At 41.6% G+C, this 246,418-nt stretch overlaps 3 protein-coding genes across 5 annotated transcripts; 1 reads left to right on the top strand and 2 right to left on the bottom strand.

The window, feature by feature from the left end:
• Positions 1–19,260: 19,260 nt before the first annotated feature.
• TFB1M (transcription factor B1, mitochondrial) lies at positions 19,261–49,461 on the top strand. 2 transcript variants are annotated; one of them, XM_068406058.1, is made up of 8 exons: positions 19,261–19,289; positions 20,600–20,757; positions 22,304–22,455; positions 26,112–26,220; positions 27,999–28,150; positions 32,863–32,982; positions 44,490–44,617; positions 47,374–49,461. In XM_068406058.1, exons 2-8 carry the CDS (start codon positions 20,625–20,627, stop codon positions 47,633–47,635), a joined length of 1,056 nt encoding a protein of 351 aa, XP_068262159.1. In that variant the 5' UTR covers positions 19,261–19,289; positions 20,600–20,624; the 3' UTR covers positions 47,636–49,461. The 2 variants fall into 2 exon arrangements, with proteins under 2 accessions (XP_068262159.1, XP_068262150.1); XM_068406049.1 differs by having other exon boundaries at positions 19,263–19,314.
• CLDN20 (claudin 20) lies at positions 38,437–39,096 on the bottom strand. Its single transcript, XM_068415268.1, has one exon. It carries the CDS (start codon positions 39,094–39,096, stop codon positions 38,437–38,439), a length of 660 nt encoding a protein of 219 aa, XP_068271369.1.
• On the bottom strand, positions 48,716–237,619 carry TIAM2 (TIAM Rac1 associated GEF 2). 2 transcript variants are annotated; one of them, XM_068406037.1, is made up of 28 exons: positions 237,542–237,619; positions 197,945–198,102; positions 143,337–143,448; positions 141,034–142,233; positions 134,816–135,251; positions 128,815–128,987; positions 127,538–127,762; positions 116,454–116,639; positions 115,084–115,230; positions 111,394–111,456; positions 105,761–105,928; positions 102,977–103,087; positions 102,435–102,513; positions 101,398–101,490; positions 100,058–100,318; positions 83,130–83,233; positions 64,776–64,955; positions 60,506–60,574; positions 59,999–60,124; positions 58,663–58,771; positions 57,905–58,084; positions 56,366–56,484; positions 55,113–55,221; positions 53,331–53,389; positions 52,372–52,477; positions 51,513–51,600; positions 50,789–50,943; positions 48,716–49,927 (listed from the first exon to the last, which is right to left on the bottom strand). In XM_068406037.1, the coding sequence occupies exons 4-28, from the start codon at positions 142,225–142,227 to the stop codon at positions 49,284–49,286; spliced, it is 5,184 nt and encodes a 1,727-aa protein (XP_068262138.1). In that variant the 5' UTR covers positions 142,228–142,233; positions 143,337–143,448; positions 197,945–198,102; positions 237,542–237,619; the 3' UTR covers positions 48,716–49,283. The 2 variants fall into 2 exon arrangements, with proteins under 2 accessions (XP_068262138.1, XP_068262130.1); XM_068406029.1 differs by lacking the exons at positions 100,058–100,318; positions 101,398–101,490; positions 102,435–102,513; ... (10 more) ...; positions 197,945–198,102; positions 237,542–237,619 and adding an exon at positions 95,541–95,577.
• Between the last annotated feature and the right edge of the window lie 8,799 nt (positions 237,620–246,418).

Below are 246,418 nucleotides of genomic sequence, written 5' to 3'. Positions count from 1 at the left end.
ACAGCACAGAGTCACCACATTCTGTGACAGAAAACTTAAATACACAGACTAATTACTTTGGCTCTTACAATAAAGAGAGTGGTATTATAATGACTGAACTTGTGTTACGATAATTTAAGTTTATTCACTAGTAAGTGTAAATTTAAATACATGGGTTTTTATGTTCTGGGTTTCCCTCCTCTCCCCCTCCTCCTAAGTTATGCATGTAGTAGAAATTATTTAAGTAAGTTTGCTCCTTAGTTTACACTGAAAGATTAAACAGGAACTGCCACTCTTAACAGAAAGTCCATCATACATTGTCTGTACCATATCATTACCATTATAAGGACTCTCTTGCTTCTTTCCTGCTTTTATATATAATTAAATGGTTAAGAGGAAATACTGTTAAATGCAAAAATGTGACAAACTCTTCATAGGTTTGAGTATTGATTAGCAGGAGATTTTACAAGAACTGCCTTAAAGGCAGGTCAGCCACTCTGGAAAAGTAATAAACTAAATGACATGGTAGGTTTATAATCTCAACTGGTCAACAATTTCACTGATTTTTTTTTTTTTGAGGGGAAAATCACCTGAATTTCTTCAGCAACAGGGAAAAGGAAAAGAAAAATGTGACAGTGCTTCCACCCAGCTTGCCCTATGAATACTAAAAGCTTAAATGAAACATGCATAGTCAGTCAAGTAATGAGGAATGCAAACCCCTGATGGTCAAGGCAGCATAGCGGGCGATGGACTGGAAGGTGCAGTACTGTGTGCAGCAGGGGAAAATTGTCCCTAGGCCTTCAGCTCTTCTCTTGACACTTTTCAGGCAGTCAAACACCAGTTGTGAAGTCACCACTTACAAGGTGAAGGGCCCTCTACCAAGGACTGGCTAGCCAAAACATTCCTAGTGCTGGGAAGTGGCCGAGCTAAGACTTTCTCACCTCAGTCAGGTTATCTATTCTGCAGCAGCAACTCCAACTCCTCGTGTGTGGTCACTCAATTGTCTGAGAAATTCTGTGTTTCTGTGGAATAAAATCAGATGTCCATTTCACGAAAGCTGCAGCAACAAAAAGAATCATTTTCCAGGAATGTCTACTTACACATTACTGAACATGTTCGAATGAGAGTGGACTGATGACTTGCATTTTAAAACTAACACGTTAAGTCTGTTTAACAGGATTCTTCTTGATCTTCAACAAATCATAACTTACAGTGAAAAAAATCTCAATTACACAATGGTCTTAATGTATGGGAACAACTGTGTTCGTTGACAGGGAAACACACTTTTTCTCCTTTCAAAAGCAAGAAAGGACAAAAAGGCTTAAACTCTTTAAAAGACACATTAATATCCTTTCAGAATACACAGAAACAAACAAAAGTTGTATAGTGTAATGAACCACTGAAACCAGCATATTTCAAAGGCTATCTGCGTCAAATATTTGGAACTATTATTTCTAAACAATAATGACTTCTAACATGGTAAGACATTTGTGTTCGTTGAGGATAAAAGCCCTGAGCCTGCCAATACTTACATGTGCTTTACTAACTTCAAACAATTTTCCTTTGAAGCTCAGGCACAGAAGACTGATGTCAGGCTCAAGGTTGGGTCCTGAAGGCTGATCTGTATTATTCAGCTATTAAACTACTGGACTGTCTTGATTCTTGTCTAGAGACCGTTTCTCTGGTACAGTAATTCTGAATATGAAAGACAATATACAGTCACGCTCGCCTTAAGGTACACAGATAAGATTGCACTTACGCACTTCAATAAAAGGCCTGGTTTTCAGTGGTCTTACATCTTCTATTAAGCAAAAAATGTGGGTTTGGGGAGAGCTTTTCTCTTTCTATTTTGGCCAAATGATGAATACACAGATCTGAACATTTTATTCCGTGGATACACAAAAATAAGCAGGAGAGAGGGCAGATACAAGGCTGTCCTCTGACACAGAAGTCCTGGTCTCCAGCCTACTGCTGACCACTCCCTAGCATCGCTGCCTTGAACGTTGTATCTCCTGTCCCATGGAAAGGCCTGTGCCCTTGCTTGAGACAGGGGTTCTCTGCACAAAAGCAACATCTTTCCTCCTGCTGCTGACCAAGGCTGCAAAAACTCTCACAGAAACTCATTACTGTCAAAAAACTGAACTAAGCGGGACTTTGTGAGCAAAGATAAGGCAGCATGCACAAGCCCAAATTAACACACAGTACTTGTGGCATGGATGCACACAGGAAATTTGCAGAAACCTATCTGCTTCAGAACTCACAGAAGCTGATGTCCACAATTCCCTCTTACTGTAACAAGCACAATGTATTTATTCTCATGTTTCCAGGAATTGACCAAGGTTAAAAAAATGAGAGTCAAACTTTCAATTCAAAAGGTCACAGGCACCTAATCAACCTGCAACATATCACACTCATTAATTATACATTACTATACAATTACATTACCTCAGGATAAAAACGTTCAGATTGAAGAATGTCCACCATTTGCTCATTAATATTAGTAAAATATCCATGCAATTTTCTGAGTTTGTGTGCTGCTAAGTAAATTCAGAGGGCTACGCAGAATGCATACCTATGCAGAGGTAGTCATTTAAGATCACTCTTTTTTAGTTTCCTTACCATGCCGACAATAGGAAGATAGTTAAGTGGCATGGTTGGACAACTTTTAATGTAATATCAAAAGCTTGAGGATGAAACAAACAAACGTATGCTGTGACACTGGTCAACACAGAAGTTACTTCAAATATAAATCATGTGGAGAACAGCGAGATTTGACTGAACTGGACCTTGTGTAATATGCACATGCGCAAGTACAATTTCTCTGACAGGAATGTACATCAACTACTTTATTATTTAATGGAAGCTGTGGTCATCATTACAAAGATGTATCTATAGTAAGAGATATCAAGCATAATCACAAATGCTGGCCACCCTATGCCTATTACAGCAAGTACGTCACCCTTCTATAACATTGTGCATTCATAAAGGAGCCTGAAAACGCTTTAAAAATGGTCTGATGCTGGGAGGTGCTCAGCTGAAAGAGCTTTTAATAAAACCAAAAGAAACTGTATCTGCTCGGCATTCTGCAGAACCAGACCTTTGGAGTCCAGACAATGAAATTAACTGGAGTTTTGCCAAAATGAGAATAGTAGAATTTGTCTCAGTTAGTCAATGTCAGTGCAGAATGATATATTGTAAATATCAAACACTGAACTTTAAAGGAAAAAAATTAATTCACTTCAAATTGTCTCACTTGTTTATAATGAAATAGCCAGTGCTTTACTACATGCTGATTGTCTTGTTGCTATACACGTAGATAGCCATCAATAATGAAGTCTGTAAGTGGGGAGACACCTTTTTGGAGATGGATGCAATTATATCCATATATATATATAATATATATTATTAATGTTACTACATCGGGCTCCAGTTCAGCAGAGCATTTGTGCTTATGCTGAGTTGAAAGCATGTAAGATGAGGTTTTTGTTTCAAGGGGGGTAGACACTTGCTCAAGGTCAGTCCATATCTTGAGAGCTTTGCTCAAGCGAGACACCAAATGCCTCCACAGGGAAGTTTTTCCTAAATTAGAAGAGACTTTTCTCACAGGGTAGTGAAGAAACTGGGAATCTCCTTGGCTTTGCTCTCCAAATAAATCTTGTCTTATACAGGTGTGTGAAACTGGTTGTCCCCTTTTCTGGGGAGCCAAGTAAGACCAATCTCAATTCTTAGATTTGCATTTGCCATAATAACTGGTTGTAATGTAGTTCCGTAAAGAAGTAAGACTTATGCAATTATGATGCGTGTCTGTCTGCTGGTTCCCTTTTCTGCCCCTCTACCCCTCAGCAAATATTGCTTAATTTGCGAATCAATTTCAACCAAGTTATAAGGTAGATAATCTTATTCTAAGCCCTTAAGTAGCCTGTACCACCAAAAAAGGTCTGAATACTTCAAAAGCTTTAACAAGTGGGCAATGTCACAGAGCAGTCACCCAAACAAAAACTGTTTGAACACATGCAACCTAGAAGCTACATATCTCAGGGCATGGGAGGCATGCCAAACTCAGAGCATACTGATGGACCTTGGAAATTAGGGTAGAGAAAAGAGCCACAAATGTATTCAAGGACTTCAGAAAATACCTTGCAATTAAAGGGCTCCATCAGCTTAGCGTATCAAAAATTAGATTAAGAGATGACTCTGTAATAGTGTACAAGTACCTTCATGTGGAGAAAATCTAGGCACTAGCAGGCTCTTTAATCTAGCATATTAAAGCATAACAAGAACCATTTCAAATAGGAAATAAGGCACCCACTTTTAACAGAGGAGGTGATTAGCTACTGGAAATGGTGAAACCTGTGTCTCTTGCTGTCATCCAGTCAAGCCTGGGTGCTACTCGGGAAGATCCATGCTAGCCAGACAGAAGTGAGGCTCAGTTAAGTGGAAGTTATTGGTGCAGCTCAGTAACTGGGTTCTAATTATTGGCTGCTGCTACTTAAGCATCAAGGGCAAAAGGTGTAGTGGTCCCTTTGGGGTTCAAAATGTTTTGAACGTATGTTTTCTCATAATATCCTTGTCAGGCGGAAAATTTATTACTTCCAGTTTTAGATGGGAAACTGAGACATAAAAATGCTAAGTGGTTTGCCTCAAGCTCTCAAAGGAATGGCAGAACAAGGATTAAACTACAGCCTTTCAGGACCAAGACTATTGCTTGAACTGCTAGAGCAATCTTCCTCTCCCATAAACTGTATTACGTATATTTGACATGCCCCTTAAAAATATCTGTGAGCTTTCTGAATGAACATAAAACTGAATTGAATTATTTTCTTTTTAGTGGCAATGGTTAATATTGTTATTAGGCAGCATGGTTTGAAAGGCAAGTATTTTGATTCCGAGGACCAGCATGATACATGCTTGCTCACTCTCAGAATTATATGTATGATATAAAGTATTTATATGAAAAGTAGGTCCTCACAATGAATGATTTCTGTGATAAAATAGGAGGTTTAAAACAAAACAAAGCAAAAGTATGTAGCAGAAAAGAAACAAGATTTGGGGTTTTCTACCAAGCGATATTATCTGAGTACGGATTTTGATGCTGGACTGAAGCCTGACCCTACTCTGAGCAAAGAGCACAGGAAAGTGCTTGTTGCTTCCCACAGTAACAGGATCCAGCTAAATACCACATAGTGCAGCAATGTGCTGTCAGGAAAGCCAAGATTTCATTTTCACGTAGGATAGATCAGAAAATTTTCAAGTGTATTAAAGCTCCTCTTTAAATATTTCATGTAAAGAATATACAATAACAAATAATAAAACTAGGCAAATAAATAACATTCTCCTTCAGTTTCCAGGGACGCACTTATCCCCTTTATGACCATTTGAGGCTACACTGCATTTGTTTGCTTTCTGATTTCTGCCACGTTGTTTGTACTTAGGAGAATTTTCTAAGATTGCAAAGGTGGACCCGATTATTTCTTATGTCTACCCTCCATTAACAGCTTAAAATAAATTCGAAGAGAACCAGATACGAAGTCTTCATCCCAACTCTCTCTCCTCTGTTATTGGCTCCATAGTAATCCAGCCTAATGGTATTTGGTTATTGCCCTGCTTAAAGGTACATCAAAGCTGTGTCTGCAATAATACTATTTACAAGAGTAAATTCATTCCTTCTCATTCCATTCACTAATATTTCCTATTAAATTAATGCTAGGGGAGGAAGGATTTAGTACATTTCACCTCCTGCAGAAGTAATCAGAAAATATTTATGAATGTTTGCAGTTGTGATGGGAGGAACAGACTAGAAGGCATTTTATTATGCTGATTTTATCATGCTGATTTTATCATATTTCTTTTGACTGGTGTTAACTAGTGTACAAAAATCCAAAGTTCATCAGAAAAAAAAAATCTATGAATTTTCAAAATTCCCTGTCAATAAAATAAATTTGAGGGGGGAAAAAGTAATTCACACCTTACCGTGTAAGTTCAACTCCACTACCTGCCAACATCACAAAGCACTGGGACATACTGTTAAGCAGAGGAATGAAAATTACTCTAAAAGACAATATCAATCTAGAAATTCAGTCATTGAGAGCTTGCTTCATGAACTGAAGCTAATTAATGCTCTCATGTAGTGTTGAACCCAAACCATCAGAATGATAGCAACTCCACAGCTGAATTACTTTTTTAGTATGCTGCCACTTAAAATTCCACCCAGTCCCTTTAAAAGGATGGATCACACAATTAAACTGTGCTATAGGAAGGGAAAAGATGAACAATTAAAGTGAAAATCTCCTAAAAAACCAAAGATGACCTAAGATATTTAAATACAGAATGACTTCATATTGCAAAAAAGCTTTTTGCAAAAAGCATCCTTTAACTATCTGCACAGAGTTACTCCTTGCACAGCTCTGTTTGGAAGCTCTAGAAAGGGTACCTTTGTCAGCTCAGTCTTACATAGCTGCTTCAGTAAGGGAGTTGAATATCTTAGTATCACAGCATGAAGACAACGCTGACAGTGTGAACTATGCAATTTTTTTAACCAGAACAATTTGTCTGTGCAGATGTCTGGAAGAACGTGAAAATAAAAACCAAGGGTAGACTGAGCAGATCCCTTTATCTGAGGAGTGGGAAACAGCACAAATCATTCTTACAAAGGGTATGAATCTGGAATATTTGTAAGTTACTTTCACATTTTGCAAAACGACTTTAATTTGGGACATTGTCCATGACAGCGCTTTCAAGACCTTCCAGTTTATTTGCATTCCTAGCTGCTCTTGTTTGGCTACTTTGCTTTTAGAAATAGACAAGAATGAGATTTCGATGTGTGTTTAGGCTGGGAAAGGATGATCAGATGTATATGGCTATAAAAGCACATCTGCTAATGTCTCTAAACGATGCTACAGCTGCTGAAAATCATAACATTTACTTGTCTAGGTTATCAACTAAATTAAAATTATATTTACAACTGGATTTTTCATCAAATACATGGGAATATCAAAGGTAACATTTCAAAAGGAATTGAGTTAGGAGACTAAATCACATTGACTTTCAATACAATGAAGGCATCTATGTGACATAAGTATGTGACAAATATAGATTAGTATTTTCAATACTAACCCATGTCAAAGGTATGAGGCCTTTCACTGAGTTGGGAAACAGCACATTGTAGTTGGGAAGAAGCCAAGGGAAAGGGAGGGGCAGAGGATGCATAACAGGGGGCACAGCATTTGTAGAGACCATTGTTCAGTGAAGCATGGTTTTGCCCTCAAGCAGGAATACCTAGAAGGCTTCCTCATGCTTGCCTTGAAGGAGGATTAATGTCTTCTTCTGCCTGGTGTTTGGATTTGTTGTGATTTATGCAAACTAAGCCAGCTTGTGAGATTCAAACCAACATGGCTTTGGCAATCCTTTGTCATATTCAGAAGATATGAAGATGAGTTCATAGTGGAAAAAACATGGACAAGGAGGCCATGGTCAGCGGCACAATGGGTGGTAGAGCAGCAGGAGCTGCAGGAAGCTGTAAAGCACATGGAGGCTCAGCAACTACTCTTTCTAGCTATTGGACTGGGCTCAGATATGTCACACAAGGTAGTGGCACACAAGGAGAGGGAATGCTAATATGGCAGCAGCTCCTTTAAAGATGTTTCAGAGTGATCTGTGAGGCCCATAAATGCCCCTGCTGTGTATGGGCTGTCTTCGTGTGATTGGCATGATGTGTGGCACAGGGCACAGAGCTGCCATCCCTGACTGTAGCAATGTGAGTGAAGATATTCACTGATGATGATTTAGGCAGGAAATGTTCTTTTCAGATTCATATCCAGGACAACATCACTGCAGCTCAGGAGTTTGTGCAGCTCACCCAGAAGCATGTTCCCCTGTTGAATCTTTGATTTTGCAATAGCTTTCTCTCTGGCACCATACAAAGAAAAGTTTTGCTTCCGGCAATGTCTCTAGCACTGAGGAAATGATACAACATGCAGAAAACTGATAGGAATTTTGACTTGGGCTTTAGACAACCAAAAGAGCCAAAAGACTAAGGTCTTGAGCTCCTAAGTTTGTCAACTCCTCCTGAACTTCTAGGCTGCCTCCCCTTCTAAGCTGGGTCTAGTTTTCTCAGTACACATACACTGGGAATCATGGTAGATAACTGAAGTGATTTAGGAGAGGTGAGGACCTTAGCAGAAAGGAGAGGTCCTTAATTTACTTCACTGTGAACAAGTCCCAAAACTAATGTCTATGGTTCCCTCATGTTGAGTACCTGTAGTGGTATCTCAAAGGTTGCTGGAGAGCTTCTAGAACTACAATGGGAAGTACACAGGTAGCAAGACAACTCAGAACTCCCAAAGCTGAGTAACAGGCCCAAGGCATGATTATGGGATGCAGCTGTGGACCCTCCCATGTGGCCAAAGAGACACTGATACTGAAGTCAGGTAAGGTGATGATGGCAAATGGCTGTGACTCTACTGCACATAGGTTTAGGGTTGAAACTGGGACCTAGGAGACTATTTCTGTTATGGATCATAAACCAAGTTCTGTACACTTGTGTAACTGCCTAGAAGAAACTGTTCTTTGCTCTTATCACTTCAAACCAATGAAAATCATGTCCAGACTGGTAGATCACTGGAGGATAATGGTGTACCCCAGAAGAACAGTCTATGCAGGTTGACTTGAAAACCAGCTGTGTTTCTGAGGCAGGCAAAATTCCAAGAGAGGTGAGCGGGTTATTCATTTCACTCTACAGATGACTGGCAAGTGAGATGCTGGTTTATCCCATACAGGATTCCCAGTACCATAGCCAGACATCCTGATGAGGATGGCACAGAATGAACAGACCAGGGCTTCCCAACACCAAATCTTGATTCCCTGTAAGACAAGATCATTCAATAGCAACAGTATCCCAGGCTGCATTAGGAAAAGCAGGTCGAGGGAGGTGATCCTTCCCCTCTACACAGTGCTGGCAAGACACATCTGCAGTGCTGGGTCCAGTGCTGGGCTACCCAGTATAAGAAAGATATGGACTTACTGGAGTGAGTCCAGAAAAGGGCCACAAAAACAATTACAGGACTGAGGCATCTTTCATGAGAGGACAGGCTGAGAGAGCCTGAAGAAGAGAAGGTTCAGGGGGATCTCATCAGTGTGTATAAGTACCTGATGGGAGAAAATGAAGAAAAGAGATCCAGACTCTTCTCAGTGGTTCCTAGTGACAGGACAAGAGGAAATGGGCACAAACTGAAACACAGGACTGGATTATCTCAAGGGCTCCCTTCCAACCTAAAGAATTCTGTGATTCTTCAAAGTCATTGCGGTATTTCTGTTTGAAATCTAACAAGTCTCAGGGTCATCTACAGAATTTTCTCCCTTTCCATTATTATACATAAGGTAGCACCAGGGAATATTGAACCTGCAGAAAACAAACAGGGACCAGAAGTAAAAATGTGATCTGATATATCCTCAATCTGAAAGAGATGTTGCATGGAGTTGGATCCTTTGTCAAGAACCTATGTGCCACACAGTGTTCTCAATAGTAACATAATTCAGTGTTGAGCATTACTTACCAAAAAGCTGATCAGATTTTGCTTTCTGATAAAAAATAACATCAAATTGTCAGTAATTGTCACCTCTTATTTGAGATACCAAGGTGAACAGGGAAGCTGAAAATGTCATTTGGTTAATAGGGAAATGTGGCTATGATAGTCTACTGCAATTTCAGAAAACAGGGGAGATGTGTTAAGTTCAAGGTTGCGCTGTCCAAACTAACCTTAACAATTCAAATATGTGTCTTGGCAGAGGAACTAAATGACTCCTCAGAGAAAACCTATCATAGATCTCAAAGAGGAAGCTACATGACTGGTTAAGAAGTTGTCAGATGCGTTTACAACTAGGTCAGCTGAGCAAATTTCTAACTATATGAAATCACTGCCTAAGTGTAAGAAAACCCTTTGCGAGGCGGTTATCAAAGACAAACAAGAAATAGTTGCAGAAAATAGTTTATTTAAGCATCTGTGAAAAGTCACAATTGTTTTAGCTTGTAGTATCTGCATTTTGTATTCATTTCCAGAAGGGTACTAAAAAATGAAGCAGCTGAATTTGACCCAATCTGATGCTTTGAACTGATGAAATGCAAGAGACTTGGGGAACAGCCATTGAAAAAAAAAACAATCTTGAGTTAATGAATGGATATTGGCGAGCTCCGTTTTTCCTGAAAACCAAGAGTTACATTAACTGCCTTTCTAGTCCCTATATCAGCTGTACCTGTTCCACATCCTGCTGCTAGGCTAGATGGAATGGTTTGATAACTTGCGGACGAGGTACTTTGATACTATGGATATTCAGACATATATCTTGATACACCACCTTGCAAACTGAGTCTTTGCACAGAGAGCTCCTCAAGTCTCTAAGGACTTTTTCTCCAACAGTGTCACATAATTGACTGCAGGCTTTAGTAATATCTAATACGGTATTTAGACCCTGTGCAGCCTAGTTACTGTGAGTTTAATCAAAGGAAGTCTTCATTTCTCTCACATCAAATACAAGTCATTTATCTTCACCCCAAAGTCCCCCAATGCCCTATTTCCACTCTTCTTATGATCTCTTGTTCACTAGTGTGACTCTACAAGTCAGCGAGCTACTTACCCAGGTGAAGCCATACATCAGATTCCTGCTGATTTTAATTCCTGGTTTAAGGCCTTTTATTTAACACAAAAACAAAGTTTCTGAGGTACTTAGAGCAACAAACCTTCAGAGTCTTGGTTAGATCTCCTTCTCTAATGCTCAGCCGTCCTTCTAGATCATAGCCAGATCCAAGCTTTCGTATCCTTCTCATTTACAGCTTCAGTCCTAGTAGACTCCTCTTATCCTTCAAATACTTTCCTAAATTCTTCCTGCTGTCAAGTATATGGAGTCTTTCACAAACTTTCTGATCTTCATCTTCTCACTTCACTCTCAGCATGTGCTAAGAGTAGGGGGCAAGAGCTAAAGCTTCCGGTGTGTACCTGTGCGCCCAGAACGAGGCCTGAGATGGCATGGTCCGGACAAAAACTACCTTAAAATGTTCTTCCTGTACATTCCTAGCAATACTTTTTTTGATCACTGTCAACAATATCACCAGTGTGCTCCCATCTACTCATATAATCAGATAAACATTATCACCTTGGAGCCTAACTAAGCCTCATTCTCAACCTTTTTCTTGCAGATCTTTCTGTACAACATCTGTAAAATACTTTTTCACTTGTGTAGTTAAAATTCTCATCCAATTCTTAACTCTTCATACCTTGCATACTGAAACCACCTTCTCTCTGGCCTTCATAAATGCTTCCTTGTCCCACTTGTCACATCCATCCTTCATCACATATCTATCTACCTCTCGCTTTGGCCAGATGCTTCCTTTCTTTACATCTTCCACTGCTTCACCTTTTATATTGCAACATATGACACAAACCCTCACGTTCACTTGCCCCTATACAAAGATTTCTGAGTCTGCTTCTTCAAAATTTACTCATTGTTGAGAGGCCAGCTGGTTCATGAGAGCAGCCCATGTTTCAAAGAAGCACCTTGATGTTTTTTTCCCTTCTGCTCTCCCTGTAAACATCTGAAAAGTTCCCTTATTGTACCCTTCAGATCCTTCTTTTGTGATGCTATAGGAAGAATGCTGCCTTGCTAAGACCACAGCTTGTCGTGCTGACCGGTACTAACCCAGTGCCTCCTTATTCCCTTAATGTGTCAGTATCCACTTTTCCCTATTTTTTTTGGACTCACATGGCAAGGTTTTCCTGACAGAGGTCGTATCTTCTGCTGTGTTAGTACAATTTCTAACATGCTGGAGTTCTGTTGGGGGCCTCTGGGTGTAACTACAATAAAAAAAAATCCACTCTAAGCTTTGAATACAACATTGAACAGTGTCTATTTAATACACAGGGCTAAACAGACACATTCTTTAGCAGTCTGAGAGGAGCTGTGGCTCCAAATTGACTTTAAACAAGAGTTTTACAAGTGAAGAGACAGAGAGAAACCAGTCTGTCCCCCATCTACCTCCATTTTCAGATCACAGTATGAAAGAATATATCTGGAAGTGAGCAGATCACTGTTGTATTTTCAAAGATGTTAGAATATTTTTGTTTAAAACCAAATCTGACTAACAAGACATATAAGAATGAAAAAGTATTCCCACCTGTTAGAAATCAGCACAGTCACCATGACTTTAACAGAACTGTAGCAATTTATGCCAGGTAAAGCCTCAGCACAATATATTTAGAAAAAACTCACACTGATGATTAGGGGAGCAATTTCTTGCTGATGATTTTTAATTTCAGTTTTAGCACTTCCCTTAGTCTGGACAGAGAAATCATTCCAGTTAGCTTTACTCTCCCATACTCATCACTACAGCAGTGGTGGCTGTTTGTCACCTCAGAAATGCATGGTCAGAATGCTGTGGTAGCTACAGCACCCAAGTCATATAAATGGGTCACGGTTCAAACAGAGGCACTATGTTTTATTGTACCAGCTGCATTAGATGCAAAAAGCTGACAAAATCTAACAGTTAATGAAATGCTTTCTTTTTAAAATATATTTTTGAATCAGTCCTCTTACCCTTTTCTTAGTAAAATACAAATTCTGACCCAGCCTACTTAGGAGCTCCCACAAAGTATAGCAACTATGATTAACAACCTACCCTTTCATGTGCTATATTCAGTAAACCTGAACCTCCAGGTTTTGCGGCTCGGATTTTGCTTGCTAAATCTTCCTTTCTGTTTTACTGTAAGCATCTATCATTGACCTTCTGCTTTTTATTTCTGCTAGGTGAAATATACAGCATTCATATTCTGGCAGCCTGACTCGACCTAAGGACATACAGTGGAGTCAGTAAACTTTTTGTTCCTTGCTAGACTCTGCAGTTGACTCGCCGTGGAACAAGAGTGGCACCCAGTGGCCAGAGAGCTTGGTCCAATACTCATGACCTGAAGTTTCTGCCTTCTGCATTTTATAAATGCTGGAAACAGCATTTTGAAGACAGAAATCTGTCCATGCTCAAGCTCACAGACCCCTCTCCCACCTCTGTGCTTGAAAGACAGAAGCTAGAGAACTTAAGCAAAAAGGTTTCCTCTCTGTACTCTTTTTGAATATCACTTTTATCTCAGAAAATAAATAACCCACCACAGGTATTAGGCACTTATAAAGGGTACCGCTTATTTCTGAGGGATTAGGCAGAGACTGACTTGCCTGACAGAAGCACAGAAAGAGGAGTCCAAGGACCTCATCTAACTCTAACACATTGTTCAGTAAGTCCAGATGAGGTAAACATACATTTGTAAACTGCCACGCAGAAAATGTGGCAGCAGGAAAGGAAAATCCAGGGACAGAACTGCTTTGCAATCTCCCCTCGTGGGGAACATACAGGCTCTGTGCTGCTCCCAGTCCGTGGCTGGGTTTTACAAGACCATAAATCAGATTGTTGCAAAGGAGGCATAGCTGGTGACACAGTGTGGCGGTGAACACTGCTACCTGTGTAATAGTACACATTCCACGTGCTTCTCAGAGGATGTCATTTTGCATTCATTTTTCATGATACACAATTAGAGTATAAAAGTCTGCGTTTCATTTGTCATGGTATGCTGTCCTTTTAATGAAATTCTTTGTGGGAGGTGTTGCAAGTCGTGAGAAAGCTTTAACTTAGGGATACTTAATGCTTAAAACTGGAACATTAATTTTGAAAACACTCTGCCAGAAAGCCTAATTAGGACGCAAACGACTATTACCCTCACGGAAACATCCTCCAGGATGGAGACTTGGGTGTTGGGTGAACAAGACCAAGCTCACTAAAACACCACAGTTTCACAATGCTGTAAAATTCCCAATGATAAATGGGTGACAATGGTGCAGTTGCTTGCAGTGCTGAGTCTGGGTTTGTGTTTTTGGTCCTACTTGCAGTGTGAAAATCCCCATTTCTACAAAGGCCAGCAGATAACATAGGTGAGAGTAGTCTTGATTCTCCTAATTCCTGGCATTCCTAAAATTTTACCCTGAACTTTGCATTAGCTGATATTCCTTCTAAATGCCCTAGCACCTAGAATGGTATGGTCAAGTGGAAATCAAAACTGTCGACTAAAAGTAAACGTTCTAGTGTGGACAGCTACAGCTAGAGCTTGACAATGTGACCTGAGTAGATTAAATGCCTCACAAATCAAAATACACATCAAAAGAATCAAGCATTAAAAGAAATTCTAATGTTTTAAAATAAATATAATGATTTTTAGACATCTGCTGTGGCAATACCGAAAGCCATGGATCTTTGTACTTCCTGAGTTATGTTAGGAAAGAACTCGGCAGTCTGGACAGAAATTTCTGCCAGATTTTCTGTTAACGGGAAGTCTTTGTTCCTTCAGTGTTTAGCTTTTGCTACACAACATTATTGAAGTGGTAACAAGGAAAATACTGTTCTTGATCATAATGTGGCCTGATGAATCCACAGTGGTAGACTGACAAAAGTAGGAAGATTTTCCCCACAACTGGATTGTTTTGCTCTAGGGGAAGACATGGATGTAGTAATAGTCTGTTTTATTTCACATTGAACGTAACCGTTGCACTGAGCAGATATTTAGTTCAAAAAAAGTATTCTAAAATGCATTGCCTCCACCATCAAAAAGCAAGAAACCATCCTACAGATCCTCTACAGAGTTAATTCTGAAGATGTTTCATGACAGTTTTGCACTTTTTTTTGCAGCCTGTGGCTTCTAAAATTACTGTGACTATGCAAATGTACATCTCTGCTGTTACCTTACCTAAACTTTTTCCCATTTGCTAATTTATTTTCTTCAGCATTTTATCTGGTCACAGAAGTTTTCCTGAGGGAGGGCAGTCACTGTGTTATTTGTACAGTGCCTGGTGCAATGGGCTCCTAAAATCCATTTAGTATCCTTATGAGGTAGTGCAATAGAAATAATAAACATTTTATTTTAACAAACAATACAAAACAGTGACTTTGAGAACAAGCTGAAGAACAGAGGCCTTGTGGTATGAAAATACTTCCAGCAGGGTGGACAATAAAAGATGTTCCGTATCTAACCTCTTTTGGGTGTTACATTTCCTTACCATTTTTCAATGCAATCTGGCCATTTACAATTTGTCATCTTATTTACCTTAAGTTGATGTAAAACAATTGTCAAATAGATTTTTCTGTCTCAGAATTCAAATGGAGTGTGGCATTTCAAGAACATGGTGCAAACCCAGTTTTCTACAACACGATGCCATAACATAAAACTAGTAACAATAATCCCACGCAACACAATCATTTTAGGTCAGTGATATTGTACTTCCTTTTAGAGGGGGCTATTTTTAAGTTGTAACAACCTAAACATAGAACCAAAAAATAATTAGTATTTATGAATGAGCTCAGCAAGTCTGTAAAATTAAAAACTGAAATTGCCACTGAAACTCCACAATTACTGTGGAAACTTTCCACTGGTGCACATGCTTTTTCGTAATTATGACTGCAACTGGTTTCAACCCTTGCAATGCTGGCAGGTGAACTTGAACTGAACCTGCAGTCAAGAAAAGAAATCCAAGTGATCCCACAGAGGTGTCTCTGCAGAACTGATCTCAGGACCTGAATCTGAGCTGCTTCAGATGCCCAGTTTATCTTTCCCTGGCATCTATCTGATCTGTGGAAAACGTGCTGAATGTTTCATTGGTTTCAAAGTTAGCAGGCTCTGTCTCTAAGGTCAAGACACAACTGAATGATGAAATAAGTCAGATGGTGGATTCTTGCCATTCTCAAAATAAAGTATTTCACCAGCATTCCAAAATTCTGTATTATTTTATCTTTTTGTCAACTGCTCTCACCTTGGAGGAAGGAAAGAAAACAGATTAAAAACTGCTTTAATAGATTCTTGGGCCGAGCTCCAGCATAAAAATGTAGTTGCCCAAAGTCTAACTTGAGGGGTCATGAAAGCTTTATTATTGCATATTATGGTAGTGCTCTCCATATTTCAGCTGCTTTATACATACTTAAGGACTGTCCTGACCGTGGTGCTCATAACCCCGTGTTGTTACACAAATACCAGAAAGTCAGTCCTGTCACCAAAGGCCTTACATTCAAAGCAGATTACGACAGCTCTAAGGCAGTGATCGTACAGAGGCACGCACGGTATCTCCCAATGATCGCACAGCAGATCACTGGAACAGCTGGGAACAAAATCTTTATCTTCCCATTTATGGGTCACTGCCTTGTCCGTGACACCACAATGACTCCTCTAGGTTTTTCTCTGGACAGTGAACTCTGGAAAACAACCCTTTCACATACAGCATGCAGGCCATTACAAGACCACCTTCTTACCAAGGGCAGAGCTTGAGTTGTGACACGATAGCTAGAGTAATGTGGAAGATCTTCCAGTAGCTTATTCTTCTTCTGACATTCACAGAAGTGGAAACATTCCTTCCAGTTTCTTTTTCTCACAATTCTTCTGTGAAATTTGTTAGGACCATAAGAAGGAAGTGCTGTTCCTGTAGGCTCTACGTAACTTGCAGAGGAACGGAAGGGCTGAGACAAGCAAGTGAAAGCTGGGAAGGCTCACTTTTCCTCTTGCAGAATATGTAAGACTTAGTTGGAGACATCTTCTAGAAATGACCAGATGATGTGACGACTTAAGGCTTAACTCATCCACTTTCCCTTCATGACTTTCAGGGGCCACCTTGTCTCTCCTACCCCACCCCTACAGCAACTTTAGAATTCTGGAAAACATTTCAACTATAAACTGGAATTATTATTTTAGCAAGTGATTTTTCATCCAAAAATTTTCCTACAAGCAGACCTATTAGCACAGATTGCTGTATTTCCTTTAAGTATCTATTATACCTTGTTATTATTACAGTAAGAATTACGGCCACACAAAATAACCTGGAAACTTCTGCATGTGCATCTAATCAAGAAAGAGCTCATACCTTAACTATGATAGAACAATATTTGTATACAAAGACTGAGTAGACTTGAGGTTGTGAGGTGAAAAAGCTCAGCCTCAATGACAGGCAAGTATGAAATGCATTATTAAAACAATGCTCTGACATAATATTTTTAATGTACTGTGAAAAAACATTAAACCAGCATCTTTTTTGCTTTAGAGTTAAAATAGCCTGCATGCCTCAGCTGGTCATAAAGCTGGTTCATGCCATGCCATTTTCACACTTGCTCCTCCTAAGTCAATATTCCTTCCAATTTCTTCAGATTTTAAGTAGAAAAATCACCATTATATTGTTTTCTTGTAAAGCCCTTTTGGAATTGGGTGAAGTAACAAGTATCATTTGAAATCCCACATTTTCACCAACAGGTGGAGCTTACATTTTATATTTCATTTATAACTACTTTGAATTCAAATAATATGTATTAAGTCAAATATATTTATACCTCACAAAGTCAAAATTCCAGTGTTTCAGGTAAGATTAGGACCATGGCATTTTATTCCAATATTCCACTGTATGTAAACAATAAACCCTAGGCCAGCTCTTTTTCTTACTGACACTAATTGCAAAGTTCCCTATGTTTTTAATGACTGCATAATTAGATCCATTTTCATTTTTCTTTAAATGTGGCCCCTTCTCATTAGATTATCTTTCCTGTTGACTCCACTAATGTTCACACATGTATTATTTATCTCACATGCATAGGTTTCAACTGTGATAAACTTGATTATCTCAGAACATGACTGAATCCACACCTGTAAAGAGAGATTGATGCAGATACTGCGTATCAACCTTCTTCCACTTAATTCTTCACGGGACAACACTAAAACACATTACTGCATTTGGTGTTGTTATTTAGCTAGAACAGGCTATTGATGCAGAAACTATGTCTAATGCACAAAGCTATTTAGAATTACACTCAGTCTTTACCCTGAGTGAGGAATTACTTTTTGCAAATCCTTTAATGTCTTCATTTTCTTACATCTGCCTAAGAATATCCTTGATTATCTGTGTTTTTTTAGTAACTGTTTAGCTTTCTGGAAACATCTTCTTAGCATTTACTTGCACTGTCATAATAATCATCAAGCACACAATTATAAAGGCAAAATTGAAAAAGAATCTTAAAATCCAGCAATTGTTCAAAAGTGCTGTGGAGAAGGGAACTTCCTTAATCCACTGTGACAAGATATTGCAGAAATACTCTGCCAAAATGGCTTCTGACACTACCAGTGAATTTTAGGATGAGCAAAACTGGACAAAGTTTTAAGAATATAGACATAAATATACGTGCACATATATATGAACATACACTTATATGTTGGTACAGTATATTGTAACTAAAATTCTGTTGCAACATGCAATTGCTCAGTTTATATAATGTAATTACTCATAAGAACACTATCATTAAACCTGTTTCTTCAATGCTAATTTTCCAGTCAGATCAAGATATGTACTCTATGGCTCCACTTGGAAAAACTTAGATACACATAGAAGCACTCATATTTTAAGAGGAAATGAAAAGAACTACAGCTTCTGATCACACTCTAAAATTAATCTCTAGATACACGAAAAAGAGCATAGCCAGACATTTGTGCAGCAGCCAGGCTAGCTGAAAAATGACCTAGCAATTGGCTCAAATTAAAAAAAAAAACACCAAACCTCCATTGTAAATATAGAAGTCCAATTCAATTCCAGACTGATGTGCAAATCTGTGAACGTGCATTCCTGTTTGACCTCACGTAGTTTGAAAACATACCGTCAACACCCACATGCCTGTTCCTAGACCCTGCAGTTTTACCTGTCTGAAAGGGCGTCAAACAAATCAAGTTACCACAGAGATGGATAAACTACACTTTAACATACAATGATGACTGCCGGTTTTTTTTTATTGCTGAGAGTCATCTTTGCCGTGGTGACGCACACACAGAGTCACTGCCACTTCAGGCCCACCACTTCATCCCATCCCGGCCAGTAGAGCCTACTGCTCCAATGGGGCCTTGCTCTGCGGCCTCTCGCCTCGACGCAGCAGGAGCCCTCCCTGGCAGTCACGGGAGCAGCAGGCAAACGAAGGGTTTCTGAAAGGTTTGTCCCGTGTGCGCGGCAAGGCCGCCGGGGCCGCCCCGAGCTGGCAGAACTGCTCGGCCAAGACGCAGAACCCCACGGAGGAACAACGACCTCCAACCCCTGATAGAACACCGCCCCCGCCTGCCCACCGCGCATGCGCGCGCGCACCGGCGGCTGGGCGCCTACCCGCCCTGGGGCGCATGCGTGCCCCTCCCCCGGACACAGAGCCAATCACGGCGCTAAACAGGCGCATGCGCCTTTAGGGGAAGGTCAAGGCAGAGGCGATGCACTTCCTTTTCCGGGTGAGCTCCCTCGCGACACCGTGAGGTACGGGGGCGCTGCGGCAGCGCTGCGCGGAGGTTCCCTTTTCGCAAAAGCAGAGGGAGGAGAAGTGCGTGCGGCCGCACGGCGCCTCCGCCCCGGCCCGGCCCGGCCCGGCCTGGCCCGTGCGGCGGCTCCGCTCTTCCCCTGGACCGTGCGCGCCCCCGCTTCCCCAGCCACGCTGACCGGTTTTGCGCCTGCGCAGCCGGCTACCGTCACTGCTCCTCGGGGGAGGGGAAGGGGGTGTGCGATCGGCCGGTGGGGGGGGCATAGGGCGGGGCGTCCCCGAGCCCCCGCCCCGCGGCGGGCGGGGCCAGAGCGCTGCCGGGCGCGGGGGCCGTTACGGGAGGGAGAGGCCGGGGCAGGGCGGTGGGCTCGGTCCCCTGCCTTGAGGGGTGGCTGGGCTGCCCTGGCCGTCTCAGCGAGAGGAGCGGCTCAAGCTGCGTTGCCGCCTGTGGCGGTGCTCCCCGTGGCAGGGGCCGTGCTCTGCCCCCGGCCCAGTAGCGGCTGTCAATGGTGTCTGTGCTGGTCGCTCGCCTCCGCCTCCTGCCCGCTGCTCTCCCCACCCCACGGCTTTGCCCTCATCAGTCCCTGTCATGAGGCCGCTAAAACGGGCAGTGCCGAAGGCGGCCTCTCCTGAGGCAGGCCGGGGCGTGCTGGGCGGTCCTTCAGGAGGCAGTGGCGTGTGGCAGCCCCCGCTACCGAGCAGTGAGCGCATGGTGCGGAAACTTGCCGGCCCCGAGGTCTGTGATGCTGAGGCCGGGGCTGGCGGGTGCCAGCAGAGAGGCGAAGCACTCTGCCCTGTCATGCTGAAAGTTAAAAGAATGTGGTGTTTTTTTTTTTAATTAGCTAATGCCATTGTTTACACTTGGGATTCCTATCTTTATATCTGCTTAGAAAAGCAGGTGATGAGTAATAAATCTTTTAATTCCTCTTCAGGGACACTTTTAATTAAGTATATTCTGGCTTTATGCGATGCCATGAATTCAAGCAGAATATCCTTAATGATTCTTTTCTGAGGCAATGAAAGACTGACGTTGAACAATTGTGAGAGGGTTTTGCTTTACCCGATGTTTTGGCAAAGCTACAAAATGAGACTTGCCCAAATCCCACAAATACATGCTGAGCATAAGCACTGGATACAACAGTCAAAATAGTGATGTTTAAACTTTAGCACTTGTATAATGATTTGTAAATCGTGTCTTGGTTTGTAAACCTAGTAGCATTTTTAATATTAAGTATATTAGAATTTATTACATATCTTAGAATAATCTTTTCACTGTCTCTGTAGGAGGAAGGACCAAGAGTTTTGTCTTATGGCTGTTCCAGGAAAGGTGGCAGCTTTCCATCTGCCTCCCCTGCCAACTATTGGAGAGATTATTAAACTCTTTCGTCTTAAAGCACAGAAACAACTTTCCCAGAACTTTCTGCTGGATTTGCAATTGACAGGTTAAATATCTTATTCTACTATTTTTAGCTACTATAAAACATTTATCCCAATTTTCTTCAGAATCCAGATTTTAGCTAAGGAGATGATGTTTGCATGATGACATCTGTCAAACTAATGGCAGCTCAATGATAAACCTTTAAAGGCTTCTTTTAAAAGTAGTTTTAGCTTAGACAAATTGATTTTACTCGTAAATACCTAGAAAATGTGTTTCTTTATAAATTATAGAGTAATTTCTAGGTAGAAACTATATTCCTGTATAAAATATGGGTTATTGATTGAAATGCAAAAATTGAAGCCTTAGTAGTACTCTTACCATCCAGGTACTATTATAATTTATAAGTTTGATTCAAAAATGAGTATTTTTTTCAGATTATTATGTAACATAGAAAGTACTATAACTCATTGTGCAGTTTAATTTACTATACGCTGTGGTTAGGAACATCATTTGTCTCAGTTTATAAGAAATGTTGTAGCTTTTTTGAACCAGTTACATTGCTGTGAAGAATTCATTTTTCTCCAGGTTCATGTCAGCAATGGGTGACAAAGCTGGCACTGTTCAGTCTTTAGTGGTGAGTTTCTTTACCGTCCTAGTGGTGGCTGGGTTTTACAGTAAGAAATGCAGTGCCAGCTTCATGTAGCTGATGATTGGTTTACATTTGAAGATTCAGGTTGATAAAGATTTAGGATGTGAACATGAAACTCAGTTCTACTTCCTGAATAACTAGACTCTTACCTTGGAATAAAAATGTCTGCATGCATTTAGTAAAACCTTACAAGTAGACAAGTCTTCAGATATTTCTTATTTTCATTGCATACTTAAGAAGTTATGGAGTAAGCAGCATAATTTCTCTCAGCACCCCTCTCTCCACGCTTCCTAAGGATGTCTTTGTTTCATTAGCTATGTTTTTAATCCTCTTTTCAACTCTTAATCTGTTTTCTTTCCTGGCCGTAGTGCCTTCCAATGTTGTATCCTTCCATTTATGTACAGGTATTTTTCCTCTTTTTTCAACTTCCCTACTTCCTATAACTACCAGTTGCCTATATTCCAACTCTTACTTCACTCCAGCTCGTCCCTCATAAAATTGCTCTATACATACTGTAATCTTAGTAGAGCTTCACTATATCTTTTCTGCTTCTTCAGTTTCCTTGAAACAGAGGTACTGTAGTGAAATACCTTTATAAGGATAACTAGTGAGACCTCAGAATGTTGAACACAAGTGCTTACTTGCAGCAGGAGATTAGTACTGCTAGTTTACAGATGAGAAATAATACTCTTTTTATTTGATTCTGTAATGAGCAACAATGTATATTAAAGACATTAAGCTGAAAATACTCTTTTTTTTAAATAGTTGACCGTATCTTCTGTGAAACAAATCTGAATTCTGTGCAGTCTAGCAGGCGTGTGATCATTTAACTGGGATGTGTCACTGTTTGTGTCTGTTCTGAGATAAGCACACTTGTGCTTTAACAATAAACAATGAGTTTATCTTAGTGAGCTGGATCTTTTGGAGAATAAAGGCTTAGTATGTTCTTTGTGTCTTGCAGACAAGATAGTGAGACAAGCTGGCAAGCTGAAAAATGCCTATGTTTGTGAAGTGGGCCCTGGGCCAGGAGGAATTACCAGATCCATTCTCAGTGCTGGTGTTGAACAACTCCTCTTAATTGAAAAAGATACTCGATTTATTCCAGGATTGCAGGTACCATCTGGAGAATAGTTTATATAAATGTATCCACAACATTGAATAAGAACATTTTAAGAACATAGAAAGGTTCCAAGTTGAGATCTCAGCACTGAAAATAGGTTTGCTTCTTTGGCTTAAATCAGAGCTATCATTTGCTGGAAGATGAAAATTCACAGTATAGCAATTAATTGCTCCTGCTTTCTCATACGTCTTTTCATTAAATACCCATTGTCTCTTCAGGACCTGATGCTGCAACAGAATTAAGGCTGAGGCCTGCCTGTTTTTTTCAGGTTGAGATGTTTCAGGTGCTTTAAAGATCTCTCCATGCAGGTGAAATAGTAGTTTGAAGGCCGAACCTAATGTCCTTTGGTCTTATTTTTCATTTTAATCCTAATAATTCTGCTTTAAAGCTTATAAGATTGTGAACGTGTATCTCCAGTTCAATGTGGATTAACCTCCAAAGGTAGAAGAATAAAGCAAGCATTTATTTTACATTTTCAAAAAAAAAAGTGTCTTAAACTTTTGTTCCTTTCTTTTAAAGTTGGTATAAGTTCACAAGTCATTGTGGCATTTTTCAAGTACCATCACTTGTGTTGTTATTAAGTTTCTGTGTTTATGGAATTTGGCTGCATAAATCTAGCAAGAAAAACAGAGCCCCAAATCCCTTTAGATTTGACTGTTTTCTTGTGCCTCTACAACCTCAAATCATAGCAATTCAAAGAGCTTTCCTTATATTGCTCTGTCTTCTGTAGTAAATCAGCAGTGAAAATAAATAGTACTTCACTTGAGAACTGATACCATCTCTTTGTGGGACAGTAATAATGTAAGATATGAATGAAACTGCGTATATCCTTAAACCTGAATATGCATGTAACTCTGCCTTTGTAGGGTTAGCCATTTACAGTATGCCATCTTTACCTTACAAAGTATGAAAACTTTATATTTGCACTTCTTGAGTGGTGGCAAATGTGCATTTTTGTTTTAGATTTTAAGAACTGTTTTGGGGTTGGAGAGAATTTGAGATTAAATGATACTGTAGTTAACAGAGTTTTTAAAGTATGTAGACAATTTTCCTGGTCTTCCAAAACACAGCCACTATGACAGATTTTTCTGAATAAAAGTATACTTTTCAGGGTCTATAATGAGCTTTTGGTATGTAATTATCTTTACTATTGAAGTGAATTAACGTTAGTCATTATTTTTAATTAGTCACCTCCTCACAGTAGAAATAAATATTTCTGAATTAGGTTATTGAATATAAAGATGCTGTAACTCAGTAACAGTGGATGTGAATGAACAAGAAATATGTTGCATCAATTAGTGTTAAATTTGGTATTGTTTTTTTCCCTCCAAATAAGATGATACATAACAGAATGAATCTTTCTTTTGTGATAATGTGGCTTGTAATACCTATTTTTTTTTCTGGTTTCCCATTACAAGCTCTATCAAAACCAAGGGCTGAGATTTGAATAACAGAAAATGTCAGAGATTAACAATTAGGGACTATTACTTAAAAATGTCTCTTTAGATACTTACAAAATCACTGATGTAAAGCGTACAGTGTTTTTCATTAACTTTTTCAGGCTGTGGTCACTACCACAAAACTGAAGTTGGGATCCGCTTTACTGCAAAACTGAAATATAGTGAAGAACATATGTGTACAGAGTAACAGTTTACACAAGCTGAGAATCTGTCAGTTCTGTCTCGCTGTTAAAGAATCACAACCTCCCTATGACATATGCCCTAATAGTTGTTAGGCTGGAAAGATTTATGAGGCGAGAAAAGGCGCGCTCAGCTAGAGAATGGATTGAATATAGACTTCTTCCAGGAATACCATTTCATTTTTTAAACTATGCCCTTTATGTTTTCTTCGTGCCCTTTATGTTTTCTTTATGCCTTTTTGATTGTATGTGAAGAACAAGAGGATCTGTATGATGGAGATTCACTTGGCTCGTGTGCTTGGTGCACAAGAGCTCCTGGAACTGTGTTAGCTGCACACATTGGCCTTAAAATGAAGAAAGTTTCACTGGGTTTCTGAGCCTTTATTTCAAATTAGAAATATACAACTGTGATTTTCTGCTCACAAATTAAATCCAGTTCTCAGTTATGTTAAGTGTGATACTCAAAAAACCCCAAACTCCTCTTGACATAAAAACTATCATTAAAAAACATTGTAACATGTTAATAATCCATTATTGTGTAGGCATCTGTCTGCTTCCTCTTGTGCTATTTTCTGATTTTATTGATCTTACATTAACTTTCATCCTGCTACAGCATTTATAACAGCTTCAAAGAAAGAACTGACAAATCACAGCAGATGAGTGAATTTGTATGCCATATAATTGCTAGTGTAATGCTGAAAAATCTGTTAAGTGGTTTGGAGTTTAGATTTATTTTTTCTATTTGGAAATAATTGCACTGAAAACATGTAGGATCACTTAGGTTTTAGTTAAGCTTTTTTTTTTTTTTAGTACTCTACACAAAATGTAGCTGTTTTAATGATAAAAAAAAACCTTTTTCTCTAAAAATTTCATGCAAACATTTTGTGAACAGTATGAGAAAGCAGCACTTTCCTTTGGCTCAGAGACCTGTAAGAGCTGTTTGTGCCCCTGAGCATATAAACATGATTCAGCTTGGAGATGGAAGTAACAATGGTGAGCAGTTTATTTCGGCAGTTAAGCCACCAGCACTTAACTGTTTATGGATTTGGATTGCTGTGCAAAATCATAATTGTTCTTTAAACCATTTTTCATTATTCTGACTTAGGAAGAGTACATATCCCCAAATGTCATCTTTGTAAACGTTGACTTTGCTTTTGAATTGTGCTGTTTGTGCATAGTTTCATACTGTAAAAGAAAAGAATAGTACAACACTAAAAAACTTAACTAATTTTGATTGTGTAAACTGACACCAGAAATGAAAGAACTGGTTATCAAACTACAGCTGGTTCTGAGTTTGCATTTCAGCCTTTATTAAATACTAGATAAGCTGCAGAAGTGGGATGGAGAAATTGACAACAAAGTGGATTTTTTAATGTCTAAAAAGATACAAATTTTTGAGATTTTCTCTACTGCTACTGGTACTCACTCATTTTTGGGAACTCCTTGGTTTCTGGCAGTGTGAGTTCAGACTACTACAGGGAGTATTAAGAGAATCTTTTCCCTCTTTTTTATGTAAAATAAAAATGACTGAATATTTCTCCAGCCTTGTATCACGTATGGCTAAAATTGGATACTAGACCCTACAGCTGCTGGGAAGACAGAATAAACAACTTGAGCCTTGTTTCCATAGGTGATAGATCTAAAAACTTTTCAAAACCTGCTGCTTGCGTTATTACTTAAATCAGGTGGGGTCCTGTTAGTGGCCCGGGGTTTGTTAATCATCGTTGTTGAAGAGACTCTTAGCAGTCTTTTCAGGTTTAAATTCCCTATTAGGAATTCTACAGCTGTGAATAGAAAGTGTTTACAGAATCATACATTAAACTTTTTTTGTTAGTCTTTGCTTTTTGAAAGTAAATATTTACTAGTAGTGTGCTCAGTTTTAACTGCTATTGTGCTTTTTTGTATATTGAAGATGAATACATAGCAATGGTTTCATTCCTGCTGTGGCTGAAACTGGAAATCAGTTTGGTTAATACTCGCTGAGAATTCTGCTTACTTGCTTACAAACAGATGTTATCCGAAGCAGCTCCGGGAAAAGTGTGCGTTGTTCATGGAGATATCCTGACATATAAGATGGAGAAGGCTTTTCCAAAGCACTTAAAAAAGAACTGGGAGGACGGTTAGTATTTGGATTTGGTTTATTTCATTTTTAAAGCTTCTGAGTTAGTCTTAAGTGTGGTGATACAGTTGGAGTTCACTCGGTGAAGGTGTTCCTCTCTTCTGGTACATTTTGAAGGTAAGAAGAGAAAAACGAGCTAGTTTTCTTGCGTTCTGGAAGGAAACAGAGAATCTTCTTCCTCTTCTAAGACAAAACAGTGAAATTTGTGTGACATTCCCCTTAGTCAACACTGAGGAGATTTGCAGTTATTACCCTTAGGGTGTCTCGACTGTACTATAATGACTCTTGGAAAGTATGAAAGCAAATCAAATAGTATACTTTCTTCCCAGCTTCATCCTCTTTTTGAAGAAGCCAGAAGCCACCACTGATGTCGTTCCACTGAAGAAATTTCTGTAACTTGCTTTGAAACTTTCAGGAAATTTGTCCTCAAAAATTTATTTTTCTCATCGCTTTGGTTTCAGCTGGATATCTTTGGCAAAAGTAAAATCTAATGGGAGATTTTGTTGGTTTTTTTTTTTTTTCATATTTGAGATTCTCATAGGACTCTATTTCACCTCCCTTTTAAAACATGTAATATTATTAGATAAATCAGAGATGACCTCCCAGGCCCCTTTTCCAAATTTCTTAATTTAAGGTAGAGTCACTGTCTGCAGTGCCTGAAGAACAGTAAACTGCTTTCTGACTTAGGACATAAAAGACCATGCCACATCATATTCACATTGAAAAATTCCATGCCATATTTGCCTCATTGCAAAAGGGAAGCACTTCACAAAACAAAACTGTGAGCAAATGCATAAATGAAGGTGTAGTACAGTTTTTTAAAAATTTACCTTTCTTGAACGTACATGTAAGTCATTGTTGTCTTCGGAGCTAACTAATTAGAGGTAAAATACACTTTTTCGGTATCGTTGCCATATGAAAATCTGGCATCTTAGCCATCTCTGATATATGCGTAATATCACAAATATGCTAGAAATAGCACAGCCTAAAAAGTGCATAATAGGTAAAGTGTGCCAGAAAACCAGCTTGAATTTGATATTATCATCTCTTACTCATGGTATTAAATGCTGTAGTATCTAAGAAACAACACACTTGCTTTTGTTTTGTCCGCTTCTATTGCACTCCTGCTTAGACATAAGGATCCCTGATAATGAAATGCCTGCTTTGTGTTGTACAACGCGTATATGCTGATATACTGATATGATACATAATTGAACAATACATATCACTTCTTATGGCTAAGTCTTGAACTTGCTCTAAGACCTTTTGATTTCAGAGGACGCTATACAGAAGAGCTCTTTCCAGGCTGAGCTAGGTGATTGTTTTGGGGATTATGAAGGCTTAGTAAAACACTTCTGGGAGGAACGTGTTGGACAGAAGGATGAGTGTGGCTCTTTACTCTGTACCTAATAGTCATAGTTTAAAATCATGGAAACACTGTTGTAGTTTTGCTGTTGTTAACATTTTTGCTATTCTGAAGTAGCTCAACTGAAAGCAACTGATCAGCTGAAAATCAGCTGAAAGCGACTGATTTATTCAGATGTAAATGAGAACCAAACCTAACCACTTTTTTTCCAACTAATTACTGAGAATAGTAACACAGTTTTGTCAGTGTAAGACAAGTAAAAATGGAAAGGCATAATTTTGGCGTGGCACAAAATTGTTTTCATATTTTAAGTCTGGGTTGATATGCATGTGTCTTTCTTACGTGTTCTTTCATGGCAAAATCTTATCCAAAACTTTTTGACAGTTGTTTTTCTTCCATCAAATGTTAACAGAGCCACCAGATATACATATCATTGGGAATCTGCCCTTCAGTGTTTCAACTCCTTTAATCATCAAATGGCTTGAAAATATTTCCAAAAAGGATGGACCTTTTATTTATGGCAGGACGCAGATGACGTTGACTTTTCAGAAGGAGGTTGCAGAGGTAAGATGTTAGTGTTTCCCCAAAATTTTACAGATGCTAATTGAACAAAAATTGGTTTACATGCAACCTTTTGATTAAAAGTGCAAAACCAATCTTAGTTGGCTTTAAAAAGAGAGGGAAGAGTTGGTTCAGTTTTTAGTTTGTGTGGCTGTAAATTAAGAATTTTAATGTTGAGTTAATCATCTACTCTGATCCTTTCACAGCACACTTTTTTTTTTTTGTATTTCTTATGGAGGGATGTATTTCCTTGAGATACTTAATCTGTTCTTTTCTGAAGTCTGATTTCTTTGACATGAATAGATTCCAGAGCACTCTTATGTTTTTAAATATCTTTCTTATCTCACAGTCATTCATGCACCATTTCATCAGTCTGTTTTTCCTTACCTTTCAATTATCTTAAAAAATACACTCATAGTTATTTCCTTTGCACTTTTTATTAAAAATAATTTTTGAAAAAGACACCTTCCTTGAAATAAGGAAAAATGGAAGGTTAGCATTATTTCCAGTTGTGATTAAACACTTAAAACACAGGGAGTATTTGTGAAAACCATGGAAAGTGACTGGCTTTTTTGAATGAGACTTGATATCAGGATTATTAATGTATTCCTGCCAGTCTTGTGTGTAAAAAAAGGCATCATTTGAGTTCTGTCACAGCAAGTCCAAGAGCAAATTTAGATTTTACTTTGTCTCAATAGTTACAGTCTCAAAGAAGGCCAAATTGATCTGCTATGTAGTAGTATTAATTCTAGATCAGTTGATATTAGGTTGACTTACTCCACAGTCCTTTCAGACCTAACAGTTTATTTCTGTTGCCATTGCATGAAACATATCATAATGTAGAGGCTGGAAGACTTTTTGCTTTGTATTTATGAAAGCGATGTGGTGTCTAACCAGCATCTCAGTATGGCTTCTACCAGCATCTCACTTGCTTTAAAAAAAAGAAAAAAACAAACAAAAAACCAAAAAGGAATTTGCACATCAGTCTGAAAACTGAATTTCCATCTAAGTACTCCAGTGTTCATAAATATCTGATTTTTTGTGTGCAGCCTAAATGTGTGTATTGTTTTAATTTTAGTCTTTCAAAGTAAAAATTGTGCTGGTTTTTGGGTATGTAGATTAGTAAGGTTTATATATGCAAATGGCATGTCTGCTGTAATTTTTTGGGATCATAGAAAACCATATTGTGCTGTCATTACTCTAGCCCAGTAATCAAGATTCAAGACAAGTACTGGAGTATTTCCAGTAGGTGGCTCTAGAGAACACCAGGGACAAACATTTAGTATGAAATAAACTAGATTTCTTAATTCAGTTGTGAGCTTAGGTGGTTTCAGGCATTAAAAAATCCAGATCTGTTTTCCAGAAGGACTTCTTGTCATTTGAGATGAGGCCTTGTTTCAAAAGATGGCTAATGGACTATGATGTAAAAAGCAAAGTGATGATGGGTAAGATGTGAAGTTTTGTGACAGCAGGGAAAACATTGGCCTAGCACTGGGTGAAAGCATAAATCACTCTGTACTTTATATAACTGTAACCAGCTGCATACGCCATTGGTGACGTGCAGATTATAGTGCTTCTGCACCCAGTATAGCTCAATGAGATGCAAAATACCATGCGTTCTTAAGTTCCTTGTACTTAGAACGCTGAGAAGTTAGAAACACTGGGAAATCTAATATGTTGTTCAAGGTCATGCAATGAATCAGTGTTAACTGTTGTTGAGTTTGCATTCTGGGATCTCTTGATTCTTGTTCTTACATGTATTTAAACACAGATCTTCCACTGAAGACAGAATTGTTCATAGTTTCTGGTTTGCATTTCCATAATTGATTTGACATAATGAAAAACTCATTTGAGAGAGACTATTTTGTTTTATGATTAGGAGAAAGGATGATAATCAACATCTGTCTTTTTTTCTGGGCCTCTGGAGTTGCTTAAGTTAGCCATTGTAATTTGGCATATACAGGCATATTCAGTACCAGGAGACAGAAAACAGTGTAATGCAGATAATAAGTTGCTACTGATACTTTATGTGTCTGTGGATTTATATTCTTGAAAGGAAAATGTCTTATACTCAAAAGTTTGATGTCCTCACTGGGTGTTCCTAAGCTGAGAGCCTAAATATCAAAGAAAGTCTCAGTATATATGCCATGAGCTCACCAGAAGGTTAAAATGCTGTCATGGAATGGAGCCATGTGCTTTATAACCAATTAGGATAACTTCATGTTAACAGTAAGAACATGAAGCAGCATGCTGTATTATTTGTGGTCAAGCTTGTTTTTGCTAGTATAACAGGTGGAAAATACTTTTGCCTTTCTTGCTGGTGATAGTTTCCTGCCTTTCTGTTTCCCTGTAGCACAGCTACGTGGGCATGAGTTATGTCAGTGCAGACCTATTACTACGGACCACTCTGTTCTAATATGATTTGATTACATTGATTAAAATTGTTGATGGGAACCAGCAGTTATGTTATATACTGAATTCTGAGGTCTGTTAAGGAGGATAAGGCCAGATATCCGCAGCAGTGAAAATGACACTTTTAAGTGTCGAGCAGATCATTTTGTCTCTCTGTAGTTTAAATTCGTGAAATTGTAGGTTAATTCCTGTGACAAATTTTGCAGATTCATTGGTAATGGGGTTTTAATACATGTTTATGAGAAACACAATTGTATGGTATAGCTTACTGAACAACAGAACAAATAGTTGTTCCTGAGGTAGTCATTGAGAGTGGTTGATAGTGAGCAGCATTGGGAGAGATGTCAACTACTACCTTGACTGTATTCCAGGTTAGGCTTCAGAATCTTTGTTTTGCTTCATGCCTTGCTAAAATTTTAATAGCAGATGCAAAATGCCTAGTTAGCTGAACTGCTGCATGATTTACTTAGTGCACTTTCAGATGCTATCCATATTTTAAAAGCAGGAAGAAAGAAAATTTTGAGACCTGAGGGGGAAAAACCTACAAAAATAGGTCAGGTCATAGAAGTATATTCTCAGCATTTTTGTGTTCCTTGAGCAGTGCCGTACACAGGTATGTACCTGCTGATGTGGTTGAAGTGCTTTAATGGAACAGCGGAACAGTGGAACTGTTACTGCCCAGAGCTGGATGTTGTTACATTATCTTTTCTGTACCTGAGAAGCAGGAACAAACCGCCCGAGACTTGCTGGATTGTTTTCGTGGGAAGACTGGCTTGTTTGAATTGGCATTGGAAGGACTACAAGCGTTGTCATGAGATCTGTTTCATTTCCACTGCAGAGGTTAAGGAAGTGCATGTCTGATTGCATTGTTAGACTTTCCAGCCTGTTTTTTTCAGAGAATAATAATGATGGCAGATAGATATTTTTTTTTTTTAAATGGGTTTCCTCTGGAACAATAATAAAGGTCATTTTACATGCTGATGTAGGCAAAAAGAATCACTGGGCTTTCTTTCTGAAAAGTTGTTGAAAAGTATTTTATTTGCTCTGTGCTAATACTTAAACTTCCTTTCAGGAGGGTTGTTTAAAAAGAATTGTAACACTTCAGCAATAGGTTTAATTTTATTTTTCAGGGATAGTTTTAATAAGCATGTCAACATTTCATGAGTAGGCTTTTCATCTGAAGCTACATGATGTACAGATGTTACCAGATATGCAAATTGCTTTTCATCTTTTATTTTTTTATTAAGGTAGTGGTAAATAAAACAGGAACCTTCAAAATTCTATTTCTGCATGGTTAGTGTAATGTTTTTTACCATTTCAGACTTGTTTTACTGGGTGGTTTTTATGTTTAAATCAAGCTGTGGGAGGGGAGGTTCAGGTTAGACATTAGGAAAAATTTCTTCACACGAAGTGTTATTAGGCGTTGGAATGGGCTATCCGGGGAGGTGGTGGAGTCACCATCCCTGGAGGTATTTAAGAAGAGACTGGATGTGGCACTTAGTGCCATGGTCTAGTTGACACAGTGGTATTAGATCAAAGGTTGGACTTGATGATTCCAGAGGTCTCTTCCAACCTAGTCGATTCTATGATTATGTGAATCTTGTTTGTAATAGTAAAACACACGGAACGTGTTTCTTGCCAGGTCATGAAAGTGTAGAAAACCTCTGTCCAGGCTACTTTTTTGATAATCTTTGTAAGAAATTTATTGGGAAAATCAGAGAATCACTAAACTGAGCTTTAAGTATTAAATACACTTACTGTTAGGTATTCTAAATGTATGTGAAGTAGATCCAACTTCCTTGCATATATTGTAAGTGTAGACCAATTAATAAAGAAGAAAATTTGTCTTCTATCTGATTTTGATTTAATGGAGCTTTGTTTCATCTTGAAGGAGAAAAAAAAGATATTTGGATAGAACAGTAGAAGGAAAGGATGTGGGAATACTGTCAGCTGGTGTTATGTTTGGTTTGAATCCTGCAGTCAGAAGAGTTTTAGTCTTCTCTTGTGCCCATACAAAATTATCTTGATATTCATTAAGTTCTGCAAAAGTTCAAGGAACTCCTTTTCATGTACATTTGATTGCTGGACTGAGGTTGTAAATTAGCATGGTATCTTAGTAAAATGCCGCTACCTTGGAGAAAAGAATTCTAGATGAACGGGGCATAAACTTTGATGTGAGTTCTTAACAATTAAGTGTTTTTTTAATTTGTCTTTGCCTTTGATTATACTGAAAATCAAGCTTTAATGTAACTGACCACTTGGTGAGTTCAGTTTCACTGATTCATGTTTTGATTCTTCAATAGAGGCTTACAGCTAATCCAGGAAGTAAGCAACGTAGCAGACTGTCCATCATGTCTCAGCATCTCTGCACTGTTGAAAACTGTTTCGTAATTCCGGGTCAAGCCTTTGTTCCAAAGCCAGAGGTAAGTTTTGATGTATTTCTTTGGGTTTTTTGTTAATTTTTCAGTCAAGCAATATGTCTGATTTTGAGTAAGGAACACAGTTGAGTGCTCTAGTTCAACATCTCCATAATACGAAGTGGAGTGATGTGATATTCCTGTAAACAAAGCATGCTTGCTTCAAGAAGATGCTTTTCTTTTTGATTCCTCAGAACTTGACTTTGACTTTTAAGTTCTCTGTGCAAGATCAGCATACTTCTTTGGGTGCTTCTGGAGAGCGAGGTTAGGATTTCATGACAGGGTAGTCTGCTAGGATTGTAGCCTGTTTGGAAAGCCTGCTGTTTTACAGTTTGCATTTATAAATAGTTTGGGAATTGTGCCTAGAAAATTTGATGGGTCTTTTGAACGACCCTGATAAATATAAGTTTTTCATTTGTCATCTTTGTGAAAGATCTCTGATTTTACCATGCCTATAATCTTTATGTTTCACCCTACTCATCCTCAGCGTATTTAACTCCCTCCTATTCACTCTAGCACTTCATCCCACTGCCTTTTTCAAAAAAAGTTAACAATCTTTTCTCTCTCCTATCTGCTCTTGAGTGAGTAGAGGAGAACAGTCTCTTTGCTGTCCTCTTATCTACTGCCACTGTTTTTTTTTTAATAGCCATTATGATGACAGGAATCAAGAATTAATAAATTAAACTGCATTTTGTCAAGAATGTATCTTCTTTTTTTTAAAAAAAATGTGTGCATGACACTAAGTGGGGTCTGTTTCCCCTGAATGCACGTGGAAATCTGTTCTGTTTCACAAATGAACTTGCAACTTCTGAAAGTTCCTCTAAACTGGTTGGTTCAGCTCATCAATGTGTCTCTCCTCCCCCTTATCACAGTCTTATCTCTTGGTCTTTTTACTCTTCAGGCTTCTCTCTTGAGAACCTTTGGAAAGTCATTCTCTCTCTTTTATCACCGTGAATTTTAAGGCCTGTATCTGGGCATACTCTGGTGATGATTTAAAATTCTGGTAGTATTTTTTGAGCAAGTAACTGTTCAAACATGTTAAATTATTAGTTGTGACAGCAGTCTGTTGTGAAGAAAAAGGACTATGCTTAAAACATCTTATTTTTTGCTTTGTGTTTTTGGGTTGTTTGTTTTTTTTTTTCTCCTGTCTCCTAGCTGAAGAAAAAATAATTTCAGGATGTCATCTCTCTGTTAAATATGTGAAATAGTGTTCAGTAAGGCCAAAATTCCAGTTTTGTGGTGGTGGTTTCTCAATGGTGGATACAATTCGAGGGCGTAGTAGATCTAGTGTAGTCAAAAGTCTTGTGCAGACTGTGTCTTGGAACTGGGAAGCTAGAACTGATTTTCCTGTTTTCCTGTACTGAAAAGGCCATAGTTGACTGGGAGAGAGATAACTTACAGAGTTGTGACAAATGTCTTAATATAAGCAAATCTTACAGTCATTTGGTGCTCTGTTGAATAAAAAAGGCAGTACCACTAAGGCAAGCATATTTTTATTGACTATATTTCTTTGAGTTAAAACAAGTATTGTCTATATTGCAAAAGCAGAAAGTACAAATTTTTCAGGCAGACGTGGCACCTGTTTTCACTGTGTTTTGTTTCCTTCAAACTCCTGTTTTAGGTTGATCTTTTGTTTTGTCCCTGTTTCTTTTAGCCATAGATTGAGTTTTGGTTTTAGGTATTATTGTTCCTGATAGAATCTGTGTTTTCTTGGAAAGCTCTTGCAGCATATTGTGAATGAAGTGGCTCAGTGCTTGATTTTTGTTTCGTAGGTATACAAAATTCAGGTACTTCTGTATGAAGTTTTAGGAAGAAAAATTTTCTGCTCCTGTAACCCATGAGTACTTCATTTTGCTCATAGTATGCAATTATTACTTTTTTTCTTATGCCTTTCTGTAAAAATGCCTTTGGTTCTTATTTTACAAATGTTAGTTTTAATTCACATACATAGCAATGATCATGGCTTAGTGTCATGTCAAAACCCTTACTGAAGGTGGAGATGTATGTTTTTGGGAAGCAGTTGTTAACCTCATTTGCTCAATGAATGAATATTATTTCAACAATACCTATGAATGTTGAGACGTAAAATACACTGGTTTGTGGAATGGAATGGTGCTGCACAGCATTGTGTCTGAGCAAAGAAAATCTGGCTTTTTGGTCATAGTTAAGTCTCTGCAATGCTGAATAACTGCTGATACTAGCATTGGGAACAGTACAAAACAAGCTCCTTGATGAATACATAGGAAACTCAAAATGGCTACATAACAGTAGTAATACAAAAAAGACGTAATTCCATTCTATGTATGTTAGAATAAAGACTCTTTACATATTAGATGCATAAAACTTTTCACTCCTCAAATGCTATAACAGAAGATCTTACTTTTTCCAACAAACTAAACCTGTAATTTTAAGGCCCCTTCATACTGTTTTAGTGAATTTTGGGCTAATAATATGGGAAATGAAAGTTGTATATAGATATGCAAAATAAATAGCAGTTGGTTTTATTGAAAGACTTTCTGGACGTCCATAAATCCATGGGCCCTGATGGGATGCACCCACGGGTGCTGAGGGAGCTGGCGGAAGTCATTGCTAGGCCACTCTCCATCATCTTTACTAAGTCGTGGGCAACGGGAGAGGTGCCTGAGGACTGGAGGAAAGCGAACGTCACTCCAGTCTTCAAAAAGGGCAAGAAGGAGGACCCGGGTAACTATAGACCGGTCAGCCTCACCTCCATCCCCGGAAAGGTGATGGAACAACTTGTTCTTGGTGCTGTCTCTAGGCACATCAAGGATAGGAGGATCATTAGGGGCACTCAGCATGGCTTCACCAAGGGGAAGTCATGCTTAACCAACTTGATAGCCTTTTATGAGGATGTTACCCGGTGGATAGATGATGGTAAAGCTGTGGATGTGGTCTATCTCGATTTCAGTAAAGCGTTTGACACGGTCTCCCACAGCATCCTCGCAGCTAAACTGAGGAAGTGTGGTCTGGATGATCGGGTAGTGAGGTGGATTGTGAACTGGCTGAAGGAAAGAAGCCAGAGAGTGGTGGTCAGTGGGACAGAGTCCAGTTGGAGGCCTGTGTCTAGCGGAGTCCCTCAAGGGTCGGTACTGGGACCAGTACTATTCAATATATTCATTAATGACTTGGATGAGGGAATAGAGTGCACTGTCAGCAAGTTCGCTGATGACACCAAACTGGGAGGAGTGGCTGACACACCGGAAGGCTGCGCAGCCATTCAGAGAGACCTGGACAGGCTGGAGAGTTGGGCGGGGAGAAACTTAATGAAATATAACAAGGGCAAGTGTAGAGTCCTGCATCTGGGCAAGAACAACCCCATATATGAGTACAAGTTGGGGGCAGACCTGTTGGAGACCAGCGTAGGGGAAAGGGACCTGGGGGTCCTAGTGGACAGCAGGATGACTATGAGCCAGCAGTGTGCCCTTGTGGCCAAGAAGGCCAATGGCATCCTGGGGTGTATTAGAAGGGGTGTGGTTAGCAGGTCAAGAGAGGTTCTCCTCCCCCTCTACTCTGCCCTGGTGAGGCCGCATCTGGAATATTGTGTCCAGTTCTGGGCCCCTCAGTTCAAGAAGGACAGGGAACTGCTAGAGAGAGTCCAGCGCAGAACCACGAAGATGATTAAGGGAGTGGAACATCTCCCTTATGAGGAGAGGCTGAGGGAGCTGGGTCTCTTTAGCTTAGAGAAGAGGAGACTGAGGGGTGACCTCATTAATGTTTCTAAATATGTAAAGGGCAAGTGTCATGAGGATGGAGCCAGGCTCTTCTCAGTGACATCCCTTGACAGGACAAGGGGCAATGGGTGCAAGCTGGAACACAGGAGGTTCCACATAAATATGAGGAAAAACTTCTTTACGGTGAGGGTGACCGAACACTGGAACAGGCTGCCCAGAGAGGTTGTGGAGTCTCCTTCTCTGGAGACATTCAAAACCCGCCTGGACGCGTTCCTGTGTGATATGGTCTAGGCAATCCTGCTCCGGCAGGGGGATTGGACTAGATGATCTTTCGAGGTCCCTTCCAATCCCTAACATTCTGTGATTTCTGTGATTTCTGTGATTTATCCGGCATTATCATATTCCTAAACTTCAAGGCCTGTATCATATCCCCTTTTCATTCCATCACCCATGCTAGCAAATTAACAGCAATCTGATTCTTGTTTAGGGAAGCATTTCACAGAATCACAGAACCACAGAATTTACATAGAACATACTCTACCAATGACCAATACAACCCAAAATCTGTGTGTTGAAAGACAAAGTTAAAGGATCTAAGATTATTAATCAAAATAAGGGGGTTAAGAAAATAAACGTAAATGAAGAAGCTGTCTCTTTATCACCATTGTATATTGCATTTTACACTAACAGAATACATGCGAGTGGGCCTGAAACAAACCCTACTGGAATAATTAAAAGGATTCATAAAGTTCATTTAGAAGGCCAGAAACATAGAAGACAATAAATAGTAGCTGTATTATTTGAACTGTTAAAAGCTACTTTGAGCAAGTGTAAGCCAGAACGCTTTCAGATTTTTTCTTCAATATAGATATTTAGTTTGTATCTTGTGTGTTACAGTTTGCAGGTGTTTTCATAGTCATGCTTACATTTCTGTTGTTGTGTTGCTGCTCAAATGTAACATTCATTCCGTAGTGATAGATTAGTAGCAATTGGTGAATGCCCAGTAGACATTTCTTTAACAATAATGAATGAAACCCACAGCAGGTGGCAGTTTGGGGCGGGAGGGCCATTTTTGGCAAGATCTGAATGGTACTGCTGATTCTTCAGCCTGATATGCAGAATATACAATGCAGCTAAGGTTTGGGGCTATGGGGTTTTGTTGTGGGTTTTTTGTGTGGTTTGGTTTGGGTTGTGTGTGTGTGTCTGTGGTGGTGTGTGTGGTTTTTTTTTTTTAAAGAAATCTAGTTACCAAGGCAATTGAAAACTGAAAATGAAAGGCAGATGTGTTACTTAAAAACCATTGAATGGGCTGCTTGGACAGAGAGTGGTTGGAGTTTTTTTCCTTGCATCATAATTAAAATAAAGATAAAAAAGTAAGATACACTACAAAACATTGTATGTTATTGATAGTCTGATTTGCGAAGTAGAAAGCAGTTGTTTTTTAAGCATCTTTGCTGTAACAAGCCATCAGTACATTAACTGTACTGTCAGTTATGTTTTAAAGTAGTTCCTTTTTCTTCAATAAATGATACTTGGAAAGCCAAAAAGAATGGTTTGAAAAATCAACAGAAAAAAGTACTCTTGTAGCAGACTTATGCATTGTTTCCTACTTCATTCTTTTTGTGGATGCCGCTATAAATGAAATATCTTGTTTAAACATAATTGCAACCCAGATGTAAGAAAAGTGAAGTGCAATGTTATATATTCTTTGAAAAAATCAAACTACATTTAGCACAAAAAAAGCCTCAATAGATAGAAATAACTGTATTTACACATAGTCCTTCAGGTTGTAACCTGTGTTGCTCTCCTCCTCTGTGGATGGGAAATGGTGCTGCTTTGGAGGGTAAATCCATGCTCCTTGCTGCTTTTTAAAACAGGAAGTGCAGAAGATCACACCTGCGATAAGCAGAAGCCCTGCTGAAATGAATCCTGTATAAACCGCTCCTCCTGGTTCATGTTTACTGCTCTCTGGAATGGTCTGGTCCAGAAAATCTGAAATAATTTCTCTTGTATACCAGGATGTTGGTACTAATCCAAAGATTCCTGCAAGAATGAAGCAGATTCCTCCAGCAAAACAAGCGTGACTTTTGCTGTCAGTGTTCCCTCCCAGCTTTGTGCATTTCATTCCAACTGTAGTGATGCAGATCCCAAAGGCTGATAGGATACAAGACAGTACCATGGTGGTCCGTGCAGCCTGGATGTAGATGGGGAGAGAGAGAACGGAGTATTTCAGGGTACAGCTAAACATCCCAGTGCTGTACCATGTGCAGTCCATCCAAAGTCCTTGCATCTGTGTTATAGCTGTTATGATATTTGAACCAACATCTGCATTTACCTTCCAGTTTGGTAGCAAGGTGGCTGTGATATCTCCAAAGACACCGAACAAAGCCAGAATAAAAGCAAAGAACTGCAGGCTTGCTGATGCCATGATGATTATCTGCTGTCACCTTTTGTCTGCCCGTTTCTCTCTTGTAAACGAGTGTAACTGGTTGGTAGTTTCGTAGCCAAGGCTGTAGCCCTCTGTGTAACAGGGAGGAAGAGGGGGTGGGAGATGTATGAGGGGGAAAGAAAATATATCAGCGAACAAAAAAAAAGCTTGCATTTAAAATCAGAGCTATCTGAATGAACATGACCCTGCAGCAGATGAGAGCAGCTGAGCAGCTGTACACAAGGTACTTCAACATAAATGTTGGCAAACGGACAGTGTTTTAGAATTGCTTGTAAGAAGGAACTGCTGCCCTTCCATACGTGATTGCAAGTCATCAAGCAAAGCTTCTTTCACTGGAGTTGATTTTGGTAATAGTATACAGATTGCAGGCTTACTAGACAAATATACATTGTCAATGGAACATTAGAAACTTGCAGATTAGAAGTCATTGTGGAAAAATGCTGTGGTAGGAAATATATTGTACTCTTCAAGTACCTTCCTTAAGTGTGTTGATGGCTTTAGTCAGCTCCTGTGGACTATTTTATAACAATGAACATTGATAATACTATCTTTTGTTTAAAGTATAGTTAAAGGTAGCCCTTTATTTCATGTTGTCTGTTCTTTTGTTTAATAATTTTTATGAAATTTCATGTTTTTGAAGGAGAATAAGATTGAATTTATTTTTTGCGGTATTTTCACAATTAAGTCACATGTGACTTTTCTAAATCAATATTTTCAGTCAGTGATTCCCAGTCCTTGACTTAAAGCATCAGTATTGAGCAAGTCGTAAGAGCTAATATGATCTGCTTTCGTCTATAAAATACTGTTTTTAACACTGATAGGGAACAACTCAGTTGGGCAAGTGCACTTTTTTTAAGCAGTCACTTATCTGTCTGAAGTAATTTGCAAGTTTGCTATTAAGTGGCAGTTTTAAAAACTGTTTAACCCCCCCCCCCCCCCCCCCCGCTATTCTTGCATAAAGAGTCAAATTTCATTTGACAGATGAGAACATTTAGGCAGTATGGTAACTGTGCACCTGGGAAGACAGAGCTGTTGCTGTTACATCAGCTGCACTGTTGGGATAGGAGATGAGAAACAGTGGTTTGAAACCTCTGTGATGAGGATTAGAAATGTTGTCCTGCCATTTGAGTGGGGCTGTGTAATTGGCAGGTTTTGTCTTTTATCAGAGTGATAGAGAAAGAGCAGTCCTCAGTCTGGATTATGCTTTCTAAGACATTCTATCTAAATATGAACAATAATATTAAAACTGATCTTTAACATTAGAACTTTTTTGAAAAGCCATAATAATAGGACACAAAGTTGAAATAAATGGAACACAAAATATCTGTAGCATTGTACTCTTATTTCAATTCATTATACATAGGACAAGGTTTTGATCAATACATATTCTATCATCAGTCTTTAGTGGTATTCCGTAACAAGTAATCCCCTAATTTATGTATTGTACTTCGTTCAGGTAATTGTTCGAGGATGTCCTAACTCTGTCCGGCATATATGTATTAAAAATGCTTATAGTTAAGGTGAGAATATTAACAGCTACTCATTTTTAAAATCTTATTTCAAAGACCTGCCTATTTCCAAATCCCTTCAGTTTGTTCAGACTGTGAAGAGCTGCTTTGGCAAATAGATATCATTTGCTGTATCAGGCCCATGGGAAGGATGGCTTAACTTCCTTTTACAGAAGGAACTAACATGTCTGGATAACTCAAAACTCATTCAAAAGCATATTCCGGAACAGATAATTAGGATCTTGAGTTAGCCTTTTTCATTGCTTCCTTTTTAAAATTTCAGTATATACAAACATGCAAACCTAAACGCAAACCACTGCAAATGGTAGTCATACATTACATTTAATGGGATGAGCCACATTAAAGGCATGATAAATTCACGTATAAGCACTGCAAGTGTAATAAAAAATACAGTTATGTTTCATTCCTGTTTGTGTAACACTTACTGCTGGATGGGAGGTCTGAGATGTTTTCTTCACTGTAGATGTCCTGGAAAAATGCAGTTTCTCTTGAGTGGAACTATCCCTTCTCTTGTAAAACTGCACTGGCATGTATTAACAAAATTTCTTGGAATGTTGGGTTTTTTTTTCCTCTTCTCTGCAGCAAGTGCATTACTGCTGTTTGTTCCCTCTCTTAGTTCCATCTAGCAGAGAATAAAGGAGTACTTTGTTTAATGAGTTTTGTTTGACAAACATTCAGTAAGGGAAAGCAGAGAGATTATGGAGAAAAACACATGGAGGCCCTTAGTCCTAAATACATAATAATATCCAGGTTCTATGATGAAAATTGTGAACAGTGATTAAAAGGAGTAAAATCTTGAGAATCCAGAAACTCTGTAGACTTACGGATTGGAGGGTGATGGGGGAGGGTAGATTCATTTAAGTTGAACTGAGAGCCAGAGGCCGGAGAACTTTGTTGTTTGTGGGTTGTTGTTGTTGTTTTGGGTTTGTTTTTGTTGTTTTTTTTTTTATCACAGATAATCTTATTAAGAGTTTAAATTTCCTAGGAAAGAACTATGCCATTATTTTAAGCCGTAATTGGAACAGCAGGGCATTTCTATTCAGCTACAGGTTTTGCTTCTCTCTTCTTGACAGCCTTAGCCTTCTGTAGGTCATCCTATAATTTGTTACCTTTGTACGAATCTGTATAAAAGAATGAAGGAATAAAGCTACTAATAAGGCTTATATGGTAACTGGAGTACATGGGAGAAGTGGCCTCGACAAGTTGGTGTGTGAAATCAAGAAGTTAGGAGAAAAGTCTCACTGATTGCAGCTGTGATATACCCATAGGTCTGTACCTGACTTACAGTTTTCTGTGATCCTATTTGTGAGCCTAGTGTCAACGGAGTTATTACAAAGTTCCTGCTTACACAGGAATTAGATGACTGCTGTTATTGTGGTGGCACAGTTATTTTCTTCTGGAAGTGAACCAAAATGAAACCCTTGCATTGGAACAAGATTGCTACGAGATACACGTATCTGGTGTTAGACCTAACATTTGTCTGTAGTAGACAGATAAAATGCTGGTACTGAACACTTGGTTGGTGAAAGTGCTGGCTTAGAACTGTTGTAGTAGGATCTCAAGCAGTCTGTTTTAATGAAGTTGTTATATGTTCTGCTTAGGTTTCAGTTCCCTATGAGTAAATTACAGCTTGAAAAAGGGTATGTGGGTTTGCTTTTAATATAGCCCTGTTGCAAGATACGTGTTGCCCATCATGAGACCTTCATTGTCAACAATTAGTAAAAATTGTCTCAACTTGTGTTGCCCATTATGAGACCTTCATTGTCAACAATTAGTAAAAATTGTCTCATTTAAGCTTATTCTGATTTACAGTGTTGATTTCATCAGCAAGGCAGCGGGCTTCTCTGAATTAAATTGTACTGTCACATGTTCCTCCGACCGTACCAGACCATAAACCTTCTTTGTACAGATACACTAAAACAGCAAGGGGTGAATAATTGCTGTACTATTGACAGTTCAGGATATATCAGTTGAATAATTTTCGTACTCATTATTTTGTAAGAATTGAGTATTATTTTGTAAATATTTCTAACATACTTGGTGGGGGGAAAAAAGTGTTAGTAATAAAATTATCAGCAAATTAACTTGTGTATTTTAAGTGCTCTTGTGTATCTTATTTGCCTTCATAATTCTACTCTCTATTTTATGCATATTAAAAAGCTTAGGGAAAAATAGCATGTATAATTTTAAAGGAGTGGCCAATTACTAGTGAAAAGCTTTCCCCTGTATCTGTTGCTATAGTAACCAGGCAGCTTTCCTGGGGTCCAAAGAAAACAGCGTCTATAATGGAACAAATGCTGAGAAGTGCTGTGTGTTGTTTCAGAAGCAGAAATTATTGCCCACTGGCCTCGAGATTGCAAATTGAGCTGGTTTTCTCTTAAACTGTACACTGCATCTAGATTGTGTTATTTTTTTCTTTTCCTTAGAAATTTTGTTAAAGATGGAGCTCCAACTCCCAAAGAGCCCTCGTATCTCACTTACAGGCAGTTCTGCAAAATTGAGGTGACTAGGAGAGCCCAAATGGTCTCTGGTGGTTTTCTTATCCCCGATGTTGTGGGGGAAATACCTTGTTTTATTTCTTGACAAAAATGTAGATAAACATCATTTTTTGAAGTACTCTATTGCTGTGGGTTTTCTCAAACAATTGGTGCACTGAGAGTGTGCTTAGAACAGCAGCTGTTCTTTGGTCTGACTGTGTCTTTTATTTCCATCAGAAGTCACACGTCTTCAATTTAATGCCACATAGAATCCGTTCTATGAATGCCAATATTGACTTTCAGACCTTTTAAAAAGATGAATGATTGTCCATCGTATTAGCAGATTTTTTTTTTTAATCTTTTTAATAAGAGACTGAATATTTTTAAAAGCCTGGCACTTAAAAATTTTGTAGTCATTCAGTACAAGTACTTGTACAAATCATACAAATTTTCAGTGTGTTCCTCCACAGAAATTTTTCATTTTTATTTTCGTGATATCTAGTTTGGAAGATGAACTGCTTTATTCAGTGTTGTGCAGAACTGGATTTTTAGCCCAGCCTGTATTTTGTAATACAGAAGTCTGTGTTTTATATATATCTATATCTGTACATTGAAGGAATGATGTTACTTCATTCTGTTTTCAGACACAGGGAAAGCGACTGTTCTGTGAACCAGGCTTATTTTAGAACTATAAAAGAATAAAATAAGCTTGAAAAAAATCTTTGTAGAATCATTCAAATATAATTTTGGATGAACTGTGATATGCAGTGCAAATGATAGACTTGTATGGTCACTTGAACTGAATGCAAACTTATTTCTACCTACCATTCCTTTAAATAGACTTGAATTTTAAAAGCTTAATATGTAGAAAAGTAATTCCTTGGCTACCATTTTAGAAAAGCCCTAGAGCAACAGAAAACATATAGGGAATGGGTTTGGTTGCTAATTATAATACCAATCTTCTCCAGCTGCCCTTCAGCCTGTATATCAAATATTGTCTAATTTGTGTATCATGTCAGAATTGTCTTGTGGAAGGATCTGAAGAAAGAAGTGCTAATTACTTCACAGATTACATAGAAGTTGTTCTAGATGGAGGAAGTGCCATGGGGAAAAAAGTACTAATGGCATGTGAACTAATTGGAAATAGGTAGATAACTAAGACAGACTAAAATTCTGTAGGGCCTTGAAAGTTAAACCAAATCTTTATATTGAAATACTATGACATTAGTCACTGCACAGCTGTGTTACCTGTCACAATAATGTCTTCCTATGTTCTGCCTGTTTCCTGATGTCTAGCCAGTTAACTTAGAAAGAGTGTGTCTCAGAGGAATATATCTACTCAAATTTGTCTTTCTTTTCTGTATAGGTGGATGTGGCTGTGGTGCATTTCACTCCGTTGGTGCAACCAAAGATACAGCAGCCGTTCGAGCTAGTAGAAAAAGTGGTTCGAAGTGTTTTTCAGTTTAGAAGAAAATACTGCTTCCGCGGAATTCAGTAAGGATCTTGAATAAAAAATTCTCACATAATGTTTCTGTAAATGCGTCAGCTACTAAATCAGTTGAGAAACACTTGTAGCTATGAATTTGATTTTATTCCTCCCATTTTAAATTTGTCATCATAGTTCATCACATCTTTCCATTTCAGAATGTTTTCTGGAGACAAAAATGTGAGGTGAATCTCTTTCTGCTGTAATTATATAGTAATTATTGTGCATTTTTGTTAGTGCAGTTGAAGTTGTTAAAATTACTAGGATAAATTGGTGATCTTCCCAATACTTTGACTGGCTCAGAAACTAAAAAAAAAAAACAAACCAACACTAAACCAAAAAAACCCACAAAAACTACAGCATTTGTTGGTTGAGTTAAAAAATGAAAGTCTCAAAATTCAGAACCAAAGATGGCAGCGTGAGGAGGGAGAACATAATCTGTGGGAAATTTTACTTTTTGGGGGATAATGTCAAAAGGTCAAATTCTTCTGTGTTTGCTCTTTCAGGGAGTTCTTACTGGCTCTTTAAAAATCCCCATGTCTTACTGAGGGAATTTACTAGGTTCTCTAACTGATGCAAGAAACCTGCAGTCTGTTCACCAAGGATCCTGTTAAAACTCCAGGATAGCCACATGTCTGACTTGGTCTGGGGAAAACTCAGCATTCATCAGTGGAGAATGTGTGACAGAGCTGCTGTTCTGACTAGAGGCATGCTGCTGCAGCTTGGGCTAGTTCAGTTTTACTGGGCATGGTTTTGGCCGTGATGCAGTCTAGAATTAGGGTGGATGCCACCTTACTGAACTACAAGCCTTATATGTCACTATTTTAAAGGTGAACATAGAATTTTATCTCTAGTTTTGGGTTTTCCGCTTGAGACAACGCATGCCATTGATGTTTGGGATGCAGACATTTGACCTAAAATGAGTACCATTTGCCTGCCTTAAGGTTTGAGTGTGCATTTGGAGGTGGTTAGAAAATGAGTTATCTGAACTCTGGATAGGTTTGTATTTGATTCACAGGGTAGGGTTTGTTTTTTGTTTTTTTTTTTTTGTGAAAGAAGAGTTTCAGTTGACAATGTAAGCAGAAGGTACATGCAATCAGCTTATCTACATTATGTAGAATACTTCTGCCAAAGTTTTAAAAAAACCCCAACTATTGTGTAATCTCAAATTGCTAATAACTGCTCTACATTCTTTTGAGGCAAGGAGGGGGAATCTGAACTTTTGGACATCATGTATTCCCTAGCAGCTTATCATACTTTAGCCCTAGTGTGCCACTAAGAAACACAATCCTCTTATTCTTTAGCTGACCTGAAAAAAAATAGCAAATTTTGGTATATAATAAGGCTATTAAGTTTGTATAAGGTATCTATCTATCTATTGCGTATACTGTATAAAAATAAGGTAATAGAATCAGTTTACATTTGTGTGTAAATTCTGGGATCTCAGAGAGACATGGCATATGAGATTAAACTATTAAGTCCATGAAGAAAAATATTGTCGTTTGAGTTGCTGTTCATGGACATTTCTAAGATGGTTCATAGTCTCTATGTAAAAGGTGGTTAAACACTTTTGGCTCCAGGTACATCTTTTAACTACCAAATCAAAGGAGTGAGTAACTTAAGGAGGGATACCAAAATAAAGATTGATTCGTTTTAACCTTGTTGACCTAGGTGGTGAACTAATGGGGACATTTTTGACCAAGGCTTTGAGTAGCACATACTTGAAACCACGTTGTTCCCAGAAGTTCCATCCTTCTCCTGTCATTTTAAACCCTTTCTTAACTTTGTATTCTGTTTGCCCACCAAGACTTACAGAAAGCCTTTTGACTACCTTGTCCAGCCAACATATCATCTGGAGGCTTGGTGGGGGGTGGGGCGGGAGGGTGTTACTGTATTAGATGCACAGCATTTTTAGGTCTTATGTATGTATGACAGAGGCAGATAATTTGAAAATTCAGAGATGCACGTCAACCACATGCAAATTTTCTGCCTTCCTGATCTGTTGTAGACTGAGAACTACTGCTAGTAAGAGCTAGTACTGTCAATAGTTTGCACTTTGTAGTATGCATTTTTACAAGACATTAAAAATCACTTTAACTAATACTATGCATTAAAATTCGGGAACTTGAGAGAGGGAGGTGCTAACACATCTGGCCACAGAGTAAATGAACTGATAGGAATATCCATGAAAACTGACAGAGCTGAAAACAAAAGCTAGGACTCCTGGCACATTCTACAAGTTCTAAATATCAAAAAGTGAATCATAATTAAATACTCCTTTCCTCCTTCTTGGCTTTTTTTCTGGCATTGGAATTACAGTATTAATGACAAGTGATAACAGTATTATTCCCATTGGAATGAAACAGCGTGCAAGAAAGTCACATGGTTTGGATTTGATCTGTTTTGCACAGTTTAATTTGTTGTTGCTCTCTAAATATGAGGCTAATTCTAAGAAGGCTCTGTGACTGTATCCATACCCAAAGCTCTTTTTAATGTTTGCAAACATGAACATACATGCATTTAACGTACAATGTATGTATATGCTTTCCTATGTTGTTATAATTTGCATTTGCAGAAAAAGGGCTCTTATGTGTTTCCATTTGCTTAGATAATGAGCTGTATTAAGAGTGCTAGAGCTAAAATAATGACATACTTAATAGTAAACCTATATTAAATAAATTCCCAAGAGGACCCTGTTACTTTTAAGGGAAACTGAATTGTCTGAGTTGTTTGAATTTGTTTGTCTTTTCTCGACACCTTTTAGGACCTTGTTTCCTGAAAGTGGACGTTTGAAAAGAACAGAACAGCTGATGATGACAGCAAATGTTGATCCAACTCTGCGTCCTTTTCAGCTCTCCATGTCACAGTTTAGAAATCTGTGCAATACATACAGGAAAATGTGTGATGAAGACCCAGGCCTTTTTGTGTACAATTACAGAGAAGACCTGAGGCAAAAGAAGAAGATGAGGAATGTACTTAGAAGTAGTGAGCAGCCCGAACAGACTGAAGAGGAAAATGAGCTGTAACAGCTGTAATCAGCAGCAGACTGATTTTATTTGTTTTAACTCATAGAATAGTTTGTGTTGGAAGGGATGTTTAAAGGTCATCTAGTCCAACTCCCCTGCAATAAGCAGGGACATCTTCAACTAGATCAGGTTGCTCAGAGCCCCATCCAACCTCACCTTGAATGCTTTCAGCGATGGGGCATCTGCCACGTCTCTGGGCAACCTGTTCCAGTGTTTCATCACACATCATATAAAATGTCTTCCTTGTATCTAATTTAAATCTCCCCTCTTTTAGTTTAAAACCATTACGCCTTGTCCTATCGCAACAGGTCCTGCTAAAAAGTTTGTCCACATCTTTCTTATAGGCCCCCGCTTAAGTACTGAAAGGCCACAATAAGGTCTCCCTGGAGCCTTCTCTTCTCCAGGCTGAACAACCCCAACTCCTCTCAGCCTTTCTTCATAGAAGAGGTGGTCTCCTTGATTTAGAGGTGTTGATTAAGTAAAAGGAAACTTATATATTCCTACATCTGTGCAGGTATGGAAGAAATACTTCTGAGCAAGTGGTGGAGAGAGAGTGAGCTTTCCCATTTTATTTATTCATTCCATTCAGCTGTGGAGAAAAGCGAAAGAACAGTCCAGTTACAAGGTGCCTACCCGTTCTTTTTGCTTCAGGGAAATGCCTAGAACACATACCAAGAACAAGGTATGTTGTGAGACATGCAATTAAGTTGGGATACTTCTAAAATAGAGTTTTGTATGAATGAAGGTGCGTTATTGAAATGTAAGAAAAAATACTTTTCATACTTCAACATGTAAGATGGTGTTTGAGTTTTTGTGCTCTTTTTATCCTGGAACATCCTACTGTGCAGAGTAATTTAAAAAAAAAAAGCCAAAACTCTTGTATAAATATACTCAAGTGACTTGCTTAAAGGAGGATAAAGTGCACAGATTGCCTCAAGGTCTGTTAATACTCTTCTCATTTATGCAGAAGCAAAGAATTTGGGATTTAAAGCTCCAACTAGAGAAAAGCAGCATGATAAAAAGTAGAAAACATGGCTAAGTACAATACTTATTTGTCTTTTACTGTACAGGCTGGTAGAGAAAATAAAAAATACAGACAAATAAAAGATTATAGGCCAAGCTTTGTTTTTGTATTTACACATATGTATAAAGTATAAACAGCATTACAAAAATGAAATTTCTGCACTATTGTGCACTAAAACACATTAAAATAACTTAATTCTGCTTTAAATAAAGCAAAAATGAAAACCAAAGAAATAAAATGCCCAAGGTATTGAAAAATTCATTTTGCAATGCTACTTTCCATTGTAATCCCCTCTGCCACTCACTAGCACCTTTTCCACATAAAATACTAATGAGGACATCCTTCCCTTCCCCTCCCCAAGAACACTACATCATCTTAATAACTGCTTGAAAGGGATGAACTAATTTACAGACCTTGGCCAACTTAATCTATTTTTGACCCACAATAAATTAAAATAACTTAAGAATCCTTTACAGCTGTTTTTCTGGAAAAAATGTATTAGTGCACAAAATCAGATAGTAGTTTTCCTGCAGCTTCCATGAAGTTACTAGTTTTAAAGCAAACTAAGTTTGTTGAATTTTATGTGGAATTCAAATGAGTATTTTAAATACAGTGCTTTGAAAGCTAGGATTTCCCATGCCTCTCCACAGCTTCATAAAAACAGTCCTCGTTAACTACAGATGTTAAACTCTGGACGCTAAATTCTCTCTCTAAAATAGAGTTCAGATCCAGGGTTGCAGCATCAGAGTGACTGTCAAGGGACTGGTGACGTTCTTGCATTGCCATTAAAGTTCCTCTGTTACGCTTTGTGCTGTTTACTTTTCTCTTCACTGGGCAGAAATGGCCACGCACCAGCTTTGGGTGCTCTCCTGTCTGGAAGCCATCTCCTTCCTCATTTTCAGCAGCCTGATCCCGTTCAGAGTCAGTACTTGGTTCCTCAGAAATCTTCAGCCGTTGGAACTGTATTTCAATGTCTTGCGTAGGGCTGCCCTTCTTTAGGCTCTGATAGTCATTGTCATCATCATCATCACTGAGAATGTCAGATTCTTTGACAAGAACATTAGAGAAGTCGGATGCACAGCTCTGTACGTGTTTATCCGGAGATGAATTTTTGGGCTCCTGTATGCTCTCGGTGGTGTGGCAGCTGCTGCTCTGAGTACTGCTGCTCAGGCTGCACTCATCAGAGTCCTGGAAGGTGCCTTTCCCCGGGTCACCATTCCACTCGCTACTGGATGAATTCTTCAGTACCTTCAAGGACCGTGTGGAAGCTGTGCAGAAGAAAAAGGCAGGTTTACTTTTTTCAGCAAAACATCAGCTGGTTATACTGTCTCAATAGCCCACTTACAATTAGAGTGTACATAGTCTCTTGATAATCATCCCAGGTCAGAGGTGTCAGCATTCTGATACTGACAGTGTAATTCCCATGTCAGAGTTTTCATTCCACCTACCCCAGGGCTCTATGCTTGCCTTCATGTGAAATACAAACAAAATCCTCCAAAAAATTGTAGTAACAATTTACACACATCTGCAGGAAAGCAAGGTTGATTCAGGCACCTCAAGCACTGGAGGGCCAGGTTGTAGGTGGGAGTTGAACTGTCCCAGTTCCTGTGATGTTAAGGGAATTTTATAGACAACTGAACCAATGGAGAACTTGAAATAGTAGCAGCTGCTCATTTAACTGAAATGTCTGAAGCCTGCACTTAATTAGGGTATCTGCTGGGATGCAGATGTAGTGCACTGGAAGAAGCAAGACCCCTGCCTTTTGCCAGTTGTTTTAGCTTTAAATGTTATTAGGGCTGAGTTACTAAAGGGAACCCAGAGGAAAGAACACTAATACTGCGTGCCAAAGGGAGTCTGTTTCTTCCCGGCAAAATTAATTTGGGCCTTATTAAGTCTTCCCTTATGAGAACTAATGACACATCACAGTGTGGGGGGAGGGCAAGCTTGCTTATCTCCTCTAGCCCTTGTCATGCACTGAGTTATGGAGAAACTCTACCACCCAGCCCGAAAAAGAAATGGGATTTGTGGGTCTGGCACACAACACACTACAGTCATGGGAATAATTGCAAACCTTGTGCCAGCTCTGGAGTCCAGACACCATTTTTCAACTTTGAGAATGTGTTTCTTACCCAGTTTGGCTGTTGCAGGTACACGGTTCTTGAGTGGGACAAGGCGATCTTTACATGTTTTCTCCAGCGGTAGATCACATTTTATGTGACGTCTGAAATTCTCACGCAAAATAGAACGGATCACCTTCACGATGTTAGTCTTGTTCTCACAGTCACTGCAAGTTTAAGAAAACAGATAACGTAATTTTCCTCTCTATCCCAAGACACTATTAGGATAAAAATCTGCCTTCCTCCTTTCTGCTGATGTGCTTTAATGCAGTGTTTTTTTTCAGTAACTCGCTTTAGTAGTAGGTTTTGCAGCTAACATCTTTGTGGTGTTAGCCATTTCCCACACTTTCTGTTTTGAGATCTTGGTTACTTACCCTTAGAAAAACAGCCTGAAAGGTAACTTCGGTACCAAGGGATCACCCCTGAAATGGTCTTTATCAGAAGGTAATTTCTGCTAAGCAACTGAGAGTCTGATAAAATGAGTTACTTTGCCCATATCGTACTGGAATTTATGATCATACGTCTGTGCAGATTTCTGACATTGGATCACTGCGCCAAATTCACTCCCATTTCAAACAGTTACACTTTATGCACTTAAACACTGGCGTAGTGCCTGGATTCAAAGAGTGAGAGCTGCATCAGAAGTGCTGATGCGAAGGTCATGTGGGCAAAAATATTTTATTTTTTTAATTCCATTAATGTGATTTGTCAAATACAATCTCCATGTAAAGCTTACCTGCTGCACAACTGAAAAATTGTTTCTGGCCTGCCTTCTAGTTCTGACTTTGTGTGAATCAGTTCCCAGATACAGCTGTTCTCTGTTCCTGTGCATAGAAGGAAATGTTATTTTTGTATATACTTCACAAAACCTTTGGCATTAGAAAGACCACTGTAGAGCTCCTCTTCTGAAGGCAATGTTAACATAGGCACGGGTGGAGCTACAGAAGGTCTCGCCCAAGGTGGAATGCAAAGGAAAATCCCCTGAACTCTCCTGTTGTAGCAGACCAGCCAGTGCTGCCTTTGATAACTTGACCACCTCTCTTGGAGAGCTGCCTTCCCCCATTCTTAATGCTTCTCGCTGCCTTCCAGCCTTAGGCAGCCTTCTCCCAGGTTCGCAAAGCATTTGCTCTGAACACCTAGTGACACTTTACAAAAGATACAGAACCTGAGAGGATCATAAAGATCAACTCAAAGGGAAAATAAAAACACAGCCTACTACCACAAATTACAGTCACCTTTCCCACATTTGGAAAAACACAAGGGTCAGCACACACACAGCATAAGAGCGTCACCAGGACATCAACCATGGTAAATCACCTTTCTGTTCATGGTATCTTTTCATTGAGGTTTTCCATTCTGTCATTCCTTCACATCATGTTGCATCTTCCTGAACTCAAGGAAGAATCCAACATACCCAATGAAGAACGTCTGTTAATGTATCAAGCCTGTACCCCCTGAGTGTAGAGACAACAGTAGATACTATTTTCTCTACACCTGCCTGTTTCCAGAGGCTCCAGAAAGACACATGGAAGAAGCAGTATTACAGAATCCCAGTAAAACATTCAATCCTGAAGTATTCAGTGCACGGGAATTACCTGCTGTGTTACCCAGTCGAACTTGAAGAGCAGATAAAGGAATCAGCCAACGGAATTTAAATGGATCCAAATCACCATAATTATGTGCAGCACGAACATTAGTAGGCTGCAAAAAGAAAAACAACAAGGATATTTCTAAGAAGCAAAAGTAAAAAAAGTGGGGTTTTATGGTGTTACTCTTAAAAGACCTGCCTCTGAAGAGAAACTAAATTCATTAGACTTTTTCCTTCAGTACCCTAATATGTGCTTGTAAATGTAGTTGAAATGGTGATAGACACAACCTTTGGAATTTGTAGTTGCTTCAACTTTTAAAAGCACTTGTTTTTAATGGATAAAAATAATACTTTGCATATAAGTACTACTAGGGAACAATTTTCCCATGAAGGAACCCGCAGACTGTAGATTAGCAGAATACATTAATTGTGTAGCTGCTGCTGCTGCTACTTTTAGAGCCCCTCCATCTGTTATGGTAAGCATGGTGCAGTACTTCACCACTGGTACTCAGGATACACAACTTGCGACTTGACTTCAGTATTCCAGTTTTGTAAATAGGGACAGGGGAGGTTATGTTTATAATGCCCCTTTTCCTTTCCTTCCAGGGTGATGAAGGGTCTATAAACAGAGGTCTTTAACCTACACACTATGTTAAAGTAGGCCGCCGTAAATGCCGTCTGGAAGAACTAATGATTCGTTTATGGCAATGTTTCATATTCCACCTGATGGAACTAACATGGGGCTCACACAGAGAAGATGCTGCTGCTTACTAAATAACAAAAAATATTTATTGCTACACAGACACTGAGCACTTCTTTTAGCTACGATAGCTAGAATTCCAGCCTAGCGAGGGAAGGTGGCGTTTCACCACAGTCACTCCCCCTTCAACACCACTATGGTCCACCTCACGCTGCAGTAGGATCCTGTGCATAAACACCCACCACCTCCGCTGATACCAGACTTACCATTTTCTTTTTCAGTTTGTAGTTCTCCTTATACACCAGTATTACAGCCCTCTTAAAAACTAAAAAAGAAAGGAAAAAGGAAAACAATTACAGGTGTAATATCCAATGAAAATATTATCTTGGAGAAGCTGATGATTGTAGTCACAGGAATGTGAAGGATGAGATAAGCAAACTGACTGAAAAGCACCTGCCCTGTATTACGATGACACTGAGTTGTTCATCCTACACTTGTTCATGCAATGGCAGTATTTTTTCCTCAGATTTTGTTCTGAACATTTAGGATGAAGCCAGTCTTCTCCTTTATTCTGAAACTACCAGCAGCCTGTATCCTGGTATGTGAAGAAACTTTCACATAAACAAATACAGCAGGTGTAGGTTAGATGTAAAGGTTCAGATTTTCTTTTGGTAATTGGTGGATATTTTCAAGTGGAGTGAAGGGCCCATAGCAAGAGAGGGCTGTGAAAAAGGACACTAAGTCTGTTCTTCCTGCAGTTCAGCATTTGTTTAGTTGGAAACTCAAACATCTCAATTCCAACTTTTCCATCTGCAGCAATTCTCTGGTTTCCACAACATCCAACTGGAGTGGCCCACTAATGTTACCTAATCTTTCAGCCTCCAGGGAGGCAAGGACATGTTCTCTCTCATCTGTAAGGAGGAACTGAAACACAGGGGAATTGAAGCTGCAGCTGAACTAAGGGGTGGCTCTACAGAGCAGTCCTGGATCCCAGATTGAACCCAAGGGCAGTATAGCTCTGTCCCTGCTCATGCATCTGTGTTTCGTTCCAGTGGAAGAAGACAGAGGGGCAATGGTATACAGTTGAGTCTCATCCCCACATGAAGCCAGGATGCAGCCATAGCGAGCACAGCATTTACCCCAAAGCTTGGTGGTTTCCCTCAGTTCCACATATTAGGTGCATTTTCTAAGCTGCCCACATAGGGTTTGAAGTGAGAATAAAACTCAGTTTCCCAAGTGGCAGACGAGTAGTCTGCCATTCATTCATGCGTGTCCTGCTGGGAAGTGTCTGGCATACGTGGATCACTGTGGAGCTCATCCAAGGAGCCTGGGAGGTAGCTCCTGTTTGTTCTTCTGTTAGAAGCATCCCCTCCCCTAATCTGTCATGCTTCCCGGGGAAGGAGTGCACAACAGACCTGGGAAGAGAAACTTGTCTCTCGTCAGCCTGAGTTGTTCTGTAGGTGTTCATCCAATGACATTTTAAAGAAATATTTTTTAAAGAAATGGACAAGTGCCTAAGATGTTTCACTGGAAGATTTAATTACTTAGGTAATTATTAAATGATTAATCGTATATATACTATTAAATAAAACTCTTAGTTGTATGCTCTCATTTCTACATTCATTTCTCAGGTTAAAATAATCTGGATGGGGATTTCGATGCAGTAGATGTAAAGAAGAGGTTAGCCTAAATTCCCAACAGTAGAATAAATCACCATTTTCCTACCAGCCTCCTTTGAAAGCTTAGTTTAGCAGATCATTCTAAAGAGAACACTGTCTCTTGAAAATCACTAATTTCCATAGTTTACACATAGGCAGGAGAGCAGCTGAGGTTGGCTCACAGAGCAAACAGCAACAGCAAACAAACGAATGGAAACTTTTCACTTCTCATATTATGAAATATAACTATATACTTTTTCAGATGTTAAGTCTACCCTAGATATTGCATGGCTACAGGGAAAGGAGATGGTGGCTTTCATCTTGTGAGAAGATTTAATGTGGTAATGTTTAGATTTGAAAGAGCAGAGAGTCATTAAGGAAGATACTTACCAAACACGGTAAGTTCAAGGTCTTTTCTTGCTTTGCCCAGTGATGGAAAAGGATTCAGCCAGGAAACTGTAGAGTGCATCAGAAGTTCTCCCATTGAAAGCTCTGTCACCTGTATTAAATTTTAACAGTAGATAATATAAATAAATAGTATAAATACATACATGAGTGCTGTGATCCACATATGTGAGTAAAATGTCGAGTATGCATCAGTAACTTTAAGGATCTATGTTTTCTGTATTTACTGTATGTACAGAAAGAAAGGCAGAGATTTGCACTATGGCAGGAAAAGTGTGAGTAATCCCCTTTTTAAAATAGGTAACAACTGTAAAAAGTAATAGCCCCTAAGTTATGGAAGCTGGACAGAAGTTCTTACTATTAATAACTTAGAAGAATATTAAGTTGATCTGATGATCTGTCACTTACATATACCCAGTTGTCAACTGGCTGATTTATTAGCTGTAAGTATCTTTGATTTCTACAGAGTAATTAGTATCAATGACACTACCAATGGCAGATTTAATAGAGGTCTTGTACTCTGAGGCTCCTTCCGTCTGTGGCACCCAACGTAACACTGGAATCTCCCAGGCTGTCAAGTTTTGTTTCTCCATAAATGATGGGAAACTAGGTAGCCAACGGGGGCGATTTGGCTTTTATTAGGAGGAAATAAAACAACCGAGCGGGCATTTCTCATGTCTGATCTTCACCTTTACAGATTTGATCTGCTTAGTAATTGTTTGATGGAAACAGCTAGGTTGAGACCTTGCTGCCGCAGTTCTGGGAGATGTGTGCACGCAGGCTGTTGAACTAATGGTTTTTCCTCTGACAAATACCCGTGGATGCCTCAGCACTGGAAGTGTAGAGAATGAGAATAACAGACCTTAATGTGAAATCCCTCAAATTGCTATTTTCATTTATAGGGGTGAAAAAATATCTTAAGAACTTTATAGCATAAAATCTGAATGCCTTGGGGCATGGATAATCTCTGCAACATTTGAGGAGAGGAGGATTTTTCCTACTGCAATTCCTGTCAGTCCAGAAGGCAGCTCTGGCAGCTGTCTGAAAATTTTACCGTAACCTACTGACAAAAAGAAACTTGACAGGCGGATATGAAACGGAAGTCAAAATATTAATGGAGAACGGAGGAGGCCCAGTACAAATAAGTTCCTAAAATTACCTCAGGAAAAGATAAGCCACTCAATGGCAAGCAGGATAATGCTTCAGGAGTGAATAAAACATGTTGTTCCTTCTCTTACCTCCTTCTCTGTTCCACTTTGATCTGCAACCAGTTGGTCAAATACAGTGCCATAATCTTCATATATCTTCTGCATCTCATTGATGTGACTTGCTACTTTTTCCATTGCCTTCAATGCTTCTATAAGGTTTAAAAATGTCACAGACAGCTATGTAATTCAATTGTATTTTCTAAACATAACAGTTTTTATCAAATTCCACTTGAGGCAAGCAAAATGACGCAGTACTCCCAAGGTTTAGGGAACAGAATTCTAGCTTTATATCAGTGCTTTCTCATAGCAACAGTAGAAGGTATGCTTCCTGATCAGAGTAAGTGAAAAATGCTCATCTGGTGTCTTAAGTGCCTGAAAAGGCTGCAATAAGCATTCCAGTGATAAGCCCCCAGATGTATGAATATTCCTATCAACCTGATAGTAAACACGGTTCAGTTTTGCATCCTGTATATATAGGGCCACTAGGATCTCTAAAGTAATCTGCACCCATACTGAGATAAGTCATCTGAGGAGCTTTAATAGCAACAAATGGCATTTGGCTCACCACAGAATAGACAAAGAAATACAGTGCTAGGTTGTACAAGTTCCTCATGGATTGTATCCATGAAATTAAATGCTGGTGGCCAGATTTTGTTTACATTTTGTTTTCTAAGTAAGAATGACAGTAGATTTCATTAGACCTTTGTGTTAATTCAGAAAGGAGTTGGAGAAGGGCACTTAGTTTCTCCAGTCCTGCCAGCTCTTAGCAGTGCAGCCTTTTAGAATTTTGGCATCCATCCTGGCCTGCAAGTAAGTCACCCTCAGCTTAGTTGTAAGGGCAAGGGAACAGTATTAGAAGCTCCCTTTGAAGTCAATAACAGCCTCATAACTTTTTGCTGACAATGTATTTTGCCTGAATGTATTTTGTTAAAATGACAATCATTCCATAAATAAAACTCTAGACTGTCATCCACCAGCTGCTGACAGACCTGAACTGGAATTTGCCAGGGTGAAGTCCCAAGCATCTGAGCCTAGAAAACCAATCAACTCTAATACGTGTTAGACAGACAAGTCCTGCTATGCAGGAAAACTGCAAAGCTTTGACACAGATCTCTTCTATGCAAACAAGAGTCACAGCCAAACCTCAAACAACTAAAATTTCCTTCTGTGGCACTCTAAAACTTTGACACATTTCAAAAATTGAGTAATAACCACAAGATGGAGCTTTGGTCAGTGTTTTCCAAGTGGGTGGCGGGGGGGTGGGCACGGGGAAAGGAACACTATGGCCTGACATGCTCTGGTGCAAGAACTGAGGAGAAAGACCCCAGTCCTATTTGCCATGGCAAATCCTGGGTGTATCTACTTCTCAAAGGGACTTGGACATACCAAGTAGGACCTTTTGCTAAAAGCATGAAAAAGCTACTTATTATTTTTAAGGAGAGGGAAGGAATTCTCTCTAGTTTTGACAAGTTCTGTACTATCTACCAGAATGGCTACCTGCATCTTCAGAAAGGGCTAAAAATAACACTTAACTCATATTCATTCCTGTAGAAGAAAGGAAGAAGTTACCTGTCAAATGATAGTGCTCCTCACTCTCGTTGTCTGTCAGAGACACCAGCTCTTTTAAAAGCAGAGGATATTTCAGCACTCTCTGAACAGGCTTTATGAGATAGGACTCCAGTGTAGAAGAGTGTTGCTTTGTGGGATTTCGAGCATCCAGAAAGGCCTTAAAGGCACTATCTGTTTTGGCTAGATGCAAATAAAAGAGCTGGTCAGTTGAATGTGGAAGTCACAGAGGCTACAGTAATTTGAAAGCACAGAACTGTGACTTGTAACCATTACCAAAAGCCTCACCCTTTTCAATACATGGTTTACAAAGTAGTTTACACTATTAATTTCATAATAATTTCCTGCATTAAATAACATACATAAGGGCTAAGAGAGCAATTATATCAAGGTGAGTTTATTCCTCAATGTAATTTTTCTACTGCACTGCAGTGGATGGCAGAGGAAGTCATTCCTAACTTATTCTACCATTTATGGCTGCTTTTTGGAGTATGAGCTGGATCTGCAGACGGCACAAACTTGTGGAAGATGTTTCTGTAGCTATTCAAGCTACTGCCTGGATGTTACAGAAGGAACCTTATCCCTTCAGTTCTATACCATACTTCAGCAGAACCACAGATCTTAGCTATTCCTATTGAAAGATATCCGATTAGTCCTTGCTTTGTGTTCATGTTCTCTGCAAGTCGACGAGATTTGTTACGGTAGTTCACTGCAGTTTAAATTCATGCAAATGAATTACAATAATGAAGACAATAAATTACCTCTCTCGAGAACTTTCTGAACTTTGATGTGGTTTGCACAGAAGCCACTGTACAGTTTAAAGTGGTCAGCATAATACAGAAAGGAGCCTCCAAGGGAAAACAGCAATTTCTGAAATCAACACAATCAAAATATTAATTCATTACTAGAATCCTAAATAAATGTTCAGGCACATAACACAGAGGCTCAACAGTGTGATTATCTGCTATCTTTCTATACATATCCTATATTTTTTTATATTTTTATATATATATATATAAAATGAATATACTACTAGTAGTAGCTCTGTGATGTTTCTGTATTTCTCTGGTGTAGAGTTCAGCCTATTTTGGCAAAGCCTGCAATTTTCTCTGTTCTCCCTGAGCAGGTAAGACCACTGCAGCCATTCTGTCTTTCTGTATCTTTCAGGCAGCACAGGAACAGAAATCAACAGACATGTAACAGGGTATGGTGTGCTGGGAAAAAACATGAGCAGTAGGAAGCAAGGCATAGAAGTGCCAAAGCCAGAAGGGACAGTGTAAAACAAACACAGAGGATTGCTTTCCTTCTTTCAGGCAGGTGGTAATTACAGGGCACCTCTGATGTTCTGGGATGAAGGGGCGGTTGGGAAGATGTGGGAGGGATTGAATCATGAGGGGGATGGTTTTAGAAAAATGCTTCCCAAAGCAAACATAAGAAAGAGGAGTAATGAGGGAGGAGGAGGGGGAGGAGGAGAGCAGCCCTCTCCCCCCTTTTTAATCAATGTTTGCTCCACAAAAGGCATCAAGTGTCCGGGAGACCTGCCAGCAGTCTTGCCTGGTCCTGTGACAGTGACTCCATCTCTGGGGACCCTATTTCTTCCAGTTAGGGCAGGTACTGAGTGGTGCTACTGTGAGCAAGACAGTACAGCGATGGGACAGTCTACAGGCATTTACACTTTGTAGGCCCTCTTCTTGGACCTCACAACATGAGCAACTAATGTGGCACTTAACAGGAAAAGCTCCCAGTCTGTAGCGGGTGAACTGGGCACAGCAGGAAGGAGCACAAGGCAGGGCAGAACTGAGCACAGCGACAATAACCTTTCTACAAAGGAGTTCTGCATCATAAGCATCGCTAGTTTACAGCATACTCAAAGTCTACTCTGCATCTTCTGTGTTGCATCCCCTGCCATGGGAAAGAGGATGATAAAACCATGAAAAATAGCACTTATCTTTCACTGCTGTATAGGTGTGTCTGTAATCCAAAGTAAAGCTTCAAACATAAAAGCAACCATATGAAATTTAAATATGAGTTCTTAAAACCAAATTTCCACAAACATTTCCAGGCACACTGCAAGGTATTAAATGACCAAATATTTACCCGGAACTGGGATGGTGTTTCCAGTGTATTAAAATCTGAGGAAGAAGATATTCCATCCTCAAGGGTCTCTAAAAACACCTTCTGGAAATCCAGCATTTCTGGCAGACTGCCGAACAAGGACTCCATCTGTGAAAAACATCGGGCTATGAAGTACAGCACTCCACGCACCTAGCTGTGGTCTTACGAAAACAGTCCACTAAGGAGATGTGACACACAAAGAGGTTGAAAAGGCCAATAACGTCTTCGTTAATACTTTTCAAATGGGTTTTATTAAAAAAATAACCTTACAAAAAAGCAACGATTTCTTAGCAGTTAAGTCAGAAGAACAATTACCCTTTAAAAAAAGTAGTGACGCACGCATCAGACAGAAAGGCACTGACTGGTGTAATTCCTATTGTTACGTTCGTTGTTTGCTTTTTCTGTCGTGCTCTCAGCAATGACAAACCCAAGTACCAAGGTCTTAACCCGTAAAAGAATGAAAAGCACATCTTTCAGTTATTCCCTCACCTCGTCCTGGGTCAGGAAGGTTTCATTTTGAAGGGGCTCCAAGTACAGCTCAAAGAGGCAGCTCAAGTCCTGCAAGAAAGAGAATTCATTCCTTTTTATGTAACAGTTTGGAATTGTTCTTTATACGACAACTGTGGGACAGGAGGGGTAATTTTCAGGAATGAACTAGAGATACAATTCCTTTTCTGTAACAAAATCACCTGCGTGTTGTTAGCACTAAAGTGATTCCTAAATTAGATGCAAATTGATTTCAGTGTAATAGTTTTGTTTCAGCCTTAAGGCTTTACAGCTTGATTATAACAAATTATACTTTAGTATAGCATGAGGATAAAATTGTACAGATGACGGCTTTCTGAAGAGTCTATGTATATGAAAAGCATCAAATGTTTTAACCATGCATGTTAGATAAGCCACATAAATAGCCACTCATTTAAATATCAGTAGTAATATTCAGAAGGACACATTTTAAAATCCTATTAGGTATTAAAGTGTTCAGTTTTGTTGTTGGGGAGAATGTGATCAAGGGCTTTTTCAGTCACTTCTTCAAAGAACTGGTGCCACTTCTGAAGACTTACTATCCCACACCAAAGCGTGACGGCAGGGCTGGGGCCCACTGCAGGGCTCTCCGACCCTGAGAAAAGAAACGGCAGAAATTCTTATTGAGAAGGAACAACGACCATCTCCCTGAGAACACCATGACGAGTATGTGCAACCTGCCAGGATTTTGCCTAGTGCAAAATTTCACACATCAGTGACCTCCATGGTCATGCCTTTCTTCAAGTGATTCCATAAGAAACATCAGCTGGGCATACATGGGGGTCCGTTCCTCAAGCTTTACAGCATTTGGCTAAGGAGAGGTGCATTCGCTTAGCATTCCTTAGCATTTCGCTAAGGAGAGGTGGTGGAGTTGCTCTTTATGTGAGTGAGCAGCTAGAATGTATTGAGTTCTGTCCAGGGGCGGATCAGGAGCGAGTTGAGAGTTTGTGGGTGCGAATTAAGGGGCAGGCTGGCAGGGGTGATACTGTTGTGGGTGTCTATTACAGGCCACCGGATCAGGATGAGGAGGGTGATGAGGCCTTCTACAGACAGCTGAGAGCAGTCTCGCAATTACAGGGCCTGGTTGTTGTGGGGGATTTCAACTACCCTGATGTTTGCTGGGAGGCCTACTCAGCCAGCCATCCTCAGTCCAGGAGGTTCCTCCAGTGCATTGATGATAACTTTCTGATGCAAATGGTGGATGAGCCAACTAGGAGAGGAGCGCTGCTGGATCTGATCCTCACTAAAAAGGAGGGTCTAGTTGAAGAGGTGAAGGTTGAGGGCAGCCTTGGTTGTAGAGACCATGAGATGGTAGAGTTCAGGATCTCATGTGGCAGGAACAGAATAGCTAGCAAAATCACAACCCTGGACTTCAGGAGGGCCAACTTTGGCCTTTTCAAGCAATTGCTAGGGGAAATCCCATGGGACAGGGTACTAGAAGGTAAGGGGGCTCAAGATAGTTGGTTAGCATTCAAGGACTGCTTCTTCCGAGCTCAAGATCAGACAATCCCAACAAGCAGGAAGTCAAGGAAGGGTTCCAGGAGACCTGCATGCTTAAACAGGGAACTGCTGGGCAAACTCAAGTGGAAGAAGAGGGTGTACAGATCGTGGAAGGAGGGGCTGGTCACTTGGGAGGAATATAAGTCTGTTGTCAGAGGATGCAGGGAGGCAACTAGGAAAGCTAAGGCCTCCTTGGAATTAAACCTTGCAAGAGAGGTCAAGGACAACAGAAAGGGCTTCTTCAAATACATTGCAGGTAAAGCCAACACTAGAGGCAATGTAGGCCCACTGATGGAATGAGGTGGGGGCCCTGGAGACAGAGAATAAAAAGAAGGCGGAGTTACTGAATGCCTTCTTTGCCTCTGTCTATACTGTTAGAGGCTGTCCTCAGGAGCCCCGGACCCCTGAGGCCTCAGAAGAAGTCAGGATAGAGGAGGAATCTGTCTTGGTTGATGAGGGCTGGGTCAGGGACCAATTAAGCAACCTGGACGTCCATAAATCCATGGGCCCTGATGGGATGCACCCGCGGGTGCTGAGGGAGCTGGCGGAAGTCATTGCTAGGCCACTCTCCACCATCTTTGCTAAGTCGTGGGCAATGGGAGAGGTGCCTGAGGACTGGAGGAAAGCCAATGTCACTCCAGTCTTCAAAAAGGGCAAGAAGGAGGACCCGGGTAACTATAGACCGGTCAGCCTCACCTCCATCCCCGGAAAGGTGATGGAACAACTTGTCCTTGGTGCTGTCTCTAGGCACATCAAGGACAGGGGGATCATTAGGGGCACTCAGCATGGCTTCACCAAGGGGAAGTCATGCTCAACCAACTTGATAGCCTTTTATGAGGATGTTACCCGGTGGATAGATGATGGTAAAGCTGTGGATGTGGTCTATCTCGATTTCAGTAAAGCGTTTGACACGGTCTCCCACAGCATCCTCGCAGCTAAACTGGGGAAGTGTGGTCTGGATGATCGGGTAGTGAGGTGGATTGTGAACTGGCTGAAGGAAAGAAGCCAGAGAGTGGTGGTCAATGGAACAGAATCCAGTTGGAGGTCTGTGTCTAGCGGAGTCCCTCAAGGGTCGGTACTGGGACCAGTTCTATTCAATATATTCATTAATGACTTGGATGAGGGATTAGAGTGCACTGTCAGCAAGTTCGCTGATGACACAAAACTGGGAGGAGTGGCTGACGCGCCGGAAGGCTGCGCAGCCATTCAGAGGGACCTGGACAGGCTGGAGAGTTGGGCGGGGAGAAATTTAATGAAATATAACAAGGGCAAGTGTAGAGTCCTGCATCTGGGCAAGAACAACCCCATGTATGAGTACGAGTTGGGGGCAGACCTGTTGGAGACCAGCGTAGGGGAAAGGGACCTGGGGGTCCTAGTGGACAACAGGATGACCATGAGCCAGCAGTGTGCCCTTGTGGCCAAGAAGGCCAATGGCATCCTGGGGTGTATTAGAAGGGGTGTGGTCAGCAGGTCGAGAGAGGTTCTCCTCCCCCTCTACTCTGCCCTGGTGAGGCCGCATCTGGAATATTGTGTCCAGTTCTGGGCCCCTCAGTTCAAGAAGGACAGGGAACTGCTAGAGAGAGTCCAGCGCAGAACCACGAAGATGATTAAGGGAGTGGAACATCTCCCTTATGAGGAGAGGCTGAGGGAGCTGGGTCTCTTTAGCTTAGAGGAGACTGAGGGGTGACATATGTAAAGGGCAAGTGTCATGAGGATGGAGCCAGGCTCTTCTCAGTGACATCCCTTGACAGGACAAGGGGCAATGGGTGCAAGCTGGAACACAGGAGGTTCCACTTAAATATGAGGAAAAACTTCTTTACGGTGAGGGTGACCGAACACTGGAACAGGCTGCCCAGAGAGGTTGTGGAGTCTCCTTCTCTGGAGACATTCAAAACCTGCCTGGACGCGTTCCTGTGTGATATGGTCTAGGCAATCCTGCCCTGGCAGGGGGATTGGACTAGATGATCTTTCGAGGTCCCTTCCAATCCCTAACATTCTGTGATTCTGTGATTCTGTGATTCTGTATTAGTGTATTGGTGGCTGTACTAACAACAACAGACTGAAAGTGTTTTCTCTTCCATATACATTATTGCAGCAAATACTCATATCTGTAAGTATGTGTTTTGAGATCAAGTAGATGATTCCTCCTTGCCGAAGAAGGAATGAACATAATGCTCTCAAGTTTCTTTTGGCATCCAGTCACATGAATTTGGGGTTTATAAAAAGAAGAGGCATATAGGTAACAAATTATGGAATAATCAGTCAAAGGAGAAATAACATATGTGTGACGCTACAACCAACTGGAGTTGTGCCTTTTAGCTTTGCTGATTCAAAAATAGTTATGCACTATTTTCCACAATTAAACTTTTTTTCTAATTTGTAGGAGAATCTATTCTGTTCTACCAGATTTATTTTCATTTTGAAAACTACAGAAACATCCCCTGGAAAAACACAGTGTTCAAATATTGCAGGTATCTACTCCCCACAAATTACCACTCTCCAATATAAATACCAATCGACTAGAACTAAAGCTACTAGATCAAGTCCTACAGCCTCTGTCATAGGAGCAAGCCCACTGAAAACAACAGGAACAATTAGATAAGTGGACTCTGTAGGTTATGGCCCTTGCAGAAGCCTGGCAATATAGAGGTAAGCATGAAATATGTTAAGACCATCCACAAATCATGGTCGGGCTCAAAAAGAAGGCTGTAGCTAGCCAGATTTTTTTTTTTACCTTGACGTAAGATTTCTCAGTGTCCATAAGTTCTTGGATGACCTTCCTCAATCTATCTGCATCAGAAAGGTGACGAGCCAGTGGCCGTGGAGGTGGATCCTGGTTGTCCTTCTGTCCTTCCATGCTGCTTGCCTGGACTTCCTGGAAGTTTCGGCACAATGCACTGATCTGTTCTGCGCTCTGTTAAATGAGAAGAAAGAGAAAAGCATCAATGTTTTAGTATACAAGCTGAACTACAATTATTTTAAAATTCCTCAAATTTTGCTCTTGTTCCAAAGTTGGGGGCCAGAGCATGCCATTGATTTTTGTCAAATATGTTTTCTGATAGCTTTCAACAGCGTGAATTTATAGTACATCCAGATCACAGCAGTAAAATGAAATGAAAATTTTCTAGTGCTTTTTCCAGTGCAAATTATTTTCAGTCTTCAGATACAAGCTCATGGGATGCAAAAGATGAGAGCACTGAGATATATTGTATACTTTGATTCTTATGACACTAGCATCACACTGTTTTCCATCTCTCTTATTTTGCAAAACTCACTGCATCAAAATAGAAAGAATTAGTAGATAAAGATCTTTTAAGCATCCAGAGTAACTGTTTTATTTGTCATCTGCTACCTCTATTGCGTTGTGTGTTTTTTTCAATGAGACATGGAGCTGAGGCTTCAGATGCCAATGTCCTGGGTTGTCAAAAGATGTTTTGATGCTTTCTCTCCAAGAAGACAACTACATATCAAGTTTTTTAGTTTCCAAAAACGGCGAATGGAAACCTAAATCTTTGCGATTCTTTAGAAGCATGCTAAACATGAAAAAAAACCAGAAAATTTTCAAGCAAGATAGGAACTAGAGATGGAACAACAACAACAATTAATCTTATAAGGCAAAGATGGAAGAGAAAGAGACTTTTCTGACACTCTGAAATGGTGGTGTAGTTCACTCCTGCATGACCACTACTAATAACCAAGAGCAACTTCTGCATGCAATAATCTCTAATGCTTAATTTGAAAATTATTCCACTGTTCTCTTTCTTACATGACGTTTTCCGGAAAGCTAGAATATCGCTACCATTACCCAATTCTACCTTAACAGCTGTTGGTATCCACTTCTTTACACTACATGAAACAATTCTTCAGTGCTTCTGTCTTTCAAACACTAAGATACTGGACAGTTGCATATGCTGTGCCATACATTATCTTCTATTTAGTGAATGCATTCAAATGAGGACTACGCGAATGCTGCCTTGTTTCAGTGGTCTTGTTTCAGTGAAGAAACCAGGACATGAATGCATTTCAGAACTGTCTTAATCTGTACTAGTTTATTTCACATGCTGTTTCAAGTGATCCTTTTTGGATCTCCTGATTCACCACTGATTATCTGTGTAGCTAGGTTCACCAACATATTAGGTCATCAAATGAGCAAATGCAAAAGTTATTCTGAAACTGAACTGAACTACACAAAGCCTTCTGTAAGGTGGAGGCTAAATGCACTAGTAATATTAAATCTCAACCATTCATGCAAAAAAACATAGGTACATCCCTCACATCTATATGATGGAAATAAATGTTAAAATGTCAAATATTTGCCATGTAGTCCATAATATTCTGTAGCTTCCCAGCCCCTAGTTTTGAACAATGACACCACTCTAAAAAAAATTAAGTTACTTTCTCACTAATACGTGCAACCGTCTTCACTATCCTGTATGATGACACCATGCAGAACTATGAAATTTAGATACTTTTTGTATTTACAACATTTATTAGGACCCAACAAAACGCAACGTAAACTGAATGGTGTTTGTTGGAATTACAGCTGCATACTGATGGAATACATTTAAAAATCACAGTCACTCTGTGCCACTAAAATGAATTAAGTGTTTTGGAAATAAATCACAACTTAATTTAGGAAATGGGGGGGGGTATCTTAAAGCAACTTCTAAATAGCTGAATGCCAAAGTACTTGAGTTTTGTTTTCGTTGTTTCTGATGTCAGAAAGTTTTGTATTTGTATCAGAATGACTCAGATTTTATGCTCTCTACAGCTTAAGGTACATGTGGGCAGCTTGTTTTACATCAACCTGATGCCTGATCAAGGACACTAGATCAGGGATATGAGACAGCCTATTGAAAGTGAGTCACAATCACCATCATCAGGCAGAGTTTCACAAGGAGGACTTAGAAGCCCTCTGTTCCTCCTCAACCACCTTTGCATGTAGGGCAGGCAGACATTGAACATGCTATGTTCTCCATCTCCTTCAGTTTTGAGGCCAGAGCTGCATCTGCCACCAAGAACACCAGATAAGAAAGCATATGGAAATAGATAGTACTTCTCAACATAAATACTATTTGAGCGCCTAAGCAACATAATTTTGGTGTCAGAAATTGTTCTGCATAACTGGCCCAAACCCAAGGCACAGGACTACCTCTCAGCCATAGTGCCAACAAGTAGTGATTTCTATAAACTTTAGTATGTTCCTGAACACGTAAGCACTTTGTGTTTGCAAGGCTGGTATTAAAAAATATTGCCCTTCTTCTGCAGTGCTGCTCACAGGTTTTTGTCCTTTCCTGTAGTCTTGCTGCTCTCTGTCCTTCCCTTTATGGGAGGCTTTTACACTGTGCAATATCCAGACCTCATTCTTACGCTTTCTACCCACTGTGGTACTTACATTTGGGTCAAAGTAAGCATGAAATGCTACTTATCACACGACAGAAGTATTTCACATTCACTCCTACACAGTGCACGGATCATAGAAGATGCAGAGAAAAGCTGAGGAGAGCATACAGTGGAAGGAACAAACTTTCTCCAAAATCCATCACTTGAGCTTATGTATACCATTTTCAGCAACATTTATAGGAAATTGCAAGCAGCTTCAGCTTATCTTTGGCACTGAACAGCAGACATATGAGGTTAAAAATCCAAAAATTTAGACTAACAGTGCTAGAGTTGGGAAAGACAACTGGAGCTTACACAGGGTTTATAGAAAAAACAAATCCTTGCATTCCAAGGAGAATGAAATTAAGCAGCACTCTACTCTTTTACTGGCCATTTTCACAGATTTTCCAACAAAGCTGTATAAACCCTTCTACAGACCCAGCAGCACAGGGAAGCAGCCTCCTGCCCCATATGCTCTTGACCTCTAAGAAAACAAAAGGATGTGTAGAAGCAGCCTTGAGAAACTTTTTTTTCATCCCTGCCTGTTTGCAACTCATACTTAGGTCCTACATCGTTTTGCAGGGAGTACTCCCTGTGAGTGATGATTGCTCACAGTAACCTTAGGAGGGACAGTACCAGTCCACATAATAGTCAGCTTGACCCATAACTGTCAAACACCACATTGGTGCTCAGCTTGTCAGATGGAGATGAAGCACGTCCCATTTTCAATAATACTCGTGATTAGAAATATTAGAGATTATTCCTCTAAAGTGAACAAAGGATACTCTTACAAGGAACCTCCTACAGATTTTCTTTGCTCCTTGCAGACAACCATATCATCATCTGAGGCTGTGCTATCCCCACCAGAGTTAAAAACCTCCATAAAATTAATTGCTGAGAGAGCAGAAGACATTAATCAGCAGTGGTTAAGCATTAGCGCAACAATTTCACAGTTATCCTGTGACTTTCTACTCAATGACACTGATTGAGCATAAATGCTGCACAAGGTCAATTAGCGTTATGGTGTCTCTGGTTGTTGCTGTTTATTTTACCCTCATTTATACACCTCAGGTACTCCGTCAGTCGGTCGGGGTTTGACTGAAAAAGTGATGGAAAGGAGTATTTTGACTAGGCTTAGAAAACTTTTCAGCCTAAGAAAGACCCCTTGAGAGGGTTAAAACCGTGCATGAGGCTTCTGATTCCTGTATCCTTGTGCAGGGCACTGACCACATGAAGATCACCAATCCTTTGAATTCCTTATCCGAAGAGGAAGCATGCTCAGCAAACATCCTGCAGAAACAGATTAGTCTTGTACCCTCTAAAAATGAACAGCTAACAGCTCAGCTCTGCCTGATACATGTATTTCCAGGAAGACTGAATGCACCATTCAGCAGAAGAAATACAAGTACATGGGATTTTGAGAAGTGAACAACTGGCCAGAGACCTTTTTATGTCCCTCAGAAGGAAAGCTTTTGGAGCTGTCCATCACTTTCCTTTGTGTTAGAAGATCCTCCTCTCCAGTAAAATGGCAGCCCCTAGAAGCCATCATTTTTTTTTGTGGGCCATCACTCTACAGACTTCTCTGTCATCCTCAGACTGTGAAGTACCTTGTAACCAAGCAATGTAAAAGGCTAGAAAGTCACAGGCCTTAGCTTCCTTACAGACCACTGAAAAAAGCTGCTGCATGTTACACATCAATACAGTACGCGAACTCCTCTAAATTGTTTACTAAGACTGAAAAATGTCAGCAGAATTTTACTGAAAACTGCCTTGTGAGATTTTCACCATAGGCACCTGGGCAAGCTTACTGCTCAGCTTCGCACAACAGAAGCTAAAACAGTAGCCTCACTCATCACTTTTCTTCTGGTTCTTCTCCTTCTTTTCCCAACTTCAAGGCCACTCAAAACATGAAACTCTTCCTGTCTGACACTGCTGAAATTTTGGGGCTCTGTTTTGTTTAGCTGTGTCTCTTGCATGACTGTTAATTAAAGTGTTTAAAACATTGCTAAAGGAAAGGCATTTTCTAAAAAGTTCCCACTCAGATCCTTTGTAGCAATAAGCCAAGCATAGTCAGAGTTATGCTTTAAGGAGGGAGAAGCAAGCTCTCCACACCGCATTATGAAAGGCCCTACCAGACACTACCAGAGCAGACAACAGGGGAGGAGTTAAGGATAAACTTTTGAGTCAGAATTTCCCATTTACATTAGCAAAACCAGCCTGTTCCAGTAACGAAAGTAGGTGTCACCAAATCATTTAGAAATCACAAGTACAGTAAGAAGAGGGGTTGATGTCCTAGTAACTCCTTCCTGACAGCACAGGTCAAGGCCTGAAAGAAGGCTGAACACGTAGCTGTGTAAACCAGCTAAGATGCAACCCACCTGATGTGGTGCCTGAGCTATTAACATGAATTACATGGTGGGAAATCTTCACTCTCACTTGCCTCAGAGAGATGCCACAGAGAGATGCCTATCCTTCTCCTTGGGTATAGAGTAAGAACCACTGGTGATTTATGTACTTAACTAAAATGCTGGTTATAAACCATGTCACGCAGCAGGGATCTGGGCCCCAGAGCCTGCATTGACCGGGTCTCAAGGACCAGAAGCTCCCACTGAGTTCACAGATGCTGTGCTCAGCATCTCTAAAATCAGTCTCCAAAGTCATCTGATGCAACGCATACTGAAGTCAAAGGCAAAACAGAAATCATTTTCATCGTGGAAGGTTAATTCTGAGCACACTAAATGTAAAGATGAGAGCATCAGGAAAAGAAAGAGAGAGGAACCCTAACAGTCTAGATCACAAAACGGAGACTCTTGTCAGGTATTGCATTAAAGCACACAACGCACATTTTCCCAAGCCCTGATCTTGTGAAAGTACTGTCATTCTCTCCTTCCCCTTGTCCTTATCCTGATGTTGTCAATCTTTAATGCAGAAGGCTCATGTATTTTTCTACCACCTGTGTAATACATTTACAGCCTTCTTACACTCCCCCAGCAGTACCTTGATTGTAGCTCTCATATTTATCCTCCCTTTTTCTACAATCCTAAATTATTTGTCAAAAACCAGAGAAATAGTTAAAACATTCATGCTGCAGTTATTTCCAAATTTCCCTGAAGAATCTTGTCCTTTCTCTGGCAGATGCAAGAAATAACTATCTGCTTGAGCCTGGCAGCAAACACTGCAGGCAACCAACACCAACCCACCCTTCACTCCCCCAAACTTCAAAAAGCCCAGACCTTTTCCCATGCAGCATACTGGTATAAACTCACCCATCGACTACACGTTACCAGAATCCATTATTTGATTATTAATGCTGGGACAGTCGCTATTTATCAAGCGTGGACAGTCTGGCATGCTCGTGCAGCCCCGTCACCTTCCTTAGGCTAATGAAGGAGCACCCCCCAGCTTAACCCACGCCGCGGCAGAACTCACCACAGAAAACACCCTGTGCAGGGAGCCGTACGCTGCTGCTGCCTGCTGCTGAGTTTTGCGAGCCAATGCTAAACTCTTAGCTTTGGTTTTACTCCTCCTGAAGGCGGGCATTGTGGCTTGTGAATACAAACTTTGTCAAAGGAAAAGGCCCCTCGGAAGGAAGCCCCAGGCGTTGCGATCCCCCATGAACACACCTTCTCGCTGAGCTCAGCTGCACAAGTTTCCCTTTTGTGCCGATTAACGAAAATCAGAGACGCTGTCAACGTCCCCGTGTAACAGGGCTAAGCACCGTATGAGAGCACCAACAGACCTGCCGTGCCTCCCTTTATTACTACAAACGCACGGAAAACGTGCCAGATGAGAAGGGTTGTTTTTATAAATAGCCTGAAGTAGTGAATGCAGGACAAAGTGCAGCTATGGCAAGGGAAGATGGGTTTTATCTCCCCAGAAATGTACCTGCCTCTGTGCCCGTGAAATTTACTGCACAAACAAAACATCAGGTGCTTTGAGAAAATTAGCCAAATACCTAAAAATATCTAGAGGGTGCTGACTGCCCTGAAGGTCAGCATGAATTATCAATGGTACTGATGCTCTGTCAAGGGTATATGCTGCTAAATGGTGTGGCATACAAATGCTCTTACAATGATAAAATGAAAAACAAACAGGCAGCTCTCTGGATGATTTCTTTATATAATTGTCCTTGTCCTTTGTTTGAACTTTTTAGTTGTAATTACATCAATAAAATGAAATTTAAACTGTGCTCAGTAATAAATTCATTTTTATGAAGTCCCCATGTTGACACATTTACACAAAACTGATCAGGTCTACAGACAGATTATTCTAAAAACAATATCACTTTAAAACATTATAGGACATAACACCACTGAGCTGAAAAGTAACAAGACTGACAAGCAATTCATTAATAAAAGGAGAACTATACCAGTGACATAACAAACACAGTAACTCCCATGTTCCCTGTATCACAGCACTGTTAGAGTGCAATGAAGTTGAGCTCTAAGGCTTCCATCCAACACTACCCTTGCCATCAACTACTGCTCTCTAGCAAACCCTTTTCTTGAACCCAAATGATACACCAAGCCTGGGTATCTATATCCTTGGTTATGAGTGTGCTGCTTCAGAGGTTTCAAGGACATTCACCTTCACACAAGCAAGGGAATAACGCAGCCCTTTCCTTTGATTACTGTAATTAAACTTACATTCATCTCTTTCCAAATCATTAGCGCAACTTGACAGCTCAGCATTTGCCAAACCGTGAAGCTCAGTTGCCGAGCGGATGCCTATAAGAGGAACAACGATGCTGGAGCCCTGAAACAACACGCTGCTGATAAGGCTTGCAGAATGCATCACAGTAGTAGGAACCTCTTGACAGCTGTCGGACTATGCCCTTTCTTTTGGAGGCAGATATCAGATTCAGTGGGTGAGAAGCCTATATAACAGAAAAATGAGGGAATGGTCTCGAAGGAGTGAGAGGGGTTTTGAATGCTTCCTAACATTTCATTTTTCAATGGATGCACAGCCAGGTTTAAAAATCCAATTATATGGACTACTGTGTGGTGTGAACAAGGCTACTTTTCTTATCCACCATTAGTGGTTGCCTCTGCAGTAGTCCACAGACCCTAGGGATCCACAGACCAAGTCTGAAGAGAAAAAAAAAAACAAAATCACTAGCCTGTGGAAATCAAATATTTACAATACTGCATATGGCATTGAAAAAATAACCCAGGTCAGGTCTCCAGATCCACATTTATTAAGAGTATAGCTATACTTTCTGGAAAGGTACTGTTTCTCCATTTTCTATCAGCATGAGTTGCAGTAATTTCAAGCTCTGTTTTTGTAATAGATATGTGTTAAAACACAGCTCATCTGCTGGGACCGGGAAAAAAAAGGCTGCTAAATTTCAGGTCCAAGCAATATCGTCAATCTTGATGAAAAACAATGACAGGCCTTTTTAATTCCATATTAGGAAGTTATTCTTCCCCAGATTTGCTAATTAAGCCTGAGTTATTAGCTAGCCATATGTCAGCTAAAAGATGTTACCAATTAACAGCTTTTTTTTTTAATGCGTATTCATTAGAAAAAAAAACCAACCCTGTTTTTTAGTAATCCTTCCAACTCCTATTGAGGAACTTGGATAAATCAAAAAAGTGAAAAACACAAAGTAAAATAAACCAAATGAATGAAAGCATTTTCTTTAGCCTTTCTTCTTCTCTAGAAGCACACAACAAACACTAAGCCCTTTTCAAGAACATCTCTCCTATGTAAAACTTACATGTAAAATAATCAATCACCTTGAAATATTTTTAAGATGACTGGAAAAATGACATAGCCTTGTTGTTTGTTCCTGTGTGCTTTGAATAACACACATTCCCTTTACAGACATCTGGTTTTCATCTTTCCATCTCAGTGGCACCAGGCTTGATAGTTACAGTAACAGTAACATCCTTTGTAATACAGGCTTCCCTCTATTGTCTCGATATGTCTAGGTGCACTTATCTGCATGGAGTTCATTTCCCATCCTGCATTTGCCCTTAATGCATGAAGGTAAAAGGCTAATTTTGCTCTGTCTGTATATACTTTGAATGAAAGGAAACAGGGGCTTGCCTCTGGGACAACTGTGGGCACTTATGGGCTATTTTGTAGTATCTGTCTGGACCACCAGTGAAGCAGAAGCATAATTTGTATACACAACATGTATTTTTTAGATATAAGTCTATGTGTATATATATGTATGTAAACACACACATACATATATATAAAAAAAATATACAATATGTACATACATACCGTGGACTGACTGGAGCTCTGTGACCTTAGTGGTCTCTAGGCATTATAAACTCCGGCTTATTTCAGCTGGTCTCCAGATTTCTACAGTGATCTAGAGGGACTCCATTTTCTACTTTTTATAAATGTGGGTGGATGATTTTTCTGAATATTGTGCTATCGTGCTTATTATACTAATAACATGTTTATTAAATGCCTTCAAAATGTATTTTCAAAGCATAATTAAACCCAGTGAAGACATTTGCTTTAATTCCAGTGCTAAAAAATTAGTTAACATTCCAAACGTTTAAAATTAATTTTGTTTAATTAATTTCAAGCATCTTAAATACTGCTTGTAACATTCTCATCCAAAATGTTTTGTGCTGAATGCAAAAACTTTTCTCAAGTGCTGAATTAGAAACTATGGCAACCACTGAGACATTATCTTTGCAGTTGCATTCATCTTTCACAATATATTTTGCACTGTGCCTTCTTTACAGGCAGAGAGGGCAACTCTTATCTCTTCTTGTTAGCAGCAGGCATATTGCATTTCAAATGTTAAAAGATGCAATAATCCCCCTGTAAAGACAAATGCAGACCCCCTGAACTCCACATTAACCTCTCCCCTGGTTTTGATGGGGTTTTGTTTAGGCACTACAGAAGGATTCTGCTGTCTCAGAAGGAAATAATCACCATGTGAGTGAAGGTCTACGTCCACCCACAGTATGTTAACAAGTAGAGACAGAGGCACACGGTACTATGGACAACACGTCACAAAACATGAAAATCTGTTGGAACTTCCCTGTGTATCTGACTCAGCTGATCCCTTAATTTTTTAATTTTCCTTCCTATTCCTTCCTTTCAGGTATCTTTTTGTTATCTTTGATTTTGCAGAATCTGCTGCAGGTAGCAGATTTGTTCAGTTTTGGCATTTCAGATCTACCTTTGGCCTTACATGTTTCTGACAGCACAGAACAGGAATCAAAGCCTTGTCGAAGTGTACGAGGGTACCCCCAATGCAGTATTTGTCTGAAATCCTGAATTGCAACTTTGTGTGACTTTGAAGTGACTTTGTGTCCTGTCAGTAACTGCCGGGCACATCATATACCTTGGCACGCACCAAAATTGTGCTTAAATGCTTCTGCATTGAAAGGAAAAAAACATGAATGTTACTGTCAGCAAGGTAACTGAACAGTATCTCGGTCTTAAAAAAAACCCACCACATAATCTACAGCTGGCAGAGAGGTTACGCAGTTCCCTGGGTCTGTCAGAAGTGTGATTAGATATCTCTGCCTTTCATTGCAAAGTGAAAGGCTGCCGTCATATCCTGCACTGCAGGTGACTAGGGTTGCCTTTGGAGGCCCAGGGTGGTGGACTCCCAGGCAGCTTCCTGCCCTTCATCACCGAAGTCACAAGTGTCTGCAGAGACACTGCCAACTGTATCCTGTTGCAATGAACCAGGACTGTTGTCATATACTTCTCTTTTCACCTGCAGGTAAGCCTCATGGATTTTTCCCAGAAGACTACAAAGAGAAGCTGCATTATAAGTCATCTCCCACTGGCTTCTTTCATTTGCAAGCACAATTTCTTCTCCTGATCAAAACCATCTGCATATTTTACACAGACAACTGTCATGGTACTTTTGAGAGGACGCTTCCTTCAGTCAGAGGCAAGACAACAAATACCACCTCCCCCTCAAACCTCAGCAACTCAATGTAATAGCACAAAACAGAGCAACACAAGTTCACACCTTTGCATGCAAGAACTGCAGTCTCCCTTTGGTCTTCTTTCTTGCTGTTCTTGGGCCTCCCTAACAGGAACTATGCACGCAGGTCTCCATCTACAGCTTTACCTAACGTCTACTCACAGGCTCACTCTAGATACAGTGCCTTTCACGCTTTAAGCTTCATGGTTTCATTGGCTCACTATGTCAGCCAAGGCAGGCAACTGTAGTATTTGAATTTTGGGCCATCCAGATGGTGGCTCTGCTGCATTTAAAGAACTGCAGGATCAATGCAACGAAGTGAAATCCAGGACTGGAGTCAGTACCAAGTAGGTACTTTAATTTAAATGCATTTAAAGTTTCTTTACCACTCACTGGTAGGTTTACAGCAAGCCTTCTGTAACCTATAGTCCACCAGTTTTGCTGCCTTCTCTAAGGGATGGAATAAAATACCGAAATCTAAATTAATTAGCAAAACTCTTACAAACTTCTAACAGGCTACAGTTTCACTCATATCACTGATACCCTTCTCAAAAGGTGCATGATGACAGCAGGGGTCCGTCCGTGGCTCCACGCTACTGGAGCCAGCAACCCTGGTTTGGCTCACCACAGGCTGGGCTGTCTGCGAGGGAAGCACAATAATTAGCAGAGCTCCCCACGGGCTTCTGTCGTGCTTTCGATGCAGAACTGTCCCCTCTAGGCACAAATGAATCAAGGAAAACCTGGAGGAAACTGCTGAGGAACATGCTATTTTCCCACGTTATCTCTTAGACTCCCTAAATGCATGTCACATCTAGAAGGAAATGACACTTGGATTGCAGAAGAGTATATATGATTTTGAGAGTACTACATTGTTAATCTCCTTCCTACAAAGAACAGGAAAAAAGGATTTTAATTGCAGACTACTCCCCGAGCTTTTGGATCTCATCAACTGCTAAAGAGAAGTTCTCATGATTAAAAGAAAGATCTTTAATGTCCTATGGATGCTGAGTAAACCTTCAGGCAGGCAGCTCTCCTGCAATTAATGACATGCTGTGCAAGTGGGAACTGCCCAGGCAATGCAAAATAGAGTTAATGAGAAGCTATCACCATGAACATCGTTTAACTGGAATTGCCTCCATGCAAGAAATAGGTTTGGGGCCATATGGGCATGCCAGTAGTTTTTTCTTCCTCTTATTTTACTTTTTCCAGAGGGATCTCTGTTGAGCTTCTGGTCACTTCTGCTTGGCTTTCTTTCAAAGTAGCTCAACAACTGGTGTTTACTTGATCAGTCAAAACATTCGCCTTCCAAGATTTGTCACCTTTACAGTCTTTGCTTAACAAAATTACTCCACACACACTTTTTTTTTTTTTTTTTTTTTTTTTGGATTTCCCAGAGTTTTATTTCAATGTTAATGTTTCTTTGGGAGATTTTGGAGGTAAGAGTCACTAACTGACTAGCAAGAAAGGATGCCACTTATGCCAAAAGGACAAAAATACGGCTCTGAAATCTACCAGACACGTTAACACACATACATACACTGCCACACCATCCTAAATGTAACCAAAATGCGATTTGTACTTTTCAGGTTTTATGTTTTATACACCATATTATTGCAAATCCTCCTTCTAATTCAGTATATTTTGGTAAATCTTTAACTTTCTCACTGAAAAGTCATACTAGGAAACTGTTTAACTTCAGTGGGGAAGAATAAACATTTCTTGACATTTACGCACTAAAAGACAATCATCCACTGCTTATATACACACACAGACTGATGATTCCTATCTCATGTCTAAGAGTGAATGAGTGTCATCACCAGATCGAAATAAATAAATGAACCACCACAGCTGAATATATAGGATTACATTTACTGACAGCGCCCACAGAAGGCTGCTGGGTGTGTTTTGAATAATGATGCCCTGACCTGTCCCACAGCCCATATGCTACAGATCACATGCTTGTGTAATGTTTTCTAGGTAACAAATCAGAGGCATACATCATTCTGAGCATCCACTTGCTTTCTTCTGGAAGATAAAATACCATTCAAATCATCCATAAACATTGAACAATTGTATTAATTTTCTGCTGGGATTGGCCTCTTTGAATAATGATTACTAACTGCTTTCACCTTTACTATTCCATGGCAACTGTCACACTTGCCCCTTTCCCCACCTCAAAATCAAACCACACTTTTTTTCTTTAACAATTTAAGATTCAGACAGACTAGCAACAGGATATACATTCTTTCATTCAAGTTTGAACCTAGACCTGAATGTATATTGTACCTCAGGATTTTTACCCTTAAATTACTCTATCTGCATTAGAAGTTGATGGCTTTAGTGCTACTTATCTAATAAAAGGGTTTCAAAATCAGTTTTAGACAGTTTAAAGACAAGATATTAATTTCTTCAACTTATGAAAACCATCCCTCCAGTACATGGCTAAGCTGTATGGACAAGAGGCCAAAACCACATATGCAGTAAACTACAGTACTCGCTGATCTTCACTACAGAAATAGCCGTGCGAAATCAGCAAACAGGTAACACAAGGATTTCCTTTTTGCAATCATAACACATGTATTTTGCATCTGCTGAAAGCACTGTTTTGGGAAGCTTGTCGTGTTAGTTGGATGATGCACTAGTGGGAAAATGGGTTTCCTTTCTGACCCAGTCTCAGTCTCTGCATTCACACTGCTCAGACACCATCTGACATGCAAACCAGATGCTCAATTGCACACACACTTTAGATGGGTTGGAAGAAAAACTTCAACAGTTATCCAGGTTAGGCACGTTTGCACGTTGGCTCCTTGGGCGCGAGAAGTGGGACTGTATGCAGGGAGGCCAAAACCCAGATTTCTCACTATCATCCCAGACATTCAGAGCTCTTGGAAACACCTACTTCTCCCTGCACTTGCAAAAGCTCCTCTCTGGCAAATGGAGGACTGCCCACAACTGGCATCACAACAAACAGAATACACATGCTTCAGAAGCACTGGGAGGCTGGTTTGACATTACATTGGAAACTCGAGCATCCAAAAGCAAACTTCTGAAGTGCACAAGTGCCTAGTTTTTCTGCTTTCTTTTTTCCCCTATATCTATAAATATGGACATTTCAAGTAGGGCCATTACACTGACCTGCGCTTCATCCCTACAGAAAGCTGAAAGCATTTGATGAAAATGTTCCACCCTACACGAGATGCAGATTTATGTTTGCCAAAGGTGCCACGTGCTCTGCTGACCAGACGTGTCGCCAGTTCTTCATTTCCTCACCAGATGGAGGGAAAGTGAACATGGTTGTCAAAACAGGAGCAGTGGAGAAGTAAGTTGAGCTAATCTAAAGCAGCCCATGCTAGGGAAAGGTGTTCAGGGATTTTTAACCATAATTTCTGTTCACTGAATTAAGAATGGTATTCCCAAGGAAAAAAGTTAGTTTTCTCCCTCTGCAGTGTGTAGTATTTTTATTTTATTTTTTATTAAGAGGTGATGGGGATAGACTTGTGCTCATATACACATACTGTTATATGATCAATAACCCGTTCTGAGAGTAGATTGACTATTTTAAGAATCAACAGTCAAAAAAAAGGCAATTTCTGTAAGTCTCCATACCCAGCTTATTCCCAGAATCAATTTTACTTCACTATTTGAAAGAAATATAGCACCACTTCAAAAGCATTATGAAATCAAACCAGTTGGCCATTCTTTAGAAAGCAAATTATTGTTAACATTCAAAGTTTCTCATCACAGTAGCTTCCATTTCTGCATCTGCAATGTTAATTTTTGAAGATGCCAGCATAAAACCATTCTGCATTCATTGACTATTTTTACCATGATTACAAACCACCACACTAGCTATTTTTACTGGGTTTCTTAAAGAACTCTAAGGTACAGCTGAGAATGTAATGAAGTTATGTGAAATATTTGCAGAGTTTACTCTAAGGTTTTTTCTTATGATCTGTAAAATATTTAAAGTGAAAATACATCTTCCCCCTCTCTCACACGCATTTATATGAAGTTACTTCTTTCCATCTGTTAAAATTTAATATGATTTCAGAAATACTTATCGCTGATGATACTCAAAAGGTTCAGAGCAACTGAAAGTCAGATGACAGCAGTCTTACAAGAGACCTTAGAATAGTAGTTACTTATATGGTACAATTTCACCTTTTAGCTATGTTTGTCTTTCATAAAAGGGTATTTTTAAAATATCGAAAATACAAAGTAAAGATAAGCAAGTTAGTAACAGACTACTGAACTTCGTCTTAAAAGAAACCATGGGCTAGAGAAAACATTTCTAACCAATACAGTTTGCAATTAGAAATCACAAGTAGCTAAAGGAAAAGTTGCATTTTTTATTTATTCAGCTTCACGCTACTTTGATGTACGGAGAGCTTGATTCTTGGCAACTGTCAACATACCAGGATTTAACTGAGCACCAGGAGCACAGAAAATTAGTTCTCAAAATGATTAAACACAACTAAACCTAATTGCACCGACAGGCATACTCAATCCCCAGATTTTCTGAGGTCCTCTATTCTTCTGTCAACAGTACGCCTACATACGCCAGAACCAACAATTGCAAGGATGACATGCCACTGCCACATAAACAGTATTTTAACACAGTTTGAAAACGTGTATAACATCTATCCTTGTTAAATAAAATAGAAAATAAAGTTAAAGGTATAAATGGGGCAGCCCAGAGAATACAGAGCTGAAAAAAACTAATGAGCATCTGGAATGGATGGTTCTTGATGTCCATGTGTTTTTAATAATACTTTATAACTTAAGGACAGCTTCCATTTCAGGAATGAAACAATCCTCAATTACCCTTCTAATTCATTTATTAGCTCTCAGATGAAAGACAAACATACAACTATTCTAAATTCATTCATTTATCGGACTACAAAAAATGAATGAATGACTGACTGAACAAATGCATATTCGAAGGTAGTACACATGCAATAAAAGACTTATTCCTTTGAGATTACAAGGCACTTCTGAAATGCCTTACTGTGCTTTCAGTTAAGATGATGCTTAGCCTTAGCTTGGTATGAGATGAAGAAAATAATAGTGGAAAACAAACAAATGAAAATGCTCCAAATGAAGAAACACAAAATCTAGAAATCAGACATGCAACCATTAAATCTGAAGTTTTAAGACTGTTTTTTATTTACTTACATGTTAAGGGACAAAAATCAACCAAACTTCAAAGGAGTCTGCTCCCTCAGAGCCAAGTAATTACATCTAGAGTTGCTGTCAACTGGGAAGTGAGCATCTCTAGCTGTCTCTCCCCTGAAATAATCCCAAACTGCCTGTTGTTCCAGGCTATGCTCAGAACCTCTCAGCACCACCACCGTCTTCTCCACGGAGCTGTGCTTACACATCCCCTCTCCCCCATACTTCTGCGACATCGCCTAACACTGAGGTGTCCCCGCTACTGCTCTCCCACAGGCGTGGATCAAGTTAGCACATGCAGGAAACAGAAGGCAAAGGGGGGAAAAAAAAAAACCAACCCAAATCCAGATGCTATGCTTTTTGAGGCTGCACAATTTCCTCAAACCAGCTTTTATTAGCAATAACTATTGTTCACCTGGCAAGCAGACCCAAATCACAGCTATAAAAACAGAAATCATTTTAATTCCTTTTACACCCAATCACAAAAGCACATACAATATACTCTACCTAAATTTATGGTGAGGTTTGATTTTTTTTTAAATTCTACATCTATTGGAGAAATCAAAAGGGTCAGACAAAAAGCTCTGACAGTAATAGGCACCCTCCAACAGAAAGACAGCAATCAATTACAAACCATTTGCAGAAATTGTAGAGCTGTCACAGACTCTTTTACAGCTGCAGTTCAAGTCAGACTGCCTCTGATTGCCAAGCCACTCTCCGCCCTTGTACCTACAAAACTAGGACAGCTTCAGATAATTTTTCAAATGACATTAGCAGACCTGCCTGCCAACCCAAGAAGTGAACTGCAGTATGGCACGGGCAGTTACTTCCGCAAATTGTGCACAAGCCATTAATACTGCTAGACGTGACAGATTTGAGGCTGGAGAGAGGGCAGGGAGCAGACCTTTCTGTTTTCCTCTCTTCAATTGCAGCACATAATTTAGAGCATTGGAGCAAATTTAGTGTGTTCAGAGCAACAACTAGTGCACATGCATTGTTCTCCGTGTATTTAAATCCTGCTGAATTCTCCCTAATTTTCTGTCATCTGGTGTATTTGACACAGACAATCAGGAGTGGCTTTGTTTTTCTGCTAAAGCAAAGCTGATGCCCCAGAATCTCCTCCCCTCTAGCAGGACGGGAGCTCAGTTGTGTATGTTCACACAGTGCATGGGGGCAGCATGTACCCCAGGCAGGCAAGGCACCCCAAGGCACCCGGGGAACCTGGCCAAACATCAGCCTGCTCATGCAGCCAGCCACCAGAGCATCCTAAGCCTTGGGGTCACCTCCGCTGTGCTCCTGCAAAGATCCCTGCCCGTAAACCACTACAGAAGCCCTAAAACAGGGCAGCAGAGAAATCCGCATTGCCACTTCCAAGAAACAATGTGTCCTAAGGGGAGAAAAATCCAGTTTATTCTTGACTGGTTGCAAAGACTTTTTGGGAGCGTAAGCAATGCATTACACAGGATATAGATTATCTCTGCGGGAATCCCTTGTGCAGCAGGAGATGGGCTAAAGACCCACAATCACCAGGCTTTTCCTTACTCTCAGGGGAAACTGCATAAAGTCACCTATAAAAGACTGAAGTAGATTACAAAGTAACGCCAAAAGTGAGAGGATCAGCTCTCTGCTAGAGGCACAATCTATCTTCCCTGTTCTGGTCTTTTGAGTTTTTACGTTCTGCCTTACCTCTACCAATTTTTCATACAACCTAATACAAGACAGTAATATATTCCAGAATGATCAAAACTCTAACTTCATTTTTGTTATGCAAGAGTGTAACGCAAGTGTTATCACAAATTTGCTTGGAGATACAACCAACTCATCAACAGAAGTAACAAAAACATTTCTGTTGTCAGAATGGCAATGCCTTGTAAAAACACAGCCACCACCATGAAAACACTACCCCATGCTAGCAGTTGGGGGGTTCAAAACAATATGCACTTGAGTTGGACACAGGTTGCAATTTGACTGACTCAGAGCAAAACAGACAAAAAATTGCTCTTCGAAGACCAATGCATTCAAAGGTGGACACTAATTCTGGGGGTGCCTGCCTCAGCTTCCGAAGTCCTGACTGAGAGAAGGTCTGAGCATCCATTACTCCAGCTGAAGTCAAACAGTAACTGCAGACACATAAAAGTTCTCCAAATTAGAGAGTGAGAATCACTGGCTGTCAACACTGCACCTCTCCAGGTCTGCAGTCCAGTCTAAAACTATTGATGTTAAGTGAGTGTTGCTATGGTCACTGCAATCTTAACAACAACCCCTAGAAGTATCAGCAAAAGAAAACATGAACCAAACGGAATCAGTCAGAAAGCTGCAGTAGCTTTACTATTCTCTGCAGAACTGGGTTCAAGCAACAGAGAAAGATGAATTTGACAAGTCTCTACCTGTTTTCCATTTGCCCCCATCACACTGCTTTTGAAGATGCAGCAGCTGTGCCATAGATGCTGACCTGTCAGGGTGACTTCAAGATAATAAAACACTAAGTACAGATAGTATGCATAATTTTTTTTCCAAATTAGTGCCATACGTTAAATTCTTTCCCACAAAATGCAGAGCATTAACACTACAACACAGTCTTTTTGTTCATAAGGATTGTTATGTCAAGCATGTTCTTACCCTGAAAGGTGGATCAGTCTTCTCCCTGTGTGGCACTTGGTCCAGAGTGCCATCAGTACTGCTCCTTTTCAAGCTGGATGTGACATCAGGCACATTACTAAAATCTGCATTCGAAAGAAAACAAATAAATAAATTAGAGGGTTACAGGACAGGAACAGGAAAAGTATTTGCTTTTATCTGCAAATACTTTCAATATCTAGTAGAATTACTAGAGGAGGAAAGAAGGAATACAAAATTTGCCATCCTCCTCACCACCCAGAAAATAACACAAGAGGTCAAAGCAAAGAGCAACTATGCCTGGAAACTCTGCTTTCAAAACAGCAGCTGGACATCTAAGAGGTCTGAAGAAATGTGCATATTTGATCTACCAAAATAAACCTAATGCTCTTGCTAACAGTGTGCTTTCGAAGGTAGCATTATCTATAATCAGCACACTCTGTGCTGAGACAACGAATGAAGATAATTAAATGCACTCTAGTTCTCCTTGGATGAATATGCTATTGTTTGACAGATTTAGTCCTGAATCCCTTAAAGATTTAAGAAGAAAAGATAATTTTGCCTTGGAACAAACACCACAGTTCATAATACGGACAAAATCCCTTCTTGTTACTAAGCGTTTACCAGTTTTACTAAGTTTGGAGTCCACGTACGTAATGCCTGGCACTGCCCTGCTCTACCCATTGACAGACTGTAGGTTTCGATAACATTTATGTGTAAACTCAAGATTTATCCAACAGTGCTGAACATTCATATAAAAATGATGTTTTTTTCTCTTTACATTTCCTCAATTGGCTGCTTAAAATCTGCAAAGATGTTTACATGGAACTTCTAATTAAAACTCTTACAACTGAAGCAAATTTCGCTGATTTTTGATCTGCAGTATTATCAATCTAAGTAGCTGAAAATCATACAGCAACCACCAAAAAAATAATGAGGATTTTTAGCAAGCTCAGATGATAAAATAGTAATAAAATGAAGGTTTGTTTTTTTTTTTTGATTTGTTGCTTTGTTTTCTAGCCTTTAAGCCTCTAGGGTATAATTCACACCACATTACCACATTTTCAAACTCTTTCTCAACACCTACAAATGCTGGAGATTTATTTTTAAGTGAAAGCTGAGATTCTCATTTAATCATTGACTCCAACAACTGAGGTGGTAATTAAAACAAATTTCACTTATCTTGCAGTAAAATCCTGAGTGTTAGCAATAATGAAATTGTGAAGGACAACAGTATTTCACCGCCTGGGTGCTGCTGTTGCCCTGTCCCTACAGAGCAGAACCAGCTCCTCTCAGCAAGAACTGACAAACATGGAGTGAAGCAGGGGGGGAAATGGGAATTTTGGGACCAAAGGAGCACCTTATAACCCATGAGGAGCCTTCCTTGGAAGACAAAACATGGCAGACAGGCTCCATAGGGAAGCCAGAGAGAAAGATTCAAGTAACTCAGCACAATGTCATCTTGGTACTTTACTTTTCCATCTGTTTCTAAGGTGCCTATACCAAGCTTAGCATCAAAGCTGACACTTTCCACCCAGATGCCAAAGACTTGACTACTCTGTCATTTCCCTGCCCTTGCAGAACCAAGCTCCTATTGCTTTTCTCCCCTCAACCTTTTTTACCTTTTCGTCCTGGAGTCAGGTGTGGCTCCTGATCTCTTAGAGCCGATATAACATGCAATACCCCAAGAGTTACCACCTTTGCAGATAAAACATATTTTACACATCTCCACCAAACTGTCACACATCATCTTTAAGAACTTAACAAGGAGTCTACCATGTCTATTTATTTTATTATGCTTTTACCCCTCTTCCTCCGCCATGCTTGAATAATTTTCTCCTGCCCTCTGGACTTTTAAAGTAATTTTGAGTCCCTCTTCTGTATATAGGTCCACATGAATGCCTATTGACTTCCACCACCATGGAACCTCCCGGGTTCACAAAAGGTAAGCAAACCCCTAAAACATGAATTGACTTTTAAATAACATATTTTCTTGGGAGTGAGGTGATGCCAAGGATATGGTTCACCATTTGTGCTCGTTTTACTTGCCTTCTGAGTTTTAATGCACTTGTCCCCCATACCTCCAAACAACATGTACCTGAGAGAGACTTTGCAGTGGCATAAAGGATCTAGAGTTGGATCCCAGGTAGCTATCTAATGAGAAAAAAACCTATGTCCTTTCCCTGATTTTACAAAGGGACCATTAAACATATTTGTCCTTTACAAAACAGGAAGTAAAACTATCCTACGTAAGCAATGAAGAGAAAGCATAAATGAAGCAAGGGGAAAATAAGGTAAAACAACCAGCAGACAACATGAACAGAAGAAATCAGGATAACAACACCCAAAGTAGGCAAACAGAATATTGTATCACTTTGCCCAGATGATCTACCTTTTCCCTTCACCCTCATCTTTGTTTTTCCTTTATAGTCTATAGGATTGTCAGAGGTAGGTCTCTATAGCCTTGCCCATTTTTATAGCATTTGCTATTGGCAGAATGTGTTGCTGATGGTAGTTAGGGTAAGCAACAATAAATGTTATTTTAAATAGTAAGAACTAAAAACAGTTGCATGGAAAGGATCCAGGGTGAAAAAGGACATCCTACTGCACGTTGTATGCCGAACTAATAGGGGGAGGGAAGGAAGGAAGGACGTATGACTTGTTGATCAGTTTAGCATCCATATCCTGTCTCCTTTTCCTTCTTTTACCGTGAAAGCAGACTTCCTTTGGATCCGCTCCTACAAACCATCAAACTATTCCCTAAGAGCCCAGAAGCATTAACATCAGCTGCATAGCTAAAAAAGCAAATCAAGGAGCAAAGAAAATGAGTATTACCTTAGAGAATGGCTAATTTCAAATGCAAAGCCTAAGGACACAAACCCAGCAGCGTTTAATATTTAAATTCTCTCTACTTCTAGTACTAAATGGAAGGGTTGGGTTAAACAATACTTCATTTAAGTCTTTTAACAACAATTTTTCTCTACCGCAGCACACCTCTCTGTCCTGTTTACACACACACATACTCATGCATGGTGAGTTGAAATGTGTATCACTTCCACCAGGGAAGGATAGGAACCTCTTAGGCAGATAGCTTCTTCTGATCTAGCAAACAGGAGTGTCTCCAGACACTAAAATACAAAGTCAGCTGTTGCAAACAAAAAGAGTAGCAACATCAGATAAATGCTAAAATTCTCAGAAAAGCACAGGGGAAAATGCCAATATGTGAAAAGCTTAACTATGTCATATGAAATGCATACCAAATTTTATGCTTATTTTCTAGCAATGAATGGCCAAGGACTAAGAACCTGCTCAGCACCTTCGGCTACCAACAGCATTACTGAAGAAGAAGGTGTGGTGTGTGTTTCAGGGTTTGGACCAATAAATGCAAATGTTCTGATTAAGTTTCCTCCCTAATGCCATTACTCCTGCAACGCTGTGTCTTGCTGGCAGGCAGATACCTGACTCACAATCATTCCAGAGAAATTACAATGTAACTACTAAAAACTGAAAGAAAGCATACTTCCTAAGTCATGCTCCAAACTACTCATAATTCAATTAAAAGTGGGCACAGAGCACATGAGTGGGACAGTAGGTGAGAAAAACAAACACATACAGCACATCCAAGAGCTCTGTACGCCTACAGGAATGTCTCTTCCTACGTCGCTGTGGTGATACACGTACAAGTGGTCAATATGGAAGTTATTCACATGTTTGTGAGCGGTGAGGTACAAGGGAAACACATCCTCTAGCAGATGTGTGAGACAATAATAATCTGTGCTACAATCCCAGCCAAGAAACCAAAGGAAATCAACTGGAAAACATCAACATCAACCATCCAGCAATTCACTTACCATGAAGAAGCCATCAACAAATGCAAATGTCACTTATCTCTTTTTTTCTGTTTAATTAATGAAGAAGCCTTAATTACTTTCTAGTCAGCGCTGCTCTTACCACTTTAGCCGCTCACTGCAAAGGCAAAATTATCATGAGGAGAAAGTAGGAACTGCGGATCCTGCTTCTTTTATAATTCTTTTTCTCATAATACTTCAGAACTTGTTCTGTTTTAGATTTTTCTCACCAATTTTAAAAAATGCCAAATAATCATCACAAGCATCGAGTGTTATCAAACGTCAAGCACTATGTAGGTGGTGCAACCACCCCCTTTTTCAAACTACAGCCAGAGGGCGTGTTTACACCTGTCACTCTAAATTGAACAAAAAATTCCTTCTAGCTCTACATGAGAAGACAACACAGAAAAATTACATGTACCCAGTCTCTCACTCCAAGACAAACTAAGACCACTGAAGGGGCGTCATTTTCAGCTCTGGGCAGCAGCAGCAGCTCTGTGCATCACTTGATAACTATCCTCAGCAAGTAAAGCAGCACTTTGACAGGCACAGGCAGACCTGACCTCAGTAAAAATATAGTGACTACACCAATATGGAAAATCTGTTTTCCATTTTGCAACATTTCTGAGATTTGAAAATCAGTTTGCTTTGTATCAGAATGAAACCGTGTCCTTTTAAATTATGCTATTTCATTTTTGCCAAAACGTTGAGAGACATCACAGAGCAAAAAGAAATACCTTGACACCAGGCTATTCATCCATGATGTAGGAGAGAGATGAAGTCTCCTGGCTCTGTTCAGGTGAGGAAACTGAACCTGGATCTGTCTCAGCTAAGTAAGATGCTGGTAGCTCTGAGTCTTTCCTGGTATCCCCAACTCCATCTGATCTACTTACCATATCACTAAACATTCACTACAGCAAACAGATTCAGACTCTAAAGCTCATGGTAAAGCTAGTGCCATAGGACATGACTGATCTGGGCTGAAATCTGTCTGTCCTCAACAGGGAAGAGTGAGGCAGGACAGCAATTAATGACTAGAAAATGACCATGTCTGAGGCGGGTGCAAACCGAGTTGCACTCATGCAACTCAGCAGAGGATTAAACTTTCTTTAGCTCTCAACATTTAAAACCTGTCATATAAAACTGAAACTCAAGAGCAAGGATTTTAATAAATGATTCAACTGATGATGGGGAAAAGAGGATGATGTGATATAGCTGGTGAATAACAAGCAATAGCTATGTTTAAAGAAGGGACAAGAATGTTAGGGGAATCTAATGTAGGAAACTACAGATCTGTGACCTACATAGCAACCTACGGCTTTCTCAATCATAGAATCATTTTGGCTGGAAAGGACCTTTAAGATCATCAAGTCCAACTGTCAACCTAGCACTGCCAAGTCCACCACTAAAACATGTCCCTAAGCACCACATCTACACGTCTTTTAAATACCTCCAGGGATGGTAACTCCACCACTTCCCTGGGAAGCCTGTTCCAGTGTTTGATAACACTTTCAGTGAGAAATTTTCCCTGATATCCAATCCAAACCTCCTCTGGCACAACTTGAGGCTGTTTCCTCTCGTCCTATCACTTGTTACTTGGGAGAAGAGATCAACACCTACCTCACTACAATCTCCTTTCAGGTAGTTGTAGAGAGCAATAAGGTCACAGAGGAATCAATTCAAGGAAAGAAAAATTAACAATATGTAGATAAATGGAAAATTATATACATACAGTATGGGTAAACAGATTGTGTCAAACTAACGTGACATCTGCCTTTGATAAAGACAAAAAACACAGGATAAATCCAATCTTCTGGAAACTTAGTTTAAAAAAAAAAGCAAAAAAAAAGAAAAAAGAAACCTTTATAATATCCAAGGGAAATTATAAGCTAAAAAGAAAAGGATAGGAATTAAAACAAGGCAGAACTGGCTAGCAGGTAAGATAACAATAGACTGGTCTGAATGAATTTCTAGGCCTGGGGGAGGCTAATGGTAGATTTTGTCCAAGTTGGTTTTGGGGACCAATTTTACTTGATATTTTCATTATTTGTCTCAGCAAAGAAAGTACAATAGGAAGTACTCTGATTAAGTACTCTAATCATTCAAAGTTAATACACAGCATTAATTAAGAGCATGACTGGACTACCATAAAGTAGATGCAGGATGACCTTGAAGATGGAGCCACAGTCCCAGAATGAAATCGCATAGAACAAAGTTTCAGGGACCAGTAGAACAATTCCTTCTATAAGCTGTGGCTCATCAGTTGGAAACATGAAAGGAAGAAAAGTGTGGAAGCACGGAGAAGAGGTTAACAACATGCAGTTGTGAGCTAGATCTACTTAAGCAATGGTCAAGGCTGGCAGATACTGATCAGTTATAACATTGGCCAGGAATATGTCTATGCTGGCAATTAGAAGACTGCCTTTCAACTACCATATGAACGAATTTCTGGAACAGGTTTACGTGGGAGCAAAGGATGCAAACAGTCTATCCTATTTGAAAATGGAATATGATAAATGCATCAATAGGGTTGTTGAAAGCCTCGACTAGCAGATGACTGGACTCACTGAGTCTGGAAATCCTTCCCATCCTACGTTCCTCTGTTACCAACACAGCACAAATAATACATAGATGCCTAAATACAGCTGCACAGGCAAATAGATGGCCAGAAGCCTCTGTCTGTTTGGTACAGCACAAGAAGTACTTTATGTTTCCCTACTGCTCATGTGTAAAGATCTTAGCAAAGAATATTTATGACTAAGAGAACGCTTATATCACAAGTGCACATTGGTGGAGAAGCCCCTGATGGTTTTCCTACACCGCAGTCACTTGTCAATTCCAGCTCAGATGTTCATGATTAATTCTAGTGGTTACTCTGCTGCAAACCGACCTCTCTCTTGTTTGTAGTTCTCTGGCACTTGAGAGGGAAATGATGCTCTCATTTCCTGTCCTCTCTGCTGCAGTTTTTAATCTGCAGTAGTTAGATGCTTCAGATATGGCAGCACACAGACAGGGCTTCAAGCAATTACGATGGCCCTGGTCTAGTCTGTAAAAGACAGATACCCACATCTCTGATCAGAGCAATTGGCAGCATTTTTGAACACTGGTATTGTCCAGTGATTTCACATAGATGTTGCAAAACAGCAATAAACTATGCATCGACTTATTTCTGAGAATACTAATATGAATTTTAGGTTGAAAAAAATTAGGATCCATAATTATAAGGAATTACAGGAGGTTCAGTCTATCCTCTAGGAAAAAATAAATTCAATATTTTCACTAATGCCCAAGTGCTCTAGAAACCACCAATAAAAGACAACACAGCCAGCCTTCAGCATGTAGGATATCCTCCCTCTCCCCATTACAGAGTTTCCATAACACGGCTGCATGGTTTAGATGGAAATGAGATATTACATGTGGCTAGTAAGGTTAAGCCAGGTGTATGGAAAGCTGCATTTTTCCTTGTTGTGTGAATTCTCCAGACCGATCAGTTAATTTTGATAAGCTTGCAGTTCCCATATTCTTCCAGCCGATGCTACTATCAAGAGAAAAGTAAGTTTCCGAGAGAAGATAACAAATATTTCCAAAATCCCTAGTGCAAATAACATTAAAGCCTGAGCCAACTCTCAGAAAGGTACAAAGCCCTGGTGGTCTTAATTCCTTTAGACTTACTGAAAAACAAGGAGTGGTAGGTGAAGCATTCCAGCATTGCCTGGAGAAGAGAAATATCAGTGTGGTGAATTCTAAAAATGCTCCCTTGGAGACTAGTGTTCATAACTTCAGTTAAACAGTTCAGCCTGGCAGGTAGCACGCATGTGCTTATTTCTTTTGGTCCGATACAACTAAATATATTTCAGGTTTTCAACAGTGTATTTAATCTTTTGTAATGAAGTTAAAAAATAGGTATATAAGCATTTCCTTCTGTATCCTTTTTCTTTCTGAAAGACTTCTGGAAATATCTCTCAAAAAGTAACTATTGATCTGAAGGAATTTATAGAATGGCTTTCAAGAGACATTCCCACAATCTTTGTTAAAGAAGGCATCCAAGTTTTACCAGAGAGATAGGAAGGGTTCTGGGTTCACTAGTTCAGTTATGAATAACTTGTATGTCTGGCTTATGGGAGGATCAGACCTTTCAGTTCTTTGGCTCATGTTATCTCCTGCAACCAGCAAGGAAGGTGCACCCAGCTGCTGGCATCCAGGACAGAGCCCACGAAATCTGCAGCCCTTTACATTTCTGTCTAGGCTGTAAAGAGCACATTAACTGTGGTCAGGAAGGAGAAAAGCAACAAAGTTCTGGGAGGAGAAGAGAAACTCCCACAGAAGATTCATTAACTGTCCCACAACAGACATTTGCACTGGAGAAATTGCTAGTAAAAGTGAGGAGGGCCTAGAAGATGAGGTGTGTGGATAAAGCTAGGTAGCTTTAGTAGAGCTGTGATACAAGAGGACACTGGAGTTGTTCCAAGGTTTTCATCATGAAGGCCCAGGTTGGAAACATCAGGAGGTGTTTGGAGGTTCTTTAAGGACTTTACACAAAAGCTATTTTTTTCCTCTAAACCTTCTTTGGCCAGAGAAGGATGATTATAAATTTAGTGATAAGTCAGCTGAAAACAATTCAGAGCCCATAACACAAAAATGGTCCAACTCAAGTAACATGTGGAGAGCTAATTTCCACCTAGGAAAAGTGCACTGAAAGGTCCTACTTTACCTTAAGCTGTTGATCTATTTCCTCTGCATGTCACAGCAGCCAATAAATAAACAAATAAATAAATACTTTTTTTGCACTCTTGTGTCCTACTAGTACAAGCCTTGACATAAGAAAAATGACTGCTACAGACTGAGCTTATTCATGAGGAGTTCTTACAGCTACATTTGATTTCTAGACCAAAAGCTGTCTCCAGGTAGCTCCTGCACTAAGGAAACAGATCTCAGAGAAGGCAGGTAGACAAGAAACCCAGTTGCAGCCCCAGATGAGAAATATCCGTTGAAACACATCATAACCTCCATCACTTCAAGCTGAAAGCCAAAGCAATTTGATTAGGCTTTCATCTTCACTGGGGTTCTCTGTGAAGCTCGGCTAATGACTGAGGTACCATGGACGCCACATACAGATTCTTATTAATCTTCAATTAAGTTTTCCAGAATTATGGGAGTGTTCATGTTAGCTCAAACTCAGTAATTTTAACTGGAATTTATATAAGTTTTTAACTACTGCACAGTGCAAGTTCAGTTGTTTCCCCACAGCTGGTACTCACAGGCAAGTATTACTACTTCAGCGTTCACACTACAACGTTGGAGGAAATTCAAAACAATTTGTGTGCAGTAACTGTGGTTATTAACTGTACAGTGGCTTACAGCTTTTATGCTGCTTTAACTAACAGTTCAAAAGGTAGTTAAATACTAAATTTACTACCATTTAAAAAACCTCTTCCCCTTTTTGTCTAGGAAATTTTCAAGTTATTCTGAAAGCCTTTGACCTAATTTTAGATACCAACTAGCTCAAATTCTCATTGCTAAATTAACCTGACTCGAGTCTACTAAGACAAGTAAACTATGGGGAAACTTCAGTTTCTAGAAAACAAAAACTAAACATGTTAGAGAAACACAAATAAAATGCACTGGATTTTAATAATTCAGAAAATGTTTAATCTCTGCAAGATACTTAGGCTTTTATTACTTGTTGTCCTAGGCAGTTTGCAACTTATTTTGAGACTGTCTGGAAGGTATGGTCTCAGCTTAGCTTCAAGGCTGTAACAACTGACTCTTTGGCATAGCTAGAAACTTCATTCAGGAATTCATTCAAGATGTTAAATCTGGAAAGAAAATTAGCGTACAGCTGTCATAACATCAGTCTTCCTAGATAGGATTCTTAAAAGCAGAATTAACAGATGCCTGCCACTGACAAGACTAATTGTTACCAAACAAGACATGCTGTTACAGGCCAGACAAGACAGTTCCCTTCATGGCCCCTCTCATCCAGATGCTTTGGCTTCAGAGAGCAAACTATGAAATACCAGAAGGTGCTCTACATGCTTCCTGAAGGACAATGCAACCAGGCTGCTGCTTTTTGCAGATCTGCCCAGACAAAGAGAAACTTGTACTTCTGGCCAGGGTCTGAAACGATCAAGCTGGACAAGTCTCCTTTGTTCTCATCCTTCAGTGAGGAAAGTGAGGCTGCTTCTTTAAACACTCCACATTTTCATGTTCAGAAAAAGTCAGTATGTTCAGGCAAATATTCTTGTATCGTACAGCTTGTTTAAGACATGTTCTGCCACATGCTGAACAGTGGCTTAGCTCCAGTCAGCCACCTACTCCTGCAAGTGTGACTTTCTGTAGGCTGCTTTATGCTCTGTTTTATTTTCTTTTTCCTAAATATCTGCAGAAACATCCATTTTGAAGTCAGAGCAGAGTCCTTTAGATCCCTTGGGAGTTCCTTTGTTGGTTAACTGTTCATCATGAAGCAAAGTAATTTGACTCATTTGCTAATTCAGTAATCAATAGAATATACAAACTAGCAACATCACAGGAAATAGCTGCTTGCACTTATTTAGCAACGCCTGATTAGCCCCTGCACGTCAATGGTACGTTTTTATACGGTTATTTAACTTTCTAAGCTTTCTCTGTCCAAGTATCTGCCAGTCAGACAACTGTTCAGGCTTTTCAGTTTTAAGCTTAACACTTCATGCTGGCTTCTCAAATTGTTACCTAAATACATTTGTTTCTGAAGTGTGTAACAAATGCCTTCTTATATGAAGGCCAGTGTTATCTGTAGCTAATGCATCACCCTTCTATTCCAGTTCAACAACTGGAGATGTGTAGCTGCAGTATGGAGGAGGGAGACACAGCAGAGCCCATGTTGGGTGGCTACCGCCCTCTACAAGTATCAGCAAAGGCTGCAACCCACTGCTGCCCTTAGGTCTTCCAGGCTGGGGCTGCCGGACACGCAGGGGTGCTGTCAGTGGCTCCTCTCCTGGTCTCTGCTGCTACTGCAGGATTGCTCATGTGGGACGGCTTTGGTCATTCTCAGAAGTCATTTGCATCAAGAAGAGCTGGAAAGCAAACAGAGCTGGCCCTGCCCAGGTACTAAGTGTGTCACCTTAGTGGTACATTTTCTCCTCCATCTCAGATTTATAGGCACAAAAGTAATGAAAACAGAAAGAAAAAATTGGGAAAAAAGAGAAGTTACTTAATAGTTTAGCAAGAATTTGTGGCTAGCTTAGTGTCGTGGTTTAAGCCCAGCTTGCAACTAACCACCACCCAGCCGCTCGCTCACTCACTCCCCCCCACAGCAGGATGGCAGAAGTGAATTGGAAGGGTAAAAGTGAGAAAACTTGTGGGATGAGATAAGAAGAGTTTAATAATTGAAATAAAATATTATTATTATAACATTAATAATAATAATAATAATAATAATAATTGTAATGAAAAGGAAAACAACAAAGAGAGAAAAATAAAACCCAAGAAAGACAAGTGATGCAAATGAAAACAATTGCTCACCACCAACCGACCGATGCCCAGCCAGTCTCCAAACAGCAGACCTTCCTGCCAACCTCCCCCCCAGCTTTACATGCTGAGCATGACGTCATATGGTGTGGAACATCCCTTTGGTCAGTTGGGGTCAGCTGTCCCAGCTGTGTCCCCTCCCAACTTGTGCACCCCCAGTCTACTCGCTGCCAGAGTGGTGTGAGGAGCAGAAAAGGCCTTGATTCTGTGACAGTACTTCTCAGCAGTAACGAAAACATCTCTGCATTATCAACACACAGCACAAATCCAAAACGCAGCCCCATACTAGCTACTACGAAGAAAACCAGCTAAAACCAGCACACTTAGACAGTTAGTTTTTAAAATTTCTCAACCTACCTTACCTGTGTGAAATACAGAACATCTGCTGTTTGAGATGTTTTAAATTATGCTTAAGGCACTCGTCTATATGTGGATGTCTCTAAGTTTATCATCATTAATAAATCTCCTTGCTGTCCATATTGTCACTCCACAGAATTCAGTAGCTTAGGCCATGTCATGATTTATGCCTACATATGAGCCAGAAGGTGCAGCTCCACAGGGTTTAATGGAGTTTACACCAGGAAAAAAAAATTTGGCCCACTGACTTCACAGGGATTAAATCATAGCAGCGTTTAACAAAGCAGAACAGAACACTCTTTCAGTAGAAAAGCACAACAAAGAGCATTTAAGGCTGTCCCATTTTATAGCATAAACAATCTTTTAATTTGCAGCATACGCATCTAGCAGGAAGCCAACAGGACAGTTTGTCAAGTGCCAGCAAGAGCTCATTAAACCACCACTCTTGGGAAACACTCCGTATTGCAAAACACGCAGTAAGCAACGAGAGCTCCTATGGATCCAGCTTCTGAAGAGGCAAACAATTTCTTTGAATTAACTTCTACAGTGCTACAGACCCAGGTACTGTCACAGGACAGATCTAGTCTTTTCCCAGCGATTCACAAGAGCACAGGACAGACGCTTGCGTTAACAGCACAAAAACAGCTGGAGCGGGAGCCAACATACCACGGTTGTCCAAGACCACTGTAAACACACACCTCACCTCTGAGCTTACTTTGATGAACGGCCACTGCATGTTCTATCACACCTATATGGCTTCCTGCTGAAGTAAATTGGGTAATGAGTTAAAAAAAAGAAAACCCGGCAGAGTCATCCATCTTCAGGCAGATAAGTGGTCATGCTGCATAGACAACTACATGTCTACATTAAAAAGAGGCACTGCTTTTCTACTGTGTTGCCTCACACCATGCAAAACTACCGGATATCTGGTATTAGATCCACCAGGCAAGAGGGAGCGATATTTGCAGACCTGTACAACTAACACAGATTAGGGACCACATCTAACAGGACTGTGGGTGTCTTCAGGACTTAGGAAGCTAAGATGCAATATTCACCTCTTCTGAGCGCAAAAGAGTTTCCTGTGAAAGAATAAAAATAAATTTATTTGATTCCTCACACATGCAGTGCAATGAAGGTTATGCCCTACAGCACAATGAAGAGAATTTAAATGTTGAAACAGCAGCTAGGCAAACAAATAGGACCTGATTTGGGAAGAACTAAAAGAAGAAATTATTTTAGAAATATTTTTCAGTTACGTTTTAGTTTTACTTTTGTTTACTAAATGCTTTGAATGTTACATTAAAAGACACTTACGAAATGCTTCAAGAACTATGGGCAAACAGCAACAAGCAGAGCGGTCTGAGACAGCGCTCCAGGCACAGCCCCCAGCTGCTGGAGGCTACAGACCACCTTAGCTTCACGTCCTCCTGACTTTGTCTCTTAAGAGGCACACACAGGTCTTTCTGATATTCACGCTGGGTTGGGGCTGGAAAAGGATGGAGGGAGCGCTACCTGGAGAGGTGCGTGCAGCAACATGCAAACAGCCAGCTGGCTGCAGAGCCAACCTCTGTCTCCTTTTTCCTCCCTCAACTCGGTGGTATCTCATGAAGCTGAATGAAGCAAAGTTTTCTGGAGAAGCTGTGAGTTGCAATTACACTTTACAGAGGCATCTAAACCATCTAGCCTCTCCCTTGTCAGCAGCACCCAAGCCTTCTTGACTGCTCCTGGGACCACACTTCCAGAAAGATGGGCCGGATAGGAACCCAGACCCCACACAGAACGTAAGTGCCCTACCCTAAAGATGAGGGGTACAACGGGGAGTGAAGGAACAGCATGTCCATCTTTTTTTTTTATTATTATTATTTTCTTTTTTTTTAATGTTTTCTTTCCCATTTACCTCTCTAACCCTTCCAGATGAAAGTGTTTTTTCATGGGAACTTGTTAAAGCATATCCAAACTGCCATTCTCCACTTTTTTCCTTTTTTTTTTTTAAACAGAGAGATCTATTTACAAATTAGGGTTGATTTCAACAGTGTCAGCTATCCAGAAATGACAGCTTATTTGTCAAAAACCCACTTGCTGGGGAAAAAAAGAATTGCCCAACTGACAGCAACTCAGATACTGCAATGGGTTTTCACACCTACTAATGCTTCTACCTCCTACCTCAGCACTCTATAGATATACCATTAACCCACACGGAGTTGCCCTAAAAATACAGTTTTCAATTCTCGTGCCTTCTCTTCTATTTATTCCTCAAATATCAATGCCACCTTAAAATGCGTCATTTTTTTTCCTTCAAAGTTGTAAGAATTCCTGTCCAATTCCCTCATTTTTAAATTCTGTACAAATATCTGTTTAATTTCCTTAGCACTGGAGCTTGGAGCAAATTTAGTTGCTCTGTTACTTGGTTTTCCACATTTATGAATGCATTTTTTAAAAGTATTTCATCTCATTTCTTTTCCAGGATAAGCTTATTACTAGCCAAGCAGCTAAGCAGTAAGCACATAGCATTGCCATGTGGGAGATCAAATGATATGACCACAGCAGGTCCAAAATACAGCTACAAGGGTATAGCTGTCTGGGAGAAAACGAATCACTCTCACAGAATATCCCCTGGGAATGATTTTTAGGAGTGGCAGAGTTAGTGGCTTTGGAGAAAGTCAATCACTTCCCTTCTGCAGAGTAAAGGCTGCCAAAGTTTGCCACGAGGTATAACTGGGTATCCTCAATGTAGCAGAACACGTAGGAAAAGGTATTCATCAGAGTTATGCTAAGCAGTTACAAAACTGTAAACAAATGTGGACAAACTATTACCAGACAAGTTATATGAAGCCAGTGATTTAAAATAAATTCTGTTTTGCTTTGCCTGGTGGTCGTCACCAAGGCACCAAGCAGGGTATTACTGCGTGACTCAGTGCTGACAATTTCCATTTTCCAAGCATTTTGTTAATTTTAGCTCATTAATCCTCTTAGTACTCTGGAAAGATAAATACTTAATTTTTAAAAACAGGGAGGTGACAGCAGAAACACTAAGGTTTTTAACTCCAGGTATGTACCTTGAGCCAAACTGTGCTTGATTTTTGAAAGAGGTCCCTCTCCACTGGCATGAACTGACTTTCAACGGTGCTGTCTTGGAAAAACAGGCTCAACATGGACAAGCAAATGTCAGAAACTATTTTTGAAAACTGTGGTCTTAAGAGTGACTCATTCAACTCTACCAAAGGAGACAGAACAGCATTAAACATTGGATGTGAATTTAAGAGTCTCCGGCCTCCAAATGCCTGCTCGGATCATGAAATCCCCCCTCTTCTTATCTAAAGCCTTATTCAATTCCTGAGTGAGTAACAGGACATAGAACAGTTAAACCCTTTATGATTACCTATTAATTCAAAGTAATGCCATTTTCTTCTCTTTCCATTTGAATCCGATCAGATGATCAGACACTAAGCACTGAATTCAATAAACATCAAAGTCCTCCTCACGAAGCTTAATTTAGAACTATTTGTTCCCTTTCAGAATAAAATAAATCTTCCTTAGCTGCTTTTAAGCAGAAAAGCAAATATACTATGTCCCTTTATCCACTAGTGCTTAGAGTATAATACATACTCCAGTAATTTCCTATTATAATGGAATACTTGCACAGGTTGCAAACTTACCCTGGAGGACTGAGGAATCTAGTGAATGGACACATACATTTATTATACTGAATACTCCAGGTAATGCTGGCCTATGATATCAAGCCAACAAGCTGAATGATAGCCCTGGTATAATTATGTAATTAATTAGCTCTATCATAATTTTTGTTTTATGACACTAACTTTTATGTGCCACTAGTCAATTTAATGGCATTTTAAATTGAACTAAGGCCCCTGAGAGAGATGCTACTTACTGTATCACAAATCTTGTATTCAGATTTCTTTTAATTTCAAAAGATGACCCAATAAAATTGCTTTATAATTAAATCCATTCTAACAAATTCTCCTATGTGATTCTTTTTCTTCTCCCATTCTTAATTATGAAAAAAATTCCAATCGGAAAACACTTGCCACCGTAATTATATACAAAAATCATTGATCCCTTTTTGTACCTCTTGCTGCTCTCCTTGCACAGCAGTGCGCCCTGGCTAGCTTTCCTGCAGAATTTTACTAGCATCCCCCAGAGGTACAGAGAGGAAACTGCACCTTTTACACTCAAGAAACTAGAATTAAATTTGCTTCTATCTTGTTTGAAACATAGTCAAGGCGTGAGAAGGAAGGGGAGCAAATCCCCACATACTTTCTATTTCAGACAGGCGTTTACAAGTATACTGGTATCACAAGATGTATTTCTCACGTGAAGTAAGATCAGCTAAAGGAAGGGAAGGGTGACCACGGCTCTCCTCCACCCAGCATTGCAGTGCCCCTCTTAGTGCCACCTCCTATTTCCAGCCTAAAAGGCATCCCAGCAATGAGCAGTTGCACATTCCTTGGGGCTGGGGGGGGGGCATGGTGTCATCCAGGACCAGTCCTTATCACGTAGGTACCACGCACCACCTTCCCTGCCTGGTGCTCCTCATATGGAAACCCATCAGCGTCTCACCCCGACACATCACTGTTAGGATATGTCCTCCACTCAGTGTTTAATACAGTGGTATTACATTCAGAAATATGAGCAGGTAGTAGCAAAACAACCCCTATGAAAGCTGTTTTCATAGGCTTTATTCTACACGGCGAGCGGCTGTATCCAATGGGAACACAATAGTATCACTGGGTAGGAGCAGAGCTAAATGACTCCTTCCTGAGGTGATGATGATTATTGCATTTAAGGTACCCTTAATGTATGCAGTACTTTACTATATGTAAAGCATGGTAAACACAGAACAATACTTCTGCCTCTGACAGCAATCACATCATTTTAACCACCAATGCCTGGGAAATGGAAGTACTGGAGGTACTCAACATGACAAAGAACAGTTAAGAGAGCACTTGATGATACTGGATGGTGCAACCAAACAGATTGAAAGAATATCATTTCCCTGCAGAAATTACCATATTCCGTTCCATTTCTACTTTCTAGAAAATAATGAAATAACAGACAGATATGGAGCATAAATGGAATTTAAACAGTTTGTACCTGGGTTTCTCACTGAGGCAAGCACAGGATTTTGAACATAATTGAGTTTTAAAAAACAGTGATGTTAGAAGTCAGGTGACAGTAACGAAATTATTGTCAGCCTCTTACCATTTGCTGTGTTCTTTTTGAAGTTATCTAGAAACTCTTCCAGAAGCTGTGACTGGTTTGGAGGGGGCAACAAACTCTTTGGGTCTCTGGAAATGTCACCATCTGACCACGAGGCACATAAGGGTTGCTGGGTCCCATAATGGTTCATCCTCAAAGTGAGCATTACGCTTCTCTCCGAAAACAGTAACTCCATCTGCCTGAGGTCAAGATCGGACACAGCCTCTCCATTTATGCTCAGGATTTCATTGCCTACTCCGAGGCCTGGGAGCATGTGAAAGGAAGGAAAACAAAAAAAGAAGGGCATATAAAACGTTAAGGGTCACAAACCAAACCTTACGCTGTTTCACCTTTTATTTTTGTGATTGTAATTCAAATAGCCTAATCCTACCACAAGTCCACTCGAATCGATGGGAGATTTATATGTGCTGTAATTATACAGTTCGACCTCATGCTTACTTTGATAGGTGTTACACATAGTACTGCAATTGAGTTGTTTCTTTCTAAAGATGCTACAGGATTTGGTGGGTGGGAGGGGAGCACAACTTTCAAGAAGATTAGAATAGGGGCACCTCTCAAGGCTTGGATGCCCTGAATTCATTCGAAAAGGCGATCAGTGTACAGCACCATAATACGTTTCATTATCCAAGTCTGGGAAGAACAAGGCACTAGTCACGCAGATCAAATCATTCAAGCCAAACTGGAACAACAGCAGATGGAGTCTTTATCAGCTTTTGTATAAACCTAAACAGTGGCAACCGCTGCCGTTCAAGGTTAGCAACAACCAAGTGGTCTTTACCCTCAGGAAGCGAATGAAACCCTCTATCTCTCTTTTTCTGGGTTTGTCTCTCTGCTTTTCAGAGAGCAGAACTGACATTATCCTGCTGTGCCAATGAAGAGAAACACGGTTCCTAAGCAGCGCAGTAGGGAAGGCACTCACGGAAACGTATGCAGAACACTATTTTGGGGAAGGAGACTACTTTTCATTTCCAGCAAAAGCGGAAGTGATGGGTCTTGGAGACTGACCAAGCCCATGAGGTTCCCCAGTGTGAGATGAACTCTTTTCCAGCCTATTCCTCCGTGCAAAAGCACTTGGTCAGATGGCTGAACACAGACCTTGTCTCCAAGGGTGAACAAGAACTCTTCCCACTATACTGAAATGATAATTCAGTTACTCTGTGTACATTGTCTTTCCTAATATCACATACTTCCTGTGGTCTTCAGGAAAGAAAACTATGAATAGTAAAAGAACCATTTCAGACAGCAACACTAAAGCTCCTTCGTGTTTTGGGACTTTAAAAAGTTAACAAAGTACAGTATTAAACATAAATACAATACAATACCTTCCTTGTATGCCAGTCCATCAGGGAGAACATCGCTTATAAATATACGGGTGAGATGCTGATTTTCACCAACTTGTGCTGTGACAGCAAAACCTGAAGTAAAAGAAGTTTAAATCAAATAAGCATTCTTGGAAACATTTCCCTTTTATTTGGTGTATTTAGTAGACTCTACACAACCAGAGGGAGGATACTTCTTGTGAGAGTATACCCACGGAGCATAGAGAACTTATCACATTGTTTCTCAGTCATTGTAAAATCTCTTAAAGTTAATAAGACTTTTCAACTTCCAGGAAATGTCATGCTGTGCTGTAAAAAAAAACAAATTACATTTCAAAAAAATTTTTTCTACCTCAGCCCTATATGACAATTCAATAACACAGCTCATCGTTATGGTAAGAGTTCTGCAGTGTGTCCATCAGACATAGAGGTCTCTTAAACAGATCCAAAAACTGGAAACCCAAACTATAAAGTAGCAAATCCATGTAGACCCGTGAGTGAGACAGTCCAGAAAGAAATAATTTATACCAACAGACCTGCAGCTAAAGAACAGCACAGAGCTGCCTTACAAAGGCATCTTTACAAGGTATATAGGTATTCCTAGGGATAACGCCTCCTACGGATAAAAAGCCTGTCAGAATTTGTACCAGAGGACACTCTGTTTATACTGTGCCAACAGACAATCCCACTACCAAAAAAGAAAAGGACAGACCTTGACCATGGCCTGACTGAGACCGATTGTATTAACCCTGGCAAAGGACATTTAACTTCTGACAATTCCATGCTTGAATTACTTGGCCAGCGGAGCAGAATTAGAAAGTGGGCTCTTCCCAAATGGAAACATAAGAAATGTTCTTGTCAGTGTAAAACAAGCAGTTTGGGTCTTTGTTATAATGCCTTGAGTTCTTTGCAGACTCAGATTTTGAGCTGTCAAGGATGGCTCTACCTGCTCTCAGAGACAGAAAACTCCCGAAGAGAGAAACTAAGCAATGAGAAGAACAAAAAGAAAAACTCCTGAGAGCTGTTTTGGTTAAACTTACCAAAATCACTTATGTTTTCAGTCTTTGTAAGATGAACATGATAAACATTTAAGGGACAAATTTCTATTTCATCATACACCTGTTGGAAAAAAACAGTAACAGAAGTCATCAAATTATGAAATTGCAAGCATCAAAACCTAAAGGTCCAGCATGGGAAATAAGCACAATATTCTTTGCATCAATAAAGAGCCAAAACTTGCTGTGTTTACACAGAGAACTGTGTTACTGTGCAAGCATTGCTGGTATCAGCAGGACTAAACGCAGACCAAGCTAAAGACAGAAAACTCAGCCTGCAGTAGAGACTGACACTTTGCTTTTGTACCAGAAGCCCCACTTAAATCTCCAAACAGTTCTTGAAGAGAGTGTTTCTAGTGCCTAGCCACTCAAATGTCTGCACAGGCACGGACTATGTGAATAAGGATGGCAGAATGCAATCCAGGAATAGCTTCAAAACCTTATTTTGTATCTAAATCACACATATTCATAGGTGATAATTCAACTGTAGCTTCAGACATCACAGAGCTTTATCTAAAAGGAGTCACACTTTCCTGGTCTACTATGTATTCGTATGGTTCGGGAGCACAGTACTCAGTATTTTCAGCAACTAGTCTTCTGAGTTGAAGGCCATAGTGTCTTGGCTCCAGCTGTTTCATCTAAGGAATAAAGAGAATGGGGTTTGGAATTTGCTTTTTATTTCCAGAATCCCAGAAAACAAAGAAGTGACACACACACAGAAAGCTCTTAAGAAATCATGCAAAAGCAATCCTCAACAAGTCATTTTCTAACTGTTTTTGTGGTATAAACGAAACTAGCTGCATTGCTTAGAAGATAAGGTTCAAGTGCAATTTCCATTTTCCCTTACGATCCTCCCAAATCCTTTCATAAACACTATGTCTTGGCTATTAGATTAACTGAGCATTGCTATATGTTTGCAAAGATATCACAACTGTTTTCTGTTCTTTTGAACTTACACTCACAACCATCTTTTTCTGTGACTACTTTTAATGACTCAGTTCTGCTCAGCAACTTTTTCTTCTGATGTAGAAAATGTATATGCATGTATGAGCTGTTAGGAGAGGGGATGTGAAACAGGTTCCCTCAGGGTTTGCCTTTATTGGATTTTATTTTTATTGCTGGGTTTCATCTACAATCAGAGAGTTTCACCTATTTTTTTTCACCACGTGAGGTCAAAGCAAAAATCCTGTCTCAACAGGAAGTCAAAGGGAAGCAGGAATATTCCCAAAGGATATTAGCCTGAAAGTGTCGAGCCCCTGATGGGAGTCTCTCTGAACATCAGGATGCTGGTGAGACCACTGCACAAAACATTTCATTTTTGCATATTAATAGAGCAACATTTCTAAAAGAAGAGGAAGCAACATTTCTAAAACAGGAGGAATGACTGCATCCCTTAGGGTTACTTAACCTCTTTAATGCATCTCTGCAGCTTACGAAATCTAAATCTACTATGTAACAACTAGTAATTACAGTAACATTTTATTATGTGCAACAGTTTATCAGTTGCATGTGTTCTGTATCCTGAAAATTGTATTCAAATACACATTTTTTTCTATATGTGCTATCCAAAAGCCTCAGATGGAAAACAGAAATGAGAAAAGTATAAACCCCATAAAGCATGAATAAAGGGGAAAAAAACAACAACCCCTTTGAAACTTTATCCTCATACACGTAACATTCAAACATGTTCTGTTAAGAAGAAAGATTCCTTACACTCACCAGAGCAGAATGAAAATGTAAGAAGGAAAAGAACCAGGATAGATGAGCAGAAAGTATTCAGCATTAGAGAATGCTTATGAAAAGCTTTAACACACAGAATAGAAAGAAAAAATAAAACAGAAAAAAAGTTTAAGAAAAAAATCAAATAATTTAAAAATAAATTTTTATGCGATACAGACATTTAAAAATTAAAAGTCAGCTTTACAATCACAAATATTTTGGAATGATGGAGTAAGAGAGGTAAGGAATTTCCTTTTCAGCTTAATTTTATGTTTATAAATTTTATTTCCACTTTCAGGGGTCTTGCATGTCACCATAATGACTTCCAAATGTTTCAGCTCTGCCTTGCCATCTGGCGGTCAAACAATGTTTCAGACAATCCCTTTAGCCCAGTAAAGTGAATTTTTAAAAAGTAAAGCCAGGTAATAAACTGTTTCTCCAGGATTCAGTTTACACCGGCAAAAGTAACAAGAGTATAATTTCTTCTCAGTGATGCCATGGAGACGCATTGTGACTTGACCAAGGCTGTGTGCTTATTTTGATTTAAAAAAAATAGTTAACCCTAGATTTTTAAAAACTTGTATAATTTCATAATTTTTTTGTTTACAACATTACCAGGTGGAAAAAGCCATTAAATTGGGTCCTTTCCTCCATTAGAAGCCTCAAAATTCATTAACTTCAAGCCAGTTGAATGAGCTCACCTGAAAGTTCATGCTAACCTATGCCAAAACCTACAGCTGGATTTTGTACAGAGCAGGACTCCTTTTTTCTGGTTTTCCACCTTTACTCGTGAAGTAAATAAACTATATTTACCACTTGTCAGAAAACAGAACTTGGGAGTAAAAAGTAAGTTTTTCCAAAAAGCTTGTTTGCATGCTTTAAGTGACTTGAATCCTGAAGTTAAGAGCTAAATTCAAGCACTGACACATGTGGAGACAAAGGTGCTAGGTATGTTGCGATGTTCTAGAGGTGGTGGTCTTTTGTCTGTAGTTAAAATTGGTATTTCTACTTTACCTTCAACCTGTGACTCAGTTTTCTGTCCCAAGATCTATAGCAATCGCTCTCAAATGGCTGGCGCTGAGTTTCAGAAGGGGATGAAGTCTTTGAAATTCACAAGTAGCTCTGGTATTTAATTAAAAGTTTAAAAGGGTCCTTTAAGAAGCAAACATATATGATAGCCTTTGTCACAGCCGTATTAAATGTCTTAATCTCCTGGCATTAACTCAACCAGTCCTTGTTATTCTTCTGTGATTAATTTGAGCAGAACAACTGGGTTCGCTGCAATGACAACATGGAGTGGACACATGCTGAGATTACTCAGGGGCTAACTACCTGGCAAACCATTACTGCTCTTTAAGTGTTCACTGTGCGTTGTCTTGAGCAACGCTTCTTGAAAACCTTTCCACAACTCTGCTGCCTTGGCTACAATACATAAATAACACAACTAAAGGAAATAAAGCAATGACCCTTAATACAGTGACAGGGAGATGCTGGTATTATGCTCTCACTATTTAGGCATCCCCTGATATATTACCTTCCTTCTCAAGTCCACAGCTATTAACAAGGTGTGATCGTACATGAAAAATGAGTACCTTGCATGCCAAAGACAAAACATCTTCCACCCTGTGCTCTGGCTTGAGGGTCAGTGCCACTCCTTGGCCGCCACAGAAGTGAACGTATGTCTGTGTTTCCCAAGCGCTCTCCTTCTGGATGCTCTCTGGCACTGAGCAGTAGACGTTCAAAAAGTCATCGACTTGCTGCTGGAAACAAGGGAGAAACGTACAACATATATGGATGTTGTAAAAAACTCCAAAAGTACAATTACACTGGCAGTTTGCAGTGGGTATGTATTTAGACATGGTAATGTTAATTTCCCCATGGCAAGACAGGGACAAAGTTCCGTTACCTGCTCTCATTCACTATCAAAGACTTGATTTTCTTGAGAACAGGTTGCACTTCCTCTGCATTACCATTACGGGCTTTTATGCTTTTATCTCATATTAATTGTGGATTTAACTCGAAGTGAAAATACGTAGCTATCTGATATTATATCACAGTGGGAATAAATTCTTAAGAAGATCTGACTACTACAATTTTACCTAATTAACAAATGCAAAAAACCCTTGGAATTACTGTAATTTTGATAGAAAATTATAATGTATTAAACTTCCAGCAGAGAGCACTGTGGAGCAAGGCTTGCCACAACATAATAAAGGACTAAAGCAGGAATAAAGTGTTCCTATTCTATTTACAGTTTAAGAACATATTGATTCATAGTTAGCACGGGGTATTTGCCTGTTTACCATTTTGGTTCCCATTCACCCTCGTTCCAAAGGCACTCTGCTTGATCAAATAACAACATCCACCCTGAATAAATCCCCTGTTGCTTTCTCACTCTTCGTTTTCACATTTTCTACTGCGCTGCACTTCAGGTTACATGTTTCAAAGGAAGCCACACAAGGAGAAGAAAAAACACTGAGTGCTGTTCAGAATTTGGAGTTTCACTTATATATTTGGGTCTGCCTATTCAGTACGTCACTTAAATGCACCCTTCAAGGCATTTAAGTCCACACAGACAGGCTCCCTGGATTCCCCTTACAGCCAATGGAAAGGGACAATAACCCCGTAAGGTGGCAGAACTGCCACACAGGACATATCTTAATAGATCCTGAGCTGTTCTCAGGAATGTCTACCTCCCCAATGCTTTGTCTTTGTTTTTTTTTGGTTCAGGGCTTTTGTTGCCTCCATAAAGCCCCTTGGATTATGCAATTCTTCCTCCTGGCTCTGTGGGGGAACAAGCCCAGCGGTGGACTGCAATTAAAAGCTGCAGGAAAATCACTCCACAAGGACTGCTTCCCTTGCTGCAGGCAGCAAAGTTATTGACAACAGTGTACCAGGAGCAACAGAGAGACCAATATTATTTTGGTTTTCCAAATAACAACCATGGCAGTGAAAATGATGTAGTAAGCAATCCTATTCAGGTAATTACTAAACAATGCAGAAACTCAGGTTGCAGCTGACCCAGAGTATGGCACAGTAATAATTTGACAACAGAGTAATGCTGGTTTTGGCAGAATAATATTAATGAACGAATGGCATTAACGAATCTTACACCTCTTGCTCAACTGTCCCTTCTAACTAGTTGAAAATGAAATTTCCATTAACACAGGTCCTTGGAAATCCTACTAAAATCCAGCAACTACTACACCTAACAGGAATCCTGTTATGCTACTGCAATTTATGGAGCGATGAAATCTACACCAGGTGAAGTTTCACCTCGGTGGCTGTGGTTCCAGACTGCTCATAACACTGGTTGTCAAAGAAGTTAATTCCCATAGAAGCATGGTCCTCTCAGAAAGCACTAGATCAAGCGCCTGGGAATAAATGCTGACCTCCTTCCATGGTGTAAATAACAGAAAGGAGAAAGGGCAAGGCAGGCTGCAAGAGCTGAGCAGGAATGAGTCAGACTCAATTCTCTGGCAGCTTCCTTCAGGGAAAACCGAAGCCATGTTGCCTCAGCTAGGGAGATGCTCCCAGCAGCTCAGAGGTTTGCAACTAGCACAATGGTTTATTGCACTGCAACGGCAGCTCCTCAAATCTGTGCAACTGAAATAAATCTCACTATTGCCAGAGATGAAAAAAAAAAATGCAACCCAAAACATAGAGGATGAAGGTGGCGAGAAACAGGTTTAAGGCCACCTTTTTCCAGAAGCTTTTAAGGCAGGACAGAAAGCTCTGCAGCCAACGTGAGATACTTCCCTTTCCTTGCCACGAACACTGGTGCTCATGCATATGCCTTGAGATAAACTCGCCTCTGTTATTAAACATGATTATGTTCCTTAACTGCAGTCAAGGTACTGTTGCTTCATCCACATTTTCCATCTCAGAAAATCTGACATGAAGACAGATTTTTTTTCCTGTTATACCTGCAGTGACTAATTCTACAATAGTTCATTCATTCATTGCCACATAGAGTTATAACAACCCATTCAATTTTCCAGAAATAGGCGCCAGGATTTGCAGACTGTCACACGTTGTGCCACAGGGCTGCTGCAGGACCAATAGGTTACTTCATAATTTCCCCCCCACTATTTGCCTCTGTTTTTATCATCCTTTTCAAGGAAAATACAGCCTTCCTGGCAGACTTCACTATTCGTCATTCGCTGCGCTCCTCAGGTAGCATTTTAGAAAAGTTTTGATGCTGTTTTTGTTTTTCATTTGAAATCAGCCAATGAGACCGGGCCGGTGCCAAAGTAACGGTTTTCAGTGAGGATGAATCACTTCTGAGTTGTCGTATGACTCATCAGAATGTCAGGATCTTAAAAATGCCCACGCTATATTTAATTCCCATTAAAAAAAAGGGTTTAGAAATAAGGTTGAGATAATAATAATAATGTTTTTCTAGAAATAAGGTTGAGCTCCAGAGCTCTGCTTCAGCACCTACACTAGGGTGTTTTTTTCAGTCTTGAAACACAACCCTGCTAAACTTTGTAAAAGCCTGGCCCAAAATCTGCAGGGACATTGCCCCCGTGTCAGTCCCCTCTCCCCAGGGGAGCGGGGCTGCAAGCTCCTGCCCGAATTTGGAGCAGGCTCCTTTTATCCAGCAGCTACAGAGAACACATAAACCCTGTTGCGAGAGCTGGGTCAAGAAGTCAGACCTCATCCCTTCCCCGACACGGCACCAAAGGGAGAGGACTTTACCCTGCCTGCTCCCTGGCACCTTCAAAACCTTCCTCTGTCTCCTCAAAAGGGTTCAGGAAGAACGAATGCTCTTGTTAGGCCAGAGGACAGGAGACCCACGGCAGACCCCTCGCACAAGGCAGCATCATCAACCTCCCAACGCTGAGGGGGTAGGTGCTAAACTGAGGGACTGTCATCACAGCCCTTCAGGAGAAACCTTCAGGGGGTGGACCCAAGAGATTTTGCCTCTTCTCAGGTTTGAGAGGGACAAAAACTTCCCATGTTTTAACAGGACCTGAGAGGAATGAATTGTGTTTGCTGTCTCTGAGGTGGGAAATGGATGCTATCTCACACCAACCCAGTGGTACATTCTGGAGGAATCTGTAAGTGTTCTCTACAGGAGATAATTTCACCCAGAAATCCCTCATAATTATAGTTTATTTTGAAAAGAGATAAGTGATTTGGTTTAAATACCTTCCCACCCCAGGAAATAACAAGCAAGTGGTCAAGTAACTAAGGGAATTCAGGTGTTTCAATATACTTCTTCAAAAAACAGACAAAATGTGAAGATACTTTCAGGAAGCAAAACAGCATCATAGGATTAGCTGCTGTCAGTGGGAGATGCATCTCTCAGTGGTATAACTTCTGCATAACTATATATTTCTTTCGTACCTAGCCATTAAATGAATGCACTTGATGAGAAAATAAACCATGTAGCACATAGGGACACAAAAAAAACAACATAAAAACCTATCAGAAATGATGAACTTTGTCCAAACCTTCCTCACAAGATTCATTACAGCTCTTCATTATAGTTAAACATTTTCAAGAGCAATATTTCATTTTCAATGCAGATTTTTATTTTTTGTCTAATACCTGCTACACAAACTCAGCTGAAAGAGAACAGAACTGTAGCATGTTTTTTTAAAGTCGTCTTTCAAATTTTAAACTGCATTGGGGAAATATCTGGTTCAGGGAACAAAGGAGGGTAGATAGGAAGACAAATGCCCTTTTGAGTGTGGCACATGTTGCCATTAAAGAAATCCAGCTATACCATACAGAAAACAAAGTCCAGAAACCCTGTGCCTAAGACTTAATTTTAATTTTTCATTTGGAGCCTGCACAAGCCTACTGAGGGAGAAGGGCTCTGTCTGTGTAAGTTCCAGAGTACACAGACAACACTCAGTGGTCCTACACATATGCAGTTACGGATTTTGGAGCATCCTGCTTTGCTTCCAGACTGGGGGACAGTGACGTTAGCCCCAGGGAGGCTGCGGGAGCTGAGAGGGACCATGACTCATGCCAGGCAGGGGCAAGCAGCAGCTCTCCTCCTCCTGGACACCAGAGAAAATCAGCCGCAGCTATTTACTGAGTAACACTGTGAGGGGATGCTGCTTCCTCTTCTTTTACTTGGGCAACCTCCAGCTATATATTAACTCACACTTCTCTGCTGGTATGCTCTATGGAGTTTAGTTAGACTTTATTTGCCTTTATACTCAAAATACACAGGTTCTGTTTAAATAGGAGAAGGGGAAAAATACACCTTGGGTTTTACCATACTGTGAAGGATGCTTTCAAACAAGCTTGGTTCTGAATCTCTCTCAGTGTATACACTGTAACGATTAGTGTTGTGAAGAAATTTCCAGGGATTTTTAAAAAATTATTTAAAAAAAAAAAAAAAAAGACTTCCATGCACTTCCAGAAACTTTCATTAAAGTGGTTTCATTAGCAGAATTATAATCCTGCCATCTAACACTAACTGCATTTTACGAATCTCTGAACCAGCCTCATCATTGGGGGTGCTGATCGACAGCCGGCTAAACATGAGCCAGCAGTGTGCCCAGGTGGCCAAGAAGGCCAATGGCATCCTGGCCTCTATTAGGAATAGTGTAGCCAGCCGGTCTAGGGAAGTGATCGTCCCTCTCTACTCGGCACTGGTGAGGCCGCATCTTGAGTACTGTGTCCAGTTCTGGGCCCCGCACTTCAAGAAAGATGTTGAGGTTGTTGAAGCGAGTCCAGAGGAGGGTGACCAAGCTGGTGAAGGGTCTGGAGGGTAGGACCTACGAGGAACGGCTGAGGGAGCTGGGGTTGTTTAGCCTGGAGAAGAGGAGGCTCAGAGGTGACCTTCTTGCAGTCTACAACTACCTGAAGGGAGGTTGTAGTGGAGTGGGAGTCGGCCTCTTCTCGCAGGCAGCTAGCGATGGGACAAGAGGACATAGCCTCAAGCTTCACCAGGGGAGGTTCAGGTTGGACATTAGGAAGAATTTCTTTTCAGAAAGGGTTATTAGACATTGGAATTGGCTGCCCAGGGAGGTGGTGGAGTCACCATCTCTGGATGTGTTTAAAAAAAGACTGGACATGGCACTTAGTGCCATGGTCTAGTTGACATGGTGGTGTCAGGGCAATGGTTGGACTCGATGATCCCAGAGGTCTCTTCCAACCTGACTGATTCTGTGATTCCATGATTCTGTGATCATACACTTAGTGAAAAATATTCAGGAATTTAGTAACAGGATGGTGCAGAATGAGGACAGGCATATCTTACCTCAGCAGAGTTGGCTGAATTCTGGACACCAGCAGATCCATGTCCTCCAGCTGAATCAAAAATCTATTAAAAATATTAGAGATAAATAAATAGGCTAAACAAATAAACCCCTTTATTTCTTACCTGTGTTAGGTAAATTCTTTGAAAAACAAATCAAAAATAAACATGAAAACTAAACGTATATATCAACCTGCTAAACCCCAAGGATCTTTTTGTACTTTTTATTGCTTATTCTGACTAGAAGTACAAGTCTCCCTCCATAAAGAAAATTTAAGCAACTTTTCTCTTTCACGCTACATGCACATTCACATTCAAGTATGTATAAAAGCATTCATGTCTTTGTTTTCTTCCTATCTACTGTTTAGCAATAAGATTAAAGTCATTTATCTTCAAATCATGCACTATGCTCAAAGTTATTGTTTCACCCTTCAGGATATGTTAGGTACATCTACAAATCTCACAATGATTTAAAGGAACTATTTGAAATCATTGTTGCTGTTTTCTAAAACTTCCTACCCTACAGTTTTTCATCTCTTCTAACTGAGCAGTCAGCTTGACACACTACCAATGGAAACTTTTAGCTTAGCTTTAAAGGTGTACTTGACCCAAAACCCGCACTACTAAGTAATGAAAATAGCTGACTACTGGGGCTGCTTTGGAAGTGATGAAAGCAGAAAGTGAGACGTTTCCCATCTGTTTTGAAAGCTTAACTGTAACTACTAGTATCCCACAAAGGTGTTAGGCTTATTAATGAAATTTTTAAAAATCCAATAAATGTCTATGGATACAATCAGGGATTTTGGTGATAAGGGTTGTATAAATACATGGATATATCTATAGCATTTATACACAATGTTGAGCTTTGCAGTTAATAACATTACCCTCCTGAACCGCAAACATAAACAGCATTTTATTAACTCCTTCTGCAGTCAACAAATCAGGACAATATCAAACTTACACCTGAGCTTTTTTTGTTTAGGTTTTTCTTTTTTTCTTTTTCTTTTTTTTTTTTTTTTGGTGTACTAGCAAAAGCCTTTTGGATAATCCAAGACAACAACAGACTCTCTCTTAAAATTTCATACAAAATCCAGTTTCTGCCAATGCAATTAAAGGGCACCACTTCTGAACTTCCTCTTCCTTGTCTCACCCACAGAAGTAATCAAAGTATTTTATTGTTTATGATTTCTCAAAACAGTTTATCATTTAGACACAAGAAAGCAGATAAGCATTTAAGAAACTGAGGATAATGTGAGCCTAGACATCCCCCATCTGCTACAGTACAGTTTTATTAACTGATTTCTAAAAGACTGAGCCACTTCATTAATGTTTACGAAAGCCTCCCAGCATAGAAACTCCAAACCTTTTTTTTATTAATACCATAAAATTAAACTTAAGATAAAATTAAAAACTTCTCTGACACAACGATGTTCAAGAACATACCATCTAATTTTGAAGCTAGGGTATGGCAGATTAAAACATACCAGCTCCAGTCAAATGAACTTTAATCAAATCCAAGAAAGCAAGACATCTTTAACCTACTGTTTGACACAGACACACAACGAGCAGAGAAGCAGAGCTCCACTTCTCTGCTTAACCCAGTTTCCCAGTGGGCTGAAAGAGATGACAAGAAAGGCAGCTCAGGCCTATTCTAATTTTGATATACAATACACAATTATGTGCATACACACAAGTCTGAGCAAGGACGTGGCTCCCTTTTCAGCCACCTTCTAGGTTCATGGATCAGTTTTCAATCCATGCCCTTAAAAATTCCTCACTTTTATGAGTATGAGTCACAGCCCGGTGTTCTCCATGTACAACGCCCAGCATTTACATTTCCTCAATTTTTTTGTAGGATGTTTAATTTAAAAAAAAAAAAAATCAAATAAATACAAGAACCTCAGCTTGTGGATGAAAATAAACACTTTTTTGGGCCAGCTGGTTGCAAGGTTTGGAATATGGAGGTTGAGGACGCGCCGGGGGCACCTCCGCCTGTGCCAGGGCTCCCTCCTCCACGCTAGGGAAAGCACTGGGAGGGCAGCAGGAGCCTCCTCTCCTTGCCACAGAAATAAGATTTCCTGTCCCCGAGCCCCGCAGGATCCCCTTCACAGGCTATAAAGCGTATGGGAGGACATATTACCCAGCTAAGACAGTGCGAGGTATCAGCTCCGCTGGGAACAGAGCTAAAGGGCAAAACATCCCTTCCTTCAGGCCTCTTATTAATAAAGAAAGAGAGGTGCAGGACTCGCAGACCAGCCTTACCTGCTGGGAATCATGTGAAAAGGACGATACGGAGAAAATTTCTCTGTCAGTTCCCTCTTTCGTTAAGACAGACATAAGTTTTATTCTTATTCAATTTCACCATGTGAACACATCTTGATCGATATGCTAAAAGGCGTAACAGTCACCCCAAGAAGCTTCACCCCAGTGTAACACATAGATAAATATTTACCTATTAAAAATACCAACCACTAGACCAGAAAATCCTGACATGCTATTTTGCAACATTAAATCTGTTGCATCAGCTCTGGGACTATTGCAGTATGTGTACAGATAGGCTTGTCTAAATATTCCACAAGCAGATTACCAGACATGCAAGAACAGCTGATTTTCAAGTGCTGATCACAGATTTTTGACTAATAAAATCAAAATGCAAGGGCCAGGGAACAGCAGGAATGAAGTCACCTAATGAATAACACACAAAAATACTGTTTTGCAGGAGAAACAGCACACGTGGCAGAAGCTAGTGAAAACAGTAATGTTCTGAGTGTGGGTGCACCTCTACACCTTCTACATCACCATCAAGGAAGTGTCTCTGCTGTTATTTACCTTTTTTCCAGGGAGAAGGCAGTGAACTTTTATTTCACATTTACTTGTCTTCTTATTGAGAAAATACAGACTCCCGAAGTGTGGGGTTTACACTAAATGCCTGGATGGGCCATTATTTTCACAAAGAGAAAATGACCCTGTGAGATGCTGTAGCTTCATCAGCAGTAACGCAGCCCTTCAGCGGGAGCACGCATGACAACCCCTCTCCCCAGGGCCAGCCTACCCCAGCACACCAAACCTGTGCCAAGCCTTCAGCTGGTGTACACTGGCATGGCTTTATTAGTTAGCTGTCTACACCTACAGCTGGCCTCCTGCATGACAGCAGTCTTCTCCTGTTGGCTAAAATGTACTTCCAAGCAGGGCGTGCTGCTTTGAGAGGCCATGCCAAAGATGGCTGATGCTGCAGCAGCCTCTCCTCTTTTTCCCTTGAGGACTCACCTGCGTTACTCTATATTAAATTGCAATAGTACTTCAGAGTCCCAGTCATAAGCCAGCACAACACTGTGTTAAGGACTGTGCATAGAGGCTATCTCCAAAGAAACCCTACTTCCAAGCAGTTTGCGATGCACCAGAAGAAAAGTTTTGTTACAAATTCAAACCTTGTGGTCTCAGGTTGCTGATAGTAAACTAACCTGCTGGGTCAAAACCTCTCATTCACCAACCTTATTTACTACAGAGAAACCCAAAATTAGACGTATACTCTTCAAAAGTGATGTTCCCATTGTGAGTCTGCCACATCTACTGAAACCGTGAACACAAGTTTGATGGACAGACATCTCCTACGCCATGCACCAACAGCATCTCGCAGGACGAGCCCCAGCAGAAACAAGCCCTTCTACGCTATCCCCAGCAAATAAGATCTACCTGAGTTATGGAAGGTCGTTTTTCTTTTCCTTTTCTTGCCAATGTGTCCAGTCCTTTTAGCGAAGAAAATAAACCCTTCTTATTTCGGACTCTTTGTGACAGAGACAGGGTACGTTTCCTGAGAGCAGCTTCATCCCTCGAGCAGATCTATTTAAACACAGAGACAAGCCTTCCTATATCACTTTCATAAGAGCAAAATATTTACAATTATTTCAACTTGAGGCATCAAATGAGAGTTACTTCAGTTCACCTCACTGTAATACACCAAGGTGCAAGGACAGTGTTTTAAACTTTCAGCAGCGATGCTTGTTTTGGTATTCCAATGGCGTGATAGTATAAAATTAGAAGGTCACAGGAAGGCAGGAACTGAGGAAATACTGCTCTGTACAATGAAATAAGTTAATGAAAAGACTCTGAAGAAGAATGATAACCTATCACTCAGATATGATATTGCTAGAGAAAGAAAGATTCTCACAATCGCCGAACATAGGAGATAAACGTGCTATGGCATTGAGTTATTAACAAGCAACAACACAAACCACACAGATAAAAACAGTGGCAGAGAGAAACACATTCCCTGACGGGACTTTCAGGACTCCTATTCAGACTGACTTCTCATGCAGCAAACGTGGTCCACCTCTCTCTGGCAAGATCAGCCTCACAGCCCTGCCAAGGTTAAAGAGCAGAGGCGAACCTGCTACTGCCGTACTTCACTTAAAGCTGACAGGGTGACAACAGCTAACAGCAGCTGAGGATGTCCCTCATTCTTCTTTGCAAACACAGGCCACAGTTCTTAAGAAGTGACTTATAATTTTGGATGCTCTCTAGTTTTAGCCTATTCTAAAAATACTTCCTCTTCAGGAGCGTACCAAACTGCTTCTGAAAAATAGAGCCACCTGGGGCCTCCAAAAAAGATCAGCTCAGCCTAGAGGGACCTGAATCACTTCTGGAAATTTCAGTGTTAGGCTCTTTTCACTCTAAGTGACTTAGCTCCTATGTGCTTTAAACTCTGAACTTAGTGGAGGTGAAACCACAGTGACAAAATTTCAACACAATGAATCATCTACATCTGAAGAATATTTTGGTTTGTTTCTTTTTTAGATAGAGGTCAGATGTACCCAATTCTAGAGTCCTCAGGGGCCAAAAAAAAAGTCATGTCCATATCCTCATGGTTTCAAAGTCTGTGTCTGTGAAAGAAATTTTTTTTTTTGCAGTCAATGAACAGGCAGAAAGGGTGAGAAGGGAACAGGGCTGTTTGAGCGAATGCATGTGGGTGCAGCCATGTATTACCCCAGCACAATTCCACATCTAAGTACAATATTAATGACGGCTTTGTGTAATGCACCCATGAAAAGTGCATTCAGACTTACCAGTGCATGGAAGGATGAGACGGAGAAAATGCCGAGCCGCCCCAGTGCCAATTTTGAAGGACGACTTGCAGCAGCCAAAAGGCTCTTTGGGTTTGGGAGCTCCCCACCTTGCAAACTGGCTAGGTAACATCGCATTCGGAAAAGGTCCATGTTAAATTTTTCCAGGTTCTGTTCCCATTGCTGGATCTGTTTAGATATAAAAAGGGACAATTAAAAGGGGAAAAATGTCTTTGTGGACTACACTGAAAATTCAAGCTCTTCCACAAACCCATAGTAAATCACTTTCATCTGGTGGTATATGGATTAGATTAGTTATTCCCTGCCAAAACACATTCAGTCATATTGTGTTACATCAACCCAAAAGATGGCTTGAAATAAAACAAAGCTGGTGGTCTTAAATGCATACTGACAAGAAGAACATACCATGAGCTTTGGGTAGTTTGATAGCCGCAAAAGCAGTTAACATAAAAACACAACCCTGTGGTTCCTGAAGGCTCTTTTTCCCTCCCACCCTCCCCTTCTCTCTGTCTCTCATTTTTGGAGATTAGTTTTGTTTCCTTCATTTTTATGAGCTTAGATTGTATAGCTGGCTGGCTGAAAGCAAAGCTGCATAGCTACACTAATGCACGACATGAAGTGAAATAGCTACAATGACAGGTCCTGCTCATTCTTTACTATCATCCTATGGCCTCTCTATCTGTAAACAGGAGACAATATGGGCAACACAAGCATGTGTGGTACTTTGTCTGACTAATAGGTTAATACATGCTTATGCACAGGCAAACCGCAAAAATGAGCTATATATACCCAACACAAATCACTGGATCAAAAGCAAGAATGTATGCATACTCTTCATGCAATTTTTAAACATATCTAACACAGGTACATGCAGATGTAACAGACAGCTTAATCCAGTTTCAACGTAAAATTAGGGAAGTGAAGAGATTCAAATATTTACTAGACAAATAAAGTTCTGAATCAAGACTCACATGATACATTTAAAGTATCTGTGTAGATACACACTTATCTACACAAACAAGTATTCTTATGCACTGCACAAAAGTCGAATTTTGCTTTTAATTTCCCCAACTCACACATTGGTAGTTGCAGCTAAAATCTGCCCCACAGTGTACAATATACGTTAATACCGATAAATAGTACAAATAATAAGGCAGCTGTGTTTAATAGAGTAGGCACATTCACACATGGGAAAGCAGAAAAGGCATGTCCATTAGGTTAATGTACACTAAGTTCATGTACTGAAGATTGTTAAAATCCCCTGACCATGCTGATCTTCCAATGTCAGCTCCAATCACTGCATGTTGGTTGTTCAACAGGTGGTTTAGGGCTGTGGAGAAAGTTCATCACGGTTTCTCTAACGTGGATTGACTTCATACCTTTCACCGGCACTCCCTGCCTGTCCCTGCGCGTACAGGACATTATCACCTTACATGGAGATTAGCCAAGGCTGGGACAAGCACCTTTCTGACTCAGAAAACAGGCTGATAAATGTAATAAAAATCGCAGGTGAACTATGACCTGCAGGCTCATCTAGAAGAAAAATCAGTTCAGTTTCCTTACAATGCTGCCAAATATCACCAGAACTAAACAAGGATCTTGCCTCTTACTTTCAACAATGAAGAAGTGACCAACGAAAGGGTGAAAAAGGCCCTGTTAACAAAACAGTGCTGAGGCTTGTACAATAACTGAGACATTACCTATTCTGGCTTCCATACATGTGTGCTCACGAACTGTGGTGTTAGTTATGGCTATACTTTTGGAAGTAAGAGTTAATCTTATTTGGCAAGGAGGGTGAGTAAAGGGAAGACAATTGTCCTGGTTTGGCCCAAACCAGGCCAATTAGTCTTAGAGAAACCAAGGTCACTGCTAAATTCCTCACTGCTTACGAGTGAAGAGCCGAAAGGGGGTCACACCTGCAGGGAGGAGCAGCCAGGGCAGGTGACCCAAGATTGACCAACGAGGTATTCCATCCCATACACGTCATTTTCACTTTCCTATTTATCATTAACCCACCGCCTCCTGGAGGTGGGGCCCAGGAGGGACGGGCCCTCCTGTCTCCCACTGATTGGTACCAGCTTTGCCAATTCTCCAGTTAAAAGCCTGCAGGTGTGATGGTAGGAGGAGCTACTGCATTTTCCCCTCTGCCCGTGCTGGGGAAGCAACTTTGCCTGAGGAGGATTTCCAAGCTCTCGATCTTGGTTTTGTATATATTTGTATATATTTGATTATTTCTATTATTCTTATTATATTCTTTTTCATTATTATAGTTTATTAAAACTGTTTTAACTTTCCAACCCATAAGTCCCTCTCCCTTTTCCCTTTCCCTTAGGGTGGGGGGGGAGAGGGTTAACAGAGAGGGTCTGCCACCGGGTTAATAGCCGGCCCAGCTTTAAACCGTGACAACAATATACCATCTTCTACATCTGCAAATGCAAAATTATAATTCACAGTACACTTAAAAAAAAAAACTTTCAAGGCATGACTATTAAAAGCAAAAGATAGAATTTACAAAAGCTTATCATGAGACCAATTCACAAAAGTCTAGAGAAAAAGGACAGAGATATACACATAAGGAAGACACCTCATCTAATCTCTCACCACAGACATTCAAAACATGCATCCTTTGTGCCCCAGAAAGAATAATCATATTTTTCTTGGGTTTATTTCATCATTGCCCTTTACTTTGCACTCTTTGTGCTTTCAGACACTCCTCACAGAGCATTTTTCTGTTTGCCAGCACTTTACGCATGGGACAACTCCAATAGGAGTTTTTGTGATGAGCTCTTTTCTCTGTGTCGACACCCAACCAGAATGAAAACATGGATGTCAGCTTTTCACAAAGCCAAAACCTACAAGCTCAGGTGAAGTCTTTCCCTTTGGGATGACACCTCCATGGGTACAGAGCCAAGCCAACTTTCAATAGCTCAGGAACAGAGCAAGGCTTGTTCTGGGCGCTGCTGGAGCAGAGCATCCTGTCCCCACTGAGCACGAGCTGAACACAGGCATTCTTGTGTTTCTGAGGCCTTCTTCAAAACCCCCATTAAACATTTCTGCTAAGTTGTATCTTAAAATAAAGATAATCTAAGAAGGGGGAGTGGGGTACAACATGAGGATATTCTGAAGAAATAATTAAATTACAGTGTTTATCAGTCACGCAGGATGCTAGCTAATCAGCTCCAAAAGCATCAGTAATCATGTCGTTACATTTAATGGCATTAGCAAAAGCTGTAGGCAGGGAATTTCTGGAGTTGTCTTGTAGTCTTATCAAAACCAGGGATGTCTGGAACCAATTGGAGACCACGAACCAATACCAGCTATTTGTCTAAGCCTTTTAAACTATGATAATTCTTCCTAAAGATTTATATTCTTGAAGACTAAATGGGGGAAGTACACAAATAAAAAAAACCAACAACTTCAAAGCACAGCATGACCTGGTCCATGAAGTTAATTTACAGCCTACAGACTAGCTGCTGTGATCCTTATTCTGCTATTGTGTGAGGACTACCCAAAAGACCGCTCAAGGACTTAACTACATCATGCACAGACAAAACGGTCCTTTTGAAATTTCCTTGAAAGCAAAGGGGAAAAAGTGGATGCACCAGACAGCTGTGAGAGCAGGAATAGATGACAAAGGCCAACAGCAGCATGAAGTGAGTCCACAAACAGATAAGAGATATGACTCGGCGTGAGGCATGCCAAAACAAGGGAGCACATGTGAAACACTCCTCGCGTGACCTACTCAGCTTGCCTGCACCGTCGGCTACTGCACTCGGGGCATCCAAAACCATCCTCTCTCAGTCACTGTTTCAAAACATCCATGTGAATTTCTAGGAAAAGCATTAAAGGCTTTTCCTAGAGGAAAGGGAGGATGTCATTCTCAGTACAGGCAAATGTTAGGCAAGGATTTCTGGGTTTAGTGGTGGTATAAGAGCACCTGGGAGAAAGGCAAGGAGGGGCCACCCAAACAAATGTATTCAGCCTAATAGGATCCCTGTAAGGTAGAGAGAAAAAGGAGGCTGTGGCAGAGAGATAGAAAGGAGTAAAATGTGGCAAGCCTTAAGAATTAGGGCCATGGATTATTTAGCCTGCACCACCAGGAGAACTCATGCAAGGAAGCCTGGTGAAGGGACAAGACAGTAATTACATGAAGAATGCTAAGTGAGGGGATGAGCTTTTGCATCAGATATTTTGTTCAGGTATGAGTTTTTAAGACTTAACATACAATGGAACATCAGCATGGTATATTTGGCAGTACTTTAGCAGTAATGATCATTTTCAGAACATAAATAGCCAATTCTCCTCCAGGCTGGTGAAAAATCTATTCAGACACTGAGAAACAATTGTAAATTAATTACATTTTAAATCACACAAACATATGAGCTAAAGGAAGATGCTCGAAAGCAGGTCTCTCTTAATTCAATAACCCTGCTAGGTTTTCTATAGGTAAACTCTGAAGTGGGAGCTTGGGAAAGGCAAGGGGTAAATACATTCAGACCAGACAATACAGACCAGTGGTTTCCAGCAGGTGACATGGGGATCCATAGTTCCTACGTGCTATATAGTCCTCTCTGCAGGTGACCTTCTAGTGGTACCTCCACCTCCACTAGAACATGCCTAGGGTTTGCAAACCCTAAAAGGTAAAAGGGAGGGCCCCAACAGTCGCAGCAAAAGCAGTGCCAGTCGTGTTGCTCAAGGATGGTCCCTGGCTCCTCAGCCTTCTTATAGTACGGAGGAAACAGTGTCTTTTGGGGAGATAAGGAAGGACTGTCTCATTTTCAAATACTTGTTCTGTACTAAGTAAGAATCGCTCAGTGTAATAAACCCCAAAGCAGTATGCGAGTGGTGGAAAGCAGTGCCAGAAATGACACCCTATCAACTCAAAGTAGCAATATTTCAAGGACCTAGAGGAAGGATGGAAGAAACTTCCTGGGCAGCTCAGCTGATAACAAAATACCAGTTTTTCACTTGGCACTTATTTAAGGTAGCACAAAAGAAAAGATGAACAGGGAAGAGGGCCTTCTCTCAGTGCTTAAGCCTCTAAAACTGATTTGATTTGGTAACAGTTCTTATACCATATAGAAACATGAGCTCCTTGCTGACAAAATTCACTATCTATAGCACTAAAAAATTCAGAAATTTTCCCCTACACAACATCTTCTTCCCAGATGGAAATTGTCTCTGCAAGCTCATGTAGAGAACTCTATGCATTCAAAAGAAACTTCTGCTGCTGTTTTATATGAACAGCTTTTCAACCACATTACAAACACCACCAACTCTTTGCATTCCACTCCCTGGTTCTCAGACACAATTCATATTGTACCCATCTGGATAAATGAGTCACTCGGTTTCTGGGGACAAGGAGAAGATTTTTATTGTCATTACTTCCTAAGAAGCAAAAACATCACTCTGCCAGAAATTCCATTACTTTAAAGGACACTACAGAGATACTGTCATAACTTCTAGCTCAAAGAAATAAAAAAGGGAACATAACAGAGTACAACAATGATGTGCAATTAGCAATACCCTTTATTCTTCATTCTGCCTAGTCACTTAAAAAATGGTTACGAAAACTTCCTCAAATAACAAGACAACAGCAGCTTTTTTTTTTAACAATAAATGCTATCTTTCTGCTTGTTTTGGAAAGGCAGAATTTTCATAATTTCTAACCAAAACAGATGGAGAAAATCTTATTACCACAGCCATGTGTACCTGATTTACATTCTTGTCAATAATCTGATTGAAATTGGCAGTACCACATGTACGTCTATAGCTAGGGATGTAATTAAGAAAGCCACTGAATCTTATTATCCAGCTGCCTCTCCCCAAAAACTAGAAGACCAGCCCATCCTGCACAGGCTCCCCAAACAGCTTCATCGTATGAGGTAATGCTATGCATCTCCACGTTCAGTTACACTTTATTCATTATTCATTATTTTATACTAAACTTTTGTGAAACAAAGCTGGAAATTCACCCATCAGCAAAACAGTAATTACAGCGGTGATGAGAATGGAGATGACCTCCTTAACTTTCCTGGCTGCCTACTCACTTGATTCCTTAATGACCGGCTACTAGCAAAAGACGAGGATTTTGCTAATGATGTAGACAGGGACCATCCTACACTGAAGAGTGACACACAAAAAGAAATAGTACTGAATCTCTCAGAAAGCAGAGCTCTGCTCTAGCCAGTTCAAAGACCACCCAAACTGAAGATCTGTTATAACAACTTTAGATACTGTTTTCTAGTTTAGGAGGATATGGAAGAAAGAAAAGTAACTGCATATTGTGTTTCACATTGAATTTCTACACAGCAAAACTGGCAAATGCTAGCAAAGTTCGCTGAAAAGATTCTCTTTGAGTGTTGTTATTGGAATTTTCATCAGAATGTCAGACAATATTTCATCAGATGGCTTAAAGAAATTGAAGACATTAAATTTGGGCTTTGGGGAGCCTGAAGAATAAAATCCCCGAAACTACTCCAGTCACCTTCCTATAAATGTGAGAGAAAAGTGAAAGTGTCAGGTACATTTTAAACAAAAAAAAGTAATGAAGTTACGCTCTGTGTAAAAAGCCAAAGACCACTGCAGAGAAGGGAAGAAAGGTACTACTGGATTTAATGGCTACTCAGAGTAAACAGGACACCACCTTACTGATCCCCTTATTTTGATTTTTATGGCAACAGATAAACTACTTTTATTTGGAGGACACACATGAAAACTTCCATAAAAATCATCTCCAAGCATGTGCCTGTTCTTCTCATTAATACCTCATCATTTCAGTGCCTGCAAGTAAATACTTACGTTCATAACCCATCTGATAAGTAAGTTAAGTATCATGTGCACAGAAAATATGAATCACATTAGAAACCTCTGAATAGCTTGGAAAACATTATTATACCAATAATTTAAAATTTGAAGAGAAAAGCCCAGAATGCTTTCAAGAAACTATTATTCATATTATTGTTCTGAGACAACACAATAGATTTATGTACCAAGTACATAAAGTACACCCAGAGCTGCGGTGCCCTCACTGTGAGGTAGATTTTCCATCCCATTAAAACCAGTTCTACAGGCACAAACAGCCTCGCTTTTGACTTAATGTGCAATATTTTGTTAAAAGAGCTCCAAATAAATGCTAATAATCCCTTTCACTAACTTCAGTAGCAGCTAGACAGGGCTCCATATTCACAGCAAACACTGTGATTTCTCTAGTAGGTTAAACAGCTAGGAAAATTAATGTTTTTTAAAAGCCTGTGACTCCATGGGCATTGAAATTTGTCTCGGCACCAGGGGATTTTCAAACTTGCTACCTTTCGTCCTAATTCTCTTTGGTTTCGGGGAGAAGTTACACCCTGGGGGAATATCACCACTCACAACATATTTATTGCATATAGTAATATAAACACATGTGGATGTAGGTAGTATGTGCAGAGCTGGGATTTCCAGCCATGCCACCAGTGGCTTACTGGGACTGGTTGCTGTATGTACACTGCACTCGCAGATGCTTCACTGATCTCTTTTAAACTGCCCCATGATATCAATAGCTATGTGAAGGGCTGTCATTTTCTCTTAAACAGTTACTAAGTCTATTATTATTGGACCAGTAAACCCAGATAGAGAGAATCCCTGATCTAGGCCACAAGGCTGAAGACATTTCTCAACCAGTTCAATAGCATCAAGTCCCTAACACAATCATTTCTCTAGAAAACCAACATTTTCCTTGTCACTTTTTTGTTTGCACTTCTTCCGTTTAGCACTAGCCTTTACCAATTGCTAGCCTGCAAACCCACCAAATTTAAAGGACAGTATTAGATGAGCTTCTCCAATCCATTTGCTGAACACCAACAAGAAATGTGTATGTACATTAAAATACCTATAGCAATTTTAGAAGTCCAGATTTCCTTACTGCAACTGCCTTTCATGTGATGGTAATTGTGAAATGAGAAAAGGTTTAGCTTGCTTGTAAAGCCCTGTGAAATACTAAGTCTTCAGCAGAGAAGTATTGGTTTTAAATTAATACAGATGTGAAAGAAAATAAAAGTTGAGGTTGAGTGGTTGCTTTTCTGAGGAAGAGGAAGGAAAAGAAGAAAGGATTTAGAAATCACAGTTTCCAAGATAATTCCCCAGTGGAAAGAAATTAAGACTGTGCCTCATCCTTCTACATAAAAAAACACCGTGGTCCCTCTGAAGTCAATCACACTATTTCCGCTGACTTCCCAAAATATATCATCAGTGAAGATTTCCAGCACAGGATGTAGGGCATGCTTATAAACTACAGTATTGGTAATACAATATACTTCAACACGGAGGAATCGTAACTGCCACATGATTGAAAACACCACCAAATTTACACAAAACCAAACCCAGAATTTATATTTCTCTTGTGCCCACTCAAAGTGGGCAAAAGACAACTAAGCAACCACAGTTACTAAACAACTGAGCTACATACATGCAAACTTCTCCCTCAGGAATAATGTTTTTTCAAAATTGTTAGCTTACTAAGTATATTAAGAATTCTCAGTTACTAATTACATCAAGATTTTTTTTTTCCTTTGCAAAAGTCCATCTCTGAGACATTAAACCAAAAGATTATGAAACTCAGTTATTTATTGACTTTTCTCTGAAGTGACTTTGCCAACAAGCCTTCAGCAGTTTTAAGAAGAGATTTTATAGAGATCAAAGGGATCAAGACTAGAGAAAAGGCTCATTATAAATTTATTGTTTGCTAACTAGTGGATGTTTGCACATGATCCATCTCACTCTTTGTCTCACTGGTTTACCCTCATTCAATGTTTTGAGACATTCACAGACAGAAGATTAACAGGAATAAATCTTCTGCAGCCCTAGTAATGGATTTCAGTTCTAGCAGAACACAGCCAACTTCTTCCAGGGACTGAGCTGGAAAACAACAGCAGTTGTTCAAGGACGGAACATCTAATTAGCAGCTATTAAGAGAGCATCATTAATTCTCTTCAGTTGACTCTAGATAAACTACTAGCATCAGTACCTAATGGGGGAGGGGTAAATTAAGTTAAAATACATCAGGATTTTTCCTCAGTGCATCACATGTTACAAGCACTAGACATCTCTAGAAATCTGTATATTCTTCTAGGTCTCAAAATGTATTACAATAAAAGCATGCTTAATGTTTTCCCTTCTCCATTCACCTCACTAGGCGCTGGTCCATGAAATAAAGTGACCTGGAAACAAATTATGAACATCTGAGCACTCAAAGGGCTTATGAACGTCTGCACCACAAATCCCTACACAACCCTGCATACTTATTGAACTCTGCTCATATAGCTTCAGACAGAAGTGTGCTACAGGAGCTTGACAGTAAAGCCAGTACCACTCAGTCTGCCCTTTGTCAAGTTCACACGAGTATAGTAAGAATTTTAAATGTTACAAGCATCAAATTCATGAAACTAGAAGTGTTCCACTAACCAAAGAAACATTACTATGCTGTATTGATCAAAGGAAATAAACTTTGGTTGCTAGTCAAGAGGCCATAATGTGCAGCCTAAAGTAGTGACAGAGCAATAGCTACTCTGACTGGAAAGGCAGGTAGGGATGGGCTCTCAAATACCAGTCAACGAATTCAAGTTGCCAAATGACTTCTCTTAACGGCCTAATAAAATAAAAGATATAGCAACCTCAGTCCGCAGATCTATTAGGCTAAACTACTAGACAAGTTTAGTACACGAGAGGCCCTGCGTGTTTGCCTGAACACTAAGCATTTATAATTAAAGCACCTTTTGCCAGTTGCTGCATGCAAAACTGGGGACATGGGCAAGATGTCAACACCTCAAGATGTACTTCCATAAGGTATCATCATAAGGTGATTCCTGGTTCATGTGCTGGAAGTGAGAGCAGAGTAAGGCTTGATGTCACCGTACAGACAAGGTGACCATTTTCACTGAGGAACAGTTCTACCTGCTCATCAATCTGCCCTGACCTTTTGTCTTAGGCATGGCTTGGCTAAAATACCAAGGTACATACACACCATGAACACTAGATTTCGGGGGGGTTGTTCCAGTTTCTGTTTTAAAAACAAATCTTATTGGTGAATCTTCCTCAGCACTAAGCTACTTTAGCCAAGATTCAGGCATACCACCATAATCTGAAAATGTAACCAGAATAACACATCAGGAGTTCAGAAGCCATACTCAGTTTTGCAGGAGGCAACTGATGACTCAGCTCATTTCTTGCTGCAACAAAACAAAATTATCTAAATTAGCCTACACACAAGTTTGGATGCAAACATTTTGTCTGCTCCAGCCACGGGATCTTGCCTGTAAGTATGTCAGCTCTCCCAAGATAAGCAGCAATGGGCCTGGGCTTATACTGAGATAAAAAATTCCCAGCACACAACCAGAGTGTTACAAGAAGTGCAGTTAGTGACTAAGTGTCCCCCTTTTCTTGGAATTGACATGGTATAATGCTCCAGTGGCTGCCAGTGGTATTCATGGCAGTGCTTTTCCACCTAGGATGGAAAACTCTGGTCTTTACTTCTTGTTCTCATTTAGACTCCTAAGGGGCGTTTTAAGAAGCCTAGTGGATCCTGGCCTTCTAGTCATGGCTAAATTTCAACTGAAGCACATGTATTTGTCTGCCTCAGTCCTTCCTCTAAGTTTATTTGGAGAAAGTACCCTTCACATCCTGTCTTAAGGTGCAGAACAGTATCGCTAAGTACCTATTCTTAAATCTCTACTGCAATTCACTAATAAATTAAATTATGCACAGAATGTACTGTATATTCTGTCGTATGCTATGTAACAGCTAGATATTATTAACAGCGAAGTATATCATAAAAGAGTATGATACATCTTCTCCAGAAGAGAAAAGAAATAGCTTTGTGCTCATAAAACAGATTGGTCCGATCCTTAGCTTTGAGAAGCCTGCCTCCCACGCTGCTCTGGATCACTGTAGAAACCTGGCAATAATTACGACTACCGTGTCAGCTATCCCCAAGACAATTACTCTCAGGCCTAGAAAGCACTGACAGTTAGAGCCCAAAGCAAGAAATAATGATAGATATGCTCCTGTAAAAATATTGTTTCCAGTACCTGATTCTCTATGGCCTTCCTGTTTTTTGGATCGCTAACAATTGAGAGCTGCAACTCTGCCATCTTTTTCATCTTGCTATCCATGTCAATCTTCTGGAAGAGACTCTTGGTTTGATTTTTCAGCAGCCTAACAGTATCTTCTTTCCCGAGCTTCTTCGCAAAGAGGGAAGCACAGGCTGAATGTACGGCAGTAACCCAGTTTTCCAGATCTGTCTGGGTTGTCGCCTGTGAAACAAATCAGTGGTGCAACATTATGAGCAGACAAGAAGAAAAAAAAAAATTAAAAATCAGCAGCTCTAGGACATGAAGTGCTTGACGGGTTCACTGAGATCTTAGGCACTTTATCTTAAAACCAGTAAAGTAAGGTTTTATCCTTAAAACTGTGCAAATAAAGGAACTGAGAGCTTTTCCAGCACTCTGTCATGACTTGCCTCCAACCTTCAGCTTCTGCTTCTTAGATCTGCAAGGTCTGAGGGCTCTGTGAGCACAACAGAGCCCCATGAGCTGTGGGAAAGATGTGACTTGCATTCTTCATCCCTCCAATTAATTAAGGTAAAAACCAACAGGTTTTAAAGATAAACCGCCTCTTCTGCAAGTAACAGCAACAGAAATTATTTTACATGTAAGGCCCGAAAAGTGTTTGCTTGCTTAAAATGTGCCAAGTTAGTGGAGAGAGGAAAGCAAGGTAAAGAGAATACATCTGCACAAAGTGTCTCCAGAGATATTTGCAAGTGTGCTTATGAATCAACATGTTTTTATGCAGGCAGTTCCACATAATACTGTTCTTTATTAACATTTCCAGTGGTGCAGTTAAGCAGCCAAGATCTTTAGATTATTTTTAGCCTTCTTTTTTGAACATCTCACTCAAGCAAATTCTGTTTGAGGCCACCAGATTCAGGGCTGAGACCATCATTCTGTAATGGTGAAATGCTAATAGACATGAAAAAAAAATTATAATAAAGCTGATTTTCTAGAAGCTTGTAACCACTAGGTACCAAAAGTGTCTTGTAGATTTGTGATCCTTTCTTTTTGTTTCTGAACCGTAATTAACTGAGCCAACTGATGTAATATCATGTACCTGAAGTCATACCATACACTTAAATCAGTATTATAATATTAGGGTATAATAGTGTAACTATACTATTCTTTTTAAGTCACAGGCACAAGCATGATATGCGTGTATATATGTGTATATACAATCATATACATGCATATGCATACTCACAAACACAACCTAAAATGGAAACAACCACAAAGTTATGTATGCATACTTTTACCTGAAATAGGTAGACATCTCCAAAAGAATTGCTGAGACAGAACACATTTTCTTTCTTGGGATGTTCTGGAACAGACTGTACTATACTGTCTTCTGCAAAGAGGGCGTATCGAGGCAAGCTGCTCTGCTCCATCGAGTTCCTTCCATATGTCTCATAAAACAGCAGAGTACAACCTTTGCAGTTCAGAGGGACAAAAAACATGAGGAGAAAGTAAGTTCTGGCTCTCACATGTGAGTTCTCTTATACTAATGCTTTTGTGATTGAGATACCCTTGAATGACAGGGAACATCAGTTCTCCCCTCTTTTGAAACAGAGAAAAAAGGAAGAGCCTCTAAACCTGAAAACAGGCAAAGTTAATGATGAATTTGCCAGTGAAAAGTCAGAACAGACATCTAATAGGGACACAACAAACAACAAACACTGAAGAAAAAAAAGCAACAGGGTACCTCAATATGGAAGTGTTCGAGGCCAGCTTGGATGGGGTTTGAGCAACCCGATCCAGTGAAATATGTCCCTCCCTGCCCACGGCAGCAGGGTTGGACTAGATGATCTTTAAAAGGTCCCTCCCGACTCAAACCATTCTGCGATTCTATGAATAAACTTGGCCTATTAAAATGTTAAAGCATGTAAAAAAGATTAATTCCTACTTTGTTAAATTGGCTTTTGTGTTTCTTTATTAAATTGAATCAACTCTCTCATAACAGCCACCTAAGAAATCTTTGTATTTGTTGAAAAGATTTGCAGAAACTTTTGTCTTCAAACAACACGCTTAGTGAATAAACTTCTCAAATTTAAATTGGATTTCCTTGAATCTACCTGCAAATTGTAGACTTAGACAATGAACACAATCTGAATAATTTAAAATGGTTTAAAAGGGTTGAGTTTGAGCATGTTCAGTCTCACAGATAGTATAACATGTAAGGTACAAGACTTGCATCCAGAAAACAAACTTCATCCTTGATGATGACAATCCTGAGTATAACAAGAGGAATTACTTCTGGAGGACAGCAGAAGAGACTTGATCTCAGCCTCCAGCAGTACGACTACATTGCCGTGTTGCCTTTGGCAGTGAAGCTGGCTTAAAAAGGGTCTGTCCCCTCCATCCTCACCATTCCTGCCCCATGTTACAATCCACTGTCCTCTGTGATGCGTGGATTTGCCTGTTCAAGGAATCACAGACTGAACTGCATTACTAAAATAGTCTAGTTAAAAACTATCCTGTCTTGCTCAAGAATTTCTTAGGCTAGTTGTGCATCAAGAAAAAATAAGTAAATAAACCTCACTTTCACCCCTAGGAAATGGCAGCTTAAAAATAGTGAGTTTGGTGTTTGGTTTTTTTTTTAATTGGGAAGGTAAATTAATACCATACTATGGCTAGATGTTTAACCTGGAAGAACTAAAACCAGATACTATAAATACATTTTGAAAACTGAGAATAACCTAAGCAGTTCGAAAAATCTGAGGCTGGTGGTAGATTCTGCAGCAAGGCAAGCCTTCTTCAAAAGATATGTTCAAGTTCATTCAGGAATTAATTTAGAGAAGACCTATGGCTGCATTACATAGCGAGCCAGACTAAATGATAACAGTGGCCCCTTAAGACCTAGTAATCCATGAATATATCACTGCTGTAACCCCTATACATATTCAGTAGAGGACTTGAAACTTGGCCAATATAAGGATTCAGTTTGCTAGGGCTACAGCATTGTTATCTCTCTAGTTCGTTTTTTTTTGTTGTTTTTCCTTCAAATCAAAGGGCACCACAACACAGGGCAGCATCAAAACTGAGATTTCGGGTTGACCTCCTGATTTTCAGGCTGTTGGTGTTTCTCTGTGTGACACACTGTGTGTACGTATGCACACGCAAATATGTGTGTCTAGGAAGTATGCACCAAGGGGATGCTGCAAAATCTGCAAAATGTTTCTGTCGTGGATGCTTTTAAAATAGTTAGGTAAAATCAGAGTTCAACCTTATTTTAGTACTTCTCTAACATTTACACTTAATGCTGTATTAAATATTATTAAATATCCCAGATGCATCATCCAAAGTCATGTAAGTTTGATGGGAGCTTCCTCAAAGTTGAAATCTGAAATCAGAACCAAAATCAAGGTTTTTTGGATTCTTCTGTCTGGTAAAGGGGAAGGATGGGCCTATTAGAGTTTATGGGGCACATCTGCTGTGAAAAGTGGTGGAATATACTGATCCTCATACAGCCCAAATCTAAAGTGTATGAAAAGTGAGATTCATCAGATGGATTTCATCATATTCTCCAGTGCCATTGAATGTACAACAGTTACAAGAAGAAAGGAAATATATATCAGAGGTTACTGACCAAATCATCTGATGACTGAAAAGTTTTCAAAGGAAGGAATCCAATAAATAGAAATGACTCTATACTAAAGTGCACCTTTTCCTATTACTGTCCAGAGTCTCTGGCAGAACAATTAGGGTAAGAGCAAATCCTACAGTCAGTCCTATCCTTTCCCCTTAGCAGCCCTCACTTGATCTTCTTCATGACATAGAAACACTTGGAGATCTCCACAGTTGAAAAAGAAGGACATGGTTTGTTACACTCTGCATATCAGGTATGGCACTTGTCACGGTTTAAAGCTGGGCCAGCTATTAACCAGGTGGCAGATGCTCTCTGTTAACCCTCTCCCCCCCCCCGCCAAGGGAAAGGGAAAAGGGAGAGAGACTTATGGGTTAGAAAGTTAAAACAGTTTTAATAAACTATAATAATGAAAAAGAATATAATAACAATAATAATAGAAATAACCAAATATATACAAATATGTACAAAACCAAGATCAAGAGCTTGGAAATCCTCCTCAGGCAGAGTTGCTCCCCCCCAGTACAGGCAGAGGGGAAAAGGCAGTACCTCCCCCCAGCACAGACAGAAGGGAAAATGCAGTAGCTCCACCCAGCACGGGCAAAGGGCAAAATGCAATAGCTCCCCTGCTATCACACCTGCAGGCTTTTAACTGGAGATTTGGCAAAGCTGGTACCAATCAGTGGGAGACAGGAGGGCCCCTCCCTCCTGGGCCCCACCTCCAGGAGGCAGTGGGTTAGTGATAAACAGGAAAGTGAGAATGACATGTATGGGATGGAATACCTTGCTGGTCAATCCTGGGTCACCTGCCCCGTCCACTACTCCCTGCAGGTACAACCCCCTTCGGCTCTTTACTCGTAAGCAGTGACCTTGGGTTCTCTAAGACTATTTGGCCTGGTTTGAGCCAAACCAGGACAGCACTTCTGTCATAATTTCAACATAACAGAGCAAACTAAACCAAGGAAACCAAGTCCCCTCTTGTATTCAGCAGCAGGACTGTACAACCACTTCCACTTCTGCATTTTAGGAAAGTGCACATTAAATTCTGTTTTAAACTCCCATATTTCCCCTATGAGTTTGCACATTAAATTCTGTTTTAAACTCCCATATTTCCCCTATGTGTTATCAAAAAGGTAACTAAAGAGATGTTGTTTTTTATCCTGACAGTTTATATGTACATAAATTTAAAATTTCGAAGGGCATGCGTGTGTGTTTAGGCATATGGCATCCCAGATATATCTTTGGGTCAAGCCAAGTGATCCCTGGAAGCAGCTAGTTTCATAAACCCTGACAGACCCACTGGGACTGATTATCGTCCAAGTATTTTAATCAAAACTTGAACTGAAGGGGGAGGGCAATGGCAAAGCAATTTCCCTTGTTAAAATAAACTAATTAGACAGGACAGATGGAAAAGAGAGTTCCTCTTGTTAAAAGGTTACTATTCAAGCTCAGGTCTTGGTGGCCCTGAAAGCAGAGCAGAGGCCTCAGGACATGTATACTTTGAAGTCTGGCAGGTAACCAGATGGTTAGAAGCCTTCTGCATATTTATAATTAAACACATCTCAACAGAGTACAAAGAAACATGCTGTTTTCTATTTGCATATGTGGCTATTTTAAGTCATATTTTAAAATATCTTGGCTATTTAAACTTCAAGAACAAATTAAGTACAGATTTATTCAAAACTGTGTATCAGGAGAACCAAAGCAAGCGCCTTGATCTTGATATAGCATACTGTGAAAACAAAACTACGCCTTGATATCCAGACAGGCAAGTTTATTTTGGCATCAAAAGGCTCCACAGCACAATAAAGGTATCAAGGAAATGAGAAATGTATATTTAAAACAGCTAACAAAGTGGAAAAGATTCTGCACCATGAATGCAGCCATATCACCCATCTGAATTAAAAAGCATTGTATCTAATACTTCTTCTAATGTCAGAAGTTAATTAAGCTTTTTACAAAGAATTTTACAATTCCTTTTGTATAGCTGGGGAAATTCAGATAGCAAGAAGGGGTGTGACTTGTTCAAGGTCACCAATAAGCCAATTTTATAGCAAAGAACCAAACACGAAGCACCTAAATTCCTTCCCAGAGTTTCATTATCCCAGAAATGCACTAACTACTAGTATATAATGTATTTCATCTTAGAGTTTTGATAGGATTGTTTAGAAACTACTTGAATTTTAGAAGGGGCAGATCAAACTCATATTCATTCTTTATAACGCAAACACATACAACAAGAGGGTAGCATTCAGATATTGTTTATCCCTTTGCATACAGCATTTGTAAGCATGAATCATGCTATTTGATGATCAGGATAAGTGATTTAAACTGTTAAGACTGCCTACATTCTGATCCCTTGATAACAGGTCTCTGAATTATTAGGTAGAATTGCTACATTCTGGTGAGTTTGCTTCTTTTAAATCAGCCCTATCAAGGACACCGTTCCCAGCACTTGCCATTTGCTGTTCATTTTTCTTCAGGTCTACACCCATGCAGAATTTTCAAAAGGGCAACCTGTGGGAAAGTTGTTATTCTCTCTCCTCCAGTCCCAGATATGCTAGGAAATTATTAAATTTAATCATTTCCTTACTCATTAACTTAGCATTATATTTATTGAAAGGCAAATCCTTTGGATGCAATTCAAAAAAAAAAAGAAAAAAAAAGCCTATGAACTCATCCATTAAATTCCTCTTCCTCCCCACAGTAGATGTTATTTTCCTTCTCACACTTCCTGACACCCGTACGCTTGCGGCACACCTACCTGCTCTATTACTCTGAGCCATCAACGTGTACCGCGAGCACAGCGCTGAGCACAGCAATCACACCGCACCCCACTTGCAGCAGCCCCTTTTAAGAGGATTGCCTTCCCACGGGGCTCTTTCACAGCAGGAGCAGCCGGGGAAGATGGGAAGGTGGGCATGCCAAAAGCCAGAAGGGGTTGGTATTGCGGGGAGCAGGCAAGGTGAAAGACCATCCAGGGAAAGGAGGGAGACTGGCAAGCCCTGGGAGTGGTCCATGGCAGCTAAGCCTTGGGCACTGTGGGGCTTCCCTTGCTGCTGCTGCTGCTTGAACCTCCTCTGCCCTGAATCGCACACTTTTTTAAGTAAATGCTCTAGCATGGGAGTTCACCTCTTTGCTATGTTGCCACCTGAAGCACTGGAAACAAACTGTACATTTTTACATTAACTTACCCCAACTTTAAGCAAACCTCATTGCAGAGCCCAAGGAACTGCATGCCTGTGACTGGGAATGAGGCACCAGGGACTTCTCCTGATCCTTAAATTTTGAATTCTCCTCATACAGAGGTGTAAATTCTGGATTTTTCTCCGTTTTGGTTCGGTTTGGTCTTTGACCTCCAAACGACCAAAAGCATCTTCTAAAACCTCAATTCTGTGTAAGTACAGAAACTGGGAAGTCAGACAAAACAATTCCCGCTACAGTATGAAATACAAGGCTGCATATGCAATACCAAATACATGAGCACCACCTCGATTTAGTGGGCTGCTTAGACACTTGCTCCACTTTAAGTGTGTGGGTAGACTTGTGTCAAGTTAGGCATGAATTTCTGATCCCCTAAACCTGCTAACAGAAACCAGCATGCACAAAAAGCTGCTGAGACATGATGGAAACAACTGCTGCCGCCAAGCTGAAGGAGCAACGCGGTGGTTTACCTTTGAGCGTGACCCAGTACTGCTTCCACTTTCGCCGTGTGACGAGTTCCAGCTTCTTCTCCTTCTGCAGGGTCACCAGGGGTTTGAAGAACAGCCAACCTGCCTTGCGCACCACTCCTTGCTCTTTCTCATACAACAAATCCAGCTGCTCCAAGGAGCTGAGGGACTCGCCACTAGAGTCCTCCGTTTCTGATGAGGTCTCGATGTTCTCCAGGTTCATCCTGCTCATCTCCAGCTCCCGCATAAAGTTTTCATAAATGTTCTGCCTCAGGGTATCACTGCTGACGGCGTTGGTGGACTCGCTTCTCTGGGACAGGGCATGGCTTGAGCCAGGTGAACACAGCAAAGTGGAGAGCTGCGACGGTGCCAGCGTGTCTGTGGTGAAGTTGTCCATTCTGCTGTCAAAGTATTCACTCCCATCTTTACACTTTGGCTCCTGCGCAAAAAAAGGAAATTGCCAGTGATCAGTCACCAGAGCTGTGATGAAAAGACACACCTCATTTGGCATTTAAATTTGTTTCATGTTTAGCCACGGCTAGTTCCTTCATCAAGGGCCACCTCTTTTCACCATTACATCACAGGCTTTGCCTCGGCAGACACTGACACCACTGGTGCCACCACTCACAGTTTTCTCAACAGAACCCCATTAAAACCTAACCAGTAAGTCTGTGAGCTTTGAAACTCAGACACCTGAGAGTAATCTCCAAATCCACCAGTAACTACTGGGGCTTCTACTGGCTGAAACCTGATGGACTCCAAGAGACAACCACATCCTTCAGCTGAAACCCAGGCACCACCACCTAGACACCTGTTTGAGTACAAGCGGGAACAGTGTCACAACAAGTTTCTTTATTATTACAGGGTTTTAAATACTTTTGTGACATTCCATTTGTGCGAGGTATCTACATTTAGCACCAGCACAGCTAGGCTGATTTCACCTCCACTTCCTATTTGTCATATAAAATGTGCTTACCAACACAAAAAAGGTCAAAAGTTGAGAATATTTTAAGCTTGTTAGTATTGACCAATCAACAAAAATCTAACAGAAGCTGTGATTTAAAAAAAGAAAGACACACTTGCTGACTGGCATGAATCCAGTCTCCAGACTGCAGAGGTGTGTATTTTCTGACTTGCTGGAAACTCCCCGGGAGCTTGACTGTCTCATCAAGCACCAACGGGCCTTTCTCCTAATTGCATTGTGCAACTTCATCCCTTGTATTGAGAGGGCTGGACAATTTTATTTGAAATACTCAGGCTTGATGATATGACTTCAACTTTGCTTTGTGATATGGATGCTAATGTAGGCCCATTTCTTGCCACTGCTTGTCGATGTGGGACCTTGTTGGCAGATTGGGTCTTTTCTTTCTTAAGCCTTTCCCAGTAATGTGCTGACTGCTCCCAACTCTCCCAGGTTCCAGTGACGGACAGGGATTTTTGTACTACCCAAGACAGAGCTCCTTGGACTAACTTCATGGTTGAGAACCACACCATCCATTGTAAGAAGCCGTTTATTGTCTTCCCAACTCAAGCGTTGCTGATGCTATTTAAAAGCAAACAAGATTTAAGAACACACAACACAAAAAAAACTGCCACCTTTTGCATTAAAAGTGTGGGGGAAGGGAAAAGAAGAGGTGGCTATAAACATTTCAAGAAGTGAAGCTATTACCCTCAGCAATAATAAAGCTGTTATACTTTCAAGTTTAGACTGCCTCTCTGAAAGCATTTATTTGCTCACAGACTTCTGTACACGAATAAAGTAAATAAACCTTGGTCTCCTGTGAGCTGCTCTCACCAGCAACTTTTAAAGCACCTATTTTTTTGTTTCTCTGCTTCCTACTTGATGCTCTTCAAAAACTGCAGCGGAAAAGCTATGCCGTGTTTTGATAGCATCAGGACATCCAACGCGCAGCCAAGAGCATCAGTGGGATTGTACGCCCTCCCAAGCATCGCCAGACAAGCCACTTCTCAAGCAGCAGGATACTGCCAGTCGTGGCCTCACAAAAGCCAACTTGAACTGAAACCCACATTCTCGTACGGTACAAGTCCGGCTTTTCAGCTCACTGTGTCTGGCGACAAGGATCCAGTTCTCCTAGTAATGGACTACCTTCCTCAAACCTTATTGCAGAGCGTTAATAAGCATTCGCCGAGAGTAACTCCCTAAACATCAACAGCTTTGCTTTTTATACAGCAAGAGGAGGGAAATTAGGAGGGAAATCGGGAGGGGGGGCGGGGAATAATCACATGTGTAATGTGTTTATGCCCACAAAATGACCGTATAACATGGATCGTACAGCTGTGCTGGCCATCTGCAGATTCGTGGGAAATCGGAAGCTTTCTTCACCTTCTTTTTAATTACTGTTGCTGTACATGTGTGCCAAAATCCTGTTTTAATTGTTTGACTATTCTCCAGCAACTGCCAGTGTCCTCTAGAAAACATTAACATACAGTTTATTAAGAATATGTATTTCTTTCAGTCCCAAAGCACTAGTAAGAAAAACAACATGGGGCAGATACATAAGAAGGTGTCTGCTGTGAAGGGCCACTACTGGAACAACAAGCATTAATGAAAAGGGTGGGATACAACCTGTCCATGAACAGCCACTAACCACATCCTATGTTTTCTCCATGCACACAGAAAGGGTAGAAACGAGGAAGTATGAGAGCAGAGTAAACGGACACAGGATCCAAAATAAATATATACACGTCACCATGACAACATCACTTCTATTTTATTCTTTTTAAAGAACAGAATTGGCAGAGTCACACAGTCTCTGCTGGTCCTTGGGGAGGCTGTCACTGTAACACTATCTGATCACTGCTGAAAAGGTCTGACCCAAATTGCTGCTGGTGGTGGTGGTTTCCCTGCCAGGTGACTTTCTAGTCATTTTCTCTCTGTTGCACCTAGTGATGACAGAAAACTACCACTGTTTCTGATCAGCTGCATTCAAGCAGATCTCTCGATGTCCGAGATATACCCTGGAATAGTTATAGATAATGCAAAAGATAAAGTGGCTAAGATACCAATTAGACAAAGTGACGCATGTAATAATTAGCTGTAAAGAACAGCGCAGGAAACAATGCAGCCTGCTAAATTCATTAGGACCCAAGCTGAAAGTAGAATCTAATACCACTTTTCAAACCAAATAAGGAGGTTGTCTCAATGTACTTTTCTTTTATATTCTCTTTACAGCACACTTCATGGCTCTGGGTTATAAAGTCAGGAAATTTCAGAAATGATTCCCATAAAGAAGCTATTTACTTCATTGAAGAACCTATCTGCAGCAGCTGTTTCTCCTGGCCAGATTTTCATTTTACACAGCGTTTGCTCATTTTCTCCATGTTATACAGTTGCACACTGAGTTTACACCACCACCTTTAGCAGCAGCTGACTGTGCAACAAGTGCTGCTCACACATAGTGTATTGTGATACAGCATCTCCCCAATGCCATTCCAGCAAGGATTAAACTAAATGAGGACATGCCATGCAGTAGAGTACCAGTGATGCATCAAGGGAACGCATTAGGACACCCTCGTGCAACAAAAGCTGGGTCATGGCACAGAATGACTGCAATTCTTCATGTGAGACCATTATTAGAAAGGCAAACTCAATTCCAGGATATATCAGATCAAGTATCAGATCAAGTCAGACACAAGGAAACATCCAAGTCACTGGACAGGGCATAGCCAAGGGCTCCTCTGGAATATCCTATATCCAAATCTGTTTATGGATGATTTAAAACAGGTGCAGAGGAAGGGTGCCAGAATGAAAAGGAAACAGACTTCCTATCTTAAGACAGGAGACCAAAGAGAGTCTGCATAGCCCCACAAATGCAGGCCGAGAAAAGATGCCGTTTCTCCCTTTAAATAAACCATAACAGATGAAATAATAGGGAAGGATAACTAATATAGTGGACAATACTAGCATCAGAACAAACTGGCCGGGACTACATTTACTCTGCAAATCAGCAAACATCAGAGTAAGAGGGTCTGGAAACAGCCTTCAGGCTAGGGAAAAGCCCATCTAATTTTAAGCTGCAATTTGTTCACAAAGGGGATTAAACTCCACTGCCTTTCTAGTGGCAAGGGACTGGCCTCAATATCCTGACTGTGCCTCCTGGTCCTGTGCCACCATGAAGCAGGAGGCTCGGCTGACTTGTTTCCACTGGGGCAGCCGGAGGGACCTATCCACTCAGCCAGCACTGGTGCTTAGGCCTACTTATAGAGAAATATTCCAGCTTTCACCTACGTTCAGCCCAAGTGACTCACTATCAGTTATTAGTAATGTACTGAGGAAGGCACACGTTGTTCAGAGCAAAGCACGGCGGCTACAATTGTTGCGATCAACCATCCTACAAACAGGGACTAACCATCTGACAGATCATAACTGCGCACCGTACTTCTGCATTTTTAAGCCAAAGGACCTGGTGAGAGTATAATAGTTACCAAACTACAACACAGCAACCCCCAGAAGAGATGGCAGGTTACTCAAAGCGTGCAAGGCGGAAAAGAGCTGACCAAGCCTCACGAGGAAGGCAAAATCATAAAGCATTTGCTACCTCTCTTATCCTTCCTGTCGCTGGATACTGGTCTGATAAAAATCAGTGACTAACTATTTCCTACGCCTTTTTCTAAGAAATCACCATTTTTGGAGCTAGGGCTGATTTCCTTCTACCACAATCAGATTCAAGCTTGATGCAATCTTGCCAGCCAAATTTCCTTGCTGTGTCTGAAGTCAGTTCACTGCACAGTGAATTCAAAACAGCTATGAATCGTGCACCACAAATACCATTCTGAAAATGTCATAACTAAGTAATACATGGCAAAGGTCTGGGACACAGAGATCATATGTAAAGCCTGGCTGTAAAATCCAGAGCAGCCACAGATGTTGAAACCGGTGAAGAATCCTGGTGCAAGGCGCTGAGGCTCTTCACTGATTCCGTTTTTTCTGCCTTCTCTTTCACAGCTGAGTAAGAAGATGAAAAGACAGCATCTGATAAAATACATGAGCACCAACTCACAAAAGAAGTGATCCAAATAAACAGCTTTCATTTTCATTTTCCCAGTTCTGTAGGCCTTACCTAGGATTTATGCTGGCAAACCTTATGCTGACCTCATTTCTGAGCCTAAGGGTCTGTCAGAGTTTTACACTGCAATGACAGATGCCTGTTAAGCACGACACCTGTCTGAATTTCCAACACGGAAGACAGCGTTTGCTCTACATGCCACAGAAAGCATGTGTTATGGGCTTCCCTTCACTCCCTGCTCACTTCTGAAGTGGCCAGCACCTCAGTGTTGCTGAATTGGAGCAGCTCCTTCATTTAGAGAAGCACAGTGACTGTTCCTGTATCAGAAACACCAGGGGGGAGCAGTAATCCAAACTAAAACCTGTCTCTGCCCTCTGTCTCAGCTTGCGAACTCAGGCGCAGCAGTTCAGGCACAGTCTGGCATTTAAAGAGTCGATTCTGGGGCCTACAGCTAGAGACGAGAATTTCATTCCTGACCACAGGCATCCTAAATTCCTATTAATGGGATTAGCCTTAAATTCTTCTAAAGAAACATCCTTTCCCTCCCTCTTGCCCTCCTCCCATCTCCTCCTTCACACCACCATCTCCCGGCGGCCAGATGGCAACTCAAGCTTTTCCATCTGGTGAACTAAGCTGACACGCAGGAAGGAGGAGGGCACTCCATGTAATGCCTTAATAGCAAGTGGAGGAGGCAGAACCAGCAGCTCTGGTCGATACTCTACAGTTGCTTGCCTTGCTAGAGAGGGACTGACAGTGAAACCAAAGTGAGTGATGAAGTCAATAATACAAATAGGGAATACCTACAAAGATATTTATAACATCCTTCTGCTGCTCCTTCCACACTCTTTAGATAATGTATGCTGATTCATAGCATATATATGATATCTAGGTTATATTTTCACAGTTGAAATAATGAGAAGGCTTAAAAATTCCAAGTCACTTTGTAAGTAATGCAATGATTTCAAAAGCTAATTCACTGAGAGATTAGGCTGCAGAGACTGGAGTTTGCTAAGAAGGGGACAAAACAGGAAGGGAAAATTTGCACACACAAACGTATATCTTTTTTTGCTGTTGACATTTCAGACAGCTCCAGGGATGCAATACTTCTCAGAATTCCACAAATTACAATCACTACATTTGTAAGAGGAATCTACAAACCAACTTTCAGGCACTTAGGCTGGGGTTTGTACATACCTGCAGCTTCCTTTTCTTCCTTGAGAGACTTCCTGTCCAGTCACTGATGCGTCGCATTCGGTTTTTTAACGTATCTTTCTTGGATGCATCCTCACTGAGGGGCCTGGACTTTCTGCATGGGAGTGTGTAGGACGAGTAATGTGCAGGACTTCCCCGCTCTACCCTGGAGGGAACGTCGATGTCTGAGGCAAATGAAACACGGTTGCTTAGGCTACCATGAGTATCAATATATTCATCAGACAGCCTGATCCTAGGTGGAGGGGTGCTTTCCAAACTTGTATCCTTATAGAGATCTCGGAGTGAGGAAAGAGATGAACTTTGGTTGAAGGACTTCTTGTTGTCACCTGCTGGGAAACTGGCATGGATGCTTGTATCTGGAGTGCTCCTAGTCAAATATGGACCATCCAACTCATTGATATCCCCAGCATTTCCCCAGAGAGAGTCATACCATGAAGACTCGGAGCTGAGGGAGCTCCCTTTACTAGATCGAAGCCTTGAATCAGTAGGTGACAGACGATGGCTTGAAGAACAGTCTGCGCTGGAGTTCCTCCTGACGTCGAGGTTATTCGGCTTAGACTCTAAGGCAGGCGAATACCTCAGCAACTGGACCGGTCCACCGGACTCCTCGGTCGGTACCTTGCCGTTGCTGCTGTTGTGGAACTCGACTCTCAAGCAACCATCCAGCTTCCCCAGTGTTTTAATGAGAACTTTTGGACTCCTCCTGTCCTCTGATGGGGAGGTTAATGCAAGACTCTCATTCTTTCCGTAGCAATTTAAAATGTGTCCATTGCATTCTCGAGAGGCAGCATGACTACTTCCAGCTTGAAGGCCAATATAGTGGAAACCGTTCTCGGGCAAAAACACCGCATTATTTCCATGGCAGTAGTCCCCTGAGGTGTTTGCCCTGTGTTTGGCATGGGCATTGCTTTTAGAGACCTTCACCACAGTGTCACCAATTCTAGATGAATAAGGCTGACTACTCTTGAAGTGCGAAAGGCAGCTTCTGGCAAGGGACCTCGATTTGTAGCTTGAACCACTACTGGTATGTCCCCATCCATGCACAGAGCAAGACTTTTCATCTTTAGCATGAATGCTGCGAATTTTCAGAGAACAAGGCTTCTGCTTGGCACCAGCTGTAGCAGCAGCATGATTTTTTGATCCCTGAAGACTGTATTGGCTTTCTGAATTCCCCATTTTCCACTAAATTAAGAAGAGTTTCATTAGAAACAATGGCTAGAAGACAGAGAGAAAAGTAACAGACCGTTTTTATCCTTTACACAGGAAAGTGCCTTTTTAAAAAATGATATGAAACAGTTGTTTCAAAAAAGCCATTACATACCCATTTACAACACTAAATTCATAACTGAACTTATTTTAGGGCATGCTAGGAAAGCCTATTCTCTGCATGGTTCATCACCCCTCTGTTATAAAGCTGGAATCTAGCTCCATTGAAATCATGTCAACACCTTTCTCCACCCACACCCTTGGCAACATCCTTTTCTTATAACCTACAAAATCTCTGGCTCCCAAGAACAATGGCATAATGAAAGGGAGACAGCAAGATAATCATAACTTAGATGTAAAGTGAACTGTACTTTCAGAGAAGTCCCTTCTGCCAGGAGACAAGCCCACTGCAGTTTCAGCTTGACTGGTTTCTGTGCAACTAAGTGTTGCCTCAATAAACTGTTCAGCAAACCCCAACTTTGTGTTTAAATGGAGTCAATCCAGGAAAAAGGAAAAAAAAACCACCCACACAAAAAAAAACAAATGAAAAATAACTTGGTTAGCGAATAGCCTCATCTGCCATTACAGCACAAAACTGCGTTATGTTCATTCAGCATGGTGCAGTTCGATAGTTCACTTAGTAAAACGCTCTTCAGCTTTTTACTGAATTCACAGTGAATAGCACTCACTGGAGCAGTCAAATTGCCCCAGTGAGATGACCGAAGATTTTGGATCTACATAAAGTGTACCCCAAAGTAAAAAAGATCGATCTGTTCTTTTTGTTACTTGGAGTGAATCTCCACTGTTTGTAATTTACAGAAACAACATCAAAGTGCTTTTTCCATCGGCACTATGCTTCTTCGCACGTTGGATCTCAGACTATCACTCTTACGAGAATTCACTGCAGCCTCATTAAAACTTTGTCAAAATAAGCCGTTGTGAAAGCAGAATCTTATCTTCTAGAGTTTGTATATAATCATAGAATCATAGAATGGTTTGGGTTGCAAGGTACCTTAAAGATCATCTTCTAGCCCTTAGCACTTTTAGATGAAAAGCATAATACAAAAAGAAGAGCAAACCTGTAGGATCACTCTCAAACACGGGCACGGCTAGCAGTCAGCATGCTCTGCATTGTCTTTGTGGCCAGACGTTACACTTGCCAAATCCAGGATGGACTTGCACACAGACTTCCTAGAAAACACCAAAAAGACAAAAAAGGGCTCTCAGTCAAACAGAACTTACACTTTACTCCAGCTGTAAGCAAAATGAATACCGAAAAAAAAATCACACAGAAGTTACAAATGGAGAAGAGAGGTCTGGTTAAGGGGATTCCTGGACTTAAGACATACATTTTTATAAACATACCTTAACAACTGACATTGAATTAATACAATTAAGTCACTGTTTGGGTAAGTGGTTCATTTTCTAATTCTGTCCTTCTTCCCTCTCATTGACAAGTTAGGGCATACTTGAGCCCCCTCGAGTTTGCTTTTTGGAAGACCAATTACAGATGGCAGGATTGTGCAATGATCCATTACAATTTGGACCAAACCGATCAGAGTAATGTCCCGCGGCATCTGTTTATCCTTTCCCACGTCTGAATTCCAACTATGACCCTTGCAGTGAAAGGCCACCGTGCAATTCACTCCACCAGCGACCCAGCAACCTCCCTCTTTAGGTTTGTTCTGATTTTCAGATAATCTGCCAGTAAACCAAGAAAAAGGCAGCACCAAGCACTGCACACAACAAAGGTAACAAGACCCAAGTTCTTTCTGACCATAACTTGGCACACAAAGGCTGCAACTCAAAACAAAAGAACAGAAGCTGAATCTCACAAAATACGGCAGCAGTTTAGGGATTGAAACGCTCCGTAGAAGCAGCTGTACAAGATCTTACGCTCAGTTTTAGAACAAATGTTTTAACTAAAAACCCCAAAAATTATTCTTTTCTGCATAAATTCAGTGTCTACTGTTCATAATTTTCAATTGAATAACTATCTGATTTGAACATGCAGAGTTTTGCTTTTTTGCCTGACTTTGTGGCTATTTACTGTATAAGAACCTTGAAGATATTTAAAGGAATTCACTGGTAACCTAGGTATTTTGCTAATCTTACCAAAAACAAAGGTAAAGGTTGCAAACTAGAACTAAAAACAGTCTCAACAGCAAGCCTAGAAAAAGGTTAGGAAATAAATGACTTAGAAGAGTTATATCCTTCTGCATCATGCTAGAGATGCTACAGACCTATAAACAGAAGGCTATTATCACAGCCTTTGTTATCACAAGACATTTGATAAAACAGAAATTTCACCTTACCCTCCAAAAAAAAAAAAAAAAACACCCAACCCTGTTAAATTGCTTATTCTCTAACAGTTTGGAAGCTGCTATTTTGGACACCCTTGCCTTGCAGGTTTGATTTGTCTATGCTGCTAAGCGCACCCATTTATGTAAACAGTTTTAAAAATGTCATGTGCAATATGGATTGAACAAAAGACTTTTGATTCAAGGTAAACAGAAGACAACACACAAACTTCCTAAGCTCCAAGTTGCTGAACAAATAGCAAACCCCCAGCAAAACTGCCTTCCTTGATCCAGGAGGCGCAGGCCACAAACAAGCAATGAGTTTACATTCAGAATTCTTCATCTGGGAGCAGAAAGTAAATTCAACAAGGGGGCTTTGAAGGGCTTATAACTATTCATAAGGGAACGCGGAACCCAATTTGTCTAAAGAAACAGGCAAAAAGACCATCTGGTCTCCACAGTGATTGTGCAATGGTTAGGTAATCCTTTTAACAGAGTGGGCAGCGAGCAAGCTGCTGTCATGAACCTCAGAAGATATATGTTCAATTTGTCAAGGCTCAAGCTGCTGCTACAGGGTCCATTGTATGTGTCTGATCCAATACACAGGTCACATCATAGGTGAACGAATAAATTTATCTCAGGGTACAGTGTCTACAAAACAGTGTCTCAGTCTGTGCAGGAATCAGTCAGCAGTACAACAGAACAGTCATTAAATCCCATAGAAATACCCCGAGGGATTTTTCTCAGCATCCAGAAAGCTACGGTAGGCTAAACATTCGCGCACGCTGCGATAACCAAACGGGGCATCTGCGAGGCTGCACAAAGACCGTCACCCTCAAAATCAGCTGCGATGCCTTTCTCTTGCCTCACACTTGTGTGGAGCAATTTTCTTTTTGCTAATTACAATGGGGAGGGGGGCAGGGAGCGGAGTGAGTCGGCTTGCACCCAAAGGCAGCGTGACACTGGGGCAGGGGGGCGGTGGCGGACAAGCTCTGGCTGCGCTCGCTCTGAACACTCACACGTTTTACACTGTTTGAACTACAGAGGCACTGGAAATCACAGTGCAGGGGATCAAGTTCATCTTCCCCTATATTTCTCACAGCAACCTATCGCTGCAGAAGACAGCATGCTTTTCTCTCTTCCTATACAGAGGGATGAATACTTCTTGTGAGCAAACCCAGTTTCTATGACTATTTTCTGCAATTATAATCAGTATATTTAAAAAGCAGCTCGCTGAGCCTGAAGATGACTATTAAGAGTTTATTTGCTTTCAATTATACCCACATACCCTAAAAAAGAAGTTTTTAATCTTCACCCTGGTTCCCCTTGACACATTCAAAAAACACAGCTATGCAAACATACTAATCCAGGAGCCCCACCATCCCCACCACACCCAGCAATTAACGCAAATCATAACCCCAGAGCTAAAAATGTATTTCCCCACCTTTAGGCTTCTCCACATAAAGGTCCCCTAGACTTTTTCAGCTCTGAAAAACAAACACACGAGCTCAGGAGCCATTCCGGACAAGCGCCTGCCATCTATATTCCCTCATTAATACCACTGCAGCTAGACTGCTTTATAAATGCTAGAGGGGAAAATGCCTTTCTTAAGATTAAGGTGAGCGCATGTACAAGCACTGCTCTGCAATTGCACGGGTGCTTTCCTCCCCAGTCTTAATCTCACAAAATAAAGGTTTACAAAGCTTGACCCGCTGACCATATTGCAAGCAAAACTGAACCATAGCAATACTACGTCAGTACTAGGTTTGCTTATGAGATACAACAAGGAATTATTACATTATGAATTAGTGGGAGATCTGAGTCAAGGGAGCCAGCCATCTGCTTCCAGTACAGTCACACTAACCAGGCTGAGACTCTCAAAAACTGCAGGACAGAAAATGGCAAGCTCCAGGCTGACGGGAGGCAAGCGCAGCGCCGTAAGGAGACTGAATGCTCCTCAATCACAAACAGCATCGGACAGAGGCCATATACCAACTACAAAAAGGCAAGAGATTGTGATTGCATCTTCCTAGGGAGGTTCAGAAGATTTTCCTTGCTGGGACTGACAATCTCACCACCCAGGATGTCATAAGAGCTCAACTAATGTCAGCCCTAGCGATGTTAAGCTTTAGCCTGGATCAAGAAGTTACCCTCATGAGACATGAACACACACACCAAAGCTGTCTGCCTGATGTATTTTGATGCCTTTATTCCTCTGGATGGCTGGCGACAACGAACCTTCATTGATAAATGTATAGTAAGTGATCTACAAACCGTTTAATCCCTGCTGTAGCTTCCTCAAAAATCTACTGATGAGGTGCAGGGAAGCTGATTCTCACTTCACTAAACACGGCATCAATGCAAAAATGGCAAAAACAAGAAAAAAAAAAAGAACAATATGGATTGGTCCAGATGAGTATAACATCATCCTATCAAAGTAGCACCACTGAGTGAGGACTCCCTAGGAAATGCAGGAACTCACAAGAGCCTTCAGAGTTACCAGGAACAATAACTCTTTATGCAGAGCAGAAGAGCTTAAATTTAAAACCTCCTGTCTTTAACAAGAAAAAGGCTTTTAAAAGAGCTAGACTAAGAGCTAGAAAATAGGTAAGAGCTAGAGCTAGCTGTGTCATCCCCAAAAAATACGAGCCTGCATCTTTCAGTTCTTTGCAATGACACACCAGGACACAGTTTAAACTTTTTAAGAAGGCTTTTCCTTGAGGAAAGGACAAAACAGTTATTCAAGAAAGAAGTAAGCTAACTGAGTATTTTATTCCTACTTGTATCTTAAGCAGCAATCACGTGTCACAACCTCTTCAGACTTTCTTCATCAACAGGAAGATTGTTACCTGCGCCAGTGCGGTACCTTTTGAGAGGGCATAGGACGAATTCTCTAGTACTTGCCACCAGGCACAGCCCCTCACAGCCATCCACAACAAAGACAGGCAGAGCTTCAGCTCACTTTGTGGCGATATAAATACTTACACAAAGGGCCTTTATATGCAAAGGGCAGAGTATATCCCATCAACTACTCTCTAGCAACGAAGCAAGAGGAGAGAGTCATGTATGCTTTCTGCTGTGGTTGAGAACCGTATTTCCACCAAGGTAGGTCAGGACTCCCGCTGCAGAGCGGGACTGCGATGGCCACCTCCAGACTGTGCACGGTGGAGTGGGAAGGTGAAGAAGGGAACAGGGGGGAGAGGAGAAAAGGCATCACCAGGGTGCTTACACAGGCGGCTGCTCTGAGTGCGTGGTTCATAAGTGCACCATAGGAGAATGTCATCAGGATTAGCGGAGCTGGGATAATGGGAGAATCTGAAAGTATTTCAGAGTGATAAAAAAATGAAACACAAAGCCCTCATATGAGATGACCAACTTGCTTTCTTTTAACGGCAGTTTAGTTAGAAATGTTGCAAGCTTTGATGTACAGCAACTATGTTAGTGGTTTTTTACATTAGGAAAAGCCTTTTGTTTTGTTTTGAATTGATTGAGCAATGCCTATTTTTTCTTTCAAACTACTTTTACATTCTCTTCCACCTAATGGTTAAAACATCATCCATTTTAAATGGCTTACAAAGCCTTAGAATTGTATATAACTATTTTTCAGATACTAATGTGTTCAAAAGTTTAGCAAAGAATCAATGTACTTGGTGAATTCTTACAGGGATACAGAATTACAGGTTTGAAGTTTTAATCGACTTCAATCTGCTTTGGTTTTTAATATGAAAGTAATACAGAATGCTAGAATGTGAACCTGTTCTCACCTTCCTGCATGTCTGCATATGGATGGATACATGAAATTAATGAGGGAGGCAGGTTAGCACAACACTGTAGCTGGATTAAATGTGGAGTTTCTTACTGGAAACAATTTACTGTATTTTTTAGAACTACGCACTTTGGTCACATGCTTCCACAAATCAGAAGCAGATTTCTTATTCCTGCAATCTCAATCACATTCTTATTACAAAAATATACCATAATAATTATACCATGGTATTCTTGGCAGAATATTTTGCATTATATACCACTGTATTCAAAGAATGAATAACCAAAACACCACAAGTATGTCTTTCTTTAAAAAAAAAGAAAAAAAAAAAGAGGACTATTTTCCCTTAAAAATCCAGTTTGAAGACAGAATTCCTCACTCACTCATTAGTCTCTTTAGAGTTACAGCCTCCTGTATTAGGAACTATTTGGTAGCTCACAGATCAAATTAAAAGCAATAGTTTTCCTCATTAAACGTAAGTAGTCATTATGACCCTAGACACTTCTTTTCATGCTGTGAATCATATCTACATTGCATATAGACTTCTAATTTCACAGTTTAAGCAAGAAGGGGATAATCTCCTTTCCTGGTTTCTTCTCTTAAACTAACATTAATCCCAACAGGTCTACACCGCATCACAGATATATGGCATTGGAATTACACATCCCGTACCTGGGACATGATTCCTTCTTTTACTCAGCTCATTCTTCTGGGTCCAAGACATTGGCAGTTTAATTATATTACACTTTATACATTTCATGTTAGTGCGATATGGAAGGTTGAGTCAAGACTGAAGATCCTTATCATATTACACCAGTACTGATACAATCTAAATCTCTAGGGACTTTTTTTTCTTTGGCAGGAAAAACAAATTTCACCATTTGTAAATGTTGTTGAATTTATACACAATGGCTAAAGTGCACATCCATTTAAATAAAAGCCATTAAGCTTGTTAAAGAAAAACAGGAATGCCTGCTCATATCTTGGCTTAATGCAGTAGCTGCAGCAGTTAAAGAGTTGATATGTCAAAGGGTCTATTTCTTGCCCTTGAAGGGGAAATGAACTCAGTGATCTGAAAGGTCTTTTCTTCTCCACCTACTCTGGTTGTAAGCATACTGGCAGGTCCTGATGCAGACTAACACGGTGCTTTCAAGGGATTTCAAGGCCTGGGGCCTTGAGAAGGGAGGATGGTGCACCTGAAAGCAGCTGAGATGCTCCAAGCAAAGGAGCCTTGGCTCCAACCTCACTGCCTGCCTTGGGCTGTGGAGTAACAACACTTCAGAGACAGAGCTCAGGTCCTGCCTGAGCTTAGACAAACTCCTGAAGAGGTCTTTGCCTCAGTCCTCCTTACTTGCGATAACAACAGGAGGTGAGACTGGGGCTTTCTGGTCAAACTGGAATGCCCAAATCCCCACCAGGAACACCTGCTCTTCGTCTCTCTTGTCCGCTTCAGTAGCAACCAGCTCGTGCTATCAAATACAAACATAGTCAGCAGGCAGATGCAGGGATATTCTCTCACACGTACCCACACAAAACTGTAGGTGCCAAAACATCAGCTTTGGAGAGGGTAGGGGAAAGGTTATTTTGGACTAGGATGCAGTTTACCACACCATACCCTGAGCAGCCCTGTAGACCCTACCAAAAGGGGAAGCAAACAGCAGCAAGGAGGAGCACAGAATCACAGAATCACAGAATCACAGAATCAACCAGGTTGGAAGAGACCTCAGGGATCATCGAGTCCAACTGCTGCCCCTACACCACCCTGTCGACTAGGCCATGGCACTAAGTGCCATGTCCAGTCTTTTCTTAAACACATCCAGAGATGGTGACCCCACCACCTCCCTGGGCAGCCCATTCCAATGTCTAATAACCCTTTCTGAAAAGAAATGCTTCCTGATGTCCAACCTGAACCTCCCCTGGCGAAGCTTGAGGCTGTGCCCTCTTGTCCTATCGCTAGTTGCCCGGGAGAAGAGGCCAACTCCCACTTCACTACAACCTCCCTTCAGGTAGGTGTAGACTGCAAGAAGGTCACCTCGGAGCCTCCTCTTCTCCAGGCTAAACAACCCCAGCTCCCTCAGCCGTTCCTCGTAGGTCACACCCTCCAGACCCTTCACCAGCTTGGTCGCCCTCCTCTGGACTCGCTTCAACATCTCAACATCTTTCTTGAAGTGCGGGGCGCAGAACTGGACACAGTACTCAAGATGCGGCCTCACCAGTGCCGAGTACAGAGGGACAATCACTTCCCTAGACCGGCTGGCTACACTAATCCTAATAGAGGCCAGGATGCCATTGGCCTTCTTGGCCACCTGGGCACACTGCTGGCTCATGTTTAGCCGGCTGTCGATCAGCACCCCCAGGTCTCTTTCCACCGGGCCGCTTTCTAACCACTCTTCCCCCAGCCTGTAGCGCTGCATGGGGTTGTTGTGGCCGAAGTGTAAGACCCGGCACTTGTTCTTGTTGAACCTCATGCCGTTGGTCTCGGCCCATCTATCTAACCTGTCCAGATCCCTCTGTAGGGCCTTCCTACCCTCTAGCAGATCGACACTGCCACCCAGCTTGGTGTCATCTGCAAACTTACTGAGGGTGCACTCAATCCCTACGTCTAGATCATCTATAAAGATATTGAACAGCACCAGCCCCAGAACTGAGCCCTGGGGAACACCACTAGTGACCGGCCGCCAGCTGGACTTTGCCCCATTCACCACCACTCTCTGGGCTCGGCCATCCAGCCAGTTTTTAACCCATTGAAGAGTCCACCCATCCAAGCCCCGGGCAGCCAGTTTGTCCAGGAGGATGCTGTGGGAGACAGTGTCGAATGCCTTACTGAAGTCTAGATAGACTACATCCACAGCCCTGCCCTCATCTACTAAGCGGGTCACTTTGTCATAGAAGGAGACCAGGTTGGTCGAGCAGGACCTGCCTTTCATGAATCCATGCTGGCTGGCCCCGATGCCCCGATTGTCCTGCATGTGCCATGTAATGGCACTCAGGATGATCTGTTCCATCACCTTGCCTGGCACCGAGGTCAGGCTAACAGGCCTATAGTTCCCTGGATCGTCCTTCCGACCCTTCTTGTAGATGGGCGTTACGTTTGCTAATTTCCAGTCAGCTGGAACTTCTCCAGTTAACCAGGACTGCCGGTAGATAATCGAGAGTGGTTTGGCAAGTTCGTTTGCCAGTTCCTTCATTACTCTGGGGTGAATCCCATCCGGGCCCATAGCCTTGTAGGTGTCCAACTGGCACAGCAGGTCACTAACCATCTCCTCCTGGATCACGGGAGGTTCACACAGCCCCCCGTCCCTAACTTCAGGCTCTGGGGGCCGAGTCTCCTGAGGACAACTGGTCTTGACATTAAAGACCAAGGCAAAGAAGGCATTAACCACCTCTGCCTTTTCCTCATCCCCTGACAATACACTACCCTCCTCATTCAGCAAGTGGTGGAGGCTCTCCTTGACCCTCCTTTTGCTGTTAATGTATTTGTAAAAGCTTTTTTTGTTATCTTTGACTGTAGCAGCCAAATCGAGCTCTAATTGAGCTTTGGCCCTTCTAATCTTCTCCCTACACGACCTGGCCACGTCCCTATAGACCTCCCAAGTTACCCGACCCTTCTTCCAGAGCAAGTAGGCTCTCTTTTTTTCCTTAAGTTCTAGTCTAAGTTCCCTGTTTAACCAGGCCGGTCTTTTTCCCCGACGGCTTGCCTTCCTACAGACTGGGACAGCCTGCTCCTGAATATTTAGCAATTCCCTTTTGAAGCATGTCCAGCCTTCTTGGACTCCTTTGCCCTCCAGGACCGATTCCCAAGGGACTCGGTCCACCAGCCTCTTAAACAGGCTAAAGTCAGCCCGCCGGAAATCTAAGGCAGGAGTTCTACTCTTGCCCCTCCTTACTTCCCCCACTATCGAAAACCCTAACATTTCGTGGTCGCTACTCCCAAGACGGCCACCGACCCTCACATCTCCCACTAGTCCTTCTCTGTTCACAAACAACAGGTCAAGCAGGGCCCCTCCTCTAGTGGGCTCATTTACCACTTGCATGAGGAAGTTGTCCTCCACACATTCTAGGAACCTCCTAGATTGCTTCCTCTCTGCCATGTTGTATTTCCAGCAGACATCTGGCAAGTTGAAGTCGCCCACGAGGACAAGGGCCGGCGACCGGGCGGCTTCTGACAGCCGCTTGTAAAACGCCTCGTCCGCCTGCTCATCCTGGTTGGGTGGTCTATAACAGACTCCCACCGTAATGTCTGCCCTGCCGACCTTCCCCCTGATCTTCACCCATAAACATTCAACCTTGTCATCCTCACCATCTTCCTCAATTTCAACACAGTCCAAGCACTCCCTAACATATAGCGCTACCCCACCGCCTCCCTGCTTCACCTGTCCCTCTTAAAGAGCTTATAGCCATCCATAGCTGCACTCCAGTCATGGGAGTCATCCCACCACGTTTCTGTGATGGCAACCACTTCATAACCTTCCTGCTGTACAGTGGCCTCTAGCTCTTCCTGTTTGTTGCCCACACTGCGTGCATTGGTGTAAACGCACTTCAGCTGGGCTAGCGGCCTTGCCCCCGACGCAGGCCTGTCACCCCTAGGTTCATTTGCTGTTGCCCTGGTCTTATCCCCCTCCCCCATCAAACCTAGTTTAAAGACCTCTTGATCAGCCCTGCCAACTTCTGGGCCATAACCCTTTTCCCCTTCTGATTCAGCTGTTCCCCATCCGGCATAAGCAGGCCCAGTGTCATGAAAGCCGCCCCGTGGTCAACGAACCCAAAATCCCACCTCCGGCACCAGTCTCTTAGCCACATATTAATCTGTTGTACTTTCATAAGTCTTTTCCCTACTTTCACCAAACACCGAAGGAATTGAAGAGTATATCACCTGCGCACCTACCCCCTTTACCAAACGCCCCAGGGCCCTGAAGTCCCTTTTGATTGCCCTGGGACTTCTCTCTTCAATCTCATCCCTACCCACCTGGAATACTAATAGTGGGTAGTAGTCAGAGGGCCTCACCAGTTGAGGAATCCTCCTGGCAACATCCCTTACCCGTGCCCCTGGGAGGCAGCAGACTTCCCTGTGAGTCGGGTCTGGCCTGCATATGGGGCCCTCCGTTCCCCTTCGCAGGGAGTCGCCTATAACAATTACTTTTCTCCTTTTTGGAGCTGGTTGCAACCCTCTTACTCGGCTGCTTCTGTTTACGTAGCCCCGTAGAGGGTCTTTCACCTAGATTTGTATCTTCCTGACACTCAGGAAGACGCTCAGGCTGCAGCGCCTCATACCTATTCTGCAGGGGGATGTGGGGAGGGGAGGAAGGTCGGGATGGGATGCACCTGCCACCCCGAGCAGGGACCTGCCTCCATTCCCCCCCATCCCCTAGGTCTCCTCCTGCTCCTTGTGGAGGAGGAAGAGGATCCTCCACTACCCAGGGAGCAGTAGGCCCGTCCGTTTTCCCCAGGACAGGCAGGGAACAGCACTGCCCGCCATCCTCTTCCTGGGATGCTCTTGCACTCCTTAACCTTGCCACCTCCTCCTTGAGCTGGGCCACCAAGGAGATCAGGTCGTCGACCTGTTCGCACCTCATACAGGTGAGGTCTCCGTTACCCTCGAGTGCCAGGGCCAGGCTCTGGCACTCCCTGCAGCCTGCCACCTGCACCTCCGCATGCTTCCACGGCAGGTCCGTTTGGGTTGCCATGTCTTTTCTGGCACCCGCAAGGGACTTAGGGCTACGCCGAGTGGAAACCATACCTGCCTGCCCGCCTACCCTGCTCGCCGCCCTGCCTGCGAGAACTGCTGCGCAAACTGCCACCCCCCTGGGGCTGTGCCCTCCCCCGCCCCGGGACACACCCAGTCACTGCTGACTCTCCCTCTCCCCTCTGGCCAGGGACTAGTCCCTGCCCTCCCAGAGGCTCTTTATCACCCGATCACAGGGGGTGGTGCTACGCCCCCTCCTCTCCTGATTCGTTGCCGGGAACTTCCGGGTCCAGGCGGGTCTCGGGTTGCTGCTCCGGGCCCCCCCGAGGACGGAAACCGCACGGAAACCACCCGCCACGGCCCGATCTCACCAACCTCAGCCGCTGCCGCCGCCGCCGCTGCTGCTGCCGCCGTTGCTGTGGCCGACTGGCTGTTTGTTATGGTTTCACCGCGTTTAAATCTCCCGCGGTGCCTCCGGCTACGCCCCCTCCTCTCCTGATTCGTTGCCGGGAACTTCCGGGTCCAGGCGGGTCTCGGGCTGCTGCTCCGGGCCCCCCCCAGCACGGAAACCGCACGAAAACCGCCCGCCCGCCACAGCCCGATCTCACCAACCTCAGCTGCTGCCGCCGCCACCGCTGCCGCCGCCGCTGCTGCCGCCGTTGCAGTTGCCGACTGGATCCCAGCCAGCAATCCCAGGCAGGAATGTTAACCCATTCTGCCCCCAAAGACCCTTTTTGGTGTGACATCTTCCAAGTCTATTGGACTAACTCTTAACCTTTGGCACCAGAGAAAAACTTCCAGCACCAACTGGTAGGACAGCGTGCTTCAGGCTGAGCGACAGGGGTTGGGACGGCTCCGGGACTCCTTGCCTGCCACCTACCACACAGCCCGCTCCACAGGTGGGAGGGGGAAACCACGCTGCATTTGGCATAGTCTTTTCTACTTCTCAGTTTACACATTCATAAACACCTGAGGGTGTTGATTCCAAAGTAAATGCTTTCCCACCTTTGGCCCTGGGACTTCCTGGAGAGGTTAGAGGATCTGGGAGCTAGACACCAGAAGCAAATTTGAGACACAGTCCCTTGGAAAATTAAAAGCAGATCTTGATTTTTGCATGCCAAGAGCCCTACAGCAGTAACACAGCTTTGGGCTTCCTTTCCTGAACCCCTGTAGTACCAGCACGTTACTCACACATTAAAAGAATTTTAAAAGTACACTGAGGATTAGGTTTCCCCACTAAAACACTTGCTTTGTAGCTTCATAGATACAGAGCACCCTATTCAGAAAGTCCTCTCTTCCATGGTACACTGATACCCTTTCCTGTTGAAGGTGATCGGATAAACCAAAATTTCCATCCCTTGCCTCTAACTAGTAATTTGCTATACATTGTATAATGTTATCAAATCATCCAACCTAAAGGGAAAGAACTGCATGATTTCCAGAATGAAGTATGAAGTCACCAGTGTACAAAATTAACTCTGTGACCACATCAGCAACAGGCATAAACAAAGTAGCAAACTTCGGTTGCATTGCACAAGCATTAATCACCTCTCTCTTAAAAAAAAAAAAAAGGGGGGGGGGGGCACTTCTCCATTTCTTGGGCATTTCCCTCTTTTTTTTTCTGTGCCACAGAACATAGCATTTTCACAATTTGCGTACAGTTATGTCTTAAAAATCTACGTAGTATTAAAAATCTATGTAGAAAGATCCAAATCTGTGCAGCACGTACCTCTGCCAGATGCAGAAGCTCTGGTTTTCCATACCATCCCTGTTCAGCGGTAGTATAGGGTTGACTGAAATTTTTTCCTCTAACACTTCACAAACATATAACCCTTGCTTGGGTACACTGTCTATTTATTGCAAGTTACGTTAAGTATTAGTGAGAATAGACAGGATAATAAAAAAGAAAATATTCAGAGGGATTATTAATCACATTGTATCAGGAGAGTCACTTCAATGTTGCAGAAGCTGTAGCACTCTCAAACGTACTTTCTCTTACTTCACCTTAAAAAAAAAAAATCCAGCCCCATCATAGCAGAGCTGTAAAATGATCCTAGCGGTGGTTTATTTAGCAATCCAGGCAATTGAGTTTGACAGATGACCACCGAGAACTGTTTTCTGGAGGAAAACCATCCATCTTGGGCGCTGCCGGCAATAGCAGAGGCAGCGCGGGGGCTGCAAATCCTGGCACCACAGCAGCCCGCCCTGCCCACCGCTTTCAAAGGCTTCCCAAGTCTTTCCCTACTTTTCCTTCAGTTCTCCGGGTCTGGCCAGCAGCCAGCAAGTGGAGGACCACGGTCCCCTGGCAGGTCCCGCCCCAGCTCAAGCCCCCCTCTCCACTCCTGCTTACCTTCCCCAAGGAGCCGGCTTCAGCCTCCCGGCCCCACGGCCGCCCCAGCTCTGCTGCAGGGACAGGGACACGCAGACACAGGGACTCTCCCTGCCCTGGGCACGCCAGGAAACTGTGCCTAACACTTCAAAACGCTCAGCCGTTAGGAACTAAAAACAGACCCTGTGCGAGGCTGGATGTATTTTTGTCTGCAGGCTACACACCCTCCTCCTGTTCAATTTTTTCCATTGGTGGAACAGCATGATGCAGACTTAACCAGAGGGTGGTTTTCCACGGGCCGCCTGAAACGATTACGTGGGCCAGGCTGCCACGATGCCGGGCAGTCGCCGGGGAATACGCCGTGACTGGGCTCTTGTCTGACCCTGCATTCCTCAGCTGCCAGGCTGCTTCCACAGGAAAGCTCCTAGGAAGGCTGCCCAATGGAGAGGGATTTGCTTGCCTCAAGGTAGCTCCAGGGTCTCCCCTTCTTTCTTCTTTTTGGTCTTTTTTTCTTTTTCTTTCTTTTTTAAACTTGCTAGGAGAGAGTGGGTATTCCTAACATCCTTCTGTGAGATGCCCTGGCAAAAACGTGACGCCCCAAACCACAGTGGGAATGTTGTAGTCTGAAAACCTACTCTTAAGAGTGGCTCTCATCCACGTTTAAGGATTCTGCACAACTGCATCACGTACACAACCACAAACTCTGGCGCTCTCTTCCTTGCTGCTTTCTTTTGTCATACTTTTTATACTGTCCTACGGAGATAATTAGTTGTTTTTTAATAACTGATAAAATGGGTCTCTTAAGATGCACATGACATCTCCAAGTTCCAATACACAGAGGTAGGCTGTTAAATCTGTAGTTAGGTGCATGAACAATTCCTTTATTATCAGAAAAGCTCAACACTTCATTGATTGCAGCAACAGTTGGTGAACAAATTCAGCCAAAAAACAAGGCATTTATTCAAATATTCTAATAAAATTGCAGGGCCACATTGAAGTGCCAAGAGTGAAAATACAGCCAAGTTACACTGCAGATGACATATTCAATTGAAAAGAAACTCATGAACACTATAATAGAAATCATTAGTAACCCACAAAAGCCCCAAATCAATATTTATGTCCACAAAAACTAAATAACAATTTGCATAGTTACATAGGAATTGCCACCTGAAAGTGAACCTCTGTTTCACTGCATTCACTATCCTGTCTCACTACAGAGGAAACTCCAAAACCCAGCAGCTTTGGAATAATTTGGAACAAAATCCTATTTAATCTCCAAAGCCCAGTTACAGTTAACTCCTCCACTGGAAAATGACGACTTGGATCTCCTCTCAGACTTCACAGGCTAACAATATTAGCACTGAGTATGCTCTCCTCATGATGGCAAAGGCCAAATCCGTCTTTTAATTCTACTGACCTCAATTAAGTTTTCTACAAGCAAGTTCCATAGGTCAGTTTTTGTAAAATGTAATAGAGCAGTACCTGACTTACATCTGTACACCTAATTCTATGCCTGAATATACATCTGGGGGCTTCACATCTGCTTGTTTTGGTGACAACTTCGCTCTCTGTGAAAAGCAGACTATTTTCTTTTTCCTGTTCCCAGTACAGTTATATTCTCTTCACTTAGCGTTGCTGTGGTCCAACTATTTCACTAACAGGCCTGAGACTAACACTGAAGCAATGACAGCTCACGAGTCTCTCTCAGGAGCAATAGTTGGCCTCTGGTCACATCTCTCTTTTTACACAGAGTACTGCATTTCCCTCACGAGGCCACTTCTTAGTTGATTAAATAAACCATGTTCGAATGATTCCCTAGATAAAGTTAGCCTCCAACCAGTCCAAAGCCTTTCATCAGCAGTTATTTTGTTGAATTTCTCTTTCTTAAAGGTGAATGTTCAGAACTATAAATACCATTCCCAAAGATGCCTCTCCAGCACCCTGTTCAATAATAGTAATTCTTCCCTTACTCAATGAAAAATCCCTGGACTGACATAACCTAAGGCCCAGCTGAATCACATTGGTGCCTCACAATCTTCCAACAATGGATAATAAAGCTGTCCATTCCCTTCCTCTTTCATTTTCAGAGGGTGACTCCCAAATGTCAACAGGCATTCTTGCTATTAGTGCAAAGCACTCAACCCTGCACCTTCTCCTTCTTCAAGCTCACTGCATTTTATCATGCCAGTCCTAGGGGTCATTCAGCTATCCTAATCTACCTGTGTACCTACTGTGTCTCCCACTTTTTATCAGCCAGTTTCATCAACACATTCCCACTTTTTGTGACATGCCAATCAACACTCCTTAAGTTTGGTCTCAAAACTCTGGTTGATACTCCCCAGTTCTTTTATTTTTGTTTCCACTTCTAATATACTTAACTGATTACTTTTAGCATGCTGAAGTTAACATATTGAAGGCATACTTTTCTGATTTCTACCTGACTTACATGGAGCTTTAACATGCTCCATCTCACGGCTGCTGTGAGTGCCTCCCCCTGCAGATGGGGCATCCTCCTGCCTTGCTCCTTGGGGAGCAGGCAGGATGGGCTGACCAGGCTTTGGCATAGTCTAGCTAGTGGACTACAGCATGAGGGCCCTTCTTTATCACACTACCAAAATGGAGTCTCCACATCCATGCTGTCCCCCATCTCTCACTCGCTGCCTTGCTGTTATCAGCTTGGGACAACCTGATAATGAAATGTCCTCCAGAGATCAACTCTGCTAGGTCACATAGGAAATTAAAGCATATTTCAATACAGTAAAAGGAAGCTCTGTAGCTTGTGATAATGCATGTCTCTGCTAGCTTAATGGCTCCTAACATCTGTTTTGCAGTAACAACAAATGGTAGTTTGCACAGCGAAATCCATAATGGAATTAAAAATAAAAAGTTCCAGCAGGACTAGGCAAGTGATCGTCCCCCTGTACTCAGCACTGGTGAGGCTGCACTTTGAATACTGTGTTCAGTTTTGGGCCTCTCACTACAAGAAAGACATTGAGGTGCTGGAGTGAGTCCAAAGAAGGGCAACGAAGCTGGTGAAGGGTCTAGAGCACAAGTCTTATGAGGAGCGGCTGAGGGAACTGGGAATGTTTAGTCTGGAGAAAACGAGGCTGAGGGGACACCTTATTGCTCTACCTGGAAGGAGGCTGTAGCGAGGCGGGTGTTGATCTCTCCTCCCAAGTAAGAAGCAACAGGACGAGAGGAAATGGCCTCAAGTTGCGCCAGGGGAGGTTTAGATTGGATATCAGGAAGAACTTCTTCACCAAAAGGGTTGTCAAGCATTGGAACAGGCTGCCCAGGGAAGTGGTGGAGTCACCATCCCTGGAGGTATTTAATATGTAGATGTGGTGCTTAGGGACACGGTTTAGTGGTGGACTGGGCAGTCCTAGGTTAACGGTTGGACTTCATGATCTTAAAGGTCTTTTCCAACCAAAGCGATTCTATGATTCTGTAAGTTGTGTCTTGGATAGCAGGTGGGCTATATAAACACTCTAGATTAACATCCAATCTTCACAACATTTTTTAAACATGTGTTCTGTAGAATGTTTTAAAGCCAAGAACTTATTTTTATAGGTGGAGATAAATGAATTACCAAAGTTAAGCAGACAGCTACTTTAACCCATGTTTTACACTATTTTTACACTACAAAAATGTCTAGATTTTACTTTGAAAGTGATAAGAGATCCTACTGTCGTCACTGTTTTCTTTTCTAAGCAATGGAAATCCACGAAGAAAAACACAGAAAATGCACGTATCCCCAGCATTCATGCTAAGAAGATGACACACTTCCTTCACTACAGTCAGTCCACTTTTATTAACATATGCCACCTCTATAAATTATCTTTTCCTAGACACAGTGTTTCTGAAAGGCCAGTTCTCTGCTTTGCCTCTTGCCCTCTCCTGCCTGGCTCACCTGACAGCGATACAGCTGAGCTGTGTGCACGTGCCAGCCAATGCTCAACAGAAAGACATTCGATGGGCATGTGTGGTGAGATTTTGGTATCTTGCTGACCATAGCTTGACCACAGACTGGCAGATGTGGGCAAAGACTTCCTATGAAATCCAAAACATGCTCCCATGTTCCCAAAACCAGAATGTGTGTAGGAATTAAAGAAGTTTGAAGTAGGAAATGGGGTTTCTCAAATCAGAAACCTTTAACGGAGCTCTCAAGAAAGCTGGGAAGTTGTGCTATGCTAAGTGTAACTAAGCTGCTTAAAAATAATTACATGTTATTGTCAACAAGATAATAACCAGAGATTAGTTTTGAAGCCTTGTTCATTTCATGACTAAAACATCTGAATCACGCAACATCTGCTAGAGAAATACTTTCATTTAACTGTACTCAAGGTCCATCCTTGATGTCTTTTGCCCTGGAGGGGAACTGCACAAGTAAGGCGGCACTCTACCATTCACCCAGCAGTGAAAGGAAGACTTACCCCACATGAAATTTCTCCAGAAGACATCAATTCAGTTTCTAAGAACTTCTCACCTTCCTGCAAACCAGTGCTCACCCACTCTGCTTCCTAGTCTCATTTCCTAGCGTTTGTCAGATGGAAGAGGACAAAAGTAATTGAGGTCATCTGTTACTTAATTCTGATTCAGAGGGGTTTGGGAAAAGACTGAACAGGAGCCTATGTGTTAGCACATTCCTTCTCTCCAGAGCTCACAGAGAGTCCAGCGCAGAGCCACGAAGATGATTAAGGGGGTGGAACATCTCCCTTATGAGAAGAGGCTGAGGGAGCTGGGTCTCTTTAGCTTGGAGAAGAGGAGACTGAGGGGTGACCTCATTAATGTTTCTAAATATGTAAAGGGCAAGTGTCAAGAGGATGGAGCCAGGCTCTTCTCAGTGACATCCCTTGACAGGACAAGGGGCAACGGATGCAAGCTGGAACACAGGAGGTTCCACATAAATATGAGGAAAAACTTCTTTACGGTGAGGGTGACTGAACACTGGAACAGGCTGCCCAGAGAGGTTGTGGAGTCTCCTTCTCTGGAGACATTCAAAACCTGCCTGGATGCTTTCCTGTGTGATATGATCTAGGTAATCCTGCTCCAGCAGGGGGATTGGACTAGATGATCTTTCGAGGTCCCTTCCAATCCCTAACATTCTGTGATTCTGTGATTCTGTGGCCATTCCACTTACTGAACAATAGAATCAACACAAGTCAAATAGCTCTGGCTATAGGTCAGAATAGATGTTAGGCAATGAAGAACAGTGCAGATGAACAGAATTTAACACTCTCAGCTATCACAGAGACTTACAGTGCCCTAAATGGCTACCACCCTCCTGTCAGAGGCTCCCACGCTCTTTGAGAAATGCTGTAACACAGGAGATCAAAGGGATGCTTCCCCTCCCCACTGCCCTGTGGAGCCAGCATGCCCTTGTCCAGCTCGGCAGAGGAGAGGGGCTGCTGGTCAAGCATCACACACACACACCTTGCTCCTCTCGAATTGTTTTTTTCCAGCATTCAAAACAGGGAGAACCCACTGACATTTAAGGCATGCAATAAACCACACCTGATGTTTAAAGCAAGATGAATTTTTTTCTTTATTTTTATGTTGTGCAGTACTTTAGCACGGCTGTACACGTGGGCTTACTATTTGTGGTTATGATCTCTTTTCAAGTGAGTTATAGAGAATAGTTGGGGAATCAAAGTGCTTCTGGTTACTGTCTTATTAATTGAAGTATAATTAAATGAAGAAAGATAAAGCATGATCACGTGATGGCAGAGCATGTGGCAGAAGCATTACTGAAAAATGGGAAATCAATTAGGAGAGAAAAAGAGATGAGCTACGCAGCAAACCCATCTCCTCAATTTGGATGACTGAGCTTACTGGATGTAAGAGGCCTGGCCTGCAATGATCGATCGGTACTCCTGTACTGGGTCTGGCTGGGATGGAGTTAATCTTCTTCATAGCAGCCCCTATGGTGCTGTGTTTGGGATTTGTGACCAAAACAGTGTTGATAACACACCAATGTTTTAGCTATTGGTGAACAGTGCTGGCACACCATCAAAGCTTTCTCCATTTCTCACTCTGTCCCACCAGCGAGCAGGCTGGGGTGGGCAAGAGGCTGGGAGGGTACACAGACAGGACAGCTGACCCCAACAGACCAAAGGGATATCCCACACCATATAATGTTGTGCTCAGCAATAAAAACGGGGGGTTGTTTTGCCGAAGTTGCCGTTGCAACATCTGAGACCATCAAGGCCCTCACAAGAGTTAACCTCTGAGACCAAGGTGGCCCTCAGAAGCGGTGGTAGCTACTGCTACAGAAAGGCTCTCCCTGCATAGCCTCAGAGGTTCACACTTCTACATTTTCTTTTTTTCTTCAGAACTAACTGTAAAAGCTTCATTTTTGAAAAACGCAGTGAGAGAGAAATGCTGATACACCTGGTCAAGACAGGAACCCCCTCTAAGCAGTACTTGCTACTATCTGTATCACTAGAGCAGAACTGATGCATCTGTTTTGACAAGCATCCTACTTCAGGGATACAGTTTTTCAATATACAATGGACAGCAGCAAATTTTAGTTAACTAGGTAACTGCATCTTCTGAGCTATAGTTAAAGGTTCTTCTATTACAACAGATAGGTGTAAAAATGCTCTCAATTTAGGACTGTTACTTTGCAGGAACAAAAATGTAAAACTTGGACAAATCTCACAAATATAGGAGTGGAAAGGTTTTTTGAACACATTAGGGTAGAAAATGAGAACTGAAGCCTTCACACATGTTGTTAAAAAAAAGCATGTCTACTAAACATGTAAAAATATTTGAAGGTGGAGTCATTTGTCACAAGAATATACCAGATCTTACAACACAAATATTTATAAAGCACAGATGTTATTTCACATTGCATTACTACAATAGCTTGTTCCATTAACTGATCCAACAGACCAGCTAATTGCTTGTGCAAGACTGACTATTTGTTATCACCCATTCAAGACAGAAGTGCAAACAGTTGCCAGAGGGCAGGGAAGCTTTAAGGGGTTGTTTTCTAACCAAACATACTGAATAATTTTTCGTTATAATACTGATCATTGGTTCATCAGTTAAGTTAGAAAAATCTGCAGACATAAATAAGTGTTACAGAAGGGTAAGTATGGCAAAGTTGCTAGAAAATTATGTCAAATAGGTGTTTGCTTCAATAGCATGCACCAAAAGACATATAAAATAGATCTTGTTGCATAATTAATTTTAACTTGAGTAGTCCTGCATATGCATATGATTTTATAGGAAGTTTCAAGACATGAATGTTTCCCCTGAAGTTTCAGATCCTAGGGTTATAAGAGTACACAGCAAATTCTGCTTGACAATACCTCTAATCCTTTTGTTTGTAGAGGAGCACTTCAAAATGCAAAATAAGGAATTAACACAACAGAAGGAATATTAAAGAAGTCAAATTTTGAATTTGGGGGTGTGTGTTTGCCTTTTTTTTTTTTAGCCTTGATTGTGGTTTCTCATTATAGCTGGCTGGCAAACCTACTAAAAGTGGTAAATGGCAATACTGGGAGCTTATTACAATATCATTATATTAACTAAAAGAAATACTGGGGTACAAAAGCTAGAAGTCTGGCTAACATGTGTTGATTATACCCGCACGCACCGCCTGAATGGAGGGACGCACAAATCCTGTAAGTGGCTGCAAAGCTATTTGCCTGAAGCAGAGCAAACAATGAGAACAAGTTCAACATCTGCCAGGGTGTCCAACTGCTCACAACCATTCTTCTGGTCAGAGAGGCCATTGTTAAGTTGTCAGGTTCCTAATGGTCTGAATTATTTAGCAATTCTGAAAAGACTCTTTCTACTCTAATATTAGAGGGGGAAATGTGAACCACAGCAGCCAGAGTTCCCTCGCTCCCTGGGAGCCGATCATGCTAATTGCGGAGAACATCACAATATGTCCCGTTTTAAACACGAGTTAAGCAGGCAAGAGGCTTCTATTATCCCCACCGTACAATAAAAGACGGAGGGCGCCGGCTTCCTCAAGGATACACACCACCGTAGTGTCTCAACATTTTTTTAAAAACCTCACTTTAAACAAAGAGGACATATGTGGCTGATAAGCACTGCACCTACCAAATGAATTAAACAAGTAAATTATATTAAAGTGAAATTTGAAATATGCTGTCTCAAGCCTGAACACATGGTAAGCACCTCAACATACGGGAAGTTATGGGGAGAGGGAAGCAAAATAGCTATTTATTGATTTTTCTTCTCATCTGCCATAGTATAGATGACAGGTATAAACAAACTAATGTAGCAGCACAGGAGGTTACAGACAAACTACACTCATACTTAAAGGGCCAGATCATTCAAAGATATTCCCACATCTAATATCTATAGAAACGAAGGGGAACTCTACTAGTAAGGAAGCAGAACAACAGCAGCTTTACTTATGATGGATTATTTCTCAGTCACTTACCTTAGCAGTAATCAAACAACACGCTCTGCAGCAGTAATTATCTCATGTAATCCTAGCCTTTCTGAACATGGGAAAAAACACAATAGTCTCACAATCAACAGGACTGTCTTACTTTCTTCACAGCCTCAGAAGACCTCTAACATTTTGAATCCCTTCAAAATTGTAACACCTGAATAGAGTTCCTCATGTAAACTTTGTAAGAAATGTTAGTGTAGTAATTACAAATGCCTGCAGTAGACCTCTATTACCAAGACACAGACCATGCGTGAGAAGAAAGAGATTTAGAAACGCATTCAAAGGCTATAAAGGAAGACATGTAAATATTTAGTATATTACCATATGGAACATGACAGATATAGGGAATTGCCAGTGTAATGGAAGGACAAACGGAAGGAGAAGACTTCAAAATTAATATTATTACTTCTGTTCCTAAGCAACCACAATGTGGATAAGAAATAGCAAAAATACCTTAATGCATATAATAGGAGTTCGGGAAATTCCTTTCCCATTCTTTAAAAAGATGCTACAGAGACAAGCTCTTCAATTAACACGAACAAAAAATAAGCCACCAGTTTACATAGAAAATTTATATTTTGTCATCTGCATATAAGCATTTCCAGAAGCAGAAGATTAAGTCAGCAAGCTACATGGAAAGACACAAAATATTTTGCCAGCATGACATTGTGAATAAATAACTAAAAGCCCAAAAAAGCAAAGAGACAACATGATACCAGCCAATTCAGCCATAAAATTCATTTCCAATAACCACATTTCGGCATGCAGCTTAGATCATACGTAGCATTTTCCTGTTGGAGAGCATGCAGGATTGATTATTACAGGCTCAATTGTCCCATACACAGGCAAACGACATGTAAGGAATAATTAAATCAGCAAGATTCCCCCCACTGAGCCTCAGACACATGCTTACACTCAGGCAAGGGAGAGGTGGGGTCCCTCTCAAGAAACAAAAGCATAGGATTATGCGAGAAGCCTAAGACCATCTGCACAAAGTCATGTGGCCAGGGATTTCCTCTTCCCCTTGCTGTGTACAGGGCATCCTTTCCCACTTCCCGTCTGAGCCGTGGGGAGGGCAGCAGAGCTGGGCTTTAGTTCCCAGCTCAGGGACAAAAGGGAATCAGGGATCAGGGGCTTCCAAGGTCCTCTTTGCCCATACTTACTGCCTTCAAAGCTAAGCCACTTAAGGATGTAATCCTTAATACCCCAATGTGCAGTTTATAATGTCTGGGTCATTGTGAAATTCTGCACACCCTGGTCCCAGCCCAGCCCCACCTGCACCCCCTCCCACGTGCTGCACTCCCCCCAAAACAGAGCCGGCCAGGCGCGGTCACCCTGCTTCCATCCATCTCCCAGGGACAGAGGCAAGGGGCTCTTCCCTGCAACCATAAAGACTGCAGGAAAGACACAAGCCTTTCCACACATGTATCCCAGAGTTTAATGTGAATTAACAAGCAGAGCATCAGCATTTCCTGTTTCCTATTTTCTCTCAACTAATTGGAGTTCCTTTCTCCTTGCCTGAGATAGAAAGCTCAGACCATGGCAAAAACAAAATGTTCTTGACCTCAACAGGGTATCTTGTTAGGGTATGGCAGCCTCAAGGACTCTTTCCCGGCATCTGAGAAGGGGGTTACAATTAACGTTCCTGTTGGTTCACTTTTTCCGTGGGGCCCAGAGGGGAATTCGATACCATTTTTCCATGTAAAATGAAACATTAACTCTATTTGCAGTAAAGGCAACCCACAAAGCAATCTTTAGATGCTCTTTGACTTCAGTATCCCCTAGCAACTTGCAGAAGCAGATCTGTTTTTCCGAAGTGCTCTACTCTTTCTAAACAACGCTCAAGCCCGTGTGAACAGTCTAGTCTGAAGCAGTGATTTCCGAGTTCTGCCTGCTCTCTCCCACCTTATCAAGCTGCCTTTCAGCTTCCTGAAATATTATTGCTGACATAATTGCACTATTAAGACAGAGTCCAATCCAAGCCAACCGCAGATAACAAAAAGGCTCCCACTGATTTCTGTGGGCTTTGGATCAGGCTGAAAGCAGTGAAAGTACCCAGAGGATGAAGTCACACAGATCTGCTTTTCATTTCAGTATGGTCCTTAAAAATATGCCTAACTTTAGGTATTGTATTGTATTCTTGACTTTATGCTGGGCTGGCAAGGTACACTGAGACAACATATTAAAACATATCCCTTGTCTCGGCTTAAATTCTGATTACTACACCTTTATTTTTCCACAAATTTGAGATAACAAAGTAAAAAAAAAATAAATAAAACCAAGAAAAGGTTACCTTTACATAAAGCAAACTACCATCTTGTTTAACTGTGCTAAATACAGAAAAGGAACACTGCTTACCTCACACACTCACTACATACTGAGTTTATTAACACTGACATTAGTTTTGCAATGTATGAGAGTCTGCAATCTCTTCTTGCAGGCTGTATTTGTGAAATGCAAGATGATCTCAGGGCCATCCCCAGGAAATCCTTAACTCCTCTCTATTCTTCAGAAATACTGGGCAGTCATTACCTTCCAGGTCCAATCAAACCTCGTTAAATATCCCCCAGTGATATATAAATTGGTCAACCTTCCAATGCAAGATTCATGTCTGGACCTAGATTTTGAACAATATTCAAAAACTAGGAATGTCTGGATCTCAAAGTTTCACTTACTTAATTGTGTCTGGAATAAATAAAATCCAGTCTAGTTTGCATTTCAGCTCTATGTTTTCAAAGTTATTTCAATATAATATTTTAATTTGGACAAATTGCTACTTTTAGTAATTAGAGGTGCTTGAAACTTTTCAAAAATCATGTGTTTAATAAAATGCTTTTCTTGAAATGTGAAATTCTGGAAAACAACAAAGTCCATGTAAAAATCTGCAACATGTTCTGTTGACTTATCACTTTTCAACAGCAAACTACTAAGGCTGATAACTACGAAATTGATAAATGAACACACACGCACACAGAAACATATGTAGAGAACCTAATTTTCAGTGTGGTGGTCTGTATTTGCAAGGTTAAGATAAACTGTCAATGCTCAACGTCCCTGACAGGCAGCAAGTCCTCTCTGGTGGGGACAGCTGTGAGGCCCACTGGCATCTGAAGAACTAAGTGAAACTACACCGATAACGTAGCCACAATACATTGTTTTTAATAAATCATATTAACCTCAGTTACATGGTTTGTAGCTGTGATAGCAACCAAGCTAACGCCTCAACATGAACCAAAGTGAAAATTCAGCAGTGACTCTTGCAGAGATTGCAAACTTTTTGCTTGGCTTTGTCCTCTTTGCACCCTCCCTTCAGGTATTTACACACATTGATGAGATCCCCTTGAGCCTTCTCTTCTTGAGGCTGAACAGTTACAGTTCTCAGCCTTTCTTCACAGGACAGGTGCTTCAGTCACTTCATCATCCTTGTGGTCCTTCATCAGACTCTGTCCAGTATGTCTCTCTCTCTTTCGTACTGGGGAGCCCACAACTGGACACATTACTCCAGATGTGGACTTACCAGTGTTTAGGGCAGAAGAGCAGAAGGACTGCTTCTTTGGTGTGTTTTGGGGGGTTGGGGTTGTTTTTTTTTTTCTTGATACTATTGCTTAAGAAAACTATTGCTGCAGCAGAGGTAGGATTCAGAAGTACTGACAAAAAAACATGCAAGACAAGGAAGAGGACCAGAAATTTGTCAAAGCTCCACACCTACGGCTGCTAGAGTTCTGAGGAAGAGCAGGAACAGAAACACATCTTCACACTTTCTGGCAGCAGAAGCTGAGAAGCCCGTAAGCCAAATGCCTATCACCATTTGCAAGCCACAGGCTGATGGGAAAATGGAGATGCCAGCCAGTCCCTCAGCAGGAGTCTGACTAGAGCTTTCTGGCCAACAGCTGTGCTGCCAAGGTCCCTGCAAGACCAAAGCCCCTCTGCCTTGGCAAGGAGAGAGCCCCAGTGTCACTACTAACCAAAGCTAGTAAATGTAGCTCACTGGTTTGCTGATATTTGGTGCCCTTTTTCATGCTTGCTTTCTACAGGTTTCTGTGGTGGACACCTGGCCATTACGGATGGTGAAAGAAAGCAGTTGCTCTATTTGCACATAGCACATTATTTGGCAATAACAGGCAAAATGTCTTTCCTTGACTCATTTTTAAATACAAGAAGTTACAAATAAACACAAATGGATGCATGTGCATTTCCTAAAGACAGGATTACAACTCAAACTTCATTCCTCTGAAGAACAGCCAGATCCCTTCAAAGCAGTCTCTACAGATGACTGTCTCTTATTCTTCAAGTGCAGGCTGGGCATCAAATTTGACCCATAACAGTACATAGCACTTTCCTCCTGCTTTGTATCAGCAAAAATAAATGCACAAGACAGAAGGTTCTTGAGAGATGTTCCCTGTTTAAATCACTTTCTGTTCAAGAAAGGAGTGGAAACAGTAGATCTGGTTGTGCCTTCTCTCATTTATTATTATTGCTTGAGAAAGTAAGAAACAGTTATAATCAAGCTTGTCTTGAGTACGATCGGGGTGGGAGATCACTCTTTTAAAAATACTGGAAGCTGGGTTAAATAAATACCAGATTTCAGAGCACAGACTCGAAGGATGGTGTTTCTGGCAAGTGTACAACATGGACTACAAAAATCATATCATGGTATTAATCTGGGAAACAGAATTTCTGGCGAGACCGAAAGTATCATTTACTAACCAGGAAATGGAATTTCTCAATTTCAACTATCAATTTCTCATTTCTTTCTGCATTATTGCATTTCTCATACTACACCGAGCTTTATGTGGGTACTCCTAAGAAGCCCATAAACAGCAACCTTCTTCCTGTGCTTGGCCTCTACTGCTCAGCCATTGTACTGCTTTTTCCTCTTTCCTCCCTGGGGACTAGAAGCACCAGTTCCTTTCACTTTCCCTTATAATACAAGTCTTGCTCGGTATTATTTTTTCTGTTTTGTATTGTTATTTTGTACTCTACGAGGTGATGTAGCCATTTAGGATCCAAATGAGGTGACAGATGAAACAGTAAATTTATCCCATAGGCTGCAGGCTCCAGGTTGATACCAGAACTGTGGCCTACGGTAGAAAGAAGATGAACCCCTTCTCAGCAAAACTAAGTGATGAACTCATGAATTCACATTTGGCTGACTCTAAACCATAAGGCCATATGTAAGATTTTTATTTTAAATGGATATTGTTTTTCCTTTAAAAAGAAAAGAAAAAAATCACACTTCTGTGGTATTTTAAAGCAATTTGGTTGCTAACACCTACAAGACTTACTTACTATGACAGATGAAGACCACTGTAATGATGCTCGACCAGAATCTTTACATAAGGAATAACTCCAATGAAATCAGTGCAATTATTCTGAAGCAAAGAAAGAAATGCTGGAGAAAGGGACAACCAGGCTCTTTCACTGTGTTTAATTCACCTATTTCACATAGTTTCACCCATTTCTCTGCTTCCTCTGTATCATCAGCTTAAAACTGAACCTGTGAGCACTTTGGAAAGTAAAGGAACCAAGAAACTTGCATTTCAAGAGTACGTGGAAGATTTGCGTAACTTATGTAAGTCAGTCAGGGAACAGCGGGGTGAGGGGGATCTATTTCCTTCTAAAAAAATGGTCACGCCAGATTTTTCTGAAGACAATGAAGGCTATGTGTAATGATGGACCCTAAGGTCTTTTTTTTTTCTAGAGCATTCAGTTTTCAAGCTGTCTCTGTCCCTTTAGAAAACAGTGTAAAGCTGACAAATGGGAAAACAAAACCAAAACATTTCACTTACAGAATATTAATCCAGCAGGAACTTCACGAACTGAAAAAATTGAAACTGTGGCAACTCCCCCCTTGCCCCAAAAAAACCTCACAACAGATGACAGAAGTATCAAAATTGTCTCTTTTTCCCACTAAAAATGCCTGAAACCAGATGGGGTTCCCCAAAGACATATGGTCTGGGCTCTTACTTATATTAAAGTAAAATTCAGACCTGATCACTTTAATCCACCATAGATAATCCTATTTTCGAAGAGTTAAAATAACTAGCACAGTTCTCCTTCCTCTGATGGTTCAATAGGTGGCATCTACTCTGCTTTTCCCTGCTTTAAGAATTCAAGATAAGTAGTCCTTAAGACCCGCAAATCATTGCTCTATAGGGTATTAACTTACATATTCTTCATTCTTCAGCTTTTGAGAGGGAAGTTCTCCATTTTGCGTTCTCATCTGTAGCTGTGCCTTACAAGAGCGTGTCCCTGGGTTTTGGGGTTGCTGGGGTTTTTTTTTTTGCAAAGCCACATCTGTGGAAGTTTTAGTTACACCACCAGCAGACAGAAGAGGAAACCCACACCTACAGTAACACAGGTCATTAATCAGTCCATAAAATTGTTGTCAAGACCTGGACTAAGTTCACAGACTGCTCAGTGTTCATAAAGTTTTCACCGAACATCTGTACAGTGTGAGAGGGAGTCTAGAGCACTTAAGACAACTGATTTTGCCAAGATTAGGTTAAAAAGAAAAAAAAAAAAGAAAACAAAACACTGGTGTTCAGACCATGTATCTTAGTGTGCCTCCTTTTAACTTACTTTAAGAAACATCTTCCCCCTAGCAAATTTTTATCCTTTTCCTCAACTCTGTCCTCAAATACTCATCACTGTCCTACTTGCTCCTTTTCTTCCACAACAAATTCCTCTTTGACCAACATCACATGTCTTCCAGGTTTCACCTAGTTGACTCCATACTTACCATCATTTGCTCTTTTCAGAAGCAGCTGGAAGCCAGGACATCTCCAGTGCCTATGGATGGGTTACAGGAATGATAGGGCTCTGCTGATTTCTAGCTTCTCTCCCCTCCAGTAGCAGCCCACCCAGCTGGTGTTGAAGGGGCTGGGGAAGGAGGGCAGCAGACCCGCACTTCCATGGGTCTTTTGAACTAACTTCTGCTAGTTCAGTTTAAAAACTGCATATTTTGATAAACTTTCTCCATTCTCCTCTTGTAGCCACCACATTTAAGATGCTCTGGTCAACAAACTAAAATACATACACTGTTTATCTATTTTAAATATAACTCAAATTTCCAAAAAATAGAACTTGATACAACTAACAGATTAACAAGCCATGAAAATATCATGTGTAAATGTACACATAAAAGTGCCAAATTAAGAATTTGCTAAAATTAGGTACAATCATACAAACGCTTAAATAAAAATGATTCAGTACAACATGACTTACTGGTATGCAAAAAGATAAGTATGACGACAGCTTCTCAGCTGCGAAACTAAATTTTTAATGGTAAATAACCAAGGAGAACCAACCCAGCTCTAGGAAGACAACTAGCGCCCAGTGCAAAATAAATTTAGCAATTTGGGATTATCTGCTCAATAATCAAAATTGCCACTCAAACTACCAAGTCCTCAGATTTTACCAATTGATTCTGTCCTAAAAGTCATTTTTTTGTTCTTCTACGGAACTTTATATGGACAATTTCAGCAATAAATAACAAAAATAGAAGAAAATGTGATAAAACTGTTATTTCCGAGTTAGAATTAAAAAGCAAAAGTCAGAAGAAAATGCTGGTCATCGCTGTGTCTCTAACAGCTGAGCGAACACACTCACTACTACCATACATAGGTGACCCTTAGCATGGCAGCACAAGCCACTCCAAACCCTCCCATGCTGACGAAGCCCAGCTTCCACACACGTACAGGATTTGAACGCAGCAAAAGCCTGCAGTCAGAGACACCAGACGCTGGTCTGGTTTTCTCCTACCCCAAATCGGTTCATGTTTAAAACCCTGGTTTACCACCAGGGAGGTCAGTGGGTTGGTTTGCTCTGCCCTCCCTTCCCACTTCCCTCCCCAGGCCACACATGAAGGTAATGCGATTGCATAATAAGCATCAGATGAAATGCCGTGTACTGCTTCATGCTTATACAATAGCTGCACTCAGTCGGTGGCCTCCGCACAGGCAGTGCATGAGAGGAAGCAACCCCAAAACGTTTTTCTTCCAAGGCTGTTCCCCTCAGACTGCAGGCAGATGCAACAGCATAACTTTGAGGCGCCTTATATCCACCTGAAAATGACGATTGTCGTCGTCATTTTTCCAAAGCAGAATAAAAGCAATTTTGAAAGAGGAAGAAAGGTCACACACAACCCCCCAAGGGCAGGGTACAGTCTCTTTATGTCCATTCATACGGCCAGGGAAGTGATGAGTTCGTGACACTGCTACTTGCAATTTAACCGCACGCGTCACTTTCTACATGAAAACAAACATTTTCAGTACGCAGCTAACTACTCAACTACAGATGAGATCCTCAGCAGCAAGAGAAAAAGAACATTAAAAGGCTCCACCTTGATACCTGAGGCACCAATTTCACTTACAGTGAAGCATGTGCACCAGCATTTACATGACAGTGATCCTGCCGGAGTCTAAGTAAATTAAAATAGTTATTCCAAGGAAAATTTAACCAAAATTGCTGAACAGAAAAGCTGCCCTTCATCCACATACAGCTTTTGGAGCAAAGTGTTTGAGCACTAAGGACTGCAAATAGAGACTGTAAGCAAGGCCTGTCAGTGGCCAGGTTCTACGTTTGCTGGGAAGACGAGCACATCTAGCCTGAAACATCAAACCAGCAGATGGAGAAGGCTGCAGAAATTCAAGGTCATTGAGGGAAACACTTTTGTCCGGCCCTCAGACAAATCAAGACAGCACCGTTTCTGTAAAGTGACAGTTGAAAAGAGGACTGGGACGTTAAGGAAAAGCAGAAGATCAATCCTACTGCCTCCCACTGCTTGATTACAGCTACTTGCTGAAAGGGGGACTTTATATATTCACCGTAAAGGAACAATGCTTCCTCAAAGAAATGCTTAATTCTTTAGGTCACTCTGCTTCATAATGTAAACAACCTGAATAGCAAACCAGCATCAAAAGGCATGCCAGTATTTTACACAGGAAATGTTACCAAGATCAACTGCTGACTTTCATTTGAAAAAAAATAGCTTAAGGACTGATATCTGTTTGTTGGTTTGGCCTCTTGGGTCCTTGAATCCACTTGGTTATGTCCAAAGAAAAGTCTTTTAAGGACACTTTAAAATATACTGGCACATACTTCATGACGGAAAGCTATTCTTTTGCTCTTCATCCCTATGACAGACAATCCCAGGAAGCTACAAGCCTTGAGAAGTTTGATCAGCTTCTCCTGTAATCACAGCCAAGCAGCAAGGTCAGAAAGGGAACAGTAGCTATAAAACAATTTTAAATGCTACTTTTAATTTATTTTTTTTTAGTCATCAAAACTTACATTATATGAAAGACTAGAGACAATGTGCACAGCTTCTCTCAAAAGGGAAGCATTTATCCACTTAGATTTCAAAGTCTGTCCTTCCTTTTTCGCTTTAATGCTTTTTTTCCTTCCAGATAGCAAGGAGAAGAGACCAAAAAAAAAAAAAAAAAAGAAAAAGAAAGAAATAGAAGTGATATATTGTGATCCCAGCCAGCTTCCTGTCCTGGTTTGCATCAACAGTGTCATGAAATGAAGAATGACATAATATGCAATAGCTCCCCCGGGTTTGAAAAACATATGTTAGGGTGGCGCATACACTCCAGAATCCTGCAGCCAGAGCACACAACTGGAGCACTCAGAGTTTCCATTTGCGAAAAACCTCAGAAAAGCATTTTAAGCACAAGTTTAACTTTTAACACATCTTCATCCTGCTGAGGTCCTGTATCCTGAAGTAGTGCTTAAGGCTTAACTGATGCTTACTCCTTTTAAAAAGCACTTCTTTTTTGATGAATTTTCTCTCACATTCCTAAAGGTGAAATCCCAGCTAGACCAAAATTAGCAGGAGGTTGCTTACTGCAGAGACTGGATTTCACCCCCAGCTATGAATTTTCTTCACATTAGCTTAGGAAAAACTGTGTCTTCAGAGTCATGAAAGTATTAGGTAAATGGTACAAACTCGTGCCCTCGCTGCACACCTCTGCTGGCAGTCCCTGCGAGAGGATTGGGCTGTGAGAGGAGGGCAAAGGCAGCGAGAAGTCCAAGGGACATTAGCTACAGCCTGGAACTACACAAATGAATGACAAGCATGGGTTTTTGCCCACTTTCCTTGTAAGCTCCCTCCCCTTTCTTTTTCCCATAATCAAAAATCATGAGGTAAGTTACATGTAGGTTCTTGAAAAGAAGAGTGCAGAGACTCCCAATATGAGCTGGTCCCTCTCCCTCCTCCTCCCCAGGCACTATCCCAAGAACTTGTTTGGGGACCCAAGTTTTGCAGAAATCAGTATAAATCAACAAATTTCACTTTGTCAAAACTTTTTTTTATTATTCTTTTTAACTATTCCAACTAGCTGGTATGCCAGCACACGTGGCTTCTTCTCTTGTTTTCATCAGTGGCAGTCTTGACGTCTTTTTCCTTACTGATGTCTGAGGAGGCTTTGGAGACAGCAAAGGTGGTTGGATTATCACTTAGCAGTCCTAAACTGCAGAATCCCTTATTTTGGTATGGATAAAATTATTTTACATTTATTTCCTGCATTATGCAGCCATCAACTGGAACTTGGAGGAGCTACGAACCGGGCAGGAACCAGGGAAAAGGGAGATGATAAGCGTGCTCTAGATGATGACTTTCACATAGCTGCAAAAGTATCACAAAACTCCACACACGTGCACTGTACGGGGAGGAGGTGACTGAGAGGAGGCAATAGCTTTAAGTCCCTCTCCATCCTGCCCAATAAATCTGTGTCTGACAAATCCCCACAGGCCTGTATATCATTTTCCCCTTTTGTAATTAGGAGACCAGCTGCAATTCCTTGGCCAGAGCCCAGCCAAGCTTCCCATGCTCCTATAAGCTTCTCCAACAAACAGCACTAAAAAGCAAAGAAACTGAACACAAAATTTAGCATGTGACAAACTCTTCCATGTGTGACCTCTCTACCAGGCAACCTGTGAATCTACATCAGACTGACTTTCTGCATAAGGTCATGACGGAAAAAAATGGATCTGGACAGTCTATGAACTTTGTTTTCCACCCAGCCTTTCCCCTTTTCCCTTCTCTCCATACATCATCTACCATTTCTGCTCAATTTGAATTAACAAGAAGCACAAATCTCAAGGTAAGTATGTGCCATCTATAGCAGAGTAGTTCCTTGTTTTAATTCCAATGAAGATGCAGCTAGTTAAAACATTTACTGGAGGGAATCATATGGCCCTAGAAAACATTTTCACAGAGCATGAGAACTTAATCCCAGAAGCAGGGAGAGGCCAATGTCAGAGAGAACTCACTTCCATTCGGTATATCCAAGATAATGCAATATAGCTTCCTGCAATGCTTCCCCTTCCTCTTTCCTCCAAGAAAAAAAAAAAAAGTTACTCTTTCAGGAATTTGCTGGTATCTGGAGACTTGTCACTGGAAGTAGCAATTGATTGCAAGAAGCTGGAAATGAAGAGTAAATCTAAAGGGTGCATGCCAATCTTCCACTGGTGAGCACAGGAAACTAACTGCTGTCCCATGTACCTTCCATCTGATGCTTCTCCTATTTCCTCCCAGAATATTCCATTTAAAATAAAAATTAAAAAAAAATCAAAGATCACAATGATTCCCCAGCAGGCACTGAATTTCTGTGCTATATAAGCACCTGAGGTACAGGTTTGATTAAAGTCTGTGAGCTGAAGTTGACTTCAAAGCTTGACACCCTTTGAATTTTCTTCTTTCACAGAAAAGGTAAGGAACAAGTACCTTGGGGCTGCACAGGCACAAGAACTGACCCATACAGGTCTATGCTCTTTAGAAAGCAAAGGAAGCATCTGGGGATGCTCCCAAATCCACTCTGTTGCCTATTTCACAGTAAGTCTGTATAGTTTCCATGAGAAGCAGCGTATTTCATCATCAACCTATCTCTGAATATACCGGATGGTGCTGAAGTAGTTTCTACCAGCACAGCAAGCTGGCAGTGCAAACACAAACAGCTGAATTCATCACTCCCTCCTTCTCTCATCCCGAAGTCCCACATGCCATTTCCTCACTCTATCTTCACTCATGTCTGCAACATGTTCACCAGGGAGCAAACCTAACCAGGTGGGTAACAATGGGTCGTATTTTAAATGAATCCTGAGAAGACCATTCAGAGATGAAAGGACAGTGGAACGAAAAAAAGGTGTGTAATAAACAACCTCTGATTCACCTTAGCCCTTCAAGATAGTGATCGGACAGCATCTCAGTTTTGTACAGCATACAATGGGGGGGATCACGCTCCACACCTCTACAGACTGGCTTGATGCTCTGCTGTTATGGTGATAGCCTCAATAGCCAGAATTGGTTAAAGAAAAAAAAAATAAAAGAAAGGACTGCTGGGAATGACAAGTCTCAAGACAGCAGGGAGCACATTAGGCTGCTACCAAAACAAATGCACTTAAAAACAATGCCATGATGCTTTGCTGTCTCCTATAACAAGATATAGCAGATCACAGGTTTGTGTAATTATTGATTAATATTTAAAAATATTTATTGCAATTGATATTGAAATGTTGATAAAGGGTCTTTCTAGGCTTCTTGTCAGATGCAGCTTGGATGGGGCTTTGAGCAAACTGGTCTAGTGAAAAAGTGTCCCTGCCCATGGCAGGGGGTTGGAACTAGATGATCTTTAAGGTCCCTTCCAACTCAAACCATTCTATGATATGCTTTAAATTCTCCCCAAAGTACAGCAGGACAGTGAAATCACGTTGCTGTGTTCCCCTGATAGACGTCCACTCTGCGCTGGGGCATGGGAGCAAGTTGGGGTACGGGAGGCTGGACCCCTGCAGCTCCTGGACCCCTTGAGCGTCCAGATGGGCAACAGCCGCGTGGCAAAGCCCATGCCTGCTGGAGCTGCCTCGGATGTGCTGCGAGGGAAGGCCACCATGGCAAACAAGCAGCAGGGCTGGCTGCCAGGCAGGGGCACGCCGGTGGGGCGGCAGAGGGTGAAGAGGCAGATGGCCGGTGGCACAGGGCTACCCGGAGCACCACAGCAGCATCCTGTCACCACCACCCCACACACACCGGGGGTCCATAAGCATGACTATGCAAAGACTCCAGCTCCTGGTCTTTCTTACAAACCCTTAATTCATTACAGTTTTAGCCCTCTAAAGCTGCACGCAGGCATGGCAGACAACGTGGCAGAAAACATTAACACGGCCCCTGGGGTGAGATCAGGCTCCACCTATGCCTTAGAGGGTACCGGGCCCATCCAAAATTGCCCTACAGAAGTTAGCTGAGGATTTAGGTAATCAATTTGGTTCACTGCTCAGAGTGTCCCTTGCCCCCAGTTATTCATCACTGCCCGGCCTAATTCACCATAAAGGAACTCCTGAGGAACTGCCCTGCCGTCAGGAAGGCTCTGTTTACTCAAAGGAAAGACCAAAAAGCACCAATAATTGAATGATTTCACTTGGCACAGACTGCTTAATTTCAGCACATTTCTTTAGCAGAGCAACAGCAGCAGGGGGGAGATAAAAGAGAACAATTAAGATCAAGAATAATAAAGTTTCTTTTAATTAGCCACCAGAAAACAAGATCTGAAGCTAGCAGAGACCAAGTGCAGTAAGTGCTGTGAAAGAAAGCCCTGCTTTACTGCGGACCTGTTGGCATCCCTGCAGATGCTGCAGCAAGAGGAACCGTCGCAACTTCAATACTGATGGACCCCTTCGGCTTTATGCTTTATACCATGTTTTTGGAGGGCTGGGCATGACCAGTGGAGAAACTGGTTCCTGTTCATATCTTTTGATTAAGCTTATGCTATTTTGCTTTATTTTCACGTTTTAAGATGAGGCCCTTTCTGTCACAAAATGTCTGAAATATACTGGTTGATACTGGCAGAACACAAACTATTATTAAAACAACACATGCACTGGCACTCGTATTGTCTTTGTAATGTATTATAGCAGTACAATGATATTTCTCTTCCTCAACATTTTCTACCCCATTTCATCCCCACTGCAAGCAACCACTCTACACATCAAAGTACCAGCTGCTATAAGGGAAACACATTGTTTATGCTTGCAAATGGTATCAGGACGCAATATTTGCAAAGCTGTGGTCTAAGAAGTTAAATAGAGCTTTCACCACTCTATCTGGGTAATTTCTGTTTAACCTTTTTATTCCCCCCTCAGAAATTCAGGAGAGTGATAGGCCAAAGCTGTAGCAGAGTCAGAAAGAAAGGTGCACATTTAAAGTATTTCAACTCTAACCCAGTGATTACAGTACAAACCTAGCATTATACCGCCCAAAACATAACACAGGACAATATGAGACTAAAACTAAATGAGAGGACATTTGACAGAAAGCCAGGGAAAAATTGGAAGCTTAGCCCACAAGTTTTGCAGCATAATGATCTCTCTCTGATAATATCTTCCTCTTTCTTGCAAAGTCACATTAAAACATAGGTTGCATAGACACAAATAGATATTCCACCACCACAGCCACTTGGCTTTATTATATCACCGAGTTTAGCATTTGTCAGTAGTCACATCTCTAAAAAAGCATCACTGTAGGAGTCCTTTTCAATAAATCCTTCTGCAACATGTTGTTCCTGGCCTGTACCATGTACTTAATGTCAGAGACGCAAAACAACCGTTTCCAAATTATTTGTATGAAAGCTTCACAGTCTATCAATTAAAGCAGGAAACGGGATGTTAAAGAAAAAGCCCACACTCAGATTTTTCCATAAAACCTTTGCTATTAATACACCCCGATTCACTCCATGCTGTGTTTATGATTAGAAGCCTTTGCGGAAACATCAGCTGGTTAATAATCATCTACATCTGTCACAATATCCCATTTATCCCTCAGCCTACATCCTTCCATTGTTTTATTAGCTACCTTCAATAAAGGACTGTCAGAATTATTTCCTCTTTGTTTGCAGGAATAATCTGAGGATGAAAGAGAAGAAAATAAAAACCAAAAAGGTGACACTGACTTGTACTGCAATAGGGATGGCAAATAAAGAAGATTTTTAAAGGTCTTCTGTGTTGTTCTGCCAGTAAAACCAAGTGTTTATTAACTAGATTTTACTGCCCAGCCCACCCCTCAAGTTTTTAAGGGTCTGGCCGGCCCCGGGTGGTTTGCCCTTTCTCAGGGTTCATCCCGGGAGCAAAGCCCTGCGACTGCGACGGTGGAGGGCATGGCTGCTTCACCCAGGGACCCACCAGCGCTGCCGGCTGCTGTCCCGGCAGCTGGCAGGGGGCCGAGGCAGCAGGTCTCAGCAGTCCCCCTAATCAAACCTCTGTCCTGGGGATTTTATATGTAATTCACAATGACACAGCTACCTAGCCTGCAACAGGGACTGAGCCCAGAAACCTTTGCAGATATTTATCAGGTCAATGCACAGCTTGGCTCAGTATTTTCAGGACCAGCGTCACCAAAATCCCTGTTCTGCTAAATTCTTTAAGTGCACAAAAAAAAAGCTTAAGATCTCAATTTTTCCACAGGCTGAAATAAATTGGTAGGACAAAAATGCAGTCTGTGAATTTGACAAGAGAAAAAAGGAGGGAAAAGGACAACATTTATTTTGCAGGCAACAGAGACCTAGGACCACATTTAAAGCAAGGACAGTTTCCAGACTGATTTGCCCCATTGCAATCCTCATTTTGTTCTTTTAAACGACGCACGCTACCATTTTCCTACCAGAGGTAACACGTCCTCCTCTCATCACCCAGGAGCCAGGGGGCTGTCCTGGCGGGCTGAGGAAAGCCCAGGAAGCCTGAAGGTGAGCACACAGGCACAAGACTACAAGGCGTTCGCTTTGAAGCCCTGTCACAGTCTTTGCAAGGACAAAAACCCTCATGCCTACCCTGCAGGGACCCCTGCCTCCCACCTTGGGGGATTTGGTTCCCCTCCCACCGATGCCCTCGGGACAGAAGCAACTGGGGCGTGCTGCTCTAAGGCGGTTTGGGCTGACAGGTAATGTTACCCATCACAAAATGCTGTAAGAGAACAACCAGCGCTATTGAAAGTTAATGAATAGCAATGATAACGGAGGTAATATTACCAGTGTCAGATGTCCTCTTTTAAAAGGCCAGATTGCAGAGTTAACCAGAGGCAAAACCAGAGGTGGCTGGTTTCCAGCCACCAGGTGAGAAGCAGAGGAAAGACAGTTCTTAAACACATACAATGGGTGCCTAAGGGCGATCTGTAATCTGCTGGAAACTTACTGCTGAAATTACTCAGCTGATCTACTGAAAAGTCATTAAGAACGACCAAACATTGATGGAAGCAGCGTTTCAGGCTGCTTGTCAGGCTAGTTTTTGATGATGCCTGTTGCATATTAAGGCATTTGATGCATCCAAAAGCACTAAAAGGAAAGAAAACGATAACAATGTGCAGAGTATTATCTGAGCCTTCATTTGTGAGCAAGATAAACGCTGGTTCCACTCAAACTGCCTCATGTTTTGTTTTGCCATCAAAAAAGGCAGGCTCTACTTCAGTTAATTTTCCTGAGTGCTTTAACTAATCAAGTCTTAAACACAAACATTTGACTGAAAGAGAAGAAAGCATGAAAATAAAACAGCATTGTTTCGCATGGTGTTGAGCAGGAAAAATACTTGAGAAGTGCAAATAATACACTCTAGAAAACAGCACGTTCTGTGTTGGGGGGAAATTGCCATTTTCCCCGGCCGGTGTGGGACGCAGCCCATCCAGCCTAGCCTCATGCTGACCACTGAAGGAGTTGGTATTTTCTAATTGAAGGGTATTAAGAACAGATAGTTCAACATGACTCAGGGTTTTGCCCCATAAGTGGGCGTAGAAGAACACGCTGCCTTGAGCTGACTTTTGGGTAGGTACACAGACAGGGCAACAGTACCTTGCTCCTTGCCTGCAAACAAAAGCACTCGCTAAAGCAAAAACCTTTGTCAACATATACTTGAGAAAGAGGTGAAGGACCGAGGAGTAGCCAGAGGAGACGAAGTAAGAGAAGAGAGAAGACCATCACTGTCTGACCGTGGGACCCAGCTGGGAATGGCACGAGCAGATGGTCGGCTGCACCTCAAGACCTTGGTGGCACCCAGCCCTGCAACCAGCACCGTGCTCACCCGCTGCCCGCGCCCGCAGGGACCACACGGTCGCTCTCCTCCTGTTATGTGCTCGTTTCTGGCGACGTGCGAGTCCATGATGGCATCATCACAAGCTGTGCCAGTAAGAATAAAACCATGCTTCTCCTGCCCCCTCGCTAATTAAGTGCATACAAACGTTCAATTCTAATTTTCATCAAAACTTAGATGTCTCTAAAACAAATATGTTTCATGTCGTTCCCCATCCCTCCTCCTCTCTGCTCCTCCGCAGTTTAACTCTGAGCAGCCTCGCAGCAGGAGCAGCACGGTTCCCAACACACAGGAGCCAGCCCAGGCCAGTCCCGGGCACAGGCAGCTACACAAGCAAGCCACACGCAGGCAGCAGCCTCAGAACCAAGGCCGGCCACCAGCTGAACACCACGTACGGCCACAGCCGCTTTTATACGAACACTCCAACACAAGAGCCAGCTTTTGGAAAGGAAAGCAGAAGCTGTTGCTGCGGTGCAGACCTCCCCCAGGCTGGGCCTAAAAGCGACATGGCCACAGTAGCAGATGTCCAGTTCCTGACTGCGGCAAAATGCAAGGGAGAAGTCTGGAAGATCATTCTGTGGCCAGGACTCTCCTCTGCACCCCACTGCTCCCCCAGCACTTCTGAACCCTGGGGGCGACCCAGCAGCTTACCCTGGCCTCTCTCCAAGCCGCACAAAAATGCCCTGGGATCTGCCCTGGAAAAAAGTTAGTCCATGAAAAACAAGAGCTGGAGACTCAGTGCCCATACCAATCAAATATTGTACCTCTGAGCACCATAACCACATCATTTAATCCTTCTCTAGGATCTTATAAGGTAAGGAGAGAGAAGCAGGTACATCCTACAACAGTTAAAGCTATTGCTTTGATCAGTATTTCACCGAAGAAAACTTAAAAGCAACAGCATCTATTCAGACTCACAATGTCCTTGTCAAAGTTTCAAAATAATTCAGAAGAAACATCCAATTCCTGCACGCCCGCTCAAGTACACAGCCGCAACGGGCAGCGGAGACCGCCTGCCAATACAACCACTTCTGTACGAGCGAATGAGAAAATATCAGGCCTCACAGTGTCCTACAACAACTACCTAAATTTTGCTTTTAGATTAATTTCACTTTAATGAACCATGATTTGAGAAACCACAGTTACAAAAATGGGAAACACACATGAAACAATAAAGACTTGCTCAAAAGACTGCCTATGCAGGAAGGAGCTCCCGGCTCAAACACTAGAGTCAATACCACTGGTCTGCACCTTGGAGTACATTTAGCTTCTCATTACTACTGAGAATAACTTGCAGGAAGACAGTGTGTAGTACTAGATGAGTCCCACGCATCTGAAAAAGGTAGAGATTTCCCCTCCTGAATCCACTGCAAATGTATGAACCTCCTGGATCAGTTTCTAATCATCAGGTTCTGGCAGCTTTGCACAGGCTTATGTTTGCTGCTAACATGTCAACAAGCTGCAGTGGACTGTAAAAACAACTCACTACAGCACCTTGGAAATTTTCAAACTTTTCTTACACAAAGGAAAAAAAAGTGTTAACTAAAGGTTTTGATTAAACTCTACTGGTTGCCCCCCATAAGAAGTACAAAGTGATAGATCACAAAGAAAAAATGTCATAAGAAAATTAAAGCCTTTTTTTAAAAGCAATACGTCTTAGCACAAACGTTTGTGTGCCATCCCTGCGTCAGACAAATGCTCTGCAGCCCTTCACACACCAGAACAATGGCTCCCAAAGTGACGGAAATGGCACCATCCAAGAACCGCAGCAACACTAATACTGCAGCGTTTCCTGAAACCGCTACAAGCCATAAACAACCATGGAGAAGTCAGCCTGAAATGCCATTTTGACTCCATCTGTGCAGCAAACGAACGGTGCACGAGAGTCAGTATTCGCTCCTATTTGGAGACGGCACACGGCTCTGCCACACAGCCCAAACCTTGCCAAAGCACTGCCCAGACACCCGCTGAATAGCTCTTCTGCACCAGGCATCTCCAGCAGCGAGCAAAGAGGGGGGCGGGATTCATCTCTGATCTTAGCTAACTTGGTAAATTAACCAGTAATCCAAGTTCCTGCTGCAGTTAATGGAATGACCCAGGCATTTCAGAGACTAATTCATCCTGTTTTAAAAACTGCCAGAGATAGCTGGGTGCTCGTACTAGCTGTTCTCTTCTGAGTAGCCTTGCAGCCAGAACATATGTATGCGTCCTCTCTTGCTATGAAAATACAAGATACAAGCTACTCTATGAGGTTGTTTCAGGTTTTTTTTTCCCAGTAACATACTCATTGACACTTTCAACCACTACTTTTCCTGGAAATAAGCCTTTCCTCTTTTGTGACAAGTTGCACATCTTGCAGTAATTGAAAAAAGGAGAGCACCAGATAAGGGCATTCTGTCTGCCTTGAAATAACTCTCCTACTTCCTTTTCCAAGAAGATAAGAAACATCTGCACGTACAGGCATTACTACATGAAAGCTACCTCTCTTTAAGGAAAAGCCTAATTAAAAATTCAAAAGATTTCTACAGCTAGAAGAATCCTCATGGATGTAGCCTGGTGTAGCAATCCAGATATGTTACAACCTGAGCAACGAGGGGGTGCCATCGAGCTGTCCAGATTACATGCAAGCTTTGTCTCTCATCCAGAGACTAATCTCATAGTTGCCTTTTTGCTCACCAAGTAATTATAGAACACGAACTACGGCATGTATTGATTTTCCTGTACTTCCCAGATTTTTTTTCTAGCTATTCTTCTCCATCAACTCCTCTTCCCATCTGACTTCACTCTCACATCAGAACTGCAAATTTCATCTGCTGAACAACTATTCTCCATCCCGGCTCCCTCCTCCTGCAGAGGTCCCCCTTCTTCAACACACGGCTGCTCCCTCCAGCCCCCACCTGCTCCTCCACTCCCTGCTTGCTGCTGCCACTGCAGCCCGAGAAAGAGTCCCCAGAATCCATCCAGTTATCCACATGAGGCAACATGGCAGGTCAGGTCATTCCTGCTTGGTTCACCTTGAGCGGCTTTCTGCTGTGGGTGCTGGTTTGAAGCTGGCTGCGTGGGAACATGGGCAGTGGGCAGGGCTGAGGTCCTGGCAGACAGGAGTTCCTCTGCTGCATGGCCCTGCTCATCGCAACCGCCCAGCTCTCCCCACACCACATCACTTGGGTTTTATGACCTTGCCTTTAGTATACGGGTAACATTTTCTGCTACAGCTGCGTGCTACAAATCTCTCGCACGAGGAGAACTGAGGACATCTGAGCCAACGCCTCCAAGAGCCAGATGGCCGTCCTGTCACCATGTGGGTTTATTTGGGCTTCTCCCACTCACATCCTTGGACGTCAAGTTCCTCTGCCCATCCCAACAAGCAGAAGCATCAACTTCTGCTATATTTATTTACTCCATCTGTGTCACGGCATCAAAACTAGCTTTGAGTAATCTTTGAACAGCTTTTTCTTCCACTGTAACAGTTTATTAAAGAAAACAAAATGAAGCAGTGAGAATGAACTATTTATTAGGCAGAGAGTGCACTGATGCTCTGAAATAGGACAATAAATCAAGATTGGTTTTCCCCTGCAACACAAAGTTATTTGTAGCTAGCTGCCTCCCACCCTCTGGAAAGCCTCCCAGGCTAAATGCACTGTGACACCTGAGCTGTTGGATTTTTGTTGCCCTGAAAATACAGAGGACAGGCGCAAATGTGTCCTAACTGCCAACAGAGAGGAGCAGAGGGACTCCAGAGGTGATGCAAACCATCATGTGAGCGGAGCGAGGTGCTGCCTACCACTTCAAAGACTCCAACCTGGGAGAAGGCCATTGTCAGGCCCTTTTCTAAGAGCATTAAGAACAGCTCACCCAAAATACAACTCTTCAGGTATTTTGGCACCCCACTTTCCAGGGAAGGTTATCTTCCCACCAGCTCAGCCCCTCCAACAGGCTCTCCAGCAGGTGCCAGAGTCAGTGGGGGGACCCCGGGAGGAACCCCCTTTCCTACAGCTGCTCTAACGGCTCCTGGCTGCTATCGGGTGACCCAGGCAGACCCTGGCACTAGCTGCCAACAGGAACCCCACCCTGGACCACTGCTGCTCCCTGAGGCGCCCGATACAGCACAGCTCATCTCCAAATGCTCTATTATCTTACCAAAAACGTCTGAATGCATTTTCATGTAGGAACTCTACAGCAGCACAAGGTCTGAGAGCTCAGCTCTCCTTCTCAATAGCGCAAGGAGGGAAGTTTGATTTGTAGAATTCAGGTACAAACGCAAGCCCCATCATCCAAGTAAACAGATAAACACATCATAACATCTTGTAATTACATTCATATACCATCTTCTTTTCTTTATCTAGCAATATCCCAACTGTGTATTTGCACATTACGTTGCTTAATTTAGGCAACAAACTCCTCTGAACATGTGACACGATCTTTACCAGCAAAACAGCAGGTCCATCGTGTATCTTTCACACTGGTGCTACTGAGAACCAAAACAAAGTCCACATTTTTCCATTTGGCTGAAAAGCACACCCTACAAATAAGTCACAGAATAAACAACATGATGACAACTGGTAGGAAAAAAAGTTATGAGCTTCGAGAGTAGCTCAAACAATTTCCTTAAATAAATGGTAATTAATTTACATTTCTTCTCCTCATGCAAATCACCACTTCAATGATATGTGTTGTTGGTTTTATTTTTTTTTCTTTTAGTACATCTTTTATTTTACAGGTGTGCATGAAGGAAGTAGGAATGACACTACAACTAAAAAGATATAGGCACAAAACAACGAGTCAGCAATTTTTAAAATAAAAATAAAATATTTGTTGGTTTATGAAAATGATCTAAGACAATAATTCTCTCATAAATATTGTTGGAACTTTTAGAGAACTACTTTTTTAGTTATTTAAAAGAAAGACATCAGCAATTTGAAGAAATGAAAAGGGAAGGACAAACTTCTTTATAAAAGAGAAGAAAAAATGGAAAGCAGAATATTGTTTCAGTATATAAAAGGCTGTTATAATGAGATTTGGGATCAGCTGTTGGCCAGCCTCATGAAGAGTTGATGAGAAAAAAATTAGCTTGATTTTCAGTGATGAAACCTTTGTATAGATGTCAGGGAAAGCTTTCTAAGTGTAAGGACATCTAAGACCAAGCTACTTTAGGAAGGTTACATATACAGACGAATTAGCAAAAAAAGGCAACGTGGGAGGCAAATGACGTATTATCCCTTACAATGGTGCTAAAAGCCTCCAGTAACTGACTGTGCCAAACTGAAACAAAAAATGGTTGTTACAAGTGTCAGCAGGTTGGATCCATTTTTACAGGAAATAGGCAAAAGCAATCATTTCCAAATAAATAATGCACAGCTTATAACTAACAGCTTTGAAACGTTTTAATACTGTATTTGCTTTAAAATAGCCTTTTCAGAATTAGACTACATTTGGGGAAAAATCATAGTATAAATTTTCCATACACTCCTTGCAGAAGTGTTTGGAAAAAAACATCCACTAGCTGACAGTACATTTTTGCATTTTTTTTTCTAATGAAAACTGATCTTCATGACAAAGTTTTCTGTATGACATACAGAATATTTTGTTACGCTTTAGCCAAAAGCTAAGCTACCACTTCACACTGTTAACACTTGCTCTTTTCTTTCCACAGTCTAGACAGAAGCAGTGACTCTGTAACCAAGGTTTCCAAATCCTTTTGGTTATAAAACCTTGGTCTTAAAATTTCACATTTTAAATAATGACATGGTTCTGACCAGGACTGTTAATAACCCTAACTGTTTGTTGCAGGATGCAACGCTCAGCAATACAACCAGTTTGCCATCTCTGTTCCAGTAGGGCAAATCTTCCTCAAAGTTGCCAAGGGCAGGGGGAGAAAGAAAAAAAAACAGCAGTGGGATGAATGCTGACCCAGATCTCATTGACGGTAAAATCCCCACAGTGTTCAGTGATGCCAAGACTTTGTCTAGGGAAATTATTACAATTTTCCGCTGTCGTAACTAGTTCAAAAATCAGGCTGTTTACTGCTGAATGCCACCTGCTACTGCCTGGCAAAGCATATTCAAACAATTACACAGGGCATATTATCATAACGAATGGGGCTTTTCATTTACAAACCCAGAAGTGTCACGCTGAAGTGGTATCCTTATCCCTAGCCGGGGGAAGAGGGGGAAAGGCAGGGAGAAGAGAGATGGGCGCATGGACAAGAGGGCTTCTCCAGGCAGAATGGTGGCCGAGGGACGGGTGGGGGTCAGCTACCCTAAGCTCTATTGCTGCATCTTTTCCTACAGGCTGCACACTTAATTCAGCAGGAAAGGATTTCACATTGTGCGTTGTCTGTCAAAACACATGCAGAAAAGCGGCAGCTAGTAAAGCACCATATATTGCCTATTTCATCACATTCTGCAACAACCTTGAAGGGGACATGGTAGGTCAGGCTCACAGGTCCACATAGGAGAACTAGTCTCCAGCAGTAACCAGCAATAGCAGAGGGCAGAGCAAGGTTTGGGGGGAATTACAGAAATACAGTAATCACGACACATATCAAGGATTGCGGCCTATTTTCTTTATGTGAACTAATGTTTCTTTAGAAAGAAAAAAATTTCAGTCACGTAATCTGTGTTATTCAGGAAATCAAACTAGATGATCACAGTGATCACTTCTGGCCTTGCAATATATTAATTTCAAAAAATTGTCAAACTTCAACTTCATTCTCTGTGTTTTCTCCATGAAGTCCATAGAACTTAGGAAACGCACCCTTCATCTCCTGGATTTTACTATAAATCTTCCTTTACTGATTATACAAAAGCCTTGGAAATCAAATATCTTTTCATTTCCAACTTCTGTGAATAATCAAAACTTTGTTCAACACTATGGATTTTATTCCAACACACATAAATAGCTTCTTGACTTGCACAAAACCTGAAACCACTTTAATCAATCGGCTATATATAGTCTGGATAAATACTGATTTTGAGATTCTGGGTGTACAGCCAATCCTGTGCTATTTGCTAATACTTTGATCTACATTCACATTATTTTAAGAAGAAATGAAAAAATATTCTGGGGAGAACAAAGACAACAATAAAGAAATTACAGCCTGTAAAAGCTAGAGGATATGTACATTAGCTAAAAATTCAACTTGTTCCAAAAGCATTTCAGAAGAACAGAGATACATTTAGACTTAACACAAAATGAGACACAAATATCCATAAGTTTGTTATTTTGTTACTCCCACAGGAATTCACTCTTAATTTTCCAGAAATATACCACTATATTAAGTATATTTAATAGCATTAGTAGACAGAACTACAGTCTCATTGTGTGTGCGCATGTGTAACATACTGCTCCATTTTCTATGGCAGCATTATAGCACAGGTGATTTATGTTTGTGGAACAGAAAGGGCTATTCTGTAGAAATATCACAGGAAATGACACACAGGAAATAAACCAACACAGACATCTTACAATCATTTCCTAAGCTCCAGCGCAGCAATCTGCTGAGCTCCTGAAACAACCCAGATGCTGCTGACACAAGGAATGAACAAGTACCAAAAAGGCTTCCCTCTCCCAGCATGGTTTCTGGGTCCTGAGAGGAGAAAAGGATGAACAAGGCAACAAGCTATGGAATAGTTAGTTATTTGCCACCTGGAAATATGCTTTATTGGGTATTAACTGTTCAGTACTGTCATGGTTCATCTACGGTGGCTATGGACAGATGGGAGGGACCTGCAGTGGTTGTGAAAACAAGAAAGCTGAAGATTAATGTGTGGTGAATGCTTAAGTAATGGCTGGGGAACAGAAGGCCACATGGAAAAAAGTCACAGTATACCTCCTGCCAGAGCTTTCTTGTCTTCTCGTCTGTCTCCTTCATGAAAGAGGGCTTATAAGAAAGATGGGAATAGACTTTTTAGAATCATAGAATCATTTTGGTTGGAAAAGTCCTTTAAGATCATCAAGTTCAACTGTTAAAGTAAGGCCTGTAGTGACAGGACAAGGGGTAATGGTTTTAAACTAAAAGAGGGTATATTCAGACTAGATATAAGGAAGACATTTTTTACGATGAGGATGTTGAAACACTGAAACAGGTTTCCCAGAGAGGTGGTAGATGCCCCATCCCTAGAAGCATTCAAGGTCAGGTTGGATGGGGCTCTGAGCAATCCGATCTAGTTGAAGATGTCCCTGCTCACTGCAGGGGGGTTGGACTAGATGACCTTTAAAGGTCCCTTCCAACCCAAACTATTTTATGATTCTGTGAGTCTATGAACTACCCCCAGTTCCATTCAGATACCCTCCCATTAGCATGTGTTATTCTGCTCTAACCAGGAATCTATTCTCTTCCCACAAGCTCCTACTCTGTCACGTAGCGGACAGAACAGAAATTCAGTCCCTACCCTCACAGAATCACAGAATCAACCAGGTTGGAAGAGACCTCTGTGATCATCGAGTCCAACCGTTGCCCTGACACCACCCTGTCCTCAAGAACACTTAACACAGGTTACAGCAAGATACCAACAGATGCAAAGAAATAATAGTATTTCAGTCAGGTTTGCCAACATGCAACAGAAGACCACATCCTGGAAGCCAGATGAACTCAATAACATTTTAACATGGATTTTATTAAGGAATGCTAGGACATAGCTCATGAGGGTTTAACTGAATGCACAGTATAGAGAACTGCTTTTCATCTAAGTTAATTTTACCAGCTAAAAATAGCCAGAAAATGAAGAAATATCTCTGCCTACTATCTCATTATTGCTCAATATTTTACTATTCCCACTCACCCTTCATGCAGCCTTTTAATGGAAATTTAAATACATGAAAGTCACATATGCAGATATGTATACAATATATTAAAAAAAAGCATCTGACATCAGTATCCTAGGCTCAATGTGAGACATCTTTATACTATAATTTTCTAGGAAAAAAGAGCAGACGTATTCTATATGAATTTGAATACACAAAGGTCCACACAAGCAGATTACAATGACACGCACTTTAAATATAATTATTTATTGCATTTTTTTTCCTTACCCACTAGAGGAATTAGCAGGGATATTTCAAGACAGCAATCAGGAAAACATCCATGTCATTCCATTATGCCTTTTTTTTTTTTTTTTTTTTTTTTGAGATACAAGTCCTTTCCTCAAAAGTTTTCATGTGCAATTTTACCATTAAGTACATTGAGGTCACATAGTTGGTGAAATACCTAAAGCATGTCAGCTAAACAGCAAAGAAATATAAGACTAGTTTTATTACTGTATAACTTACAAGTCAAAAGATACTGTTAATTTTTGTCTTAAGTGAAAGTTAGTCTGTCAGTAAAAACGCCCTTTCCTGTAGACAAAAAAAAAAAAAAGGAAGTTTTGAGAAAATCAGTCCAAAATTTGCTGTAACTAGGTGAGACTTCCCACTGTAAAAATAAGTATAATTTTCTTCAGGTAACTGAAAAAGATACCTAACATTTTCACTATTACCTACAAACTGAGGAATCATAAAATACACACATGCTGTATAAACACTCAAACCATCTTATGACACTGTGGGTGAAACCTTGGTTCCATTAAAGCTGATGGCAAACTTCCCGCTAACTTCAACAGCGACAGAATTTCATGCATTGTGCCAACTCATAAAGCAGAAAAGGGTAAAGAAAAAAGGTTTGAAATATAAAACTAAAACAATAAGTAAGATTGCTTTAATCACCACTGCTGATGCCTTCGATCTTCCATGCAATTTCTGCCCCTCCTTCTGATATGCCAACACGCTGAAGGTTCAGTGCTTAGGTAGTCGATTTATCGGTCCCTGCGATCCAGGTTTGGACCATGCCCTGCCCTTTCCACTGTTTCATGCACAGCAAAACACCATGCAGTAGCTCTCACACCAGTCGCATTATAACAGTGCGGGAAAAGATCCGCAACATTAAAACTCACTTTTGCAGTGACTCAATCCAAAGCACTGCACTTCCTAAAACTGGGGGGGTTGTTTGGTTTGTTTTTTTTTTTTTTTTTTTAAGGTTAGAGGGAAGTTGCTCAGTGATCAGTGTGCAAGATCCCTTATCAGCGATGCAGGAAAGTGGGTGGCACCCTTTGTTTCCATTCAAATTTCACCCCGGTCCCAAATGAAAGGGAGTTTTGCAATTATATTATCACCTCTTCAGATACACTGCAGAGACTTCAAAGGAAGGACATTTCTGGAAATCAAATGGCTTGGTAGGTCCAAAGGAAGAAATATACCTAAAGGCCAAATGTCTTTCATAAGATACCGGACTCTAACAACAGCTGTCACTCATATAGAAACGACCCACTTCTGGGCAACCTAAACAGCAACTGTATCAGTATATGAAAAGCAGAGCTTTCATGCAAGACCTTAATGAATGAGCTGAGGATACACTTACCGGCCCAGCAACCTGAAAACTAAATTCTGCAGCACTGCAGGAACTGCTACGAGATTAGTGTTGCTATAGGGAAGTGCACTGAACTCCAGAACTACTGAATTATTATACATTATGTTTTGGGGGTTTTTTTGAAGTATTTTTAATTATATTTATAAAAATCTCAAATTTAGCACTCTTGTTTTGTTCAGTTCCAATAATTATTTTTTAAATGCCAACAACAGGTCAGACAGAACAGTAATTCAAATTGCAAGTCATGCAAATGCATGCAACATTTGGGCTGGACTAAGCACTAAGTTTGCTTGTAACAGCAAATATGAAGAGGCAACATTTTCTTAAATGTTGTCTTTTAGAGAGAAAAAAATCCCCCACAAATTTCTTTTTAATATTGTCCACAATACTTTTATAAGACATTAAATGTTATGCAAGGCATGAGCATGTGAACAAGAAACACTAACTCTGTTTTGAAGTGAGGATACTCAATATCCACTACCCATCATTTTCTTTTCTGGATCTTCTATTTCCATGATCGTTTTGCTATCCTATTTAACATTATCCTGTATTACACAGTCAATGATTTTGAAATATGCCATTCTCCAATATGAAAGTGTAACATGGTTTTTAAGAGATTAGCTCCATATGCAAATTCAGCTGAAGACTGTAGGGAACATTTGATGTACATAATTTTAAGAAGAAAAAAAAAAGAGACACCTCTGACATATCAGGATAGATGACGATATATTAGCAGACCACGCTGTAAGGTTTCACAGGACACTGGAAAGAGGGAGCAGAAATGAGAGCTCATCCTCAGCAGGAGAGTACATCTCTGAGCAGACAAAAAGCAGCAGCTGTCAGAACCTTGAGCACAGATGTCCATAGCCTGTTGATGACAGTGGTAAGGCTCAGGTGGGAGAACAATGATCTACCCCAACTGACAGTGAGCCCAGTTAAAATGCCTCTTGGAGAAATATAAACACAAATACTCCTTCTGTTGCTGTGCTCACACACAGAGCACCACCATTTCTGATCAAGGCCTGGCCATTCAGACCACGAAAAACCTGGGGTGATGCTTACTGCATATTAGCTGCACTACCTACACGTACCAACCCCCTGCCACCTCGCATTACAGTGAAGGAAGATAAGCTCTCCACCATGACAGATGAGCTACATCCTGCTGGTCACAGAGCAAGAGCAGGCACATAGGTAGTTATCCCAGCAGAGTCTTGGGTCAGCGCCCTGTGCTCCCCTGGGAAGTTGCATTCCCCTTCCAATGCACATCCCAACAGCTTCATGGGGGAAAAGTGCCACTTTGCTCCTTTCATCCCAGCATCTTGCCAGCAGTGCCAGCTTACAGAAGTGTCAAACTGGACATATGTAACATGGAGAGCTGCCCTGTGGCTGGAGGGAAGCATCATTAAACTTGGTCAGGTGTGCCTAACTTTTCAGTGTTGTCTTTAGTAAGGCTGATGATCCTTGCTGCCAGTGCAGTCGAGCTGTGGGGCAGTGGAGGGACAAGGCTGTGACACAGAACACCAAGGCAATGGGGAAATTAATGTACGACTAGAAAAAAAGGGTAGGCAGTAATTACAGCTAGTCGGCTTTGGAGATAGGAATATTATCTCAACTTGAAGTGTTTAGGGCCTTATATATTCCTTCTAGGGTTATGCTGCAAAAAATGCATACACCAGATGGATTTTTTAGGAAATCAGCAACTCAGTTTTACTGAGTTTATCCACTGTTGCCTGTCAATAAGAAATTGTTTCCTGAATACAGAACTTAAACAGCAGGCCACAAGGCTTCCCTCAGTAGATCAATGTTTTCTTCTGCTTCCTCAGCCTTTTTTCCACTTTTCCCCTTGTACACTACACCTGAACATCAGTCTCAGGGGCTTGACCAAATAGCCACAAAGCTTCTTTCTGACCAAATAGCCACAAAGCTTCTTTCTGCCATGTCTCTGCTCTGTTTTGCATGAAGTTTGAATGTACACTGTTGGTACCAACATTACATGTTATCGAAAGAGCTTTTAAGATTGCTGTTCCATGGTTTACATGAAGGCACTGGTGCGTATTCTTCTCCTCGTGTTTGATTAGCTTCCTGATAATTCTGTTACAGATTTGGGTTTTCCCCCGCCCCGGGTCTACAAACTTTTGTTTGGCATTTTCTCATACCATCAACCACATGAGTAAAGACTTTCACTTGGAAAAGAGATAAAGAAATAAGCCTTGTTTTTAATTACTTTAGCCTAGGAACAATTTGTTGCAAGAATCTACAGATGAAGTTATGATCATATCTTAATCGAACATCTGAATCCACAGTCTTACTGCATATGCCAGCAATGCTGGGCCATAATTAAACAGATATTAAAGTAAGCACACAGTGACCTACTTATCTCAATTATACATCACCTTTGCTTCAAAAGAGGCTCTTCTGAAAAATCAGGCGTCCATCTTCCTCAGGCTATACCTCCATTGAAGATGCAGCGTGAACACATACCAATAGGTACTTCACTCTTACCACCTTCAGCATGTCCTTATCTCACGCTAACCAGTGCTCTTCCTAACTCAGGTTTTCTACACTTTGTGCATGCACAGCAAATTGCTCTCCACAGCAACTTGAGAGTTGGTGTGTAGTATGGGCGCCCATGCTTGCGTCTTCTGAGCGGTGCCCAAAGGCAGAGTGAACTTTGAAGCCTATGTGCAACGTGCAGCAAGCCGGTTCTTCAGTTGCATGAACCAGAAGCCCTTCGACCTAGGGAACTAGAGCCCACCGCCCTGCAAAGGGAACAATCCACGTCCAGTGGGAACTCCAGCCAGCCAGGAAGGGCTCGCTCCTGCAGAGCCCAAGGAAGCGTGTCTTGCCAGGTACCTTCTTGGTGCCCAGCGCGCGCTGCCCCTTTCCAAGCATGCTCTAAGCTGGTAAACCAGCACAGGGCCTGCAAGGTATCAATATATTCCTCATAAGATTTAAGTTTTAGACCACCTCTATCTCCAGAACATACTTTGCTGGAATACTTAATGAAGTGCAAGCAGTTATTAACACTGCCAGTGTCCGCACAACTCTGCCTGTACCGGCCGGCTGCTGTAACAAATTCAGCTGCAACATAAATGCAGGAACAATCAAACTTGTTACTGCGATTCACCGAGTAATTTCAGGTTGTAAAACTGAACAGATGGCACTTGTGAGCTTTATTCACCATCTTGGACTTTTTAATTAGATTCCTGTTCAAGTCATCTGCTGGTCTACAGCAGGAGACCCCAGGTTTCAAAGTAACCTTAGGAATCCCATTGCTCGGTCTGATAGAAACCACTAAGTCAGGAAACTGCTGCAGGCCCAGCTCCTGCTGCTTCCACCCCAGGAACCGGTCAGCAGGTAATTAAAAGAGCAGAATTAAAGGGATAGTCCAAAAATGCAGCTACACCTTAGCCAAAATGCAAATTAATGCTTTAATGCATCACACTGCGTTATAATTTCAGGATGTTCTTGGTATGTTTATCATTAGGAATCTGTATGCCTTAATTTTCTCTTCCATGTCTTCACATGGTTCTCAAATTCACCTTCTGCCACTGACAAACTGGCTCTGGGTTTTCACTGCTTTTTGGAAAGCTGCAGGTGATCACAATCAAAATGAAACAAAATGTACCGACTGCTAAAAAGCTCAAGAACTTGCAAGGCAATAAATAGTGCATCTACCCCACAGCACTGAAACATGGCAAAAACCACCAGCAGGCTCTGATGGTTGTGTGACCCAATGCCCCAACAGATGTTAGTCTCATTAAATTTTAGAATCAGGTCCAATACTTCCTTTTACGAATACAGATCAAACAAAAACAACAACAACAAAAAAAAACAACAAGCCCCCAACAGATTGACTAACACGACAAATTAAGACTTTTTATGAGTGCTGCAGTGCATAAAATCTCAGTGATACTTTTAACCTCAGGCAACAGAGCACAGTACAAACACGTCGGAACAGTAAGTCTAGTTGTATGAATCACAATGGCACAGCATCATGGCTGTCCTTTTAGCAAAATCAGTTAGAAGTTGATTATTTTGGGGTTGCTTGCTTGTATTACTTTACCTTTTTGAGGAGGGAAAACTCCAAAATTCAGAAGAGCTTCTAGACTCTTGTAATCATGTTCAACATAACACTGATCACTCCTGCAAATCCATTTTTATTTTATAATACATCCTGAATGTATAAGCTAGTACTAAAAATAATCTGGTTTAGAAAAGAATGCTCCAAATACTCTGATAACCAAACTGCAGGAAACACAGAGCTTATGCATATCTACTGTTGTGGCACTGGTGCCCTAAGTTCCTTTCAAGTGGCAGAACTCTAAAGTCATTACAAAACGTAGCAATGCTCCACTATAGACTGATTTTTAAAGAGATGATTAGGTTACACAATAAACTGAATATATATAAAATTTGTTTAACTCTTTTAATATCATATAACAATCAGCTCTATGAGTCACCTGCCTGGTGTGTGTCAGTTGGGAAAAAACCTGCAACTTTGAGAGTTCCCTTGTTTATTTAGCACAATTTTGCCCCAAAGTAGTTTGTCAAGCAAGAAAAGTAAACCTGTCCTAGCACAGGATGAGATCGGATCCCTCTGAAACTGCAGCTCTCACCAGTGGATGCATTTAAGATCGCGTCAGACAAACTCCCGGGGAATGAGGATAAACTGGATGCATTGAAGTCCAACCCTGCTCCCCCAGACTGTGACGTGCAGAACTGCCCATAGGCCTAAACTTCCTAAAAGGTGGTTTTGTCAGGGTTGCGCTGTGGATTCCTGCTACAAAGTCCAAACATGTCTGGATTTTGTGTTAACTAATAGTATACATGGTGTAGTAGGTAGTATTGACAACGATGTGGGGTTTCTTGAATTAATAATGGCAAACAATGCTGAAGCAATTAAAAATAATGAAAAGTTGAATAAACACTCTCATCACCCTTTCATAAAACATCATGATTAAGCCTTTTAAAATCCCTAAAACAACCCCTTTATTTCACATGACAAAACTAAAGGGGGTGGAGGAAACCTGCCCTCCCATAAGCTCAGTTGCACCAGGTCTTTCAAACTCTCAACCAAAGCATCTCTCTCTCTCATATGACACGCACAAGATTTGTGACTACAGCAGCAAGACATCTGATGATCACCAGAACTAAACTTTAATGCCACTTTGTCCTTTGGGGACAGTGAGACATCAGGAGCAGGGCATCTCTTTGCTGGTAATTTTCTGTCTAATTCTGGAATGATGCAGTCTACACCAGAAACTGCTCATCCATTCCCTCTCCTTTGATAGACAGACATCTACCACATAATAACACTCTTAATAGCTGGGCAGGAAAAAGCCTAAACCCCTCCTTCTCCCTCCTTAAGTATAGAAAACTGCATCTATGCTATTTACAGATTTGGATGCTTGTCTGGACTGAAGTTTTGTAAATACGACCTATTTTGAAGTCAGAGGCATTAAGAGTTGGATGAATGCCTCAAGAGAAACCATTTCAGATAGCTTATGTTTCCCCCAGTGCTGGTGTTTGCTATTGGTTGACTCTAAAACCTCAAAGGCACCCAGCCAACACGAAACATTAAGACCCACAGACTACAGTGAATTTTAAGCTGGTTGGATCTGGACCTTGGCCTATGACTGTTTCATAATTCAATTTAAACATTCTGAAATAAACAAACCGACAAAATAAAAACAAACAAACCTTGCATAATTTACTTGCTTGCCACATGCCCTGTTTCCCTCTGCATCCTGGGATGAAAGCATGGAGGGAGGGTGAGGTGTATTCTTAATGCTGCCCTTGCCGCTTCACAAGCTGAAGAATTTTTTGCTGGAAATCTCTATTTCTGTAGCGCTGACAATCTGAAAAACAAAACCTGTTTTGTTAACACGTGTATCCCTAGATACATTAGAATAAGTTTTGTTCTGAACCACTGCCACCTAAATCATTAACCTCTCCCATGCAAAGCCAGCAACTGGCATGCAAAAAAAGCAGTTAGAAACATCTCCGCTCAATTCATACTTCACTTATGCATTCTGCACGGACTGCTCATGCGCAGCAGCTAACAACTTCTTTCTATATAGAAACCAGTAATGCAACACATTACAAATACGTGCTGCAAGAGGAGTTTTTGTTAAGGTGCCCAGGTTTCCATCTGGGAAGCACACAACCAGAAAAGGCAGCTTAAAACAGGTCATCAGCACCATCATGGTCCCTTTCCTACAGTAGTGGCACCAACCGCCAACAGTGCCTGCACCACAACAGGACTGCGATCCACACAAGAGCACCTTCAGATCTGTTCCTATATGTTCTTATTAAAAGCTTCTCGCATCCCAGGCCCGGACAGGCTATCAAATCCCAGCCAGGACCTCGGCAAAATAGCCATGTGTCAGCTACAAAGATCTTCCATGGAAGTCTTGCACCAGCTGAGCCAGGCTCTGAAAAGCCTGCCACTGCTCTTGAGTAGACCAATACGGAGTAACCAGCTACTCTTTAGCCCACACCACCTGAAAATGGTAAGACAGAAGACATAGACACTCTTGTTCATGCAAATACACTGAAGATGGTGTCTGAGCTCCCAAAAGCTGGCAAGGAGAACTTCGTGCTCTACAAAGTCTGTCGTTTTCATGCTGCAAAGTGTCAGACTGTATCACAATATTTTCTGTGATGTTTAAATTGGCACGGCTGATTTTCAACAGCTTCTTCACGGCGCACAGCACCTTGTCATAAAAATATCCTTATTTCTACAAGGGTTAAACTGACATACCACAGAATTAAAATTAACACAAGAATTTCATCGTACTCATGCTTCAAAAGGCTGATCCTGCTGAAAAGCCTGGTGATGGAGTCAGTACACAACAAAACAAGATTCTCAATTAAAATGTTATATGTACACATGTAAAATAGAAACTAGGGGTTACTCCTCCACCTAAAGCTGCCAAGCATACAAACAGGGCAACATAGTACCAGAAGTTTTCTTTTTATAAGATTACTCAGTGGAATTAGAGCAAAGTCCCACAATGACTTCACCGAAAACAAAGGCTGTCCCACTAAAATAAAATGCAGACAAAATAGCAAATAATACAAGCTGCAAAACCACCATAGAAAAGGGACAAGTTAACAATGGCCAGCAAAGTAGAGCAGTATCAGGCTGCAAGTTACACCCAAAAGGAAACATGAGTAATAAGGTGTAAGTAATATTTTTCTTAGTTGTTACCATAAAACAACTTGTAAAGTTCCAAGTACAAAATAGAGACTTGCTTTGCTGGTGGGGAAGGGTACATACCTATCTACACAGAACATATAGAGCAAAGACCACCAAAACCCTCTTCATCATCTCTGTAAGAGACATAGAGCCAAGCGCTGCAGGGCAGGGCTGCGAGTGCCACGATGATGGCGTTCAGATAACAACACCGTGACCCATGTGTCACAGATCCCTTCTGTTGCAAACTCCATAGTGCTGCTACTGCGCCTGACTTGTATTTTTCGTCCTACTTACTTTTCCTACCCAATTGCACAGCATGGCTCTGCTCCTCGAAGAGACACAGCCCTTCCTTCACCATGGTATCCAGCTCCTGAACACCAACAACTCAGACTCAAAAGACTTGGGACAGTAGCTTGTTCTCACCTGCGCAAACCTTTGCAAAATCCCTGAACTGAGAAGTGCCCTTGTTCTTCCCATGTTCCAGCTCACTGCAGAGAGCTGCTTGGGCATTTTACCTTTCCTGCTGGCACCACATTTCCAGCTCTTCACAGATGGCGCTCCTTTACTGATGCTTTGATAGACACAGAGTGAGACCTAGTATGATGCTAAATGCAAGACCTGTGTCAGTATATTCATGTAATTTCAACAATGCAGCGTTAAACTCTGCCCTCATGGGCAAACCAGACTCCCCTGGCTTTTTGCTGGCCCATAACTGGAGGGGAAATGCAGCTGGCTGTTAGCTAATTACAGCTGTGGTGACCTTGCAGCACTAACACTCAGTCACCCCAGATTTGTAAATGTACAGCTAAAACATTTCAATCTGGGCAAGAAAGGGCAGAAAAGAGAGCACAATGTTTATAGCAGGCACTACTTTTGATATGAAAGAACTGATTTATGGTCAAGTAATACAAGAGCTCCCCACCAGTCAGGTCTTACTCGATACTTATTAAGGACAGCATCCTGCTCTGTTTGAAGAAAATTTACTGGCCAGGGAAGAGGGCCGGTGTTTCTGAAGTGCTTCCAGCACTCCCAGCAAGCTACCTCTCAGGGAGGTCACGATGGTCACCCACAAACAGTGCATCAAATGCTGAAGAAAATTTGCCATGGTAAATACAAACTTCCCAGCAATGCTCCACCAGCTCTGTGATACTCTTATTATTCTATAGACCTCCAAATAAAGGGTAGCATGTTCTTGCATACATACAGAGCTTTACTCATTCAAGTATCTTTTTATAGCAGGCTAGGAAGAAACAGGCATCTTACCCCGGTGATCTTACAACACTCCTCTTTCCCCTTTTCTAAAACAAGCCTTTTACTGCCAAGGATTCTCATCAAACTTCTACAAAGGGCAAAGCACTTCTGAAGGAAACCATCTGAAAAAAAAAAAAAAAATCTTTCATGTGTCAAGAAAAGGGAGATGGGTAAAAAAATAAAAGAAGTAATTAAGAGACAAAGATCCTCTATACTACAGTAACAGTCACATAAACCTCACATATCTCAGAATGCGATTGTAGCCTCCTGTATACTAACGATGCCAAAATCCCATGCACTAAACATGGCAAATACAACATGATAGGGCCTGCCATTTAGTTAAGGACAGACAGGTTGGCATAGCTGCGAATGTCTTAACAGGACAGATTAGACAGTAAGTGCTATGGTATCAGAACTTGATTTTGTCATTAATCTTGTACTCACACTTTCATTTTCCTGCTGAATAAGGGGGGAACACAAAAATAAACACCAGCACATGGCTAGGCTGGTATGGCAGCGAAGACATTAGTACAAAGCTACCACGGGCCCTTCCACCTCTATTGCAAAGAGTGAATCACATTAAATACTCAACAGTAACATTCAAGTCACAGATGCAGTTCCTCAATTGCTCTCTAGGAAGGGCTCTACAAACTCAGGGTAGGTGGCACCTGCACACGCAGAGAGCAAAGACCAACTGTTTGAGTTGTTTTTGTTGGGTTGCCAGACATCTTCAGTACAAACTATAGCCCCTGGTTAAAGCCAGCATATGATGACCAGGTGCTGAGTAATTCAAGAACACAATTCTACAAATACCTCCATTCATTCCAGCTGTAGTACATCTCCTGTGTTGAAAGGGAGGTATGAGATGCTACCAAACCTCAACAGGTCTGGTAAGAAGGAAGTAGAGAGGTGACACTCCTTCATGTGGCTCCCCTGGAGGGTTAGCTGCTTGTAGCCAAACTAATGACAGCACAGTGCCCTCCTACAAAGTGCACTGCAAACACCTCTCCAGGATAGTTACGCACAGTATATACATCCATACCTTGAACTCTCGATCATCAGATGGGAGAGTGATTTTAACTTCCTCTGTGCCATGTATGTTCAACCAACAACCAGCAAACAGCCTTTTGCAGCTGTTGCAGCTTTCTGCAACAGTCTCTCAGTTTGCTGCATGTGGTTTTCTTGGATTTTTGTCCCTCCCCTTTCCCCTGGAGAAGCTTGGGAATAGCCTGCACATCAGATGCAATACCATGGAAAGCTGCTCCTGCTTGCAGAAAAAAAAAAAATCCCACAACTTTTTCAGCCCCATCGAACAGCTCTAAACGTGCCAATGTACTGGACACACACACTCAGCATACATTCCATATAAGCAGCAGCACAACTCCTGAGAGCCCAGGCTGCCCAGTGACACACTGAGCATCAGCTCTGCTCACGGACAGTAAATCCTCAGATCCACAGGAAGGGACCATGTACCGAGGGCATCCGTTTGCCCTGCCCACAAAGGCAGGGCTGTGCACAGTGTGCAGCCTGGCCCAGAAGGCAGAAGCCATCTGCACAAGGAAAGTTGGACCTCACTTCCCTGTGCCTGGGCGTTTGTTTCAGGAAACTTCGCATTCCCACACAGAGTTTCAGGATCTACCCTAACTGCTCTGTCAGGTGCAAAACTGAGCGAAGCAGGTATGTATGTCTGGGATGATCCAAGGCATTTCTTTAACTGCCTTTCTTGTTATTTTCAGAACACATTTCTGAAAGCACTTGAAAGTATTTTTTTTTCTTTTCATTGATGATTTACATTTCAGAAGCAGCACATGAACAGAACTGTTGACCTTTTTCCTAACCCTTGACTGATTCTATGAGAAAAAGGAACCTCTTGTTAACATTATTTACCTTTAATTCACTGATTCTACACAAAACTAATGATCATCATCTAAAGCTTCTAACTCTCTACTCAGCAGTTTAATTACAACAATGATCATTGATTAATCCACTTGAGCTACTCTGGAGAAGGTGTGACTGAAGAGAGCTCACTCCACCCCAGAGAAATGTGCACTAATTAGTTCTCCACTAAATTGCTTTCCTCTTTATTCAACTCCAAAAAAAAAAAAGAGCAAAAACCCACAACACAACAAAAAAACTTTCAGTGTCAAACTTATGAGGTATTTTTTATTTTACTTTATTCTTTAGGAAGTCTCACACTTTCTTGCCTTGGATTTTATAGCCAACTATTTATTTTTTTTGAATTCTTGTGTTTTTACAAAATAAGCAAGCCCAGGCTAGAGGTTTAGTACACATTTGCAAAGCCCTGCCAAAGAACTGCAGTCATGAATTAGCTGGCTTGGGAAAGCAATGAAGGATGACACTGATACTTGACAGGAATGTACACAGCAGTATGTACGTACCAGAACTGAAATCGGGTACACTCCCATCCAGCAAGTGGTTTCAGTGTCCCACCTAGGAAGACAGTCAAATACAAAACTTATTTAAAGGTTTCCTCACTCTTTTTTAAGCTCTCATCAAAATTTCTCCAGCCACAGGCTGGCCTACAGCCTGATAACAAGCCTTTTACCCCTGAAAAATGGATAAGCCTTCCCTGACCATAGCTGTGTGCCACAACTCACACTGCCCTTAGTTTGGTAAAGCTCACGCTTCACCTGGCCTTAGGGTCACAACTCTGCCTGCTGATGCTCTGAAGAGCAAGCAGGACTGGCTAACTTTTCGCCTTCCATGAAATGCCCTCCTGGCCTCTACAGATGAACAGAAAGCATCCCCATGGCATGACCTTCTCCTCGCCCAATGCCCTGTGAGACCAAGGGGGAGGCTTTCTCCTTCCCACAGGTCTAGGGACAGAATGGCTGATCCCCAGGTGATTTCAAGCAAATAACTCTCCTGCTCTGTCTCCCTTTGTCCAGGAAGGTCTCCTGCAAAGTGGTGGGTAGAGCTGGTGACCCAGCTCTGTGTACAGGAGCAACCCAATCCTTCTCCTGGTCACCAGAAAGAGACATTAGGAAGGCAGACGTGTGGCAGACGAGATAGCCAGGCTAGGCAGGACAGGGAAGGAGGAAGGAGCAGGGCTTTCTCTTCCACATCCTAAATTACTTGCTTCATACCATCTCTTGTCCTGTGTATGCTTCTCCCTGTACTTGGCATTATTCATTCACTTTTAAAGCACAAGCCACCATGCGTGACACACCACAGCCCCACAGAACTCCTGGTATGTGGTTAGAAAGGATTTTTCCATTGGCCTCTGTCAACCTAGTACGTAATCAATACGTGGCGTCAGCAGAAGTCAAGCGAGAAAGCTGATTCTACATCAGCATGCCATTTTAAGAGCATCCAGAATCAATCCCTTTGCGAATCCCTTCTCTGTTGCCATTATGCCTGCTGGTGGAAAGGGTTTTTCTAAAGTCCATTATTTCAAGGTTATTTCATCATCAACAAGTTATGGAGAAAAGAAAATAAGCAAAGGACTGGGATCAATAACTAAACCTTATTGATGCTTCGGATAGTCTTGCCAACGCCCATAGATCAGTTCAACGATGCAAACTTAAGATGAGGGTGACTGACGGGAAATGGACACAGAAATACCAGAATTAAGCCTAATCTACATGAGGTCCATCACAAAACCACAGTGGTGGAAGGATTAGATCTGCAGAGAGCACAAGCAAGGCCCGATCACCAGCTTGGGACTCCCAATTCAAAACATTTTTGCAGTGAGGCATCTTAAGAAAATAAACATTCCTAACCAGGCAGAGATCAGTCATAAACGTTTTCTGAAATGGAGATGAACTCTCTTATTGTGTATTTAAAGCAACACTATAAACCAAGCCATATCTATACAAAGCAATGCTGGGGGCTTAAAGCAACAGCAGGGTTATCCTGTCAAGAGTGCGGACTGAATACCCCAAGAGAGACCCACAAACGGCACTTCTGTAAAAGAAACGACAACTTTTTTCAGGAAGAAAGTTCCTGCAATTTTGCAGAGACTAGTTCTGCAAAATTCTCCATGAAGGTAAGAAAGCAAGCCAAAAACAGTTGCACGTAGAAAGGTGAGCCTCAGATTTCCATAAAGCTAGCAACATTATCAACAGGTTATTGCTCACATTTGATGGTAGATACCAAATTTAACAGACTTAGATATCCACATTTTACAGATACCATGCTGTAAGAAATGCTTCAGAATATACTGCATTATATTTTTTTTAAGTACTTTATTTTCCCTTTGTAGCACATTCATCTTGTATAATTATTTTATGTCATGCACAAGATAATAGCCTGATATTTTAATTCTGCTTTCTCATCAGGACATGCATAATCAATTAAAAAAAACAGAAATTGTGAGAAAAACTGGCTTCAAAATATGAACCTGAAATATAGACCAAAATTCTGTCTTTTGCTTAAATATGTTTGTGAAAAACTCATCTCATAAACATTTAAGAATAGACTAGACTAGACTATTTCAGTTGGAAGGGACCTACAATGATCATCTAGTTCACCTGCCTAACCACTTCAGGACTGACCAAAAGGTAAAGCATGTTGTTAAGGGTATTGTCCAAATGCCTCTTAAACACCAACAGGCTTGAGGCATCGACCACCTCTCTGTAGGAAGCCTGTTTCAGTGCTTGACCACCCTCTTGGTAAAGAAATGCTTTCTAACGTCCAGCCTAAACATCTCCTAGTGCAGCTTTGAACCATTCCCACGCATCCTATCACCGGATACCAGGGAGAAGAGCTCAGCACCTCCATCTCCACTTCTCCTCAGGAAGCTGCAGAGAGCCATGAGGTCACCCCTCAGCCTCCTTTTCTCCAAACTAGCCCAAAGTCCTCAGCCGCTCCTCACAGGACATTCCTTCCAGCCCTGTCACCCACTTTGTTGCCCTCCTCTGGACACATTCAAGGACCTTCACATTCTTCTTAAATTGTGGGGCCCAGAACTGCATACAATACTCAAGGTGAGGCTGCACTAATTCCAAATACAGCAGGATAATCACCTCTTTTGACTGGCTGGCTATGCTGTATTTCATGCACCCCAGGATGCAGTTTGCCCTCTTGGCTGCCAGGGCCCACTGCTGATTCCTACGGAGCCTGCTGGTGACCAGCACCCCCAGACCCCTTTCCGCAAGGCTGCTCTCCAGGTACTCCTCTCCCGATTTACACTTGTGCCTGGCATTACTCCATCCTATGTGCAGGATCCAGCATTTGGACATAAGGGAAACACTGGAGTTGCTCCTTCTTAACCTCAGCACCCAAACTCCCTGTAAAGCCACCCACCATTAACTCCAGCTGACAAGCAGACAAACCTATATATAATTCACCACACTGACTAAGTCTTATCTAAGATTTTCTAACACAGGGCCTTGAACTGCTTAATTGTTTTAGTTCACTCTACAACCCTTTTTTTTTTTTCCTCCAAATTAAGAGCATAAAGTTGATGCTGATGACAACATTTCCACTCATACAAGTTTTAATTAGTGGCATTTTTGTTGGTGGGAGCATGCTTTGAGACAGGCAGTCTTAGTCCTAAAGAACAATCCTTACAGAATATCCTAATAGCCTGAATAGGCTGAAAATGCTAAACAGTGTATCATGACTGCTGCAGGTTGCTAGGACATCCATGGTAACATTCACCTCTGGGTGTGAAATGTGGATGAAAATCTGAAGGGCAACAAAACATCATGGTTAGCACAACAGATTAGCACAAAGATTGTAAAAACAACCTAGTCATATATAAACAGCAATTATCTATTTGTTGCAATCCTGAGCTATTTCTTAGCCCACTAACTCGGCCAACACTAAAGGCTGGCAAGTGCTTCCCTCACCCTTTCCACCTCACGTGCCCAAATATAAACTCTCTCTTCTAGAAAAGCTCCTGGTGCCTTTCAGGGATCACAACTGAGAAAGCAAAGATCTAAGCACTTCTCACTAGGGCGAATATTTTGCACCTTCTGAGCAAGCTGAATTTTTAAAAAGGGCTTAAGATAGGGAGAAGAGAGTGTCACCAATACCATTATAAACCTGAAAGAACAAGAGGAATGTGGGAGGAGGGGATCCAAACTACATGAATCCTTTAGACCCTGACTGGATCAATGTTGACATATCAGCAGCAACTTCATTCCCACCCTGCAGAATGACCCAGACCTGACCTTAGTCTTGCCATCAATCTCAAGTTCTCAGCCTGTGTTACCTTGATTTCTTCAACAGCTTAAAGATAACATGCATTAGATTCTTGGTTTTGTTGTTTTGTTTCAACCTTCATAAAACATCCCAGTAGCATTTTCATGCTTTGTTATTTTTAAATAAAACAGAGAGATACATCCCTTCTATGGAAGTCATTACTTCAAGAGTTGTGACTTTAAAATGAATAATTATTGGTAAAATCCTAAAAGCTGGCAGTACTAGAGCCTTCCTACAATCTGGGAAAAAGAAAGGTAGAGGACAAAGTTGATTTTCAAACCTTGCTCCCAAACTTCAGGCAACATCCCTCCTCCTAGACACTCCTGAGAGTGGTATATGGACCAGAGTATAAATTCTACTCGGGCTTCATCAGAAATTAACTGTATGAATGATGACTAGTAAAACAGTAGTGATTTCAACTGCTTTTCAATTATTGTCTCAAGTATGCCTTGGCACAAAGCTTTACTGAATTTGGAAGACTATTAAACACCCAGATACCTTTTCCTCCAACAAAGCAGAGGCAGCAGGAACCATGGTGCTACCCCGCCAAGTGCTCTGTACCACCCATCATATTCATCACCCCAGGCACAGACAGAGGCTGGTGGGGTTAAAGCATGTTTTATAAAAATGGAGTATTCGAAGATTTTATCAGCAAGCCTCTAACCTGCTTTCACGAGCACGTGCAGATAACAATTTTCACCAACTCTGGTAGGTTGGTAGATCTGGGTTAATTTCCATGGGGCTGCGAAAAGCACCCTGACTCCCCCCTCTACTCCCTGAAGGTATAACAACTCTTTGAAGGAATGGCTGGCTAAATAAAGTTGACAAACCTCTCTAATTTTCTGTAATGCATTCTTTTAAAAACAGTTGGAGTTCTTCTGTTGAAAACCTTTCCAAGAGGTTTCAGCCTGAAGCAGAAAAAACACTGTGGAAATTTTTTTTATGAATGACTGAAGGTTGGCAAGAACTAAACACAGGTGAAAACACAGTGTTAGAATATAGGAGGCATGCTTAAAGGCACTCTTACCACCTCCGCCTACAATATTTTATATATAATATTGTATAATGCAGTTGGAAATCTAAAGGCATATTAAAACACTAATGGCCCACCCTTTTTGTTGTTGTTGCTTCAATATTTTAAACAGGGGAAAGCAGGATTACTGCAGTTTTAGCAATACAAAGTATGAAACATCCAGATTTCTGTGCTGAAAATCCCTCTCTTGGGATCCGAGGCTGGGAAGGGGCCACCCGGTTGAGCTAGTCCCACCACAAGCAGCCAGGCACTGCAGACATCTGGTCTGAAGGGTCTGCGGATCATATAATCCATCTGCACACATCACAAGTCACAAAACACTTCACGAGATTCAATACGAAACCTACAGCCTGTGGGAAGGGACCAAAGCCAGAGACACAAAGCATATGAGAGAGCAAGAGAGTCTGGAAACCTCGCAAGGGTCCTACTGCAACATGGGATTTTCTGTATTAAAAGACACAGCTCTATCACCCATCTCCATCAACCATGGGGAAAAGAAAAAAAAAAAAAGCAACCCGCTAACTCCTAAAAAGGAATTCTACAGCTTGTATCATAAATGACAGCAGGTCCTTCACCTACCAACCACATCTCTCTGGGTTCCTAAATCAATGCACCCTACACCACCTCTGGGGCTAATGGGGTGGGTGGGTGAGGGAGTCACAGACAGAAGACGACATTGAGCAAAATGCCCTCTGGATATGACCCTCTCCACTGTGCACACAGAGAGGCTAGAAGACCAAGCTCCTAATTTAGGCACCTCAATAGATTGTTTGCCTGAAGTAAAATAAATCTGAGCCATAGAATCTCCTTCCTACCTCTTTCTGAGCAACAACAACAACAAAAAAAGAGGAAGAAATTTTTTTGCTAGTGGAAATGTAGCTTAAGAGGCCGATACTCTGGTAAAATCTGAAAGTTATAATGAATTCCAGGATTCATTCAAGTACTCCATTCTTAAAAAACACAATAATGAAAGGCTTACATATGAAATTTAGTAGTAATAACTTTGGGGTCAAATCTATAGTGATTTCTTTGGCAAAGCTTCCACTGACGACACTTAAATGTGATTTCAGTGGGTGTTCTGCCTGAGAAAGGACTTTGGAATTGGCCCACACTCTGTATATTTAAGTCACCCCAGTCCCAGTATTATACAGCGCCAACCAGCCACAAAACCTAGCATTATTTAAACCATTTGCATGCCAAAATCCCCGATTGCAGGGTGCAAAAGCCAGTAGGAAGCACTGATCATTCCCTTAGTAGCAAACAAAAATGCAATCTTTTTTACTTGGCTTTCTTATGATATCATTTACCTTCTATAATAGCAATTGCTTTTTTTTAAAACATGGATTTGCACAGTATTCAATTTGCTAGTTTCCCCATATAGATGTAAATTTACTGAAATAGCTGTTCACAAAATCCAAAGCCCTAGGGTGGAGTCCTAAAAATAAATATATGTAGTTTAAGATCTTTTATACCCATACACGATAAGAAAGCTGGTTCTCCTCTGGTGAGCCATAAAAGGGGAAGAATGAGAAAACCACAAACAAGCAAACAGAAAATAAAATCCGTATCTTATGCCCTACTCTCTCAAAACTGCACGGATACTTCAATGCAACCACTTGCCTAAATGTTTCAAATGTTGGTTTTTCAAAGTATTTAGCCATATAAACTACCCTTTTGTTTCTGTTGGCTTCAAATGTTCCTAGACTCATGAATTCTTCCTTACGTCTTGTTATTCGAAAAAATATAGCCAACATTGCCTTTATGGAGCAAGAAAAACCCGAGTATCGTTTTCCAGTTAACTCTTCTGGATCTGCACTGAAGTGAAATTAGGAACAGCAATTTCAGGCCAGGTTTTCTAACCATTGCACCTAATCACTACCATTTAAAAGAATTTTATTTCCCAAGTAGTACCATAGAAAAATCTCTACAATCACGATGCAAACTCAAGTCACAAGAGCAGTGGAGCACACGCTCTAAAAATTTATAATGGTCTCCATACTGAAAAAACAAGAAGCAGCAGTAGGAGAGACTTACTGCCCTACTGAACGCCACAATCCCAGAAATATTTCAGACAGAAAGCATTTCTTTTTTTTAACTTGAAAGACTTAACTAAGGCAGACCTGATACTGATCTCCCATCTTCCAAATTCAAGTATTTCATTGAATGTCGACTTGGAGAATGGATTGAGAGCAGCCCTGAGGAGAAGGACTTGAGGGTGATAGTTGACGAGAACCTCAACATGAGCCAGTAATGTGCGCTTGCAGCCCAGAAGGCCAATTGTATCCTGGGCTGCATCAAAAGCAGTGTGGCCAGCAGGTCGAGGGAGGTGATTCTGCCCCTCTACTCTGCTCTTGTGAGACCCCACCTGCAGTACTGCGTCCAGCCCTGGGGGCCCCAACATGAGAAGGACATGGAGCTGTTGGAGCGAGTCCAGAGGAGGGCCACAAAGATGATCAGAGGGCTGAAGCACCTCTCCTATGAAGACAGGCTGAGAGAGTTGGGGCTCTTCAGCCTGGAGAAGAGAAGGCTCTGGGGAGACCTTATAGCAGCCTTCCAGTACCTGAAGGGGGCCTACAGGAAAGTGGGAGAGGGGCTTTTTACAAGGTCATGTAGTGATAGGACAAGCGGTAACAGTTTTAAACTGAAAGAGGGTAGATTAGATTAGATATTAGGAAGAAATTCTTTACTGTGAGGGTGGTGAAACACTGGAACAGGTTGCCCAGAGAAGTTGTGGATGCCCCCTCCCTGGAAGCGTTCAAGGCCAGGTTGGATGAGGCTTTGAGCAACCTGGTCTAGTGGAAAGGTGTCCCTGCCTGTGGCAGGGGGGTTGGAACTAGATGATCTTTAAGGTCCCTTCCAACCCAAACCATTCTATGATTCTATGATTCATCAGCACTTGGATGCTGTACTTTTACACTATCACAAAAGGAAATTTTATAACCATCACCTTCTTAACCCTTCAAGTATTTTTTCTTTTTTTTTGTCCATCTTCTCCAATCTGAGATGTCAGTGACTAAACAATTTGTCTCTACTTCTATATTTTCCCCTTATTTAACCTCACACTCAGATGATGAATTTGTGACGTAGGTATTTCCACAGCAGGTTGATGACTTCACAGCCAACAACTGTCAGTCAGTGTCTAAACATGTCCATGAAAAGGCTGCTTCCAACACTAGTGACCATACCAGGAACAAAACCAAAACAAGTCAGTGAGGTCTCTTCCCTTAAATACCACGGGTACCCTATTTGCAGGTCTTTCCCTTCATTCCCCAAGACCTTCCTTCCTGTTGCATTCTTCAAGAGCAGAAGAGCCGGCCAGGAGGAACTCCAGACGACTCCAAACAGAAACATATTCTCCCTTGCAAGCATCTAAGTTTCTCCACCCAAGCTGAGGCATGAACTCGGCAACACAGCAGTGAAAATTTGCATGCTGCTATATTTCTAAAGAAGCGCTGCCCATCCCAGCAATTCCTGGATTAAAAACCAGTATTCAGACTACAAAACCATAAGCTTATGAGTAGATTCTTCAGTCAGAGAAACATGATTTCTTCCAACTTTAAGGAATGTGACAATAACAGCAAATCTGCCCCTGCTTGATAAGCGGCAGGCAATTCTCCATATAAGGTGAAAAATGTGCTAGTGCAGCTCATGCAACACTGCTAATTCCTTGCCTGTTCTCAATATTCAAGAACATAAATGCACACATAAATCAATTTTCTAAGTAAACCTTCTGCACACTTACGGCTATAAACCATCTAGAACATGTTCAGTGCACGAGGAATTTTGAACTTAACCATTTAATCCCTTTTAGACACAGAGCGCATTTACGCTTGGTATGTGTATCGCAGTAGCACATAAATTAATGTAAATCTGAGAGGTCCCGGCCCCATTCCATCCCTAAATTCCCTTTATACTTTACCGTTCCCCAGTCAGCCTGCACATTCCAGCCCCTGACTAACAAACTTGCTGCTGGAAGCGCATCCAGCACGCCAGGAGAGGAGCCAGGAGGAGGGCGAGGAGGGGGCCAAGGGCTGGGTGAAGCCCGGCAGCCCGACACAACTGTCCATCACTCCTTCTGGGCATCCCCCGGCCTGATCCGTGGTGGAAGCACCAGGGTATTGGCACAGGTCTGCTGCTACTGTTGTTCAGCATTTTTATCTTAGCTCTGATGTTCCAATAATCTCTATGTAACAGCAACAGAAAAAATAAGCAGCATTTACGTAGTTGTCTGTGAATTACAGAAAGATTGCAGGCATCACTCACTAAGAGACTGATGGAAAGACTTCTGTTGATTTTAATGGGCTCTACACCAGGCTATATCAGCAGAGAAAAACTACTTTACATGACCCTTCCCCACAAAGCATTTGGGGGGTTGGACTAGATGATCTTTCGAGGTCCCTTCCAATCCCTAACATTCTGTGATTCTGTGAAAGCAAGATACAGCATCTGCAAAAGATGTATCAGACTCGGTAATGAAATCCACTTTGTTTTGATATTAGACTTAAGCCCCAGTTCCCCCCATTTCTCTGTTTTTCACACAATGGTGTCAACATATTATTAGTTATGTCAATGGTCTGACAAATTGCCTAATGAACCAGCTGGCATGCCAATGGACTTCTTTTTTCTTCCCTTTTTTTTTTTTTTAATTCCTTTTTTTTTTTTTTTAAAGGAATGAAATATCAATGGCCAATATCCTCAGCTGCTTGTCCGGCTTTGGCGCTGGCATTTTCATAGGTGGGATATAGGAGGTCATGTCTTCTGCCAAGAAGATGGGTTCCTTTGCAGAGGGTCAGGGAAAACAACAGCACTGAGGTAGCCAGGAGCATTGCTCACATTTCTCCAGCTATTGATTTAGTGGTGAGGAATAAATGTCAATGGATAATGTCTTCTTCCTGAAGAGTCCATCAGCAAACCTGAGACCATAAGACAGGGGCGACAGTAAGAGGGCATAAAAGAGAGGAGACTTAGAAAAAGTCCCCAGGGGTCTTTCAGAAATGACTCAAAGCTGATGGCTTTATTAGGGGACAGAAGACTTCTGAAAATCTAGTTAGCAATAGGGAGAAAAAACAAAAGGAGTAATATAATATTAATTTTTTTAAAAACCAAAATCCTGAAGTCTATGAACTACTCTGCAGAAGTTGTACTCTAGAAGCCAGTGATTTGTATGAGTAGAGGCACCAAGCAGAAGCTTACATACATACTGCACATACACATACAAGAGGTGAGTGGGGACAGTAGGAAAAAAGTTCATTTTCTTTAACCTCGATGAAAAGACATCGAAAATTTTGATTCGATTCTGTTAGCCATAGAAATTTCTTTACCTCAAAGAAAGATCAGATGATGGCTTCAGATTGCCAGCACCTCCCTCGTTTATCTACGTTCAGCCAGCCTATAATACTTCCAAGGTAAGAAAATGTAACACAATGTGCTAAGAAGACAGCACAGACTGCTGCATTGCTAGTATAAATGTAAGCTTCTATTGCATCAAATACTTAACAGCCAAGAGGAAAATACAGCCAGGAAAGGAGAAATAGGTATTTACAACACATTAACTGTCTTAAACAACAGGGATGAAAAGTGCAGTCAGCACATGAGTTATATTAGCCTTTCACAGCTTTGCTTATTGCAGGTCCCATGAAGTGCAGGTTACCTGTCTGCAAAAACAGAGCAGAACATGCTGCAATGTCACAGCTATTAAGAAACTTAACAATCAGGGATGACTGGCTATAGTGACTTCTTCTAAAAGGTTTCCCTCCATCTATTAAACAACAACAACACCTTGTCAAAACTCTTCCACTTTTCCTTTAAAATATTTTTCGTCTTATCTGAAGGACCAGCTTCATGCACCAGGCAGGTCTTCAGCCTCTTCACGTGGCAGTGCCTTGACACACACGCACTCTAGAACTGAGGGGGCTGAAAATAAAGAAAATCATCAATGTGCATTTACCAGCTAATTATCCTGCATTTGGCTAACCATGGTAGTACTGTATCATTTATGCTTGCCAACAGTGCCATGACCGGCTTGTATTTAACTTTCTGCGTCTCAGCTTGCACATCTGTAAAGGGACAGCACTGCCTGGTCTGCAGAGCTTGAATGAACTGCCACAATCCGTGACCCATCCAGTACTGCTATGGCTGCTGGGTTACTTCACTGCTTACTTTTAAGAAATGTTTTGAAAATTTTGCATCCTATTATTGACCCTTTATTCCTAGGATGATTTCAACATTTAATCAATTCTAATTATTAAAATACTCAATCTAGTATACCTCAACTGGCAAGCTTTTGAAGGGATTACTTTGTTACTTGACAAGTTTAGACTAAGTTCTGAGATGCAACTTGCAGAATTCCCCTTGAGGAAGTGCTAATGAATCCTGCAAAAGCCCCAAAACAAAACAAAAAGGTCCTGCCTCGTTGACATGATCCTGCCACATACACTTCACAACCTGTCTTTATTGCCATTTCCAAAGAATTAAGAATGTGTTTCCTAATTCAGAAATTTGACCCCTCTATGGTTTTGCATTTCAGAAAAAGGCAAATATATAGTATAATATAAGCCTGCCAAAAACCTGAAAAAAATATTGAGCAGGTTTATACCAGACCCCATTCCAATCATCTGTAAAATGGACTTTAATATAAAGAGAGCCACTTGATGGTGGTGAGATCTTGATGGTTTCAAAGAATCATAAAACTACATGCAGCTTTAACAACAAATGCCAAAAATACATTCACAATCAAGAAAAGAAAGGATACATCAGAAAAGCTTGATGGAATAAGTGAACAGTATCGGGAGATTAATATGTTTAATACGTTTCTGGGAACCAGAAAGTAAAGAAGGGGTCCACGTGAATTAAAATACTTACTTGCCTGCAAAAGTACAAAACAAACCAATCAACAACAACAAGAACAATGAAACACTAGAGGTGAAACGTTTCTTTTTCCAACATATCACAGAATCACAGAATGTTAGGGATTGGAAGGGACCTCGAAAGATCATCTAGTCCAATCCCCCTGCCGGAGCAGGATTACCTAGATCATATCACACAGGAACGCGTCCAGGTGGGTTTTGAATGTCTCCAGAGAAGGAGACTCCACAACCTCTCTGGGCAGCCTGTTCCAGTGTTCGGTCACCCTCACCGTAAAGAAGTTTTTCCTCATATTTATGTGGAACCTCCTGTGTTCCAGCTTGCACCCATTGCCCCTTGTCCTGTCAAGGGATGTCACTGAGAAGAGCCTGGCTCCATCCTCTTGACACTTGCCCTTTACATATTTAGAAACATTAATGAGGTCACCCCTCAGTCTCCTCTTCTCCAAGCTAAAGACACCCAGCTCCCTCAGCCTCTCCTCATAAGGGAGATGTTCCACTCCCTTAATCATCTTCGTGGCTCTGCGCTGGACTCTCTCTAGCAGTTCCCTGTCCTTCTTGAACTGAGGGGCATAGAACTGGACACAATATTCCAGATGCGGCCTCACCAGGGCAGAGTAGAGGGGGAGGAGAACCTCTCTTGACCTGCTAACCACACCCCTTCTAATACACCCCAGGATGCCATTGGCCTTCTTGGCCACAAGGGCACATTGCTATATGGGACTATATGCAACAAATGGGACTGCTAAAATGGATAACAAGCTGATCTTCTGTCATATGAGCTTTAAACCAGCGAGGCTAGTGAACATGGACATAATGCCAGGCACAAGTCTGCTCAACCATCTAAAGCACAGGAAATACTGGCATACTTAATGCTGGGTATATACTGAGCTCACTGGAACAACCGTTTCCTTCAGCTAAAGCCACTATTACAATCAAGAATATAAAAGGATGCACCCTGAGTGCACCCTCAGCAAGTTTTCCAATGACACCAAGCTGTGTGGTGCAGTTGACACACTGGAGGGGAGGGATGCCATCCAGAGGGACCTTGACAGGCTTGAGAGCTAGGCCTGTGCGAACCGCATGAAGTTCAACAAGGCCAAGCACAAATACAGGCTGGGTGGAGAATGGATTGAGAGCAGCCCTGAGGAGAAGGACTTGAGGGTGATAGTTGACGAGAACCTCAACATGAGCCAGTAATGTGCGCTTGCAGCCCAGAAGGCCAATTGTATCCTGGGCTGCATCAAAAGCAGCATGGCCAGCAGATCGAGGGAGGTGATTCTGCCCCTCTACTCTGCTCTTGTGAGACCCCACCTGCAGTACTGCGTCCAGCCCTGGGGGCCCCAACATGAGAAGGACATGGAGCTGTTGGAATGAGTCCAAAGGAGGGCCACGAAGATGATCAGAGGGCTGGAGCACCTCTGCTATGAAGACAGGATGAGAGAGTTGGGGCTGTTCAGCCTGGAGAAGAGAAGGCTCCGGGAAGACCTTATAGCAGCCTTCCACTACCTGAAGGGGGCCTACAGGAAAGCGGGAGAGGGACTTTTTACAAGGGCATGTAGTGATAGGACAAGCGGTAATGGTTTTAAACTGAAAGAGGGTAGATTTAGATTAGATATTAGGAATAAATTCTTTACTGTGAGGTGGTGAGACACTGGAACAGGTTGCCCAGAGAAGTCCCCCCCTCCCTGGAAGTGTTCAAAGCCAGGCTGGATGGGGCTTTGAGTAACCTGGTCTAGTGGAAAGGTGTCCCTTCCTGTGGCAGGGCAGGTGGAACTCAATGATCTTTAGGGTCCCTTCCAATCCAAACCACTCTATGATTCTATGCAATGGAAAGAGTAGTTTTACCATGTGGGCAGGCAGGGAGTGTCAACATTCACTTGCTGATGGATGATCAACTAAAAGGCTTTACCACAGCAACAAGTCCAGGGAATTACCAACCTGCCTTCAGAGTAGTGACCTAGAGTCAAAGGCATCGCTTCCTATTCCAAATCAACTAGGACACAAAATCCTCACCCACTAAAAAACTTCTCCAGAGGTTTCCAGCTGTCGGAGATTCTGTTTTGTTGACTTTTTTTGCATACACACATTGCCTTGCTACGTAAAGAAGTATAACCCATGAATTACTATGAGGCAGCAAAGCACCACAGTGATATGCATTTGGATTTTAGGACTCAAGCTACACTGTTTGCTGTGCTCTGTAAAAGAAAAAAAAAAATCAGGAGAATTAACTCTTAAACATTATTTAATTTTTACAGAATGACTCTTTTAAGCATGTTTACAGTCATTCACTTCTAAGGCTCACTCTCATTTCCTGGAACCTTATCTAATCTAAATTCCATACGGAAGTTTTAGTGGTATATGAAGATGCATACAAATTAACCACGCTCCAATTCACTCAGATGAAATAAACCAGTAAATTTAATAGGGATGAAACTAAAGCTGTCAAATTATATCTGAACTAACAAAAAAAATTCTGACCTTTTTGTACAAATTTACTCTTAAATGAGCTATCATATATCCTTAATTCATACGACAACTCTGATGTGGCTTAGCACAAACACGCTTCCAGTTGACTTGCTTTTTATGCAGGGAATGCAAAAGGGAATGCCTATTATCCATGTGATAGCAAAGACCTCACATGGCTAAACCACAAACTTCGAGCTTTTCAGGGTTTAGCGCTTAAAGCTTTGGAGACTATGGCTCCTACTCCAAAACCAGTCCAGAAAGCATGGCAGGAACCAGGATAAGACACAGCAGAGAGAACTTTTTCTGTACCTTTACTGACATAGCTCCCCCCTAAACTTTCTGTGAACTTTTGAGGACACCATTTCATCATTCCTATCTTTCCTCTGCAAGATTTTATATCTTATATACACACCCATAACTATTATAAATGTGTGTATATCAATAATACACATAATAATATGTACAATAATATATATACTTATTATAAAATGCCAATAATGAATGGAAAAAAGTTTACTCAAAACAGCGATGAATAAATTATCAGTAATACTGCATACCGTAATACTAAGTGCAATATGGTAAATGATGTATTATGAATTTAGCTTCTACTAGCAAGCAACCTCAACTACAGCAATTCTATAAAGAAATCCATAGAGAGGAATGTAAAAAGCCATCAGCAAGTCATAAGAGTTCCCCATAAAAAGGTCTTTGGCTGAGGAAGACAACTGCACAGTAAGAAGCTATCTCAAGAAGACAGAGAGAATACAAGTGAACAAAAAGTTAATGTCAAGCTCCCATTCAGCGATCGAAAACCAGCTAGCTCCACATAGCTGCTTGAAGTATCTACCAAACATGTTTTATTTGGGAGACTGTCTTCCCTATAACACAGAAGTCCCAGTGAAACACAAAATACTTCAAGAAATAAAACCAATGTCAGCATGTGGTTCAGAGGAAATAAAGAACTGTTCCAAACCAAAGTAAATTGTTTTAAAAGAAACAAAATGTTTAAATGGGCTTATTGGTCAAACACAGCTCAGAAACTGGAAAAATCTTTTATTATGATTTTGTCATGGGGAAAAAAAAGAGTAGTAAAAGACAAATATTTTAAATAACCTGGACACTTTTTGTGACGATTCAGCCCTATTTGTTACTCTTCATAGCTAGCAGGCTGAATGTTGTAATTTCTACAGCAGTTTTATACAAAATAAGAAGAAGCCACTGATTAAGAATCATCTCAGTCTGAATTCAGTGAATGGCAATTAATAACTCCCCTCCTGCATGACTGGGATTCAACATTCATAAAGTACAAGAGGACAAAAGTAATTGACTAAAGGCAAATTTGAAAGCAGCAATAAAAGCCACCCTTTACACTTGTTCTTAGCCCTCAACACACACCGCCATTTACAATACAAGGTTTAGTGAATGATCTATCAGTATTGGCCTTGGGTGACACCCTCTCCACACAGATAACTCTGCACATGGAGATCCTGCAGGACACGTTCTCTAATAAAAAAGTTGGCTCAGAGATCTGACAGTGACAATTCATCACAGATATTTTCATCAGTCATTTTCATTGTGCTTGGACTGTGTTGAAATTGAGGAAGATGGTGAGGATGACAAGGTTGAATGTTTATGGGTGAAGATCAGGGGGAAGGTCGGCAGGGCGGACATTACGGTGGGAGTCTGTTATAGACCACCCAACAAGGATGAGCAGGAGGACGAGGCGTTTTACAAGCGGCTGTCAGAAGCCGCCCGGTCGCCGGCCCTTGTCCTCGTGGGCGACTTCAACTTGCCAGATGTCTGCTGGAAATACAACATGGCAGAGAGGAAGCAATCTAGGAGGTTCCTAGAATGTGTGGAGGACAACTTCCTCATGCAAGTGGTAAATGAGCCCACTAGAGGAGGGGCCCTGCTTGACCTGTTGTTTGTGAACAGAGAAGGACTAGTGGGAGATGTGAGGGTCGGTGGCCGTCTTGGGAGTAGCGACCACGAAATGTTAGAGTTTTCGATAGTGGGGGAAGTAAGGAGGGGCAAGAGTAGAACTTCTGCCTTAGATTTCCGGCGGGCTGACTTTAGCCTGTTTAAGAGGCTGGTGGACCGAGTCCCTTGGGAATCGGTCCTGGAGGGCAAAGGAGTCCAGGAAGGCTGGACATGCTTCAAAAGGGAATTGCTAAATATTCAGGAGCAGGCTGTCCCAGTCTGTAGGAAAGCAAGCCGTCGGGGAAAAAGACCGGCCTGGTTAAACAGAGAACTTAGACTAGAACTTAAGGAAAAAAAGAGAGCCTACTTGCTCTGGAAGAAGGGTCGGGTAACTTGGGAGGTCTATAGAGACGTGGCCAGGTCGTGTAGGGAGAAGATTAGAAGGGCCAAAGCTCAATTAGAGCTCGATTTGGCTGCTACAGTCAAAGATAACAAAAAAAGCTTTTACAAATACATTAACAGCAAAAGGAGGGTCAAGGAGAGCCTCCACCACCTGCTGAATGAGGAGGGTAGTGTAGTGTCAGGGGATGAGGAAAAGGCAGAGGTGCTCAATGCCTTCTTTGCCTCGGTCTTTAATGTCAAGACCAGTTGTCCTCAGGAGACTCGGCCCCCAGAGCCTGAAGTTAGGGACGGGGGGCTGTGTGAACCTCCCGTAATCCAGGAGGAGATGGTTAGTGACCTGCTGTGCCAGTTGGACACCTACAAGGCTATGGGCCCGGATGGGATTCACCCCAGAGTAATGAAGGAACTGGCAAAGGAACTTGCCAAACCACTCTCAATTATCTACCGGCAGTCCTGGTTAACTGGAGAAGTTCCAGCTGACTGGAAATTAGCAAACGTAACGCCCATCTACAAGAAGGGTCGGAAGGACGATCCAGGGAACTATAGGCCTGTCAGTCTGACCTCGGTGCCAGGCAAGGTGATGGAACAGATCATCCTGAGTGCCATTACACAGCACATGCAGGACAATCGGAGCATCGGGGCCAGCCAACATGCATTCATGAAAGGCAGGTCCTGTTCGACCAACCTGGTCTCCTTCTATGACAAAGTGACCCGCTTAGTAGATGAGGGCAGGGCTGTGGATGTAGTCTATCTAGACTTCAGTAAGGCATTCAACACTGTCTCCCACAGCATCCTCCTAGACAAACTGGCTGCCCGGGGCTTGGATGGGTGGACTCTTCAATGGGTTAAAAACTGGCTGGATGGCCAAGCCCAGAGAGTGGTGGTGAATGGGGCAAAGTCCAACTGGCGGCCGGTCACTAGCGGTGTTCCCCAGGGCTCAGTTCTGGGGCGCCGGTGCTGTTCAATATCTTTATAGATGATCTAGACGTAGGGATTGAGTGCACCCTCAGTAAATTTGCAGATGACACCAAGCTGGGTGAGAATGTCGATCTGCTGGAGGGTAGGAAGGCCCTTCAGAGGGATTTGGACAGGTTAGATAGATGGGCCGAGACCAACGGCATGAGGTTCAACAAGAACAAGTGCCGGGTCTTACACTTCGGCCACAACAACCCCCTGCAGCGCTACGGGCTGGGGGAAGAGTGGTTAGAAAGCGGCCCGGTGGAAAGAGACCTGGGGGTGCTAAACATGAGCCAGCAGTGTGCCCAGGTGTCCAAGAAGGCCAATGGCATCCTGGCCTCTATTAGGAATAGTGTAGCCAGCCAGTCTAGGGAAGTGATCGTCCCTCTCTACTCGGCACTGGTGAGGCCGCATCTTGAGTACTGTGTCCAGTTCTGGGCCCCGCACTTCAAGAAAGATGTTGAGATGTTGGAGCGAGTCCAGAGGAGGGCAACCAAGCTGGTGAAGGGTCTGGAGGGTCTGACCTACGAGGAACGGCTGAGGGAGCTGGGGTTGTTTAGCCTGGAGAAGAGGAGGCTGAGGTGACCTTATTGCCGTCTACAACTACCTGAAGGGAGGTTGTAGTAAAGTGGGAGTTGGCCTCTTCTCCCGGGCAACTAGCGATACGACAAGAGGGCACAGCCTCAAGCTTCGCCAGGGGAGGTTCAGGTTGGACATTAGGAAGAATTTCTTTACAGAAGGGGTCATTAGACATTGGAATGGACTGCCCAGGGAGGTGGTGGAGTCACCATCTCTGGATGTGTTTAAGAAAAGACTGGACATGGCACTTAGTGCCATGGTCTAGTTGACAGGGTGGTGTCAGGGCAACGGTTGGACTCGATGATCCCTGAGGTCTCTTCCAACCTGGTTGATTCTGTGATTCTGTGATCCCAGGCATTATACCAACAAAAACCCAAATGTTTTGTGGTACTAAACCCCTTTGTGTACCATTCCAGGAAACGTTTCATCATAACAACATTGCTGATGGTCAAATATTGCAGCCAGTCCTCATCCTGCCAGTGAAGGGCTGCCTCCCAGCAATGCCTATTCTGATGTCCCATGTAGCCTAAATTCAAACATCTCTACGGACAGGGCTCCCATCCTTTCCCCCCAAAAAATGCTCTACTACTTATGAGATCTGATTGTGAAGATGTTCTTCCTTTTTATTCAGATTAAACTTGCTACTAAGTTTACTACTTCCAATTTTTTTGCCATTTGTAATCCCTCACCGCATCTTAAGCAATAGCCCCTTCTGCACGAGGGTTATAGCTTTCAGGTATGCCAATTAGCCGTCTCTCCATGATCATTAATCTAAGCTATCCTACATTGACATCTTTATTTACTCCACTTGAATCAGCCTTCAGTATTTGACCATTTGTTACTCTCCTACAAACTCTCTCCAGAATACAGGCAACGTCCTAAACACCTTAATTCTTCAGACCGCTATGAACTGCCTGGTAGTCATTATATTCCTTCCCACTGCTGCGGTGCCCAGACCTGAAGACAATAACCCAGATGCACCCGTATGACAATGGCAACGGACCAGGAGTATTATCCCGTCCCTTATTTCTGTAATTCAATTTCTGGTGGTCAGTTTATGTTTCCATAAAACACCTGTTTGCCATACGAGAATATTCCATGCCTCTACAACCACTTCTGCCACCCCCTGGCTTCCCCACTGTGCCTGGTCCCGTCTCCTCCCTCTCTTCCATAGTAGGGATTACAGGGACCTACCAACTCAACTTCAGCAGTATGCCTCAAATTCAGCTCCGTCTCTTCCACACTTAGATCACGGTGAGGATTTGCAGGGCATCTTGAACTGTTTACAAGTACCCATCTTTTTCCTCATCCCTCTCCAGAGCAATCTCGCGCTACTTTTGAAGAACACACTGGAGACTGTCAGACGCATCCCTCCTTTGCCAACGCGGAGGGCAACCAGTGCCAAGGGCTGGGGTCATGCACAAAGGCTCTCTCGAAGCCTCGTCTGAAACGCTTACTGACGCCACAAAATTAATAAAACCTTTTCCATTACCAGCGGTAACAGGCGAAATCCAAGGCAGCAAAAAGGATCTGTGGCTTTATAATATGCTACTCAAAATATCTGCTGATGGTCATAAGACAGAAAGCATAAGCCAAAAAAACTGTATGATGTAGTCAGTTGGCAACTGGGGAAAATCACACCCAAAATGAAATGCGTTCAGCACTGTAAAAGCAGGGCTGTGGGAAATTGTTGGTTCTCCATATAAGGATCCAATATTTTTTCAATTTGCCAGCATAGCATAAAGCACATAAAATCTTAAAATAAAATTTTAAATGTTAACCATGAAGAACACTTTTTACAATATTTCTTAAGAATGTTAATTCTGTACACCCATGAGCCCCAATTTTATAATTTGCAGCCAGCCTAAATGAAAAATAAGAATTTTAAAGTTATCCATATAAAAAGTCAACTACCTTTTTAATTGAGAGTTAGAAAAATGTAATTGAAAATTACTATCCTCAACACACTCATTAGTGACAAATCCTAACCCCAGTTAAACACGGCCCTAATAGGATTAAAGCGGCATGCAGGATGATGTATGCAGCCTTGGTATGTAAGAAAAGCCAAAGAAAAATCTGGATGCATCCGTAGAGCATTGGACAGAAAGCTCTGGGACCAGTAGCAGCTTGGTGCCTGAGAAGCACACAGACCCTTCCCAGTATCTCCCTTCATTGCTGGAACTACAGATGCTGGAACTACAGATGCTATTCACCAGGACCCTCAGGACCACAGGAGCTGGGAGCAAGTCTCACTGCTGCCTGGAGATACCGCCACTGGGTCCAGAAGCTGCAAGGTCACCCAAGCTCCCGCAGGAAAGAAGCATGCTGCGAGACTCACGACAAGGCATTTTGCAGAGCACAGCCGCCTTCTTCATGCTTTTAACTGTCCTTCGGCACTGCCCCACCACACAAAGCTCTTCAACAAGTGGGTGGTTTGTACCATCACAGCTACAAAAATTGCACATACAGGTAAGAAGGTCCGAGGCTGAGTTTTATGGTCTCAAGGTCCTGGTTTGGCCACGTGAGCATCAAAATCATTGAGCATGAGATTTTCTATTGGTCACATACCACTGGCTGCACATCTAAGGAGGCTCAAGAGGGTAAATAATTTTTTCCCAAGTCAATTGTAAATTGGCTTCCTAAATTGTCTCCAGATCCTTTCCAGACAGCAGAATGGAAATAATTAGAGGTGGTTGGAAAATGGAATTTTTGTCCTGCGGGGAAAGTCTGATAGTCCTGTATTTATTTTTATCCTGACACAGGCCAAAGTGTAAAGGCCTTAAAATATTTAGTAGAGCAAAATACTGCAAGGTATTCTGATGTATACTGAAACAACATCCTGAAGACGCTGTGACCTATTTTGCTGCTAAAGAAGTCGTCAAACAGAAAGCACCTTGAGCTCGATTACCCCCATGCCAGCTGGGGATGAAGGGTATGAGACCTGATGAGCGCTGCCACACATGAGCACACCCAGGCTGGGAGGCAGGGAAGCTGCAGGAGGAGGGAGCTGGCCAGGGAAGCTCTCAATACTTGAGGGTGACCCTCAGCACCAGGGAAGGCTGACCAACCGTGCTGTCTAAGGGCTAGACAGGGGTCTGGGCTGGCGGCCACCCCAGCAGCACCGAAGGGCACGAGGGGTTACACGAAGGGCACATTCCAGATTTAGCAGTGCACCCCCAACACGGCGCAGGGCTGGGCTGTTCCCCTGTCCCATCACACAAAGTCACATCCAAAGCATGGGAAGAAACCAGGCCACCACTGCAAGTCGCAATGGACAAAGCTGCTCTTTAGCAAGATGAGCAGTCCAAGTCACACACCTGGATGGGGAGAATCAGGGGAAGGCGGCATTGCCTGGGCAAGGCTGACAGGGCCAGGGTGGCTTTCCTAGCCCAGGCAGCCAGCCCCACACCTACAGTACCTCCCCAACCCAACACAACTCATGCAAGGATGACCTGTTCCTCACATGGATACACCACCAGCCCACATAAATGACTTTCCTCCCCAAGATCCTTTCTGCCCCACAAGACCCTGTGGTAGTCACTAGCACTGTTGATACAAGCTCTCCACACACCTCCTCCTCCTCTCGCTCTGGGTGGGAGACAGGAGGACAGTGGGAACCACATTTAATCTCCGCTCCTTTCTTAATCAAAATATAACAAATTTAAAAAATAATATGCTCTGTAGGTTTGGGCAAGTAGGTTCTCCCCATTTTAAAAACAAACCTTTGTTTCAGTCAGCAGTAGTTCATCCTAACATTTCCTGTTGCAGGCAACACTCGTCCACCACCTGCATATACACCAACTTCTCCATGGAGAATAGTCCCAGAGCTGGGAGCTGAGATGCCACGAGGAAATCTGCAGAGAAGTGATGTGTAAAAGTTGTACACAAATCATGAACAAGAGTAGAGAGGGGGATTCACCCTCAACACCTCTTAGGGAGAGGAAGAACACAGCTTCCCTCCTGTTCTCCACATACAGCATGATGCCTTCTGCTGCCTAACCAGAGATACACTGTTGAACTGAGGACCTAGGTATCTCTCAGTCAAATAAAACTTTCTTCCTGACACCATGGAGGTGGCTGCTTCATGCGAGTCATCCAAGTAGGACGCCTCACGGGAAGACCTTCAGTGCCATCACTCTGCTAGGGGTCTTCTCTGCAGCTGTTTAGCTAACAGAGCCATGGAAATTCTGAGCACATGTGAATCCTGCATCACCTGATTCCCGGCTTCAACAAAATGCCCTTGACTAGTACTCCTGATGATGATGACACATCTGTCTCTATCTTGCTCTAAGCCACCATTCCCCCAGTGAAACTTTCCACTGTACAGCTGAAGAGGTCTCCTTGGCAGCTCTTCCCCTTCAGGTCATCTGGCAACTGTTCCCAGAGGAACCTGCAGCACGCCATCCAAGCACAGCTGAAGCAGGCAGGGCCTGAAGCACAAAATGGCTAGACACAGACACCAGAAAAAATGCTTATACCATTGTATCTTTCTCTAAAAGCTCTCTTCAAGCCAGCTCAAGGTAGCAGGGGAGACAAACGAGCCCTCAGATGCAGATGGGGAAGGAAGTGATTGCACCAGTAAAAACCTTCGCCTCTCCTAACCTTCCCACATGGAAACACTGCTTCCAAGCAGCTTTATATTGCAATGTAAAAAAAAAAACAAACCAAAAAAACCCAACCAAACAAAAAAAACAATTAACAAACTCAAAGGCAATCAAAGAGAGGCAAGATAGTAAACGATGCCAGTTTCCCTTCATCAAAGATGCAGATTCACAGATATGTCTATACATTATGACTCGGACAGGTTCAAACTTGTTCCGAACAGACACAAGCAATCCCCGCCCACGCTCGGAGATAACCAAAAAGCCTTTTGAACACTTAGCATGGCTCTGGGCCAAACTAATAAACTCTGCTGAGCCGCAGGGACATCACCTTTAGCTCTGTGCCATTACCTTGGGCTCGGCACATGCTGGCAATGTTCACAGTGCTTCGTGCTGGCTCAAAACATGGGCAGAGTTCATTCATAGAATCATAGAATGGTTTTGGTTGGAAGGGACCTTAAAGATCATCTAGTTCCAACCCCGCTGCCACAGGCAGGGACACCTTTCTACTAGACCAGGTTGCTCAAAGCCTCATCCAGTCTGGCCTTCAACACTTCCAGGGAGGGAGCATCCACAACTTCTCTGGGCAACCTGTGTCAGTGTCTCACCAGCCTCACAGTAAAGAATTTCTTCCTAAGATCTAATCTAAATCTACCCTCTTTCAGTTTAAAACCATTCCCCCTCGTCCTATCACTACATCCTATCCTATCACACATCCTATCCTGTTCCCGGTTACCTTCACTGCAACATGCAGAGGGAGCTGCCATCACACTCAGAGCTTTGTCTTCAAGCTTTGACTTCAATCTCGCGGCCATTCATACTCATTATTTGCATTATCAATTTAACAAAAAACATTTCAGGCCAGTTTTTGACTCAAGTGTCAATGTTTTGTCACAGAAACAAAGTTTTTCACCTGAAGACGATGAAAGGTGTTGAAATGAGAGTCTAACTAAACTGATACACTTGACTTTAGCTTTTAAGTACACTGTTTTATAACAGCTTTTCTATTGAAAATCAGGAATTTACACATTTGCATGAAACTTCCTAAACAAAACAGTATTTTTATTCAAGTGCTTCTTTGGAAATACTTCCTAAAACTTCCGAACAACACATCTCTTTAGTGGGTTGGGTAGAGGAGCAGAAGAAGAGACAATGAGACTTATGCCATGTTTACCGCAGGTAGAGCTGCCAGGCTTCTATCCAGCTTTAAGACTTGCAGGCTTTGAAAACCCTTGTGTCTGGTCTTTGACTCAAAAATGACATCTCTACAGACAGAGGGGTATGAGACTGTAAAACCTAAGCATATTTTCTTAACACTGCTCCAGAAATATCTTCTGCTAAACGTGTAACAGATGCATGTTCCTCATTAAAAAAGTGTTGCTATACATTACGTCTTGGCTGTAGACAGATTCTGGCAAAGCCTGATACACTGTAGACATATAATTCATGTGTATAGTATGTGAACTCTGTACCCTGCTTCTCAACCTGCTGAGGTCCTGTTGTGGATCTTGGGCCATGGTAATGGGAGTGAAGGGAGAAAGCACATAGATGTGGAGGACCAGTGTGAAGCTGATGCTGCAAACTGGGAAAACAACCGTTCAAAGACTTTAAACATAATTTTCCCGACACCATCCCCACGCACCCAGCTTTTATTCCCATGTGTGTCATGAACTGGAAAAGCAGCACCAGTTCCAGCTACCTTTCTTTGAGAGGAAAAAGAAATCATCATTTCATAGTGACCATTTTGTTCCTTGAGTAATCTCTCGCCTTTTGTTGAAATTTAATTTTTGGCTTCTTGGAAAGGTAAGTCCTAATGATGAATTACAATATTTTTTTGGCTGATTGGTGCTTAAAACCAGCCCATGCTAAACATAACTTCGTAATCCACAGGGAGACCCTCCATTTTTTTCCTTGCCTGGTATTCAGACTTCCATTTAATTACTGGTTACTTAGATTTATAGGCAGATTTGCTAAAAACAGTGACTCTCTGTGTGCAGACAATAACCTTTTGATGGGTATGGTAGTAAAACTGAAATTCCTATGTAAACAGGACCAAATTTTAAAAGTAGCTGGTGTAGCTCTATAATGAAATTGGCAGCACTGTGTGGGTACTTTGTCTTGGAGAATGCTAAATGGTGCATAGCCAGCATTTGCTCCATAAACTGTCAAACAAGAGAACCGCAACTGTTCGGTGATTTGTTTTTCTAATGCAGTTCTCCACTATGGGAAATGTCTTTTCCATGACCAAATGTAGAAGCTGTCAGGATCCAAAAGAAATACAAGGGAGAAAGATGATGTCTAGAAGGTGTCTCCCTTCTTTAACAGAGTAAAAAGGTGAAAGAAAACGTTTCTCAAAGACCTAGGTTTGGTAGTGTTATGAAAAAGCACGATGCTTAGGAAAGAATTACTTTAAGGATGCTATCATTAATTGTCAAGCATCAATTATGCTACTATAACACCCAAATCCTTCTTCTCCTTCATTAGGCAGTACTGAAGATAAAATTGTTGTTTACTCTTTCTGTTGAAATATGCAGCAACACATGCATCTGGTAACTTTCTTCTGAGGGCCTTCCGCTACTTTACAAAATGAAGCAGATCTTGTCACCTTTGAAAGGTAGAAAATACTAACACCCACCTTTGATAACCGAAGAAACAAACGCTCTGCAGCAAGTAAGTGATATGTGAGCTATACCTCAGCAAATAAAGCACTACATGAGCACTGGTCCTAAGTTTCCTATTTTTTTCTATATTCCTTTTGTCATTTCATTGCAGTTTTATGCTTGTGCCAGTACCAGAAACAACAACAACAAAAAAGCAGTTTTGTTCATAATAATAGACAGCAGGTAAAATCAGTCTCTACTACTGACAAAAGGATGTTCCCAATTCAGAGTTTAAAAACAACCAATACGGACTAACTTTCTTTCAAATAGATGCTCTTGTGAAGTCTCTCTCTCAATAATGGAAAAAGCAGCACAGCTCTCCTTTTTCCTACCTCTTTTTGGATCAGACAAAAAGAAAGCAAAAAAAAAAATCCACAGATTTCATCAGCTGAATTCAAACCTCATCTGACCTGGTTCTTAGGAAGACGCATCGCATTTAAGTATTTGTGATGGCTATTACGGTGTTGATTCTGGAGAAGTAATCAGATACACAATATTTTTACTGGGGTTCAAGTGTCCACAATACCCAGTGAAATAATCAAGGCAACCCTGAGCAGACTGCAAGACTCCTCTGTATGTGTAGATACTTCCCAATGGTGCAATTGTAGCTATTAATTAGGCCTTGCTGCTACCTATTGCACGCTTTCAAGTGGCTGATATAACAGTTAGTTGCCCACTACCCTACAATTTCCTTGCCTGCTGCCAGCCTAGGAACTGGTTGCTCATAACAAGAGCAAAGGTAGGACAGGACTACTGTGACAAATTTGAGAGCTATTAGCAATAATATGCCAACTGCAACAAATTCACTCAACGAGAAGGGACTGTCAACACACATCAGTAGCCTACATCACGACTGCCAAGAATCAAAGTTCATATCATTTTATGTCCCTGAAATGTCAACTCAATGGCAAATTTAAAAATAATAGTTTTATCACTTTGCCAGTCAGAAGACGAATCTTAATAATCTTAGTAATGTTGTGTTGACCTTGACCTGGCTTGAGACAAGTAAGTCACAGATGCAGAGGAAACCAGAAGCCTATAGAGTAATTACAAAAAATAAAAATCACAGCCATGATATGACATGCTAAAACCCTGCTCAATCCCTATTACCAAGTGCAATCTATATTATCCTTGGGGGATATTTCTAGATGAGGCTGCCTGCTAGCAGCATCTTCTTTTATTGAATGTCCAGTGCATTAGTGGCTTTACATAAATGGATAAACCTTACGGAGGGGACAGTATTGTGAGTGTTGTGCAGATAATTCCCTTCATTGCTGCTAACTACTGGATTGTGATATAACTTAAAAATTGTCCCCTAATTCAGAACTCCATGAGCCCAATGCGCTTAGTTACGGCAAAGTTTTTTATTTGGTGAGAGTATCATTTTTGTTGCTGAAAGTAAAAAAATACCAAGGGAGGGGGAAAGATTCATAGAAAGACCATGAACACAAGGTCAAGAAAACCCAAACAAAGAGGGAGTTTAAAAAAAAAAAAAAAAAGGTCGGCATGAGTAATTACACTATTTTAAAAAACCCCAACCTTATAATTACTTATAACAACTTAGCTTTTCAGGTGCTACTTGTGCTTTGTGATAATGAAAGAGCATAATAGTACTTAGCACCATTTAACATTTTTGCATATACAAAGGATTTTCTAGGTAGAGTATGCCAAATGGGGACCACAGCTATGTGGATAAACAGCTAGACTGAGATCACAGTTGCCAGGTGACACTGATTTATTTTGTCAGCAAAAATTAATCTCAGACAAGCAGCACCATATCTGCTCCACCATCAATTTCTGGCTTTAGCACCAGTACTATCACAACTGGAACTTCAAAGCTTGCAGGCAAAAAGTGTGATGCAGTTAAATGAGCAAATGTATTCCTCCTACAGAAATAACTAACTGCTGTCATTTTTGAGACTCAAAGTGTTAGAAAAACTCTCTGGGCTTCCAGCAACAATATGCCCTCTTACTTGCATGAATACAGCAGGCTAGCAATTTCCTTCCCTTTTTGGCACTTTCCTCAAAAGCTGATGCTGAGTTGAAGATAACATGGAGAACAAAAACCAGGGGCAAGTATCTCCCATATACCCTATTCTTCCACCAGTCAGTTGAACACAATAGACAACCAGAAGGGACTATAGAGTCAGCTGATAATTTGCTTGGTAACAGGAAACAAAAGCTCATGGAAGCGGAATCCCTTTGAACTGGATCTGATTATGCCTCCTGGTGAGCAGCGGGATGGAGGTGAACATCAGCCTGCATGCATCTTGGATGGAAAAAGCTGAGGATCAAATTAATAAGACCCCTTGTAACACAACGAGAACAATTTTAGAAAGCTCACATCCAGACCAAGTCAAACCCAACACAGGCATGTATTCATTGACAATTTCAACTTCATTAGTTTAGACTGAAATGCCTGAAACTAAGCAATGTGTTACTTACCTGAAAACTTGAACATCTTTAAGCAAATATCTTCCCCCTCAAGATGTGATAAAGGGGAATATATACAAAATATTTTAGTTCAAATAAAACATTCCTGTTGGTTTAAAACCACAGAAAAAAGTAAATTATTTTAACAGTTTCTTTTTTCAAACAAGATGCCTTGCAGTCAGTTGGTAAAGCTTGAAAGCTTATAATTACTTAACAAGCTTTGTATTCCAAACAATGGTATCTTAATGGTTCAAGTTTCTCTTCTTTCTGCTGTCGTATATACAACGATCACACAAGTTAATTATACGGAGTTAACACTGCCAAATATCTCATGCTAAAATTGTGATATAGTTCTATCAGAAATCATGACAATTATACACTAATTATTGGTACCACTACCACGTTAAAGTGCGATCTCTCTGTATCTATGGGCAGGTCGCATCTATGGGCTGTCAAGATAAAATTTGCACCAATCGGCCTGAAGGAATGCTCTGTGGTTGGAGCACGGCTACACCAACATCAGCTCCGGATCCGGGACTCAGTCTTTCTGCAGTAGACTGGTTTCTTGAACTAGAATAAGAGGTGAATGTCCTATTTTTATAGAGCTGCATTTAGCGTTTCCTTTTAAAAGCTATTTTATTAATATTATGATGTTTCATAAAGCAAACTAATTCCACCTATGGTTAATGCACATAAACATGCCTCCTACCTCTGAAGAGACAGAGTTTTTAAGATCATTTTCAAGTGACTAATATGAAAACAAATCAGCAATTTAAACTTTACAGCACCAAGTGAAGACGACACTTCACAGTGTCTCTGCAGAACACATCTATAATTCTCATTTTTATACTCAGAGAAGATGCACAGAGCCTTTCGAAAGACAATGATGCAATCCAAACGATTTAATTAGAATAAAATGCTCTAGTCCTTGGCCAGTCTCTCACTATAAAGTAGGAATTTCCTCTGGGCCGGCACTGCACAACGGCCAAGCTGCAACTGCTTTTCTTAGCTCCAAAAAAAGTGTAGTCTTACTTCCCATTCCTGCAAGACACCAGAAGGGTCTGCTAACTTCTTTGACCTGTTTCCTTTCCTCTATAAGTCTAAATCCATCCTAACAGAACAAGGAAAACAGAAGCAGTTGTTACCATGATACAGAGTTGAAAACACTCATAAGAACTACTGAAAAGCATGCACGTTTGTACTACCTCTGATTTACTTTTCGAACCAAAACTAGAAGTCGATTTCTTCTTCCAAGATGGTTTTTCTTTTTTAATTAAGAGACTAAAATCTGAATCTCTCTTTTTTCTGGGAAGGCATGGGAGAAAAAGACAAGATAGATCCTATTGCCACCCCAAATTTGTCTCAAACCCTATACTTTGTAAAGATTGGTTTCTCTAAAACCTGATACCAATACTTTTTTTTTAAATTACAGTAGAAAACTGTTTTATACAACCCTTCCTCTACAGTGCTTAAATACTGAGAGTGACAAAGTTAAATTCAACTTATCTCACTTCCAAAAAGCAGTAAGGAAGAAAAATAAGCAGCAAGACCAGTTTTCTTGCTTTTAATTTTTATTAATGATTCAGAGAAATTAATTTCTTTACACATGAGAAAAAGTTGCTGACTTAAGTGAGCAATAAACTTCTGCAACTGACTTTAGTGGACCCCCAATTAATATCCTCAAAGAGAACATTAGTCTTCTCCTTCCTAACTGGAGATAAGAAGTTCACTTCTAAATTGCATCCTAGAGACATTTGACGACAACTATTTTCCTCCAGGCAAAAAGTAAACATCTATAAACATTTCATACTAACATTGCAAAGCAAAAAAACAGACTAAGCACTATTAACATGCACTTTTTTTTTCTTTCATCACATTTATAAGAAACAGGCAGCGATACACACCACAAGGCTGGGATCTAATCAGACACAGTAAGGCCCTGTCTAGACAGGCAAAAGTTATCACAATCAGTTAGCGTGGTTGAAGAACTCCATTAAGATGCAGGCCAGCAAGTAGGAAACCACATTAGCAAACGACGCAGCACAACCAGGCGACAAGGCAGCCAAGGGGCCTCCTGGTACCTTCAAATTCAAGGCTCTCCTCGGGTCACTAGCATGCTGGCATGTCGCAGCAGCATTTATTCATCACCACCGACTCTGACAGACTACCGACACGTGAGCAGTGGATGACTGCGTAACCCCACCGCTCTCTGACCCAGCCACAGTCACAGCATCACACAGAGAAAAGGAGCTCACAGGTGAGCAAAGAGGAGCCAGAGTGCTATTCCATTTTGCTGTGCCCAGACAACGAGCCGACCCAGTCCCAACAGCAAGGTACCAAGTGCCCACGACAAAGACGACTGTTTATTCAGCAGGTGAGCAGCTGGTGAGGGTTTTATTCTCACCCTTCATCCCTTGGAATGATACCACTTTTGTTTTCAGAGAAACACGCTTCCCTGATGTTTGGGATATAAGCACATACATCCTGGAAATAAGAAACCCTAGACTGAAGAAGAAAGAAAAACGAAATTAGACAAACCATGAAAGGACTGAAAAATTAAAGATAAGTGATAAGAGTTACATCTAAAGCAAAGCAAACTTGCTTCCTTTGCTGTGATGTTCCCCATGACCTCAAAACTTTTAAGGCTTCTCAATATCACCTATTTGATTTGCAAACTGCATATCACAGCATATTTGATTCAGTAGCAAATGGGATAAAAGAAAAAAAAACAACCTCATGCAGTCTATTTATTATTCTTACTTTTTTACTTTTTCAAATAATTGATTTTAGAATAAACAAATAAATAGACAATTCTAAAGAGAGAAAGGAGGAAATGAGATCACCTAGGAAATCGTTATCTCAACGTCTACAGACAGTAGGAGCACTTCTGAATTCAGACACTCCAACATTTAATCACAGCCCACAAGAAACAGAAACAAAGCCCAGAAAAGTGCTCATATTTTAATTGCCACTGACAGTAAAACCTATTTTCAGCTATGCTATCCCAAGCAACAAACTACAAGCTTTACAACTCCTATTAAAGGTCTCACAAACCGTTTGCTGAAGAGGAGTAAGCATATACTTCTGTGGTTACACAATACGACACATACGCGTTTGGGAGGGGAGAGGAAGCTATAAACTATCCACAGTCCACCAGGGAAAATCTTTCTTCTTTGAATCAAGACCAGGCTTCATACTAAATTCCTTCGCTATTGTATTATATAATCTCATTGGTAGCACTTGTCCAGACTTTTCCAATGCACTACTTTGAGTCGCTGCAATTTAGTTTATAGAAGGGGAAAAAAAAATCCCACATAGAATTTGACAGTATATGCAGAAACAGTTGCAACTTTTCTACGCCATTATAATATTATTATTATTATTCCATTTTCAGAAGCAATGCACTTATTTTGGCACTGTCAGAATCTCACCTTTGGCTCTAAACGGTATGACAATGCTACCAATCTATAATGGTGTTTCACAGCAGCATGAAGGATCCTTACTGATGTGCCTGTGCACTATCGAATACAAGATCTGAGTTGAATTTGTCACTGCAATGCAAGCAGACAGCGCAGGGAGCTCACAGTTAGTGGGCAGGGCACTCACATCACCCTCTGCAGGCACCTCGCTGAAGGTGATTCAGCGAGGTCTTCAGCAGTGTTTGGTGGTTAACACCATCAGCTGAGCATGGGAGAGCTCAGATCTGGCTAACAAATGCAGGTTTTGGAAGCACATCTGTTATTAAAAAACAAACAAACAAAAAACAGTCCTTCAACCAACTCACAGTCAGCCCCATGACAAGCTGCACCATGACCCAAGAGGAAGAGTGCCCAAATGCCATAAACCAATACCATCAAGCTCTGCATGCAAACATATGGCCTACATCTCTTCTGTAGGCAACAAGTAATAAGAACTAATTATCATCTGCACTTGCAGCAACAGTTATTACTTCCAGATAGTCAGGATACTTACACTAGAGATCTAACATGAGACAGCGAGTGCTCCCCAGGACCTGAGCATCAAATGAATACCTTTTGCCAGCTTTTCAAGGGACTGCAATAAGGGGAATGGAAGGAGCAACTGCATTATCAACACAATCTCAAACTGCATGGCCACTAAAAGGGGTGGTCTCACAGCACTCTCCATCTCTGGCCATGGATTTCCACCTCCTGTCTTCAGACCACGCTATTACAAGTATTGAAACAGCAGCAGTCCAGTCAGTATCCTGATGGTTTTTTCACTTGTGATAAGTAATTTTCAGCCTGATCAGTGACCTGACCTGACTCACACCCACCACTAGAGCCAGCGCAAGCGACACGTTGGGATGGTATAAACCAGGAAGGGAAAGGCCGCATTCCCCATCTTCAGCCAGAGCAAGGACTTTGCTGCCTTACACTGAGAACTAGTTTCTACTTTTCAACCAGCTCCGGGATTGAGAAACACACACAGCTTATTTCACCTGGCAGATCAGCACCCATTGCTGTCACAAGCCCATTTGATAATTACTTATTATTACAAGTGTCATGACATCCTGTAAAACTTCTGGCTCACCCTGCGCATTAAGTGCTAGACAGACACACTGCGAAGAACAGCAAAAACCTGTAAGAGATTACAAACACACACACTTTTTATAAAACCCTGCACATTGTGCTGAGCTATTTACGGTGTTTACTATTGTCCAAAACAACAATTATGCAAACACTTGGGTACTTGCTTAATTTTTCTGTTACAAACTACTCCATTACACTTAATGGATTAATTTGCAAAGGCTCATTTTTACTCGGGGAGGGAAGGCTCCCGAGGCTACACGCACAATCACTGGACAGGCTCCCAGAGGAGGCAGGGAGGAGGAGAGGCAGCTGGGAGCACCCACAGTCATGCTGCAGCTCCACAGCAGTTTTGGCAGCGATACCAAGTTTTGCCAGCTTAAAAAAAAATCAGCCCTACCTTCCCCACACTCTCTTTCCTCCTCTCTTACCCCCCAGTGAACCAAATCATGGAACTGATCCAGGTTAAAATTAAATCTGGTTTTTGCTCAGTGCCTAGACCTAGTTCACCGCAGGGCAGCATAAGCATTAATGCTGGTATGAAGGGGGAAGAGAGGCAGAGGTAGGCAGGGGCTGCCAGGGTGACACCAGGTTACGCCAGTTCAAACCACCCAAAGTACAACCATACTCTGACACTGTAGTTTCAGCCCTGCTACGCTCATCTGACTGTGGAGCGATAAGCGTGGTTCTCCCCTTCCTCCCCGCATCTCCCTGTCCTCTCCCCATGGCACTGGGGCTCAGCAGCTCTCCCAGGACCCTCCTCTGGGAAGCCAAAGCGGCAAAAAACTCCTGCAAAAAATGCTCGGGCTGGGTTAGGTTTTTGCTACGTTGGCTCCCGGAGCTGGCTTTCCACAGGGCCAGATGAACTGGCACAAGGGAAAGGGTGTGATGAGAACGTAGCAGCTCATCGTAGCGCAAAAGCATCCAGAGCAAGATGTCTGTATTTCCCTTAGCTACAGAGAGCAAGCCTCTCCGGGACCAGTCAATGCCTCCCACAGGGACCAGTCAAAGAAGTAAACCCAAACGCACAGTGAAATCGTTGTAGGATTTTAAGTTTCACTCATGCCAAAAACATAAAAGGACATTACTGTAAGTTAAGTTAGATAAAAAAAGGTCATACAAAGTACTGGTTTCCTTTCACATTCTTTGCATATACAAAGATCCCAACGATTCCAGTGGGATTTTCTTGTACAGCTTTACTGAAAGCTGATTAAAGAAAATGACCATTAAACCTGCTGTTAACTTAAAACGTTAAATCAATTCCAGTGGGAGCTCTGAATGTGTAAGGAACCCAGCACAGCACCCTTGGATTCATATGTGCAGCTCTCTTGGGGAATGACAAGAGCCCTGTGGACATATAAAAAAGCCAAAATTTACTCCATATTATTAGAACTCAGTACAAAAATTATCTTCATCAAGCCATCTTCACCAGACTTAAAGGCATTACTGAAAGCCTGAACTTTTAAAAACTGACATTGTTAACTACACTATTTCTCTCTTTACCTCTTATTCTGAAAGCTCATCCCCCAACCATCTTTAACCCAAGACCTACGCCAGCGAATCTTTTCATTTTGCTAAAATTTTGATCTGTGTTTTCTCAAACCGCGGAGCCCTGTGTTGCAACGGCTGCCTCTGACGGAGTCAGGTTTCCCAGCAAATACCCATTAAAGAGCCGGGCACAGGCACACACGCATGTGGCAGCTGCCAGACTCGCTGCAGGGGCTCTGGAGGAGCCCAGATGCCCCCCGTGCCGCTGATGGGCACCGGCCTCCGCAACTGGAGCAGGGAGAGCGCCCGGAGCCGGGGACCCCGGCGGCCCCTGCTGCCGCTGCTCGGCGGCCGGCAGCCCCCCACGGCCCCACTCGCTGCCGGGCTCCGGCGGGCCGCCCCCGCTACGCCTCGGTGGGCGGCTAAGGGCAGGCTCCCCCACGGGGCGCGGACCCGTGGGCGGCCGCGGCTCTTTGTTCGGCGGCGCCAGAAGCCGGAGCGGCCGCGCCCCGCGGAGCCGGGCAGGACGTGGCTCAGCCCCGGGACCCGCCGGACGCGGCGCCGGGAGCCCGCGGAGCCGGCCGGCGGCCTGACCCCAGACCCCGTCCCGCCGCCGCGGAGCCGCCCGCTCCCGGCCGCACAGACGAACAGCAGAGGACAGGTTTCACCACACACACGGTAGTCCCTGAGGGGGGCTGACAACCCGCCACCCCCCGCCTTACCTATCCGCGGGTGCGGAGCTCCGCAGCCCCAAGGACTTTATCCCGCGCCCTCCGCAGCTCGCCCGGCTCCCGGCGGCGAAGTTTCTGCCGCTACTTCGCCCCTCGCACCGACGGCAGCACTTCCCCCGCCCCCTCCCTCCTTCCCTCCCTCCCGTCGGGGGCGGCGGCTGCCCGGAGCGCGGCCTGACCCCGCCCCGCCGCTCCTCCGGGCTGCGGCCGGACCGGGCCGGGCTGAGGAGGGCCGGGCACCGGGGAGCGGCCGCACTTCGGGGCCGAGCGGCGGGGACTGTAGGTACGGCCGGGCGAGCAGCGAGGCTGCCGGGCTGGCAGATGCGCCCGCCCTGGTAGTGCCCTGGGAAGGACTGGGGGTGCTCACCCGCAGGTTCCCTGCAAGGGCAGGCAAAGGGGGCAGGATCCAGGCGTTGCTGCCCCATCCTCGTCCATTTGCCAGAGCAAGGCCTCCTGAGGTGTTCTAGGCTTCGTTTATTTACAAACTTACTGCAAGTTACCTACCCGGTTAATACAGCAGCAGGAGAAACGAAACCCAAGAGGAACCTCATATCTGCTGGGTTTTTCCCCACACAGCTTTTTAACGGAAGAGAAACCACCTAGGAGAGCTCTTCCAAGAGGGGCTCCACAGCAGAACCAACCGCAAAGGGAAGGGCTCCAGCAGCACAGCTGCAATTCTTGCAGGTATTTAGGACAGCTGGGACAGGCCACTGCCGCTGCCCCTGCACAGCCAGGTCATACGAGCACAGAGGCGCAGGCACACCATCTGCAATCATCATCTCCTGTGTTCAATTCTTCTGATGTATTTATTACTATTATTGCACTGTGCAAGCAGAGTTCATTTGCATGCTATATTACATAATTAACCTTTGTTACTTTGGTAGCCCTGTCATTCTCTCCCCAGGGCAGTTGTGAGCTTGGGGAGAAGGGCTTTATTTTGGGATAGTCAGTTGTTTTATTTTTTTCCCTGACAATTTTTGTTTGGTTTGATTTGGTTTTGCTTACTGATCTTCAGTTCAAAAAATACCTACTAAAATTCATATTTATCTGCTCTACTGTGCATCTGTGAGTTCTAATCCTGCAATGAGACCTGACTACATTCTCCCTGCTCCAGATTGCTTGCCCAGCATACATAACAGAAGAAATGCAAGAGTGTAAAGGAACAATGCATTTCTCATCAGAAGACTAGATCAAAAAATGTTCTTTGCAATGGACAGCAGTGTGGTGTACGTTGTGGTGGTCCTTTGTTCCTCAGCTAGTCCGTGCCACAGCTGACCTGTAAAGTTTTGTCTCCTCCCCAGGCAGGCTATACCCTGTCTGCAGAGAGGTCCATTGCATCAGAGTAGGAAAACTGAGTGTAAGTGAATCTCTATGGGAGGCTGAAGTGAGAAGCAGAGGACATATGTTCATGGGTCAGCTGCTTAGACAATATATTATGTTAGCTGGAGTTTTCTCCTGGCTTCATGCCTGCAATTTCATTTCTGTAATCTAGTGAGAGATGGAGTCATCAGAATCACAGTCTGCCAGGAGAGAAGAGATTCTTCTGGCCAAGTGCTTTCTGTCAGAAAAAAACTACCTGTGTGTAGTACGGCGCTTAAGTGTATTGTCAGTGAGGGATACTGACAGCACTCCTGCCCTACGAACTAGCTTAGCCAATTGTGATTATGACATTTCAATGAAGAAATCTGCACAGTGACTATGAACTCTTTAATATAAAGCTCTAAGTAGTTTTAAGACTAAAATGAGCAGCATCTCCCACTGATACAGTTTCTCCTACTGATCTTGCAGAGAGCATTTAAGCAAGATGTACTGTCTAGAGAACTAGGAATGCACTTGAAGTCATCACTACTAATGGAAGGAAGCAGAGGAACATTGCAAAACTGTTAGAGCATAAGAATTCTTCATTATGTGAAAAAGAAATATCAGGCAAGTGTCAGTCAAAAATCAGGCTCTTTCATTGAAGGTAATCATTCAGAAAAAAAGGGGGTAGACTTTCCAACATGGGATGGAAAGAGTCTGCTGAAGGTTATGCAGAGGAGCCATCTGCACCATGTTCTGGCTTAGCCAATGTCCCTGTGGACAGGGGTCTCTATTACATAATTAGGACATTTAATTTGGGATCAAGATGTTCACCCTGTTCCTGATCACCTTCTCCTCCCTGGGGAGAGCTTTTCTTCTTTGTATGCCAGTAGAGTATTGCTTTGCCTATGTGCAACACCCCTCAATAAAGACTCTAAGGACAGGCTTTCAGCTATTGTCCATGGTGTTGGCTCTATGCGCTGAGCAGGAGATGGAGCATAACAGACCCATGGAGAGCTGTTGGAAACAATCAGTGGCAGTACTGCTAGTATGGCATATGGAAAGTCATATGGAAGCCCTTAAAAACTATTTGTTCTTCAACAGCTAGCTCTTGAACTTTCAGGATCATGCCAGGGTTGTGTTTCCAATTTATTTTCACAGGCCTGAGAGATACCTACTTATTTTTAGAAAGAAAAGGAAGCTTGAAATTGTCTCCTGTTCAAATAACCTCTGGAACCAGGGATTTAAAAACAAACTGAATATCATAAAAAATACTAATATCTGTGGTGTTGGTAGCACTGCAAAAGTGGTGATGGAGGCATTAATGCTCCACTGAGCCCTACACCTTTGTTCCGCTGTAATAGATTATGTTTATGGTAAACTCATATTAGTAGTAAATCCAGTTTGTGGTGTACTCCAGGGAGGAAAATCTTTATATTTGCAAAGTGCTGAACCAGTTGCCTATCAAAAAAGACACAAGAAAGAGTCACATGAGAAACTTTCATCTGCTGTGACAAATATTTAAAGCTAGTATCACCATCAAATGCTACATACTGTAAATTTACTCTGAAGACCACCACTAAAATTCTTAAAAACATCGCAAAACAGTATATCCCTTGCAGACTCACATATTACGATATTTTGCAGTCTCAGGCCCAGTCCTTACCTCATGACTTACTCAAGCAAAACATCTGTTGAAATAAAGGGAATTTGGCAGGAAAAAAGATAGAGATGGGCCAAAATCAAAACAGGGATAGAAAGACACTGGTCTTTTAAGGCAGTTTGGTTCCTTATGTGGACCCAAAGTTTGCTGTTCAGAGCCTAATTCTCACGTGAGATTACCAAAGGACTTCCGACAGGCCTTTACCGGCGGTGTCCTGGCTAAAGCAGGCTTTTAGCGAACACCATCTGTGGCTGTCCTTTGTGCACACCAGGTTCCCAAGGTACACGATAAAGTGCTATTTTTGTAAGAATATTCAGTTCCCCCTTTGCCCCCTGTATTCCTTGGTTTTTCCTCTCAAGGAACTGTCGCATTAGATGTTTCTTCAATCTTAACCACTTTAATCCTCCTCCCTTTGGTGTGCTGTGGAGCACCATGTCTGACTGAGCCAGTGCTTGCGTGGATTTTCTCTCAGTGGTTGGTGTTCCTTCTTGTCCTCCAAGCATCTCTCTCTCCCTTTTAAGTAGTGAAATCCTTTATCTGTCCCCTCCTGACCTCCCTGCACGTCTGACTTTTGGGCATCTGCTTTACTTTTGTTCTCTGCTCGCCAGCAACCATCCTTGTCCCATCCATCTGTGGCGGCTGATCATGAGTTGGTCTACCTCTGCCTATTCCTGTGGGGGCTTCTGGGACCCCCACATCCCCAGAACAAGGGGTACAGACTCTGGAGCTGGCCATTCCCTAAATTTCAACTCATAAACTCATGGTATTCTGCCAGTCAGGAGCCTGGGGCTCCTTAAATATTTGGGATCCCTTCTATCCCACCTGCTCTTCTCATCAATACAGTATGGAAGCGTGCAGACAATTTCTAGCTCTGTTACTGGAAAATCATATACATGATACAAATCATCAAATGGCCAATGCTATATATCCTCTGCAAATACGCATTCTTTCAACATATTTAATGAGACACAGTCTCCAAGAGTATTTGTCTGTACTTAAGACAGAACATGTTTTCACTGAGGGCAAATTAGTAAAGGTGAATTAAAGAATATGAAAATATTTCTCTTCTACTCTTTGCAAGCACATGCACACACACACACACAGAAAAACACACTTAGGGAAAAATGCCTATCTGCGATACATAACCAAATCAACGTTTTGGCTTCTGTACCCCCTCTACTGGCTGGCCTTTATGCATCTGTATTAACAAAGGTACTTTAAAAACTTGTATTGGAATTATTGACGATGCAGGCACGTAAACAAAATTAGCCACACTAATAAAACTACTACAAAGGATAAGTAACTTTATCAACCCTGCAGAATTGTGATTTCAGAACTATTTGCTCCAAACACGTATTCAGACTCAAAATATTTTTAAAATATTAAGATATGAGATGTCCAAAGCTGACAGTGCACTGTAAAAATTCCTAAGCAAAGAAGCATCTTCAAAACAGATGTGTGTGGATGGGATGTTGTTTTAATTCCTTTGTAATGTCCAATTTGTTGATGTCAAAACTTCCTCCTTTTTGTATTTTTCCCCATCAAAAACAAATTCTGAAAACTTATTTATCACCCTCTGCATACCATATAGATACAAATATACACATATGTCAACATTTTGAGCTTATGCACTGAAACTTTTAAGGAAAAATGCAATTTCAAAAATAAATTATGAAATAATCCAGAAAGATAAAAATAAATATTTGATACAGGCATAAGTATAAACAAAGGAAAACGGACAAGGACATAACACTTAGATAATAGTTCCATTAGAGCCATGATCAGCATCTGAGAGACCTGTACTGAAACCTGCACTGGTCTCATTGACATCAGTGGGACTGGGATTTACCAGCCAGAAGCTTTGAGCAGGAAGGCAAAGCCATTCAAAGCACATCCAAAACCCAGAGGACCCACCAGTTCCAGTGCAGGTGTGGAAAGGGACTAGAGCTGACCTAGCTGTGGGGTTGAGAGGCCTGCTGAGTAACATCTTCTAAGCTACAAGAAGTTGAGCTGGGACAGTTTGAGAGGAAAAAAGTAAAGATTGGCCTGCTCACCAAGCAGTTTTTATTAATTACTAAAAGAGAAGTTATATATTGTTCAATAGCTGAAGTACAGTTTAATGTTAGGTTTAAAGACCTAAAAGTATCTGTCTTAAAGTTATAAAAATAGGGAGCTGTTCTGCAGCTTTATCACTTTAAAAAGAGCAGAAAAATCTAGAATGGAAAGAGGAAGCTGATGGGCTCGAAGAGAAAATGAGCGGCAAAGATCCAAGCTCCCTAAACCTCTCTCATTCATGTCCCCGTGTGAGACTGACCTCAAGCAAGGCTTATGGCCGTGGCATTATTCTCAGTGAATATTTTCCACGTGACTAGGTATCCAGGACTATTTATCACTGCAAGACAAAGCCACTTCTTTGCACAGACAGTGCAAATGAAAGCAATGTCATTGGGGTTTTTAAAATAATCAATACAAGGGCTAATTTCTGCTGAACTTCATCTAAAATCTCTTGCGGCTGCTGCAAGCACAACGCTTCCTCCCCTGCACTCACCATGCTGCGTGCATGGTTTAGCTTACCACCATTCTTGTATTTCAGTGGCCCTGGCTGTTAGTGCGTGCAAACAACACAAGAACAAAAATGTTTTCTCTGTCCTTCAGCCATTGCACCAGCTGGGACAGTCAGGGAGCAGTGCAGAGCGAAGCAGGCGTGGAGCCCCTCAGGGAACCCCCTGCATGACGCCCCCAAGCCGACGTGCCCTCCCTCGGGCAGGAGAGGCTCACCAAGCCTGTCAGGTCCTCCTTTCCTCAAACCCCCATTCGCCTGCACAGAAAATGCCCTGGCCAAAGTCTTCAACAAACCAGCACTCCAAGGCCAATCTGGGATGCTAGCATTTTTCTGGCATGTCAAATCACCCTCAGAAGTCCTTGTCTGAAGCCTTTAAAGCCAATGCAGTTTTATATTGAATTACTTCAGATTCATCTTAAGCCCAAAGAGGATCATTTTCAGTTTCAGAAATGACTGTTATGTGAGTGCATCCTCTGGCAAAGGCTGTTTGCCCTGTTAGGCACCAACGGAGGTGGAAGATAAGGAAATGGCAGCCTCTGGAAAACACGAAGTCATGCCTAATTTCACAGTTTTCAAAAGCTCTTCTTAAAAGCTCCCTGTGTGTGAGGCAAAGATGGGCCCCTCAGCTCCTTCAAGATGCTAGTTTCACTTCGAGATACCAATTTCACTTCCAGATACCAAAACTTTGGGGTTTAACACATACTTACATTCTCAAAACATTGATGGCGAGATGACTGGTGGGACTCCATATCAAAGTCTTTCTCAAGCTTTTATCACATTTTGACATTATCATTTTTCAAGTCAGAAGTGGCAGAACCACCAAGACTGCTGACACAACCCCTCTCTCCTAACCAAAACGAGACCAACCGTTTCTGCTGGCACTGATACCATCACTGGTACGAAAGATACCGCACTCACAACATATCTTATCTTCCACAGCAGGGTGTTTACGGACTCTCCACTTGCCTTATTGTATTAGCACATGCCAACCTGCAAGACAGATCCTCAAAGAGGCTGTGCTCTCCATTGCTTCATTTAGGTGTCAGCATTTAGTTTCTGCCCTCATTCTGGTCTTTTCTTCTTCTCCTTCTATTGATTCCTGTTGTTACAGTGGGCACTATATAAATCCTGTTCTCCTGTGAATCCATTAGTCCCTTACTGCTAGGAAAAGGAAAAGGGTAATCTCCCCTTTTTCCCTTGGTAGCAGCTGACATGTCTCCAAATAAAATGAGGGGGCAGATTTAATATACAGGAAGATGATTTTTAAAGATACAGTGACTTCATAAAACAAGCATCCTGTTTAAAGGAACTTTTGTGTATGTACTTTTTCATTGCAATTTCAGAGCTCTATTTGTCGTCTGTAAATAAAGCATACAAGCAAAGTCATACGACTAATGTTGCAGATTAGTTTTCCTTTGAGTCTTCAATAGGTGCCAAAGCATGTTTAACATATCGGTTTAAAATGCATAATCAATGCTTTCTTAAAAATATCTTTCTTTATACAGACATGGCTTTGTAAACTGCCTAGAACAAGGTCTCATTTCTTCATACAATCATGAACTTTGAGGCACTGTAAAAAAGTATGATATTATCACTAATTTTCATGGTTTTCATCCCCTCCCTTCCTGTCTATTCCAGCATTCACAGCCATGGAAGAGACAGGCAGTTGTGACTTGGTTTTCACATTGATTCACTGCTGGTTCAAAAAAAGGATGTGTTCTAATTAGGTTTTAATAGACTGAAGCATGTACCTACGTGTTGTCCTGAACCAAGATGTCACCCGGAGTCCAGGCCTAAACTGTCAACATACTTTGGTGCACGCACACAGAGTTTCTTTGGAGGCCTCTTATCCAAGCACTGTCTCTGAACCTTATTAGCACGTGAAATGCAAAGAAGTAGGAAAAGCATCGTGCAAACTCTGACCACTTGTACATGAGAAGTAGAAGGCTGTGTGCATCTCTAAGGCTAATGATTAATTAGAAAAGTCAAAAAAAACCTTCACCACCCTGGCCACATACAGACATCGTTTGAGAGATAGAAGACTGCTCATATTAAAGGACTTCTAGATATGCCGTGTGTCCTAGCCTAACCTAGTATACGTGACTGAACTTCTTCCTGGAACAGGAAAATTATGCTGTTTCTTTTTCCTATGTACTGTAGCATAGTGACATATTCCTTCTGTTTGCCAGCAGTTGCTCCAGAAGAGTGCTTGAGCAGAGAAAAGGGTCAGCATTACGTGTCTGAGAGGCGGGCTGGTGTCCTCTTATATAATAAGCCTGTACCACTGAATCCCAGACCACCAGTTTCTGCAGCAGGCAGATTTTTCATAATTAAATCCTGATGAGAAACAGAGCCTTTAAAAGAGTTGTGCTAGTCTGTGCTGTTGCTTTGCAAGACAAGCAGACAATCATGGAGCATGACAAGGGTCTAGTTGTGTGTGACCCACGAATCTGACTTTTACTGATTTACACCAGGCGATCCAGAATTAAGGCAGAGACCCAGTTTTCCCCGTCCTCCATTTTAGGTTCATGCTGTAGATGTCATTTTAGGCCTTTTGAGAGCTGGCAAAAGACAGTCTGGCTGTTTTAGTTGCTTCCCTTCCTTCTTAGGGATTTTATAGGGGTTTTCGTCACCATGAAATCTGAGTGCCTATTTCCTTTTTGATTTTCAGATGTGGATAATTCTGGTGGAAAGTTTGATGGAGTCCTTGCCAGCACCAGGACTTCCTAGAGGAAGGAGCTGGCAGGAGACGAGGGCTGACAGTGGATTCAAAGAGGAGTGTTTGGTAGAAAACTGGGCACAAGCTGGAAGCCGCATTTGATGCTGTAATTAGAGCAGCAGTGGATCACACTTAGGACAACAAATGAAGGCCCTGTGAACATGGCAGAGATGACACTTCATCGCACTGACCACTTGCGTTAGGTGACATTGTGATCCTCTTTGCACATCAGTCTCCACATGAAGGGGGTAGTTTTACATGGAATGGCTCACAGCCCACACTGGCCAGCTAATTGTACCTTCAGCGTCTGAGTCAGGAGGAGGAGTCGGCATGAGAGCAGTCCCCCAGAGTTTAGGAGGGAAGGTACTGCTAGGTCGTCAGACCAGACCTTTGGTAGGCAACTGCCTTTTTTCTTCCCCTTACGTTCACTGAGCTTAATTTACTAGGTTTTTGTCTCCTTTCCTGTTCTAATCATTCATTACCTCATTCCTCTGTCAATTAGAAACCTTTGAATAACCAGGTTACAGGCATTCATTGTCAGTTCATATTTATTTCTTCTTGACTAAGTAATGTATTCTAGATTAAATTTCTTTTCTGGTGTTTTCCTTCTCACATACTTACAGA

Source organism: Nyctibius grandis, chromosome 1, assembly GCF_013368605.1.
Source record: "Nyctibius grandis isolate bNycGra1 chromosome 1, bNycGra1.pri, whole genome shotgun sequence".
NCBI lineage: Eukaryota > Metazoa > Chordata > Aves > Nyctibiiformes > Nyctibiidae > Nyctibius > Nyctibius grandis.
Note: the sequence above shows the minus strand (reverse complement) of the source record. Positions and strands in the feature narration are given on the sequence as shown.

Coding starts and splice junctions, on each gene's coding strand:
- CLDN20 (XM_068415268.1), bottom strand. CDS start 39,096: ATGGCATCAGCAAGCCTGCAGTTCTTTGCTTTTATTCTGGCTTTGTTC.
- TFB1M (XM_068406058.1), top strand. CDS start 20,625: ATGGCTGTTCCAGGAAAGGTGGCAGCTTTCCATCTGCCTCCCCTGCCA. Junction 28,151..32,862: donor TTCAGAAGGAGGTTGCAGAG/GTAAGATGTTAG, acceptor ATTCTTCAATAG/AGGCTTACAGCTAATCCAGG. Junction 44,618..47,373: donor TACTGCTTCCGCGGAATTCA/GTAAGGATCTTG, acceptor GACACCTTTTAG/GACCTTGTTTCCTGAAAGTG.
- TIAM2 (XM_068406037.1), bottom strand. CDS start 142,227: ATGGGGAATTCAGAAAGCCAATACAGTCTTCAGGGATCAAAAAATCAT. Junction 101,491..102,434: donor TGAAAACATAAGTGATTTTG/GTAAGTTTAACC, acceptor CTTTTACTTCAG/GTTTTGCTGTCACAGCACAA. Junction 56,485..57,904: donor GGAGCACTATCATTTGACAG/GTAACTTCTTCC, acceptor TAAACCTTATAG/AAGCATTGAAGGCAATGGAA.